The sequence below is a fragment of the Acinonyx jubatus genome, chromosome D3 (genome assembly GCF_027475565.1).
Source record: "Acinonyx jubatus isolate Ajub_Pintada_27869175 chromosome D3, VMU_Ajub_asm_v1.0, whole genome shotgun sequence".
Taxonomy (NCBI): domain Eukaryota; kingdom Metazoa; phylum Chordata; class Mammalia; order Carnivora; family Felidae; genus Acinonyx; species Acinonyx jubatus.
Genome location: NC_069392.1, coordinates 89461834 through 89747329, shown reverse-complemented (window position 1 = coordinate 89747329; position 285496 = coordinate 89461834). Strand labels below are relative to the sequence as shown.

The 285496-nt window shown below is 50.4% G+C and overlaps 1 protein-coding gene, 2 long non-coding RNA genes and 1 other non-coding gene across 10 annotated transcripts in view; 2 read left to right on the top strand and 2 right to left on the bottom strand.

The window, feature by feature from the left end:
• The window catches only part of LOC106977678 (uncharacterized), a 7023-nt gene extending 1752 nt beyond the window's left edge, over positions 1–5271 (top strand). The window contains exon 3 of the long non-coding RNA XR_001430689.3: positions 4578–5271. This is a non-coding gene — a long non-coding RNA (uncharacterized LOC106977678). The remainder of the gene's footprint in view (positions 1–4577) is intronic.
• A 69153-nt stretch (positions 5272–74424) lies between these two features.
• On the bottom strand, positions 74425–87687 carry LOC113602311 (uncharacterized). Of its 2 annotated transcripts, XR_008291683.1 has the most exons (5): positions 87427–87687; positions 80329–84715; positions 79660–79780; positions 78830–79158; positions 74425–78716 (listed from the first exon to the last, which is right to left on the bottom strand). It is a non-coding gene; the product is annotated as an uncharacterized LOC113602311 (long non-coding RNA). The 2 variants fall into 2 exon arrangements; XR_003423736.2 differs by having other exon boundaries at positions 74425–79158.
• A 10634-nt stretch (positions 87688–98321) lies between these two features.
• On the bottom strand, positions 98322–98394 carry TRNAR-CCU (transfer RNA arginine (anticodon CCU)). Its single transcript has one exon. It is a non-coding gene; the product is annotated as a tRNA-Arg (tRNA).
• A 10123-nt stretch (positions 98395–108517) lies between these two features.
• ZNF516 (zinc finger protein 516) lies at positions 108518–232463 on the top strand. Of its 6 annotated transcripts, XM_053206047.1 has the most exons (6): positions 153227–156276; positions 160716–162654; positions 209797–211257; positions 218624–218728; positions 219560–219627; positions 228188–232463. In XM_053206047.1, exons 2-6 carry the CDS (start codon positions 160893–160895, stop codon positions 228245–228247), a joined length of 3456 nt encoding a protein of 1151 aa, XP_053062022.1. In that variant the 5' UTR covers positions 153227–156276; positions 160716–160892; the 3' UTR covers positions 228248–232463. The 6 variants fall into 6 exon arrangements, with proteins under 6 accessions (XP_053062019.1, XP_053062020.1, XP_053062021.1 ...); XM_053206044.1 differs by lacking the exons at positions 153227–156276; positions 218624–218728; positions 228188–232463 and adding an exon at positions 108518–108660 and having other exon boundaries at positions 219560–220048; XM_053206045.1 differs by lacking the exons at positions 153227–156276; positions 218624–218728; positions 228188–232463 and adding an exon at positions 108956–109071 and having other exon boundaries at positions 219560–220048.
• Positions 232464–285496: the final 53033 nt, after the last annotated feature.

The window sequence follows — 285496 nt, the reverse complement described above, 5'->3', positions numbered from 1 at the left end:
CTTTTATAGGCCAAGGGAGCCAAGGCCCTCCTCTGCGTTCCTGACTTTGGCCTTGGAAAGACATGGACTGCATCACTACTATACTCACAGCCTTGTCTGTTGCCCTGGCTTTAGCTGTATGTCCATCCAGATGAGATCTTTGGGGCAACAGGTAGTTTCTTCAGAGCAACATCTTCTTGGGCGACTTGATTAATCGGCTCAGGGCATGGGGTGCCCAGAAGTACATCATCTATGTGCCCGGGAGATGGCCAGGAATGAGCAGGCAGGAAGCCCGGAGGAGGAGCACACAGGTATGTTTCCTCCTGGACCCAGCAGCCCATCACCCACCTCGCATGGCTCGTCACAGCATCCTCACGGGTGGTGGCATCCAGATCTGACCTGGGCTCCTCCTGCAGCGTGAGCATTGATTGCACGAGCATGTAGCCGAGGAAAGAGCCTGTAATGCCACAATTATTGTTCATTTGTTGCTATGGTGTTTCTGTGGCCTGTTTGGATCCATGAATGTCTTGATTATTTTCAATTCCCATTTCTAGAACGTACTGTTCATCACAGAGTGCTTTGAAACCATCCCCGTGGGCTCTTCCTAACAGACCCACGTTAGTAAGGGCTCTGCCATTTCACAAATGAGCATGAGAAACACGGTGTGCTTTTAATAACGACAATCAGGGAAGGTGAAAGACAAGACACCATGAATGACATTATCATTCGAATAAAGAAACCCGGCTTTCAGTTACATTACATTTGACATCAACTGATGTTTTGAGGTCAAAGGATGTCATTTGGTGTCACTGAGGCTTTGACACCTAGTTGGCGTCACACGGGGAGGAGATGATATTTGAAGAACAAGGTTACTGTTTTTAAAGGGACAAGTGGTGAGGCTGGAGGAAGAGACCTGCAACGGTTCTGCTTCTCAACTCTTTGGTTCCCAAAGAAACGGTGTAGGAAACTGACCAAGTCACAGTCCAATCTTTTATGTATTGGAGCCTACATTCAGAGCAGGCTTACATCACTGTGTAATCAATGCGTAATCATTGCTGTGCATTCATAAATAACATTAAAACAGTGGGATAGCGTGAGCAACTTAAAAAGAGAAAAATGATCTCCTCCTCTGGGGGAAATAAACCACGGTGTCTTCATGCAGCGGAATTCTCTATCACAGTGAAAATGAAGGACTCAGAGCTACAAATGCCAGCATACGTGGGGACACCACAAGCAAACTTGAACTTAAAAGTAGGTTGCCCACAGCACTGTACCACTTATGGAGACTTCAGAAGTGTGCAAGAGGAAGTAATATATGGTTTAAGGATACACCGCTATGTGGGAAAATTATAAAGGACGTCAAGTGAATGATGAACACAAAATTAGGTTGCGGTGACCTCCAGGAGGAGGGGTGACCTCTGGGAAGAACGTATAAAGGCCTCAGCAGTACTGGTCCAATTCTCCTGCTTCAGGGGGCAGCTGGTCTGAGAGCATCTGTAGTATTATTCCTGTATCTCATGTGCTCTTTTAAATCTCTTCGTTTGTGTTTATGAGCCATAATTTTGGCCATCAGCTTGGTTTTTTCCATCTACCCGAGATCCTTGGTTTTTCCCATCATCCAGGAAGGCTGGTCCAGGCCTTGCTCCTGCCAAACAGGCGGGTTAGCTTCCATCTTCACAGAAAATAACTTGCTGTGGTCAGAGGGTATGCTCTCTACTGTTTTGTGTAATAGGATCATAAATTATTTCAAACCCTAATGATTAGGATCAATAACAATGAGTAGAAGCAAGACCAGTGGCTGAATCATCAAATATGTGAGTTTCCATCCGAACTAAAGCAACTGTGAACCAGGATGATGATAATAGTTTTTTAAAATTCACAGCAGAGGGGCACCTGGGTGGCTCAGTCGGTGGAGCATCCAACTTCGGCTCAGGTCATGATCTCACCATTCCTGGGTTCCAGCCCCGCGTCGGGCTCTGTGCTGACAACTCAGAGCCTGGAGCCTGTTTCGGATTCTGTGTCTCCCTCTCTCTCTGCCCCTCCCCCACTCGTGCTCATTCTCACTCTATCTCTCAAAAATAAATTTTAAAAATGTTAAAGATATAAAAATACAATTAAAATTCACAACAGAATGCGTTGGCACAAACCATACAAAATAAAGTATATGGTCTATTTCCACTTTCTTCCTTTGTATACTTTTCCCGGAACACAACAAGATCATATTGGAGACTAGCCTACTGCGCCCAACCCTCTTCAACTCGCAGAGAGAGCTATTTAAAGTCACAAATAGTGCCCTAGAGCCTCGCCTAAGCCCAACTCCCAAAGGTGCCAGCCCGCACCTCCCCACGTCTTCCTGGTCCCTCTGATGCGTTCTGGCTCCTGTCGAGAGGATACACAGGCTTGAGTCTGGAGATCTAACACAGATTTGGGAGGTAAGAGATGCTTTCATTCTAAAGCTAAAATCTACAATCTAAGCCACCTACTACGTCACAACCTCCGTTTGTGGGACAGTATGTTGTTATACGCTGGTGAGCAGGTAGGATTCCTAAGTAGATCCAGTAACAAATAGATTTGTGTGCAAAATGGGATCTGACCTGATTCTAGCACAATATGCGATGGCAGATGCTTGTTTGTGTGTTTCCTCCAAAGGTGCTCCGTTTACCACCACCCTCTTGTAATTCTTCCAGTATTGTTGGGGGAAGGGCAGTCTGTCACGTGAACATCCTTCTATTAACACCTTCTAGCCTTTGACTGTCCAGGACAGAAGGTTTGGAATAGGTAGCAGGGGCTCTTTGTACAGGACGAAAGCAAGATGGCAGGCGGCAAGGGCAACCCTAAATTGCCCTTAAATCTTCAGAAACAGGAAACGTCTTAACTGCCCTCTTGGCTTCCCAGTAAAATGAGCCACCACTTTCGGTCGGTCTTAGGAAGCAGAATGGCCAGATGGTTTCCAGGAAGTAGGCACACCTCCTCCAGGCAGCCTTCTCTCATGGTCAAACCACCTTGCTCTGGAGCATCAGGGCTTCCCGCCTTGGGACGCCCACAGCCGTCAGAGCAAAGCCACGGTGCCCATCAGTGTTCTGGCTGCAACCACAGCCACCACCCCTGGCTGACCTCGGCACAAGAAATTCACCGGCATGGTTCTGAGTGGGGGGAGGGTCACAGAAGGCTGCCAGGAACTCCGGAATTCTGGAAGTTCAAAGAGCAGGAAGCGGCACGGCCGTCTCTTTGCCTGCAGAGTCTGGCCGAGATTCTAGCACTGGACAACAATACGGTGACCGGAGCAGACTCACGGTGTCACTTCCTGTCAGTGAGCGGCAGATCCGCGGGGAGCCTCCAGTAGGTGCCTCGCAGGTCTGATGCCTAAGTTCAGACCACAAGGGGCAGAGCAGGAGCGGGTCACTGCATCTCACTGCACCTCACTGACTCCCACTCACACAGCCCACCTCGGGGATTCTGCCAAGACACTAGGGAACAACAAATGCCTGTTGAATGCACTGCTAGATTCTCACACACACACACACACACACACACACACACACTCTATCTCTCTCTTTCTCTTTGTCCCTGACACTCGCTTCCCAGAGTAACAACAGCTCTAACACAATGTCGCTCTCCTTATTTCAAACGAACGGTGCACTCACTCCTCCCCGACAGCTGGCAGCCCAAAGCCTGGGCACTGGGGTGCCGCTCCATCCACACTCAGCTTCCGCTCATGTGCGTCCCCACTGTGCCCACGCCTGCGAACCACACCGGGAGCAGCTCCTAGCAAAGTGCACGGCAGACGGACGGAGAGGAGAGCGGGATGAAAATGGGAATTAGCTCCCAAATATCCATATGACTTCAAGGAAGGAGATGCTCACAACTTCTGCTGCTGTCATGAGGCCAGAGCAGATGCTCGTCGCGTCTTCCTACCGTCCCGTTTGGCCTTCGGCCAGCGTCTCAAATGGCGTGAGGTCCTCATACATGAGGGCTTCCCAGATATTTGCTCTTGAGGGATCTGATGGCTGTCGGTCTGATCTGTAGAGGACTGTATTAGTCAGCACTCTCCACGGAAACAGACCTGATAAGACGTGTGTGTATATATAGAAAGAGATTTATTTTAAGGAATTGGCTCCTGTAATTGTGGAGGCTGGCAAGTCCACAATCTAGAATGGACCACCAGGGTGGAGTCCCAGGGGACAGCTGATGTTTTGGCTCAAGTCCAAAAGCTGTTCTGCTGCAAAATTCCTTCTTTGGAGGCAGTCAGGTGTCCATCAACTGATTGGATGAGGCCCACCTACCCACACTATGAAAGTAATCTCAAAGCCCATGGATTTAAGGATTACCCTCATCCCAAAACACCCTCTTGGAAACATCCAGAATAATGGCTGCTGACATGTCTGGGCTCCATGGCCCAGTCAAGTTGACACGCAAAATTAACCACTGCAAGGGGCATGTTAGCCTGTGAGCAAATTTCACCCGCAGACTGGTTGGCGTAATGGGACGCCTCTCAGGCTGCCTCCCCTAGATCCCCTCCACGTCTCTTCTGTCCTCACGACCTCCTGTCTCTTGTCAAGTGCCAATAACGATTTCTTTCATTCTCCTGTTTGTTTCAGTATCACAAGAAATGGGAAACAGCCAGCCGGAACGTCTGTCTCCAAATCAGAGGAACCACCGACTTGGCTCCATACTAAATCCCCGAACCGGGAGCATCCGCGAGCATCCATCAGAGTTTCAGGAGTGGGAAGCACAACTACAATAAAAGAAGAAAACACGAGGGGCTCTGGATGGCTTTTGGATGCACCACGGGCCAGGCTATAGTCCCCAGTTACTCAAGCCTGGACAGGTGCTCCTGGGGAGAGGCCCCAAGGAGGTGAAGGTAGCCCCTGCTGGCTGGGGTGAGGACAGTTATCTTCAATGACGCGGGTGAGCCTGAGGAAGGCGGAGGAGAGAGGAAATTCTGCCCGGGCCTTGGAGCCTTGTCCTTCGGTGACAGACGCTGTACTTACTGTTCTTTGGGGACAGATGGGTACCTGATTCCTTCAATGGGTAATATTCCAGTGTGTGAATATACCACATTTTAGTCATGTAGTCTACAGGCGGTGGACATTTGGGCGCTTCCGACTGGGGCTGCCGTGAAGAAGACCACCAGCCTTTGCCTGGACGTGCGTGCAGTTCCCCCAGGCATTTATCTAGGAGCCGGATGGAGTGTTTGACTTCTTGAGTTTCCTTAAGGGAAGGAACTGCGTCTCTTCCTTCGGTATTCCCAGCACCTGGAAAAGCCCCACGTAAAATAAACATGGTATTGAAGCAAAGACCCAACGGCCTATGAGGCAGGTGAAATTTTCATCACCCCCGTGGTTCAAATGGGCAAAGTGAGTCTCCGAGAGTGAATCATTTGCTAACGCTCACACAAAGAGTAAATGCCAGGGTTGGGGCTTAAATTCGGGTTACCGCCCCCCCCAACCCACCCTCCTGTACATCTACTGTACTAGGTAGTACATGGAATGGATATCGGCCCTTAGGGTTTGCGTCGGTTTCCCACGGCCGCTGAAACAAAGTACCAGAGATTCACTCTCTGGCGGCTCTGGGGCCAGAACTCCAGAAGCAGGGTGTTGACGGCACTCATTTCTTCCGAGCCCCTGAAGAAGAGTCTGTTCTCGGTCCGTCCAGCCTTCTGGGGGCTCTGGCAGCCCCTGCTGTTCCCTGGCAGCTGGAGGCACCTCCGCCTCCACTCCTCACCCGGGGTCTCTGGATGACTTCTTTTCGCGTAAGAACCCTGGTCATTGGGTGTAGGCCCCTCCCCCAATCCATTAAGACCTTATTTTGACTAATTACATCCTCAAAAGCCCTATTCAAGTAAGATCCCATTCTGAGGTTCTGGGTGAACGTGAATGGGGGGGGGGCGCTATTCCAACCAGAACACAGTCACACAGACCTGACCAGGGGCCTTGGCCCCTCACCAGCTGTGTGACCTCACCGTCCTCATGCCCCCGCCGCGGTGTGACAGCGCGCCCCACACGGTCCATGTCGCCCTGACGGAATGTCGACATCGTCCCCATGTACTCCCAAGAGCGTTTAATCTCGGCCAACAAACTGTGCCGTCTTGTGGGCTCCCCAACACACAGGAAGCCCCCACTAAACGGCAACTTCTGCCGTTAAGAGAAGCAGCAGTCAGTGGTGGGGCCACACGTGTTGGGCAAAGGCTTTCTATAACCTGGGAAGCGAAAGCAGAGCCCACAAAGAGTCCACAGCTGCGGCCGCTAAGTAGCACAGACCCGTCGTGTGCAGGGGGGGGGGGGGGGGACGGGGGTGGGAAGGAGGGTAAATGGGGCTCTGGTTAGGGTGGCCATCACCTTCCCCGACTAGGGCACCTCCAGCAACAGCCACGCTAACCACACAGCACCAGGAAGTGTCCGCACAGCAGGGGTTACAACACGGTGCTGAATCCCATTCCCCACCTTCTCCCCCCCCCCGCTCCCCCTGCCCCCAGCACGACCTGACAAATACTGGACCTCCAAAGTCTGTGGGATTCACGAAAGAGCCGTCGAGATTTCCCAGGTCAAGGTTTACCACCCTCAGGAGTGGTAATTCCAGCTCTGGGGGACGGACAGGTGGACTCTCAACGACTTCCATTTCTTTGTAAAGGACGAGGTCGGACCCCTCCACCTGCTCTCGGTGTTGCCCAAGCATCTGGCAGCAGATCCAAAGGTCTTGTTTCCCAAAAATGCAGTTTCCAGGGCCCCAAGCCAGTTCCACTGGTATGAGCCTCTGGGGTTGAACCCGGGAACCTGATTCTCAGAGACCATCCCTTAGGATTCTTGTGCGTTCTCAGAAGCCATAGAAGCTGCTGCCAGGAATTGGGGTCTGACGGGAGGAGCCAGCAGGGAGGTCTATGGCCCCACACAGTTTTTCATTTTTTTTTAACGTTTATTATATTTGAGAGAGAGAGACAGAGAGAGACAGAACGTGAGTGGGGGAGGGGCAGAGAGAGGGGGAGACACAGAATCCGAGGCAGGTCCAGGCTCCGAGCTGTCAGCACAGAGCCCGATGCGGGGCTTGAACCCACAAACTGCGAGATCACGGCCTGAGCCGAAGTCGTATGCTTAACCGACTGAGCCACGCAGGTGCCCCTCCACACAGTTTTTACCTACTTCTCACCAAATATAGATTAAAAAACATAATCCTAGGACTCTTGACAATCTTTTTTCCCATCTCCTTAAATATGTAACCTAGTGAGGCCTTTGCATGTTCGAATCTGTTACAGGGAAGGTATGACATTTCACTGCAGGTCTAGGACTTTCTATCTAATACGGTTGCCACCGGCCAGATGAGCCATTTAGATTTAAACGAATCAAAATTAAATGTAACACTCTGCTCCTCAGTGCACTCGCCACACTGGCCACATTGCAAGCGCTCAGGAGCCCCGGTGGGGAGGGGGCATGGAGTCGCCTTTCATCCCTGAAGAAAGTAGGGCTCTGGAGGAGTGTTTGTACACGTGGGCTGCACAGGAGAGTCACCTGGGGAGCCTTCCGAACCCCAGTGCCCAGGCTATACCTAGGCCAATTTCATCACCATCTCGAAGGATGGGACTCAGCCATTTCTACAGGGAGCTTGCACCAGGGTCACTGGTGGGATTGTGAAAGCAGAGCTTGCCTGGGGGAGAATCTCCAGTTCAGTCAGTCCAGTAAGTGAGAATTTGCATTTCTACCGAGTTTCCAGGGAGCACACGTGGCAATCCATGCCTCAGAAGAAAGGTAACCCCGAGAGCACCTACCTGTCCAGAGAGCACCACACTGTCCCCTCAGCAGGGCCCCACTCACCCTATGCAGCCGAGTAAGAGGCAGAGCCCTGTTCCTGAACCAAGGCGCTGTGGCCACTGGGAGAAAGCTTTGGAAGGCATTAGAACTATCCAAGACAGAGACCCAAACTGAGCTTGAAAGGAAAATTGTCTTTTTCTCCCAACTAACTTCCCTCATTTTTTTCTTCTCTTTCATCCCCATTCCCAAGCCTCTGAGGCTGCTGCTGTGGCAGCCACTCTCGCCCAGCGTGGCTCCCCAAGATGAATGGGAACGAGCCACGGGCCCCTTCCAAATGCTCCTGCCACTGCCGGGCAGGGAAATCCGGGTGAGATTCCCCAGGTCCTGCCATCCATCTGGTGTGATCCGTCTGCCTCCTGGTCCCCAACAAAATCAAAGGTCAAAATGGGTTCTACCTGCAAAAATGATGCCCCAGGCTTTGTGCAGCCTGCGATTTCAGGAAGCCAGAGCCCCATGAGTAATATTTCAGGCTCACACATTTAGACTTGTAAGGAGACGGGCCACCACGGTAGGGGACCCAAACAACCCACAACGGCCTGTGAAGCCAGCCCCGAGCGTCTGCCAATCACACCACCTTGGTTCTGGTGGAAGGATCGTCCTGCAGTGTTAACAGTCAGGACAGGTAAGAGAGTCCACTGCAAAAAAAGGAAGTTGCTCTCACCTCATGTCAGTCTCTGTGCCTTAAAGACACGAAGGATAATTGCTTCTCTGAGTTGCTTCATTTCACTAACTCCAAATCTTGAATGCTATTTTGAGGAAAAAAAAAAATCTCCATTCTTTCTTAGTCTCTCTTTTTTGATTGGTAATATTAGAATACAAAATGAGTAAACCGAATCCTACCACAAGCCAGAAGGAAATGTAACGTGCTTAAGTATAACGCTGTCCCTGTTGGGATTCTGACAACGCCGGGCAGCGAAGGATCAGCTCGTCTGTCTTGTTCGGATGACTTTCAGGACGGTAACTGTTAAAAACACAAAGAACAAAACTATAAAGCACAGCAATACTGTCTTTCAGACTTACCGACGGACATGCACGTCGGTGGAGTATTCTTGAATTCACTTTATAGAAGAATGTAACGTGTTTGTAGTCTCCGGCATCTCACAGGGATTTACGTTTCACATCAGATGGAATATTGTTGATTCTTTACACACTTGAGAGCGAGCAGGAAGACATTCCTTTTCCACTGGAAAGGAATCTAGGGATTCCGGGCATCTTGTAGTTTGTTCATCTTTCATTCCCAAGCACTACCGTGACATTTATAAACGTAATCCCCTAATTTGGTGAAGAAACCCGGCCCTCTGGTTCTAAGGCTCTGCCTTCAATGCAACAAAGCAGGCAGGTCCCACCAAAAACAGGGGGGTTTCTGACTCCCCAGACCTTTGACCACCCTTGTTCCGCTGGGCTTCAGCTTTTCACTCAGGAAATTAAAGAGAAGAAAAGGAAAATATTTAAAATTCAATCACAAGTGTGTCTATGGATCATTAAGGACAGACCTTTGTCCTGTTGCTTTCGAAACGTTGTGAATTCTTCTTGAGATTACTGTTGTACTTTGTTCTTCTGGAAAAAAGAAAAAGCTTTAAGCACCCTAAAATGAGGCTTTCACCTGATACTAATTTTCTTCTTAGTTATAAAGGCCATTGTCTGTTTGAACAAAGAGGAATACTAGCTCTTAGTAGCTGTTTACATTATAGGAATGAGGGCACTGAGGGAGGAGGGGAGAGAACCTTCTTCATTAATGAGCCAGGGATTACCGCAGACCCACAAATTCTGAATCGAAAGGGGACACCCAGATTTTTTATTCTTTCCCTGCAACTAAGATACTATTGTTTCACATCTGTTAAATGCCGAGAACACATTTTAGACCACTCTAGGTTAGTGTTAAAATTTAGATTAAACAAGCAGTTGAGAGTCTGATTTAAAAACAACAACAACAAAGCACCCCAGAGCTCTGGGCCCTCGCATGTCAAGTAACACCACCATCTTGTATGAACTGGAGGCATCCACACTGAACACATAGGGCCCAGGAGCAAGTTAGCCATGCGGGACTGATTCACCCAAGCAGCCTTGACCATTCGGGGGGTGGCAGCCTCTTGCACAAAATAGGCTTTCAATAAATATTTATAGAACAAATGAGTGAATGAATGTCACTTGAATTAAACATGACTCGTTTGTACCTGCATAACTCGCTTTCCTTTCAGTGATTTGAAATTTTGCTGACAGTGTCCTTCGGAAAACTTAGAGCAGAGAAGTTTCCAGTGCCTCAAAACTCCCTGGAAACCCCTCCAATCTGAGCAAGCGGCAGAATTCAGCCATACGTTTCTAGCCTTAGTCAGAATATTTTTATTTTTAAAAAATGAGCTGAGCCGTCTGTATGAATAAAGAACTGTGATACCACGTGATAGACATTCTCCCAAGCACTGATTTGACTTTAGACCCGATCATGGGTTTGTTTCAAATTCAGAGCACAGGAGACACAGGTCAAGAATGGTTGGTTTTTATTTAATCTTTGGAGAACAAACTCAGAAATGGGACAGGAAGAGTTACACACGCAGATTAAATAAGAGGCAGGGTCCCGACTTTTAATAGGATTGTTTCTAACTTAACAGATAATCAAAGCATTCAATGAAGGCGTAATTTGTCAGCCAGAGGTTAGTCTATTGTTCTCCCAACCAGCAAAGGGGGTGGTTGCACGGATTCATTTCACGAGGGAATCCGTGTTTACCATCTGGGAGTCCTAATGGAAAGGCACACAATTTTCAAAAACTGGGAAAAAATAATAATGCATCTTGCCACTGAAGCCTGGTGGTACCTTGCTCTATTTCTCTCTTGAATAGAACAGGCTACATTTCAAAGGGCCATTTTCTTCCATGTGGAAATATTTATTCGCTAGCTACCGCAGGGCAGCAGGGAGGTACTAAGGCATTTCATGTTTAGAGTTTCGGGGGCAAATTGCTTCTGCACACGTTGTCGTGAGTCGGTGGATTCTGCTGTGTTCTCTGCCTCTCCATCGTGACTTCATTAATCTTTTTTTTTTTTTTTTTTTTTTTTTTTAAATATAGAGACTTTCATTTATTGCTTCTAGAAAGCCAAGTGCGCCGCAGCGGCTCTCTGCGGCGTCGTTCCTGAGCACCTACGCTGTGCTGGGCGCTGGCTGGGGCAGAGGCCTCCAAAAGGGCCGCAGAGAGAGGACCGGTCGCCGGCCAGGGCGCCCAGGAGTCGTGAGTCCCAGGCCCACCTCTCCGGGCCACCTCGAGCTGGGAGTGAGTCGGTTTTTCCAGGACACGCACTGACTTAAATCCTTGGCCAACTGAAAATCCCTTCTGTGAGCTCAAGCTTCCACGCCGCTGCCCGCCAGAAAAGAAGTTCCCAGGATTTGGGGGTGCTGGGGCTCAGGGCAAACAGCGCTGCGTGTAGGGGAGGGGGGCTCTCGCGAGGGCCTGTTTTGCATCGATCTACGATTGTGCTTAGGTTGCATTTAGACGTGGCGTTTTAAATGCCAAATTTTGGCATTTTGCTTTTAATCCCGACTAAAGCCCTTTGGTATACTGACTTAAAAGGTTTTCAGAGTGCCACGACTTTGCAGCTGGGGTAACATCTTTGGAAAGATTAAGAGAGTCGATTTTCTAAAGCGTTTGTGGGCACAAGCACAAGATTGTCGGTCCTGCCGGAAAAGCCAGGGAGAGAGGGTCGCGCGAGGAGGCCCTCTCCCCGTCCGTCCCCGAGCGCGCAGGGCGGCCCTTCCGAGCGGACGGCCGGGGTACCCCCGAGCAAGCCGGAACCCCCCCCTCCAACCACGTCGCCCGGCCCGCGGAACCCCGAAGTAAGGCCAGAACCCCCCGGGCCGGGGGACCTCCGAGCAAGCCGGAACCCCCCCCCAACACACACACACCCCGGCCCGCGGGACCCCCGAGCACGGCCGGATCCGGCGCTCCCCGACACGGGTCCCCGGAGAGTACGGCCTCCTCCCCCCGACCCGGCCCGGGAGATCCCCGAGCACGGCCGCATCCATCCGCTCCCCGACCGCGGGACCCGGAGAGCAAGGCCGGACCACTACCCCACCCCCCCCCCCCCCACGCCCTGCGGGACCCCCGAGCGCTGCCGGACGCCCCACCCCAGCCCGCGGCGACCCCGAGAGCACAGCCGCACACCCGCCGGCAGGGGGCGCCCCGGCCCCCCGCAGAGACAAAGGCCCGCGGCGCGGCGGGGCGTGGAGGCCGTCCCCCGAGCGCCGGCGGAGCGGGCGGGGGCGGCGCGCGGGGACCGAGGCCCTGCCCCCCGCCCCCCTCCGTCGCCTCCCGGGCCCCGCGCAGCCGGGGGTGGGGACCCGGCCGCCGGCGCCGCCTCCTCGCCCGGGGAGGAGGAGGAGCTGAGCGCGGCTACCATTTTCTGCATTGTCCCGGGAGTGCGTCCCCGCGTCTGCCCGCCGCCTTCCTCGTGGCTCCCCGGGCCCCCGGACCCCCCGCTCGGCGAGCCCGCCCGGCGCCTGCCTTCCGGGGGAGGACGAACCAGGGAGTCCCGACCCCGGCGTCCCGGGAGGGACACCCGCCCCCGCCCCCGCCCCGGCGACTCCCGCCCCCGCGGCTCCCGCGCGGTGACCTCATTCCCGGCGCTCCGAGGTGAGGCGGGTGCAGCCGGAGCCGGAGGCCCGCGGAGGGCAGAGCTGCCCGCCGCTCCCCGGGGTCCGCAGGCACCCGCGCCACGCGCGGGGCGTCCGTCGGGTTTTAAGACACAGCGCGGGCCGCCCCGCGACGCTCGAGCTCGGAGTCCTAGAAACTTTTTAGTGCCCGTGACGCTCCACCGTCACGGCCTTCTTCCCAGTTAGCACACCTCTTCCGTGGCCGAGGGCCCTCCTCCCTGCCGTGGCCCAGAGAGCTGCAGCCTGTCGCCCGGGGCGGCGGGGCGGGGGGGGGGGGGGGTCCTAAGGCTGCCGCTGAGAAACGTTAGCGCAAGTCGGTCGCCGGGACGCGAATCGCCCCGCAGAGCGAGGGCGGAGAATCTGGTTCATGGGCACACAGCCCGCAGCTGGCTCCGGGGGCCCGTGATTCACCCTGTCCTCGCCGAGTTCACGCACTGGAAGCCCGCTTCTCCCCGGCAGGCCCGAGGCACCCGCAGCCCTTCTCCCGCCCGCGACACCTGTGCCTGCAGCGGACGCCCGGCCCTGCGTCCTGCTGCCTCCTTGAAACTCCAGCCAACGGGGACTCTGCCTGGCCACGCGGCCAGCTCTCTCCTCACGGTGAAAGGGTTAGGCCGGAAGCAGGGAAATAAAAGCCAGGGTTTGGAATTGGATTTCCTGTGCATCTTCAGTGCATTACAGCAGAAATCCAGAAGGGGGGAAACGATCAGGAGCCAAGGCCTAGTGCCCTGGTGAACCGGGGCTGCCTCCCCCGCCCCCCAGAGTTGGGAGCATAGGAGCACTGGGGGGATGACACACGCATTGGATACATTTTCTGGTTTTTTAAGAATAAAAGTTTTATTTCAGAGAGAAGCACAAAGCCACCACTGTCTCCAGCAACCCAGGGCTTTGCCAGGACTCAAGGACCTTCGAGAGGGAAACAAAATGGCATTAGCTCTGGATGAAGAGGCGTCTGCAGGGGCCCCAGCAGCTCCGCCCCTGCGGCACCCAGGCTTGGGCTCGCTGTCACCTTCCGCACAATCTCTTTCCCTCTCAGGCCCTGTTCCTCCTATTAAGTCAGCCCCAGGCCGGAGCCCGCCCCTCCCCCATCCCATCATCCCCAGCGGGGCTCGCTTTACCTCCTGGAGTCCCGCCTTCAGCCGCTGAAAAGTGTGAGGCTGCATCACTGACCCTCCTCTATCCTCACGTACCCTCCCGTTCACTCCACGCATCGTGACCGAGCGCCCACAGGGTGCCAGATGCAGCCCCGAGCACCGAGATCCTGTCCTGTCTTGGGGTGTCCACATCTGTCCTGTAGCTCAAGTCACAAAGCCGCGTGGACCGGGGCCCCGCTAAGGTGATGCTCTCCAACTCAGGGTGGACTCTCGCCGCGGCCGATAGAGCCCATCCCTCCCCTGTGGGCTCCTCGGCCCGACACCCATCCTTCCCAGTTCTCTCCAGGCTACGGGGATCTCCAGCTCCGGGCAAATGTGCAGGGAAATGACTGGGGTCCAGCTCGAAATGCCTTCTCCTTTTACACCTCCTCCTGCATCCGCTCCCCTCCAGAGCTCACGTTTTTAATTTCATCCCAAGCACTCATTCCTCCTCTTCCTGCAAAGTACACTCACTGCTGCGTGCAGCGAAGAGCCAAGGACCCCTTTCCTTCCCTTCACCACCACCAACTTGAAATAATAGTTCCCATCCTTCTTCACCTCTACTGGTGAGGGTCTACTCTCAGATTCGTAAGATCTGGACTCTACATCCTTCTATCGTTGTATGAAATCGCTTTCTCAAGGACCGCAGTGACTAAATAACCAATGTCCAGTTTCAAATTTTATTTATTTACTTATTTTAGAGAAAGCGAGAGTTGGAGGGAGGGGGAGACAAAGAGAGAATCTCAAGCGGGCTCAATGCTCAGCAGGGAACCCGACACAGGGCTGATCCCATGACCCTGGGATCATGACCTGAGCCAAAATGACGAGTCAGACGCTTAACTGACTGAGCCACCCAGGCGCCCCACCAATGTTCAGTTTTAACGTGGGTTCAGTGTCCTTCCTTGACAGCTCCTGTCCCCTTCCAGGACTCTGGGCCGCAGTACAGCCGTACCGTTGAAATGGTTGAGTGTCTCAAGCTAGTGAGACCTACCACAGGCCTCCAGTGGGGGCAGAATCAAAGGTGGGGTTTAAACAGAAATTAAGACTCTGGGACACCAAACCACAGACTTCCAGGTGTTATTAGTTATCTGTTGCTGCGTAACAAAGTGTCCCCAAACGTAGAGGCTTTGAACAACAGGAACCGTTATTGCACGGTTTCTGTGGGTCAGGAGTTCAGGAGTGGCTTAGCTGGTGGTTTGCCTCAGGGTCTCTCATGACACTGCAGTCACCGTGGGTCAGGCCTGCAGTCGCCTGAAGGCGACGGCCAAGACGGTTGACTCGCATGGCTGGCAAGCTGGTTCTTCATCACGGAGGTCTCCACAGGGCTGCTTGTCTGTCCCCAAGACATGGTGGCCGTCTCCCTCCAGAATGAGCCATCAGACAGCAAAAGGCAGAAAAGGTGCAATGTCTTCAAACACCACAGCTTGGACAGCAGGCAATGTCATCCCCGCATCACCCCTTTGGTCACAGCGGTCAGCTCTATCTAGTGTGGGATGGGACCCCACACAGGCATGGACACCTGGGGGCAAGTTTGCTCGGGGGCCCTTCGGAGACTCCGGGGGGAACGTGGCTTATATGACTACCTAATTAGTGGCTTTCACATGGTTTCTTTCTCTTTTTTTTTAACCAGAACTGTTTTCTCAAAAACCCTTCTATTAAAATTACACTTCGTGTCCAAATAAAAATGGAGATGCTTATGTAAGTGCACAGAGGTGTGGGCATTAACACTTTCAGTAACAGGTCTCCCAGCGAAATTTGGGGAACATTTAAATGCCCCCAAATGATGAAAGGCTGCTTACATCAACGACGGAATGCCATGCGATGGGACACTTAGCACCTCTTGGAAAATTGAGTATATTTATTTGTATCGACACGGAAAGGTTTACTGTTACATTTTTTAAAAAGCCAACTGCAAAATACTACTTATAGTGTGATTCTATTTTTATTAAAAAAATATGCACATACATACTTTTATAGTCATGGATCATTTCTGGAAGGTTGCTAATATGGTTTTCCTTATGGGAATGAGGAATGTGTAGGTCAGGGAAGGGATCAAGAGATTTCAATTTTTAACTTTACACCATTTAATATTTTTAAAAGCGATTTCAACCAATTTATGAATCATTTTTTTCACTGAGACACAATTCATATACCATAACCGTTACCACTTTGAAGTGTGCAACTCAGAGGTTTTAGTGTAGTGACAGCGTTATGCAACCATCACCACTATCTAATTCCAAAATAGGATAGATTGCTTTGAGAATAGATATTTCATTTTATTTTTAAAGTTTATTTATTTATTTTGAGGGAGAGAGAAAACATGGGCAGGGGAGGGGCGGAGAGAGAGAGAGAGACAGAAAGAGGGAGAGAGAGAATCCAAAAGGCATGGACCCCAACTCGGGGCTTGATCCCATGAACCATGATATCATAACTTGAGCCAAAATCAAGAGTTGGACACTTGGGATGCACGCCTGGGTGGCTCAGTCGTTTAAGCGTCCGACTTTGGCTCAGGTCGTGATCTTGCAGTCCATGAGTTTGAGCCCCGCGTCAGGCTCTGTGCTGACAGCTCAGAGCCTGGAGCCTGCTTCAGATTCGGTGTCTCCCTCTCTCTCTGCCCCTCCCTGCTGATGCTCTGTCTCTGTCTGTCTCTCTCTCTCTCTCAAAAATAAAGATTAAAAAAAATTAAACAAAATAGAGAGTTGGACACTCAACCAGCTAAGCCACCCAGGAACCCCAGATAAGAGATACTTTAGAAGTGAAATAGGAAAGCTGACTTAGAGTGCTATTTTTCAGTGTCCAAGCTTGTTTTGATGGACAGGTCACTGAAAGGGACTGTCCACGGGAGGGCGGTGGTCATTGCCCTACTAGGACCAGCCCCTCCCACATCCCAGACTTTTGAAACTTCTTCTGGATCCTCTGTGACTATGCGCCACTGGACCCCTCCTTTTGGAAGTGCTCACATTGTGGGTTTCTTTTGCCAGGCGCCTTGCTGATTCTGGATTTCTCTCCGCCTGCCTTCACCTCCTCCATTCCTGATGGTCACAGTCAGTGATTTTCTTTTTTAATTTTATTTATTTTTGAAGGAGAGAAAGAGCATGAGCGGGGGAAGAGCAGAGAGAGAGGGAGACACAGAATCCGAAGCAGGCTCCAGGCTCCCAGCTGCCAGCACAGAGCCCGACCTGGGGCTTGAACTGACGGACCGCGAGATCTTGACCCGAGCCGAAGTCAGACGCCCAACCGACTGAGCCCCCAGGCGCCCCCACACTGAGTGATTCTGACCAACCTCCACCACTGACCATCCTCAGACGTGTGTTGCTGGATATTTCTGATCCCGCCAGGCATGGCCCTGTGGCCTTTTAAGCCCTGAGCGCTGTGAAGCAGGGAAGGCTCTACTCGTCCACAATGAGAGGGAGGAGGAGGGACTCCCAGACCGGAGCTGGGCACCTGCCCTTTCGCGTTATGGCTGCACGAAGAGGCACACAACCCTTTCCGTCCGTTCGCTCCTCTCCTCATGGCCCTTTGAGCTCCAGGTCTGTAGAACCTTCCTTTGCAAGTTCAGTCCTGCTACCGCCAGCGGCCGTCCTGTCTTCGGGCCGGAGGACGATCAGACACCCGCATTCCTTGCTCAGAACCAGGCATCAACTGTGCCGCTTCTCTGCCTCTGTGGTGCGAGTGGCCTTTTCTGTCAGGACTCAGTCTGCATCTGGTGTCTGGGGTCTCCCGGGTGACGGGGCTCCCGACGGCAAGCTGCAAACCCTCCTGCCATCAGCTACTCTGTTCCTTCCTCCGGATGACACCTTGGCTTTCCCCGGGAGCCCGGACGACCGTGGGTCCCTTTGCTGGGCTCAGCTTCAAGGAGGGCCGGGCCCAGTGTCAACCTGCGACTGGTGGTGTTTCTTCCCCAGGTGCTTTCTCACCATACACTGAGCCCCTCGTCCGGGAACTCTCTAGAAGATAAAGCCCTTCCCGGGGGTAACCAAATCCCAATCTTTGCACATTCCTACAGCAAGTGTGTACGTGCCTTGACTCTTCATCCTGCGGCGTCCCAAGGGCGGCCCGATGTTCAGGACGCAGACCCAGGGACACCGCGACCACTGCCTAGTAGGTATCTGACGCACAGGCAGATCGAACGCTATTTATAAACCCCCTCAAACATGTAATTAAATCGCCAGACCTGTGAGGCTCAATACATTTAAGTGGGTTCTGACTCATTCTGATGTCTGTTTGCAGAATCTTAGCAGAAAATGTACTTGAGGGAACAGAAAAAAAAAGGACTTAGAACAAAATAAAATGTCAGTGAAACGAAATGTCAGAGGCTCCTTGCTTATTCATCTTCCAACCGGAAAGACCCAACTGGGCCAACTGATTCCTCATGGTTTTGAAGAGGGTTGTTCAACTTTAAGGGTTGCGATCACGCTGGACAGATTCGTTTCTGGGAGGCAGAGAATTCTCCCATTTGTCTTAATGCGATCGGAAGAGAAACCAGCACATATAACTGATGCTTGAATAATGTCAAATTAATCTTGAGTTGTTTGGATCAGTTTACGTCCTCATCTTCACGCGTGCGGGAAGTCTGAAAATGTGGGTCCCCAGCGCCAAATCAGAGCGGTTATGGGCCCTCCTTTTGGAGATCCCTCCTGCCCGTCACTGCAAATTCAGAGGAACCTCTTCTCTAACCTAAGAGGGTACAGGCTGTCTCTGCAACCGCACGTACAGGATGTGACCTGGCTCAGCCACAACGACCTTCTAAAATCACTTAATATATTTTCCTAGTTAAAGAAACAAATGGAGAAAACAGGACTCCGGACAAGTGTAAGAACAGAAGCCCTCAAAGTTGTGGTTTTTCTCCCGGGGCGGGGGTGGGGGCGGCACGGGGCTCTCCTGTGTGACTACAAGGAGGGCTCTCCCAAGCCACACACAAAGCCCACCCCTCTTTTCTGCTCCTCCCCTTCTCGGCCCCCCTCCCTTTTCCTCGCAAGGGAGTGGTGGCCTTGAACCACCTTCAAGTGGCTGAAACTCGAGTTCAGTATTCCACCTGTTGTGGTCCGGCACCACGATCCAGGTACAAACTCCTGACTGTTTCTCACGCTGCTTCCCTGCTCTGTCTCGTTCGGCAACCCTGGCTCCTCCCGAATCCTTACACACTCCTTGCCTGTCCCGGACCCTCTGCATGCTTCCTTGTCCTTGAACGCGAGCCCCAGCCACAGCCCGCGCCTGCAGGGGCTCCTGATGGCCACCTGCAGCGGGCTGCTGAACACCTACCACGACGTCCCCTCACAGACCAGAAACCGAGTCTCGGTGAGGCCCCTGGGGCCCCCCCGGGGCTCGAAAACCAATGTTGCCTTCAGGTTCGTACCCTACACTTTCCCCTCTGCCACCTCTGTTTGGCTCTGCGTTTCCTATAATAACAGCAGCTACTATTTAAAGAGCAATCACTACGTACCGGGCTCTGCCCTTGTGACTTTTCAGCGGGGACTGTCAGCATCAGGTCCATTTACGGACAGGAAGGCAGTTTGGGTGCCGTGACCACAGGCGACCCCGCAGCGAGGCGAGGAGGCAGGTTGGTGCCGGGCAGCCCAGGGCTCCGCTCCTCTCTGCCTCGAGTGAATTCTCCTTGCACAACTTGACGAACTGGGTGCTAGGCCATGGTGGAAAGAGATAGGTTTTGGCCTGGACTCGGTCACAAAATTACCTCCTTAGGTACTGGTCTCCTCAGCAGCAGAAGAGGATGACTGAGTCCCCCAGGGTCTCTGCACAGCGGCACCAGCATGAGGGTTCTCTGTGCTTAGAAGACACAGCATGGACGTCGACTCTGGTCTGACTCTCACACCCAGCCTCTTCCTGTCTGCTCACCTCCATGTTCCTTTCTCAGCACGACTTGACATGTTTTGCAAGTTTCCGGTTGGGGCTAGGGCGGGGGTGGGGGGGGGGGTGGGAATAGTGGGTTGAGGGAGAGCACTGGTTGTGTCCAGAAAGAGAACACCCCTCCCTGCGTCTTGGCCAGCTGCGTGCTACCGTCATGTTCCTCGGAGAGAAAGAGCAGGGGAGGGGCAGAGACAGAGGGAGAGAGAGACAGACAGACAGACAGAGATCACATGGGGGAGGCGCAGAGGGAGAGGGAGAGCCCCCAGCAGGCTCCATGCTGTCAGTGCAGAGCCGGACACGAGGCTCAAACTCACAAACCACGAGATCACGACCCGAGCTGAAATCGAGAGTCGGATGCTCGACGCACTGAGCCCCCCAGGCGCCCTCACTGTTCTCTTTCTACACTGAGTGACCCGCCATGCCTTCCACCCTTCCCCAGGCCTTTGGGATGAGTGCCTTCTTCACCCCTATCACAGCCTGGGCCACCCTCCCGCCAGCACCCCCCCCCTCCCGAAATCACCATGTGCTCTGTAGGGCCCTCAGGAAACAGGTAGCATATGTATGGCCAGCGGCTGTGCTTACTCAGCCATGACTATCTGGACAGAACTAGCGGCCTGCTTCCCCTCCACACGACCTAGGGGGCACACTTCAACCTGGGGACAAAATCCCCATTTCTTGCTTTTAAAAAAAAATAATAATAAATTAATTATTTTTTTTTATTTTGGAGAGGGAGAGAGCACGCTAGAGAGGGGCAGAGGGAGAGACGGAGAGAGTCTTAAGCAGTCTCCAAGCTCAGCAAGGATCCCAATGCAGGGCTAGAACCCACAAACCATGAGATCATGACCAGAGTTGAAATCAAGAGTCGGATGCCTAACTGACTAAGACACCCAGGCGCCCCCCAGGTCCCCATTTCTTTGTTGGATATGGATTTAAGTGGGAAAGAATGTGTGCCTGGACCCTGCCCCAAAAGGGTTTGGTCTCCCTTGGTCCTTAGCTCAGGTGCTGTGTGGGCAGCACAGGGTAGGGAGGGAGGCTGGGGTGGGGTGTGGACACCCCCGGGGGGGGGGCCTTACCTGCATTGCCAGAGGGGCACCACCTGGTCGTCTCGTCTTCCTGCTCCTCCCCACTCTTCTCCCTTCTTACCACCCCCACGCTGTGCCTGTGTTTTCCACTCTGTGCCCAATAGACCAGTGTCAAAACTGCCTCCTCCTAGACCGAGGGAAAGATTCTTGTTCAGATCCTTGCCCTTGTCCATGAAGATCAGGCTGGGTGGAGACGGGCTGGGATGCAAGAATTCCTGGGGACACCTTCCAGCACCTCGGAGGGTCCCACCAGAGCCCGCCCTGCTCTACTTCCTGGCTTTCCGGTCCCGTCGGCTGGCATTCACTGCCATGGCCTCGTGCGGTAATAAAGTCCAGGAGAACCCCACACGCTCGTGCACACAACGCTTTTCTTGCGTGTTTATTCCCTCTTCTGACTCACTGCATTTTCCCCTCGCACGTAACTGAAAGCAAACATCCCCCATTACGCACCCCGGAGCACATAACTCCTAGAGAGGGTTGCCCATAAAAATATGTATTCATTAAAAATAACGTTTAAAGCCAGAAATAACTTACGCGCTGACAGTTTACCAGGGGAGATTTGAACACCTTTTTTTTTCCCCAGTTATTCACAAAAAAACGTCTTGCTGTTGCCATAGATACAGAAACACCGACAACAACGGCAGAGCCCTTCTCGAAGCAATCCACTCTGCCAGCCCTGGATTCTGTTGGTAATGGAAGGGCTTGGGGGAGGGGGATCCAGGAGCCACAGTCAAGCGATCCCTCCGGGCTCTGCAGTGGGTGACAGTGGGGCACCAGAGGACTTGAAGTAGAGACTGGAACGAGGTTGGCGAATGAGATTCAGCCTCCGAGGAGCTGGCTCAGACTTGGAACCCAGACCCGTTCGCCCCCTGCCCCTGCAGAGGGAGCCAGGGCCGCCACCTTGGTCCTGGGGCAAGGAACGGTCCCTCCTCACCCGGCAAAAGGTGCTCCTGGGGCCAAAGGAAAAGGCGATTATGGTTTTCAAGACTTGAAATAATGCGCCACCTTGACTGTAACGTTGAATCTCGTTCTCTGGCTGGTGTCACGTATTCTCTGGGGAAAAAGTAATTTCAGAGCAAAGCCAGACAAAAAACACTGGGCACAGTAAGACCCGCTAGATTTAAATACAAGGGGAATGACGCAAACCTCCAACTGATAGGACGAAATGAAGAGAAAAGCATTGAGAATAGAAGGGGAAACTCAGGAGCCAGTGGGTCTGAGTGAAAGATGTGACCTTGGGCTCTACTTCTGGGTTTTGCTTGGAGTTTGGTTCAAAAACCCAAGAGTTTCATGTCCAGAGTAAGTGTATCACCTGGATCACTTATTACAGCTTACTGCTTCTTCTTTTATCGGCTTCATTAAGTCCAGGAATATTTATGGGGCTTAAATTTGCCCTTTGAAGTGATGAAGAGGTTTTGGAAATGGAAAGTGGTGATGGGTGCACACCATTGTGAATGTCATTAATGTCACTGACTTGTACACATAAAAATGGTCAGATCGCACATTTTCTGTTTGTATGTTTTACTGCAATAGAATAAAATGATTTAAGTAACCAGTCAGAAATCTAAGAAAATACATATTTTTTTTAGTTTCATTAAAAGTAGAAACAAGAATGGGACACCTGGGTGGCTCAGTCATTTAAGTGTCCAACTTTGACTCAGGTCATGATCTCACGATTCTTTGTTTGAGCCCTGCATCGGGCTCTGTGCTGACAGCTCAGAACCTGGAGCCTGCTTCAGATTCTGTGTCTCCCTCTCTCTCTTTCCTTCCCCACTCACACTCTATCTCTCTCTGTCTCTCAAAAATAAATAAACATTAAAAAATTTAAAAAATAGAAACAAGAAACAAACTAAAATTTTATTGTGAGTTTTGTATTTTTGTTAAATGCATATAGCAGAGGTCACTTTTTTGTGTAGAACAATTCAAGAATAAAATGAATTGCTTCACTAAAAAAAAAAAAAACAACAACAAAAACAACAAAACAAACCAAAAACACCAAGTTGCCCGTAGAAGGTCGTGGCTGGGACCAAACAACTAAAGGCATTATTTGCCTGGTGCAACATCACCTCCCTTTCTGTTGTGGTTTAAGGTCTGTGAGGCTGTGTCACCAAGTGTACCTGGGGTGGTGATGCATAAGGTTTAGGTGTTTGGTCCTAGACCTTACCTGATGGCACCATTTGCCCCGTCACCTGGGCAGCTAACGAAGCTATCTCTGAAGGATGGCATTCACGTTACCCACAGTTGCCCTTGTAAAGACCAATTTTATGTGAGCCTGGTCAGTACGATTTAGAAGGATCCTAAAAGGGCAGCAGTTGGGGGGTGGGGCAGGGACAGGCAGTGGGGGAGCTTTTGACACCAACGGAGGGTCTAGGGAAATCTGATATATGATTGTTTACCCTAGACCTGTGTCCATCTGATCTGGGCGGAATATCAGAGATCTGTTTTCACTGTTTCCACCATCTCTCTTCCAAAAGAAAAAGAAAAAAGGAGGTTGCTAAATGTGGTTAGAAGTTTAAACTTACACAATTTAAATATTCTACTAGATATCACAATATTCTACAGAGATACTGGCAAAGTCTCCACGACCGGTGGGGAAAGTGCAGATGACCATCTGAATAGAGGAGAGATTGTACTGACTATATAATACTTCCGTTCACACTCCTGGGGTTGTTTACAGAGGCTCTTTCTATGTGTGTATATTAGCGATGCCCCTTATGAATGTGATTGCTATTTGGGTATGTGGATAGTACTGAAAAGACCAAAATGTGACAATCCTTCTTTCCATTGAGTGCATGCATGAGGATTTAAAAATCCTCAGAAATTTTTTGGAGAACAAAACCACCCATGTAACGCCTCCCTGTGCTCTCACCGCCCACTTTGTGCATTGGCCGTCCCTGGTGCGTACAAAAGAAATCAACCTTTGGATTTCAAGTGACAGGTCGACACCAACACTAACCAGGATCAGTAAAGGGTGTTTCATGGTTAATAACCATTCGTCTTGGTATTTTGAATTATCAAAAGTGGTTAAAATATGGACGGATAGAAGGATAGATGGATAAAGGGAAGGATGGATGGATGGATGGATGGATGGAAGGATGGATGGATGGATGGACAGACAGGATGGCTTGGTGGATGTTGAACTTTTTAAGGCACGTAATTAATTTCATTTGTAATTTTCGAAACAGGCCATCTTTTCCTTCTTTTTATTGTTTTAAAAATTCACAAGAATTCAATCAGTGCCAGATAGCTGGGTAACAATGGGAAAAAACATGAACCCAAGCACATACCAGTGCAGAGCCACTGGGGAGGCATTGCAATAGTACATCCCTGATGCATTTGTGCCTTGGGAGACCTTATTAAGAGCAAAGTTTTAAGAAAGTGGAAATCTTTCCCAAAATCACAATTAAAATCTACTTAAAAACAATTTTTTAATGTTTATTTTTTCTATTTTTGAGAGAGAGACAGAACGTGAGCAGGGGAGGGGCAGAGAGAGAGGGAGACACAGAATCTGAAGCAGGATCCAGGCTCCGAGCTGTCAGCACAGAGCCCAACGTGGGGCTCGAGTTCATGAACGGTGAGATCATGACCTGAGCCAAAGTCAGACGCTTAACTGACTGACCCACCGAGGCATCCCTAAAATCGACTTTTGCTGTCAACCTCATTGAAATTCCTGATTTAAGGGGGGAAAAGTATAGATTTTAGACCTCCTTAGAAATTACATATACAACTGAATATATCTTAACTCTTCAGAGGTGCTTATGGCAATTTAATATATGAAAAAATTACTTTGAAGAAAAAAGAAGTTATGCAAACAACATATGTAAAATTCTACTAGACACAAATGAATTCCCAGGCAGGACCATTTTTTTTTCAAAGTATTAATAGATTCAGGCGTATTATTTTTGTAAGAAGAATACTTTTTTAAGCTTTGTCTTCCATAATTAAAAGGTACGTTTTTGTATTATCCACTTGGAAAAAAAGTGCATATGTTTGACTTTAACATTAAAATTTGCACTCTATATAATCCATTTCACACAAATTTTTGGCCAAACTAAACTTATCCACCCAAGATGATAAAACAAAGAAGGTGACAGGGAATGAGATGTAGTGATGTATTTTAAGTACCAGGCTGCCTGGAGGCATTCACAGGACACATGACCCTCCCAGTCAGTAAAAGGAAGGATCAGGTCCTTAAGATCTCTCAAAATGCTAACTGCCGGTTCTAGATGAAATCCGAGAGTGGGTGATTCTCACCAGAGTCAGTGTGTCTGCACCCATACCACTGTGTGTGAGAGAGGACCGTCTGGCAACTTCTATAGATCTTAGATTCATTCCAGTTCCCTGTTAATTCCTCAATTTTAATCATTAATAACATCATGGGTGGAGGTAATAGTAAATAATTCAAATAAACCTGAAAACAGCTTTGTTTTACTCTTTTTGTTGTTATTTGTTTAAATCAGAGCATCGTTTATAGTTTCAGCAACAGACAAAAAGGAGAAAGGATTCTGCTTGTGTCTTTGAGCCCTTTCAAGACAATACTGTGTCTTTCTTTTATTCCCAAATCCCCAGACACACAATAACCCTTCAAAACGGTTAAATGTGGATGGATGGATGATGGATGGATGGATGGGTGGGTGGATGGATGCATGGAAGGAAGGAAGGATAGATAGATGGTCAGATGAATCTATGGATAGAAAAGGAAGGTAGGATGGATGGATGGAACAGAAGGTAAAAGAAGAGTGAAACCTATAGAGCCTGACTGATTCAATAGCATCTTAAAAACAAAAGGAAATTTACATTGAATATACCCATGTTTGTAGCATCGATGTACTTAACAATATTTCTCAAAGCATGACCTACACCCTACGTATATCAAAAAAAGCCTGAGACTCTTGCCAAAAATACAGACTACTGGGCTCCTCTTTAGACCTTTGAAGTTAGAGTTGTTAAGGCTGGACCCAGGAATGTGCATTTTCGCCAGTTCTCAACGCAGAGCAAAGTTGAAAGTCACTCTTTCAGAAAGTGCAAGGAAATAAGGCACGTTCTTTTTCTTAATTAGTATGTTTTTTAACTTCTATGCTTATGGGATAACCAAGAGAAGAAGAAAAAGGGAAACAGACATCTGTCCCTAGGGATGACACCACAGAAGTATAAAGGACGAGCAAACAAAACTCACCCTGGTTCCCCGAGAAGGGACTGAACAAGACACTTTGTGCGACAGCATGGGAAATACGTGTCTCAGCCTAAAGACACTCTCTGCAATAATCTGAGGGTTGTATTAGCAACGTCTGACATCACCATATGGAGTAATAAGGAACAATTTTACAAAATGGTACTTTCCTTGACAGAAAATGCATCGTGGACATCTTAATGCAAGGTGAATGGAAGTTACACAGAAATATCACAGCCTCTTCCCACCAGTCATATCGAGGGCAGTTAATTCTTACGTAGCAGGGTGTTCACGTCATGAGATCGGAAGTGCATCTCGGCACAAACGCCTAGGAGCTCAGCACATTTTGTACATTTAAATAAAAAAAAAAAAGACATAGGTGTGTGTTCAATATGGGTCACTAGAATTACAGTGCAGCTTCCGGATGCTGTGCATTTCAGAAACAGATTCCCCGAAGCTAACGACTTTAATTTAACACCGTTGTGTATGATTCAAGCTGCGGTTTAAACATTTATCCTTCAAACATTCATAGGCGCACAACACATTTTCAGCACTTACTCTGGGTCACGCTCCCTGAGACGAGCGTGGTGTAGGAACGCACTCGTGAGCCCCCTCGGTCCACACCGCCTACATCTCCTCTCCGGCTCCACCTCAGGCAGCCGGGTCCCATCCTGCCGGCGCATCACGTCAGTCAGTGGTGACAACACGGACGGACAGATATTATTTCCTTATGTAACGTTGCAGATCGTAAGGCACGTACACGTTTTGCAAACGGGACGCTGCTTCTCAAAGCCTGTTAGGAGACAGATCCACACTGAGGTTTCCAAAGGTTGAAAGACAGGCGCTTTGGGAGTAGGAAATGCTCTATGCCCTCCCAGATCGCCAACGCACCGACAGTGGAAGAAATGCCATCGCTCCCAAACACTGATTAATGTTCACTTGGTCCGTATCCATCATCCATATCGGTTCATTGAGATCCGTATGGGCTGTTAAATACCTGGAATATCACCTGTGCCTGTTCCATACAATCGCCCAAACCTAAGGAAACCGTTATAACCGCTATTTACTGAAGGAAACATGTTGAATACATTGGAGGGCTCGTCAACTAAGTCCCTAAATGATAAAGTCACGTCCAGTTCCCTCAGCTTTAGAGATGACCCCTCATGGACCCAGGTGTCCTCACCTCCGGGAGGTGTGGATGCTTCTGGCACCCGTCATCACGCTCTTTACTGTTGTGTCCTGGTGTCCCCAGCTTTGGAGTCTCAACAACTTCCTGGAGCATCCCTAAGTAATTTTCCTCTTTGAATTTTCCTCTTCTCCACGTCTAGCTTCTGCCCGACGTCAGGGGGTGGGAGCAAGAAGCCTCGACAAGCCAGCCCCGTGTCCCTGCCATCGTGAAAAATTTATCTTCACATTTAAAATAACCGGAGCATCGTGAAGTCAAGAGCACGCAAGCCGCAGACGATCTCCAAGAAGCGAGTGTGGTCTGCGGCCACGGTCACGGAAGCGTCCATGGACGGCCATGGCGCTCTCACCGCCGGGTCGGGCATGCTCATGGGCAAGCCGGACTCTGTCCAAAAGTGAGACGTGGGGAAGGAGGAAGATCTGGAAACGCTGACACGCGGTGTGCGAACTGACGGGTGGAGCAGTCTGCACGTGACCAGGCTGGACAGGAAGAGGTGCAAGGAGGACCACACGGGCAGTCCAAGCCCGCCACGCGGGAAGCAAACCCGACTTGCTCTGCAAGCTCTGGGGGGGAGGGCGGCAGAAGCAGGATTCGAATATAAATAGAAGCCGCAGTGAGGGACATTTTGCATCAGTGTAAGTTCAAATTAAAAAAAAAAAGAAAGACTTTTAATTTATGGGTTTTTTTTAATTTTATTTTTGAGAGAGAGAGAGTGTGTGAGCAGGGGAGGGGCAGAGAGAGGGGGAGACACAGAATCCGAAGCAGGCTCCAGGCTCTGAGCCGTCAGCCCAGAGCCTGATGTGGGGCTTGAACCTACAAACCGTGAGATCATGACCTGAGCCGAAGTCGGACGCTCAACCGACTGAGCCACCAGGCGCCCCTAAATGTGTATTTATTTTTGAGAGAGAGAGAGTGTGTGAGCAGGGGAGGGGCAGAGAGAGGGGGAAACAGAATCTGAAGCAAGTTCCAGGCTCTGAGCTGTCTGCACAGAGCCCAATGTGGGGCTTGAACTCACAAACTGTGAGATCATGACCTGAGCTGAAGTCGGACGCTTAACCCCCTGAGCCACCCAGGCGCCCCCAGAAAGAAAGACTTTTAAGTTGAAGCTTGTATTTTGTGGCCTGGAGAGTGCTGTCATTGGACTTGATTAAGTCCAGGCCAAGGAAGCACTTAGCAGGTGTTGCAAATCACAGTGGAGGCTTTGATCTGTGTTTGGGTTACAGAGACTCCCTATCTTCAGATCCCAGGAATCTAAACTGTGAGCAAAGAAAGATACTAATCTTTTCAACCCCGATATCTTATGCTCAACCTGCCATCCGTTAAAAATTTTACATTAGTTCATTGAGTCATGGGCGGCCATTTGGAAAGATGGCCGGGCATCTCTCCGTGGGAGCAAAGTAGCTGCTTGTTCACCCAAGACACCGTTCTGAGCACCTACTATGCGCCGTGCGTTGCTCTGGTCACTTGGATTGTCAGCGAACAAAACACGCCAATGCCCCTGCTCCTGAGTGGCTTGCCTGCTAACAGGAGGACACAGCCAACGAGCAACAGACGTAGAGCCGGGGCGTCATTTGGTTAGAAGAGTTAGAGTGGAGAATCTCCCTGACTCCGGGGGTGACGGGTGGCAGGCCGGTGGGCACACTGAGGGTGGGAAATCTGCGGGTCTCCTGGCAGGAGAGTCTATGGATAACCGAAGCCCATTCTACTCCCATAGCCCCCGCTGAATGCCGGCCACACGCAGCAACACTGACCTTGTGATGAGCGGCTCAGATGAGGACAAAACGGCCGGACTGGGATTTCGCTCGTGTTGCTGTTGGGTTTTCCTCCCCTGCGTTTGCTCTAGGCCAGATGTGGAGACAGTTGCGGCAGGCAGTGGGCGAAGGAGAAAGAATTGGAGACAAATCGCAGCCTGAGAGGCTCACTCTGCCCACCGAGGAGCTGCCCCACGATTTCCCTAGAAGTCCAGCTGTGGAGATCAGTTTTCACTAGAGGATGAACACATACGGTCAGCGTGGAACTTTGGCTCAGCAAACTGGCCCGACACGTTTGGAAGCAATTTGGCACTATGCATCCAGCTCCACAGACACGGCTCAGATCCTTTGGCCTTTTAATCTTGACTTTTCGATAGTTGCCCTGCTTTTATAACATTGGAAGAGGAAATCTACTTGTAAATAATTCAAACGGTGCAAAGTAAAAAGAGCAGGAAATGAAAGTGAAAACTTCCCAGATTCCCATAGACTCGCAGTTGCAAATTCTTTGTATGCCCCACCAACCCTGGCTTTTTACCATCCACTTGGAAGTGGATATGTGGGTTTAATGTGTATATATATTTGTGTTTCTAATGCAGACAGTGTGCACAGCTGTGTATGGAGGTATGTATGATACTCTGACATACACTATCTTCTTTATTTCTGTTTATTGTTTAGAGGGAGAAAGAGAGAGAGAGCAAGTGGGGGAGGGGCGCAGAGAGGGAGCGAGAGAACCTTTAGAAGGCCCCATGCTTAGTAGAGAGCGTAACACAGGGCCCCATCACACGACCCTGGGATCATGACCTGAGCCGAAACCAAGAGTCGGACACTCAGCCGGCTGAGCCACCCAGGCGCCCCTACACTATCTTATTTAAACCGAGCAGGGTCCAGACGTGCTCTCTGTTCTGTGACTTGAAAAAATTACGCACGGACATGTCAGCGCAGTACGGATTCACCTCATTTTTTATTAGCAGTGGCATAAAATTCCAGTGTAAGCCAATTGTAGAATTTATTTACCTACCCTCCTTCTGACGAATACTTGCATATTTCAAAATTTTCATGCTAAAAAATTCTGCAAGAGATATTGTTAGACACACATGTCATGAAAATCAGACTCTGGGCACATGCCGAGCACTCTTAACAAAGAATTCCCGTAAGTGGAAACGCCCAGTGAAAAGGTGAGTTTCTTTAGCATTTTGATAGATATTGCTAGTTCCCGCCCCCAAAAACGCGATGTCACATCGCAGGATGTGCCGATTATTCACGGGTTCATCAAAAAGGTAGTATTAATATTTTAGTCTTTGCCAGTCTGATAGGTGAAAATTAATAATCAGCTCTCTTAATTTAGGTTTCTTTGATGGTTAAACCTCAGCACTTTTCATGCACCCAGAGTGTTTCTGTCTCTAAGGACGAGTTGTTGGCATGTTTTGCCAATTTCTCTCTTCAGTTGCCTTTTCCTTCTTGTCGACCTTTATGTATTAGAAAGATGAATATTTCATCTATGGATAATTACGCATCTTTCCTATTTGTCATTTGTTTTGTATGACTTCTCTGGCAACATCAATTATTTTTTCCTTTATGGTCTTGGTCTTATGCTAAAACAACAAGAAAACCTCCATCCCCAAATAAGACATCCTCCCCTAGTTTATATTTTTATTTTCTAATATGTGTATGTATGTTAATCTATCGACACCTCATGTTATGAGTGGGTGAGGCAGGCAGCCGGCTTTCCCCTGAAGATAGCTGGTGTCTCTTACTATCTACTGTATAATCAAGTTTGTATTATATAATTCTTTGGTTTCAGATGTAATCTTTATCACACGACAGAAGATCCCTAAATGGGTGTGGACCCACTTCTGTGCTCTGTCTCTCAAAATTAAATAAACATTAAAAAAAAATGATATGATAGCTGACCATCTGGAGCGGGTCTATCCAAGGTATTCACTCTTCTTTTGCACCCCAGGACATTTTCACTTCCGGATTAATGGTGTATTTTCCAATACAAAAGTGAGATTTGTATTTAACTTAGAGGTTAATTTGGGCAGAATGGACTTCTCTAGAATATTGAATTTCCTCTGTAAGCACACGCTATAATCTCCATTTTTCTCAGGCTCTCTCCTCCATTCTCCAATATAACCATTTACTTTAACTCATATGCATTTCTTATTACATTCAATGTTGGGTGCGATACAGTCCTTATCACCGCTGTGCCTCACTACACACAGAAAACACGATGCAGTCACGTGTCCACATGCACGTAAAAAGACGATGCTTGTTACATACTGTAGCCACTTTTCTACACACTTAATATTATATTTTGGTGAAAGTTTGGGCCTTTTCTAAGTCAACTACCATGCAATCTACTCACAGAGATGATATTATCTTTTAATTTCAGTATTTTCACATTTTTTTTCTTATAGTAACTGAACCTCCAAAATAGTTGAAGAAGATAATACTCCTAGGCCATGTTGTCTGTTTCTCTCTTTTTTGATTTTTTTAATGTTTATTTATTTTTGAGAGAGAGAAAGACAGAGTGCAAGTGGGGGAGGGGCAGAGAGAGAGACACACACAGAATCCAAAGTAGGCTCCAGGCTCTGAGCTGTCAGCACAGAGCCCAACGCAGAGCTCGAACTCATGGACCGCGAGATTATGACCTGAGTCGAAGTTGGATGCTCAACTGACTGAGCCACCCAGGCCCCAGGAGGAAATGTTTCTCTCTTGAGTCTTCAATCATTTCCTAGGAATTTATTTGTAACCTGGATTAATAAAGATATTTATCAAGAATGACGGAGGAATTTTAAATTGTTACTTCAATGTCTATCTAAAAGAACATAACATTTATACCCTTTATCTATGTAGTGACTTACTCTTGCTTTCCAAGAATAAAACCTACTTGGTTGTGGTATATTGCCTTTTTTTTTTTTTTAATGTATCACAGATTTATTTGGCTCATGTTTTCAATTTATTTTTTTTATTTTTTTTTTAACATTTATTCATTTTTGAAAGACAGAGAGAGACAGAGCGCAAATGGGGGAGGGGCAGAGAGAGAGGAAGACACAGAATCTAAAGCAGGCAGGCTCCAGGCTCTGAGCTGTCAGCACAGAGCCCGACGCGGGGCTCGAACTCACGGACCATGAGATCATGACCTGAGCCGAAGTCAGCCACTTAACCAACTGAGCCACCCAGGCGCCCCTCATGTTTTCAATTTAACATTTTACATGAATTATCATAAGTGATATTGGCCTGAAATGTTCTCTCTTTTTGCTTACTCATTTTAATCTTTTTTTGAAATATCTTTCTATAGTATGTGCTTGTAAAAAGAGTTGCCATGTTCTGAGATTATTTAAATAACCTAGAAATGACCTGTTCTTTGGGTTTGTAAGATTTTCCTTTAAACTAGTAGCTAAATCTTGGGACGCCAGGGTGGCTCAGTGGGTTAAGCATCTGGTTTTGGCTCAGGTCATGATCTCAGGGTCCGTGAGTTCGAGCCCCATGTCAGCTGTCGAGCTGACAGCTCCGGGCCTGGAGCCTGCTTCGGATTCTGCGTCTCCTGCTCTCTCTGCCCCTCCCCTGCTCGTGCTCTCTCTCAAAAATGAACATCAAAAGCTTTTAATAAAAAAATAAAGATAAACTGGTACGTAGATCTCGATACCTTTTTAAATGTCGCTATATTGCTCTCAGTAGTTTGTTCTACTTACCCTAAAGAAATGATGGGAAGAGACACAAGGCAAAGATGCTCACTGAAGCATTACTTCTCTCAGTGAAAACTCAGATGCAATCTCAGTATCCAACAATAGGGGAATGGCTGGCGAGCGGCCTTCCATGTGCCACGTGACCGTGACCGTGCAGCCACGAAAGCTAACAGGCAGGAAAACTAGATACCAAAGCCAAGAGTTCAGGATGTAAGAGTTAACGTGGATTATCATTCTAATCTGGTACAACAATGTGTATGTGGACCAAGAAACATCTCTATGAGGTGATCTTATGGGATTACAGACAGTTTTCTTATTTACCAGGCTTTCTAGAACATGCTGCAGGGACCTGAAAGTTCTCTGCCTGTTTCTTATTCCTACTCCACTGCCTACAGCCTTTATGACGAGAGGCACACCCCATACCCTCTCCGTGCCTCAGTGTTCTGGTTACCAGCGGTGAGGATCAAACATCCTATTACACCTACGTAAACACGCAAAAGCTTCCGGCTCGTAGCAAACGTTGTGTTAAACATTTGCAAGTTTTATTAAAAATATTAAAAGACAAAACAGCGTCAGTTATTTCCCATAAAGACACCTGCTCCATTAACTGTATCTTGCTGTCCCCAGACTAACAACAGAAGACTATTTCTGCAGGATAAGATCGAGCCGGGAAATAGGAACAAACAAGATTTCATCTAAGAAGCAGGACAACGTCCTCCTCAAAGAAATTACCTTTGCTTGAAAATTACCTTTGCTAGAAAATGCTTGCATCACAGCATTGATGACCCCCGAAGAGTGTGGAAGGGAGAAAGTGATTTTTGGCGACGGAGAGGGAGTGCAGGGAAGATCGGCTCCATTTCCTTTCAAAGCAAAAGCACGGCGACCTGGAAGGAAAAATGCCTGGGTGGGGCCCTTTGATGGGTCAGTCCCCTGAGTGCCCCCAGCTGCCGCTGTACTGTTCCTACATTCTGTTCCCAAACACGCTGGATCTTTTTGTTGATTTCACCGTCTTGCTGGGGAAAAAAATACTCCGTTCCTGGAGCAGAGGGCAAATATTTTGACAATGAGTGCAACCGGTTTTATTGCATCGTCGACCATTAAATCAGACCAGAGCTCCCAAGCATTTTAATTTGGCAACTGTCTGGAATGTTCTGGAGGCTACCAACTCAGATGAAAGGTAGGCACAGTCTCTCGCCCATGTTGGTTATTTCTGTTCGGACACCCTGATTCCCGAGCACGGTGTTGCCGGTCCGTGCGAATCAGGTTGCCACGACTTTGCATCAACAAAGAGACGTTCTGTTGGGATTGCCTTCTATTCCTTCCACAAGGCAGAAAGCTCTCTCTCTTTGATGTGAAGTCCTTGCCCTGGAATCTGAAGATCCCAGCTGCCCCCTGGTGATGGTGGTGGTTTGTTCTCATCCTCAGCTGGGATTTAACACCGACCAGGGCCCAGACAGCCACCCTCTGAGCCCCCAGGGCTGCCTCTGTGATGCTCCTGATTGCCCTGTCTGGAAATGCATTTCCTGTCTACCTAAGGGGTTTTGCAGGGGGCGGGGAGGGAAAGGCAAACCTCCCTGGGAAAATCCTAATCATACCTGACTTCCCCAGTGCCTGTCCGGCTCCTTGTAGCCTTCGTGAAGTTAATCCTCAAAATGCCTAGGGGAACAAGCAGGCCATTTCCATTGCATAGACAAAGAAATGAGTACACAAAAGGGAGCTAAGTGAAACCTCCCATCATCAGTAGACGCATTTATTGAAGCACCTGTAAGGGACGTCTGTAGCAAGATTTAAAGCAGGATCTTTAACATCTACAAGCTTCCAATCTAAGTCACTTGTCAGCACACAGTGGGTGAATCAAAGTACACTTCGGAGTAAATTCAAGACCTCCCTCGGAACTTGGGTGACCAAGGATCCACCATGGTGGGACACGGGAGCCTCAGGACGGTGAGATCTGCAAGTGACAGGAAGGTTTGTTTGCTTGCAGAGAACGGGGGCAGGTTTCTGCGCCTGGGATCAGACGCTCTGGAGGCTCACGTCTCTGCACCAGGTTCAAGGTTATTTCTGAGACAGGGCTGACAGAGGACACATCACGGTTGGGAGGGTGTCTCTGCGGTGATTACAGCTTGAACCCCAGAATGTCCCCGTGACGGGGTCCTCGAGTCGATGGAAACACACTCAGAGTGAGGGGGTTCAGGGAACTAACTGGTCCAGCAGGGGAAGAGGCGAGGCCACATGTGCCCACTGCAGAGGCTGGGGGAGCACATCCCCACCCCCTCCCAGGGCTCCCCCCACCCCAAGACAGCAGCAGCACTGGGTCCGAGCCCTGCCAAAATTTCTCTGGGACACGATTTCCACCTTCGTGAAATGAGGAGTCTGAGCCCGTGTGTCTATCAAAGTCCTCACTGTCCTGAATTCTGAGTCACTGGTGAAAAGCAAACCCTGAGAACGCCCTGGTGCCAGGCTCTCAGGGAGTGGGTCTGGCGTGGCGGCGACCGGGATCCACGGACAGGGGGTTGGCAGGGCAACAAAAACACGGCCCGAGGCTCAGCTAGCCCCAGGGCAGTGCAGGGTCCCTGGGGAGAAGCCCAGGCAGCCAGGGGTCACGCCCCCAGGAAGCCAGTAGGGCTGAGTGGAAAGAGCCAAGACCTGGGTGGAAGGTGGCCTGGGGCCGATGCAAAAAATGGGAAGTGCCTCGGAAGGAGGCAAGAATCCGGCCACCTGCAGGTCTCAGTCCGAGGCAGGGCACGAGGGTGGCCACAACGAGAATTTAGTGGAGAAGTGGTTTAAAAACAGGCATTCCAGTACCTCCCCCCCCCCCCCCCCCCCGTGGTTCTGCTCTTGATGTCTTGTGGGAGAAGGCGGGGAAAATTGCGCTGATGATGATGTGGGAGGCCCGGGTTTCCCTGAGCTAACGGTTCCTGCGCTCAACGGGTAACAGACCGCGTGCTCGGTGTTTTTTAAACCGAGCTAACATTCACACAGCCTAAAATTAGCCGTTTTAAAGTGCACAGTTTGGTGACGTCTGGTGCATTCATAACTCCAAGCAACCACCGCCTACTCCCAGAGCTCTTTCGTCACCCCTTTAGAAGCATGCTGTACCCACGAAGCAGTCACTCTGCTGTCACCCCCACGTCCCAGTGGCCCCGAATCTCCTCTCCGTGTCCGTGGGTTTGTCGGTTCTGGACACCAGAGGGGAACCAGATGGTCTGCTGTCTTTTGTGAGAGTTTCTCTTCACCTGGAGTGTTCCCCAGCTCCGTCCGTGCTGTAACCTGGGTCAGAATCCCCTGCTCTTTATGGCCGGGTGACGGCAGGTGGAGCGGCCCAGGCACGTTCTGTTCATCCCACTCTGCTGATGGACATTTGGCCGCTGTGACTAGCGCCCTGTGGGCATCTGTGACCGCACATCCTTAGGTGTTCTCCAGGCGGCCCCATCTCCCTGGTGAGGAGGGCTGGTGCACTGCCCACGGGGACACGGCTGGGCCGCTGGAATGACAAGCTGACTCTGGAGCCCGTGCCCTGAGCCGCCACCAGCCATCTGCTGGACTTGTCCCAGCCACCAGCTGCCAAATAGGGAAGTCACCCCAAGCCCCCGGGAGCAGGAGCTTTAATGTGCGCTGCTCTTTGGGGGCTGGGACCTTGCCTGTACTCTGGCCACCGTAATACTAACGCCCCCAGCCCCTCATATCCCGACCCTAGGAGGAGACCCCGCCATCCAGAGAACAGTCACAGAGCCACTGGACCTTGTGAGGGACCTTGTGGGGCAAGTGGAGACAGCTGAGCGTCCCTGCCGATTGGACCAGGAGGCCACGGCCGCCACCTGTTTGAAACGAAATTTAAAGACAAATTTTGAAAGAACAAGGGTGAAAAACTCAAAGATGTGCCTCTGCAACAATGAGAGTTCAGAGGTCAGCCCAGATAACCGTGCACTGCTGGAGGAAAGGGGCCCTTCTGGAAGGCTGCCCCCAGGTGCCCACCGGGGACCCCGACCGGGAAGCGAGACCCGGGGCCGCAGGGCTCCACGAGGGCTCTGCTCCTGACTGCAGCACGTCTCGCTGGTGCACATTCCGGATTGTTACTCTTCAGGCAGCCAGCGAAGGTTCCGGAAGGCCTGCTTACGGGATGCAGGCTTCTCCGAGCAGTGGCCGTGAGTATAATGAAGCTTGAGGGGAGTGCCGCTGTTTTGAAGACTGGTTGTTGTGAGTCTTCATAAGAAGCTCGACCGATTTCTTTTCATAGCTCTAGAAAGGAATTAATATGCTCGTGGAGCAAAGGAAAGAAATTCCGAAGGGGGAGCGCGTCCCGGGACGAATCCTGTAAGCGCGAATCCGTCCACCTGTCCGGGCTGCCACGCGCCCATGTACAAGTCACTCGAAGGAAGGCTCTCGTTTTACCGGAACGTGGGCTCTGCCAGACTCCAGTTAGTAGGGACTGTCCACCTGGCCGCGTGTTTTCTTTTCCTCTCTGAGCCCCTTTCCGGGCTGGCCCCTTAAACGAACATTTCTTGCTCACTTACTATCCGCCTTTTTAAAAATGGCTCCGTGAAGCCAAGTCGAAACCACCTCTGTGGCTGTAGGCCGCGGGGAGCTCTTTTTGTCTCGGAACTTCTTAAAGCAGCAATACCCTGTGCCACTGTTAGTAGGTCATTAGTGCCCTCTTTGTTCCCAGCCGTTTCGTGTGTGTGTGCATGTGTGTGCGCCTGCATGCATATGTGTGTACATGTCCGTGCATACGTGTATGTGTGTGTACACATGCATGTTTGTGCATATGTGCGTGCACGTGTGTGCATGCATGGGTGTGCGTGCACATATGTGTATGTGCGTGCCTGCCTGCATGTGTGTACGTATGTGTGCATCTGCATGCATGTGTACATTATGTATGCGTGTGTGCATGCCTGTATACATGTGTGTGTACAGGCATGCACAGATGTGTGCCTGTGTGTGTGCATGTGTGTGCATATGTCCTGCGTGGGTGTGCGTGCACGTGCATATGTGTATGTGCATGGGTATGTGTGTGCATGTGCGTGCCTACATGCATGTGTGCGTATGTACATGTATGTGCATATGTGTATGTGCGTGCGCATGCATATGTGCATGCACGTGTGTGCTGCGTGGGTGCGTGCGTGTGCACATATGTGTATGTGTGTGCCTGCCTGCATGTGTGTGTGTGTGTGCATCTGCATGCATGTGTACATTATGTGTGTGCATGCATGTACACACATGTACGGGTGTGTGCACACGTGTGCATATGTCCTGCATGGGTGTGCGTGCATGGGTGCATGCATGTTCACGTGTGTGTGCACGCATGCATATGTGCGTGTGTACATGTATGTGCATACGTGTGTGCGCATGTATGTCTGCGTATGTGCGTGCACATGGGTGTGTGAATGTGTACATGTGTGTGCGTGCATGTACACGCATGTGTGTACAGGCATGCACGGATGTGTGCCTGTGTGCATGTGCCTGTGTGTGCATGTGTCCTGTGTGGGTGTGCGTGCATGGGTGCGTGTGTGTGCATATGTGGGTGTGCATGTGTGTGTGTGTGCATGCGTGTGTGTGTGCATGTGGTCTCCCTCCCCACCCCAACCTAAACCATAACATTATACACTCCTTGAGACATTAGCATCGTAGTTTCTCATTTCCCCACACTCTCCTGTTCTCCACACACAACACCCTAACATGGTGCCGGCCATAGGTGAAGAAATAAATTTTGATTATTAAGCAGTTGGAAACAAATTTAACTTCAAGGTTTGGGGGGAAACAAGGGTGATGGAATTCAGGGACAAACCACGGAAGATTCTTTGTTTCCTGTCCTCAGCGAGGGACTGGAAAGATGCAAAAATAGAGAAAAATCAGTTTAGTTCGACAGAATCAGCAATTCTGGAAAGACACCCACCTCCCAGCTATGGTTTCGAGAGTTGTCATGACTTTCTTAGAGTTCATACGGGCCATTTATCACACGCATTTGGGTCATTTTAAAAGATCTAACTGCAGGGTCGCCAGGGTGGCTCAGTCGGTTAAGCGTCCGGCTTCAGCTCAGGTCGTGATCTCTGGGTTCGTGACTCCAAGCCCCGCGTCGGGCTCTGTGCTGACAGTGTAGCCTGCTTGGGATTCTCTCTCAATCCCTCTCTCTGCCTCTCTCCCACTGTGTTCATTCTTCCTCTCTCAAAATAAATACATACACTTAAAAAAAAATAAAAACCATTATTTAAAGAAAGGTCTATGGAGTGCCTGGGTGGCTTATTCGGTTGAGCGTCCGACTTCAGCTCAGGTCATGATCTCACAGTTCATGGGTTCTAGCCCCGCATCGGGCTCTGTGCTGACAGCTCGGAGCCTGGACCTGCTTCGGATTCTGTGTCTCCTTCTCTCTCTGCCTCTCTCTCTCTCTCTCTCTCCCTCTCAAAATAAATAAACATTAAAAAAAATTAAAGAAAGAAAAGATTTAACTGCATGCACACCGGGAGACAGGACCATTTTTTAAGATGGATAGGGACGTCGTTTCAAATTCTGTTGCTGGCCCTGTTCACTTGCCCTCAGTGATTCGTCGTTGAGTCTGGAGGAGTCAGTGGCAGCTCAGGAACAGGGCGGTGGGGACCCTGAGTCTCCCGGGCATCCCTGAGCTGGGATCCAGGCAGGAAGCTGCACCGATACCCACGTGCCGCATTCACGTTGTCCTATGTTGTCCCCCAGGCCAACCCGCTTCCATACAGACCCTTCCTCTGCTGCTTCCATACAGACCCTTTCAAGCCCAAGAACCCCTCTTGGAGTTGAGCCCTCTCTGTTCCTGTGAAGTTTCCACCAGCAAGTTTCTAGGGGCAGCTCCTGATCTTAAAAAAAACAAACAAACACATTTTAGTATTTGTTTATTTTTGAGAGAGACAGAGAGAGACAGAGCGTGAGCAGGGGAGAGGCAGAGAGAGAGGGAGACACAGAATCCGAAACAGGCTCCAGGCTCTGAGCCGTCAGCACAGAGCCCGACGCGGGGCTCAAACTCGCAGACCGCAAGATTATGACCCGAGCCGAAGTCAGACGCTTAATGGGGGCGCTCCCCACCCCCCCGGGGCAGCTCCTTATCTTGATGGGGAAAGATTTGCGTGTGAAAAAGCATCTGAGGAAAAAGTGGGGGCTCTTTGAGAAAACCCAAAGTGTTCCCAGCTCAGGGTCTATTCTGATGCTTATCTGTGTAACCCTATCTTGCCGGGCGGGGTTCATGGGCACATGTCCGTCAGTACTCAGCAGACCATCCAGGCGTCCACCCCCTCACCAGACCAGAATACACTCCCCACACTTCAGAGTCTCCCAGAGCTGGTGTCAAAGTTCAGCTGGTTTTTAGAATCGGCTAGTTTACTACTTTGGCACAATTTTATCGGTAGAACGTTTTGGTTAGATGTGGAAGCTTTATGGCTTTGGATTTTGAGGCCTGGTTTTTCTGTTGTTTTGATGATTCCCTAAAAGCAGCCTGACCTTTCTGGGGACAGCAAACTAGTTCTAGTTTCTTTTGAGAGCCTGTTCTTGGCCCGGAAAATGCATTAGTGACGGGAATACCCATTATTCATTAAGTTTCTACCGGCACAAGACGCTTGCGCTGCACGTAATTAAAGTAAAAAACAAAACAAAAGAAAACAATAAAAGCTTTTATTTCAGAGCAAAAAATGTAACCTAGTGTATGACTTCATTGTGTCCCCCCAAATGAGATTACAGCGAGCCTGCTTAAATTGTTATTGGCACGTATAATCACATTGTGATTCTTTCTTTCTCTTTTGGGAGAAACAAACAAGGTAGCTGCCTTGTAATGAGGACACCCTGTCCACCTCTCCTTGTTGAGATTTTAGTTCTGTGACTAGGTATTTTATTTTATTTTATTTTACTTATGTTTATTTAGTTTTGAGAGAGAGACCGAGCTAAGCAGGGGAGGCACAGAGAGAGAGAAGGGGACACAGAAGCCGAACAGGCCCCAGGCTCTGAGCTGGCAGCACAGAGCCTGATGTGGGGCTCAAACTCACGGACCGCGAGATCATGACCTGAGCCACAGTCGGACGCTCAACCGACTGAGCCACCCAGGCGGCCCAGTGACCAGGTTTTTAAAAAGCTGCTTTAGAATTTGTGATGATTGATTTTATGTGTCGACTTGGCTAGGTTATGGTGCCCAGTTATTTGGTCGAATACCGGTCTAGATGTTACTGTAAAAGTTTATTTAAGATGTGACTAACATCTAAATCTGTAGACTTTGAGCCAAGAAGATCGCCCTCTACGGTGTGTGGGTGGGCCTAATCTAATTGGTTGAAGGCAAAAATAGCAGTTTCCCAAAGAAGGAATTCTCAAGACGGCAACACAGAAACCCTGCCTGCGTTTCCCGCCTGGCGCCCTGTAGAATTCAGACTCCGGCCAGCAGAATCCACAGGTCTCCTGTCAGGCTGCAGATTTTAGAAAGTTCAGCCCCCACCATGTCCTGAGCCAATTTCTGAAATCCCTCAATCTTTGTTTCTCTGTCTTCCGTTTCTCGGCAGAACCCTGAGCAACACAAATATCATATAGTCAGAGGCTCTTAAATAAGGCACTGAGGTTAAGACAGGCAAGGAATCCTTCTCCTTCCCAAGAAAGTTGAATTTAGTTAGAATAAAATATATCTTTAAAAATGTTTTTCAATGTTTATTCATTTTTGAGAGAGAGAGAGCGAGAGAGCACAAGCCATGAGCAGAGGAAGGGCAGAGAGGGAGGCACAGAATCCGAAGGAGGTTCCAGGCTCTGAGCTGTCAGCACAGAGCCCAACATGGTGCTTGAACCCATGAACTGCGAGATTATGACCTGAGCCGAAGTCGGACAAGTAACCAACTGAGCCACCCAAGCGTCCCAGTAGGAATTTCTATATATGCTGATATGAAAAGAAATGAGATGATACTTTATATTTATAGAGTTTATACAATTTGTACAGTTCACAAAATACCCAGCCCACTCCACCCCCAACTTTGATTTTCACCCTTACAATAACCTCCAGAGGTTGGAAAATCAGGCAGGTGTTTCTATCGCCTTTGACAATCAGGAAGGTCGGATTCAGAGAATTTACCAGACGCGGGCTAGGGGACAGCCCTTCTTGGAGGAGCCACAGGGCTGCCCGGGTTTCCTGATCTCCAACCCAAAGCTGTTTCTCACTGCATTCGAAGGTACATCCCCCACGAGGTGACTCAACAGCTTTCATCGCCCGGGTCAAAGTCAGGCTGCCCCCACGAGGAGGCATGAGAATGTTCACCCCGTTCTCGCAGGAGGAGGGGCACCGACTGCATGGCGAAAAGACTCTTCTACTTTGAACGAGAGTGTAAAACATCTCCGTGCAACGACAAAGGTCGTGTCTGGGGAGCCCTGATGGCACCACACGCAGGCCCCCACCTCTGTGGTCACAGCCCTGTCGCCTTCGCCTCCCCTGCAGGTGTCCCTCTGCCCTGAGTGGTGGCCGAGCACCGGGCTGGCGGCTCCCCGTCCCTGCCAGGACAGCGGGTCAGGTGCCTTCCACCAGGCCGCTGAGAAGCCTCATGGAAGGAAGGCGGCCCTGGGGGGAGGTGACCAAGTAAACAGCATGTGGTACCAGTAAGACCCATGACACAAGGTCCTGCTTCAACTCCCAAATACAGATAAGATGGGAGAAGCACAATATAGGCCCGAAGAATGGAAGAGAAAGGGGGAGTGATGAGAGTTTCTAAGGACGCACGGTGCAGCCCCGGAAGGGGAGGCGAGGGCTTGCCGTCCAGTCGTCCCAGGGGAGCTCCTTGGACCTTCAGCAAAGACCATCTGGATCCTGTGTCTGCTTTTCTAAAAAGACAGACTCATTGTTAGCAGGCAAACAGACTCTGTGAAGACATTTGAGAGACTTAGAAGGTGCAGAGTCTATGCAGACGTGCAAATCCCGAGGCTAGCATCCGGCAAACAGAACAGGAAGGAGAGAGGGAGAGAGGGAGGAGGGAGGAGGGAGGAAGGGAGGAAGGGAGGAGACACAAAGGAACACACTTCTCCACAAAACTGTGCTTGTCTTTTCCTGTGAAATCAAGCCCACCTCTACCCTGGGAGCTCCACTTTCTAGTTTTCCAGAGACCCACATGTCCAACCTGCACAGATACGAAACTACATGTCAAGTGCCCCTGCAACGAGATTTTCCAGTTTTGGTGTCACAGGGTACCTCCATCCTCTCTCTGAATTTTGCCCATTGGCTTCAGAACCAGCGTGTGCGTTTTTTGCCATCTTCGCTTTTGCTCAGTCATAGTTGGGCCAGACTGGAGATCAATGCTGAGACAGGTAAGCCTGAGGCCACTTCACGGGACACAGGCAGAGGACCTTCCAGGGGCATGGAGACATCTTGGCACAGGGGGTTGGACCCGAGCCACCACTTTGGAAACTCAGCAAATCAGAGACGCTCTGGACAGCCTCCTCCACTCTGGGGATAACTCGACGTCACCCGCAATGGCCAGAAAGCATCCAAGGACCACCGGTGAGACTTCAGATGTCCTACAATGGCTTGATTGCCCACTGGGTAAAGTCTAGAACTGCCAGGGGCCCCCCATGAGCATACTGGCTTCCTGGAGATGATCTTCACCATTGCCAGTATCCCCAGGTCTCAACAACCATCCCATGAGAATTCACCAAGAGCTGGAATCTGTAATCCATCAATAGACACTTAGAGTCTTGATATGGATACATCAATCCAACTTTGACATTGATCAGATACCCACTATGTACTATATACGAGGGTTATCCTCTGCTGTTTTATTTCCCATCCCTGATAGTGTCCCCCGACATCTCATCAAGCAGATGTTCTTGTTTCCGTTGGGTAGAGGAGAAGCTGAGATTCGTGAGGAATTTAAGTCGTTAGTTCTCACTCCCAGTAAGAGACACAGAGAGGTGGGATTCAAACCTACACGCATTCACTGTTCCTCAAGGTGGGCCTCAGATTCACTGAGGACCTGCTATGATTTTGAATGTAGGTTTGTTTCATTACCCCCAAACATTCCTACCTGTACTCTCTTCTTTGAAAGATGAGAAAACTGAAGGCCACGAAGCAACTTTCCCGATCAACTGAGCCTGTTACTAGCAGAACAAGTAATGGGATACAGGTAACTCGCTCCAGTTCATTTCTTACTGTTTTCTTAATGAACCTATCCATATTTTCTTGTTCATTGTGAATATATATATATATATGTATACACACACATACATATATGTATGCATGTGTGTGTACATATATGTGTATATATATACATACATATATATAGTGAAAAAATTAGATGTGAGTCTCATGAGTTGTTTTCAACCTTGATTTGACACCGTTAACAAATTCCTTCTATCGTAATAAAGAATCTAAGAACCCCTCCAAATACTATTAACCAATAAAGACGTTCACCCACACAGAATATTAACATTAACATTCCAGTTATCAGAGTAACACTAGGCACACTGTGCCACCTCCCTAAGTGTGTGTGAATAAAGTTTATTTATGCTCATAGGAATATATATCACACCAGCAGTATGGGGGGATAGCATATAACTGCATGAATAATTTCTGCCCTCAGGGGGCTCGGTTGAGTTGGCAAGAATGATACCACATGAAAATGGACACACGTGAAATGCCTCGAAATGGATTTTCAGGTAGACTCAGTAATTTCTCAAGGGGTCCTCGGATGAAAAGCAAAGTCTTGAGTGTTCAAGCGCTCGGGTCCTTAGATGGAGAATTCCACATTCCAGAAAGGTGTGTGAAATCTCACGAACTCCTGTTTCCATTGACAACCATCTACGTGCCAAATGCAGAAATGGAGTCCCATAGAAGGAAGAAGACAGATAACTGAACACTGGCCATCGGGAGGCACGACTAATCTCAGAAGACTCCTTGCAGGAGGGGGCTTAAGCTCCGCCTTCAACGCCATCTCTGAACCAGCCACGTGTGCTTTTTAGGAAACAAGAAGAGATCACAGTAGCATGGGGCACTGCCTCTGGTGATGCATCTCTGTTCTGCTGGCTGTATTCTGTCTTGCAGGGGCACTAAGACAGGAGGGCACTCCAAGGAAGCGACAGCCGCCACCGGAAGGATCCCACTGAGGAGGAAGAAGGCGGAAGGCTGAGCAGGACCAGAGACCTGGTCCGAGGGGCGGGTGTGGCCTGGGAGGGCTCTGACCTCCTGAGCTCCTGCCGAGGTCGAGGGTGACTTCCAGGCTATTGTTACCCAACGGGCAGCGGCTGAACTAGTTTCCTGAGGAACGTGGAGGGCGCCTCGCACATGATGAGCATCTGAGGAATTGTGGGTTTCGCTGAGCTGTGCGCACCCCCGTTTCTCGGGGCGCCCCATCTCCCATAACCTTAGGCTTTCCAGGAGTGGAAATCCCCACGTTCCGCAGCTCGTTACAAACACAAATGCCCAGGGAGTTTGGCAAACGCAGTGAAGCATCCGTAGTAATGTTTCATCATGTCTGTGCAAGAGACACTTGATGCTGACGAAAACCCAAAAGGAGTAAACTCGGCATTGACCTGGTGCCGGGTCTGAGCCACCGGAGGGCCTGAGACTGAAGCGTCCCCCCCCCCGTCCCTCTGCGTGCGGGAGCACGTTTCTCACTAACACGACAGAGGGCCTGGGGACTAGTTTAGCAGGAGACTTTGGAGCTAAGGTTGGGGCACCTCATTCGGCTGCTGGGGTCTTGGACGTGACCCTGGGAAGGCAGCTTGAGCCCCCGGAGCTCGCGTGCACAGGGGTCCACCTCCACAGCCCGAGGCCCTGAAACTCCAGATGACGGTGGAGGACGCTCACTGCTGCACGTGCTGTGCTGCGTCCCCTCCCGGGTCCGGCCCCACGTGAGGCCACCCAGCTGCCCGTCACACACATGGTTGCTACCCAGAGGCCGGTGGGAGCCTTCTGATTCACGAGAGCATGCACACCGCATGCCGGTCAGTACCCACACCTGGGCCAGCTCCGGGCCGGGCCCCCGCAGGGCTGGTGGCACGGAAGCTACCTGTCCCTTCCGAGCACCACGCCCAGCCACAGGTGCAGCAGCTCAGACTCCTGATTCCCAAGCCCACCCTCCAGTCCCACGGAGTCCCAGCGGCCGTGTGTGCTCTGTAAGAGTCCCAGGTCCCTTTGAAGACGTCCTGACACCTCTAAGGCTCCGCAGGAGACCCGTGTCCCTTCACTGGGGCCGACCTGCATCTGAAGGACAGATGTACGTCTGGCATCCACACTTCTGCGGTCACAGGGCCAGTCCCAGGGGGGTCCCTGCCGTGGGAGGTTGGCTGTTAGCACCCCAGCCCCCACTGGCTGCATCAAAGGCTCGCTTGCACATACTCTGTGGGCTAGCATCCTATCCGCCCCAGGAAGACCCATCTCTAGGAATCAGTCCCCTTTGAAAATTGCTCAGCAGGGGCGCCCGGGTGGCTCAGTGGTTCGTGAGGTCAAGCCCCGCGTCCGGCTCTGGGCTGAGAGCTGGGAGCCTGCTTCGGATTCTGTCTCCCTCTCTCTCTGCCCCTCCCTCGTTTGCACTCTGCCTCTCTCTCTCTTAAAACTAAATAAACGTTAAAATTTTTTTTTAAAAGAAAGAAAATTCCTCAGCAACATCCAGGGAAAAAGTAATATAGCCTGCGCCACGAAGATGACTGAAGACTCCATAGTAGTCACTCACACCTTAGTTAAATTAAGTCCAAGAATTGCCTTTCCTAGTAACTAGGAACTAAGCTGTTTCAGCCTTTTAATTCTGACGCCGGAAACGCTTCGGTGCTGAGCAGGTGGGAAAGGTGTTTGGAGACCGTGTGCACTTACTGCGGTCCTGATGTCCCTGTGTGTCTGCCAGCCCACAGGCTCTCCCCTTCCTCAGCATCTCCGCCCCCCGCGGGGCAGGAGGTGATCCCTCTCTGAGCCCCCACGGCCCGCCACACTCCTTCCCTCCCTCCCTGGGCGGGACCCGCCGGTCTACGTTACTGCTGCTCCTGCTGTCTTGCATTTAGATTTGCTTGTGTTCGTATTTGCTAGAAGGTCCTCTCTTCCAAGCAGACCGCACGCTCTGAAACAGACGGTCCGCTGCAGCGCTGCCTTCCCGCGTTGCCTGGCACGCGGAGGCTCGCGCGTGGGAGAAGCAATACAAATATTCGGAGTGAAAGCATGAGGTGTGAGCGCCAAGAAAAGAGAGACATTGGGGTGGAGAAGCAGGTCGCGACATCTCCAGAGCGTCTGCTGTTCCTCTCACAGGCGGGTGCTGGTGGAGGGCTGGCGAGCGCTGGGCGGGCGTTCAAGGCCAGGCGGCCCAGCTCTGACCCGCACCTTCTCCGAGGCGCTTTAGGCGGTACGGCACCAGGGAGCCAACGCTCATCTGCACGAACCCTTCAGGACCACCCGGGACCGTCCAGAGCGTTTCTTGGGCAGATAGTCTCCTGGGAAGAGAATCAACAGTTGTCTACTTAGCACTGATCTATCGACAGCAGCCCCCCGGGCAGGGGCTCAGCTCGGACACTGGGGCCCGAGCGCCGTTGACCTCTGTGAGCTAGAAGGAGTCACGTGGGCCAGGCACCCCTCCCTCTCCAGAAGCAAGTCAGAGACTGGCCAGGCGGGACCGTGGATGGGGTGCATGGGCCCCACAGGGGTCTGTGTGGCTGGCTTTCAGCTCAAGGCCCAGGATGCCTCCTTGGATTCACACAGAAAAAATACATGTCAAGAGTACAAACACAAGCCATTTACTTGTTTATTATTTATTTGTTTGTTTATCGAGAGAGAGAGAGAGAGCAGAGAGAGGGCAGAGAGAGGAAGACATAGAATCCGAATCAGGCTCCAGGCTCCGAGCTGTCAGCACAGAGCCCGATGCGAGGCTCGAACCCACATACCGTGAGATCATGACCTGAGCCGAAGCCGGACGCTCAACCGACCGAGCCACCCAGGCGCCCCAGACACAAGCCATTTAAAGGGGAAACTCTGAGGACACCCTAACAATTCGACTCCTGAACCATTTCAGTCATGTGTGCAGCTTCTGGAGAGAAAATCTTGGCCCTCAATCTGAACTGACAGCCTTTAAGCCGGATGTCCTGCCCCACCTCTTTAAATTTTTTTTTCAACGTTTTTTTTTAATTTATTTTTGGGACAGAGAGAGACAGAGCATGAATGGGGGAGGGGCAGAGAGAGAGGGAGACACAGAATCGGAAACAGGCTCCAGGCTCTGAGCCATCCGCCCAGAGCCCGACGCAGGGCTCGAACTCATGGACCGCGAGATCGTGACCTGGCTGAAGTCGGACGCTTAACCGACTGCGCCACCCAGGCGCCCCCCCCCACCTCTTTAAAAAACCCTTCTCAGGGCACCTGGGTGGCGCAGTCGGTTAAGCGTCCGACTTCGGCTCAGGTCATGATCTCACAGTTCGTGAGTTCGAGCCCCCGCGCCGGGCTCTGTGCTGAAAGCTCGGAGCCTGGAAACTGCTTCGGATGCTGTGTCTCCCTCTCTCTGCCCCTCCCCCACTCACACTCTGTCTCTCTCCTTCAAAAATAAACATTAAAGAAAAAAAAACCCTTCTGGTGCAACCTCACACACACACACACACACACACACGACAAAAGCTCTATGTTAAAAATAAAGGTCCACGATCAAGTGTAAAAATAAAGGTCCAGAAAGAGAAAGGGCAGCATTTCTGAGGTCCTTCTCTCAAACACCGTCTTTCTGATTTCAGGACAAGGAGATGACGCGGCATTCCTGGTTTCCAGCCACCCAGGAACAGAGGACAAGCACTCCTCTGCTCTGAGCAGTTCAGATGCCCAAGGCGTTCACCCATGGCTCCCCGTGGATTCCCTTTTAGTTTTTTTTTTTAAGTTTATTTATTTATTTAGAGAGAGAGTGCATGAGCAAGTAGGGGAGGGGCAGAGAGGGAGAGAGAGAATCCCAAGCCAGCTTGGGTGCTGAACCGGACGCGGGGCTCAGACTCACAAAACGTGAGATCATGACCTGAGCGGAAATTAAGAGCTGGACGCTGAACCGACCGAGCCACCCAGGTGCTCCAATAATGACAGACCCGCACCCGTCACATTTCCTGGGTCCCCACACCTGGTGCTGGAGTCTTCTCTGCTACCCAACTCTTGTCTGCTATCAAGGGGCAGAGACAGGCCACCTCCGTCTCCTTACCCCCTTTCCCGCTTCTCGTTACTTAGGAGAAACACGCGATGTGTTTGCCGTAGCCCCAAACACCGAGAGGTGGCTCTAAGTTACAGGGCTGTTTGTTTCTCGGGCGGGGGGGGGGGGGGTTGCAAGCGATCGTTTACTTATTCTTATATATTCCTAATTACTGGTAAATTACAGAAGTTATAAATTCATTCTCTTTAAAAAAAAAAAAAAAAAAAACCCAGAATACTGCAGACAAAGTTCCTCTGGCCGCTCTCCTGTCTCCTGCTCTGCAAAGGCATCCATCCCGCTAGCTACCCTGAGGTATTTTTATATTTCCACATACATTTTGATGTGTCCTGTTGCTTTGTGTATGTGTGTGTGTGTGTGTATGTGTGTGTGTGTACATGGTGCGCCCTCACACTATAAATGTGATTTGGCCACATGATTCTTTTTAACTTGGCCACCGTTTTAAATTAACGAGCTGAGGGGCACCTGGGTGGCTCAGTTGGTTAAGCGTCCGACTTCGGCTCAGGTCACGATCTCGCAGTCCGTGAGTTCGAGCCCCGCGTCGGACTCTGGGCTGATGGCTCGGAGCCTGGAGCCTGCTTCCGATTCTGTGTCTCCCTCTCCCTCTGCCCCTCCCCCGTTCATGTTCTGTCTCTCTCTGTCTCAAAAATGAATAAACGTTAAAAAAAAATTTTTTTAAATTAACGAGCTGTATTTTTAGAGCAGCTTTAAGTTCATAGCAAAATTGAATGTAAGGTGCACAAATTTTCCATTGGGCCCCCTCCTCCCCACGTGCATGACGTCTCCCCCCCACATGCATGACCTCCTCATTATCAACATCCCCCCGAAACCACCACATTCGTTACAATAGGTGAACCCGTGCTGACACGTCCTAGTCGCCCAGAGTCCACAGTTCACATGGGGGTCACTCTTGCTGTTGTGCGTTCTCTGAGTCTGGACAAATGTGCGACGTCATGTGTCCACCATCAGGGCATCACGTAGAGCAGGTTCACTGCCCTAGAAATCCTCTATGCGCCCCCCACTTATCTCCCCCCGCCCAACCCGATGCCTGGCAATAACTGATCTTTTAATCATCTCCATAGTTTTGCCTTTTCAAGAATGTCATGTAGTTGGAATCACACACTGTGGCGCCTTTTCAGATTGGTTTCTTCTACCGAGTAACATGCATTTCAGGTTTCTCCATGGCTTTTCATGGCTTGATAGCTCATTTCTTTTTCTTTTACTTTTAATGAATAAATTTCTTTTTACTCATTTCTTTTTACTTCCAGGCAATCCGTTGCCTGGAAGGACCACAGTGTATTTACCCATCACCTACTGAAGGGCATCTTGGTTGCTTCTAAGTCTGGGCCATTAGGGACAAACCTGCTGTAAACATCCTCGTGCAGGTTTCTGTGTGGAGACAAGTCTTCAACTCCTTTGGGTACATACCAAGGATCACGATTGCTGGGTTATATGGTAAGAGTACGTTTAGTTTTGTAAGAAACCACCAACTGTCTTCTAGAATGGCTGCGCCATTTTGCATCCCCACCAGCAAAGAATGAGAGTTTCTGTTGCTTTGCACCCTCACCAGCATTGTCAGTGTTCTGGATTTTGGCCATTCTAATAAGTGTGCTGTGATATCTCGTTGTGGCTTTAATTTGCATTTCCCTGATGACAGGTGATGTTGAACATCTTTTCATATGCTTACTTGTCAGCTGTATATCTTCCTTGGTGAGATGTCTGTTCAGATCTTTTGCTCATATTCTAATTGGGCTGTTCATTTTATTATTGGTGAGTTTTAAAGTTCTGTATACTTTTGGATAACAGTCTTTTAACAGATGTGTCTTTTGAAAATATTTTCTCCCAGGCTTGCCTTCTAATTCTCTTGACGTTGCCTTTCACAGAGCAGAAGTTTTTAATTTTAATGAGGTCCAGCTTATCAGTTTATTTTTATGGATTGCATCTTTCATGTTGAATCTAAAACCGCATCTCTGAACCCTAGGTCATCTAGATATTGTCTTATTTTCTAGGAGTTTTATGCATTTTACAGTTAGGAGTATAGTCCATTTGAGTTATTTGTGTGTGTGTGTGTGTGTGAGGGGTGTAAGGTCTGTGTCTAGATTAATTTTTTTGCATGTGGATATCTAACCTCATTTGTTGAAAAGATTATCTTTGTTACATTGTATTGCCTTTGCTTTTTTCTCAAAGATTAGATGACTGTGCTTATGAAGATCTATTTCTGGACTCTCTGTTCTGTTCCATTGATCTATTTGTCTATTTTATTGCTGATACCACACTGTCTTGGTTACAGTAGCTTTATAGTAATCTTGAAATTGGGTAGTGCCAGTTCTTTGATTTGGTTCTTCTCTTTCAACACTGTGTTGGCAATTCGGGGTCTTTTGCCTCTCCATATGAACTTTAGAATCAGTTTGTCAACAATCACAACATAACCTACTTGGATTTTAACTAGCGTTGTATTGAATCCATAGATCAAGCTTGGAAGAAATGACATTGACAATATTGAGCCTTCCTATCCATGAACGTGGGATATCTCTCCATTTATTTAGTTCTTTGGTATCGTTCATCAATGTTTTGTAGTTTTCTTCATGTAGACCTTGTACCTATTTTGTTAGATTTATACCTAAGTATTTCATTTTGGAGGGATGCTAATGTGAATGGAAATATTTTTAAATTACAAATTCCATTTGTTTTCAAATTTTTCCTTGAGTTTAGCAGGAAAGATTTAAGTTTCTCACAATTAAGTGATATTAGCTGTAGGTTTTTTGTAGATTCCCCTGATCAATTTGAGGAGTTTGTTGAGAGTTTGTATCATGAATAAGGTTTAGATTCTGTCAAATGCTTTCTCTGCATCTGTTGATATGATCATGTGATTTTTCTTCTTTAGCCCACTGATGTGGTGGACTGCATTAATTGATTTTCAAATGTTGACACTACATACCTGGGACGAACCCCACTCGGTTGTGGTGTATAATGGTATGCATTGTTGGATTTGATTTACTAATATTCTTTTTTAGGATTTTTGCACCTATGCTTATGTTCGTTTCTCTTGAAATGTCCTTGCCTGATTCTGATGTTCATCTCTTCATTTTTAAATGACGTGGCTGCCCAAAAACACAGTCCAACTAAAAAGTGTATCATTTCTATTTTTTGTTTTTTTTTAAAGAGCACCCAAAATATGCAAGCTATTTTAAACAACAAACAACATTTAAAAATCCCTCATTGGGGCGCCTGGGTGGCTCAGTCAGCTGAGCATCCGACTTAGGCTCAGGTCATGATCTCACGGTTCATGGGCTCCAACAGCTCAGAGCCTGGAGCCTGCTTCAGATTCTGTGTCTCCCTCTCTCTCTGACCCTCCCCCATTCATGCTCTGTCTCTCTCTGTCTCAAAAATAAATAAACGTTAAACAATTTTTTAATCTTTAAAAAAAAATCCGTTCTAATTTACCTCCCAGGACTAGTTACTTTAAATATTTATTCACCTTCAGAGTAAAATCAGTTGAAGCCAAGTGTGAAGGATAATGCTTATCAACCACATTGTTTTCCGCCTGAAAAGTATTTCATAGTTTTGCACATCTATCGTCTCATTTTATTTTCACAGGTGGGCTGGTATTACTATGATATCCCCTTGCAGATCAGGAAGGAAACAGTGACTCGACGATGAATGCCTCGCTCGTGGCGAAATGAAGTTGAGTGTTCTAGCTCCTAATTCAGGTCTTTCCACCAGAAATACAAACTTTTCTCTGTGGTCCTTTTTCTTGCCTCCCTCAATCCTAGTTTTCCCAACGTATTCACTGCAGGCCTCCAACTAGAAGCTCGGGCCTCATCCAGACGACAAAGCAAGAGGCGTGGCTTTAACCTCCTCCTTTTGATCCCTCCCTCCCACCTGCCTAGCCACCCCCAATCCTCTAGTCGCACAGCTATTATTCCTGGACACCAGCTGGGGGGCCCTGGCCAGGGCCAGTAGGTATGCATGTTGCTCCCCCATTCTGTCCATCTCATTCCAGCACAGTGGCCTCGGGCTTCTGTGTGACCAGAGATGACAACAGCCCCTGCCCTCACCCATGCTGTAAGACCTACAATTAGGTCTTACACTCGGGCATCTGGCAAAACTGGGAGGGCCTCAAATGGCCTAACTGCGTGTTCGTTCCCCTTCCCACTCCACTCCCAGGGATGCGGTTCCCTTCCAAAACACCCGCCTCATCACGGGGACCAAACACAGCGCCCGTTCATCTCCCAGCAGTGGGACTCACTTCCCTGAGAGCTCACAGAATTATTCCAACAAGCCAGTCCTATGCCCCATGGGAATCGCCTGCTGACACCACAGAGCCTCCCCCCACAGCCCCTGCTGGCACCCCTGCTTCTGCCTGCCGTCCTACTGCTGCTTTAACCCCTGACACCCTCCTTCCCACTCTGTCCCGTTCATACAAATGTACAAGCTGTTATTCAGAGAAACATGGGTACGAAACGTGAACCACCCCTCGAGCGCCGTCTGGTCCCTCTGGTGTCCTCCACCTTGGGGCATTGCCCCTCACAGACTATCTCAATGCCTCCCATTTTTATTGTAGAATCTTCACGTCTTCAGAAACCGGTTGGCAGTTCTTTGAAATGTATGCATTTACTCGTAACAAGAGATAGTTTCATGCTGGTATTGACCCCATTTCTTTAGTGGAATAACTGAGAAAGTATCAACACCTACACTGGGATTAAAACTCCAAAACTTTAGGTGCCCTGTTCTTTGTACCTTCCTGTGCCTAGACTTCCTTCCAGAAAGAGCTGGTTCGAAGGCAGCCACCTGGGATCTTTACCGGAAGGGATCTACCAATTTCTTGTCCTTGGTGCTGTGAAATGTTAGCTGATTTAGATACCAGCTGTTATGACAGGATCACAAAATTAAAACTTCCGTGGTGTGTCGTGTGTCCTTATCCGGATATCACATCACTGGCTGTCCTTGGAGGGGATTGAGTTTAACCCAGGAGATGGCAGGAGACACAGCGTCGATGTCATGTGAGGCCACTTGTTCCCAGGTAAAGCCTACCTTAAAAGAGGATGAGAATTTCATGGTAAATCATGAAAAAAAATATATAGTTCTGCTGATGTTTTATCTTGAAAACAAATGCAACCAAATCATATACATACATTTATTTTAATTAAAAAAACTTTTTTAGTGTTTGTTTATTTTTGAGAGAGAGAAAGAGACAGAGTGTGAGTAAGGGAGGGGCAGAGAGAGAGAGGGAGACACAGAATCGGAAGCAGGCTCCAGGCTCTGAGCTGTCAGCACAGAGCCCGACGTGGGGCTTGAACTCATGAACTGTGAGATCATGACCTGAGCCGAAGTCGGACGCTCAACCGACTGAGCCACTCGGGCACCCCAAATTTGTTTCAATTTATTTCACATAAAATATAATTTATAATCACAATTACGCAATAATCCCTAGACTCCACAACAAATGCCTCCGGTGCTCCTGGTTTTCCGGCACGATTTTCCCAGTGTGATACATCAGGATCAGGCATCTTTCCACTTTGCACACTATCCTGCGAAAAGTCATTTTTGCAAGACTGGCGGAGGGCTGCCTCGTGCCTCGTTAATCACTGGGGGTGCAAACGTGTGTCTCATGCTACTATGTCCTGTCCCTTGGCAAGGACGTTTCTGGGATCGCTCGCTGTGGGAAGAGAGGTGCCAGCGGCCGTGGGGGCGTCTGGGACGGTTCTCTGACATCGAGATCCCAAACTGTCGGTGAGGTTCGCAGTCTTATCTGACACTGAGCTCCGCAGACCTGTGGCCTCACGTGTGCAGATGAGGCCACCTCGTGTCCCCCCGACGGCCGCGCGTGGGGTGCAGACCGGGCCTCTCGCCTTCCACAGCTGTTGCAGGCGAGCTGGGCTTGGAGCAATGACCCTGACGGTTATTCTCGATTGAACTGTGTCCCCTCAGAAGCCGCAGAAGCCCCTGCCCCGGCAGCTGTGCATGGACCCAGAAATGCAGTGTCTGCAGACGGTCGAGTTGGGGTCAGGTCTTCAGGGAGGACCCCACCCAATGGGACTGCATCCTTACAACAAGCAGTGTGCCCCAAGCAGCGTGCCAGGCCGAGGAGCACCACAGACGGGAAACCACTCGAAGGTGGAGAGCGGCCTCAGAAGGAGCCGATCCTGCAGACACCTTGACCTCAGACCTCCAGCTCCGGAGCTGTGCGACAGTCCCCCTTGTGGCTCGAGCCGCGCACTCTGTGGTGCTGGGTCACAGCCGCCCCAGGAAGCGCCTGCAGAAGAAGAGGCCAGCGTCTGGGCCCTCCCAGTCACTGCGGGTAGCTGGGCCTCTGCGGTGGGGGGCACGCTGTCTTGCCCCCACTGGTCAGCGGTCCCCGGGATCATGTTCAACAACGGGCCGCAGAAGAGACGGCAAAGGCAAGGAGGGTCCCTCTGGAACCCAAGGCCAACCGGAAAGCCAGAGGAAGGCAGAGAAGACGCCTAAGTGGGGCTCCCCAGGAACACAGGGAAGAGGACACAAGCACCCGTCAGCCGGGATACATCTCGTTACAGACGGGCGCCGGCCCGTAGGCACCACTTTGGGCTGCTGTGAATTTGCCTTGGTTCAGGTTCTCCCTCGCGAGAGAGTGGGCGGCGGGCTTTCCTGCCACACCAGTTTGAACCCAGCTGACTAATTATAGGGGGGCCTACACTTGAACGTCCTCAGACCAGTGGCTGTGTCAGCTACTCCTGACTCCCCCAAGGAGAATGTTCTCCTGCCTTCTTCGCTGGTATTTAGAAACCCTCAACGTCACATACCTCCCCGCCCTCCCCAAGAGGCAGGGAGCCTAGGGATGTGAGGACACACAGGTGTGGTGCTTGTTCACAGATCAGAAGTGCTTGTGTGCACCTGGAGGGGAACCACAGATTTTCCTTCCTGGCATTTCCGCATAGACGTACATTCTTCAAGGCACACAGAGCAACGAGCCCAGCCAGTCCTTCTGGGCGGCCTCCACCTGCCTGCTTACGCGGGTCTGGCACAGAGTGGGATATTTGAGTGTTTTCTTTTTTACCCCCGAAAGCTTCATTTATACAAATATCAACATGACATTTGAAAAGTTTATGTCTCACTCTTATTCCCAGTCAGAATCTGTGAAATATTTCCTGTGAATTCTGCAGTGCTCGAATCTGAGGGCACGTTTATATAGCGCTCCTGTAGTGGTACACAAGGCCCTTGCTGGGCCCGGACATTTTTTCAGGGCTCTGGAATCAATCCTTATATAGGATCCATTTTAAACCCTAAGGCCGGTTGCACAGTGCGAGCCAACATCTGGAACAGCGGAAGATGGCCGGACAACATTGCGAAATATAAAACATGAAACTTATTAGCTTTTTCCTGTGTTAAAAATATTTTTAAATAATGGAAGCAATCTGATAGCACGCTGAAAAAACCTTCCTACTCAGAAAAGCTAGAAAGAAAAAGAATTCAGTCATTTTCGGGCTTATTCCGTTTCTTTTTGCTTGAGTTGCACTTTTTCCAATTTTAGAACATCATTACCTTTGCAAAAATGGATTTTGCTTTAAAAGCATTCTCACGCATTTGCCTTTTTGTAGGTACTAATGTCACACTGAGCCGCAGAAAAACAACAAGCCATAAATCAATGTATTAATGAGCAGAATAACTCCACGGTGAGAGGGCTTTTTGTCATCCGGGTCCTCCTCGGGTGCAATTGTAAGGTGGGCGGTGGGCGCGGTTTTACAGTCTTCTGACAGCTCTAACCCATGTGAGCGTGCACATGCAAAGTAGCTAGCAAGGAAAATCGCTCCAGCAGCCAAGGAGCAGAAGGAAATCTTAACCAGAGCTGTGACATCCCCCAAAGGTTGTATATCACCGTCGGTGGCACTGCTGAAAAGTGGGCGGTAAGATGCAAATGACCTGAGCAGATCCGCCTTGGGATTGGCCGCCCGTCTCTCCTCCCACCAGCTGAAACCTGAGTCCCAGCCATAAATATCCCCAAGTCAACCTCAAAGTAGGAAGCATCTCAGCAATGTTGCCTGCTCGCGATTTTACCCCAAGAAAGGGAATCTCCTAGAAAGTGTGGGAAGACAAAGGGACGACTTGGAACAGACACAAATTGACTACAGACATGCTTTAATTAAATGATAGGAGATTAAATAAATCTGTGGCACAAAAACACTGAGAGTCTGTCTGTTCAGCAAACACACTGAGTCAGCGAATTGTTTTTCCTTTTCTAGCCGTCAGGGTTAGTGAAATTGACCCACGATTCCAGCTAAGGTATCTTTGGCTTCCTAATGTTGCAAAAGGTTTAGAACGTTTAGAAGGCAATGTTCCAGCCCTGGGAGGGCCACGCCTCCCTGGCACCTACCGTCTAGAAGGGCAAGATGAGGAGCCCATGCAAATATGTGGCTCTGAGTAGCAGAAGATATCAAGATCCCAGGCCCAGGACTGGCTGGGCACCAGTCACCCTGCAGATCCTGTTAGGAAGTTGCTGGTAACGAGTCTCACCCACTCTCCACAGGAACGTTGCCAGATAGGTACGCTGGTGTCCATTTCATGGATGCAGAAATGGAGGCTTAGAGAAGCTAAGACGTTTCCCCAAAATAACAGAGAAAGCAAGAGGCACAGCTAACATTCTAACCCAAGTCTCTAACCTCAGTCTTCTCTAAAATTTCAAGTAATGACTACACTGCCATGATCATTTACACCTTTAGGAAAGAATTAAGGACAATAGGCACATTTTACCCTCCCCCATACCGAATGGCCAGAGAGCCGGATGGAATCACCCGCAGGCAGGTCCCGACTGTCGCGTTACTGCGTTTATCCACACGGTGCACTTCACAGAGCGTCCTGCCTTACATTTCATGGTTGTTGTAAGAGTCCTTTCAAGGTTTAGACGGCAGGTAGGAGTCCTTTTTTCATTTTGCAAATGAAGAAACCTGGGTTCAGACAAGTTAAATGACTCACCTGAGATCAGGCATTAGGAATCTGAACCTAGATCACCAAACTCGAAATTCCACGGTCTTGAAAGAAAATTAACCTCCAGGAAGCATCTATTCAGTTAGGTCCATTCTCATAAATTCCCATTTTCCAAAGATGTTTGGAAAGTATTCTGGGGAAGGTAATCAGGTGGTACTCTAGCCCCACAAAATAATTATTTTTGCATAGTTATTTATCATTTAAAAGGGCAGGATTCATCTTGACAATAGACTTAGCCGTGAACACCTGACCGTGAAGCCACGGTAACAGAAAGAAGGCTTCTTAGGGCAGGTGGTACAGCCTGGGGACTCTGTCACCTGAGCGGGCTTCTCACCTACACACAAGGATACTAACCTTTCCTGCAAAATAAAGGGGGTTCAGCTGCATTACTGACACCAGCTGATTCACTTTAAGAAGTGTGTCTGCCCGTGCTCAAGCATCTCTGCCCATGTACAAGCGTGTCCACCCGTGCACAAGTGTGTCCACCCATGCGCAAGCGTGTCTTCCCATGCACGAGCGTCTCTGCCCGTGCACAAGTGTGTCCTCCCATACACAAGAATGTCCTACCGTGCACAAGAGTGTCCGCCCATGCGCAAGCGTCTCTGCCGGTGCACAAGCGTGTCTTCCCATGCACGAGTGTCTCTGCCCATGCATAAGCGTGTCTCCCTTGCACAAGCGTCTCTGCCCGTGCACAAGTGTGTCCTCCCATGCACAAGAATGTCCTACCGTGCACAAGAGTGTCCGCCTGTGCACAAGCGTGTCTTCCCATGCACGAGTGTCTCTGCCCATGCATAAGCGTGTCTCCCATGCACGAGCGTCTCTGCCCGTGCACAAGTGTGTCCGCCCATGCACAAGTGTAAAGCAAGATATCATTGCTTCTGGTTACACCCACCAAGTCCAGGTGCCCTCCTGACTCTGGAGCACACCTGTCCTGTTTCAGGTGGGGACTGCCCACCTCTCCCCATGGGACAGGATCCGAACCAGATGCTTCACAGAGCTTGGCTCAGGGGACGGGAGGTGGCTTTTCCAGCCGGCAGGTGGGAGCTGGTGTCCGGTGGGAAAACGGCCCGCACACGGAGCGGGCCGTGGGTGGGGGGAATGATGTCTCGGTCTGCTCTGACGGCGATAACGCCGCGCGAGGGGGTGACCTTGAACAACAGACACTTACTTCTCACGGTTCTGGAGGCTGGAAGTCCGAGATCAAGGTGCCGGCAGATTTGGTTTCTGGTGAAGCGTCTCCCCTCTACTCGAAGACAACTTCATCTGGCCGTGCCCTCGGGTGGCCTGTCTTTGCTGCAGGCAGGGAGGGAGGGAAAGACCCTGCCCTGGTGTCTGCCCCTCTTACAGGGACATCAGTCTGGCTGGATCACAGCCCGACCCCACGGCCTCATTATCGCCTTAATCGCCTCCCACCTCCAAACACCCACACGGCAGGTCAGGACCTTAGCACAGCACGTTTGGGGGACACAGACACTCGGTCCACAGCAAGGCCGTCAAGAGCTCCCACGGGCCGTTACCCAGTTAGTGGGAAGCAAGCCCCACATGTCAGACAGGCTCTGGCCCAGGAGGAGCACCGGCAGGGGCCAGGCAGGCGCTAAAACCAGGCCCATTCCAGAAAGACCCACCCCAGGGGGGAAACGGCCCCACGTTGGGCCGACGCAGGCTGTCCCCATGGGTGCGGGAGCCACGTTCCAGGCTTTCCTCTCCCAGAACCCAGTGTCTGGATTCAGCAAGCCCACCTAAACCAGCCAGACGGAGAGCTGCCCGGCAAGCAGCCAGGACCGCCCGCGCTCAACACGTACTTCCAGCCGGACCCCGTGGGCCCAGAACCGCTCCTGGAACACGGAAGCGAGCCGCACTGACAATCTCCCCGTTGCCTATCCTGTCCCCGACGAGACCGTGCTGGTGTGCCAGGGACGCCCCTTCTCCATGACGCCCACACGTGCCAGCCGTGGACGTCCTTCCCAGAAGGTGCCAGGGAAGGTGGGTGGGAGCTGGCCTTACGGAATCTAGAAGGGATTTCCAGGAGCATCAGAACGGAACCCAGCCCGCCCCCGGCCGGCCGCCGCGACCTCTCTCTAAGTCCCAGTCCCAGGGCCCCGTGATGCTGTTGCAACTTGCTGTCGCCAGGCCAGGGGGAGCAGGACAGTAACACACGTCGAAGGGCAGGGCAGAGTTACGAAGACATCGTCCGCTGGACACACACACGATGTGACTCTGTGTGATGCAGCTTTTCCGTCCAACCCAGCCATCGGCTCTGAGCGTGGGACCCCACAGCCTGCACCCCAAGGCCAGCACCACCTGCCTCCATCCTGCCCCGAGGCTGCTGTGGCCGCTGGGACAGCAGTGGGGACAGCTGGGGGACACACACACACGGGGGACACACACACACACACACCCGGGAGACAAAATACACACATGGGGGACACACACGCACCCGGGAGACAAAACGCACACCCGGGGGACACACACACACACACCCGGGAGATAAAACGCACATACGGGGGACACACACACACCCGGGAGACAAAACACACACACGGGGGACATACACACACCCGGGAGACAAAACACACACATGGGGGACACACACACACACACACCCGGGAGACAAAACGCATACACGGGGGACACACACACACCCGGAAAAACACACACAGAGGACACACACACACATGGGAAACAATAATACACAGGGGACACAGACACACACAGGAGACTTTTAAATTACCAAATTTTCGCTTAACTGGGAAACTACCTTCAGAGCTTATTTTTCTACCTTTTATAATATTGTAATTGAGAGCTGTGGTTAAGAATTCAAAAACCACAAACAATAAAAGCATGAGGATGTAATAAATATGATAAATAACTAGGTATAAAGAGCTGAAGAATGAATTAATGAGTTAAACTATAATATTGAGGCATTTTTCCAGAAGGCTACAGGAGAGGATGGAGAGACAGAAAATATCAAAGAGAAGCCTAGGGAAATGATAATAGCAACACCTGATATATGGGCAGTAGGAATCCCAGGAGGCGTGATCAATAAATCCAGAGCAGAGCAAATATTTGAAAAAATAATGCAGATATATTTCCCAGAAAGAAAGAAAAAACTCACAGAATTTTTTAAAAAGTGGGGGAGGATAAGAAAAGCCCCCCATGAAGACGTATGGTAGTGAAATCTAAGACCACCGAATACAAAGAGAATATTCTAGAAGTTTCCGTAAGCAACAAGCAGTTCATGTACAAAGAACAAGACCCAGATTGTCATTAGACTTCTCAACAGCAGCACTCACTGCGAGAGAACAATGAGCAATATTTTTAAATAATTAAAGGAAAATAGATTTGAACCTAGAATGTTATTTCTAGAGAAGCTGCCATTCAAATCTGAAGGAATAATAGAAGAAATTCCCCAAATAGGGCTCAGGTGGTTTGTTACACGAAGACCCACTTTTTGTGAGAAAACACTCGGGGAAAAGTACTAAAAATAAGAGAACTGAATCCCTAAGAGATGGCTCTAAAAGACAAGGAATTCAAAGGAGCTAAACATTTTGGTGACATTTCTTCTTTTTTTAAAAAATTTTTTAATGTTCCTTTATTTTTAAGAGAGGCAGAGCGTGAGCAGGGCAAGGGCAGAGAGAGAGGGAGACACAGAATCCCAAGCAGGCTCCGGGCTCCGAGCTGTCAGCACACAGCCTGACGTGGGGCTCGAACCCACAAACCACAAGATCATGACCTGAGCCGAAGTCAGACACTTAACTGACCGAGCCACCCAGGCATCCCTGGTGACCTTTATTCTTTGAGAGAATCCAGAGTCTAACCTGTGGGCAGTATCGACATCAAAGGTGGGAGAGGGACACTAAGGGATATGGAAGTGTGGTTACTTCCTTCTTCACCAGGAGAAAAGCACACATGTGGATAAGGTTACCACGTTGGCAAGGATCGATGCACACGAGAACTGGTCTTAAGGCGAGGACAGCTGTAAAAGCAAAAACGCCCCACATGTCAACCAGCAGAAGACAACTGGGCCCGTACAAGAGAAAGCAGAAGCAAAACTGAGAGGAGGAAATGAGAGGTTCAGCAAATTAAAAATACAATATCAGAAGTGAGTTTTGTCTTTTCTTTTTTCCATTTACTTATTTTGAGGCAGAGAGAGCGCACATGAGCACGTGAGTAAGCAGGGGGAGGGGCAGAGAGAAAGGGAGACCGAATCCCAAGCAGGCTCCGTGCGTGCTACCAGTGCAGAACCCAACACGGGGCTCGAACCCACGAGCCACGAGATCGTGACCTGAGCTGAAATCAAGAGTTGGAGGGTTAACCTTGACTGGGCCACCCAGGTGCCCCAGAAGTGAGTTTTTTTCTATAAGTAATCACGATAAACACAAATAGGTTAAATCTACCAACCGAAAGACAGATCTGGGGTTAAAAACAAGAACGTAAAAGACAAAGAAATGATAATAGAAGGGTTAGAATCTTATGCACGAAGCAAATATGAACCTAAAGAAAGTCGTGTAGTCATCTGAAGTTCTGACAAAATAGAATATAAAGCCAGAATACCATAAGAGCGAAAGGGTGCCATCACACGCTGGTTGGAGACCGGAGAGAACCAGGAGCTAAATCCATAGTAAATGTAAAAAGGGTCACAAGGGACAGGACCTCAGGGGGCAGTGGCTAAGTCAACAATCGTCAGTGAGACTTTAGCATTTCTTTTTCAAAGATGGACAGAGCAAAAAGATAAAATCTAAGCCTAGCTGTCAAAGATCCAAACAATGTCCTTAATCGGCTTGAGCTATTAGATTAAAAAAAAGAACAGTATTCCAAAGGAGGGGCACAGTATACACAGGCACATTTAGGAAACTAGGCCATGCGTTAGGCCACAAATGGCTCGGTGTCATCCAGATTATGTTCCACAACACTGGGATAAAAAATACACGTTACTTAACATAGTGGTGGTTTTCTAAAAGTCCGTATGTTTGGAAACTAAAAAACATACTACTAAATAAATGTTGAATTAAAAAGAAAATTAAGTAATGTTGAAAACAGTGTGATAATAAGATCATTTCATAACAAAAAACGTGGGACGTAATAAAAACAGTACTTAGTGGTGCCCCTGGGTGGCTCGGTTGGTTAAGCGTCCGACTTCGGCTCAGGTCATGATCTCACAGTTCGTGGGTTCGAGCCCCACGTCAGGCTCTGTGCTGACAGCTCAGAGCCTGGAGCCTGTTTCAGATTCTGGGTCTCCCTCCCTCGGCCCCTCCCCTGCTCGCACTCTGTCTCTGTCTCAAGAATAAATAAACATTAAAAAAAATTTAAAAAAAAAGAAAAGTAATGCAAAATGGATGACTATTTATATGGATGAAAAAATCCGCAGCTATGTATGTGGTGGATGTTAACTAGAGACCTGGAACTAATAAAATGTTACACGTCAATCATATCTCAACAAAAGTATAAAAAATTTTTAACTGGAAAAAAAATTTTAAGTGGGTGAGTGGTAAAGAAAAATGCCAAATTTCAAAATTTCACAGAGAGAGGTGGAAAATGAATAGACCAAGATTATTATTGAAACGATGTCCCTTCCAAAACAGCCCAGGCACAGGTGGTTTATAGGGAGTGCTGATAAAGTTTTCCTTTCCTGCAGCTTTTATATCATTTGCATATCATAAAGCTCACCCATTTAAAGTGCACCATTCAATTGCTTTCGTTCATTTACAGAGTTATGCAACAGTCACCGTAATCTAATTGTAGAACATCCTTAGCACCCCGGAAGAAACCATTAGGACGTTAAGGCAAATTCTAGAAGTTTCACTTCTCATTTCCCTGTCCAACCTCACTTCCCCGTCCTCAGCCCTACACAAACAATAATCTACTTTATGCCTGTCTTGATTTGCCTTTTCTGGGCATTTCGCGTAAGTGGTATTACACAATACGTAGTCCTTGACGATTGGCTTCCCCAGCTTGGCGTAACGTGTTCAAGATACGTGTACGTTGGAGCGCATATCAGCAAATCATTGTCTTATTGCTGTCAAATAATGTTCTGTCATACAGATATGCCACATTGTGTTTATCCCTTCATTAGTTGCCGGAAACTGGGTTGTTTTCACTTTGGGGCCATCATGAGTAATGCTGTTACGAATATTTGTGTACAAATTTTTGTGTGGACATACGTTTCATTTCTCTTGGATGTAGACCTAGGAGTACAATGGATAACCCTGAATTTAACGTTATGACAAACTAACAAACTGTTTTTCAAAGTGGCTACCATTTTATATTCCCCACCAGCAATTGGTGTGTGTTTCAGTTTCTCCACATCCTTGCCAACACCTGCCATCGTCTATCTTTTTGATCATAGCCATTTTGGTGGCTGTCACGTGCTATTTCACTATGGTTTTTATTTTCATCTCTCTGGTGACTAATAATGTTCGGCTTCTTTTCATGTGCTTATTGGTCATTTGTATGTCTTCTTTGCAGAAATGCCTATTCAAATCCTTTGTTCTTTTTTCGTGTTTTGTTTGTTTGTTTGTTGTTTTTTGCTTTGAGAGAGAGTACACAGGGGAGGGGCAGAGAGAGAGAGAGAGAGAGAGAGAGAGGATCCCAAGCAGGCTCCACACAGGCAGCACAGACCCCGATGTGGGCTCGAACCCACGAAACCATGAGATCATGACCTGAGCTGAAACCATGAGTCGGACACTTAACCCCACTGAGCCACCCAGGTGCCCCTTTGGGAGCTCAAGGTTTTATATGAAAGAATAAATTTCCGCAAAACAGTAAATCAGCCTGAAAGAAGTACGAAGAGGGAAATCTTCTCTGCCTGACATCAAGCGACATCCCAAGTCCATCCTGGATTGTTACTGTCATTGATGCAAAAACACCATGTCAAATGGAATGCAACTGAAGCCAGTCTGACCTGCTGACCCGTGAAGCCACCTTCGATGTTCACTGAGTGAACCTGTGCGAACCTGGGTGTGTTGGGCCGTGTGAACGGTGAAACCGCCCTGCGGAGGCACCCCGCCCGCCCATGAGAAGCACGTGCGTAGTACCCCCGACCCCAAATTCGCTTCCAAAAAAATGCTCTCACGTTTCCACAAGGGCCCCATCCACAAGGGTGTGCACCAGGATGTTGGTCCGCATGATTTTGTGGTAGCAGGAGGTTGGAAGCAATCTGGGTGTCCAGCCTGGAAGAGGATAATTCTGGAAGGGATTCATCGCCAACAGCTAGAAGCTGCGGGTGATTTGTATACATTATCAGAATGGGTGAGCGCCAAAGATAACAAAACGAGAAACAGAATAAAATGGGCAATACGGTTCCGCTTACATCTACTAAAAACGCTCCAGCACAAAATGAAACACTTTTCAAGAAAACTTACGAACAAAGAGGCACACGTGAAAACACATGAACACGGTTGCCGACTGTGGGGCAGCGGTCAGAGATGGGACGAGATAAGTAGGAATGAGCAAGTGCGGACATTCATTAATTAATGATATAAACCAGGAGGAGCCCCTGCACTGCCCCTTGGTGACAGCGTGCCACAAAGGAGGAGGAAATATAACTAAGTTAGTCCTCTGTACCTGATGTTAGATACTCCACACACACACACACACACACACACACACACACACACACACATGTCATAGAATAAATACTATAAACCCTTGCGTCCCTCTCATTCCCTGTAATGGCGAGCTGGGACCTGCGAGCAGGGTGGAGGCATCTTTCTGAGGAGCTTTAACACGTTATGCACGGGGTGTGGCTCTCACACGCTCTTCTCCCAAATGCAAGGACTAATTGTCCGTGAGAGTTTGAGAAAAGGTGCTGTGGGATGTCTGAGAAGCTCCTGCCTCCCTGGGAAGGCCCGGGGTCCCCTCCGCGTGTCCCCACATCGCCCCCCCCCCCGCCCCTGCGGCAGCTGGCGGCAGCCCCGACCTTCACAGCTGGTGCCCACGGACACAAACTCGTGTTTTTACCCTTCGCTCACACCTGCTGGGCAATTCCTCCCACATATGCGGCTTTACAATGTATAAATGCACACATTTACAGTTTACACGACTCTCTCACACAGCGTATTCGTGAAATTCTTGTTCACCAGCTCTTGAAATCCCAAGTGTACAATTCATAGGGTCGCAAAGGTTTAGATGGATTTCTATGGGGATCTGTCAGAGGATGCTGTGGGTTACACGCGCACCGCGGGGTCCCGGGCAGACAGGGACCCTTGCTCCCTGAGGGGTGGGCACATGGACACAGCAGCTGACCAGACTTCCGGGGAGCTGCACGGGGGCAGGGGAGCGAACTCCTGCGGGAGAGGGTGGGATGCATTCCTGGGGGAGTCTGACGCCAGCGTGAGAGCAAGCCAGCCGAGGGAGTCCCCTGTGCAGCGGACTGTGGTCTCCCGGCAGCGGTTCGGGGGTCGGGGCGAGATCCCCCACCGCCTCATTTGGGGTGTATGACCCCACCCCCAAGGGACAGCATGCTGTGACCGGGGCAGCAGGCGGGTGGGAGGCACCGGGACCCCGGGAACATGGACGGGTGTGGTTGGGACCTCACGACGGAGCCCGGGGCCCCCGTGAGGGTCCCCGAGCTGCAGACCGAAACGCGAGGGGCCGCGGGAGGACTTCCTTCTCTGAGGCGGGACCAGAGGCCAAAGCCAAGCACGCTCGGATCGCCCCCACCCCCCAGGCTGTGGGAAGCGCTGTTTGGTTCCAGGTGGTCCCAGTTCTGTGTCATGTGCTGCAACAGGGGCCCTTTGGGGGACACACGAGGCTGGAGAAACCAGCCGACGCCAGCTTGCAGAGTGGAGACGGACTGTGTGAGTAGAGGGGCTCCTGTCCCCGCTCTGCAGACGATGGCCCCGTGCGTCCTGCCTGCGTGGCGCATCCCTGCCACGGGCACACCCAGGGCACACCCCAGCTTCTTCTGGGGCTCGGCATCCTAACTGACTGGGAAAGACGCACTATGTCGCACGGATGTCATCCAGTCGGGCTCGAGGGGCACGTGGCAAGACATCGGACAGTGAAGTGTCCCCTGTGGGGTTTCCAGCGGCTCGGGTGTCCATGCAGGGAGGGAGCACACGGGCGCCAGGTCCTGCCCTGGGGCGGGCTCTCCGGCATGTGACAGTGGCTCCCCCTGAGTCTGATGCTTCTGCTCCTTCCCTGGAGAAAAAACCAGGCACACGGTCCCTTGGTGCCCAGATGCAGGACGCCCTTTAACTCAGGGGTTGTCATAACAGTTTTCCGTCCTTAAAATGGCTTTCCTGAGTCACGTGTGTTCAAACACGCCGGCCCGACACGGGTGGTTCCCCGAACGTTTAAACAGCCGGTCCACATGGCCTCGGCCTGTCCAGGCCCACGGACGCACCTGCACCGCTTGGGCTGGAAGGCGGCCAAGGTCGTTTGAACTGTTCTGGGGAGCAGGCAGGGCCCACGGAGTGGATGTGACTGCGGCCTCCTGACCTGCGAGGAAACCCGGAGAGGACGCTGGTGGCCCGAGTGGCTAGCCAGGGGGCCGGGCTGGTCACATCGAGCTGCTTTTCAACGTTTACTGCGCATTCCGTGCACAAGGGACACAAGGCGCTGCCAGGCGGTTTCGGGGGTTCCTTCGAGGAGAAGGGGTGGTGAACCCCTGTCGCCCGCGGGCCTCGGAGCCCCTCCTGAGGAAGCCGGGAGATGTTTCTCGGAGGCCCCTCCCGGAAAGCTCCTCAGCCCTCTTTTTCTGGGGCCCTTTCCTTCAGTTATTTCAGCCGCAAAATCCTCCCTGCCTCCCCCTCCCCCCCCTTCTTCCTCCTCCTCCTCCTCCTCCTCTCCCTCTTCTTCCTCCTTCACCTCCCCTCCCCTTCCTCCCCCTCCTCCTCTTCCTCCCCTTTCTCCTCCTCCTCCCTCTCCCCCTCTTCTTCCTTTTTCACCTTCTCCCTCCTCCCCCTCCTCCTCCTCTTCCCCTACCTCCTCCTCTTCCCCCTCCTCCTTCACCTCCCCTTCCTCCTCCCCCTCCTCCTCCCCCTGCCCCTCCTCCCCCTCCCCTTCCTCCTCCTTGTCCTCAGGCCCAGGGGCCTGAGTCACAGAGGGGGTTAAGCTGATAAAGCAGTTCACACTCAGCTGCTAATGGGTGGTAATGACTTTGGAAGTTTGCCCCACTCGACCCTGCAGGGTGCCAGTCTCAAAGGCACATGGCAGGGTTGAATAACCCTTTCACCCACTAACTCAGTGTTTACTAATGTAACTTTATAACTCGGTGGCAGGTGATTCCACTCCATCCATAATACATGGGTCCCCTGCCTGTTCATAAAATGTAGTCCTGCTTAGAACCCCCACACGTATTCATTCATTCATTCATTCATTCAACAAGCACTGAATGAATATTCAACTATAGGGGGTGCAAAGATAAAAGCTACATCTCACCTGCCCGGAAGACGCTCCTAGTCACAAGGGTGACAGGGAGATGTATACCAATAAAAATATGTCAGGTGCCCTACCGAACGATGACACAGACTGGTGCATGCCTCCGGGACCTAGCACAGAACTAAGGCGTCTTTCCTGCTGTGTCTCTGATGCTGACACAGACCTGCCTCCCCTGGAATTCTGTGCACACGAAGCCAAGCCCCCTGAGCCTGATATTGTCATCACTTCTGCCAGTTCAGCCTCGGGATTGGGACCGATTGCCCCATCCTTTGAGTTGCCTTGGAGGGTTTCTCCAACACAGGGTTTCAGTGCGTTCACCAAGGCAACAGGCCACATCACTGCACAAAGAACCAGACAATTCCACTGGAGCCCGGCTTAATGAGAGCCCAGTGACGTCCGTGTGCCTCTTGCTGGAAAGAGGTCAGTCCCTCAACAGCCAGGGGACTAGCCAGCAAGTTGGTCCTTGCCTGGGGAGCGGGGTGCTCACAATATGGGGTATCTCCCTCCAAATGCAAGAGTGGGATGTCATGTCCGGATTTCCATTAGACAAATATAACATTTCCTGAATGGGAAGTGTCACACACTCCCCCACAGCCCCACTTACACCTGTGACACCTGCAATTCGCGTGACAGCATGCTCATTCTAGAAACAGAGGACAGAGTGCCCTGACCCGTCTTCTCCCCATTTATTTGGTGAGGGGTTGGGTGGGGCCAGGTTGCTTCAGGGCCATGGGAGGCAGACCGGGGAAGGGCCAGGAGCCACCCCTTAGAGGTCAGACAGGCAAGAGTCATCTAAACCACATGTGAAATAGATATGTCTTCACGTCTAAAAAGGGGGGCGACATACCAGTGCATGTTTAATAATTTAATAGCTAATATTTTAGTTTAGGTCTTATTTGTGCTGCAGCAGAACTGTGATTCCTTATCTTTTTATATGCAAATCTGACGGAACACTGGGCCCCTGTTCTCTGGAGCCTCTCAATATGCCTGTTGTATGAGGGAGGGAGGGAGGCATGTGGGCGGGGACAAAGTACCGAATTGGAAATCAGGAGGTAGGAGTTCAGTCCAGGGTGTGCGATTAACCTCTTGGAGACTCAATTTCCATATCTTAAAAATGATGTTAGATTAATGATCTCTTAGGTACATTTCAGCTCTAAAATGCAATGACATTGAGCATAATTTGACTATTCAGAATTAGTGTAGGAATCAATAATTATAGCAGCTTTGCATTTATGACATTATATTAATCATGGACACATCATTTATTCGACCTCATGTTTTTAATAGGAATATAACCTCCAACAGAAACATTGCTCATCGGGGAAAAATATTCAGCTGCACCACGTGAAATCGCTGATATTTGACCATTTTGGACACACACAAATAGCAATTCATGTGGTTCAGCTAATATTCTCTCTTAAAAGGATCTACTTTAAGACATGGTTTCTAGACATAAGGTGACTGATTTTAATTTCATGGGGCAACAGCCTTTTCCACAGAATCAGAACAAATAAGAATAAGATTTTATGGAACAGCAAAAGACCTCAAATAGCTGAAGCCATCCTGAGAAAGAAGAACACAGCTGGAGGTAACACAAGATTTCAAGATATACTACAGATTTCAAGATACACTACAAAGCCATAGTTATCAAAGCAGTATGGTACCGGCACAAAAATAGACATGTAGGTCAATGGAACAAAATACAGAGCTCAAGAGCAAACCCGTGCTATGTGGTCAATTAATCCATGACCAAGGAGGCCATAATATATAGTGGTGAAAAGCCAGTGTCTCCAACAAATGGTGTTGGGAAAACTGGACAGCGACATGCAAAATAATGGGACTGGACCACTCTCTAACACCATACGCAAAAATAAACGCAAAATGGGTTAAAGATCTAAATGTGAGACCTGACCCGTAAAAATCCTAGAAGAGAGCACAGGCAGAAAAATCTCTGACGTCGGCTGTGGCAACACATTTCTGGATCGGTCTCCTGAGACAAGGGAAGCCGAAACAAAAATAAACTATCGGGACTACGTCAAGATAAAAAGCTTCCACACAGCAAAGGAAGCAGCTGGCAAGACTAAAAGACAACCTACTGAACGGGAGAAGATATTTGCAAATGACATATCTGACAAAGGGTTAGTATCCTAAATATATAAAGAACTGATACAACTCAACACCAAAAAATCCAAACAATCCGATTAAAAAAATGAGCAGAGGACCTGAATAGACACTTTTCCAAAGAAGATGTCCAGATGGCCAACCGACCCATGAAAAGATGCTCCGTGTCACTCATCACCAGGGAAATACAAATCAAAACCACCTTGAGATACCGCCTTCCACCTGTCAGAGACACTAATATTAAAAAGACAAGGAGTAACAAAGTTTGGTGAGGATGCGGAGAAAAGGAAACTCTCTGTGCACTGTTGGTGGGAATTAAAATCGGTGCAGTCTCTGAGAAAAACAACTCAAAAAGTTAAAAATAGAAATATCATGTGATCCAAGGATGCCACTCCTGGTTATGTACCCAAAGAAAACAAAAGCACTAACTCAAAAAGATATATTCACCCCTATGTTCATCGCAGCATTATTTACGATAGCCAAGATACAGAAGCAGCCCATGTGTCCACCCCTAGATGAATGGATAAAGAAGACGTGACACAATGGAATAGTACTCAGCCATTAAAAAGGGCGAGATGTGGCAACAACATGGATGGAGCTAAAGGGTGTGATGCGAAATGAAATAAGCCAACCTAAGAATGACAAATGCCATATGGTTTTCACTCATATGTGGAATCTAAGGAACAAAACAAGCAAATGAAGAAAAAAAAGACTCTTTAAAAAAATGCTTATTTGTTTACTTGAGGGGCAGGGGGGAGCATGCAGGGGAGGGGCAGAGAGAGGGAGAGAGAATCCAAAGCAGGCTCCACACTCAGCACAGAGGCTGACGTGGGCCTCGATCCCACGAGATCATCACGACCTGCCCTGATACCAAGAGTCAGACGCTCAACTGACTGAGCCACCCAGGGGCCCCACAAAAGACTCTTGACTACGGAGAACAAACTGGTGGTTGCCACAGGGGACCAAGTGGGGGGGATGGGCGGGGTGGGGGAAGGGAAGGGGGAGGTCCTGGCTTCCGGTTATGGAAAGAGTAAGTCACAGGAATAACAGGCACTGACTGGGAATACGCTCGATGGTATCGTAGTAGCCTTGCATGGTGCCAGATGGTGGCCATGCTTGGGAACACGGCGACCCGGATAACACACAGAGAAGCTGGATCCCCACGTTGTACCCTGGAGACTCACGTAACATGGTGGGTCAACTGTGCTCAAATAAAATGTTGTTAAAAATTTTTCACGGAGGGGTGCCTGGGTGGCTCAGTCGGTTAAGTGTCTGACTCTTGATCTCAACTCAGGTCATGATCTCGCGGTTCCAGAGTTTGAGCCCCACGTTGGGCTCTGCACTGATGGTACAGAGCTGGTTACAATCAACACTGGCGAACCGAGGGAAAGTAACACCATAAAAATAAATCGTTTGGGTTACAAGAAAAAAAAACCCCACCTAATTAGTTACTTTGCTTATCCTTATCGCCTCGTTATCAGGAACACCAGTAACAATTATGCGTATCGTTTAAAACATGTGCCAGATTGACTTGTTATTTTTTTTTAATTCTAAATTCTTTTTGTAATTTTTATGTGGTTATCAAAGGCCAGCCCCAAGTTCACATGTGATCATCATTTATAATTTCTAAAATATGCAGCCAGCTCTTCCGGTCGGACCTACAAAATGGAAAGCCACATGGCTCAGAGCCCAGACAGCATCGCTAGTCTTCGGGAAGGTAAGAATATCATTCGGGTTTATTTTTTTAATTGTAAGTAAAAATACCGTTTGCTGAGCAACAGGTTCTCATTGAAAGAAACTCAAACACAAAGGACAGCTAGTAAGTCATAGGTGTGTTAAGTCTTGTAAACACATTCAGATGCAGAAGAATTAGGCACAGTTAGAGCCTCCCCTCCCGCTCCCACAGTGCCCACTGCTCGGCCCAGAGGCAGCCGGTACTCACTGCGTCCTGCGTGGCCCTCGAGTCTCCAAATGTGATCTGCAGACCAGGGGCACTGGCCTCGCCCGGGAACTTGCTAGAAAAGCAGAATCTTCGGCAGCCCCAGATCTGCTGAATCAGATATCCTCAGGGGTGGGCCCGGTGACCCATGTTTTCATATGCTCTGTTGTGATTTTAGGTGAGTTATGTCCACAAACATCCATGCTTAAAAATGACGGCACTGTCCCCAGACGAGCGTCCTGCAGCCTCCTGTTGTCCTAACTCTATCTTGGCTGTAAAGAAAAGAGATGGTCCAGGTCTGTCCAGTGAAGAACTCCGTAGGATGCGGGACAAACAGGACAGTAAAGGAAGCTGGGAGTTGGGGGAAACTTCTACGTTCCACACTGGTCCTGGGCCGCTCCTCACGTGCAGGAGAAGGTGTGTGCAACAGGTATACGGATGTGAAGAATTCAAAAGGCTCCTGTGTCTGTCCCCCAACTTAGGATCCAGCCACCTCTGCCCTGTCTGTAGCTGCCCCTTCACTCCCCAGCCCATAAAGCGAGATCTCTCCGGGGTTCAGGAGAGAAGCCAGGCTTCCTTCCCTCCCCTTCCACATAATCCACTGAGACCCTTCCGGATGGACGACACAGAGGGACAGGAAGTGCCCTTTGCAGGCTCTGGAGGCAGGCTTGCTCCCTCCTTGCTCGGAGTGGGGGCTGACGGTCCAAGACAGAGACTCCTTCGGGCAGGAGGGCCCAGCAGGCTTGAGGCAGGACTCTGTGATGTGCGGGCAGCGTCTGAGGGCGTCCCATCGGATGGGATTCTGACTCGGTGGTTTTCTATCAAGTCGAATAAAAATAGCACCTCGGCAGCTTAACTGCTGATGCACCTGAGCTCCGTCTTATGTTCTTTGCTGCTAAGTGTTCCTTTCTGTCTGGCTCTCTCCGGACTGTTTAAAACTGGCTCCAAACTCAGAGAAAACAAAGATACTTGTGCACGTGGAGATATTCAAACCACAGAGGGGCTAGGAGCCACGTTCTGGGAGAAATTTCACTTGCTCACGTCTTAGCACTTATTGTGACCCGCTAACGCCCATCGGCTGGGAGTCTCACAGAAACCACTAGGTCTGCGGAAGTGGAGGACGTCATCTTTCTACAGGATCGTCAAGTGAAACGCTCATCTCTTCCAACGCAGAATTGGACCGCTCTTCTAGTGCTCGGAGCACAAAGATAACGAAACGGTAAAAAGTCAAACCGCCTATTCTTGTAAATACACTGAAAATGTCAGATCTATTTTTGGACCTATTTTCCTCACTCACTATTATTTTTTTTTTTTGACTCTTAAATTAAATGCTATGTAATTTTCTAGTTCCTAGGAAATGAGTAAGATGAAAAGGGGGGACGTGGGGACTGCATTTTGCTCCACACATAAAATTAGCCAATTTAATTAGTGTCCCCTAAATCTGCACTCAGACGTGGAAACGCGTCATACCTGTAGATGAGACTGCTCACTGTCCTACCCATCTTGACGTTTCAAACATTTTTGCCCATATTAAAAAAAATTTTTTTACATTTATTTATTTTTGAGAAACAGAGTGAGACAAAGCATGAGCAGGAGAGGGGCAGAGAGAGAAGGAGACACAGCATCCGAAGCAGGCTCCGGGCTCCGAGCTGTCGGCACAGAGCCCGACGCGGGGCTCGAACCCACAAACTGTGAGATCATGACCTGAGCCGACGTCGGATGCTCAGCTGACTGAGCCCCCCAGGTGCCCCCATTTTTGCCCATATTAAGGCTGATTGTGAAGTCACAGGGACCTTCACACAGAAGCAGGACCAGAGGGAACGTGATCGTATCTCCTTAGGGGCAAGTGGAGTAAACAGATACCATTTTGATTCGGGGCTAGTTTGCTGAAATTCCGAAATAACCCCAGCTAGCCCTAGCCCACCTGAGGTTACGTGGATTATATACAGCCGGCTATTAACTCCGGCTGTGTGCTGGCCAGAGGATGGCCTTGGGCTAGAACGAGGGAGAAGGACACGGAAACCCAACTGTTGGGGGCCGTCCCTCCCTGTCCCAGACAGAGCCCTGCCCTCCATCAGTCTCTGCCCTCCACCCACACCCCGTCACCTCCTCCTCCCCAGCCAGGGAGACGAGTCCCTTCTGCCCCTCCCCCACAGCACCACCGGGACACATACCCATCTGCACCAATGCTGTGGCCACTAGGCTGGGACCTGCCTGCCCACTCGATGGCCGTCCTCCTGAGAAGCCTTCCCAGCTCTACCACACAGCATGACCCCTTCGTGTCCTCACTTACCACATTGCCCGTGACCCAATGTGTGCGTCCAGATGTCGGCCTGCCCTCCGGAGTGGCCAGCTCTGTGACAGAGGGCCGCTATTCCCAGTCAGTGGCCCCAGGTCCCGGAGTGTTGGCAGTGCTTGCTGGAAACCGCGGGAGCCTTGGTTGTCGACTTTGTCCTGGCGGTGGGTGTTTCTGCTGAGTATTACAGAGTAACCGTGCTAGACTGTCCCGTCTCTAATGCCCATCAGACCTGCCGCCCCGACTGCCTCACGGTCCGGACCCTCAGTAAGGTGAACCAGCAATCAAAACCGATAGCCACAGCCCATGCGATGACACTGGTCTTGCTCCCTGTCCCAGCACCTCATTTTGGGGTGCTCTGTGTGAAATTCTAATGTTGCCTTCGTGCGGACTTACAAAGCTCCTAAATGCTGTATTTTCCTGGGAGATATTCGAAATTATTTTTTAGTGTTTTATTTATTCTGAGAGAGGGAGAGGCAGACAGAGAGGGAGAGAACGAGAATCCCAAGCAGGGTCTACGCTGTTAGAACAGAGCCCGACACGGGGCTCGATCTCATGAACCTCGAGATCATGACTTGAGCCGAGGTCAAGAATCGGACGCTTAACTGATGGAGCCCCCCAGGCGCCCCAGGAATCGTTAATATTATAAGCAAATTCCGTCAAGTAGCGTTCCACGAATTAGCTGGGACTGGACGGCTTTCTTCCCTCGGATGTGAATTCTCAGTGGCTTCAGCGGAGATGATTCACCGGTAAACAGAGGCACCTCTGGGACAGTCACTTGGGATCCGTGCGTTAGCCAGTGTCATACATGCGTGCCCTGCTCTCTCTACAACGTGGTCACCGTGGCTAAGAGGAGGCGGCCGTGCCCCGGGGAAGGGCTGATCCTGGTACCACTGGGCCCCCATGCGCAGGCGAACGCCTTCCCAGGAGGGGTGTGAAGTGACCTGAGGTTGTCTTGTTCTGGACACAGACCTCCTCTTGCACCTGTCAGGTTGCCTGTCGGCTCCGCGGAAGACAGTCGCTGATGGAAACCAGCAAACGAGGGCCAGTTGTGTTTGACCCACGAGCCTCAGAAAACACACTGTTTCCTGAGGTCCTCCTTCCCGTAGTCTGCTGACCTCCTTGGCCGACTTTTTCCAGGGCGAGTGGCCGGTGGGCACCCACGATCGGAGCGCCACAACCCCCGGAGGGACGCCCACGAACACACACGCGTGCTTCATGCCTGGTTTACAACGGAATACGCTGAGGGCGCAGGAGGAGATGATCTTCTCCCCACGGCAGGTCAAGTCGCTGCCCCCTTTCCTGACACCTGTCAACGCGCTTTGGTGTGTAGTTTTGAACGGGCTTATTGCACGGAACTTGTCTGTAGCACTTACGTTGTGCTGGGCATTGTCCCGAGTGCCTTAAAAACATTATCTGGCTTAAGCCTCACACCAGGCTCGTGGACCTGGGTGCCTCGGCACCCTCGTCGTCCCTGTGTTCAGACGGAGAGACTGAGGCCCAGCAGGGCTTCTAACAGGTGCCGAGCGGGCGAGCCAGCATTGTTTGTAGCCACTACGCCATGCTTTTCCTATCAGCTAAATGGGAACATCCAAGTTCACATAAAACTAATCCCACGCTTTGTTCTTGTGTCTTGTGAGAAAAAAGGTTCCCTCTTGACAGATCCAAACACGTCAGGCCACGACAAGCAGTGTCCCCCAGACCAGAACGAGGTAAGACTCGGGTGGCAGCTGGGGACCTCTGCCAGCTGGCCTGCTACAGGGCTGACGTCGTGGCCCTCGCCCCACGACAGCCAGGTCTAGCAGCACACGAGAGGCCCTTCCTCCTCGGACAGCCTCTGCTGTACCCCTGCTTAGACCTCGGTCTCCAGGCTGCTGTGGTTTCAGCCGGTTGCCCCACGGGCCAGCACCCCCAAGCACAAGTGGTCGGAAGAGCCAGGACCCCCCACGAGACTCAGAGTGATTCCTGCCCCCCCTCCCAAATCTTGAAGAACAACCATGTCCTGTGACCTTCTAGAAACACCAACCGCATCCCCGATTCATGGGGGCAGATTCTCTCAAGGCCCAGGGGCACAGTGAGGCACGTAGCTCAGCCACAGAAGCAGGTCCTCTGTCTTCTGCCCATAACTTTTGAAGGCAGAGGTTTTAAGAAACGGGGTGCAGGTGCCTAATCATAGCCTCAAGGTACTCGATGCGCTAATAAGCATACGGCATTCTGGTGCGGGTGCAGCGGACTCTGAACTGGAAAATTTCATCAGAAGGACGAGAATAAGTGAGAGTTTTCCTCAACTGACCCTTTTGTAAAGAAACACATTTCCTGTAGTAGAGAAAGAAAGGATATTTGACAATAAGACCGAGCTGACGATGGCTTTATCCCATGAGTATCAAAAAGAGTTCGGATGCTATAAAACTCCTCAGGATGTGTGGGAGCTGAACTTTATGACAAATCATGTGGATGTATATATTTCCTTAAAAATAAGACAAATGATGGGCGAAATGGGTGATGGGGACTAAGCATACCCCTATCGTGACCGGCACTGAGAAACACTGTGGAACCACTATATTGCATGCTTGAAACTTAATAAACGATTAAAATAAAAGAAATACGTACACTAAAATATTGAAAACGGTTACTGCTACCTGTTTTTCAATATTTTCCCTAAAATATTGGGATCCCAAGAGAGATCCCAAGAGCCAAGGAGAGATGGTCTCAAGAACCAAGGTGAGAGATCCCAAGAGCCAAGGATCTGACAGCCAAGGGCACAGTGTGGGGCCAGGGAGCAGGTGTGAACATACAATTCTCTTCAGCAACAAGGGTGGTGATTATTTTATGCAGCGTATCATCTGGGCTTTGTCCTTTTGATGGCCGAGGTACAGATTAAGAATTCTATTTTATTTTTTTAATGTTTATTTATTTTTGAGAGAGAGAGAGAGAGAGACAGAGTGTGAGCGGGGGAGGGACAGAGAGAGAGGGAGGCGCAGAATCCGAAGCAGGCTCCAGGCTCTGAGCTGTCGGCACAGAGCCCGACACGGGGCTCGAACCCACGGACCGCGAGATCCTAGCCTGAGCCAAAACCAAGAGTCGGACGCTCAACTGAGGGAGCCACCCAGGTGCTCCTGGATGATGAATTTTATATGATAACCATCACTCTTGCTACTGAAGGTAGCTGTGCATCTGTAGCTGCCCCCAGGTCCCGAACCGCTTCCCAGGATGCACCTGCTTAATCTACTCAGGCGTCCCTAGCACAGTATCCCAGGCACAGCAGCTTGAACAAACAGACACGTATCTGTCACAGTTCTGGGGGCTGGAAGTCTGATAGGGACGTGCCGGCAGAGCCCGGATCTGGTGAAGACCGTCTTCCTGGCCTGTAGATGGTGCCTCCTCGCGGTGTGCTCCCCAAGTGGACAGAAATCCCATGGCTCCCCATGGTTTATGAGGGCACCGATCCCCCTCATGACCCAATCACCTCCCAGTGCCCCACCTCCTCATACCATCACACCGGGGGTTAAGGGTTCAACACGTAAATTTGGGGGGAGACCCAAAAATGCAGTGCTAACAAACCTTGACAAACTCTGCCCAGTGAAAGAGGCCAGGCACAGAAGGACACGTACTGTGGTTCTTCTTGTAGGCGATGTCCAGGAGAGAAGACAGATTGGAGATCACCAGGGCCCGACGGGGGGAAGGGAGAAGGTGATCACCCAGCGGGCAAAAGGTATTTTTGTGGGGTCGTTAGGGCCCATCCTGATCAGGGTAATCGAGGAACGCTCCCTGGGGGAAGTGAGATTTGAATGTGCCCTCGAGAGTCTGTGGGTGTTTGTCGTGGGCACACAGCGGGCCATCCAGATCCCCCTCGGAACTGAAGCTCCTCACCCCTCACCCCTCCAGGGTGGTGACAGCCTACAGCTGAGGACGACTCCCAGAGTCGCCTCGCCCGGAAGGACCTGCCCTGCAAGCTTACCAAGGCCCCCTAGACGCCGCCCACTTCCAGTGACGGTCCGTGTGAGGGCTCTCCCCGCTCAGGGCTCTTCAGCCCACCTTCTGCTGCCACCCATCCCGCCTCCTTCAATTCTTCCGGGTGTACGTCCCGCCAGCCCTGGCCATGGGGACCCGCTCCCGCTTCACAGCCACAGGTGTGAGAGCACTGGGGGGCCGGTCGGCTCCGGAGGCCTCTCGGGCACTCAAAGCATCAGCTCCCTTGTCTATAAGACAGGGGTCATAAGGGGACAATCCTCAGAGCAGCTGGAAAAGTTAAGTGAGCCAGGGCACTACAGCTCTTAGCTCAGTGCTCGCTAAAAGTCGCCGCGTGTTCATGTGTTGCTCGCGGAAAGTACGGGAAATGGACGAGGGCAGAAGGAAGGCAGTAGAAGCTGCTCCTGGGTCAGCGGCCTGGGTGTCATCTTCGGGGTGCACGCGCGTGTGTTCTGAGGGGCGTCCCGCGCACCCACGCACACTTCCTGCGTGAACCTCCTCCTTAGCACCTGCCGTCCGTCCGCCACACGGTTCATGCGGTAGTGCGGTCTCCACAGCCGGATCGCGGGGTAAGGAGGCGCTGGGCGCTCAGGGGCTTTGGGACACCCTCCCCGGTCCTTGTGGCCGGTTTTCCAGCTGGAAGAATGTGGACACGCGTGTTGACCAAGAGAAGAATAAAAACTGAGTGGGTGGGAAATGACCTGACCATAGATGACGATGATGGTGAAAAGGACCCAGGACAGACTGACCTCAGCAGTAGAGAGGTGCACCGCCCCTCAAGGCCGGGAGAGAAAGGCAGGTGATTCGGAGGAGGAGAGAGGAGAGTAAAAGTTGGTGTCAACTCTGTTCCTGTTAACAACGTGCCAGCGTGTCACCTGCAGACGCGTCATTGGGCAGGATGGTGGAACTGGGGAAGGCACGGAGACTTCTCTGGAGACTGACGGAGATTCAGCGAGGTGGGTGAAGAAGCAGAAACAAAGGATGACCACGGCCGTTTGGGGCTGCCCAGAAGCGGAGCTTGGGTCTGCAGTCTGTCCAGGGGACAGACTTGTCCACGGCTCCCAGAACCTGGTTTGGGCTTCAGAAAGGGGCCGGTTGGCTCAGGGTCCGCGTGGGCCAACGGCAAGGCAGGTAACTGAGGAGGGCAGGAGCCAGGCCCTCCAGGATCGGCCTGCTAACTATTTGTCCCAAGTGTCCCGCTGCACTGTCCCTCCCAGTCCTGACAGAGGGCGAACCAGGGACGACCGGCGCGTAAGACCGGAAGGGGGTCTGGAACCCTGGAGGCTCCGGGAGGCAGTGAGTTGGAACTCAGCCCCGTGCACTTGAGAAACACAGGTGTCCCTGCAGCAGCAGAGGGACAGGTCTTGCCCACTGTGTCACTAAGAAAATGGAGGGGACACCAGGGGCTCCCCCACCAGCCTGGCCACTGTCATGAGGAAGCTGGGGCCCCTGGCATCTACAGCACTTGACTCACTGCACGAGAAAGTCAGGTGCACATCTGGGGGCACCCCTTGGCTGCCCCCCGACTCCTCCTGCGGCCTGGCTGGGACTGAGCAGACCGAGCAGGGGCCGTCCTTACCTTGACCGGGTCCTTCAGCGCCCGCAAGCATGGCGGCCGCCATTTGTACCTTTTACAAACTGTAGGACGCCAAGAAAAGTGACGAAACGTGGAAAAGGAGAAATGGAAAACTATCAATGTCCTGTGACAACAACAGAAAGGAAATATGAAAAACTCAGTGTTAATGTGCCGGTGTGATTGGATTTGGGACCAATTTTCTTTTTTGAATTTATAATGAAGTTTATGGAATAAGTAAAGCAAACAGGGATAAATACAACCGTCATCACAAAATTACGTTTGTGCGCATGGGCACACACATGTGCACATATATGTCGCTCTCTCTAGACACACTTGTATATATAAATCACATACAGACAGCTGTCAAATTGCACAGCCAGAAATGATGTAGCTCATCCTGTTCTACCATAAAGAACATTGGCCAACAGAAGTCGTTGAAAAATGCCAAGCACACACCACGGAAGCCAGGGAAGACCTTGCATTTGGCCTTCTGGAATGTGCTGTGGCCGCCGGCCAGCCTCCCCCGTCCTGGCAAGGATGCAGGGTGCAGAGGGAGGCAGAGGGTGGGCCCAGCATGGAGGCGTAGGGCTCTAAGGCAGGAGGACTCTGCGTGAGGTGTGGGTTTGATGGGCACGGGGACACCCAGGTCACGCGCTGAGGGAACAGAATTACCTGCTGAGTGAAGTTTGGTGTCCAATTTGGAAGCTGCTATGGAAACCTCTCCTGGCGCCTGTGTTTTCAGAAAAGCGGAGAACAGGCCAACGACACTTGCCAGATTTCTCGCTGGGTCAGTCCAGTTCTGCTCTCCGTCTTGGGAACCAGCGACACCCGAATCTGAAGGAGGTACCTGCCCCCAGCGGGCCTCCTCCGGCCTCCCTCGTGCCCCTCTCTGACGGGTTCCATGTCTCCCTGTGTTCTCCACCATGGTTGACGCTGTCTTGAATTATCCCTCACTGTCGATGCTTCTAGCGGAATGTCCCTGCCGACGGCAGCCCTGTGGGAGGGACGCTGCCCGCCCCAGATGCCAGCGCCTGGGAGTGCCGCGGCCCGGCGCACAGGAGGAGCCTCCCCATGCTCCGCCACAAGGGCCCCCCTGCTTCCCAAGCTTCTGTCCACCCTTCCCCCTCCACTTCCCATTTCCTCCGAGGGCAGGGCATGTCAGGGTGCAACCTTAGGGGTGACGGTTGCACGTGGCCGCGAGATGGAGACAACCCAAGCGTCCATCAGCTGACAGGTGGGTCAAGAACGCGTGGTCCGTCCAGACCACGGAGAGTCATTTGGCAATAAAAGGGAAGGACGTCCTCACACATGCGATCACACGGATGAACCTTAAATAGAGTATGGCAGTGAAAGAAGCCAGACACGAAAGGCCACATGTTGCATGATTCCGTTGACATGGAATGTCCAGAACAGGGGAACCCATAGCTCCAGTGAGTCGATCTGCGGTCGCCAGGGGTTGGGAGGAGGGGACAACAGGCAGTGGCTGCTGAGGGTCCCAAAGGGGTTTCTCTTGGGGGTGATGAAAATGTTGAGACAGTTGATAGAGGCGGGTGGTCGCACAGCCTCGTGAATGTTCTAGATGTCACTGACGTGCACACTCAACTCACAATGGTTGTTAACCTTATGTGAATTTACCGCAACTAAAAAAAAACCCTTAGATTTAGGGCTCAGAGAGATTTAGGGGCTGGAGGATAAGGCTTTAGGATTCAGAGGGGATTCATTAAAGGAGTTAGGATGCTAAATATATTTCCAGTGTCACTAGGTCACCAGTTGGCCCCTCGGGGCTGCCTCAGAGCCCCTGAGGAATATGGTGCTCTGCGAAAAAGCATTCTGAGCTTCAGGTAGTGGAGTCATCAACTTTGGGACGTAGCCTTTTCCTTTTCAATTGTTGGGGACTGTCTGTAATTTAGTCTCTTGAATGCAGTCAACCCTTGGCTCTTGTTGTGGATTAATCAATAGAAAGACATCATAGTGGTAATCTTTGGGGAGGCAAAATTCAATTTAATCCATTTTTTCTATTTGTTAGCTCCTCTGGTAATTGGTTTGATGGGGAAGAAGTTTGAAGTTATTGGTTAAATAGAGGTTTTTGGATTATCTGTGAATTTCAATTATCCATGCTTCACCTGGCCCCAATTAGCACTAATAATTGAGTTAACTGAATAGAAGTCATTTCCCATCATATCAGTTTTACCATAGCCTTATTTATTGTTTCACTAATGGAGACCCCGAAACACAAAGCTCCTTTCTCCAGCTGGCACTCACACCCCCATCCCACAATTTGTCAAATTAATGCTGTTTAACGGGCTCCAACTTGACTGCACAGTTAATGGTATGAAACAAACACTCTTAATAATACAACGAGCGCAGCTAAGGAGGGCGACCAGAAATTTCTAAAGTGCGCTGGGCTGTGTTTGCATTTGTGGCCAGAAGGTTTCCCAAAGCGTTTCTAAAGTGCAGCTAGACGTCTTCCTCAGGGTTTTCAACTAATGTGTATGTTCAATGTCGGTGAAGATTGTTGCTGTCTTAATTTGTCCCAGTTTAAATCGCGACAGCTTCTGCAGTGCCAGTCAATTTCACCAGCCGCCTGCTTTCAAGATGTGTTCTTTTCTGTTTACCAAACGCCATCCACAGGCCTGTTAAGGTTTCAGTTTCTCTTCTTGGACACGTTTGTATTTATATTAAACACAATAAATATCTGCCATTCCAACGGCCCCCTTTGACCTTCTTTGATCTCTGAATCCCAACATCCCCAAACGCCGCATGGAAATTAGCCCGGCCCCTCCCGCGGGGCGGCCAGGAGGGCAGGGTTTCCGCAGCTGCGGGGCCCTGCCGACTCTCACCGTGTTTGTCCATTGCTATGGTGATGCAGCGGGCAGCCGGGCCCCGGGGAAAGTCCGGCTAGGTGAGGCTAGGACTCCAGCCGAACACACGATCCTGGTGCCAGGGTGCCGGGCGGGGCAGGGCTCCCCGTCGCTGCCCGCAGTGAGGCTGCAGGTGCACGCACGCGCTCCGGGGGCAGGCGCGCTGTCCCTCCGCAGACACGTCACCCTGCGGGGCCACTCGGCTTTCGGCTCCGAGCCAGCCCACGCGGAGCTCTGGGCGGTGGAAATGTGGAAGGTTTCGTGCTCCTACTGGGACTACGTCACTGCCTCGACCCCACATCGCGCTCTTCTTGGTGAATAAAGCAGCCGAGAGAGGCACCGAGAGCCCACCAGTGAGGACCCCAGGAGAAATCCCCCGGCTCTGTGCGGACAGCCTGCTCCTCGCCGTCGTGTGCGGGGGAATGATGACCTGGCTTTCCCTGACGCCGTGAGACAGCCACTGGCTGGGGCCATTTCTCTCCAGAATGAATAAGTTAACTAATACACAGTTCTTTCGTATGGTTTCTAAAATAATAAAACTGCCTAGGCAACCGACCGAGAATCAGACAGACAGCTTCTAAGTCTTGCTTTTCTCGGTCTCATTTGCGTCTTTTGTTTTTATTTCTTTTCTCATGATGTATTTGATGCTGGTTAAAGGACCGCTGATCAGTCTCTAAAGGCCATGAAAAGCTTGGAAGACTATAAATATTTGAGAAGGCGGTACCTGGACATTTCCATTTAAAGATGTCCGTAACGTTTTTTCGGATCGGCAAGCTACGCAGATTTCTAAATGCAAAAAGTACATGGTGACATCTAAGTGTTAATTAATCATTTATTTTGTTACTTTGGAAACTAGAAGCTGATCGTAGTTGACATCTGAGGCTAGTGGGGACATGATCCCTGTCTTTCCTGCCCAGTGGTCAGGGCACGCCTCTCAGTCTCTGTTCTCGCGAAGCGTAAGTGAACTCTGTGCAGATTGTCACTTTCCTGTCACTGGTGTGCATCCTGCTGGGCGCTAATCAGCTTGTAGTCCTAGTTGACTTAAGGTTTGGGGACCCCAAGGCCGTGTGGACAACCCCACATCAGCAACACATTGGGTAGGAGAGGGTCAGATGCCTGGCAATAGGCGTTTCAGTGATTTTTCGAAACAGGATTGATTTACCAGTTAATCTTGACAATTGCTGGGTGTTTCTTGGCATTTACTCAATAGAATTATGGACGTTAGAGACTTTCTGAGACAACAGTTGTTCCATGGCTGAAGATAGTTTCTACCCCAATTTTCCACTTAGGTTTTGAAGAACTACAGTGTTTTCAACTTCCCTTAAAAGGTGTTACCAGGTAATAGAAAACAGGTTGAAAAAATGCTAAAGCCCACTTAATTTTCCTTTTCGAAGCTTAACGCAGTTAATTCGCTTTTTCTGGCAAGCGGCTCCCCCTCGGTGGAAAGACCGAGAGGGCTCGTCCTGACAGAGATCCTCAACCCAGGTGTGAAACCGGGTTTTCTTCTGAGGAAAAGCCTTTCTTGGAATATTGACTTCCCCCGAATCGTTTCAGGGCTTTGGCTGGTGCAGAGTTGACAGAGGCCTGGACATCTATATGCAACAGAAAGGAACCCTCGCCAGAAACTTCTCTGCATGATGTTGCTGGCAGATCAGCGGGCCATTATCAGCGGGCACCTCTGCGGAGCGGAAGATGCCCAAAGGGTGGTTGAAATGACTGATATTTGACAAACACTTATCTTCACAACGTAAACACCTGTTTCCTGGCAACCACGAAAGCCCATCCCCCGATTCGGTTTTCTCACGTATTACAGAAAATAAAAATCCAGATGAAGAAAACAGACCCTCTTTGCCGGGTCCTGCCATTACGGCCCTTGTGCGATCATTATTCGCATCACTGTCGATACCATAAATTTGAAGTGATCTCAGTGACATTAATAAGGATTTCTGGCCGGCGTGTGTTTGTGATGTGGCCTCCCGGGCTCAGTCTGTCACATCAGCGTTCACCGCGTCGTGCTCTCCGAAGGGCAACTTTGCTTTCAAAACCCATGGAGAAAGAACCCCCTAAGACTCCCCACTCCCCGGACCAGGCACTCTTACCTGCTGCTGGGCCTGAATTCAATTTCCACTTAGGTTAGAAGCACTTCTGTGAGTGGAAGCCGTCTTGATTCAACACGAAAGGCCGTCGGTCTCACAACACTGAAAAGAAAGGCGGCCTTTTATACGCCACGGGATTCACCAGCCCCTTTGTTGAACCCACTTGCCCCCAAACTCCCTGCCCCATTAACCAGCACACATGGGACTCTGGCTGAATGTTCATTACAAACAGAGTTTAGTCTCTGTTCAGGAACGGGCTCGGGTTTTCACTGGTTAAGATCAAGGGTCTTGTTCAAGGTGCACATGTGTATTAGTGTTAATAATCCAGTGTCACTCAGTGAATGCCGTACTAATTTAAAACCATGCTTCTATAAACCTCTGCCTCTCGCGGCCGCACATCCAAATGCCCCGGAAAGAGAATCGGTTAAGATTAGCTTATCTGTGGCTTACGTGTCTCAAAGGCCATCAACAATATATTGCTTGGAATTCTTAGAAATCAGTTGTGTCCATTTAAATTGGTGTTGTTACTGAAGTAACGAAGAGGGAGCCTGGGAGCCATTTAGAGGCACTTTGTTATGACCGAAGCTCCCGGTCCTGGAACTGTACTTCTCCAGTTCGCCCAGAGACCTTAATTTAAAGAGTGACCCCAAGACTCTGCTGGCGGCAAATGTGGGGTGAGCTACTGCGTGCGGCCGGGAAAGGCTCCTGGGCGCCACTGTCCTTGGTGTGGAACGTGGGAGTACCCCGTGAATCCACGTTACCAGGCCACACACGTCATTTCAAACAACGCAGCGATGACAGAGAAAGCCTTGCCAATCGCTGGTGCACATGATAACAAATAAATCAGCTAAGGGACGCCTGGGGGCTCAGTCGGTTAAGCCTCCGACTTCAGCTCAGGTCACGATCTCACAGTTCGCGAGTTCGAGCCCTCATCGGGCTCTGTGCTGACAGCTCGGAGCCTGGAGCCTGCTTCGGATTCTGTGTCTCCTTCTCTCTCTGACCCTCCCCCACCCCCCACCCTGCTCCGGTGCTCTCTCTCTCCCTCTCTCTCCCTCTCTCTGCCCCTCCCCCACTCACGCTCTGTCTCTCTCTCTCTGTCTCAAAAATAAATAAACTTTCTAAAAGATCAGCTAAAGAAACGAAGAGCCCACCGAAAGGCAGAAGGAGATGGTTTGAAAACGGCAAATAATCTTTTTTTCAAGAAAGAAAGGGACTTCGTTTAGCGGAAGTATCAGCAGTGAAACGTCACTGCCATGCAAGTACCCTTCGCAAAATAAATGTCGCCTCTTGTGGCGGAGACAACAGATACACAGCTCCTTTTAGCGTTCTAGTTTAAAATGTTTTCTCCCACTTACAAAAATAGGTGATAGTTTTTAACCATATAATTTAGTGCATATAACTCGTCTTTTAATAGGTAACCACGAGTGAACACTCTATGGAATTTTAGGATCGGCTGACGAAGAATGTTATTAAGGCTTAAGGAAAGCCAGCGACAATGCCGAGGTTTTCAGGGGAGAGAAAGCCTCTTTTCCAGTTTGACCCAGAACAAGGGGAGAGAACCGTTTCTTACAGAACACGGAAGCCGTGGACTTGCCCTCCGCTCCCACGTCAGGTGGCTGGGGCCCCACGGCGAGGAAGGACGTGCAGTGCTTAGCTGAGTGTCAGCTTTTGTACTTCGGGGACTGAGATTTGGGCCTTGCGGTTTTTACAGTTAATCATTAACTTCTCTGAGGTCTTGACGGCATTTCAGTGGAGCTAGAAATATGCCGCTTTTCCAAGGAGTCTGTCTTGTAATTTCCCATTTTACCCCCAAAATCTAGTTAGCAGCTCATTGACCCGAGCTGGGTTAGGTGGAGACTAAACCCGTGCTTCTGAATTCAGCAGAGCATCTGGGTTAAATAAAACCGGGAGAAGGAAAGGCGAGGACTCTTGTACTGAATACTTAATTTGCACATTAAAAGCTGATCATTAATCCTATATTTTAACACCGCAAATGTCAGAAGCTATTATTTCCTGGGGAGTCTGACAGTTCCAGGGACAGACTGTCCTGTTGCAAAGTCCGTGGAATGAGCGTGAATAGATTCTGTATCAAACCCGAAGGCCATTAAATAATACTTAAAGGATCAATTTGTTGTCACACGTAAGCAAAGGGTAGGACTCCTAGAGCAAACCGTAACCACCACAGAGTCACGGCGGGAAGATCACGTTATTAAAATCTAATAAAACATGTAAATACGGTATCGTACACAGGTAAGTATACACTTATTACAGTGCTGCGATGTGCGTCAGCAGTTCAACGTTCTTGAAATAAAATAAAGACAAGGCTTCGAGTGGCCAAACGACCATCGGTTTGTTTTTTTCAATGTTTGAGAAACCCCAGACCCTCAGGTGCCTAAAAGGGCCAGCCGAAGGCTGTTTTCAAGCGATTCCGGTACAAACCAACGTGACCGTAACCATTTACCAGTTTCTGAGAAATCACAAATCAAACACATTAAAAAAGCTGTCTTTGGACCAAATTGGAGTTTCTAACAAGACTGCCTACCGAGCGTTATATGTGCCTGATTATTAAGCTTTTAAAGCTGGGCTTCCCTAATGCCACTTGAAAGGGGCAGGCGGTGCTCCCTCTCCCTAAGCTTATTAGGTTCAAGTTTTGTGCAAACAGCTATTTAAAATGATTTGTTCATAAATGTGCACATGGCTTTCAACATAACAACTTTCACTCACTGTAACAACAACAACAACAACAAAGTACAAGGAAAATAAAGCTGAAGCAGCCACGAGAAACTTGCACTGATGGTGTTTTGAAATAGTACCTTTGGATCTCTTCCCCAAATCTTCAAATGACTTTTAAAATGTAGCGGGTCTTGCGTAATTAATGCGCTAAATGCCCATCGCCTGAAAACACCAGAGCAAAATGTAGCCGATTTCCTCCCCAAACGTTCGATTTTATATTCTTTGAACTTCCTCAGAAGGTGGTGACCCTTCTAAGAGAAACTTTAAAGACGCGTTAGTCATTTTGTTGAGGCTTAAGGACATTCACTGTGTCCAAGCAGGAGACTGGCACTCGCTCACTGGCCGCTGGCCTCGGGGGTAAAGCTGAGCAGGGAGGCCAGGCCGAGGCTTATTTGAGGAGCAGAAAGGGGAAGCGGTCTTCTGGGCCCACTGGAGGCAGGGGGCGGAGGCGAGCCAGGAACTCATTCCCCATCCCGGAGTCCAGAGCTCAGAAACTACTGGAAAAGCCCAAACTCCCACACTCCCTATTCTCAGTTCAAGGTTTCATTCGGGACAATCAGGAGGGCCGCTTCCCAATCCTACGACCTGGGAGGCTCACTTAAAATACGGTGTGTCGATAAAATGAATAACAGCCATACCCCCCGCCCCAAAACATGCCATTTTATTTCATTTCATCCAGTTTTTCTTAGGAACACACAAACTCCGTAGGTGTTTCCTAACTTGGAGTCTGAACCAAAATCCTTGCGTATTCCTCAGTGCGGGAAAATGTTTAGACTTCCAAACTCTGAAATCCAAAATACAACCAGTGCACGGAAATGGGAACAGAGTAGTGAATAAGGCTCACATGGGGGTTCCTGGGCTTCTGGGCCTGAAAGAGGAAGGAGCGGGCACTGAGCAGCAGAGGAAACCCTCCCACCGCAGCCCCCTTTCTGCAGAAAGCCAGCCCCGTGGGTGACAGAGCAAGGAGGTCCCTCTCCCCGCACACACGCCCAGGGGGTCTGATCCCCAGGAAAACCAGCAGCCCCGGGGCCAAAAACAATGCACAGCCTACTCTGTGCTGCTCACTGGCTCCACCTCTCTCTCACCTCTGAAGACACACGGCAGTGTTTTGAGAGAGACACAAATAAAGCGCAAAGCTAAACAATTAAAGTCTGGGACAGGCCCAAGAGGCAGTTATTAACGAGACTATTTACACAGTAATGTCAGGGCTTTTTTGAAATACCAAAGATGTTTTGCCCAGAGAATATGTAGTACTTTTCAGCATTTTCAAAAAACAAACAAAAAAACCTAAATATGTATCAAATCCCGAAGCACTAGGCACACCTACTTATCTGAAACCCAAGACTGCTGTTGTTGTAAGGGTTTGTAGAACTCACTTCCTGTCTTTGCACTTACACAACAGGATATTTGAATAACAAAGACCACGGAGGAGCCAGGCAAAACCGTGAGGCCCCACCTCACAGTGGGCATTTCTTCATTTCCTAATCCCATCTCTCTCGTGTTCTGAGTTGCCCAAGTAATTTGCAAACACAAAGGCATCGGTAGGGTAGTGACTGCCTGTCGCTGTGCACCTTACCAAGCAAGGGCAGCGTTCACCCGGGACCCCTGCATGTAGCGAGGAGCTGCTTGTGTCCCGAGGAAAAACCGCTTGTGGTCCCATGGCTCAGGGTGTGCTGAGGTCCACTATGACCTCTGTCTCAGTTTCCCAGGCTCAATGAGCAAACACAGGGAGGCACACGGGGGCAGGTGTGTGATGTCCCCCCACGTTCACTGCGACGCTTGCCGTATTTGATGATATCTGTACCTTCCACTGTGTTGCCTTTTACTTCTTAAAACGCACAACTTGTGTTTCAAGCTCAAAGAGATAGATCATTTCGACTGTCCACACTACAAATAGTTCCGTTAAAGAAAACCCTTTCATTGAATTAACGTGCTCTCTGCCTAATGTAGATCACAGTTTCCTGGTTTGGAAATCTGAACTAAACGGTCTTCACTGTTTTATTACTTCCTTCATAAGCACATGACTGCGTGTATCTTATAAATTATTTTACCACAGCTTTAGTCTTGTCCTTCGTGCGGACCTATCGTAAGTGACCGAGTTTCATATACGAAACTATCAGACTAAGTATTTTTCTGACTACGCCCTTTTATTGGGAAAGATGCATTAGAGGCCCCGTCTCTCCCTGCTGTCTGTAAATGAAGTTAGCACATGCACATACATCATGAGAACCACAGGTATGTGCCAGGGACTCTATTCAATTTGAAAACCAAGAACACATTTAAACAAAGAGAACTTAATTCTGTAGAAGAGAATTCCGTCTTAAAAAACACCAAGGGGTTTCAAATATCTCCACTCGTCACTGGAAAATTACAAATGTCTTTCTTGCATCTGTATTTATGGATTTAACAGACTTGTATTTCAATCAAGTTATCACATTTTAACCAGTGCAATCCAAAGCTTTTTCAAAAAATATTTTCTTCCAGGATATTAAATATGCTCATGTAAAGAATTGAGAAACATACACGAGGAAAACACCAATCACCCACCCTACAAGTCAGCCGGGATTCACGTTGTTGCATATTTAAAAACTAAGTAAATACAGAGTCACCTGGGTGGCTCAGTCGGTTGAGCATCCTGCTTCGGCTCAGGTCATGATCTCACGGTTTGTGAGCTCAAGCCCCGTGTCGGGCTCTGTGCTCACAGCTCAGAGCCTGGAGCCTGTTTCAGATTCTGCGTCTCCCTCTCTCTGTGCTCCTCCCCCGATTGTGCTCTGTCTCTCTCTCTCTCTCTCTCTCTCTCTCTCTCTCTCTCTCTCTCCAAGATAAATAAACATTAAAAAAAATTAAGAAAAAATAAAACCTAAGTAAATACAATACATTTTGCTTTCATGATGATGCTTATATTTACATATGCCATTTTAAATCTGAATCATAAAACTCTAACACAGGAGGATTTATTTTGTTCTGGCCTCTCATTTTTCAAATGAGCTGTCTAAAGCCCAGAGAAGTTAAGTGACTTGCCAAAGGTCACACAGCTAGACATAGCAAAATCAGGGCACGAAGCCATTCTTTCCATGTCTCTCCTCCAGATGCCAGGGCATCCCTCATCACAGCTGTGAATGACATTGACCCTTCTCTAAATGACCGGAAGACCAGGGAAGTTGGGAACACTTGAGAAAAAATAATTTGTAGTATAATACGATACCTAGGAAGATGTGTTATCTTCTAGGTCATTAAATCTCCTTTTTGGGCATAACAGAGAAGACCATTGGTAATGACCCTGTCATTTTTTTAAAAAAATAATAGACTTACTGAAATATAATTCACATACCATACAACTCATATATTGAAACTGTACTATGGCTTTTAGCACATACACGGTATTGTGTGACCATCACCCCCATCGATGTAGGACGAGAGCATCTTCGTTACCCCGTATGCACCATCAGTCCTCCCCAGTCCCTCCCACAGCCCCCACCCCTGGCAGCCCCTCGTCTACTTTCTGTCTGTGGATTCCCCTATTCTGGACACGTCACGTCAACGGAGTCATACGGTCTGCGTATTTTGTGACTGGCCCCCTTCACTGCTCTCTGACGCTCATCCATGTTGTGCCTGTAAGAGTCCTTCACCCTTGTTTATGGCTGAACAGTGCTCCATTGCGTGCGTGAACCATGTTTTGGGTATCCCTCAGCAGGCTTTTCCACTTGGTTCTTTCCACTCCCTGTTGGGCTGTTACGAATAACACTGCTATGAAACATTCACGTGTAAGTTTTCGCATGGATGTATTTTTTCATTTCTCTTGGAATGGGAGGGCTGGGTCACGTGATCACTCAGTTCTACCTTCTGAGGAACTCCCCATTTCCCGAAGTGCTGCGTGGTTTTACCCCCCTCCCCCCACAACAGTGCATGGGGACCTCACCACCTCCTTGCCAACACTTGTTAATATCTGTCTTTTGATTCTAGCCTTCCTGGTGCGTGGGACACCGTATCTAACTCACTATGGTTTTGATTTGCATTTCCCTAATGTCTCATGATCTTGATTATCTTTTCATGTGCTTATCGGTCATTTGAGCATCTTCTTGGAGAAATACCTGGTCAGATCCCGGGACCGTTTATTTTATTTTATTTTTAAATTTTTTTTTAATCTTTATTATTTATTTTTGAGAGAGAGAGAGAGAGAGAGAGAGAGAGAGAGAGAATGAGCAGGGGAGGGGCAGAGAGAGAGGGAGACACAGAATCTGAAGCAGGCTCCAGGCTCCGAGCTGGGAGCACAGAGCCCGATGCGGGGCTCGAACCCACAAACTGTGAGATCATGACCTGAGCTGAAGTCGGACGCTTAACCAACTGAGCCATCCAGGCGCCCCTGGGGCCCATTTATTTTTAATGTAATTTATTGTCAAGCTGGCTAACATACAGAGTATACAGTGTGCTCTAGGTTACAGGAGTAGACTCCCGTGGTTCATCGCCTATATACAGCACCCAACGCTCCTCCCAACAAGTGCCCTCCTCAATTGGGCCAGTTATTAAATTGGGTTATTTATCTTTAAATTATTGAGTTGTTAGAATCCTTTGTATCTACCAGATTCCAGGTCCCTTATCAGATGTGACGCGTGATTTGCAAATATCTTCTCCCACATTCTGGAGCTCTTTTCACTTTCTTGAGAATGTCCTTTGAAGCCATGAAAGCTTTTTGTTTTGAATGGGCCCAATTTATCTGTGTTCTTTGCTGCTTTCAGTGTCATATCTAAGAAGGCTCTGCCTACCCAAATTCATGATGATTTACCACTTATTTCCTTCTCAGAGTGTTTATAGCGTTAGCATGTACGTTTGGGTCTATGATCCGTCTTGAGTTAATTTGGGGCATGTTGAGAGGAAGGGGTCCAGCTTCATTCTTTTTTAAAAAAAAAATTTTTTTTAATGTTTATTTTATTTTTGAGACAGAGACAGAGCGCGAGCAGGGGAGGGGCAGAGAGAGGGAGGCACAGAATCTGAAACAGGCTTCAGGCTCTGAGCTGTCAGCACAGAGCCCGATGCGGGGCTCGAACCCACGAACTGTGAGATCATGACCTAAGCCGAAGTCGGACGCTTAACCGACCGAGCCACCCAGGTGCCCCTAACTTCATTCTTTTGAATGTGCACATCCTGTTGTCCCACCGCACTTGTTGGAAAGACCCTGTCATTTTAAATATGAGGCAAGGAAGCAGACTTCTAGATGATTCTCATAAAATGTCAAAGGAAGAGAATGTGGGTCTGAAGCAGGAGCGTACCGCAGTCGTCAGTCTTTTCACCCCTCGTGGTAAATCTGGGGCGTTGGAAAAACAGTGTAAGAAACTTGACACCAATTAACCTGTCTCTTTGCTGGTCTAAACCTTTGCTTTTCTAGAACCTGTGAGTGTGCTACTTACGGCCCCCCACGGACGGACTGACAGATCCTTGCAGTTGAAGCAGAGAGAGCTTGGATTCATTCTGACTTTCCACGTTCGCTGTCTTTCTTCTCCACGGTGTCTCCTTCCCGGAAACTGCCTCCTTTTCTTCTTCAGTTTGCCTACAGCCTCATCAAGGGATCAAGCTGGTCACGAGCTGGATTCGCCGTTGTAAGTATTGTCACTTCAGTGACTTACGTGGGGGAAACTGGGACACCCAGGATTAGACAAACGCCGCCCACAGCTGATGGGAGAGCCTGGCCAGTTCCCCTCCACAGGAAGTGCGGGTCTGTCTTGACGACTGTCCCTGACAGTTGGCAGTCCTTACTATGGACAAAATTGTTTGTGTGTTTGTTTGTTTGTTTGTTTTAATATTCACATATTTTTTTAAAAGGTCGACCTGGAAAGTTTATACTTCAAAACTCAGCTTTCATTATTATTCCATCACGCTGGAACTGACAGTGTCCTCCGCGATGCTGTCACACCCACACGTACTGTGTTCTCTTGTTTCATTTGAAGACTTCTCCCCCAGAGAGAACCTTCCTGCACCGTTGGTGGGAATGCAAACTGGTGCAGCCGCTCTAGAAAACAGTGTGGAGGGTCCTCAAAACTAAAAATAGATCTACCCTATGACCCAGCAATAGCCCTGTTAGGAATTGACCCAAGGGATACAGGAGTGCTGAGCATAGGGGCACTTGTACCCCAATGTTTATAGCAGCACTCTCAACAATAGCCAAATCATGGGAAGAGCCCAAATGTCCATCAACTGACGAATGGATCAAGACGATGTGCTTTATATATACAATGGAATACTACTTGGCAATGAGAAAGGATGAGATTTGGCCATTTGCAGCAATGTGGATGGAACTGGAGAGTGTTATGCTAAGCGAAGTAAGTCAGGCAGAGAAAGACAGATACCATATGTTTTCACTCATATGTGGATCCTGGGAAACTTAACAGAAGACCATGGCGGAAGCGAAGGGGAAAACAGTTACAGAGAGGGAGGGAGGCAAACCATAAGAGACTCTTAAATACTGAGAACAAACTGAGGGTTGATGGGGGTGGCGGAGAGGGAAAAGTGGGTGATGGGCGCTAAAGAGGGCACTTATTGGGGTGAGCACTGGGTGTCGTATGGAAACCAATTTGACAATAATTTATTGTCATATATATATCTATATATATTTTTTTTTTTTAAAGAAAGACTTCTCCCCCAACGTCTCCGTGAAAGGTGTCTCTTCAGGTTGTTGAAATATTGTCTACAAATGTTTATTTCTTTGAAGCAAGGGAAAAGCTGACTCTAAACATTCTGCAACATATAATGGTACATCCGTATAATTGAATCCTGCGCATCTCTTCTATTTTTTATATGGAATGATGTCACGACACCAAGCGGAAGGGAAAAAGCAAGCTGTAGACCAGTATGTGTTTTAAGATCTCCTTTTTGTAAACTTCACACATACGCATACATATACCTGTTTGTAGTAAGGTCTGCGGCCAACGGGGTTACTGCCGGGGGTTGAAATTTGCGTAAAGGAGGCAGTGAGGAGATTTTCTTTTTATTGTATGTATTTACATATGTTCAACTATTTTATTTAAAATAAGCAAGTTTTACTTCTATAATTAAAAAGTAAGACATTTTTTAAAGGACACAACTCCATAAAACCATCTAATCTAGTGTCCTTTTAAATCAAAGATCTAGATCTCTTTTCAGACTTTTCTGTGATTATTTGTATATTTAAGGTAACGACTTATTCTTCAAGCCAATTTTGGCAATTTATACCCTTAAAAATATTTAGGAAAAATATTTCTTTTGGATTGCTAAATGTACTGATATAAACACATTATTCCTTTGTAATAAAAATATACTTTCATTTATTTCTAATTTATTTCTAATTGTTGATTTTGTATATTCCCTTTCTGTCTCTTGATTAGAACTGAAAAAGTTTATCTGATGATTGTTTTTTTTTTTTAGTTTTACTATTCAACTCAATTATTGATGATTATTTTTTATCTATTTCATGGATTGTGTTTGACGTTTACTGTTTCCTTTCTTCTACCTTCTTTGGATTGATTTCATTTCACTTTTATTTTTGGTAGCTTTCTGTGCTGAAACCTTGGTTCGTGCATCTTATAATAAATGTATTCCTGCTTAAGATTCCTTCTCTGTCAGCTGCATCATACTTCGACAAGATCCCACATATTTGATAGGTAGATACCTCATTTCTTTTTTATCTAAACAGTAACTTCCGGTTTGTTTTTCTCTTAAAGTCTGAAATTTGTTCTTACAAAAGATCTTTTAAAATTTAAGATAGTTTCCATTTTTACTCCATTTGTTGTTATTATTTTTTTCCAGTAGGTGGTTGACTATCTCTGTATTGTAAATTGCTAATTGTTTGCACCGTGGTTCAGAATAACGCCTTTATATTTCTGCACTTTGTAGCTTTTGTTCATTTGTGTTTTTGTTTTCTTTTCACAAGGACTGTTTCCAGAAAAGGCTCTGTGCTGTCTTCTACAGTCTTCCATATTTTGTTAGCTCAACTGTACTGACTGTGTTAGTCCCGACTACATTTACTTAAACCCATCATTTCTGTTAGAAGTATGTTAAATCCCTTACTAGACCTGATGATTTGTCTATTTTCCTCATATTTATTAGCGCTTGCTTTATGTGTTTGGAAGCTACGTTGTTAGGTACATATATGTCCATGACTAATCTTCTTGTAACTTTCATCAGTTCGGAATATCCTTTTATCTCTTCTCATTGTGACTTCTATTTCGTCTGTTGTTTCTATGGTTACGTTGTATTGATTTTTATTAGTATTTTTTTAAACACATTTTTCTCTTTCTGATTTGTTTTCTTAGCTTTTACTCGTCAATTTTGAGCACACATATCGAACCTTTCTTTCTGTCAATATCCAGTATTCTTTTTTCCACCCGGCACAAACAAAACCTCCCATGCTTCCTTCTAGCTCCTTCGGTCTTGGGATGTAGTTACCGCTACACGTCTTATGACCAACACTTATTAAAACGCAGTGATTTCTTCTGGCTTCTTTGCTCTCTCCCTGGTCTTCTTCTTCTTTTTTTAAATTTATATTTTACTTCCAGTTTTCTTTAGTCTGCGTTTCAAAAGAATTCCAGGCCCTGAGGTCGTCCAAACTTGATGCGAGGAAAACATAAAGTTCTAATTGCACATTTGGAGGGGATTTTGTAAGTGAGGCAGCAGATGTGAAGTGAGAGCTGACGTCTAGAAGGGGCATCAGAATGGGTCTTGGGCCCGGGGAATAAGATGGGTCCCAACAACAGAGCAAAGGCCAGTGATTTCCGCCATCCAGGGTGCTTAGCAGAGGCCTTCCAACAAAAGGTCGGGTAAAAACTCCTGCTCAGAGGCCGGGAGCCTGGCTTACGTGTGCACGGGCTGACCGGCACCCTGAGCATGAACCTCTTTGTAGGTTGTGGTCAGTCAGGTGGCTGCACCAGCCAGGAGTAGAAAGAGCCTGGGACTTGGAGGCCGCTGCGTGTGCCTCGTTCTCCAGACCTGTCTGCATTTCTTCAGATACCTTTGCATCCGTGTTACACACACTCACATCGCTCCCACCTTCAAACAAACGGCAATGATGCAAAGACCTCTGCCTCAACCCCAAGGCCCGTGCAGGTGGGACTGACGGCAGGCTAGGCTCACCCCCGACCTGTCCCGGCCGAGGCGGTCGGCCTGCTGCCCCCGGCGTTCCTCGGAAGCTCTGTCCTGAGGTCCCTGCGGCAGCCTGTGGCTGGATCCGGCGATGTGCTGCAGGATCTGACCCCTTGGCCACTTCGGCCTTCGGGTGAGCCTCTCCCCTCCACGACAACGCTCCTACCCCCCCCCTCTGTGCTCCCCTGCCTGCTTTGGACACCTCCTGCTTCTGCCCAGAGGGGAGATGCTCAGGGTTTTGCTCTTCAGGTGCAGCGGGATCTGACCTCTTAATTCTCTTCACCGAGGCCAGGCGATCTCTAAAGACGTATTTGATTCTGTCCGTCCCCGGTTTAAAACACTCTCGGTGGCCCCTGCAGGCGGCCCACCTTCTTTCCGCAGCGCTGCGTTCTCTGTTCCGGGCCGGTTCTCTGCCACTCACTGGGTCCCCGGACCAGTGAGGACCATGGCCAGAGCCAAGAACCCCTTCAGAAACAGACTGAGGTTGCTTTCGAGGGAAAGAAACCGAAATCCCTGACTTGAAGGCAAAAACCAAGAGGGAAATTTACTAGCATAAGGCACCTGCGCCAAGCGGCGGTGTCCTGCTCCTGCCGGGTGGGAGACGGCCCCCGGTGTTGCCGCCCCAAACGGCCACCGCTCCAAGTGACTGCCCTCCAGGACACGTAGGAGAGCCAGGTGTCCACCTCCCATTCCTTTTCTCCACAGGAAGACCCTTTGCGAGCAGGGCACAGATGTGCCAAAGCCTGGTAAGCACCTTGCAGCCCGAGGAGCGTCCTCGTGGTGCAGACTCAGGGCCCGGCTCAATACTCATGGCAAATATGAATCCAGCACACATTTGCTGAAGGAACGAACAACTCCATCTCTGCTCGGCTAACGTGTTTAATATATATTATAATTGCGATAGCGTCAAACGCCATAACGTAAGTCAAAAGTTACCATGCTGGGTTTTATGACTTGCCTGTGCTGTTACTGATACCACGTGCACTTAAAGCCAGATGTTCCTTTATCCTCTTCAATATTGCTTGACAGCATTCATATTTTGGAAGCCGGTTAAAGTTATAATCACACATGCAGTTGACATTGGCTGGTAAAGTTGAGCCTATCAAGGAACTATCCCAAATTTGCGGTTCCCTGTTGGCTGCTCCATTTTGCGAGACAATGTTGGTTCTACAGAAAGAATCACCATCCCAACTAAAATTTCTCAGTGGGTGCACACCACGGAATTCAGAAGTGATGCAGGATGAAGCGATGATAGACACCATTCTGCCTCAACATCTCAGAGTGGAGCGTGAGCCTCACACAACCACAGGGAAAGGTCTTCCTGTAGTGGGTGGGGTAAATGGATTTGAAGAGCTATCCTCTTAGGGGCGCCTGCCTCGCTCAGCTGAAGGAGCGAGCGATTCTTGATCTCAGGGGCGTGAATTCGAGCCCCACATGGGGCATACAGATTACTAAAACTAACTAAATAAATGAATAAACTTATAAAAAGGAACTATACTGTTAGACACATGGTTCTTAAAAACATATACATTCCAAATGGTTCTGCTTCTAACCGACTGTACCACATTGGGAACATGACAACTTTGCTATGAATTTTAAACTTCTTTTTATATTATCTTTAAGTGTTTATTTTATTTATTTTTAAGAGACAAAGAGAGAGACAGAGTAGGCATGTGTGGGGAGGGGCAGAGAGCAAGAGAAAGAGAGAGACATGAAGAATCCCAAGCAGACTCCTAGCTGTCAGTGCAGAGCCCAGCATGGGGTTAAAACTCAGAAACCAAGAATCGGACGCTCAACTGACTGAGCCACCCAGGCGCTCCATTTTTTAATTTCATCTTTAAAGTTTATGTGTGTTTTGTAATCTCTTCACCCAACGTGGGGCTCGAACCCACGACCCTGACATCAGGAGTCACACGCTCTTCTGACTGAGCCAGCCAGGTGCCCCCTGAATTTGAAACTTTTAAATGGAATTAATAATTCTGAGCGATTTCACTTTGCTATTGTGAGCAGAATTAAAGCAAATGAAGGAGAAAGTATTTCCAGACACAGGAGGGGTAAGTATTATAATTCCACGGGACCAACCTCTCCTTGTATTTCAGAAGGAACCTAATGGTTATCTGCTCTGATCGCAGCTGGTGTGGGAATACCCAGACCCACAGATAGCGGCGCCCTGGCCCCTGGAACGTTAGGTGTTACACAATGAACTCATTCATTTGACTGTTTCATTTTTTGACTTGTAAATAATCACCCAGAATCCGTTGTCCCCACCTTCATTATCCACGGCATCCTATACACATTGTCTTTGAGTTGAAACACTGGTGTGTCTACACACAGAGAGAAGTAGTTGTCTTTTACTGCTTTCACGCGCCGTCCCGACACGGACGGGACCCATCGGAAACGATCGTTCTGTGAGTTTTCACCAAACAAAATGTTTTTGACTCGGTTTCTGTCTTTCTTCCCATAGCGTTAGCTAAGCAAACTTTTCACAATCCCTTCTTACAGATGCTCAGCGTTTCCTCCCTGTTCAGTTAATCAGCACTACAGTGGCCCTAAAATGAACAGGATATTTGCACCATTAACCTCCCGGTAATTCTGCACAGCCAGGGAGGGTGCAGTAACATTGCACAATGGCCTACAAGGGGGGGAAGAGAAAGTCAGCTCTCGGTGGAGATAATGTTGCTAGAGGTTCTTCTGGGGCAGAGTTTAGTTTTTGTCGTCCTTTTTGTAGTGTAGGTGACCGAAAGAAGGTTTCCTCAAAACTTTCGATAAGGGGATACATGTAAGCACATCATCGTGTCTAAAAATTAGATGAAATTTCCCGCAAAGGTAAGAGTGGTTTAATACTGATCTCTGTTATACTTCACAAGTCCATCTTTTTATTTATTTTCTTTAAAAAAAAGTTTTATTGTTTATTTATCTTTGAGAGAGACAGAGAGAGAGAGAATGAGCAGGGGGAGGGGCAGAGAGAGAGGGAGACACAGAATCCGAAGCAGGCTCCAGGCTCCGAGCTGACAGCACAGAGCCCAACTCAGGGCTTGAACCCAGGACCGTGAGGTCACGACCTGAGCCCAAATCGGACACTCAACCGACTGAGCCACCCAGGCGAGCCAAAGTCTGTCTTTTTTAATTTTCGCCTTTGTATTGTTCCAAAGAAATGTTTTCTACTATTAGAAATATTAGTGAAATGTTTTAACATTTCTTAAAGGATCCAAGATCTACAACTGAAGCTGATTATCAGTTTGCCTAAAAGTTAACTTTTCTGCTCCATCTGGATGACGTCCCGATATAAACAATTGGATAAACTCAATTGCAGCTAACAAAAAAAAGAAAGAAAGAAAAAAAGGAAAGAAAGAAGAAAGAAGGATGGAAGAAAGAAAGACAGATGGAAGAGAGAAAGAGAGAAAGAAAGAAAGAAGAAAGAAAGAAAGAAAGAAAGAAAGAAAGAAAGAAAGAAAAATGGAAGAAAGAAAGAAGCAAGCAAGCAAGAAAGAAGCAAGAAAGAAAGAAAGAAGAAAGAAGCAAGAAAGAAAGAAGAAAGAAGGATGGAAGAAAGACAGATGGAAGAGAGTAAGAAAGAAAGAAGAAGAAAGAAAGAAAGATGGAAGAAAGAAAGAAGCAAGCAAGAAAGAAGCAAGAAAGAAAGGAAGAAGAAAGGAGCAAGAAAGAAAGAAAGAAAGAAAGAAAGAAAGAAAGAAAAAGAAATAAAAAAGAAAGAAAGCTGAGCGATGTGGGAGAGAGGTGGGAAACCGAAATGTCTGTCTGGTAAGTATGGGGTGATTTATTTTCTGGAAAAAAAGGGAAACAGTGAAAACGACTTCCATTTAAGGATTTATTTTTACCAATACCCTCAATTTACTGAGGTATTCTAACCCAGAAGCAAAGCGGATGAAGAAGAAGAAATCTGCCCGGCTCCTTCTGTGGGGCCGCTTCGCGCCGTGCTGCCCACAGGACAGGGACACAGGCTGAGTGGCGGCCCCTCCTCTCTGAATTTCCTGGCTTTTGTAAATTTGTCAGTCCAGCCATGAGCTTTGTTTGAACAGAGGTTGGCACTTCATGGAGGATTGTATCGTATTGTACCGCACAGCGCAACACATCTTTCCTGTATTTATTTTACATAAAGGCTTTCTAGGAGCCAAAGGGCTTAAGCCATAGGAAATAAAGAAGTTAAGTGTGCGTCCAGACCCTGCAAAGGCTTCACGTCCACACCCCAGGAGCTTCTGCGAACCCAGAAGTGCAGAGAGGCCTTGCTGGCGACAGGAGGCAAGGGTTGGTGAGCTCTGGGGCCTCCTGGGGAGAAGCCAAGTCCTGTGCCAGAAAGATTGGGGCCCCACGGGGAACCTGACCCTGGCCCAGCAAGGAGGGGAGTGGGCAGGGCGTGTGGCTGGGTGGGGGGGGAGAGCGTGGAACCCCAGCCCACGTTTCACATCGCGGCTGGAACGTCTACATCAGATCCTGAACGGAAACACTTCTCAAACATCTGTGATTTGGGGTGTGAATCCAAAACCCAGCTCGGCTTGTCGATGCCAACGACATCCCATGGAAACAAACCAAATTCTAAAAAAGAAGAAAAATCGAAGAGTTCTAGACACAGCCCACAGCTCAAGAGAACGAATGCAACTTGGGATAACAGTTTTGGTGTCTTTGGACATTTTGAACCACTCTTAGAGCAGAATGGGATTGTGTAGTGTTGACTTGTATTAGCAACTACATGGTGGGAGAGACTCTGAATATTAAGAACAGATACTTGTACACTCTATTATGCTGTGAAAACAGTTGTGAGTGATTTCACTCACATTACACCCATCTTGTCTGTAATAATTCTAAGTGCGATTCCTAGTTTGCAGATAAGGTAATTCGGGTAAATTCTTAATACATTGTGGGTTGATAGTTTTACCTCCAAACTACAGTGAGGAACACTGAGTATTTTGGTCGGTAAAAATAATGTTGGTATGAAAAAATAATGTCAGGAATTTACTCCATTCCATTCCATCATCACTGCTTTCAAGAGAGCGTTGGAGAAATTTCACTTGGGCACCAGAATTAGGACGGAATAGTTTTCTATGGAAATATGCACTTCCCATTTTATAGGTAGTGCAAATCTTGTAAAGATGATTGTGGGGTCGCCTGGGTGGCTCAGTCGGCTGAGCGTCCAACTTCGGCTCAGGCCATGATCTCACGGTCCGTGAGTTCGAGCCCCATGTCAGGCTCTGTGCTGACAGCTCGGAGCCTGGAGCCTGCTTTAGATTCTGTGTTTCTCTCTCTCTCTGTCCCTCCCCTGTTCATGCTCTCGCTCTCTCTCTTAAAAATAGATAAACATTAAAAAAAAATTATGAGTGCTTCCCTCTTTGTTTCGGATGCTAGGAAACTCACTGGAAAATTCTGCCCCCTCTAAAACCCCAGAGGATCAATGTGTGCTTATCTTAAGCCCCGGTGAGCTTATCTTGACCCTGATTTCATTTTTTTCTACCCTTATTTTTACTGACCTAATTCCTCAACTCTTATGCTATCTTTTTAAATTTCTTTATTTTTTTCTTTGAGTTTATTTATTTTGAGAGAGAGAGCCATAGTGTGAGCGGGGGAGGGGCAGAGAGCGAGGGAGACCCAGAATCCAAAGCAGGCTCCAGGCTCCTAGCCATCGGCACAGAGCCCGACACGGGGCTCGGACTCACGGACCGTGAAGTCATGCCCTGAGCCGAAGTGGGACGCTCAATTGACTGAGCCGCCCAGGTGCCCCTTGTTCACTTATTTTTAAAGATTTTCAAGTAACCCCCATGCCCAACATGGGGCTCGAACCCACAACCCTGAGATCAAGAGCCACACGCTCCAGCGACTGAGCCAGCCAGGCACCGCACATTGTCATGTGCCTCTGTACCTGAAATGTCTTTTAAAATTAAAAACATTTTATTTCTTTAAAAATTTAAAATATTAAAAAAAAATTTTTTTTTATCATATAAAATGCTCCAGCAGGGAGCGTGGGCGGCTCAGTCAGTTGAGTGACAGACCACTGATTTCAGCTTAGGTCATGATCCCAGAGTCTTGGGATCGAGCCCCGAGTCGGGCTCTGCGCTGTGAAGCCTGCTTAAGACTCTCTCTCCCTCTGACCCCTCCTCTGCTCACATGCTCTCTCTCTAAAAGAAAAGAAAAAATAAAAAATAAAAAAAAAGAATAAAATGAAAAATAAAATCTTAAAAAAACTGTTTTAAATGCTTCAGCAGCCTAACATCATTTCCCCCTAGCACCAGTGCCATAACCAGCATCACAAAACAAAAACACAAAAGTGTGTTTAGTGACTCAGTACAACTGAGCCGCTCAATGAGAGATCCAACTTTTTGTCTCTTTCCAAAATTCCATTTTGGCCCCCCAAGTCTAATTTGATGCCATTGGTTTAGTGTGTGTTTGGGGCACACGAAAACACCTCCATCCATTCTGGAACCAAATGCCTGTGCACAGCCTGGCGGGGAGGCCCCAGGGTCGCACCTGGTTCTGTGGTTCTGACCCGCATCTGTTAACCCACCTCAGATGCCTGATACATAAACTTCCCCGTTCCTTTTTGTTGGGCTTAATTTTTAATTTTTTAATGTCTTAATACACTTCCTCCAACTTGAGGGCAAGCAGTCTGGCTGTAAGTCATAAATAAGCCATGAAAATACTACCCCAAGGGGCGCCTGGGGGGCTCAGTCGGTTAAGCATCCGACTTCAGCTTGGGTCATGATCTCACAGTCTGTGAGTTCGAGCCCCGCGTCGGGCTCTGGGCTGACAGCTCGGAGCCTGGAGCCTGCTTCAGATTCTGTGTTTTCCTCTCTCTCTGCCCCTCCCCTGCTCGCGCTGTCTCTTTCTCTCTCAAAAATAATGAGAAACGTTAAAAAAAAGAAAAGAAAAGAAAATAGTACCCCAAGAGTATTTAACTCAAATTCAGCCTCGGGTGTGTTCCACGTGGTTTCAGCTGTACTGGTTTCCATTTGAGAAGATGACTGGGCTTTCCTTCGTATTTATCCCGAAGTTAACGAGGAGACAGAGACAAGCAAAGACAGCCAGAAAGGCGATCATTTTAGGGAAGAGAAGAAAAATTTTTGAGAACTGTTTTGGTGGAGATTATCGTCACTTTGTTAGTTTATTTGGTAAAGTTCTTGCCTCCACTTATATATAACCTCTGCATCTTTATTTTTTATTTTTTTAAAATGTTTCTTTATTCTGGGGGGAGCGCAAGTGGGGGAGGGCCAGAGAGAGAGGGGGGCAGAGCGGGCTTTAAGCTGACAGCGCGAGTCACGAGATCATGACCTGAGCTGAAGTCGGACACTGAACTGAGCTGAGTCAGTCAGGGTCAGGTGGCTGTAACCTCCGCATCTTTTTGAAAGAAGACAAAATACTACCTTGCAACGTGCTACCGCATGGATGGACCTCGAGGACATCACGCTGGGGGGAGTAAGCCTGACCCAAAAGGACAAACACCCGTGATCCCATTTCCATGAGGCCCCTGGAGGAGTCACATTCACTGGGACAGGAAGCAGGGTGGTGGTCCCTGGGGTTGGGGCGACGGGGTGTTGATGGGTCCGAGTTCCAGTTCTGCAAGATGGAAAGAGTTCTGGAGACGGTTGTACAAGACGTGCTGGCCACTCTGCTGAACTTCAAAAGGTCAAAATGGTAGTAATTTTATGTCATGTGTATTTTGCCACAAGTCAGCCCCCAAAACGTACCTAGCGTCCCTCATCAACGAAGCCTCCTGACCTCTGAACCGTGACAACCACTCATCCATATCCCGAGCACTTCTTTCCCTATCGTCCTGCTTCTAACTCCCCCACATCTCCTAAATGCCAAATTGTACTCTTTCCCGCTGTCTCAGGGGACAAGTCACTTGCCATCTCTGGCGAAGCCTCTGACCGTTTCTTCCTCCTCAGTTTCATTACGAGTGTGTCTGGCCTGCCCGCAGCGAGAGAGGCCTTGCTGGTTCCCTTATTTTATTTCAGTTCTCCCCGCAAACTTTGCAAGGAACACACACATGGAATCAGTCATGCCTGGTGAAACATAACGGGATTTCGGCGCGGGAAAAGTCAATGGTTTTGCTGTTGTAAGAAAGTGTGGTGTTAATAGGTCACAACGTCTCCGTTAAGTAATTAACATAGTGTAGGGATTACGAGAAAAGGTAATAGACACAGTCCCTCTTCTAACGCGGAGAATCTCCCACGAGAGGAGTCCCTCCTGACTTTGTCTTCCCTTAAATAAATCCTGCTCTGTGGACTCCTTCCTTTCATCCTTCAAACTATTAAGAACCACATCTGTGGAATTCGGTATCAGCTATTCAGCTTCCAGCTGTTGCCGAAAGTCTTTACTTCACTTGAAATTAAGAACAGATTTGAGGGCCCTCTACCTGCTGTGAGGTCCTGATGTAGTTACCGAAAACCGCAAACGGTAAGAAAACGCGGCTGCCAATCTCAACGGTTGGTGTGTTTTCTGCGCTACTTTGGCCACAATCGCAAACCTGCACGAACTCTATGTCCCCACACCATTAACGATGCCTTGGTCGTTAACCAAAATGGATGCATGAGGATCAGGAACAGAAAGTCTGTGTTGCAATAAGACTAGTATCACGGGTCATCGGGTCAGTCGGTTAAGTGTCCGACTTCAGCTCAGGTCATGATCTCTCAATTTGAGGGTTTGAGCCCCGCGTCAGGCTCTGTGCTGACAGCTCAGAGCCTGGAGCCTGCTTTGGATTCTGTGTCTCCCTCCATCTCTCTGCTCCTCCCCTGCTCTTGCTCTGTCTCTCAAAAATAAATAAACATTAAAAAAATTTAAAAAATATATAATCACAACTTCCACACAGGGGATCAGCATATGTTAAATTCCATACTGATGGGCCATTTTCCCCTGCCTCCATAATCTAAATACAGTGTATTCTCTCAGTTTCTGAGTTCTGTGAGAAAAAAAAAAAAAAAAAAGACTTCAGAAAAAAACATCAGGTTAGGATTGGGGTAATGTTTCTGAAACTCTCAGTGATTAAACAAACGACCAATTTTCATTTACACATGAAATTGTTACCTATAACACACGATAGAACAGCTGTACTGTTCCTAAAACAGTCTGTATACCTTAGAATACTTGTGGACGGTTTAACTAAAACATACCCCTAATCCACTCTTAAGTCTGTGAAATCTAAGTTAGTTCAAAGAGCTAAAAATTACCTTTAGATTTAGGTGCATCCTGTCCTCCTTTCTCAGCTATAATTTAGAATATAGGATATAAATTCACACAGAGATAGAATTAACATTAAATATTTACTAATAAGTGATGCACTTAAATTTTTGAGCATGCATATTTAATAAATATTTTTTAGTTTGTCTTGGATTTCATACCTTAGGGACTTTCACTTCCAGCTTTCAGACAGACAAGGCCTTTTCTGGGGTTCTTTTTGTTTCTTATCCTTAGCTAGTCTTTAACGGAACCCTCCAGAACCTCTCTGATCCAAATGGCCACCCATCACGCTGCTGCATAAGCTACATAGACCAGCCGCTGAACGCTGTTTCGTTAAAATACCATTTTCCTTACCTTGAAGGGACAGAGTCCCAAATAATTCATTAGACAATCACAGGAGAAAATGTGTTTTCTTTTCCATCTATTTCATCAACCAGAATTATTGTCTGTTATAAAATTGTAGATAGCCAAATATCTAGTCAAGCAACCATCAATCCATTAATATCGCTGACTCTTCTCCACCCAAATATTGTCCTGTGACATTTCAAATGAGGTGAACCTCTTCAGAAGGATTTCAGGGATTTGTATTTTGTGCAGGAAGCATGTCCTCGATCTTTAAGGGCAACTTTAAATATTTGAAGATATCATTAAACACTTGAAATTTTAGCCATGCTAAATACGTTGTAGAAGTAGTATGGGAACTTTTACAAAATATTTTCATACCCTCCCTCCCCCCGAATAAGGTAATAGCACACCCCCAAACGAACAACGATCAGTGACATGGTGTACAAATAATGTCAACACGTCTCGCCTGCCACAAAACAGCACCCTCACAAGCAGTAAACTCTGCTGGCCCTCAAGCTGCTGTTTTTCCAGAGTGTAACCTTGCCCGTCTCTCGAATTACATTCTCAGATTCTGCATGCATTGTGGAGACACGGAGAAAGGAAATCTTTAAAAGCACAGTATGATTGTAGAACCAGCATAGCCCTGAGTGAAATCACATGTGGGTGACAAGCAGGCTTCAGAAGGGAGGTGAGTCATGGAAATCACAATTTTACGTGGAGGGAGGACTTTGGAAGGTTTGCTCACCGTTCCTTGATCGAACTTGTCAATTTTGAACACATGGAAGTTATTAGTGCAACACTGTAGTCCTAAATAGACCCAAGAATGCAGATGAATGGAGTGGATTTTTACCGTGGACTCCAATCGATTCCCAGATACGACAAAAACTATTAAAATTCCAAGTATGCAAATTTGAATCTCTTTGTGGGTGCACACATATATATGCGGTAATGCATCTGTGTCTATATATGCCACTTATGACCAAGTAATTAGTTGAATTGGGAGATACTTTCATTTGTGCATTTTTTACTGGGTATTGTAATGAATTCTGGGCAGTTCAATACTTTTCTGTGAATCAGACTTAAATCTGATTAAGAATACATCCCACTTAAGCATTCATACCCAAACCTGCAACAATTGTCAACGACATTTACTATGCCTGCTGTCCAAATTAGTGCAGATCGTTAATCACAAAGAGCTTGCCTTTTAGGATTCCAGGATCCTTTTTGGAAAGGTTCTCACCGCTCTCGCTGCGGCTCCTTTCCTCCCCCGACCCCCCCCCACCCCCGACACACACGTGCAGAATGGCCCCTGTGTCTGATACTCCAGCTTGGCAGGCACAAGCTCCCCCCTTTGGAGCTCGTGTGTAGTAGTTTCTGTTGTAAATGCCATAAGTTGGAGAGGCCCCGAGCTGCATCAGCAGTGAGTGTTAGCGAGCGCCTGGCACCAAGAGAAATTGCAAGGGCGGAAGGTAACGCCGGACTGCGGCGCTGACTGCGGTGTCTGGGAAGAAATCCGTCCTCACTGCGGAGCGATCACGAGGAGAGCAGGGCAACATGGCCAGGAGCCTGGTGGGAGAAGACAGTGCTCCCCTCCGCAGGCCAACTCCCTCGCTCTGCGTCATCGCGGACTCAGGGGCGCGCCTCTTCTCTTTCTCTTCTCCACGCCCCCCCCATCTGCACCCCCCGCCCCGTGTACCATTATTGCTTCTTGGAGTCACACTGGGATTTCCGTTCCCAGACTTAACTTATTGCCACTAACTACGGGCCGCGGAGAGCAGTTGGGGGGTGAAGAAATGGTTTGAAAAACAGAAAAATTAAAGTTGAACTTTCCAAGGATAGAAATGAAAATAAAAGCCCACAGTCATTTTTAAATTCCCAGATAGCAGAATCCTCGTCTGAAGTCTTTCCAGACTTTGATCTCGATTCAGGACTTAATCTATCGAGTATCCCCAGCACATTTACCAGGAAGTTCAGTGAAACGCACACCCTAAGCCGTTTGGAATGCACACGCATCTGGGACCACCGGAAGGATACCCACAGAGAGATCTGGACTCGAGGCTTAGTGCTCAGGTGCCCAAGTCGGCTGAAAATGCATCCCAACACGTCTGCACGTATGGATGCGTGCGTGTGTGTCCGTGTGCGCGCGTAAACAGCTTCCCGTAACTGGATCTGCGGCGGCGTTAGTCCTTGAGAAGAAGGGGCGACAACTAGCCGCTGGGATCGTGATTCAGGGCTATTAGGGGAAGAATTATCTGGGTCTGAGTCATCGCGAGCCTCCAGACTTTGCCCGCAGTGTGGTAGAACTTTGTGCTGATGAGACAATAGTGGAGCGTGTGCGTTTCCTACAGGGCAGACCATTCCGTGGCTGGGGGAAGCCTCGGGCCTGCGCCCGGCCGCCGGGGCCCGGCCCCCTCCCCCCGCCGCGCAGGCCCCCAAGCCCGGCCGGCGCCGGGGTCCCCGCGGGGCGGGCGCGTCCGGGGCGCGCGAGGGCGGCGCGGGGAGGGGGCAGGGCGCGTGGCGGGCCCCGCGCGCCCTCGCGCGTCCCCCGCGCCCGGGCGCAGCTGGCGCGGTCGGTCTAGTGCAGCGCTCGGCTCCGCGCCTCGGGCGCTAGGCTTCACCTTCAGAGGCGCGGGGCGTGCGCGTCCTCCTCCCCGGGCCCGCCGCCTCCCGCCAAGGTAGGGGTCAGGGTGGGGGTGGGGGCGCCGCGGGGCCCGCGAGGGGCGGGGGCGCGGGGCCCCGGGCCCGGCCGCGCCGGGGACCCCGGTGAGCGCCGCGGGGGTGGGGGGCGGGGAAGGGGCTCCCGGGCGCGGGGAGGGCGGCTCGGCTGCCCTGTGGGTAGTTGCTCCGCTCCGCAATTCCAGGAGTGGGAAGATGCAACTTCGGGCGGCGAGGCGAGCGCTGGGAGGTGGTTTTTACCGCAGTGGAGGGGCGGGGTGGGGGCCGGGTGGGAGCGCGGAAGAGGCTCTGGCTTTGTACACTTCGTCAAAGGCGACGCGGGAGGAGGGGAGCTCGGATGCGCTCTCCATCCATTAGGAGACAAAGAGCAAATTGCCTTACTTTAAAGTAAAACGCTCTGGCTAATGAAGGTGGGTGATGGGGCTGCGGGGCCCGAGGAGCCGCTTCAATTATTAAGGGTTTGGCTGATGGGATCGATGCCTGTAGGCACCGAGGGCTGCTGCCTCGGGTACGTGTTTGCGTGTGTGTGTGTGTGTGTGTGTGTGTGTGTGTGTGTGTGTTCGGGGGGGGGTTGCCTCCCCCTCCCCTGGCTGCATGCCCATTAGCTGGGAGCGTGTAAGTGACCCTAACATTAAAGAAGTAAGGGCGCCTGGAAGGGAAGTTAGGGTGGGGGTGGGGGGCGATGGTTCTCTCAATGACCATGAGGGGTAGGGAGTGGGGTCGGGGTGGCAGGGACTCCTCGGAGTCGCACCCGGCCTGGCGGGGGTCGGAGTGGGGGTGGGGGAACTATTGATCGCGATATATACCCGGGTATATACGAGAAAAGAAGAATGCTGTGGGGCGTGTGTGTTGGGGGGGGTGCGGTGGTTGGAAAAGCGCCTCGTCTGCCATTTCCAGGGAGAACTAACACAGTGAATAGTTAGGATCAGTATTTAGAATAAACCGCCTCGTCAAGTTTTAAAGAAACTTTGTATGAATAAGTTTGTTAAAAGCCAGCCGAGTTGGGTATTTAAAACAGCGGTTTATGGAGGAGGCTGGTGTGCGGCGACAATCAGCGGTGGTAGGCAGGGAAGCCGGTGGAGCCCTGCAATTAGGGACCGGAGAGACCCAGCCTTTTAGCCGAGAATGTGGGTCTGTAAGTCAGCTCCATTTATTATCCGCGTTAATAAGCTCTCCGCAGCAGACCGGGATCAGACCGGGAGCTTCTGGGGTGTGTGTCTGCATTTTACTCATGCTGCTGGCTTACTGATAAAGAATTACTTGGTCTCCGGGTGTGCAAAGATCAACTTGCTCAGCCCTCTTTTTAAATATATTCATTCTGTGCCTTATTTAATCCAGATGCACAAAAAGCCATTTGCTGCTTCATTGTTGGTTTACATTTTTTGAAAAGGCGACCGGTGTAACCTGTGGAATTTGAAATGCAAATAGAAGCCTGTGGGAGTTGAGGCAGAACAAATCAGCATTTATAAAGTGAAAAAGATTTAATGTCTTTGAAATCATTGCAGAGGAAAAAAACTGGAGGGGGGGGTGATTTTTCAGGGAGTGAATTGTGACGTCAGGTCTTTTTGGAAAAGATGTTATTTTTAAGGTCTGAAACCCGGGTATGTAAAGTGCTTACAGGAAAAACAGATTACAAGATTAACATCTGTTAACATGATCGTTTATCTCCAGCCAAAAATAGGTCAGTTCTTTCTTAAGGAAACACGATTGCTGGCGCATGCTTAAATAATAAAATTAAAATAATGAGTGCATCAATGAGGGCCGGCATTTGTTATAATCTGATCTGTGAAAAACATTTTTTAATTTCGAGATCAGTAGAGGTCAAAATCTCTTTTGGGCGTTGAGAACAACTCTTCACTCTGCGTCCACCCCCCGGATGACCCCCTCCTCCTTACTCCTCGCTCCCTCTCCGCCCCCATCCCGGACTGCTAATTTCCCTTTTCATCCATTGTGGAAGTACAAAATATATTTAAATGGATATTGTCTGACGCCCCCGTCGTTAAAGAAAGCAAACTCTCCGCGCAGATGGCTAACTTTCAGGGCTCTGCTGTTGTTTTACCATTAAATGAAACGGTAGGGAGGGAAGGAAAAAAAAAAAAAAAAAAAAAAGGAAACAGCCTTGCAAAGTCTCCCTGCCCCCTGGGTATGAGTGACGGCCCTGCCGGCCAATCCGGAGCGGCTTTCTCCATCCCGGAGGTAATTTGGGGTGTGAGTGTGTGTGTGTGCGCGCGCGCGCGCGCGTGCATGCGCCCATGTGTATGCACACTGTTAAGTGCGACCAGCCCCGCGCATCCGCAGGCTCCTGATGTGCACAGCTCTGTGCTGTAGACGTGGACACGCTTGCATCTGAGTCTGGACAGCTAGATGGGCGCGCAGCAGTCCAAAAGGAGACCCTGCCCCCTCTGCCCTCCTGCAAAGAATGGGCGGTAAGAGGCGCTTTCGGATTCAAGTCGAAACCTGCAAATGGGGAAGAAAAGAGGAGTGATATGATTATGTTTCTCAGCAACCGGGGACTCGAAATGTACGGTTCCTTCCGTCTCGTTCCCACGCGACGGGCGCGCCCTCGCGCGCCCGGGGTCCGGAGCCCACTCGCCTGGCGCAGAACGTACAGAAAAGTGGGATTATGGAAATTGGTGTGAATTGCGTAGAAAAGTGAAGGACAGCGTGTACCTTACAACTTAGTATTTTATTGTCTCCCTGGAAGTTCATACTTAGTCCATGGCAAATTCTAGAATGTGGCCCACTCACGGTCAGTGAAAAGTTCTGCTGCCCACCCGACTTGTGAGCGCGGAGCGCCTGCCGGGTCTCCACCGCACAATGGGCACATTCACGGGCGCAGTGCGTCACGGGCCGCCCCACGTTTCGAATCAGCTTAATCCGGCACCAACTTCCCCCGGAATACTGGTAGTGATGTGTGGAAGTGTACGGACCAGACCTGGTCCTGTAGCATCTCTCCATCCGTGTCGCAGATGCTGTGCCGCTTCATTCCGGGGTGGATGATGCAGCTGCATCGGACGGGTTAAGGACCCACGTGTGACCCCTCCTTCCCCGGAGACCCCTTCAGGGAGGCCCCTGGGAGGGACTCCGCGCCCCGCCCTCGTCCGAGTACGGGGTGCCCGGCGGCTGGGCCGCACCGGGGTTACTCCAGGGGTCCATGGGCGACCCCAGGCCGCCTTCGTCGTACCCCTGCAAGAACCCAACTCAGTTACAAGGTAGCGCCCGGCCCCGCGCTTCCTGCTCCGGCCATTTTCGGCCCCCAAAACCTGAGTTCGATCCGATTCAGCGCCCCCCCCCCCCACCTCCTCCTCTGAACTCGCGGATTGAGAAATGGGCAGCAGGGGGGACGTGTCCCCGGATTAAATCGTTCCTATTTCTGTATCCTGGCGTGCGGCCTTGGGCCCGGGGCGCCGCTGGGGGAGGCGGGGCGGGGGCGGGGCGGGGGCGGGGGGATTTACCTGCCCGCCCCGGGGGCGGGGGCGGTGGCCGCTTGTTGCTGGGCTGCCAGGGGGCGGGCTGTGGGCGGAGCGGGCAGGGCAGCGAGGTGGGGGAGGGCCCGGCCCGCGCCCCCGCCCCCCGGCGCCCGCCCCCGCCCCCGTCATGTGGAGCGGACGTCACTCGCCTGCACTGTAACCCAAGAAGTGAAAGAGACGGGGACCCACGGCCCAACTTCGCACCGTAACAAAGGCGGGGGTCCGTGCGGGCCGGAGAGGGACGAGCTGGGGAGGGAGCGGGCTGGGGGTGAGGGGGCCAAGGAGGTGGGGCAGCCGGGCGGGGAGTGGGGGGAACCGGGACGGGGTGGGGGGGGGTTCTGCGCAGGGCGGGGGGCGGGGGTCTCTGCTGGGCCAGACGGTCGGGGTCTCCGCGGGTGGGGCGGGTAGTGAGGTCTGGCTGGGGTCGGGGCGGGGGTCTCCGCGGGGCTGGGGTGGGGGGGGGGCCTTGCAGGGGCCGAGGTCTGCGTGGGGCCGGGGCCGGGAGTGGGCGGGGGGGGGGGTCTGGCCGGGTCCGGGGTGTCTCCGCGCGGGCGGGGGGCGGGGGTCTGCGCGGCGGCGCGGGCCGCGCTCCGGGGGCCGAGGCGAGGCTGAGGCCGAGGCCAGGTAATTGGTTTCTATTTTAAACTTCACTTTGTTCTGGCGGAGGTGGGGCGGTGGGAAAGGCGTGGCCCCCGAGGACGATTACATAAGTATTCACACCTGATTCGGTCCGGGCCGGGGCTCCGCGCGCGGCTGCGGGTGGGCGGCGCGGGGGCACCGGCCGCCGTCCCCGCGAAGGGCTGCCGCGCGTGGGTGTGGCGCCCTGCCTGCGTGGCCTCTTCCCGTCCGGGCGGCGAGCAGCCCGCGTAGACGCGGGGGCCTGTTCCTGGAAGCCCAGATGTGCCCGAGGGCGTGGGGCCGGCCTGCCGGCGGGGTCCTCTGCGTAACAAAGGGCAGGGGCTTCGGGACCCTACTGCAAGTCACAAAAGGAACTTTGGATGGTGGTCTTAATTAAACATGCGGGTGGGGGGAGGCATTTCCCTCGTGAACCTGCCATTAAGTCTGCAATCCTGGTTAAAGATGATTTAAAAACTGGTGGCCCTCCATCCTGTGGCTGTGTAATAAAATGCCGTTAAAGTACTGACCCCAGTGGAAGCGAGGCTGGATCTTCCCCCAGCAGGATCCTCTCCAGATTATTTTTTAAGCCGCCCTATTAATATGATTGGAGTATTTTGGTTTAGGAATGTAAGAGCTACTTTAAGGAACCAGGCATGCATGCTATTTGATAGGAAACTTTCTGCTGCCGCGTAAAAAAGCTCACTTTATCATTTGTTTGTGCCTCCTTCATTTTCTCTTACATTCTTTGATTGTGGCGTCAAAATAGCTGTGCTATTTATGTTTACACAGACCCGCTAGAATTAAATATACCACATGCCTCTGCTCTGCATGATTCCGAGCTTCCTTCTCCTGGTAAAATTGGGGAGCGAGTTTGAGCGAGCTGGCCTGGAGCCTGGGGCTGGCAGTGGGTTACCGGAGGAGGACATCTTTAGTTTCACTAGGCCTTGCAAGAAGGGGCCCTGAGCAAGCCTGGAGGAGTTAGAATTAATTCTGATGGCATTAGAATTTTCATGTGCCAAGATACAAGCATATCAGTCTAGTATTTTTCTTAGTTCTTTAGTAGGACTTTGTTTTCTTAAATTAGCGAATTTGAATATGCTGAAACAGAGCGCATTAACATTCTTAAAAAAAAAAAAACAAAATCCCAAGGGATGTGTAATAAAACTAACCCAGAGCAGTGGCACTGCCCCTCTCGAAACAAAGCAGCCCGTTGGTAGGTACAGGGTTCAGCAGTGGAGAGCGAGAGGGGTGTTGCTTATTTTTATTTCTGAAAGCTTTTAAGAATCATCTTCCGAACTGGCTTGGTGTGCTGCAAAACGCACCAGATCAAGAACGTGTAACTATGGGTTGTGTAACTGATATTAGTCGCTGAGGAGTATACTTTACATCATTGGTGTTAATCCCACCGTGATTTGTAAACAACCTTTAAAGTTGACTGGCTAATGTAGAGATTGAAGTTTTCCTGGGACTGTGACGTCCTGCGTGTCTAACTCTGTAAGATGATGTCTGTCCCAGAGGCCATCGTGGAGGGAAGAGAATGAGAGAGGTTTTTGAAAGCTGGTCCATGCTAAACAGCGTGTTGTTTCCATTACCATAAATTGAACTTTACCTTCCTTTACCTTCCTTGCTCCTGTGTGGGTAATGTCTGAGTGTTCATAGGTGGAGCGTTTGATGTGAAAGTTGTTGAGCCACAGTTACGTGAGAAAGCAAAGAGACTTCGTTAGAGACTGCTTCAGAACGCGGTATACTGTAACAGATGGTTTTCAGTCTTACCAAATAGGGAAAAGGGCTAATGTGACCTAGGAAGTTAAGTAGAATTTAGTCCTGGATTGTTCTTGAAACAGCAGCGCTCCGTTTAATGGGTTGTGGATTTTTATGCATTCATTTTCCAGGATACGTATGGGTCTTACTTGTAATCTGCCAGAAGGAATCTTTTAAACAGGCTCTTTGTGGGAGTGGCTGTAAGTCTGACTGAAGGTTGTGTGTAGAGTTTCAAGTGCATTATACCTTAATGTGGTAGGGATAGGAAACTAGAGTACGAGCTGGTTACTTTCACCGGGAAGGAGCTTGTCCAAAGGCGTGCACTTTCCTCTGACACCGTGCTTGTTTTAAGTGCTTGAGACATTACACTATTTTGGGTTTTGTTCCATTTTCAACCTTGGAGAACAGGGCAAGTGTTAACTATATGATTAAAAGTGGTATTTTGTCGGTAACTAGATCGCTACCTGAATAAAGCATCAGGATTAAAGGTATAGGAAACAAGGCTTTTTCGTCGGTGTCTGAAGACCATATTTAGCTGGAGACATCCGAACTTTCTCAAGGGCACAGATTAAAGCAGAAGTAAGAGAAATAATGGAGGGAAGCAAAAGAAAGTTACATTTATTTGATTACATATCTGCATTATAAATATTTGCACGTAGAAGTAACATTCCTTCTTCAAAAGCAGACATCTTACTTGCTGTAAATGTTTATACATTTTAGTGCTTGGATAGAGCCGTTCTGTTCTGTCATAATCAAGCAGTTTTTTCAGAAATGCATCTCTCGGCTGCCCTTCCCCCCCCCCCCAAAAGTTCCAGGGGCTGTGGGAAAAGTTGAATTAGCTCGCATCTTACCGACTGTAGCCCAGAGAAAGCTGGGGGCCTGGCAGCACACGTGCAGAGCTGAGGGTGTGCTGTCCGACACTCATACTCCTGCCTTGTACTTGAACCCACTGCTGAACTAGCACCCAGCACTTAGACCTTCTGTGGATTGCTTACCACTTGGCACCTTTGACCCTTGTTTCCAGAATTAGTAATGTCTACACGTGACGAGTAACTGGGTTACTGTCTTGGGCTCCCAGACTGTTGCTCTGTTGATAGGAAACTACATGTCTTTGGGTTTGCATTTTTCAGGTGACTTGGAGAGTCAGGAGGTGGGCGGCTCTGAGGTCTGATGAGGTGCTGGTTGGACTACGTCTCCAAGTATGTTATGGAGATGGGTAGCAGGATGGAGCTTCTGGAAGGCAGGTGTAAATGTAGACTGCAGATAGGTATCCATGGGCTGCCACTCAGTTTGCCCAGGAATTAGGGTAGCAGCAATTATCCGACTCGTGATGTGTGTTTGGCTTGGTGCTAACTGGAGGCATGAGCTAACTAACTGGTGTGACCGTGACCCTCTTCTCCCTCCTGTCCTGTCCTTCCTCCGGGGCTGTCCGGCCGTTGGCCAACGGCCAACAGTGTGTTGGCAGCAGCCTGTTAAGGGTCTGAATGTGTCTCCGGGAGAGTGACAGCAGTTTTCAGATTCAAGCCTTCGCCTTGGTTCTCACCAGTACCAGAAACATGTGAGTTTGGGGTGGGAGAGGTAGGACATTTCTCGTTGATGGAGGGGCGACCTCTGCCCCCGAGTGGGTTGAGAACTCCCCAACCTTTCTTACCAGAGTAGAGAGCCTGAGTCATGGGGGGAGGGGCATCCTCTCTATCCTTGGACTCTGGCCGTGACTGTCTTACAGTTTTCAGGAATATTGGTGAATTTCAGGAAATTGGTGAAACCCTTTTTAAGGAAGGAAGCACATCAAATGTTTATTTGTGAAGAATTTATTAATAAAATTAACCTTACGGGAAGAATAAAGAAAAACTTCCACTATGAATTTAAAATGTCTCCTCCAGGTCTTTAAAATGCATGTTTATTTTAAAATTAATTCTCTTCGAAAGAGGACTGTTTTAGGGGTTATGACTTTAATAGCCATGGGCGTTGCTTGTGTTTGAAGTTTATACTGCCCACTAAGGTATATTAAGGATATCTTAGATGGACTGGTAAAAATTAGCAGTTGCAACTAATGCCCTTGCATCTTGCTCCCCAGGACTGGAACAGCTGAAGCTTTTCTTTCCAAAGCTAGAGCTGGCTGTCATATTTATGTCCAGAGTGAGATGTTTTCCAGCAGCGTCCATTCGAATTGTAAAGAAGTGTAATTTTGTGGCTCTCAGCCTTCCTTAAAAGTAGTTCTCCAAAAAGATCTGGCATTTATTCTTCATTTCCAGCGGTAGTGAAAATTACACAGCAGGAGTAATTAGAAATGCGACCATTTTGAGAATGTCACCATGTAAATATATATAAAGTAATGAACAAACCACCACACAAGAGACTAGAAAAAAATAAATCATTTAGAAACGGACATTGGGTTTAGATACATGTTGCTGTTTATTTCAAATAGGAGTTCATTCTGGTAGGTTTTCTTTCTCTCTCTCTCTCTCTCTCTGTGTGTGTGTGTGTGTGTGTGTGTGTGTGTGTGTGTGTATTTGGTCAGGAATTTAATCAAGTTGTTTTGTTCTTGAAATTTCAGGGATAGGGATTCTGTGTGGTTGTGAAGTTCGGACAGTTTCTGAGTGGAGTGCTGAACGCAGGTTGAGGTATTAATGTATTTTGTTTTCAAGACAAAATTCATCTGGTGTGTTATTCCTTGAAAAGCAGGTAGTCTGGTCTCTTGCAGATCTGGCGCCCCGGGGAATTGCTGATGTCAGCTCGGCCTTTGGATACAGCTGTCCTGTTATTTTCTTGCTCATTTAAGGGATGGTGAGTGGAGGCTAACATGTGGTGTTAGCTTTCAGGACATAGTTAAAGAGAGACTCTTAAAAATTGGGGTTCTGTGTTAAAACTCTGTAGTTTTTTTTTCCCCCAAATGGCTAAGAATTAAAATAGAATTTTCAACATTATTTAGTAACACTTGGAAAACCCTGTCTTCAGCTTTCCCCGTAGTAAAGTAAAGGATATTTGTTTAGGAATTTTTCCCTTTGTTTTCCAGAAAAGGGCAACATGTGTCGGTCTTTGCCATATGGCACTATTTAACCTGTATTGCCTGAGCTGACTTGGCACTGTGTTAGGCATTGATTTATTTCGGCATTCGAGAATGTTCTTTGAAATTTAGTACAGGGAAGGATGCATCGAAAACGGTGTGGACCGGCAGCTCGTGGCTTTATTAGCTTCTTGTTCGACTGATGTTTAAGGGGAGGAAAGCAAGTGTCACTTGCTTCTTTCCTGCAATAATTTTTGTAGGAAATAGTTTGATATTAAATGTTGGCTGTGTTAATTTAGGGAAATACACAGCCCCTTGGGAGTAGTTAAAACTTGTATCGGTTGCAGATAGGCTGAGGGCTGATGTGGGGAGAGGGACACTCACTCTTTCCTTCCTGATTATTCCAGTGATTTAAGCGAGACCTAAAGAAATATGTGTTTCTTTTTTTCCCCTTAGAGACTTGGTTATTTTTTTTTTTCCTAAGGGATGGTGGCATCAGCGAAAAGATGGACGATCCTGTTTTCATAGTTTAAACTTTTGTGGCGCTGCTCTGGAATTTTCTGGAGGCAGCCTGGTGATGCTTTCACTTCGTGATTTGTTTTGTTTACACACACTGCTCTTGGCTTTTTGGGTAGTCTTCGGTTTTTCACGCACCAGAGCGGGTTGTGATGCGACATCTCCGGAGTCGGGCACGCCCCCGAAGATCGTGCCTCCGTGTTGAACATCTTGTTCAGCTCTGGTGTGGCCACCAGACCTACTGTGTCTCCAGGTGCCTCTCTCGTTGAATCTGTCTCATTAGCCTTAATCATACCGTTCTTCCTGTTTTCAGGGAAGAAGTAAACACATTTACCCTCCTTCATGTGTGTGCCGTCAGAGCAGGGCGTTTGCGGACAGAAAGGTGGGCCTGGGTGTCGCCTCCTGGCATTTCTGTGACGTGAACGAGCGCCACAGTCAGTGCTGCATAATTTATATTGACGTTATCAGTGACACGGAGAGAACATTTTTATGCAAGTTTGAGAAAATATCATCATTCACACTGATAATCATGTTCCCACCAGATTTAGATTCATCACGCCAGAGCTTTTCATGTCTTTAGCGTGACCATTAGCATAATGACGATAATTTGTCCCTTTGAGTAACGCCGGGCGTAATTTACATTAGTGTTACTGTGACGAGTGCAGCACGGCCCAGGTGTTCAAGTGGCCTCCCGATTTCAAAAATGGCTTTTTACTTTTTAAAAGTGAGAGGCGGGTGGGGGTGGGGGTGGGGGGGATGGTCTTGTTCCTAAAGCCAACTTAAAAAACATGACCGGTACTAAATAAGTGAATTCCTGGCGTAAAAGTACTTGCCATAGCAACGTAAACTTGGGGACAATTCTGTAGAGTCATGGGATTAGTGGTTTAGTGGTAGGATTAAAATTGGCTTCAGTAAATTACCCTGGTGACAGAAAAGCAGAATCTGTTAATGGTTTTACAGGAAGATTGGCCCCTCAGTTGTGCTGCAGATTGATGAGAGATTACGGGCTGCTTAGATTCTGAACTTTGGAAAGGAAGGTTAATTTTTCTAATAGCTATGCATTTGTAAGCATCGGCAGGAATCGGTTAAAGAAGGGAGTCGGTGCCGTTAGAATCTGGGATCTTACGCGCCCGTGGGAGCGGCTTTACAGGCCGCGTTTGTTGTTTGGCTACAAACCGGCGGCCGTTGACGGAGGTTTTCCAACTGTCCGTGGAGATGCTAGACCAGACTGGAAAGTGCGTTAGGTCTGCTGGGCCCCAGAGGCACCTTTTAGACGCTCTCAGGATGGCAGTTTACTAACCTGCCCCTTCGTGGCTGGGGCACAGCGAAATGTGGCTCCTTACTGCAGAGTGTGGTTCTCTTGTTGGTTTGGAGTGGCCATCGATTCTGTAGAATGACCATGCAGGAAAACGGGCACTTTCCTAACTCTTTACCTTTCTTCGTAAGTTCACGTTACTTCTGTGTGCACTTGTTGTAGAAGGCTCGTAGCGAGAGTTGCAGATGTGTTAACAGCCCCCGAGAAACCTAGACGTGGCTTTGGGTGAACCTCGACATTTTCCAGGAACCGAAAGGCAGAAGGACTTAGTGATGCGGCCAAGGCCACAGCGATAGAGCAGAGCTCCAGGGGGTTCCTGGGTTCCCGGTTCCCAATACCTGCTAGATGCGCACGGCAAGGGGAGGCGAGAGTCCCCTTCCCAGATGAGCTTGGCGAGAGCCCATCTGGCAGTGCTGTGTGTTGAGGACTGCACTTGCTGTGGTATGCTGCCCCGTTTCCCTGTCACCTTCTGATGCCCAGCTCTAGCTCCAGAGAGAAGAAAAAAACGCTGACCCCATGTTTGCATCTCTCCATGGGAATATCGTGTTCGTGTGGGAACCGGACGGGTCGTCCCATGCCAAGGTCCCTGTAGCATCGCAGGGCTCAGGCAAGGAGGGAAGCCCAGATTGCCAAAGACCCAGCAGCTGTTTGCACAGATTTCCAGCTCAGCACGGCGCCGGGATGTCGATTTTCTTGGGAAACCCGACGATGGCACCAATACTAACATCCCGTTTTACAAGACAGTAACCACAGAGAGCAAACGACCAGCATGGGTAGAAAGATCTGAAAGAAAAAGAAAAAAAAAAAAAAGCCACCAAACTGTCAGGGGAAGGGATCAGAGAAGACAGGTGATGGTTGTGATAGACCGCCAGGTTCTCGTGGGCTGTCCCGTCCTAATCTGCCGCAGACGGTGGGGTGCAAGGGTGTCGGCGGCCAGTGGGCATCTGCGTGGTGGGTGCTCTGAGGGATGGGGCAGAGGGCCGCAGATGTCCAGAAGGGGAGCCGTGGGCACCTTTCTTTCAGCGTATCCTTGCTGCGTGTGGACAACACGGTGACCACGGGCGAGGAAGTTGGGCGCAGGGGCAGGCCCAATCCAGCGAGTCTCTGATGGCAGTTCAGACGTGAGGCCACACACAGCAGCCCACTGCGCTGGCTGGTTGGTGGCTGGCCCGCTCCCGGGGCGCGCATGGACTCTGGCAGACCTCCACCCTCTCCGCCTGCCTTGGTAAAATTGGGAGCTGGGCCGGGACCCAGGGGATTTTGCTTCTTGGTGCGCGAGCTGTGTAGAAAGCCTGCCTACCTCCTTTGCATGCTCCAGGTGAGCAAACGAGGCTGACCTTGTTTTTGCTTAAGAATCGGTAAGTTAAGACCCAAATTTAGAATTGGTTTTCCTTTTCTGAAGAAGAGAGGACTGAATATTTGTTCGTTATTTACCAAAAAGTATATCCTAGGTAGTTTTCTGCTTTTCTAGAAATTAAAAAAAAATTTTTTTTGTATTACCACCAGCGTAAACTTAGAATTGCATAGATTTTTTTCATCGGTGTTACAGTTTATGGACATGATCCTGTACGCCTTTGGGTGAGAATTTTTGCAGGCTTCTTTGAGTATCTGGTAATTGAAATCTTGTTATTTGTATGTGGGTAGTGAGAGTTTCCTGGTTTATACCCATCGCCTTCTATAACAAGATGAGATGCACCTGACATCACACATTAACTATATAGTGACACACTGGGGCGCCTGGGTGGCTCAGTTGATTGAGCGTCTGACTCTTGATTTCAGCTCAAATCACTGTCCTGAGATCGAGCCCTGCATCGGGCTCTACGCCCAGTGTGGAGCCTGCTTGAGATTCTCTCTGTCTCTGCCCCTCTCCCCTTCTCTCTCTCTCAAGAACAAAATGAATATATATGTATATATATATACACACACATATATACGTATACACACATATGTATATACACATATACATACACACACGTATATATGTACACACACACATATATATACACGTGTATACACACACACACACACACACACACAGGGAAACATTAATAAAAATCAAGAACAAGGAAATGATAGACATCTACGAGGAGAAAATAAGATTACATATCCAGATCACAATGGTCCTTCTTCCAGTGCGTATACTTGAACCAAAATATGGAATCGGAGCTTTCTGGTGACTCAAACGAGGAGTGAAGCCTGCCGCTTCTATGTTGAATTGAAGGCCAGGACAAGACTCACCAGTTCTTGGGTGAAAGGAAAGGCTTTTTTAGTGCAACACTAGAGGAAACTTTTTTTTTTTAATTTTTTCAGTATATGAAATGTATTGTCAAATTGGTTTCCATACAACACCCAGTGCTCATCCCGACAGGTGCCCTCCTCAATACCCATCACCCACCCTCCCCTCCCTCCCACCCCCCATCAACCCTCAGTTTGTTCTCAGTTTTTAAGAGCTTTGGCTCTCTCCCCCTCTAACGTCTTTTTTTTTTTCCCCTTCCCCTCCCCCATGGGTTTCTGTTAAGTTTCTCAGGATCTACATAAGAGTGAAAACATACGGTATCTGTCTTTCTCTGTATGGCTTGTTTCACTTAGCATCATACTCTCCAGTTCCATCCACGTTGCTACAAAGGGCCATATTTCGTTCTTTCTAGCCATGTAGTACTCCATTGTGTATATAAACCACAATTTCTTTATCAATTCATCAGTTGATGGACACTTAGGCTCTTTCCATAATTTGGCTATTGTTGAGAGTGCTGCTATAAACATTGGGGTACAAGGGCCCCTATGCATCAGTACTCCTGTATCCCTTGGGTAAATTCCTAGCAGTGCTATTGCTGGGTCATAGGGTAGGTCTATTTTTAATTTTCTGAGGAACCTCCACACTGTTTTCCAGAGTGGCTGCATCACTAGAGGAAACTTTTGACGTCGAGTCTGCTGTCTGCGTTTTTTTCATATAGAGCATGTGTTCAGTGACACTCTTATGGCCAATGCGTAGTGACCTTGGAAAGGTTGTTGTTGAAGCGACTGTGGTACGGAGGACCAGCCGCGTAGTAACAAAGTGTGAAACACCGAGAACGCGTTTTTGGATCATCGTGAAAATAGGACCCAAGTTCCTGAGCATTACGGTTTCCCATTATATAAGAAGTTTAATTTTTATTACTAATGTTTTATTATAGACTTGAATCAAATTTGGTGAATGCCTGAATAAGCAGCCCCCCAAATAAATAGCTCCTAGGTGCTCCGTGAAGGCTCATTCGATCATACACCCACGGGGAGCAAGGCACTGACCCACATTCTTTATGGATACTATATTCATAACACTTAGGAGCTAGGGGGTCCCTTTAGCCCCCCGTTCTCCCAGGAGCGTGTTGAGACCCACACGGTTAGGTAACTTTGTCAAAGCCCTGTGGCTGGACTGTCTCAGGAGACCATGTTTTGGGCAGTCACCTTGAATATGACCTTCCTCATGCTTGTGAAGCTTGTGGAATTTATCTGAATCTTGGTCTGAGCCTTCTGGAATTGTACCACTTTAGAGATCGCATCATGAGGGCCAGTCCCCCCGCCTTTGGTTCCCTCACCTCCTAGACGGCTGGGGTTACCCGAAGACCACTGCAGAGGAGCTGGGAGCCAATGCCTAGGGTGCCATGAATGGGGACCAGCTGCCCGAACCTTTGGGGACTCAGAACAGGGCAGAATCAGTACGTGGTCGTGTCTGCTCTGCTTTGAGTAATCCGTCAAGAAGGAGAAATTTGGAGGGCGGTCTGAGGGGTTGGAGCAGGGAAGCTCCTGCTCCTGCATCTGGTGGTTCCAGCCCCGCCCTTCCGAGCTTCAGAGGCTGGGGGGTCTGTAGTCACAAGAGTCCCGGGGCGGGGGCCGGCAGACTTTTTCTGTAAAGGGCCAGATATTAAATATTTTGGGCTTTGCGGGCCAGCCCTCCTCTGTCACAGCTGCTGTGCCTTGTAGAGCAGAAACAGCCGTAGACAGTAAGTCAGCAAATACAGAAGCTTTATTTATGGACACTGAAACTTGAAATTCATATGATTTTATGTGTCACAAAATGTTCTTCTGTTTTTTTCCCCCAACCACTGAAGAGTGTAAAACACATGCTAAGCTCAGAAGCCATACAAAACCAGGTGGGGGGGGCCCCGGACTTGGCCCACGGGCTGCGGTTTTGGCTGACCCGGCTAGGGTAGTGCTGCCTGATAGATATAATGCCTCTGTGATTTTAGGTTTGCTAGTAACCCCACGAAAAGTGTTACAGAAATGGTTAAAATAATGCTCATTATGTCTTATTTAACTCAGTCTGTACGAAGTGTTACTTGAATGTGTAAACGACACACAGATTACTACTGAGATATCTTTTGTTCTTTGTTTTTACACTGAGTCTTTGAAACCTGGCATGTATTGACCACTCCCAGCTCCCCCCCCCCCCCCCCCCCCAGTCTGGCTACCATACAGGATGGTGTAGTGGTCGGGGGTTGAGATGAAACGCCCCACCCTAAACCAAGGCTGGCCTCGGAGGTGAGTCAGAAATCTTCACGCCGAAAGTTCAGCTGGTTTTCGACAAGGACACGAAGGGAGGACGCTTTGGAAATCTCTCGCTTGAACCCTAGCAGTTTAATTAAAGGCAGAAAGGTTCTTTGTCTGAGGGGGGGCGGGGGGGGAGCTGGGTGCTGAGGGGTTCATCCCTGGGGAGGCAGCACGGTTGGCCAGGAGGCTGGGACCTGACCCCGCAGAGGGTCCCTCTGTCAGTCCCTGGTACTTGACCACGCACGCTCTTGGAACAGAGGCCTCCTGGGGGTGTTCCCTGCCTCAGACCCCCACTCGGATCTGTTAGTTCTGGCATCACAGTGGCCAAGAAAGGAGCTTCGGTGTGGTGCGACGTAGCTGCGACTCCAGCATCCAGGACGTGTGGCCGGTTTCAGAGCCTGTGTATGCCTTTACTCCTTCATCTGTATAATGGGATGAGGGCCAGCTCGGGGCTGCACAGCGCACGGCAGCTTTGACACAAAGGGAGCTGGAACCCTTTGCAGCTAAGCAGCTGCAAAGCAGACCAGCAGATAAAGAGGCTACTCACCCCGAGACTTTCAGAAGACATGGAACATCGTGATGGTTTGAGTTCATTTTCTGTCTCGTCTCGTGGTGGTTTTACATCCAGCCTATAAGCTGTACGAACTATTTGGTTATTCCTACTTTTTGTGTGTTAAAAAAAAAAAATTCATTTTTTTTTTAATTTTAGAGAAGAGATGAGAATTGTCTTAATTAAGTAGATGTTATTCGTAGCGCGCAGTAAGATTTAAACCCGTTTTATCACAGTTTGCCACGTTTTACTTCTGTTAACCTCACAATCTAAAAATCGAATTTACAAAATGTGGAATCTGTTCACGGCTTGGGCTGAAGACGTGTCTGGCGTGAAAACCCCAGGCGGGCCTAATTCATTATTTTGTAACTCATTGCTTGTGAGGGTAGAACATCACCAAAATGTGGTTTCTGTGGAGGGACAGAATATTTTACTCACATGATGGTTCTGCAGACCCTCCTCTGCGTCCTTCCGGGAGGAGCCCGGGCCGGCCTCCCTTCTCCCCGGGCCGCGACCCAGTCGGAGCTGAGCGCCGTCAGCTTGCGAAAGTGCTTATTACGTCGTGGTTTTCACCTTGGAGAGCCTCGCGGAAAGGCAACTCTCTTTTTCTTTGGAATGGATCTGGAACAAATGTATTTGATTTAAGTGAATAGGTCATTTAAATATACTAATATTAAGAAATTTTTTTTTTTAACGTTTATTCATTTTTGAGACAGAGCGCAGGGGAGGGGCAGAGAGAGAGGGAGACACAGGACCTGAGGCAGGCTCCTTGGACGCGGGGCCCGAACCCACGAACCGTGAGATCATGACCGGAGCCGTAGTCGGCTGGTGAACCAGCTGAACCACCCCATATTGGTGCCCCAGTATGCTAACATTAATAATAAAAATGAGTATTTTCCCCTAAAAGGGTAACAAGAATGGTCCGGAAAAGCTGTTTTTCGGATGGAGGAACAGAGTCCTTGACTCAGAGCGAACCAGTCTCCTTTAAGAGGATGCTTCTGTTTAAGGAGATGCGGGCAAGAAGCTGTATGATGGGTTTTCGGTCCATCATTCCAACAGAACGTTTTACGATTCGTGTATCATTCCCGCGCTGGTAGGAACTCTGGTGAGTGCACGGAGGAATATAAAAGGGCCCAGCCCTCAGGGACTTTACAACAGGCCATTCCGTGAGGGTTCGCCGAGTGTTCCTGGGGGTGGCGGGGTGGGGGGGGGGGAGGCAGGGGGCTTGCAAGTATGAAGCCACAGGAGGATCGCGTTGTGTTGGTATATTTATTATGTGTCGCATGTCGGCACACAATCGTGCCTTGTTTGGAGGAGACCGAGCTGAGCTGGCGTTTATCCCCAGGTGTCCTAACATGGCTGTGCGGTCTGCTTATTCAGTTTCGTCACATTGTCAAGGTGAGGCCTGGTGGAATTGCTCCGTCATCCTGGGGCTGGTCCTGCTCTTTGTGGCTTACCTCTTATTCCCGCCTGTAAATCCAGACCCTCGGGACAGCACGTTTATTATTTTGACTGAGGGTCAAGTTCCATTTCTCGTTCCATCCATCACAGCGATGCTTTTGCGAGTTCAGTGTTGTGGAAACACACCCGGATTTCGTTTACTGCCTTGCGTGTGCATAGCGGTATCAGTGTTAAGAAAACTTAATACTTAAAAAGAAAAAAAATAAGATTGACTCAGCATTCAGGTGGGAATAGCCAAGTCCCAAGTCTGCGTTGTTCAGCTGGGATAACAAGTGCCATTTGTCTTTTTCTCTGTTGCAGTGGCTCAGCAGAAGAGGGCCCTGGGCGTGTGCAAATTTAGGCAAAAGGGTATGTCTGCCTAAAGGAGCGATGTGAGCCTTCGGTGTTAGGATCGCCATTTGCTGGTGTGCGGACCTAAAATTCTTTTAAAAGGTTTTCAGATCCACCTGCGACTCAGTCAGTTGGGTTTTATAAGCGGGGCCTTATCTTAAAAACGATTAAAGCCTCCATAGCTGGTCACCCCCTCTTGGCCATGCGTCTGGGGGCTCAAGGGCCTGGGCAGTTTCTACCCAGACATGTGAAATTTCTGGGTGTTCACTTGCCTTAGGATCGGCTGGTCAGATGGGACTTGAGTCTCGCAGTAGTGTTCTGATTAAAACACCCCTTTCTCAGATGAACCGTGACTGGTTTGTGTGTGGGGGGGGGGGGGTTAGTGGACATGAGGCAGAGAACTGTAGACTTCCATGGGATCACTGAGGGCACGGCTTCTTTTCTATTCATTTGGAAGTGGCTTTGTTTAATTGAGTTGAAGAAGCCTGAGATTGGAGCTAAGGATACGGGGTCCATCCGCGCAGTGGTCGGGAGCTGTAGGGGCTGAGAGCAGGTGCGGTGCCTTTCCAGTAACCCTGCGGTGTTGATTCCGGTTCTGTTGGAGAAATCCCTTTGCTGGCGGTTCCCTGATCTAAATGTCATCATTCCATGGAATTAATATGAAGCTACACATTTTAATTATTGAACCAGAATTCCATAGTGGCTGGAACTCCATGTCTTACGCTATTTCTCTTGCCTTAGGGGATAAAGAGAAGCGCTTTGTTTTTTAAGATATATACGGACACTTTCAAAATAAGTTACATGGAAGTCCACCAAGAGGGGGGCGGGGGTAGGCGGTGTAGAACTCCCAGTGGCTTCTCAAGAACGTAGTTGAGCAGTTTAGTTGGAGCCAAACACTGGGGGTAGTTTTCTCCTTGCCCAAATTAAACGATTTCTTTGAAGATAATTACACAAAATGCAGAGTTTGGAGACGACGGAGTTTTCATCATTTTTTTTTTTTCCTTCAGGATATTTACAACTTAAAGAGGAAATTGCGTTTTGAGAAAAAAAAGAGTATCTTAGACATTTCACCGCACGGATGTCATTTAATTGTACGCCAGCTACTATTTATCGAGCGGCTTCTACGTGCCCATCACTGCCTTCGGCGTTGAAGTACATTAGCTTAATAAATGTATTAGGAGTTTTAATGCATAAACTTTAATTTAAAACATGAAAGTAGGACCATGTTATGAGTTTCTCTGCAAGTGATTTTTTTAGTAGAACCTCACAACTTCTTTTCAAGGCCCGTGTAGAGTGCAGATCTTTGCACACGTGGTACTGATTTCCAAGTGCCCAGTGCCCGGTGTGGCCCAGTTCCGACCATCAGACTGGGCTGTGAGCAGCCAGTAGGGACAGCCGGCACCCACCAGTTGGAAGTCCGCCTGGGCGAGCTGCCGCTCCTTATCCTGGACCATATCTCCCTGGTTGATGGACATTTGCGATGCTGCCGTCTTCCCTGGGGCGCAGCAAACCTCTCTGATACACAGTTTCTTGTACTTGTGGGAACATCTCTCTCAGGTGAGTTCCCTGGGGTGGAGTTTTGGCCAAGAAGGGGCATTTCGTTTTTCATTTTGTTTTTTTTAAAGTAAGCTCTCTACCCAACATGGGGCTTGAACTCACCGCCCTGAGATCAAGGGTCGCAGGCTCTACCAACGGAGCCAGCCAGGCGCCCCAAGAAGGAGCATTTCAATTGATAGGTATTGCCAGATTTCTCAACAAAGATCTGAAAATGCCATCTTACGCCCGTTGGCAGCAGTCAGTGGGAGTGATGGCTTTCTCTTGGTCAGGTCTGATGTTATCAGGCTTTGAAGTCTTGGCCAACCTGATAGGGTAAATATCTCATTGTGTTAAAAAAAAAATTAAGTTTGTCGAGCATTTCTTTAATGTTTACTGATCATTTTACTTCTCTTGCGAATCACCTGCTCATTTCCTGGGTCAGTTTTCCTGCCCAGTTATTCACACTTTGTTGCTTTATTAGGACAGTAGCCTTGTGCTTTGTGCGAAGTATCTTTTTGTTTATCTCTTTTATGTCTTACGCTCTATGTGAACTCCTTTTGCTCCAGAAGCATTGAAATAGCTTGTGTCTGAGTTTCTCCAAAGACGTGTGAATTTGACTGATGTTTTTGTGTTTGAGTCGGTGGAGGATTATAATGGATCTTTTGATTTCTTACGTGATTTTGGTCTGGTTACTTTTTCTGTCGATTCCTGAGTAAATGTTGAACGTTTATATTTTACTAGAAAATCAGTCATTTCTTTCATCCATATGATCAAGCGTATTCACTCAGACTTTTGAAAAACGTTGCATGACTTTAGTTTTCGTTCTTTTGTTGGTCATTACACTGAATTTGCCCCAAATCCTGCCTTTTTTTTTTTAAAGTAGGCCGGCTAGTCATTTAACTCCTTCACTGACGTTAACAAAGGGAGTTATTGATTTTATTTTTCAGTTTTACTGTTTGTTTCTCATTTATTGGTACTTTTAAAAATTCAAGCTTAAAAGGTTTCTCTGTTACTTAAAATTTTTTTTAATGTTTATTTATTTTTGAGAGAGAGAGAGAGCAAGGGAGGGGCAGAGAGAGAGGGAGACATAGAATCTGAAGCAGGTTCCAGGCTCTGAGCTGTCAGCACAGAGGCTGACGCTGGGCTCGAACTCACGAACCGCGAGATCATGACCTGAGCCGAAGTTGGACGCTTAAACGACTGAGCCACCCAGGTGCCCCCTCTGTTACTTTTTGAATTGAGCGTTTCATGTATATATTTTCTTTATTTTTAATGACCGTGGCTAAACTTTGACCTTTCTTTGTGTCCCATGGATTTTGACACAGCATTTTCCCGAAAGGTTCCCGGTTTAAGGTCCGATTCTGCCTGCCGTGGGAGTTGTTCCGGAGACTTTAAAATTTTGCAAGTGGCTGAACTTTTGTTAGTTTTGTTTTTGCTTTTACTTGTTACCGTTTGGTGTCATCGCACCGTCTCACTATGGAGCTCGTGTGCTCTGTGCTCCTGGTTGATGAGCCGTTAGGGCCCTTCTTCCTGCTTCCTACGGACCCAGTTTGGCAAAGTGGCAAGTGTGCAGGTTGATCCTATGGCTCCGATGTGCGTTTTTTTTCCATTTCAAACTGTTATTTTTGCCTTTTTAATCCAGGTTTGAGAGTTTCGTCATTTCTCCCACATCTGTTTTTCTCTCTGTTGGTCTTTTCATGCATTCACTGGGATGTTTGTTTGTATATTTTATTCTGTGTTATTTGACTTAAAGGTTTTAGGACAATTACCTTCCTTGTGATTTTTTTTTTTTTATCCTTAATAAATACGACTTTTGTGCAGTTTAATGCCTTTTAAAACTGAACGAGGGGCGCCTGGGTGGCTCAGTCGTTTGAGCGGCCGACTTTGGCTCAGGTCACGATCTCGCGGTTTGTGAGTTCAAGTCCCGCATCGGGCTCTGTGCCGACAGCTCGGAGCCTGGAGCCCGCTTCGCAATCTGTGTCTCCCTCTCTCTCTGCCCCTCCCCTGCTCGCACTCTGTCTCTCTCAAATAGAAATAAACATAAAAAAATTTTAAACGGAATTAAACGTGTAATACTATTTTTATTTTCCGTGTTGCTTTTGTTTGCATTTTTTTCTGGCGTATCTTGTCTACATGTCGAACTTCTGTATATTTCTTAATGTTCGGTGTCTTTTGTGGAGAGCAGAGAATTGGATTTCGTTTTTCATCCAATCATGGAGTCTTCCTTAATAAATTTGTTCCATCTATACTTTTGCTCTAACAGATGTCTTCTCTCGTCATTTTTACAGAAGCTTTTAGCTTCTTCGTGCTTTGCTCCCTTTTTGCATTATTTTCTGTTTATTGACATATGGATTATGTTTCGTCCTCTTTGGTTCTCGAGGTCAGGAGGAAGCCTGTAGAAAGTCCAGTGTTCTTAGTTATGCTGGTGGTTATACTTATGACTTTTGCCTAAACCTGTGTTTCTCAATTTATCAAGTTCTGTAACCGTGTAATTTGACTTCCTCTTTGGGAAAGATGAAGAAATTGGTTACTTCTATTGCCTTCCTCCCCTCTCTCCACCCCTTTCCCTCTCCCCATGTCGCTGTTGCAATTGCTTTTTTGGATGTTGTTTTAGTCTACTGTTGTTCCTTTACGATCTTTACGTGATATTTTATTTCAAGAAATGTAAGCATTACATGTTTATTTTCTGTGTAGATCACAGTTATTTAGACTTGATTTTTTTTTCCCATTTAGTTTATTTACTTTGAGAGAGAGCGTGCGGGGAAGGGGCAGACAGAGAGAGAGAAAAGAGAATCCCCAGCAAGCTCTGTGCTGTCAGCATAGAGCCTGTCCTGGGCCTCGATCCCGTAAACCGTGTGTGATCATGACCTGAGCGAAGTCGGATGCTCAACCGATTGAGCCACCTAGGCACCCCCAGACTCGATTCTGTTTATACTTCTGTGCTTACTGAGTGTAGTGATAATTGCCCGACTGTTTTCATTTTTACTTTTTCTGCTTCTGAGTTTTTTTGAATCCTCTTTTATTTGGCCCGTTTGCCTTTCCAAGTAGATTGTGACGGATGTGCTTGTGAGGACACTAGATCCCTGAGCAGGCAAGGGTGCTGGACGAGGATCAAGTCCAGGAGAAGTCTGGTATTCCTGGAGCCTTGTGTAGTGCACGTGCGTGCACGCGCGTCTCTGCGCGTGTGTAAGCACGTGTGTACGTGTGTGCGCATGTGTGTAAGCACATGTGAGGGACGGCAGCTGGCGGGTGAAGTTTGAGAGGTCGTCGTGGGCAAACAGTCACGACTCTGGATCATCTGGAAGATTCCGCCTTTGGCCAAGAGGCAGTGGGACGTTCTGCCGGCTGTCAGTGGGGCGGGGTGTGCTCTGCGTGACCCTCGGGCCTGCCGCAGGGGGCTCCCCAGCGGGGAGACCGAAGAAGGAGGAGGGTGTTCAGGGCAGATGACGCAGGGAGGGTGGTGCTTGGGGGCCCGTGGGGTGGCCGTGACGCGGGGGGGAGGGGTCCCGCTGGAAGCCGAAGTCCTGGCCAGTTGTCAGTGCGGTCCCGGCCAGATGTGTGGGGGTGGGGGACGCCGGGTGGACCCCGGGTCTCCGCCTGGGGCTGCAGGGGCAGCGGTGCCCTCGCCAGGTAGGTGTCCTGTGGGAGGAGGCCCCGGGCCAAGCTGCGGGCTGTGTAGGTGGCGAGCGTGGGGCCGGGAGCCGCTGGGCCTGGCCGAGGCTGTGCCTGGAAAGGGTCGCGGTCCCGCTTCCAAAGCCCGGCTTTGCTGATGGCTGCCCGACCGGGATCTCAGGGGAGCCCCGGTAGCCTTGGGGGTCTCCTGTCACGCTCCCGTGTGACGTGGTGAGGCCACCGAGCGGTTCTGTGCAGAGCTCAGAGGCCAGCGACGCCTGGCCTGCGCCCCCACCGCGCTGGCGGTCCAGCCAGGAAGCCTTCCAGTCTGCCCTTCACCAGGCGCTCTGCGGGAAGGTGAGGGCCACGGGTCACATGACCAGCCCGAGGCCACGCCTCCAGGGGCGGGCACAGGAGCGAGGCCCAGGGATAGCCTGCACTGTGGGGTTGCTGCCTGTCTTGCTAGGTGCCAGAGGCGATCCTTGTGAGGTCCCCAGCTAGTGACAGAGGACTCCTACCTTCTGAGTTCAGGCGGTTGAGGGTTTGGTGAATGTAATAGTATCTGAACTGGACGTCACGTTGTGCAGACTGCTAGGTTTTTCTTTAGTAAGAGTTGTTTTTAAAAATTTTTTTTTTAATGTTTATTTTTGAGAGAGAGAGAGAGAGAGAGAGAGAGAGCGAGCGCGCCCCGGGGGGAGGGGCAGAGAGAGAGGGAGACACAGAATCCGAAGCAGGCTCCGGGCTCTGAGCTGTCAGCACAGAGCCCGACGTGGGGCTCGATCTCACACACCACGAGATCATGACCTGAGCCGAAGTTGGATAAATAACCGACTGGGTCCCCAAGGCGCCCCAATAAGAGTTTTGAATAATATTTTTTTTCTATTTCTTATTTCTTTTAGCCAGTAGATTGGTGAGGAATAATGTAAATCATTATCTTTGATGTGGGTAGGATACAGCATGGGAAAGGTGTCTTTTAATTTATGCACTTACAGAGATACTTTTAAAAAAGAAAACCGGGAAAAGTACGGAAAATAGAACAGATTTCCAAAATCTGGTTTATGGAGCTGTATGGAAACATTTTCAAGGGCAGGATTGGCCTTGCAGTGCGTAGGATTTATAGAAAATCAGAGGCAAGAAGTTCTTAATGTGAACTAAGTCAGAACTTGAGTGCTTTTGGCCAAGGGTGGTTGTAAAATATTTGTAGCACAAAATGAAATGGATTTAAGATTCTCAGAATAAACCAGAGAGCACAGAATGGGATTCGTATGGAATTTCCAGTCAGGAAGAGGTGGGACATTCCAAAGCTGATTTATATAAAAGGGCTCCTTGGATCCAAACGCCACAGTGTCCGTTAAACGCGGCATCTAAAGTAACTCGAACTTGGAATTTCTCAAGCAGTGAGTGCGAAAAGAGCCTCTGTGGTCAAAGCACATTTACGTGCGCTCGAGATGCGTCCTTGGTGGCACTCTTCTTTATGCGTGTGGATTAGAATTGCATCCTGGAAGTTTTGTTGTGTGCCCAGCTCAGTTAAAAGAGGAGGGACAGAGAAAGCAAAGGCTCTTCTCGAAGTGGTTGGCACGGAGAACGTGGGGTGTAACAGGGCGGTGTGCAAACAGACCGTTCCAAATCTGGCGCATGAAAACTGGCTTCCTTGTCGAGGGAAAAAAAATTGTTTAAACAGTCTCTGGATTCTAGTGATGACCTCGGACACCTAGACGTCTCACCCTTATTTGCGATAATATCGTTTCAAGATGAACGTAGCTCGTGTAATTTTAACAACAGATTAGATACCTATAAATGTGTGTTATGATTTTTTTCTAAGACTATAATATTAAAACTTTGTAAGTGACCTTAACCATTTAAAATCTCTTTATTTTGCATTTATTGTTGTGGTTAAATTATATATAATGCAAAAGTGGGCATTTTAATGATTATTATTATTATTTTTAACATTTATTCCTTTTTTAAGAGACAGAGAGAGACAGTGTGAGCAGGGAAAGGACAGAGAGAGAGGGAGACACTGAATCCGAGGCAGGCTCCAGGCTCCGAGCTGCGTGGGGCTCGAACTCACGAACCATGAGATCATGAACGCTTAACCGACTGAGCCACCCAGGCGCCCTGGTGATTATTAAGTGTACGATCCACTTTTTTATAGTTAATGAGTATTCGTTGAGAGCAACTTAAGGCGACTGTGTCTGGTTTTCTGAGGACAGTGTGACTTAACCTGTCAGATTCCCAGAGCTTTAGAACGGAAGGAGATAAAAATAGAAAGTGAAGTCTCTGTGCCCTCCCAACATGAAATTATATTTTTAAAAATATTAAGGTTTCTGGTCAGAGGACTAACATTACCACGATCCCTTTTATCTAAAGAGTGAATGTCCTTTCTTGGCCCAACCCGGTAATTTTATTTAATTTCTTCTTGCATTGAAAGAAAGCACTTTTACCCCAAATGCAGTAGTGGAAACTATTACTAGATTTTTGGTTATTTCAATGTAGAAGGGAAAATGCGTAACCTAAAATCATGAGTACTTTCTTGTGACTGTCCCCTGTGTACAATACATACATTCATAGGTCTTTACTAACACTTATTTTTAAGGAGCCCTCTAAATATAAAGATGTGATGAGTGTAGCTTTCTTAGTAATATAAAAAAACAGGGCAGCAGATCCTTAATAACAATAAGTTTGGGTGTAATTTGGGGCTGGTGACTTCACTGCTCCGCACGGTTTCCTAATTTTACGTGTTGCCGGGAGAGGGCAGAGAGACTTTCTTCCCGTTGAGGACACCCAAATCTGACTACACCAGTTATTTATATGCGGGCGTCCGGGGCCGTACATGCGGAAGCACGGTAGCCTCATTAAAAAAATACACACACAGCTATTCGGGAATGAACTTTAAATGCCTTTAAACGCGTTGTGGGAAGTAGGAGGCTCGAGGACCCTCCGGCCCGGATGTTCTCTCTGAACGCTTCTGCTCAGTCTTTCCCTTGGCGGGGGGTGCAGGGTCTCTCATGGCTGGAGAGATGCAGAAGTACGCAGTCCGTGTGCCCAAGATGGTTCTTTGAATTTTTTTTTTTTTTTTTTAGTTTATTTATTTTGAGAGAGAGAGAGAGAGTGTGTGTGTGAGCAGGGGAGGGGCAGAGAGAGAGGGAGAGAGAGAATCCCAGGCATCTGACAGCGCAGAGCCTGATGCAGGGCTTGAGATCATGACCTGAGCGGAAGCAAGTCTGATGCTTCACCGACGGAGCCCCGCAGGTGTCCCCCAGGACGGTTCTTTGAGAACCAAGCCGTAGAAGCAGCAGGGGAGGGCGGACCCACGTTTCCATTTCTTCGCCTCGAGTGAAGGTTTCTGTGACATCAGCAGCTAGCGTGACGGCTTTTCTTACTAAGTGACCGTGGGCCTGCCCCACGTCACCCACAGCAAAGGCCTTTGCCAACCTTAATTTCAGTGTCTTTGATTTCAGATGCATGAAACACATGTCTGTGAAAGTGGGGAGACAGCTTCCCGGTTTCTCGGCCTTTGTGCTCCCTGACCCATCAGGGTGTGCTCCAGCCTCCTGGCCCTCACGTCCCAGAGGCCCCCAGACGCCTCCGCCTCCTCGTGGGTGGACGGGTGTGTGTGGGACAGGCCACCCACCTTCTGTGTGGGCCCCAAAGGGTCTGTCTGCGATAGGCCGGTCACCACTGTCCCCAAGCAGAAGCCGGGGATGTGCTGTGTGTCCTTCCTCTTGGGAAGGCCGCGCTTAGGGGCTTGGAGATGCTCAGATAGTGGTTGGAGGCACAACTCCCTGCCTTTCACTTACCAACGTTTTATATTGACTTCTCAAGAGCTGCCCTGGGAAGCTGAGAAGTGTGTACTTACTTTGCACACGGAAATGAATTTATCTGGTAACAGAATAATCAGGAGTCGAATGGACTTACAGTTTGAATGTGTCTGCAAATGGCAGGAAATTACCAAACTTCTGCCTCGAAACGGAGGCTGCCCCTGCGGATTGCAAAAGGTCTTTGGGGCTCAGACTCTATAAACTGATTCGATGAGTTGTGTCCTCCTCAAGGTCACGGTTACAGGTAGTACAACCTGGGACCGGCGCCCAGGGCTGTATGCTCTTTTGTCCTGAGCCATACTGTCACCTGCGGCCGTTGGGGAAACCCGGGCATTTCTGCCCCTGAGGTGCTTAGACTCAGCTTGGGGCCACGGAGATGGGTGGCGAGACATTTGCATGGTCACCGGACTGGGAGATGGCCTCACATCGCTGGTTCCCTGAGGTGTGAGAAATGTTCATCCCGGCCCCAGCTTCTCAGAGACGGTCATCCACAGACCCAGAGTTGTCTCTGGCCGACGGCACATTCTGGGGCCCCGGCTCTTGGGCCGCCGTGTTGACCCTCCCTCGGGCCCTGAACCCTGCCTCTGTCCTTACCTTCCTCTCGGGAGGGCCCGCGGTCCACGGCCCCTGGCTCCTTGTCCTCGTTTCTGCTGTGGGGCCCTTGGGACAGGCTTTGGTGGCTGATGTCAGTGAGGGCCTTCCTCAGGCACACCTTGCTTGACTGCGTATCCCCCATCCTGTCTCTCCGACTGCCCATGAGCCCTGTCCTCCTTGTCTGCTTGGGGGGCATGGGTCCCTGCGAGGACATCTACCCAAACACCGTCTCTCCGATTTGGAGTCCCCTCTGCTGTCCGTGTGGCCTGCCTCTAGCCCAGCCCTCTCCCCATCCCTGGGTCTCCTGGAACACCGCGTCCAAGTGGGTTGTCTCCTCTGCCTTTCCCTGGGACTCTCATGGCTCCCGCATCTGTCCCCCGTGCGTGCTGGACACGTGGGTGCCGCTCAGCCCCCCAAACAACCGTGTTCTTGTCTGGTGCCCTCCCGCCCACTCTGGGCTGATCCTCCTGGACTCCTGGCGGGGCTTTGTCGGACAAATCCTGCACTGAAGAGCGGGGCCTGCGGTGTAGACCGCACGGTTGCACGGGGCAGGCTGGGCCGGACACCCCGCGCACTGGAGGAGCTCACCGCAACCCCAGGGGTGCTGGTCTCTGGCTGAAGTGTCCCCCACCCCTGCTGTCTGCGCCTCCTGAGTCAGCCTGCAGGTGGCAGGGCAGTGGTGGGTGACAGCACACACACTCGCAGTGTGTCTGGTGAGCCCGCGGGGCCCGCGTTGCCGCGGGACCCTGATCGTGACCCTGATCGTGACACAAGTGCTACTCGCGATTTGCGTCCTAAATGAGATACATCAGGCGCTCGGGTTAAATTAATACTTGTTCCCAGGGTCCTTGGGTTTTCCCAGCAGGGCTCGGGTCCCAGGGGATGTGATGAAAAGTCACAAGAGGAGTCTGTCATCGGCACACACGGGCTCAGGAGAGCAAGGGCTGGGTTTTAATTTGAAGTTGGTGCCTCTGCTCTTCTAAGGTCAGAACTGGGCGGTGTGGTGATCAGAGGGGGGTGTGGGCAGAAATGGGGGGGGGTTGCATTCTTCCCTCTTCAGGACTCTCTCTAGAAGTCTCTTCCTGCTGGTCCTCCGGTGGCCTGTGCCTACCACCCATGTTTTCCCAGCTCCGTTCCATCCCCTCTGTTCTCCAAGGTGGTGTCTGAGACCTGTGAGTGCGGAGCTGGGCTCTGCTTCTCCCCCAGAGGAAGCCTGAACAGACCCACCCACACGCCCCATAACCGTTGGAGGAGCCAAGCACTGAGACTGCCTGCTAGCCACCTCTGCGCCGTGTGACGTTAGGCCGTGTGCTTACCCTCTCTGTGCCTTCGTTTCCTTGCCTGTTAAGGGGACAGAGTGACTGTAGTTACTGCACAGGGCCTGGCACACGTCAAGTGGGTGGCTACCCAAAGATGTGTTTGGAGCAGCTCCTGGCACGTGCGAGGCACTGGAAGTGTTAGCCTTTGTTTCTCGTGTGTTTGAGCGGCAGGCTCCTGGGGGCGGGGGGGGGGGGGTTGTTCGGGTGAGTGCAGGGACATTTCCGAGGCATCCACGGGGACCCTTGCATTGCTGGATTGGGGCAGCCCAGTCTCTCTGGCTGGACTGTGTACCTTCCTTCATTTGGGGACTGGTGTCTGCCCCTCACATGTTGGTCCTGTGTTTTTCTGTCTTTTTGTTTCATTTACTTATTCTTATTTTTTTAAATGTTTATTTTGAGAAAGAGTGCGAGCTGGGGAGGGGCAGAGAGAGAGAGAGAGGATCCCAAGCAGGCTCTGAGCTATCAGCACAGAGCCTGTTATGGGACTCGATCCCATGAACTGTGAGATCATGACCTGAGCCGAAGTCAGATGCTTCATTGCCTGAGCCCCCGTGTTCTCGTAATCAGAGGGGTATCTGTCAAGAGGAATTGGCGTTCGTCACCTCTAAAACTCTGATAGAATTCTTTTTTTTTAATGTTTATTTATTTATTTTGAGAGAGAGCTTACATGAGCTGGAGAGGGGCAGAGAGAAAGGGAGAGAGACAATCCCAAGCCGGGTCTGTGCTGTCAGCACAGAGCCCAACAGGGGTCTTGAACCCACGAACCGGGAGATCACGACCTGAGCTGAAATCAAGAGTCAGGCAGCCCTCGTTTACATATTCGGAATAGGTGAACAGTATTTTACTTAAATACAGCAGCAGCCCTTGTAAAAGCGCATTACTAGTGTTTTGTTATCTTGAAAGACAGAGGGAGTGTGTGCACAGCACGCGTGCGGGTGACGTCACTGTCATTTTGCGAGAATTCTGGATGGACAGAGTTCCCCTAGCCGCTGCGCCCAGTGTCCCCTGCGCTAACATCTTAAATAACCCAGGGCGTTGGTCAAGTCTGGAAGGTCCACGTGGGTGCAGCCCCTGTCTGTGCTCCAGCCGTGTCCGTCTTCCCGGTTCCCGCTGAGTCCCCTCCTGCCCTCCCAGGACCCCAGTCCCTCCCCCCCTCCACCCTGGGGGCCATGTGACCCCGCAGGAAGCTGCTCTGATGTTCTGTGGCCTGTGGGAGGAAGGGGAGGAAGACAGTGGAGGTGAGGGGTTCTCCTCGTCGGGTCCCACTGACGGCTCTCCTCCTTCAGATGCACCTACGCTCCTTGGTCCTTCCAGCTCGGCTTCCTTGGTCTTTTGTTGCTGTAGTGAGTCTGAACAAGGAGGCAGAGGGGGGCGCCCGCCAAGCCATGTTGTCCTCCGCCATCTCCCGCCTGGCTCTGGAACTTTCTTCCCGTGTGCTGTCTGCAAAGGGGCAGCATCAGAGCCTTTCCCAGACACGCACGGGCTCCCTTGGCCCAACGGAGGCGTTCAACAGAGTGTTTTAAAAAGGCTTCTTTCTCCTCTGAGTTTCCTGGACTAAAGAATTGTTGCTGAAGCATAAAATCTGTCCTGTTTCTTCTTCCTTGTTCCTCCTGTGGTGTCCAGAGGCAGGAAATGGTCTCCGAACACTCAGAGCTCTGAAACGTTTGTTTCCGTCCGGGAAAAAGGAAGTCAGAGGAAAGTTAGCGCTTCGTGTAGAAGACGCTACCGTCCAGGACCAGCTGTCCGACGGGTGGTTTGTACGGGAGCGCTCATTCTGTGCGCTGGAGATTGCCTGAGGGTGGGAGGGGGCCGTCGTGCTCCCATAAGGCCCAGCCGCAGTTTCTGCTCTCGTTGGTGTGCAGTGTCCCTGCACCCCTGTGATGCTGTCCACCCTTCCACACCCGGGCCTGCCCCAGCGTCCTGACGGCCGGATGGTGCACGTCGGGTCTTAAAGGATACGTCACCAAATAATTTCTTAAACATGCAAGAGATGAAAGGAAACCTCTGAACCTCTTTGCAAGCGAAGTGACCAAGCATGGGGTGCGTGGGAGGCCTTGCAAGACCGGTGTCTGGCCCCCCGGTACCCCACAGAGCTGCTGGGCCTCCGGGCTCCTGGTCTCGGTGACCTTCCACCTTCCACCCGCCCTTCCCAGGTCCCAGCTACCAGCGTGAGATGCGGTCAGGGGCCCCCAGGACGCCGGGGACACCGTGTCATGAGTTCCCAGCTCCTGATCCTGGACGAAGACACATCGCGTGACCACGTCAAGAAAGAGTATCACCGTGAGATCTGACTGTGGGGGAATCTTTTCCATTGTTAAAAAAGTATGTGTAACTTAGGGTTGAGAGGAAAGACTTCCATGCCCTGCTTGGGGCTCATAGAGCAGGAATACTTAAGACTTGAGGAGATGTCTGCAAGTGTCCTTTTGAAGCTCGCTGTCCAGTTTGTGCGGAATGTCTTTCCAGCTTGGTGGGAACGGTAGCCCTTGGGGTAACACTTGAAAACCAAGGACGCTGAGACTGAAATGAATGCTTCTTTCAGTTTGCACCGCACCCTACTGGACAGGTCCACGTGGTGGTCGAGGTCAGCCCCGATCCGAGGGGCTTTGTAAATTCAGGCGGTGCAGGGTGAGAGGTCTAGGCGCAGCTCTTCAGATCCACCGTCCAGAAGACAAAGCCCCCCCCTCGGGCACGGCCTTCCTGGTGGCCAGAGGCGTGACCTGTGGACAGAGTAGGGCACCAGGGCGAGGAAAGCCCCGTAGCCGGTCTTGACTGGTGACGTGTTGATGGCCTGCATCGATGGCCAGTCCGGATGGTCACAACCGATGCAGGTAGCCCCCTCGCACGCTGTCCCTACCACCTGGTGCTCACACAGTGGGTGAGAAGGCCTCCGTGCGCGCTTGTGACCCGGGCTGTGTTTTACTGGCCGCTGCCCGAGCGAGGCTGCTTTTCTGTCCTCTGGACACATGCGTGTTTGCGTGCGTTTGCGCTTAATTGTTTTCTTAAAAGCGATAGCGGACTGTTCTTGCAGGTGTAATCACTTGATAAAAAACTGGGGAAAAAAAATTAAAAATGCATAAAATCTCAGAAAGTGTAATTGCTTGGGTAAGGAACGTTTGGTTAGTTCAGCTTTGGGGAGAGGCCCCGGGGCGTGGTTTCAGCTCCTTTCCTGAGCGCAGCGACACTGAGTGGGGTGTGTTAGGAAGGGTCTTGTTACCTCATTGACTTGGTCACAGGAAAGTCAAATTTGGGTCCAAATTAGGCTTCCTTCCCGTTTGATGTGTTAGACTTGTTTGCAGACCTGGGATTGAGGGCATTTAAGCAAACACAATAGATTTTACATTGACCTCGGCGTGGGGTCACTTTTCTTGGCATAGGAGGAAAAATGTGACAAGGAGTCTGATGGTCAATAGGAAAATAACCGGGAATGCGGGAGCCTCCCGTTTATCAGGACGTGGGGATCAGAGTGGAGTAGAGCAAAGCTCTTCAGGAATTTTTGCGGAGAGCCGGCTGTGTGAGCAGGTCTCCACGGAGCCTGTGGGCAGGGACCCTTTCGTTTTGTTATCTGGGGACGCGTCGTTTGCACAGGAGACGGGATAACTTCTCGGCCCGCGTGTGCACAGCGTCTGCTCCGTGGCGTTTGGGCCAAGCGCTGCGGGGCCGGCGGACACGGGCCCTCGGGGGAGGTGGTGCCCCGGTGCCGATCAGGTAACCCCGGCTCCTGGGTGTCGCTGCCTTCCGTCCCGTGTGCTGGCAGCATCCGCCCGTGTCCGCGGAGGGAGAGGTTTCATCTCCCTTGGGCGTGTCTCCAGTCTTTGCACGCCGCGTGCTGGGACATGCGTGGACTCCGGCCTTTATGGTATCTGTTTCTACCTGGAGGGACCTTCTAGAAGCCTAGGTGTGGGGCCTACATTCCTTATAAGGAGGTCAGGGTGGCACAGACTCCTCATTCCTTTTCTCCAGCAATTGGTGGATTGTCATTTGGTTCAAGTAGTCAGAGGGTTTGGTTTGAATTTGCTGGAAGGAGTTTGAAGAACCGAAGCCCCGTGTGAGGTTCCCTCCTGTGGGGAGCCCGGGCAGTCCACGGAAGCCTCGAGAGCTCTGAGAGAAAAACCCTTGGAAAATAAGTTTAGAAGGCCAAAGGAAAACACTGAACTTGACTTTACTCTGGAAGCTATTTTGGCACAAAACACGGTGGAAAGGGAGAGCGCGCGCGTTTTCTCTCTGGATTTGGGGAAGTTGGCTGGGCCGTCGTGTCAGAGGAGGAGGGGAGCAGGGGGGCTCCCTCAGCATCTGTACCTGCAGGGGTGTGGCCAGCACTCTGCCTTTGCAGGTGCGCACGGCCAGGTGAGCCAGAGGCTTGCCCAGGTGTGAGCAGCGCCCGGGGGCCGCCCGGCCCGGGGTGTCCCTCAGCAGGTATCTGTTGACTTTCATGAGTCATCAGACCTAGGACGAGGGCCTCGGGACCCAGAAGCTGCCCCTGTGTGGGGGTGTGAATCTGTGTTGGCTTCCATGGTTGCCACGCACTTCCTCCTGGTTATTTACCCCTGGATCCTGAAGTTGAGACTGAAGGGAAAGGGGTGCCCACAGCAGACCAGGCGCTGCCGTAGGCAAGGACTTCATGTGCTTTTTCTTATGTGACGTTTGGAATACAAGACTTTGAAACCTGGTTCTTGGAATACGTTTCTGACGACTGTAGAAACTGTAGGTGGCGAATGACTCCCCCCAAATCTCCTTCGAAGGCCGTAAGATGTGGGGCGACCCAGGGCCTCTCGGAAGGTTCCCTGGCTCCCTTCGCCCCTCAGCGTGCCCGGCAAGCGGTCCTGTTTTCTGGTTTGCTGTGGCACGGAGAGCTGGGGAGAGCTGGGGACGCACAGGCGGATGCCCAGAGGGCACAGTCAAGGTCATCCTGTCGCACGGAAGGCCGGGGCCTGCTGCTGCTGGCGGAGACAGGTGTCCTGTTAGAAGAGGTGCCTCTCTCTGCTTCTGTGGCAGCTGTAAACCACCCCTGACGACTGAGTTCAGTGGGTTGGAAGAATCAATTCCTGCCCCTTCCAGAAACACCGAGGAACAGAACCAGTCTCCTGTGCGGTGTCTGGGCTTCCGGGCCCGAGTGGCCGTCGTCTCTGTGCTTTCGGCCGTGGCCGCACTGCCTTCCGGCAGGTCCTCCGGGCTGGGGTTTTGATGTGCAGCCCCTGCTGGGGGAGGCCGCTCGGGGTGCCGGCCCACGTGGGGGAGGACGGGACGTGCCGCCTAGAGAACCATGAGCCAGTTTCTCCTTCCGGGAGGGCTTTCCTGGGAGAGCTTGGCCGCGGCGGGGCTGGGGCGGCGGGTCAGGCTTGGCCAAATGAATTATTGTTACGTGCATCCCGAGAGCATCGTCGCGTGCGGGTGGAGACCTGTAGGGTCCGCCCTGCGCTGGGCCGAGCATCCAGTCAGAGCGGTACTGTTTCAAACGGTGGCTCTAAATTATGTGGAGACCTGAGGTGGATGAGAAGCCAATCTCCCCAGAAGTAGGGGGATCTTTGCCATGTGTTTCCTGGTGAAGCTGTGTTTCCAGAGTGTGACATCCAGGGGAATTCTCCTCTTAGACTGCAAGACCAGATCGATGTGGTTTCCTGAAAGGAACTGCTTTGTGTTAAAAAAAAAAAAAAAAATTGGGGCGCCCGGGTGGCCCAGTGGGTTGAGCGTCTGACTTCAGCTCAGGTCATGATCTCACGGTTCGTGGGTTCGAGCCCTGCGTCGGGCCCTGTGCTGACAGCTCAGAGCCTGGAGCCCGCTTCGGATTCTGTGTCTCCCTCTCTGCCCCTCCTCTGCTCATAGTCTGTCTCTCTCTCGCAAAAATAAACAAAATGTTAAAAAAAAAACTTAAAAATAAATAGGTATCGCGGAGCCCTCTGTACTCTGGGCCCCGAGTCGTAGCACGCGTGTCTCTCCTGAAAGCATAGAGTGACTCTTGGTCCTAATTTGGAAAGGGTTCCTGTCGCTCAGTCAGTGCCTTTGTTGGGTGTAGTTTCCCTTAAGAGAGATTAGAACAGGGCGGAGAAAATGCATCGTTAACTAGGAAAGCAAATACCGTATGCTTATCTCAAACGCAGGTAGGTTTGGGGTAAGGAGAAAAAGCTTAAAATTGTCCGCGCATCCTGTACCTCCTGAAGGAGAACTTTCTAAGAAGGCGGCTCTAACGCGCAAGGAACTTGGGCGGATCTTTGTGCTTTGCCACACGCACGTGGTGGGATATGCGCTTACCTATGAATGCTGGAAAATCAGTGTCTTTTTGTTTGCCGCGTGTGGTGTCTTGCTGGCAGGACTTCTGAGTCCTTCCCGTGAGCCCCGTCAGCTTAATTTAGCGGCATGACAGATCCGAAGCGCTCCGGTGGTGTTCCCCTTTCTATGGCTTGCACTGTCGCACAATGAACAGCCAGTACCCTGTGCATGACTTCCCAAGCCTCCCGGCCTCTGTAACCGGGCGTAGTTAGTGCAACTGACCGATTTTGGAGGAAAAAAAGAAGGGCGACGACTCAGTGTAAATATAAAGCAAGAAATCTTAAGTGATTTGCGGTGTATGTGTGCCTGAGTGTCGCGGCACGATTGTTGAGTGTCGAGCTGAGAAATCAGGGTTTGTAGTTGGGATGGGGGTCACCAGCCCCCCACAGTGAATCAGTGGACGGTGCCTCTTGACGGCATCGAAGGTGTAAACACGCAGTTTAAACCGGATCCCGAGTTCCGAGGGCCAGGGGTTGATGGTGTGTCCGGCGAAAATACGCGGCTTGCGCCTTCCCGGGGGAGCCGCGGCCACGCAGCAACGTAAGGTTGCGGAATGCGCTGCGTGCCTGGTGAGGGTCTAGAAGCCTGGGGTTGGTTCCTGGTCGTTCGGCCGCGGTGGAGGCGCACGGAAGCTCCACAGGCCCGTCTCTGCCCCGAGAACGTGCCCATTTGGGGGATTCGGCGCCGCGTGTCTGGTTTGATTTTGGCGACGAGCGGGTCGTTGGTAGTTATTTATGGGTAAAAAGAGGCGCGGCGGCGTGTTCTTCCGCCTTCGCCACCGTCTCTCCGTCGGTGATGCCCGTTTCCCCGAAGGGGTGCGGGTGCCTGTGCGCCTGGGGCTCGGAATTGGAGAGGTTCTGCTTGGACACTTGGGGCCACCCCGGGAGTGCAGCGGGGAGCGGAGCCAGAGTAAGCATCTGTTGTTTCCCGCGAGAGGAGAGGGGAGTCACGCTGTCCTTATCTGCAGTGACACAGCGTGTTCTTGAAGGAGTGAGCGATTTCACGGCATCTCAGATTGATGGGCCCTGCCCTTCTCCTCTCGCAAGAGACAGGAAAGAGCAGCGAGGGGGAGGCCAGGCACTGGCGGGGAAGCGCGAGGGTAAAGGTTGGCTCCGGTGAGACATCGCGATTACTAAGTCGTGTAATAGCTCGTTCGGATAATTGAGTTGGAAACCCACTTTGGGGTCATCGTATTTAATTTTTCCAGTACTTTGTTACTCTGCTAGGTGGGTGAGCCATACACGCCCCGCTGGCTCTCTCCCACGGAGGTCTGTGCTCCCGAGAGACGCGGGTGCCGCCACGCTGCGTCTTTGTGCCACAGACCCGTGTTGGCGTGTGCGTCGTGTGTGTGTTGAACGGGAAGTTTACGAGTAACCATCCTGTTCACTGAAGAGGCGTTTCCAGAATTCGTCTCAGTGAAGTCTAACTCCGGAGTAATTTCCTTGAACCAGATCGTCCCCAGCTTGGATGTCACAGTCCCCGTGAACGCAGGAGTGGGCCTCCCAGGCCTCTGGCCCACTTGGCCTCCGCCGCCTGCCCCGAGCCGTGCCCTTGGCTCCCCCACCTGTGCTCGTGTGGCCCTGGGAACCTCGGTCGGCCACCGAGCACATCTGCCCGTGGCGTTTGCGCTGAACAAATCCAGAAGGAACCTAGAGCTTTCTGTGTGGCAGTGTTTCTGCCTGTAGGGGTGGGGGGTGAACAGAGAGAGGGGGAGGACGGTGGTGCTAGAATTAGCACATCATCGGATGGCACACGGCCACCGCCATTTTCACTTGAGGTTTCAATATGGAAGGTTCGCACGTGGTCCCTGAATCAGTGTCACGGTCTTTGGGTTCTTGGAAAACGTTTGCAGCAACTGGTCTGAGTGCTGTTGTCTCGAGTGCCACAGGACAGCGCTGTGCTCATTAAATAGAGCACAGCCCTCCATTCCCCTATACTCCAGGCCGATGGCAGACAGAGGCCCGATGCTGTCTCCTGTCCCTCCTCCCCCGCGACTGGGGGGCGCGTGTGGGGGCTGTGCGCTTTGAAATTCAGAAACGTGCCTTGTTGTATTTTATATTCTCTTTTCCCAAAAGCTGTTGCTGGGTAAGATGCTTTGGCTTAGAAAACATCCCGTCCTCATTTCCGCGAGATCATTTACGATCACTTCGCATAGAGCATTTTCTTAACTTTTGTAACCGCATAACACAGTAACGTTGTTATGGGGAGTCAGAGTGGACTTTTTCTTGTTTGTCCTTTGTTGTTCCTTGCAAGAGGAGGAGGGTTTGGTCTTTTATCTTCAAAAGTTAGAACTTGTAGTGACGTGTCATTAAGTGAGCTCGAAAATATATTTTTAGACAGGCAACGCAGGATAAATCCTAGGGCGATGTGACACCATGTTCTTGTCAAGAATTGCTCTTTGTAAACATTCTCTGATAGATCACTCTCCTTAAGAGGCTGAAATACCCAGCTGCTTTCAAAGGTGCTGTGTGTGTGAGTGATAAACTAGGTCATGTTACAGTAGTTATTGGCAGTAATGGATCTGGAACATTTAGACTGGTTATATGGTATGTGCTTTAGATACTAAGGCATTTTGGGGAGGCTCGTCCTTTTATAATTTTGATTGTCTTAAAGTATTGATTGGTATTTGTGCAAGGGCAGACAAAATCTTAAATTAATTTCTCGCATGATACGCCTTTCAGCTGTCCTACCAAAATGAACTCCGTTCATGGTATCTTTATGGAAAATGTTTGTACGCAGTTACTTAGAATTCAGTAAAATTGATTATTGAAGTGTTTATTTTTCCCGTGTGCTCTTACTGAAGGGATTTTGGGGGCTAACTTCTGTGCTAAACAGTACTGCCTGAGAAGGTAATGTTTAACAGAATGTTTTATGGCTGACTGTACCTAATTATCTCTCTTTGTATTCTTGGGTACAATTCTTTATTTGATGGTGGAGACTACCAGGCTGTTCACAAAAAGCACAGAGGAAGGCGATAATGTCAGATAGGTATTCATTGTAGTCCGTGTTCTTACTAAGGCAAAAGTCTGGAAAATAGGCCAATGTAAATGGGGGGGGGGGGTGGCAAATGCTGTCCTTTGTTATTGGTTTACGTGCAGTAAAATATAGCTTCTTTGTAGAAACAAACTTCTGTTAAAATATGGTTTACAGTCAATGAGTACAAATTTTAAGAAGTTATGTGCAGTAGACCAGGGAGTGTTTGTTACACAGTAAAAAAAAAAAAAAAAAAAAAAAAAAAAAGAAAAATATTTTCTACACAGGATTAATTTTCACTGTTGATAATTTCTTAAAAAAAAAATTTCTATCAGACACTGATTTTGTGAGAGTTTCTACACTTGTGGGTTTAGGCTCCGTAAAAACTTACAAGCCGCTTGTAAATGGGACTTTTCCCGGCAATTTCTCTGAGGCCTTCTGATATTCCGTGTTTGCTTTAAAAATGGAAGTTTATGGGTCTTCGTTTTCTCTGGTATTCCCCACGTTTTCAGTATTTCTGAATTATTTGAAACTTGGGCTTTCATCGCCTTGATGCAGCATGTGAAAAAAAGTCAAAGTCAAAAGCTCGACTGCTTTTGTGGTTCACATACCGAAGCGAGTGATTTGCTCTCTGTTTTTGTAAAATGCTGAGCAGTCTGTCCGTGGCTGCAGACTTCATCCGAGCTGAGCTGCCCGGTTTGGGGCACACGCAGTCTGAGCTTCTGGAAATGGGGCTCTTAATGGAAATGTTGACAAGATCATTAACTACACTGGCGGTGCCTGCCGCTCCTGGATGCTGGATTTACCTCCAGGTCCCAGCTCTTTGTGGCCGACCAGGGCCTCCCACAGGACAGACAGGACATTTATCTGCAGAACATTATAGAGCAAGCTCTGGGTCTTTTCTTTCTTTTCTTTCTTTTCTTTCTTCCTTTCTTTCTTTCTTTCTTTCTTTCTTTCTTTCTCTTTCCTTTTTTTCTTTTTCAGTTTTGAGAAGTTCACTTTTTTAGGGACAAATAGATTGATAAAGTCACTACGTGGGGTCCTTGGAAATAACCTATTTCCTCGGAGATAGTGAAGAGCCAGCCGCAGCTGTGCATTCGTTTGGAGAAGCAAAGGAGAAAACAAGTGAAAAGATGCTTCTTCCCTTTTGATATTAAACAAATCCAGCCCCTGCCTGTTTTCACGTGGATGCCTCTTTATTAAAGTCTCCATGACTGCTTTGGATTTTTCTGGATCTGTTATTAATGGCTGGGGAAGGAGAACTCCCACATCCTCGCTGGTGATTTGTGGACTCTCCTGAGTGTAATCAATAATTACGTTGTGTATTCATATGCGTGTTTCGTGCCCGCGTTAAGGTCACACTTGACTACCCATCTTTCTATTTTAGGAAAAGGACCATACGGGCAGCGTTTATACCGATGTTGATTTATTATTTTCTTTTGGAAATATGTTGGTATATACGGTCGTTACTGTTAGTGAATGTTCTCCCGTCTCGACCTTCCGTCTGGAGGTGAAGATGGTGTCTGTCTTTTCTGGAATTTATTTGGGCGTTTGACAGGCCGCAGTAAACAACTTCATAAAAGGTAGCCTACCTGCAGAATCGCATTTAGGTCATGCGGGCGTTTTTGCTGTAAACGGAATGATGACGCCACGGCCGTGGTCTGAGCCACGGAATTGAAGGACGTCTGGCGGAAAATCGTGGCGTTTGCGTAGTAGAACCTTAGTACGGACGGTTCGTTACATCTGGGGACTCCTGTGCTTGGCTCTTGCTCTGTCTGGGGGTGCAGGACAATTCAAAGGGAACCTTTGTTCAGAAAAATGGGATTTCCTCACTGTCGTGTTGATGGTTTATTCCCCCACCTCCCCCCCAGTCTCGTGTTCTGAACAAAGCATATCCGAGACTTACCTTTAAAATGAGTGCTTTTGGCAGAAATGTCTGAGCACATTGTTCTTGGCTGTTTGGAAGGAAGGCCTGCCCGTGGGCAGTTGTGTGTTCCTTACACCCTGCGGCGATAGTGGGTCTGTGCCCTTTTTCCCTAGTGGGGGAGGTGGGGTGGGGTTTCTTGTGAATGCCGCTGATTCTGGTGGCCTTTTATTCATTTCTTCTTATTAGAGTGGAAATGTGGTTTGCTCATAATGGATTATTGATTGGCCTGTGCGAGGCGGCCTCCAGGCCCTGTGAGGCCTGGGTCCTTACTGTCCAGCCGTGAATGCATCATTTCATGGGGCGGCTCGGGCCCGGGGCCGGGGACTATAAGCCTGGGATTGTTAATCTCGGGCAGATTGGTGTGTGCGGAGAGGGACTCCTCATTGTTGTCAGGGAATTTCTCCCCATTTGTTCAAAGAATAGGCTTTTTGTCTCAGCAGTAGATAAGCTTGTGCAGGATGTTAATGATGTATTTTAATTCATGGCTCATAATTCTACAGTGTAACTAGTAAAGCCCATTTCATTGTCTGCAGGCGAACAAACAGGCTGTATGTTGAGCAGACCGGGCCCAGCACCCACCAGGGGCCTGTGTTTCTGGGCTGTCCCTGCAGCCGCGGGCAGGACCCACGCTCGGGGGGACCTCGCCTTCAGAAGGGCGCCGCCAGGCCGGGCCGGAGACTCATTCTTTTGATTTTATGACTTGCCTCTTGGAGCCATACCACTCCCGTAAATGTCCCGGGCGTCCTGTGTGCTGTGAGCTGTTTTCTTTGTAAGGGCATCTTCCCGGCCTGGCCGCTTCTTGGGATTTCACAGATTCAGCTGCAGCCGCTCGCCGGTCCCGCCTCCCGGAAGCCCCGGCTGCCCCAGAGGGTGACCCGGAGGGGACAGGACGAGTGACCCCACGGCGCTGGGGAGAGCAAACCTCCCCTTTGCTGGCGTGATACGGCTCATTAACGAACCAGAACTGAGAACGTGCCCAGCTAGAGAGTTACTTGAGAACCGGGACGAGCTGCAGGGCGGCTTCCTCCCACTGAAGAGTCCCAGCTCGGAGGAGGAAGCGCCCCTTCCAGTTTCCCAGCAGCCCCTCGAGCAGGGCGCTCCCACCGGTTCACAGACACTTGCACACTTGGTCTGTTATGCCAAGTGCTCAAAAATTCGAGAGGTTGTCTGCAAATCAGCCTTTGGATTCCTTTTGCGGGATGAGATTTTGATGGGATCCTCTCTGATCCTTTTGGGGAAATCGGTCCCAAACCGACCGGCTTCTGCTTTGTGTTGATTTACTCCACAGAGCAGAAAACGGCGAGCTTTCCCGTGGATTCGGGCATATGCTTGCTGTGTAAAAACCCGGACTGTTTTACCTTACCCTCCCCCCCGCCCCCCCACACTGGCCATGTCGTATTTAACTGGTTAGGAAGGGACTGTATAAAACAGGGGAGGGAGACCTCAAGTGCATTGCTGTGTTTTTGCCTCGGGAAGCCGTGGGAAGGATCGCTGGGAGCCCGAGGCCAGAAAGCCGGCCTGTGCCTTGGGCAGGAAGGCTGGGACCCAGCTTTGGGCGGATTCCCGAGTTTCTGTGGGCAAGCCCTCTCTTAAAAGACTGCTTTTCATGTGAACAGTTTGTTATTCAGGTGACTTTTCTGTTTTTTGGAATCTTGAATACCAGAATTAACAAAGGGTAATTTTCTCAAACCGCATTCCTTAGGAAGCCCTCTGAGCCGCCCCCAGGCCCCGAGAGGGGGATGGGCGGGGGCGGGAGTGGGGGAGGGGAGGGAGGGGCAGGGAGGGGCGGGGCCCGCCACGCTTCCCCTGAGCAGCTCTTTCAGTCCTGTTACTTACTGGGGCCGAGAGTGGGAGTTATTCTTGAGAGAATAATATCTGCACACTCCCCGTGTAGACTCAGCAACGAACAGGAACAGAGTTGAGGTGCTTCATTTACAGTTATTTGCTAGGGTTGAGGTGCTTCCAGTATTCCAACACTCTCTTTTTTAGGAGGTACAGTTGGTATGTGACATTATATAAGGTGTACAGCATTCCGATTTGACGCCTGTATGTACGACATAGTGATCGCTACCGAAAACCCGGTCACCATCGGTCAGGGCACAGTGACCCCCATTTTGCCCACCCCCTCCCCCTTGAGTAACCACCAACCTGTTCTCTGTATCTCTGAGTTTGTTTTCACATTGTTTTCTTTGTGTATTTTTTAGATTCCACATTATGAATGGGATCATACGGTATTTGTCTTTCTCGGACTTATTTCGCTTAGCATGATGCCCTCAAGGTCCATCGGTGTTACCGCATATGGCAAGATTTCATCTTCTTTATGGCAGAGTAGTATTCCTTTGTGTGTGTGTGTGTGTGTGTGTGTGTGTGTGTGTGTATGCTACGTCTTCTTTCTCCATTTGTACATCGATGGACACCTAGGTTGCTTCCATATCGTGTATCTTTTCTTAATTTCTTGAGGAATCTCCATACTGTTTTTCATTCCCACCAACAGAATACAAGGGTCGCCTTTCCTCCAGCATTTGTTATTTCTTGTCTTTTTGATACTTGCCATTCTGACAGGCGTGAGGTAGTTTCTCGTTGTGGTTTTGATTTATAATCTCCTAGTAATTAGCAACATTGAGCACCTTTTCGTGTACCATCTCTGTGTCTTTGGAAAAACGCCTCTTGAGATCCTCTTCCCATTTTTTAATCGGTTTGTTTGTTGTTTTCATTGTTGAGTTGTAGGAGTTCTTAATATATTTTGGAAATCAACCCCTTACTGGATTTATGCTTTGCAAAAATCTTCTGTCAGTAGGTCGCCTTTTTTTAAAAGTGTATTTATTTTGAGAGAGAGCGAGAGCGTGCGCGTGTGTGTGCAAGTAGGGGAGGGACAGATCGAGCAGCCCCAGCAGGCTGCTAGCTGTCAGCGCAGAGCCCAGTGAGGGGCTTGATCTCATGAACCGTGAGATCGTGACCCGAGCTGAAATCGAGAGGTGGATGCTCGACCGACCGAGCCCCCCAGGGGCCCTGCCTTTCTGTGTTGATGATGGTTTTCCTCACTGTGCAGAAGCTTCTTAGTTTGATGTCGTCTCATTTGTTTTTCTTTTGTTTCCCCTGCCCTTGGAGTCAGAGTCACAAACACATCGCTAAGACCAGTGTCAGGGAGCTTTCTACCTGTGTCTTCTTCCAGGATGTTGCATGGTTTCAGGTCTTATGTTGGAGTCTTTAATCCATTCTGAGTTAATTTGGTGTATGTAAGGGAGTGGTCCAGTTGTATTCTTTTGTATGCGGCTGTCCAGTTTTCCCAACACCTTTATTGAAACACTGCTCTCACCATTGTATGTTTTTGGCTCCTTAGTTGTAAATTAAAAAAACAATTTTTTTTAATGTTTATTCATTTATTTTGAGAGAGAATGAGCTCGAGCAGGGGAGAGGCAGAGGGAGAGAGGGAGGGAGAGAATCGCAAGCAGCCTCTGCTCTGTCAGCTGATGCAGGGCTCGAACTCGTGAATCGCGAAATGAGCCAAAATCAAGAGTTGGACGCTTAACTGACCCAGCCACCCAGGTGCCACCTTAGTTGTAAATTAAGTGTCTGTCTACATGTAGGTTTCTTTCTGGGTTCTCAATTCTGTTCCGCTCATCTGTGTGTTTGTTTTTGTGCCCATGGCATACTGTTTTGATTAGCGTGGCTTTGTAATATAGTTTGAAATCAGGGAGCGTGATGCCTTCAGCTTTGTGCTTTCTCAGGAGTGCTTTGGCTATTTGGGGTCTTTTGGGTTCCATGCAAATTTTAGAATTATTTGTTCTAGTTCTGTGAAAAATGCCACTGGAATTTAGTAGGGATTACATTGAATCTAGATTGCTTTGAGTAGTGTGGACATTTTAGCAATATTCTTTTTTTGTTTTTTTTTTTGATGTGTCTTTATTTTTTGGGAAAGGGAGAGAGAGCGCAAGCAGGGGAGGGGCACAGAGAGAGGGAGACACAGAATTCAAAGCAGGCTCCAGGCTCTGAGCTGTCAGCTCAAACCGGAACTTGAACTCACAAACCGTGAGATCATGAGCCAAAGTCGGACGTTGAACTGACTGAGCCACCCAGGCGCCCCAGCAATATTCTTATAATTCGTGAGCACAGAATATCTTTTAATTTATTTGTGTCTAAATCTTTGTAATTTTCAGTGTATAGGTCTTTCATTTTCTTGGTTAAATTTATTCCTAGATATTTTATTCTTTTTGATGCATTTGTAAATGAGATTGTTTTCTTAATTTCTCTTTCTGATAGTTTGTTAGGAGTGCATAGAGATGCCACAGATCTCTGTATATTGATTTTGTATCCTTCAACTTTACTGAATTCATTTATTCTAATAGTTTTTTTGGTGAGTCTTTAGGGTTTTCTATATATAATATCATCTCCTCTGCAAATAGTGAGAGTTTTATTTCTTCCTTTCTGATTTGGATGTCTTCTTTTTCCTTTTTCTTGCGTTATTGCTCTGATTAGGACTTGCCTATATTGAATAAGGGCGGCGACAGTATCTTTGTCTTGTTCTTGATCTTGGGAGAAAAGCTTTCAATTTTTCACCATCAACTCTGATTGTTGGTTGTGGGTTTTTTTATATGTGGCCTTTATTATGGTGAGGTATGTTCTCTCTGTACCTGCTCTGTTGAGTTTTTATTATAAATGGATGTTGAATTTTGTCAAATGCTTTTTCTGCATCTATTGCAACGATCATGTGATTTAAAAAATGTTTATTTTTGGGGCGCCTGGGTGGTGCAGTCGGTTAAGCGTCCGACTTCAGCCAGGTCACGATCTCGCGGTCCGTGGGTTCGAGCCCCGCGTCAGGCTCTGGGCTGACGGCTCAGAGCCTAGAGCCTGTTTCCGATTCTGTGTCTCCCTCTCTCTCTGCCCCTCCCCCATTCATGCTGTCTCTCTCTGTCCCAAAATAAATAAATAAACATTGAAAAAAAAATGTTTATTTTTGAGAGAGAGCGCGCACGTGAGAGAGAGCGTGAGGCAGGGGAGGGGCAGAGAGAGAGGGAGAGACACAGAATCTGAAACAGGCTCCAGGCTCTGAGCTGTCAGCACAGAGCCCGACATGGGACTTGAACTCAGAAACCACGAGATCATGACCTGAGCCAAAGTCGGACGCCCCACCGACTGAGCCGCCAGGTGGCCCGATCCTGGGATTTTATCCTTCGTTTCCTCAGCGTAGCGTATCACACAGACGTACTTGCGGATGTTGAGCCATCCTTGCATCCCTGGAATAAATCCCACTTGATTGTGGTATATGCACCTTTTAACGTATTGTTGAATTCACTTTGCTCACGTTTGATGAGAATTTTTGGATCTCTGTGCATCAAGAATATTGGTTTGTAATTTTCTTTTTTGGTGGGGTCTTCGTCTGATTTTGAAATCAGATCGCTAAAAATACATACACCACTGTGTAGGTCCAGTAGTTGTTAACATTTTGATATGTTTTGTCTTTCTCTTTTTCATAATCCATCTCTGAGATATTTCATCAACATTTCTCAAACCTGAGAATGTTCTCTTGTCAAACCAACCTAACAAAAGCAATAACAGTTCTCAAATATTCTCTAATATTTAGTCTGTATTAAAGTTTAGTTTTTCCGAAGAGTTTGGGAGCTAGGATGTGTCTGAACACGTCTGCTGTGGATGATTCTAGCTGGTGAAAGACTTTACAGTTGTATTAACCTTTTGTAATGGACCTATAAGAGTGCACTGTGAGTACGTGGGGGTCACTAGTGATTTCTAATTCAGTTTCCTAAGCTTCTGTTATTTTGTCCTTTTGAATTTATTAAGCCAAGTACTGTTACTGCCAGGGAGTAGGTATCTTTTGGGTCTTGCACTGACATTTCATTTACTGATCCAACGATTATTGATAATAACGTGTAACATGTTAACCGCTTACCACATGTTAAACGTTGCGCCTAGAATGCATTAATTTAAACCTCACAAAGTTACTATAATATAGTTATCATTATTATCCTTTATATTTAAAAAGTGAAATGAACTGGGGAACAGAGACTTTTAGACACTTCCTCAAGGTCACACAGCAGGTCCAAGTGAGTGGCAGATGTGGGTTTTGATCTTGGGTCGTCTGGCCTTGAAGCTCACGGGCTAGAATTCCTCCCACAGCTCTGTGGTGCCCAAAATGTGTTTGGCTCTGTGCTGGCTTGGGGGACTGAGCCGGGAGAAGGCACACGCTCGCAGAATATGCCCTCCAGCACACAAGTGACCAATTAAAGAAGCGGTAATTGTAACGTGTCAGAATGTGTGCTGGGGTCGGCCAGGGCGTGCAGAGAGCTAGGGGAGGGTCAGGTGAGGTGAGAAGGTGGGTTGGGAACTACATGCGTGAGGCCCAGAAGTAAGTGTGTGCGCATCTGCCCGGGAACAGAGCACGGGGTCACAGAGGGCGTCCTGGGGACATGCGTCTGGTGACACGGACGCTCAGGCCCCTGTGGTCCCTGTCTGAGAATTTGGGCCTCTGTGAGAGCATGAGTGCTGTGCAGGGCGCGGGTCTGCATCTGGGATGTGGACTTGGGCTCGAGTTGGAGGGGTGTGTGGATTCAGGAGGGAATCGAACGCGCAGCCGGCAGGACGCCGGGGATGTCACTGGGTGTTGGTGAGGAGGGGGCTGGAGCCCGGGGCAACCCCATCGGGTTTCATGGTTGGATCCCCGCCAACGGGGGGTCGTGCTCGGCTCTAGAGTTCTGCTGCACCCCTGCGTCCCGGAAGGAGCCTCGACTTCCCTGGAATACCGCGCCTGCTCTTGTCCACGCGGGTCATTGCATCCCTCCCCGCCCTTCCGGAAGCAACTACCTCCCCTGCGGGTGCCCTGCCAGTACATGGTTTTCTGTGCGTTTCCGACTTCTGGGTTTCTCGAGCCTGCACCTGTTTCTTGTCTTTGAGACGTGAGGCTCCCGCGAGCGGCCTGGCACCTCTCAGACCCCGTTGACCGGGAGGGACTCTGGCGGAGACTGCAGGGTGCATGGGGGTGCTTCTAGATTCTTCTGGATTCTTCTAGATTCTCCTCCCCTTCCGGCTGCAGGTGTGCAGGGCTCGCTCTTTCGGGAGTCACTGCACGGCAGGGGGACTTAACCCCAGGTTCTCGGCCTGGGGCTCCAGCTTGCTCCCCGAAGCCCCTTTCCTGCATTGTCTCAGGTGTGACATGTGCTTCCCGGGACCCTCACTTGGGGACTGATTTATTCGTTGAAACGTTTGCCCACAGAGTAAATTTATCCCAGACGCAGCGAGTGTGAGCGTGTTGAGAAAGTCACTTCATCTCAGCCGTGCCGTGCAGGCCCACAGAGTGTGAGGTGCGGCGGCCCTCCGTCCGGCTGTGTGTTTAGGCCTCGTGGTTCACTTACGTGATTGCTGCCCATTTTATTTTCGCAACTTCTGTGCATTGTCCTCTTAAATCCTTCCCCGTCTCCGTTACCGTGCGTTTTTGTGTTATGAATACCCAATTTTATTTTCTTACATAAACATTTTACCCTTACCTGTCTGTTTTTTTTTTAATAAATGCGATTCCACTTCTACAAAATGACATTTCAAAAAACACATGAGGCATTTTTAAAGAGTGGCTTCACACTGTTCTGCAGAGAAACGCACACGCAGTGAGCGATCCGTTGGAAATCTATTTTAAAACCCTAATCAGCAAGCCGTTTTTGTGCATAAACAATTAAATTACACTCTCGTCTGGCAAGTTCCCAGTGACAGCCTTGGAAAAAGTTTGTAATACGATGACAGAACTGATTCGTTATGGGCGAAGGATGTGTTCCAACAGGGCCGCGGTTTATGCACGCGTGTGGGCCGACATGTTGTCCTGTGTCCGCCAAAGCACATACGTGTGTCTGCTTTCACCTCCGCCCCTTCCCTCTTCGTGTCCGCGTTGCTGGAAGACTTTAGTCGCTCTGGTCTGCGTAAAGAGCTCGCGTTTATCTACACGTGTTGTAACACGAGGTGTCTTGGGGTTAACGCGGTGTCGTGGAGCAGTGAGAACGTCAGATCCCATTCGGTGTGGGCTCCTGTGTCTGCGAGAGTGAGACGGGCAGCTCACTACCAGGAGGTGTTTGGCCGGAAGGGGCCAACGGGGGGCCGCTGCCAGGGGTGCATTTTTAAGATGAGAGCTCTGGTGACGGCATTCTTGCTCTTTTTTGGAAAAGAAGGGACGACCCTGGCTTAAATAGCAGTTTTTGCCCGTGGCCGAAAAGAGTATCCCAAAGATCTGTTGATTTGGCGGCCGATGGGGAAGAGAGTGGCTTTGTGACTGTTCCTTTAAAGGTTTGCAAGAAACTCGGCTTCTTCGTCAGGAAGAGGGCCACCGAGTGGAGCTTTTTCAAGTGGAGCCAGTTTTGTTGATGTTACGATTTCCTCAAGATAGTGGTGTGTGGGGCTTAAATAGTTACTACTGTCAGAGCGTTTTTCCCCACTTTCCACATGGATGTATTTTCCGCCCGGGCATATCCTGAAGTTCTTTAAAAGTGCGCCCTGTGCAGCTCCCTCGGGATTTACGGCGGGGCTGGCTTGTGAAGGGTGGGGGTGGGCACAGAAGAGGCGGAAAACAAAAGAGAAAGAAGGGCTTGTTTTGCTGGTGGCCGGGGCGCCGTGAGTGTCCTTCCTTGCAGGGCCCTGTTGGCTTTGGGGGAAGCTTTTAAGCTGGTTTTGGAGGAAGCGCGCGTGAGGACGCCGTGTTCTCTGGCGTTGGGGGCTCTCGAGGGGCGGCGTCCAGGCTCCGGCTGGCGTCGGGGGTGCTGGGGACTCAGACTCTGTGCATCAAGGCAGTGAAGAGGGACCCTGGCTTTCTCCGCCAGCAAAGATGGCAGCCTGGCTCGATGTGCAGAGGACTGAGGCCCCCGATGGACGGAGAGGGAAGTGCGGCCGCGCCCATGGGACCAGCAGCCTGGCTGCCCCGCCGCCGGAGGCTCCCACAGCCCGGACCCCCGGGGCCGGTGCCTCCCACCCACCCTGCGGCGGACGGGGCTGCGCGCACACCTGCGGGCCTCCTGTGCCCTGTAGGGCAGGCCGTCGGCCCGGCCGCCCTGGGCAGGTGCTTCTTCATGGACTGTGGCAGGGATGTGAGGAAGGCGCTCGCCAGGGGCTCCGGTGACTCTCAGCTCCTGAGATGTGACGGGTGGATCCTGCGCTGTGAGGGTCGCCCCCGTGAGCCACCTGGCTGGCTAGTGGGCGGCCGGGGCTCCCAGGGTCCACTCTGCGACACTCGTGGCTGGGGCTGGGGTAGAGGCCCCCGGAGCTGCCCCCCTGGCTTTGGAAGCATTGACTCTCAACGGCTCCTGGGGGTGCTGAGCACACGGTGGCAGAGAAGGAAGGAACAAACCGTCCACGGAGCGTGCATCTCTGATGACCCGAAGCGGTCTTCTCACTTGGAAAAAAGTGCACTTTTATTTCCAGGTGCATTTGTTAGTTGCCTCCTGTGATCCTTGAGTGTGGTTGAGCACCAGCACGCCCCGAACCTTGTCGCTGTGGCTGGTTTTCGGCTGTTTGATCCCCTTGGGCTGGAGAACTGTCTGACATTGAATACTCTTCGTTAACCAGCCGAGAGGTCCAGTGGAGTCTGTAAAATTATTTCAGAACCCCTCAATTCCAGTGTGTTTTTTTTTCTCTGTAAAGTTATTTCTTTTATGATTCTTTAAACTCATAAGATCCTTATACCGAGATTAGGTCACTGAGGTAGTTATGAATAGTGTGTTTGACTCCTACTTTTGTATATTTTATCATACTCAACATTTTGGGGGGGCAGATAAAAGAAACCTTGGGATAGGAGGAGATGCGCACACCTCGTTTGCCTTATAAACTCGTAAATACCCTACGGCCATATAAAACTTGTGCCAGGACCCAAACGGCTTGAGAAAATGAGTTAAATTAGCTTAAGTGGTCATTAAGAGTTCTTGTTAGCCTTGCTTGCCCAATTTTAGGGGGAGCTTTTATTTCTTTACGTTACTGGACTCATTGATGTTTTGGGGCTCTTTCTCAACAAGAGGAGCTCTGTGCACCTGTTAGTATAAAGAGGAAAGGGTACCTGTGCCCGGCTCTGCTTCCTGCCTCTTTTCAGACTTTGCTGCTCTCACTGCATGGGTTTCTGCTGAGGTGCCTGGGAAACTCAGTGGCATGGGGCTTGGAAAAGATGTTTTGGAATACATATTCCAAATAAGATTTCTCCTCAGGATCTCTGGGAGGAGCTGTTCGGAGAAGGCAGGAGCTGTGTTGTCTGTTCAGAAGGCGGCCAGCGTGGGCAGCATCCACACACCCTTGTGGTGAGATGGACAGGACGTGTAAGGTGCTCAGAAGCCATAGTGGTGGCACCTTCCGGAGACACTCCCCTGGTCTGTTGGTCTGGTGAAAACGTGGCAGGCTGGACCACCCAGAGCAGACGAGGGGTCACTGCCCCAGGGTCTGTTGGGAGACAGCCTTGCATTTGTGAGCAAAACATGTCTATCAGTATGTTCGCTGAGAACCAGAAACCTACAACTTCTTCGTATTTCGTAAATGTTGTAACACGGGTTCGTCGTGCGTATGAGGTTGTCGGTTTGTAAAAACATGGCTTCCTTTATACGTGCCCTGGCTGGTTTTAAAGCAAATCTGCCCATCCGGGTGCCTCTCGGTGCAAGTCTGGAGTCCCCCGGCCCCTCCCCGCCCCACAGGGAGACCCTCAGAATCCTGATCTCCATTACTTGTGACTAGAGGTAAGAGGGATGGAAAGACCACATCCCACGGGAGCTGTGGCCCTGCCTCCCTTTCGAAGCCATCAGAGTAGGATCCTGGAAGACGCCCTCCCTCACACCCTTTATAACTGGCTCACTGTTTATTCTCCCTATCACAAGTCAGATGGAAATTCCTGTTTTTGCCGCAGACGATTGCTCTCTGGTGTGCGCTCTCCGCTTTGCTGTGGCATTCGGGTTGGCTTTCCTGCAGTGCAGGTGGTGGGCATGGCACCGGGCACCTCCCTTGTCTGGTTGGCCTTGGCTTGTGCACAGAGTGCTGGAAACACCCAGGCACCTAGAGGAGCGGCTCACCCTCTGGAGGGTGCGCTGGCCGTGGACAGGACAGTGAGGCCCGGCGTGACACCCGCTGTCAGTCGCCAGAGAGAGGCAGACCCAGCCTCCGCGGGAAGGCACTGTGGCAGGCTGACCTCTGATGAAGTGGGCGGGGGCGGGCGGGGGGGTTGCTGCATGACTCCCGGGGTCTGGAGGGTACTCTGTACCGGGACTGGGACTTAGTCCTGCAGCCAGAGCCCAGGGTGCCTTTTCGGATCAGGGTGGGGTAATGGTGCAGGAGGACAAGGACAGGACAGGAAGGGGAAGGGGCCATAGGGTTTGGGCTTTATCTGGGAGGCTGTGGTCTCACGCCCAGGCGCACCAGGAAGTGTCTGGTCCTGAGCACAGACCTTGTGTGAGCTCAGGGTTCTGCTTCTGCCCCTGGTCGCCTCTCTCTCGCTAAATCACCTGTGCTCTTAGCTGAAGACTCGTTTCCCTAACATCTGAACACAACAGTACGTGTAGGTGTGAACTGCCTTTGTGGCTCACTTGTCCTGGGCACCAGCTGTGCCTCTGGGTCCTTTCTAACCCTCCTCCCTGGTCCTCTCCCCTGGGCCCCCATTCCTGCCCACCCTGCTTGGATCTGTGGTCTGTGTTTCTCACACTGCCTACAGCTTCATGCACCTGAGTCTCTCTTTAAAGGTCTGGTATCTTCTGGAGAAAATTATTTTAGCATGAAGTCATTTACAAGTATTTATTAAATTTTATTATTATTTTTTTTTTGGTTTATTTACCTATTTTGAGAGAGACTAAGACAGTGAGAGTGGGGGAGAGGCAGAGAGAGAGAGAGAGAGTGAATCCCAAACAAGCTCTAAACAAGCTCCACACCGTCAGCACAGACCCCGACGTGGGACTTGAACTCACGAAACTGTGAGATCATGACCTGAGCTAAAACCCAGAGTCGGACGCTTAACCGACTGAGCCACCCAGGCACCCCAGCAATTATTTTGATGATTTAGCACACAATCATTGTCAGTAGTTGTTTAACTACTGGTTTTTGAGGGGCGCCTGGGTGGCTCAGTCGGTTAAGTGTCCGACTTTGGCTCAGGTCATGATCTCATGGTTCATGGGTTTGAGGCCCCTGTCGGGCTCTGTGCCGACGGCTCGGAGCCTGGAGCCTGCTTCGGATTCTGTGTCTCTCTCTCTGCCCCTCCCCTGCTCATACTCGGTCTCTCTCAAAAATAAATCTCAAAAAAAAAAAAAATTTTTTTTTTTAAACTTTTGGTCTTTGAGAGCAAAGCAGCTGCTTGTACATGGATTTGAATTTCTGTTGGCGTCTCCTTTAACCTGGACTGGATTGATATCTTTAAGGAGTCTGCCCGTCGCTCCCCGAGGATGTTACTGGGTCCCTGCTCACGTGGGAAACCGTGTTCCTAAGATCTCCGTGTCTCTTGTGTTGCAGGTGCTCTCTGCCGCCCGCCATGCTTTCCAGGTAGGAGACGCACATCGTCCTGGGAGGTGCGTCTCCGCAGCCGGGAAGCCAAGGCCCCGTCGGAAAATGGAGAGATAAGACGGCGTCTGGCAGGCCTGTGCGACAGAAAGCCGTGCCCGCCCCTTCCGGGGAGCCCCTGTCGCGGAGATGGATCGCAGCCGAGAGGCCGAGGTGGAGCTGAGGAGGGGCTCGAGCCCCGGCAGGGCCAGCAGGAGCCCCGAAGTGGACGGGGACAAGGCCATGAGCCACAGCTGCTGCATCTGTGGCAAAAGCTTCCCCTTCCAGAGCTCCCTCTCACAGCACATGCGCAAGCACACGGGGGAGAAGCCCTACAAGTGTCCCTACTGTGACCACAGGGCCTCGCAGAAGGGCAACCTGAAGATCCACATTCGCAGCCACCGCACAGGCACGCTGGTCCAGGGCCACGAGCCGGAGGCTGGCGAGCTGCGGGTGTCTGAGGGCCTGGATGGGTGCACCAGTCCCACGAAGAGCACCTCCGCCTGCAACAGGATCCTGAACGGGGCCACCCAGGTGGACAACAGCAAGATCCTGCTGAGGAGCAGCAAGAAGGAGGCGGAGGGCGCCGCGGGCGCCCCGGGGGAGGGCCAGGCCGCAGCCCAGTGCTCCTTCTGCAAGTGCAAGTTTGAGCACAGGAAGGACCTGGAGAACCACGTGCACCAGGCTCACAAGCCCTTCCGGTGCCGGCTGTGCAGCTACGTGACCCTCCGGGAGGAGTCCCTGCTGAGCCACATCGAGAAGGACCACATCACCGCGCAGGTGCCCAGCGGTGCCGAGGCGGACGCGGAGCACGGCAAGCCCGAGCTGACCCCCGGGGAGTTCCCCTGCGAGGTGTGCGGCCAGGCCTTCAGCCAGACCTGGTTCCTGAAGGCTCACATGAAGAAGCACAGAGGCTCCTTCGACCACGGCTGCCACATCTGTGGCCGGAGATTCAAAGAGCCGTGGTTCCTCAAGAACCACATGAAGGCGCACGGCCCCAAGACGGGGAGCAAGAACAAGCCCAGGAGCGAGCTGGACCCCGTCGCCACCATCAACAACGTGGTGCAGGAGGAGATGATCGTGGCTGGCCTGTCCCTCTACGAAGTCTGCACCAAGTGCGGGAACCTGTTTACAAACCTGGACAGCTTGAACGCGCACAACGCCATCCACCGCCGGGTGGAGGCCGGTCGGACGCGGGCTCCGGCCGGGGAGGGCGCCGTGGTGCAGGGCGGCTCCCCGGACTCCCAGCAGCTCTTCCTTCAGTGCCTGAACCTGCGGCCCACGGTGGCCGGCGCGCCCGCCCGCGGGCAGGCCGGGCGGCGCGTGGCCGAGCTGGACCCGGTCAACAGCTACCAGGCCTGGCAGCTGGCCACCCGGGGCAAGGTGGCCGAGCCGGCCGAGTACCTCAAGTACGGCGCGTGGGACGAGGCGCTGGCCGGGGACGTGGCCTTCGACAAGGAGCGGCGCGAGTACATCCTGGTTAGCCAGGAGAAGCGCAAGCGCGAGCCCGAGGCGGGCGCGCAGGGGCCCCCGCGCAAGCGGGCGGGCGCGCCCGGGGACCCCGCGCCCGGGCCCCTGGACGCCCGGCCGGCCGCGCGCCCCAGCCGCCGCGCCGCCGTCCCCGCCGGCCACGGCAAGTCCTCCGAGTGCTTCGAGTGCGGCAAGATCTTCCGCACCTACCACCAGATGGTGCTGCACTCCCGGGTGCACCGCCGCGCGCGCAGGGACCGCGACGGCCCCGGGGAGCGCGCGCCCCGTGCGCGCTGCGGCTCGCTCAGCGAGGGCGACTCGGCCTCGCAGCCCAGCAGCCCGGGCTCGGCCTGTGGTGCCGCCGCCGACTCCCCGGGCTCGGGCCTGGCCGACGAGGCTGCGGACGAGAGCGGAGAGGACGGTGCGGTCGACCCTGCTCCAGGTGAGCGCGCGCGCCCAGGCGGCTGGGCCCCCGCAGTGCGGGCCGGATACCCCTGTACCTGCGAGACTCCTGCCCAAGTAGTCCGGGCTCAGGCAGCCCCGCCCCCGGGTGGCCCCATGTCCGGATATCCCAGGCCCAAGGTGCCCTGTGCCTAGGCAGACCTTCCCAAAGTGTCCCTGAACCCGGGGAGGCCCGGTGTCCAGGTAACACGTGCCTGGAGAGTGCAGGCTCAGGTGGGCCTCCGACGCCAGCCCTCAGTGCAGGAGGTCCAGGCCCAGGTGGTCCTGGCCGCCGGGTGACCCCGGGCCCAGGTAGTCACTGCTCAGCCTTGCCCCTTGGGGTCCTGGTTTCCCAGACCCAGGTGGTCCCCCACCTAGGTGACCCTGTGCCCAGGTAACCCTGTTCTTGGATAGCCCTTGCCCAGGTAGCCTTGCACCCAGGTGGCCCCACACCCAGGTACCATGTGGCCAGTATATACTTGGAGCTCGGCAGGTGGGTGCAGACACAGGTGCCCGTCAGCTCCACATCTGCCTCCTTTCTTGCCAGCTGCCTGTATGCCCTTGCTTTAACGAACGGCTTTGGCCTGTTGAATTAATGTCCCTCGGGGGCATCAGCCCTTTCTGAGCAAAGAGCAGTGATGGGACACCTCCAAGGTGGGCCCTTCTCTTTCCCCTTTACTCCCGGGGCCGGTCCCTTCCCCGTGGGGCATGAGCGTGTGCACACGCCCACACACGCTTGCCTCCGCTTTTCTCCTTTGCACCACCAGACAGTGAGTAAAAGAGGAACTTCAAATTGGTGTGCAGTTATAATTAATCTCCTTGGATTCAAGTAACCCTGTGGGTTTAGAGACGGCTCATTGGAACAGATTACTTTCCAAATAGCAGCTATGTAAATATTTAAAGATGCTTGGCCCACTCTGTTTTCATCGTTTCCCTACTTTTTATAAATCTTAAGCATTCAGATATCTTATTCATTTTTTTTGTTTTGTTTTGTTTTGGGCACTTCTTAGCGGAAGGTGATGTTTCAGTTATAGAACGTGTGACGCTTTCTGCGTAACCAGGACTGTTTTTCCCTTCTCCCTGGAAACGGGTTCGCAGATGTTGCTTTTACCTGAAAGGCCAGGGACATAGAAAACCCCAGTGCCTCAGCAGGGCTGTTTACAGTCTGTGGTGAGGAGAACGACCCTTGTGCATTTTTCCAAAACAAAACACACATCTGTCATCTTTTCCTTATTAGGGATTTAGCCAATTCTTTGGAACAGGGTTTATTGTAGGTTTATACAGCGTATTATACGAGAGTAGACTACAGCCAAATTATATTGAGTCAGAAAAAGCGTAGAAAGAAGTTCTACGTGAAGAGCCTGTGTCGACTCTGCACACACATGGGGAGTGGACGCGCAGATAAACGGACAATAACACATTGTGCACCGAGCCTCGTTTCCTGTCTCATTTCTTACTCATTAACCTGTGGGAAGGAGCAGAAGTCTCCGAAAACGCAGAGCTCATTCTGTGAGCTTAGGATTCTTCTTACCGTTTGTCTTGTGAAACCTGGTGACCCCCGTTGCGACCTTCGGTTGGCAGTTTTGAAGCTTAATTCTGGGTTTTCCTCTTTAAAAAGTTGCGGTAACTATGGACTTCACTGATTGTATTCTGATAACACTAGGACTGTTTTTTGGAACACCCTGGATAAAATATTAGGTTAGGACTACATCCTTTTTCTTTTCACTTTGAAGACAATTATTTTTAATTTTCAAAAAAGCTCTTGAACCTTTACCTCACCTATTGTAGTGGTAGTCGAATGACTAATGATAAGCTAATTCAGTAGTTCTTTGGAAATCACAGTGTTGGAAAGATCAAATGATTTTCACTTTAAGTTTTTTTTGATGGTTTTTATGTTTTTAACGTTTAATTTGTTTTTGAGACAGAGAGACAGTACGAGAGGGGGAGGGACAGAGAGAGAAGGAGACATAGAATCCCAAGCAGGCTCCAGGCTCTGAGCTGTCAGCACAGAGCCCGACTCAGGGCTCCAACTCACGAACCATGAGATCATGACCTGAGCTGGAGTCGGACACTTAACGGGCTGAGCCACCCAGGTGCCCCGTTGGCTGAACTTTAAATTGGACCTTACTTTTTTTCATCTCAGATTTTTTAAACTTTTAAGATTATAATTTACATCTTAATGAGATTATGGGTATTTTCTATATGTGACTCATTTTTTTTAAGTTTATTTTAAGAGAGAGCATGCATGCATGCAGGTGGGGGAGGGGCAGAGAGAGCGAGGGAGAGAGAGGATCCCAAGCAGGCTTCGTGCTGTCAGCGCAGAGCCTGACATGGGGCTCGATCTCAGGAACCAGGAGGTCACGACCTGAGCCGAGAGCAAGAGTTGGACGTTTAAGGGACTGAGCCACCCAGGGTCCCCATGTGATCTGTTTTTTGAGAGAGTAGATTCATTAAAGGATTCTGCAACAAGTCTGCGTATCCTAGTTGAGTTCAGGTCGACTGTTTATTGAGAAACTGGCGAAGGAGTTCACGTCGTGACCGTGGCATGAAGTGTTCGAGAACGTTGTGGGTCTGCAGGTGGTACCTGTTGTGACTCAAAAGGACATGATCTTTCCTTCTGAAACCACAGACCGTCCAGTCTCAGCAGGCCTCTACTGGTCTGGCCTGGGTATTACACCGCTGCTTCCTAGATGCTCTTTGAGGAGCCACCTGCCTTTACTGCTCACAAACTCTCATCTGCAGGGTTTGGCTAAGGACTTTGAAAGGCAGATGGGTGTTTTGAATCCTCTGTTTCGATCTGCAGCCTGCCTTTCTTTTGTGAGAGGATGTGTCCAACTGTGGAAAATGCTCGTCATCACTGTGACAAAAGGATTACTTCGATCTTTAAACACGTAGGCAACATTAGATTCTCCCAGAACTTAGACGGGATGCCTGGCTACAAGCCCGAGAGGAAACGTGTGGGAAGCGATCACAAAAAAAGACCACAGTAGTTCCTGTGAGAGTGAACCTGGCTCCTGGTGGCAGCAGAGTTCACAGTTCGGGTTCCTATTTTTGGGATGATTCTTGGAAAGTCCCCCTTGTGCCATGATTTTACCCAAAGATTTGCTGACATTCAGGAATGGATTCGAATGCTGCTCCTGGATCTAGAGAGACTTTCCACTATCAGATTAATTAAAGGAAACCTTTTTTATTTTTTTATTTTTTTTAAACATTTATTTTTGAGAGAGGGAGACAGAACATAAGTGGGGGAGGGGCAGTGAGAGAGAGAGAGAGAGAGAGAGAGAGAGAGAGAGAGAGACAGAATCTGAAACAGCCTCCAGGCTCTGAGCTCTCAGCATAAAGCCCGATGTGGAGCTCGAACTCACGAACCGCAAGATCATGACCTGAGCCAAAGTTGGATACTTAACTGACTGAGCCACCCAGGTGCCCCAAGGAAACCTTTTTCTCATGACATGTTCTTTGTTCAGTGTTGCCATTGAACTTGTGTGGAAAGCTCTGATTGTCACATTACCTTAATTTCCCCAGAAAACTGCGTTCCAGCAGCCCTCAGTGCTGACCAAAATGGAAGGGCAAAGTAGTGAATAAAATTCAGTCAAATATAAAATACGTTACCGAGCTAGATTTAATTGTCCGTGGGGAAAGTGACAAGACGCTGATAGAAAGTACACGTTTGGAGCTCACAAAAAAAAAAATGAAACCTTTAAATTAGGGAAGAAGAGCATTGAAAGGACCTGTAATGCATGTTTATAAAAACGCACATTTCCAAACCCAGAGCAGAGTGAGGGTGCTTCGAGGCCATCATGAGGACCGGGGGAGGCGGGGGTGTTCTTTCACAAGTAAATAAGCCAAAGCAGAATTCTGCCCAGGAAGCAGGGGGGGTCATTTAGGAATGATGGACCCTGGGCGAGCGTGTCTTGAAGGGTTTGGTTCCCGGCTGTGCTATTGTGAGAAGCACCCTTGGGTGGCCCTGCCTAGTCTTGGGCCATCACGTGTGTCTGGACCTGCCTTCAGGCAAAACACTGAGGAGCCCGGGTCCTTCCTACCTTTTATTTGTATATTGTTTCTGTTAGAACTTACGTGGCTACCCAGGTTTTGACCAGTTCTTGTTCTAAAGTCTCCTGTCACATCAGATCCGTGATCTCGTGAGCCTGTCCCCTCTATAGAGCTTTTTAATTGATCGCAAAGCCCCATGTTTTAGATGAAGTCCTGTGAAATCACAGATATTTGTTTGCGATCGACACAGATGTCAAACCCTGCTCAACCGCGCGGCAGAATAGGTTCCTAGAACAGGTGCTGCGGTGTTATACGCAGCTTGAAGAATTAAGGAGAGAGTTTCCAGAATTAAGCAATATGGCCAAGGAAAGGAAAGATAATTAAAGGACAGGACACATTGACTTCAGAAAGCCCCCATTTGCCTCGCTTCTTCTGCTTATTTTCTCCCTCCAGGTCAATGGTCTCGGATGTGAGGGCTCATCTTACTTCCATCATAATTGAAGGATGATCCCTGGTCTTCTAACTATGATGTGTTAGTTGCACACGTGCGGGGGACTGGCTGGTGGTCCCTGACTGTGCCCTGGTGGGGGGCGGGGATGCCTGGGTCATGCAGCTGGCAGAGAGGTTAGACAGCCACGCTTCTCCATTTATTAGAGCACAGACGGTCATCGGAACAGCCTAGGAAGAAACGTTTGTATACGTCCACCCCGTGTCCACCCGTTGTAACGGGATTTAAGGTGAATGTAGCTGGCAGAAGTCGCTGTGGCTGCGGGGGTCTGCTGGGGAGGGCTCTTTGCCCCCGGCGGCTGCACCTGCTGAGACGGGCAGCTTGTAATACTACTGACTGAGACTTTGCCTCAGGGTAGAGCAGAAGGAACTCTCACGGAACGCTCTCTTCCCACCGTGCTCCTGGCCACATCCGCTTGAGATGTGTGTCCCCAGCGGCGAAGCCGGGACCCACGTGGCAGCCCTGCATGGTCTGGTCTCCGACACAGATTCAGTGATGGGAGGGACTTCCGTCTTCATGCAGGACGCCAGCCTTGGCCGAAGCAAGAGGCTGAACAGGATGGAGCAGATCAAGGGGTTGTGGATCAGGGAGGGGAGGCCAGGGGAAACCCCAAGTGTAGACGGGACCTGACAAGATGCGGTTTGCTGCGGCGGAGGGGAAGGAAAGCAAGCTCATCTGGGGACAGTGTCATCCAAGAGCCAGATCTTTGACGGGTGGATGCAGGGAGCGGTAATCCTGAGGGGGTCTCGGGGGTCTGGGGTGCTCTATTCCAGACGAGCTGGTGGGGTCGCTGAAAGTAAAAATCAATGCAGTCACCAGGCAGTCCGTTCATTCTTGCTTTGCTCAGTTTCTCCATCACTCTGGCAACCCGGAGGTCATTTTCAGGAATCTCTAATAAATGTCCACAAACTGGCTGCTGACCGCGCAGGAAGTGCGGTAGCGACATGCTGTGACATTGGTGTCATGTGCCAAGCTGTAAAGTGCGAGCTGCTCTCCGCCGTACGGCCGGTGCCAGGCCCAGTGTGGCTTCTCCCGAGGCTTTGTTTCCACCAGTGGTAACACCAGGGTGGGGTCTGGTGAGAGGGAGACTCCCGTCTGCACAGAGCCGCAGACCGGTCCCTTCCAGATTACAGAAGAGAGCCCGAAAATGCCTAGCAGATTAAACGTGTGAGTGGTAATGGTTCTCTTCGTGGTCTTACGTGATGCCGAACACGGAGGAATTTGTTACAAGTTGGAAACCCTCCTATGAAATCGGGGTGCTTTCTCAGTCGTTGGAGGACAACTGGATTACAGTGACAATAGCGTTTGCTAGGTATGTTTTATTGTATTTTTATTCTTCGATCATTGATATCTGTGTTTGGCCTGCATACTAACATTTGCTTGAGTGTAATGCTGCATTCCCGGACCTTCCGGAATGAATTTCTCAGTCTGACCGCGAAAGGCGTCAGACTCGAGATTACACTCTGGGATTTTCTTCTTGTCACGGAGAGACACGCAAATGGGATGCACGTTCCCCGTTACAGTAAAATCAACACCGCGCAAGAATTTGGGTTTGTTAGCATAATTCAAACGCTTGATTTTATCTCCCGGTCTTGTTTTTTGACGCAACGTAGGATCCCAGGAGTTTAGAGCTGGGGGGAACTGAGAGGTGTTTAGTCTGTCCCCCTGTTATCAGGAAGGAAACTGAGGTACAAGGAAGTGCCCTAGTTTGCCTGGAGCCGCGTGGTGTGTCATGGGAAGGCGGCCGGGCTGGCACGGAGGGCACGTGAGCCCGGATGCCAGGCTGTAACTTAACCTCTTGCACGGAGGAGCAGTGAGTTGTCTGCTTTCGGCCCCCTGAGTGTGTGGTCTCCCCGTCCGGGGCTGTGGAGCCCCAGGGGACACTGAGGCCGGCCCCGTGGGCGGGTCGAGGTGGAGGCAGCCCGCTGTGTTCTTCGTGGCGGGTGCTGGCTGCAGTCTGTCACTTGGGAGCCTGCTTGAAGAGGCCGAGTGGGCGACCCCTAAAGCCGGAATTGGTGACGTTCCCACGTTCCCATAAAAACGCACGCGCTGTGCCCGTAGAGGCTTGCTGATACAGAACAGCTTTTCCGCCTTTTCTGCCTCTGCGTCACGTCCTGATGCTTCGGTCCTGCCCTGCTAGGTTGAGTTCTCCCCCGTCTGCGGGGTGGGTGATGCCGGCTGGGGTGTCGGTGTTGCCTTTGCCGTCTTGTCATGCAGAGGAGCCCTGGGCGTCCTCCAGTTCAGACTTGAGCATGTGACTCCTGACTTGGAACGTCAGGGCCCCTCGCTGTAGGCGAGATCCACCCCCTGGGGGACGGAGAGAAGTCAGTTGGGTGCTCCCGCTCCGGCCCGGCTGGGGTGGCACACGCGAAGGCGTGGACGGAGCCCAGTTCCGAGGCATCCGTAGAGCGGGCTGTGCGGATTTTGTTTCCGGGTCAGTGTTTGCAAACCGGGGGTGGTTCCCGGGCAGCCCCGTTCATCTGGTGAGTGGGGGGACCGCGGCGCTTCCTGGCGTGGCGTCGCCGGGAAAATGCCGCCTATCTCTGAGTGCCCTGGACAGGCGCCACGCGTTCCTGCTGTATTTGCACACCCGCCGCGGGTGTGATTGCGGCACCCCCGCTGCAGCCGTGATGTGGCCCCTGTGACTGCATCCGCTTGTTCGCACCGTTACCGGGCGCTTGCTGCAGGCACAGGTGCCGTCTGGGAGCAGGTGGGAGAGTTCAGCCCCGACCACAGCCGTGGCCTTGACCCGCCGCCCCTGTCCCCTGCCGCACCTTGTCCGGAACCCCCGCCTGCCCTCCGTGAGTGTGCCCTAGGTCCTCAAAGCCCCTCCCTGCCATCTTGGGCAGGCCCGTCCTCCCTGCTGGGCCACCCTGGAGCCCGCGCACGTCCCTTCCAGCAGAGGGACCACCCTGGGCCTGGAATGTGTGCGTCTGTTGTGGTCTCCTGGGGTTTGTCTTGTGCCACACCGTGTCCTCACGTCGGTGTCTGTCACCGAGTCGTGATCTCGTTGAGGGCAGGTGTTGTGTCTTGTTGGTCCTGCCCGCCCCGTGGCATCTGTGACTTGAGTGGTGGCAGGTGGCCACGCTGGGACGCATGAGGCCCACCTTGGGCTTGCAGGGAGCCACGCTGAGACCCGCGTCCCATAGGGGGGATGTCGCACGGTGCACTGTGCTTACCGGCTGCCGCATGTCCTGCTACCCGTGACGGCGGCCTGGACCGACCGCGGTGAAGGCTCGGCTGAGAGCGAGTGTTCCACAAACGTGTGCCTCGGGGCTTTTTAAGTTGAGAGAACCGTGTGGACGTGACCCAGCCCTGAGGCCTCCTGGGAGAGCAGGAGTTTGCTACTTCTGTGGTCTTTCTGGCCAGTGTGACTCTTGGGATCACGACTTGGAAGTTGCCTTTCTCGGGACCCCGGCCCTCCCCTCCCAGGCTGCTGTCCAGCCTGCTTCCAGAGCGTCACTGATGTGCGCAGGGAGCAGAAGTGGGCTGGGCCTGCCAGGTACCCAGCGCCCAAGGACACACACACACACAGCCCGTGCTGCCCCAGACCCGGCACAGCTCTTGTCCGGCGGCTTGGGAAGCAGTGACTGAGGTCACCGTGTGCTTCCCGCCTCCCTGCGTCTGGTCCCTGGCAACTGCCCCTCAGCACAGGTGGTGGGCATGGCACCCTGGGCCTGGCCCCTCCAAGGGCAATCCCATGAGCGTTGGCGGTCACTGGTCAAGACGCTGCTCACCCGTGTGGCCTAAGACAGGCAGGGCCCTCCTGTCCCGTCATGGAACCCAGGTCATCAACATGCTCGGGGAGGACCTCATCGCCCCGTGGCCGCTGCCTGGTTTGCATTCTGCTTGGTGGGCCTGTGCGTGGTGGGCACACTGAATTATTCAGTGAGTTTAGACTCTCTTTCTTCAAGCGTTTAGCTTTTATTTGGTAAGCGTTTTAGTTGTGTGCTCATCTTTGGCACAGATTCTTAACGTTTCATTTATAAGTTGAGTTGTTTTTTTTCTTTTTGACGTTTCTTAATTTCCTGTATGCCGGACCTAATCTGAGGCCGGTTCTTGGTGAAACCTTGGTACGCTGCTGATAGGATCAGTATTTGCACATACGGTTTCCATACGTAATTTGCATAGTGTGTGCATATTCAGACAGATTGCGGCTTTAGATCTGCCTTTTACTAGAAGTAAAACGTGAGGCGTCCACTTCTCCAGATAAAGGCTTAGAAGGTCATAGTGTCGCGACTGGAGTTTTACCTGATTCGGTAAGCGGTCGGCCTGGTCCTGTCTGTTTGAAGGATGCCTCGCCTCCTGTTTTATTTACAAAGGCAGACGTTGACTCGAGAGAAGTATTTTCACAGATTAGTAAGACATTTGGGCCGACTGCAGGCTGCCAAATGTGGTCTTGGAGAAGCGAGCCGGATCTGAGCATTACTCCTGTTGTCTCTTCCGACTACAGAAGAATTACTTTCGGCACGGTGAATAAACTGTTCCACATTGACTGTGATTATCGTTTTTATTTAACATCCTCTTTGGTTATGGAAATACCTCCTCTAAAGTGATAATCGAGCGGCACCCTTTGCTGAGCCGGCCATCCTGTAGAACATTCTGCCTGTGTCTGAATGTAACACTTGGGAGCCGCCCTTCCTTGGAAGTCGGGAAACCAGGTTGTTCCTGCCGGTGAACTCGGGCGGGTGAGTCCAGAGAGAGCGCTGTTGGGATAGCTCGGTAGCTGGTCCGGACACCTGGAGAACATGGTTTGTGAGAGTGAAACGATCATTTCCGTTTTTTCCACTTCTGGCTGCCACCATGACTTGTCTGTCACATTACTGGTTTTTAAGAAATTGATCACTACACAATTCATGGGATATGATGTATACTGCTTCTTTTGGTATTCCATTAGAAATTGACAGTAGTGGAGTGGATTGAAAATTTCCATCTTAAAGAAACATCAGGCACTGTATTTCCTGAAATGGTGACGTACAGTAGGGGAGGGCCGTGAGGTTGAGACGAGGCATAGACCCTTAAAAGCTGTTTTTATTGTAAACATCCTTAACTGCTGGAGAAGAATCCACGAGAGCCTCAGAGAGCAGTCCCGTGTGTCACCGAAAGATGACCTCCCAAGTTCCTGAATTTTCGGTATTAAAGGAACGGCAGAGTTCCGATGGGAGATTTTGGGGACTCTGAACGCGAAGAAGGTTCTGGACAGGTTGTGTGCAGAGTGTCTGCAGTTTCCATGGCAATAAGCCTACACACCACTTAGAAACAAATTCCTGATATTGTTTTGAAACCCCAGTTACAAAAGGGCATCATGCTTGCGCGTTAGTTGTGAATAGATAAATCGCTTCTGCAGGACTGCCTCACAAGCTGGACGGCACTTGGCAGACGTTGGAGCCTCCGACCTTCTAAATAGCCCCTGTTCTGAACACTTCTTTTCCATTCTAGGTCAGAATTTCTCTCTCTCTCTCTCTCTCTTCCCCCACCCTTCTTGAGTTAAAGATCTTTTCCTTTGAATTTTAAGATCCGATGGGGGCGGGGGCTGCTGTGGCTGTTTGTAAGACTTTTCGGAGCTGGCCCGTACCTGTGAGCTGGCACAGCGCGTGTGGGTGGAGGTGACGCACTGGCCGTGACTTCCCGTCACCCACTCATCCGGCGCCACCCGCCCACGCAGCCGGCCACTGGTCATTGTGTCCCCTTAAATGTTCAGCCCCTGTGCTGTCCCCTCCCTCTTCCTCCAGTCAGACGGGTGAAGGGCAGTGTAGGATCCAGGGCATCATGGAACCCCAAATACCTAGCAGGGGTAAGTCATGACGTTGGGGGGCAGTGGACCCACGTGGTTGTAGGTCTGGTCTCAGAGGACACCTGTCCTTGCCTTCTTTTTTCTGTCCCAAGGCCAGAGACGGAATCCCAGACCGTGGCCGTTGGCCACAGGAGCTCCAGGAACGGAGTGTCCCGTGAGCCTCCTGCAGGGAGAGCCCTGGGGGCCGTGTGAACTTGTCACGTCTCAGCTCCTTCCGGTGCCCTTGGTGGTGGAGGAGGGCCTTCCAGGGCAACTTAGGGCTCCTGGACCCAGTTCTCTTGCCTTGGGACTGCTCACCCCACCCTCCCCAGGCTGTCCCTTCTCCCGAGGCTGCCTCCTGGCCCTACGTCCCTCGTGGGGACGGCGGTGGGAGGTGGAGCAGGGACGTTGCAGGGGCCAGACCGCGCTGTGCTCAGGTTGCTGATTTGAGAATTCCGTTCTTCTCCAGAAATCCTGCAGGGGTGTTTCTTTCATGAACACACGCCGACTGCCAGCAGTCCAGGCCCTCCGCGCACAAACAGACCGTCCTCCTTGACTGCCTCTCCCTCACCTGCCTCCGCTACCACAGCGACTTCTGTTTTGTCCTCTCCAGGCCTTTTGTGTGTACTTACACCCGTTAGTGGGTAGGCATGCGTAGATTTTTCTTGTTGAGATACCTCATAAGCCCATCCTACTTGTTTTGTTCTGATGCTTGTTTTCCATATAATGACACGTCTTGGAACTCATCTGCGTCGACAGAGTATCTCTGCCTTGCCGTTGAACTGCCTCAGAGTGGAGCACGATCGAACTGATTTGCCCGTTGATGGATGTTCAGGCTGTTTCATGACAGATAGTGCTGCAGGAAAGTTGCTGGTAACATAAATCATTGAGACCACTTAGGAGATCTTCGAGACCAACTTCTTGAGTGAAATTGCCGGTCTGGGGGGTTTGCACGTTTTCTGTTTCGGTGGATGCAGCCAGGTAGGTTGTGATAACCCTCATACCCACCAGCAGCCCGTGAACACGTGCAGTCATGCTGGGAATTACAAACTTTCGACGGCTGCTCATCTGAAAGAAGAAAAATGTTCATTTTTTTTTTTTTACATTTATTTATTTTTGAGAAACAGAGTGAGACAAAGCATGAGCGGGGGAGGGGCAGAGAGAGAGGGAGACACAGACTCTGAAGCAGGCTCCGGGCTCTGAGCTGTCAGCACAGATCCCGGCGCGGGGCTCGAACCCTCGAACGGTGGGATCATGACCTGAGCTGAAGTCGGACGCCCAACCGACTGAGCCACCCAGGCGCCCCAGAACTGTTCATTTTTTCCTTTATGGCTTTTACACGTGGCTTAGAAAGACATTCCCTACCCCACTGTTCAAATGTTTTCATTCATTAAGTCTAGTTTGCTTTATTCCAGTGGCTTAGTCCCCGTGGAACTGTTGACAGATCCTGTGAGGTATTTTTAACTTTTTCCCACATCGCTCTCGCGTTTTTCCAACACGCCCAGTCATCAGTCTTGATTCTACAGACTTGAAGTAGCAGCCTTACTGTGCGTGGACATCCCCTGGCCCCCATCCTCACCCAGGCGTTGTGAGGCTTGGTAAATCTTGGTCGTAACCCAGTAGGTGTAGGTGTTAGTCTCTGAGGATTAGAGGTTCAAGGAGGCTTTCTCAAGATTGTACCGGTAATGGTGTGGAAGCCGAGACGTGAGTCCCCGGTCAGTGCTCGTGCTGTTGTTCAGGTGGGGAGGGGAGGCAGGGAAGAGGCTTCCAGGAGGAGGGAACAAGGTCGTGCTCTGTACGTCCTCAAGCTGTGCCCCTTCCCTCTCTGGCTCCTGGGGGGCCCCGATCCTCCCCTTTGCAGCCGAGCTGTGCCCCAAAGCCCCCCCACCCGCAGCGGGGCCTCGAGCCGGGGCGCAGGGGTGACGGGTCTGCAGCCTGCCCAGGGAGGATGCTGGACCACCGTCAATGGGTGCTGCAGGCGGGCCCCCGCTTGCACGCGTGGGACCTGGGAGTCCGGGGGATCCCAGAGGCCCCCGCCCGCTGCAGACTGTCGTTGAGTGCCCGTGGGTCGCGTCTTTTGAAGGTAACGGCTTCTCCTCTCTTACCTCTGAATGCATTCTACTCTTCCCAGAGAGTTAATGATCCTGCACGTAAATGACAAATCATTTTTCTCTTCACAGGTAGTATTTGTTTGTTTACATCCGCATTTACACGCGCTTTGGGCCGTGTGTCTGACTCACACTGTGCTTCATTTGAAGTAATTCATTCGAATAATGTGCTTCAGATAAGAACAAGTCAGAGCGGCCAGATTTAGTAAGTGAAAAGGGAAGACACCTGTTAAGTTTGGGTTTGAGATAAGCGATGAATGCAAACTGTTTGTTAGCACGTGTGTGTCCCATGCAGTATTTGAGACCTGCCTGTGTTAAAAATTATTTGTCTTTTGTCTGAAACTTGGGTTACCTGGATAGTCCCGTATTTCGCCTGCAGAGCGTCTCTGGTGAATCTCCCCGGGCGCGTTTGCTACTCCCATGCAGGCAGAAGTCTAGACTTGGGGCCAGGCCTGCTGGTTGGCCGGTTCAAGGCTGCTGAGCGGCTCTTGGGCGCGTACTACCAGCCAGGGGTTGCTGGCTACCTCCCGCCAGCGAGCGTTCCGAGAATAGTTAGCCGAGGAAGAGGAGGGGACCTTGTGGTGGCGTTTGCTCTCGTTCTACAGTTCACACTTGCTGATAATTGAAGCACGTGTATTGGCGCTCCTGAGGGTCAGAACAGCGCTTGTAGACAAAGCGATTCAAGAGCCAGTGAAAAGTAGCCTCGGTCTGTGTGCTTGATAAGAAAAGCAACGTAGCAGTTTTCTAACACAGTTGTGCACCGCTTTGTGAATCAGGGTGCCCTGTTCTGTTTGGGTGCGTTGTGCGGGGTGAAGGAACCTCGATGGTTGACGTTTCCTTCCAGTATCCGACGCCCTGAGGGATAATGCTGCAGATAGCGCCTCTTTGGCTCCGGTGTTAGTCATCAGACTGGAAAGTTCTGTCTTGTTTGCAATTTTGTGGGTGCCGTCTCAGTGCCATGGCTGTGCCGGTGTCCCTGGGGATTTCAGGATCCTTGGGGGTGACCTGGGGGGCCGCAGCCTTTCCCTGACCCCAGGGGGACGTGGGCAAACCCGGTATGATTGGAGCCCTGACCTCTGAAACCTAGGTCACATGCGTGGGCCTCTCCCATTAATTCAAGGTAAAAAGGGACCCGAGAATCTTTTATTCAGATCGTACTTGCGATCTGGAGAGACGCTTTGTGATCACAGCGGTCCATGATCTCTAGGCTGTGATTTTCGCAAATAATAGGATGTGGTCCACGATCCACTCTGGCTCCCCCAAAGTAGTGTTAGGAAGTCGGGTGTGGTGTGGTTCACGTGGTGGACGGATTTCTTCTGGCTCTGCGTGGAGTTTGTCTGTGTGATCTGTCCTTCCGTAGTTTTGGTTGAAACAAATACTAAGTAAACGCGTGTGAGAAAACACCCACGGGAAATCGCCCTTCCCCGGGAGCTAGCTGTCTGGCGTCGAGCTAGGAAGAAATACCGGCCCGTTCGCAGTAGATTCCACGGCACGGATGAAAGCCCTGTGGAAACCGTAGGCTCCTCCTGTTCCAGCCGCACAGACTAGGCAAAGAGATCGTAAGTGTATTTTAAAAGGTGGGTCTGTAATTGAAATGGAAGGTTCTGGAGCCTGATGTTCCTTGGAGATAAGGCCTTCGTGCGTGGGCGGAAAGTCCTCACTTCCCCTGAATGCCTTTCGGAGGTGAGCGGTATCCCCTGCCAACACACGACTTGTCCTGTCTTGTCGCTTACAGGGCGTGTGAGGCCGTGTCCCGCGGGGTCACACTCAGCGGGCGCCTGCCTGGTCTGCCTGCTGGGGCTTCCGGTTCTCCCCCCACCCCGCGGCTCCTGCAGGCTTCGAACTGCCTCCGAACTGGTTACTTTGATTCGAGATCGTGCTCGTTTTAACCGTTGCACTGAATCTCTGATTCCTGGGTTTCCGAGAACAGTGGCTCCCTGTCATGTCACGTATTCTCAGGTTCCGCCCTGCTCCTGTGCGGTCCCCACAGGCCGACCGCGTTAATGGACGGTCAGGGCCCAGCTGGGCGGGGAGCTCGGGGTTTCACCCCTTTCCTCCCAGTGGAGACGCTGGGACACAGCCCTGCGGGAGGACGGCACCTCTCAGCACGGTGGGGACGGGGCACCTCCTGCTCTCTGTCATGACCTCTCTTGGGCCACTGACCTCCGTGTGGCCTAGGCCCTATTTAGATTGTTCACATAGCCATAGTTTTACCTAAAATAACAATAATAATCGTGGATAGTCTGGTGTATTACTTAATCTTCAAGATTAAAAAAAAAAAAATCTCTGCCTTGAAATGGTCAAAGTTCGACAATTTGATCATGCACGACCTAGGAGAGCCCGTGGTGACTTGGGGGCCAGACCCAGCGTGGAACTAAGATCTCTGGAAACTTCTCCCTATGGAAAACTCTTCTTCGCCTGAAAAATGTCTGTTCTCTATCACTGCACGTGCTTTTTTATTGCCAGTAAAGAAAAGTAAAGTGAAAGAAACCACAACGAGAAAGTACGCTCGGGACCCCGTTAGATCGGAGGTGTCGTTTGCCTGTCCCTCCTGTGCCATCTGCCTCAGCTGCTCTGAAGACGCCAGCAGTGCAGAGCGTGGACCTCGTGTGCCCAGGGTGTCCTTTGGGCCAGCTCCTGTGTTGTCCGGAAGGTTCTCCTGAGGGCGGAGGGAGGGACGTGGGTGGCAGGTCCAGGAAGTGAGAACTCCCAGGGGCTCACACTGGCTTCCGTGGAGTCCTGAGGCACAGTGGAGCCTGACAGCCCAGAGTAACGCCCAGGGACGTGTGACCTGCCTCTTCCACCCCGATGCCCTGACTGGGACAGGCCAGTTTTGTCTCGGTCACCCGCAGGTGACCCTGACTTCCTGCCTGGACGTGGGGCCAGGCCGTCTGCGCGGGGTGGCCGGGAGGGGGCGGCTGGATCAGAGCTGTGCTGCTGGGACGCCTGTGGTCCCTCCTGTGTCTTTCAGGGTTGAGGACGACCTGAACGTCACCTCAGGCTGAGTCTCCAGCTCCCTTTTCTGAACTCCTTCTAAACTGCCTTCCTTTCTTGAACATTTCTGAGTCTGTTGTCGTCCCTGAACACGGATGGTGCACGTGAGAGTCCGTGGCTGATGCCTGTTGGTCTGTGAAAAGGGAGCCCGAACTGTTCGATTAGCCGGGAATTATCAGAAGCGGTCCGTGTACAGGTGCCCAGGTCAGCTATGGGGCGTTCACAGGAAGGTTCTTGGTTCTCTTCTGCTGGTCTCCTTTTAGGCGATCACCCCCGCATTCAAGACTTGTGAAACAAGCCTGGTATTCGTGTTTCCAAAAGATTGCGGTCTGTGAAAGCTCAGTTACCTTTGGCACTTTCGTGGTGCACGATGGCATTTGTGGACTAGCCTGGGAGCCTAACCGCTGAGTGTGAAATTTTCTGATAAAACACGCATTTTTATTTTTGAATAACTAGCTTATAAGTATCTTTTAAAGAAAAGAACATAAGGCACATTCTGGAGGTATAACCCCACCCCCCGCCCACACTGTCAGGTGCCGGAAGCACAGACTTTATAGGCACAGGAATTGATTTTGTGGCTAATTGATTGTGAAGTCAATCAAAAGATTGACTTCTTTTGATCGTGTCTCAGATTTAGAATATTTGTGCAGGCATCTGGGGTTTTCCGTGCAGTAACATAACCCCCTTGCCCCCGTCACGTAGGCCCCACAGGAGCGTGTCCACTCACACAAGTGAGAAAGGCACTTGCCCCTGACTTCAGGGGGCCGGTCTCCCTGCTGTGCCTGGTGCTTTCCGGATGTTCCTGGCTCAGCAGGCCGCCTTTCTGGATCTCAGGTGTGAGATGCCACGCAGAAGCAGAAGCGTGGTGGGCTGGTACACAGGGCGGGTCGAGGCGGGTGCGCTGAGGCCTCGAACACGCATACCCGGCAGGCTTCCCTTTCAGCCCGGTGGGTGTGGGGGCGGGGGAGTAGGAACACGCGACCTACGAAAGGGCCTGTGCAAACGCAGGGACCGTCCTGGGCCCCGGGTGCCTGGCTGGGTTGACCTCCGACTCACTTGTCCACCGTGTCCAGCACACGGCGGTGAGTCCCCGGCCCTCGGGCAAGGAACGGACGTGGAAAGGTCCGTGTTTGGGAGATGACTGGTAGTTTCGCTGTGCGTGTTCTTGTGGGCACTTAGGTACCGTTGTAGTACATGGAGTTTAGTCATCGTGCAGGATGTGGATAAGGAAGGAGGAGGTGCTGTCGCTGCCCAGAGGTGATTGGGGTTGGTATTTTGGTTCTGCTGTACCTTTCTAGGCGTCTCCTTTGTCTGCAGTCTTCACGTGCATTTAGCACATTCGTACCCTGCGTGTGCTGTGTGGACATACAACCTGCGCACATCTGGAGGATAATGGTTTTACGGACCTTCTTCAAACTGACTGCCTCATGACCTCGTGTGTATAGCCTAAGGTGCACTTCGGGACAGTCGACTCCCCCAGGGTCTCAGAAAGCCGCGATGCCGCGCCTGCCTGGCGTTCCGGGGGCGGGGCTGGCAGGACAGGGGGAGGGGCTCGCAGGACATAAAGGCTGTGACTTAGCCACGGCTTCTCCCAGAGGACGCGCTTTATTGGCGAGGCTGTGGGACATCCACGTGGCACCGTGTCCTAGCGGCCGCTGGCTCCAGCTGGACTCCATCGCCGGCTGGAGGAAGCGGGGTCTCCCGGGTCCCCACCCTTCTCCGCAGCGCTCACACGTCCGGCTGTCCCCGAGTGTGTGCGTGGCTATGTTCATGTCCAGCAGAGGGCGCTACTGTCCTCACCTGCTAGCAACGTCCTTCTGCCCTTACCAGTTTTACAGCTGAATCCTTTATGTTCTAAAGCGATTGTGCTTTTTTCTCTTGTTTTTAGCATTGTATTAAAGGTTTCCAAGGGGAAAGTAGAGGTTAATTGCATTTAAAATGAAGCTATTGCTGAAAGATTTTTGTTTCCATCTTAATTTTTTTTTTCACATGTAGGGTGAATCCGAGAAACCCAATCTTTTTTTTTTTTTTTTTCTTCCTGTGTTTGATTTTATGTCTTAGCTCAGCCTATTTTAGTCAGTGATCTGGGTGAGTTACCCTTAGTGAAAGATGTCTTGCCCACTAGTGAAATTTTGGGGATTCCCCCACAAAAGCATTGAGAAAGGGCAATTTAAAACTACCGTGCTTTACTGCCATGTTTATTTTACCAACGAGCTGCTTATAATTTGATTTTAAGAATTCACGGTTGTATTTGCTAGGCTGTTCTGCATCTTGATAACTGGCAAAGCTGTAGGGTTTCATGTTCAATAGGGGCTCCTGGGTGGCTCAGTCGGTCAAGCGTCTGACTTTGGCTCAGGTCATGATCTCACGGTTCGTGAGTTTGAGCCCCGCGTCAGGCGCTGTGCTCCAGCTCGCAGCCTGGAGCCTGCAGCCTGCTTCGGATTCTGTGTCTCCCTCTTTCTGTGCCTCTCCCCTGCTCACACTCTGTCTCTTTCACTCTCAAAACTAAATGTTAAAAAAAAAAATCTAAAAAAATAGGTGACCACTCTTTTGTCTTCTATATATTTAAATATCACTCCTCTTCCCAGGTTGAGGTGATGTAAATACTGACTTAGGAATTTCTGACACTTACGCAGAAAATCAGTGACATCGGTAATTCTGCAAAAGGAACTGTGAATTTTTTTAGGAATAAGAAGAAAATTTTTAACGCAGTAGTTTTTCTAATTGAAGGCTACCGAGTTAATATAATTAATTACATCAAAGAAGGGAGAAAAAAAGTCCTGTCAAGTTTTATTACTTCTTGGCTGTAAGTAGACAAGAAATCCCAAATAAATTGTGAGCCAGCAGGTTTCCATGAAGGCTCACTTAAGGTGATTGCCTGAGATAATGAAATTGTCACTGGCTTATGCACCTCTTTAAATATTTCAACAAAGCATGTGCGGGAGAGATCGCTGCACGGATTGTAGATACGCTCGGGAGAGACAAGAGTTGTGAATGTTTTCAAATTGGGTCAAGACAGAAGAGTTTTCAGATTTTAAAAGTTTCATAAGGTTCCTGGTGTCCCCCTCATGGCTTTGGTTTCTACATTTTCATGGGTTAATAAAACTCTGAAAGGACTGGGAGTGTAGAGGAAACGGTTGCAGGCTACAGTCGTGCCCTGAGATCGGTGCCCGTGTGGGGATGAGGGAGAGAGAGCCTGCTCTTTGAAGCTGGAAACGGGGACCAGAAGAACCACGTAGTACTTGTCCCAGAGGAGAAGCACTCAGAGTTCAAAGGCGTCTCCCGGAGAGCGTTTGCCAAGTTCCATCAAATGGTTGCAAGCTGAGGAGTGTTGGGAAAATCTGTTTATTTCTCTGTATCACAGATCATCCTGACCCTGGGTTCTTGGAGTTACTTATTCGGGTCTTTTGGGCTCTGTTTGCCAAGCGTAAGAATGGTGCGAGACTCCTGCCTTCGTTTTTCTTTCCTTTTTGTTTGCATATTCACGGCACCTGTAATTGAGGGTGAAGCGCCCCCATTTAATTTGGAGGAGGGAAAGTGTAAAAGTGAAGGGGAGTGTGTGTGTGTGTGTATGTGTGTGTGTGTGTGTGTGTGTGTTTATATTTTTAAATCTAGAATCCACACAGGAAGGAGGCAGTATTTAAGAAGAGGAGGGAAATGTGTGTTTTCAAAGATAATGATTTTTTTTTTTTGCCAACAAGGAAGTTATAAAGTTATAGTTCATATGAGACTTTAGACCTTAGTCTCCATGACAACAGAGGTCCAGGCGTGCGGTTATTAAAGAGGGTCTTATGTTTACCACTCAGATATTCAGATGTCTCAGATGAAGTCTGAATGGGAAGTGTCCGTGAGCTGCTGGTTTCTGTTTTGGGAAGCTTACGGAAGAATCTGAACTGCAGTGTTCTAAGCTGGCATTTGGGCTTGGAGTAAGTTTTGTGATTTGAAACAGGATTAAATATTTGACTAAAAATCCCCGAGCCCCCAAACTGTACATTTGGACAGTTTACAGATCGTGTCCTTGGTTATTAACAGGGAAACTGATGGCTTTTAACGTCGTCTAAAACGGGCGCATCGTCCCAGATTGGCTGTGCCCGAGGACAGACACACGGAGGCAGGGCAGGGGCTGGGGGGCTGTGTCAGGGGCTCTGCCTACACAGGGCAGGCCCGGTTCTCCCTGCTGTGTGATGCCCAAGAACACACTCTTCCTGCAGAACTGGCCGCCTCCAGCAGGACTGAAGTGTGGTGTCCAGCTAGGACAATCTTAAGTCCCTTCCTGAGATGTCTTCCTGCGGAGTGAGTTTCATTCCCGAGTTAGCACTGGTCTGTTCCGGGACTCTTTTCTTCCCTGTCGGTGAGATGCGGCCATTCAATGTGTCGTGCTGGAAGATGACCTTTCACTCAGAATCGTCCCCCGCTCAGCGTGGAAGGCTGTCCTGTTGGAGTCCGTTTACTCTGTTAGTATCAATCAGTGAATTTAGTTTCCAGTTGTTGATGAAGGTTCCTACCAGATTATTGACTCATTTGCAAACTGACCTCGTTGGTCGTGGAAACTGAAATGAGTATTGAAACCCGCCCCCCCCTTTGCATGTGTATATGAGTCACCAGATGCACAAAGGCTATCTGCATACACGCACTGTTTGCCTTTACCTCTAGTGGTGTATATGGTGAGAGGCCGTTTGCCCAGTGATCAGCTAACTTTTAAAACCTTACGTAAGCTTTCAAAAAAAAAAATTCCCTGAATGGGGAAAATCACAGCTAGTACTCCAACTTTAAATAAAATTATTTTTTTAATGAAGTCTTAAGTATGTTCTGGTATGCTACTCCAGAAAAAAAAGGCCAATGACTAGTTTCAGAGTAAATAGGACTTTTCATTGCAGGATTGTAAGCAATCAGTAATGCTGAAAGCCAAACGATAATGAATGATCTAGCTTATTTAATTATATGGGAATATGTGTATATATGTATATGCAAGTCTTTAAACTCTGTTAGAAATAACTTTAAAGCGAATTTGTTCAGAGTAAGAGCAAGGGATAATTTTTAAAAAATGTTTATTATTTTTGAGACAGCGAGAGAGAGAGAGAGACAGAGTGCGAGTGGGGGAAGGGCAGAGAGGGCAGGAGACACAGACTCTGAAGCGGGCTCCCGGCTCCGAGCTGTCAGCACAGAGCCCAACGTGGGGCTCGAACCCACAGACCGCGAGATCATGACCTGGGCCGAAGTTGGACGCTCAACCGACTGAGCCAGCCAGGTGCCCCGGGATAATAGGTTTTGATGCGCTATCAGAGTTTGTCAAAAAAAACCTTTTTTGTTTCAACGTTTAATTTTTTAAACATAAAAGTTACATAAACTCCCTGAAGCGATTTGGTATTTCTATAAACTTGAATAGTGTCATTTAACGAAACCATTTCACAAAACCTTTTCCATAGGCTGATGCTCACTGGCTTCACATACATAAAAACTGTGTTGGAACATTTTTGTTCGCAGCGTTTCATGAAGATTTTTACTGTTCACTAATATTGTTTGCATCATTCTTTAAAGACCCATTGAAGTTTTTGTTTTATCCAGTCGTACTTAATTCATGCCAGAAGCGGATTAGATTAGGAAAACATTTTCTAGCTTAGCGTAAAATCGGTCCTGAGGGCTGCGGAGTGGGGGGAAAGGGGTGGGCTGGAATACTTAACGAGAATAGAATCAGGCCCTAGTTGCACGAAAGGATAAGTAACCCGGGAACGCCTCAACAAGTGTTAGGAAAGGACAGGAAGAATCCAGGCAATTGGAAATCCCGGTCATCCTACAACTTATTTTTTAAAAACACTTGCCCTTTATCTTGTGCACACAGGACTGAAAAGCGAGTTTAGTTGACTAGCGCACTTGTGGTTGTGTAGAAAACGCGGGTTATTTTTGTACTTCCGCCCTAGGATCTGCCTCTCGCTTGATTGATCCAACACCCCCTCAGTGGCGGTGGTGCTGCAGGAGCCAGAGGCGAGGAAGGCCCCGTGCGTGCTGCTAAGGAGCTTTTGACCAGAACTGGGAGGGGGGGTGTCTCTCTTCATCCACAGATGATGCACGCCTCACACACACACGCAGACATAAACACACAGTTGTGTTATCTGTACGTTTGGTGTGCATGGATGTATACGGTACTTTAAGTCACGTAATAGCAAGATTTGGATACAAATTCTGCTTCAAGGATGTAAGAAACAAGTCTTCAGGGGCACCTGGGTGGTTCGGGCGGTTAAGTGTCTGACTCTTGGCTTCGGCTCAGGTCATGATCTCGCGGTTCATGGGGTCAGGCCCCGAGTCAGGCTCTGTGCTGACGGCGTGGAGCCTGCTTGGGATGCTCTCTTTCCCTCTCTCTCCCCTGCTCTCCGCTCCTACCCCTGCTTGTGCTCTCTGTCTCTCTCAAAATAAATAAGCTTGAAAAAAAAACAAGAAATTTTTAATTTTGGAGGGCAAGGTCGGGGGTCGTGACGGGGGAGGGCAGAAGGGAGCCCTCCACGAGAGAGAATCTCGTGCATCTGGTCGTCGGGGCATCTGTATTTCCACAGCATCACGCCTGCCCAGTCCTTCTCGTAGGACCTGGGTTTCGATGCTTCCGTCTTCCCAGATGCGGTCTCTGGTGTCAGGAGGGAGCCGTCCTAAGTGGCCTCTGCAGAGTGGGTCCCCTGCCTGACCGCTGTGTCAGCGGCAGGAGCTGAGACGTGGGGCTGCGTGGAGACAGGGGAGGTTGGACTCCGTCGGGGCTTTCACGACATCACGGGGAAGAAGACGGGAAAGCAGCCAGGAACCCCCAGAAGCACGAGCCTACCAAGGGCAGCCCGGGCCTCCGCGGTCACCCAGAATTGTGTTCAGAAGGTGATGAGGCAGAAGGGTTGAGTTCCCCAAGGCGCCCTGGTCACCTGTGTCACTGTGCCCGCATGTGCACACGGGCCCAGCCTCCTGAGTTTCCGTCCACAGCCACGCCCTCCTGTCCCCGTCTGCCCTCCTCTTCTGTCCCCCGTTAGTCCAGCATTCCACAGCCCTTGGGAGCAGGGCGGGTTTAAGACGTGTAGCCGCCCTGTCGCCAGGCTGACCCACGGTCCCCGGTCAGTGTGTCAAGTGTGGATACTTGTTCTTCTTCCCCTGCAGACCGAGGGGGCGTGGAGGGCAGTCCGGGAACTTGAGTGAAGGCTGCTCGGGGTCGGGTGGGGCTTCCCGTCCTGTGGGGGGACGTCCCTGTAGGCTCTCTGTCCCCCCACCGCTCAGCAGCGGGGTCCCCCCAGGGGGTGCCGAGCCGGTCACTGAGCCGGTCTCTTCTTCCAGACATCGTTGACGACCTGTGACTGCTGCCGTGCCTTGGCCAGCCCTCTGCGTGGGGGCCTGCGGGCTGCTGGCCCAGCCTGTCCTTTCAGAAACCCCTAGGTTTGATGCCCTCCGGTTCAGGTGTTGTCCGTTTAAGGTTATTTTGAGCTCACGTTGGTCTGCGTGCCTTGCCCGCTTCCTTATCCAAGTATCAGATGATCAGAAATGGTGTCTGAAGTACTGGTTCTAACGCTTCATGTCGGGTGGACAGTGCTGGTGTCCAGGAGCTGGCCGCACTGGGCCTGAGCTCATGGGCACCTGGGTGTCACAGGAGGTAGCTACACCCACTCCCCTCCCACGGCGGGCAGTGGTTCTGAGTTCAGAGGGGGTCCCCTCGTTTGACGGATGGAAAACGAAGGTCAAGGCCGCGTCTCCCGAGTCCAGGGTAAGATCTAGTCTTAGACCTCGTTGCAGCTGGTGCTCCCGGTGTTTGTATCGGCAAATTCTTTGGAGTTCCCAACACTTTTGTTCTCCTATTCTGTGCTTTCTGTGGACCGATAGCTTGTGATACGGGTTTTATAATTTTGGTTTATCTCCTTCCTTTTTCTGCCGTTTTCCCGTGTCTGGGCACACCGTCTCGTACGTGGGCTCTGATACCCGTGATCCCAAGTGATGAGCTCGAGCTTAGAACTACCCGTTGGGTTCACGTGTGTTTAGTTAAAGTGGGGCCCCACTGGCCTAATGGTGTGGAAGTTTTCTTGTCCGAAGCAGGGGATGCTCGGGGTCTCGTGTTTTGGAAGCTAGTCCTCTAGAATCCGGAGGGAAGGTACCGTCCGTAGCTGGTGCGCCGGCAGGAGTTTATCCCAGGGCCGCTAGGGAGGCATCGCAGAGCGTGGGAGTTTGTGCAGAATGATACACGTGGCCCCCGAGGCTGCTCTGTCCCCTGTGCTGGTCCTCAGCACGCGAGGCTGGGGTCTGGACGGGGAGGATGAACTGGAGAAGGTTCCGTGGACGGCACCGACCCAAGGCGTTCCGGTGCTCCTCAGCTGTCTCCAGAACACGATTCTAACGCCGACCGCGTGTCCTACGGAAGAGACTGTCTTAGGATCCCAGCTGCTTCTCTTTGACGCCCACAAGTTAGTCCTCCGTGGACCACTGAGTTCCCCTTGGTTGACCACTCGAGACAGGAGCGTGCGGCCGGGTCGTCTCCAGGGAGCGAGCGGACAGGTGTCTGCGCTTTGCCGGATGTAGCTGGCTGTACCTGGAATCGTAAAAAAGACTTCCTCTGGGAGACTTTTTGCTGCTTGGGTGTGAGTGGTGCCCCGTTCTGGCCTGATGAACTCTGGGGGCGGAGCCTGTCCCCTGTCTGTCCTGACTCACACATCGCCAGCAGTGAAGTGCGGAGAGACTTTCCACCCTGTCCGATAATCGGAAGTCTTCAGAGGCGTGGGGCTTTCTCCTCCCCGGCAGAGCAGGGCGCTTTTGGCCGTCAGGGTTCCGTGCAGGGGCAGGGACTGCTGTCTGCATCCCAGGCAGAAACACGTACAGCACAGGGCACTTCAAGGTCGCCGGGTGGGCCGGGAGGACCTGGTACGTGCTGGGCCTCCTGGGTGGCTCCCAGAACATTCCAGAATTGTCTCTGTGCCGAAAGAAAGGAGCCACTGTCCACTTCGAAGGCGTTGCTCCTAAAACTGCTGTCCGCGGGAGAATGGATCCGTGGCATCTGTGGACCGTGGATCTGTGACCCGAGACAGGGCAGCTCTGTCCAGCTGCCTCCGTGGCCCCTTCTGGGGCAGCCGAGGGGGGATGGCTGTTGGGGACCCCACATTCTGCGTCCTCGCCTCTGGGATCCCTGATCTTACAAAAATAGGGTTTCCGTAAATTTATAGTACGCCACTCCCGCAGGGGTAACGGACACATTCGGGACAGTTTTAACTTCATCTTCTTGGGGCCTTTTCTCTCGGCCCCCCTCTTCTGGCTCTGTGTCTGTGTATGCTTGCGGTGGGACTGTGTATGCGCATGGTTACATCTAGTCACTGGCTGTGCACGTCTCTGAAATTAGAGCTCGCTCTCGTGCTCTGCAGACGAGGGAGATCGGGCCTCCGTTCAGCAGAGCTTTCCTTCAGCGTCTTGGGCCCAGGGTTTTGTTGTGGTGGTGGTTTCTAACCAGGTTCCATGCCCGACATGGGGCTTGAACTCACGACCCCGAGATCGAGAGTCGCGCTCTCCTGACCGAGCCAGCCAGGCGCCCCTTGAGGCACAGAGTTTATGTTGACTTTGCCTCAGTGTGTTGGGGAGAGAAAGTCTACACGTTGGTATCAGACCTCCGCGGGAGCCCTTCTGGGCACGGAGGCGGTGCCTCCTGGACATCCGGGCGCGGCTTGGGGATGGGGGGAGTTGTTTTCTGTGGACGGGCGAGAACAGGGAACGGTCCCCGTGAACACACGCACGCTTTCCGGTTTGGAAAGGCCCCCCCCCCGTCTGTCGTGTGTCCCCGCCCCACTGACTTGCTCTCCTGGCTCCCGGTGGTGACGTTGGGCTCTTTCTGGAGAGCCACACGCAGCCTGTTTCCTCCTCGTGATCGTGGGCGCGTATGCTTCCCACCGTTAGACGGGTTTCAGCTTGGAGGTCCTTTCCCGCCGCCGACGGTGTCTTGCGTGCCGAGTCACCCCCAGACTCAGAGTTCTCGGCTGTCCCTGGTGGCACGTAGAACGGACGGGTCCCTGGAAGTGTGTTGGTGCGGGACGAGACGGGGACTCGGCCTTGCTCCTGACCTGACAGCTCGCGCCAGGACGCCGGTGGTCCGCTGGCTGTCTGCTTCTCCCCCCGAGTGTGGTTCCAGGAGTGTTCCCCGTAGAGTGATTTAGGAAGCTGTGCCTTGCTTTTATTTTGTGAATCGGCTTTATTTTACCATAAAAAGGCCGAGGGAACCGAGGGGGGGACAGCGGCTCTGTCTGGGACAGCTCTTCTGCTCGAAGGTGGCTCTGTGCCGACGTGGTGTTTGTGTGCATGTTGCATTTTACCCTTGGCCTCGCAGAGCGGGCATTTCCCGGTCCTACAGAGGGGCTCACTCGGAGTTAACTAAGCCGTCCTCCTTGTAAATGAGAGCGCCGGGGTCCTGACGGGTGGGTCTGGCTGCGGTGGGGAGACGCCCCTTGGGCCCGTGTGCCCGAGACTGCTTCTGGCAGGTGTGCTCCCGGCAGGGGACCGGAGGGGGTGCCGGCTGCTCTGTGCCTCTGGGCCCCCAAGACAGGGGGCACCCCCTCTATTCCTGGATCATTGGTGGAGCTGGCTGGGACGCGCTGTGAGAAGAAATGTTACTGATGGCGGGGAATTTGCACGTCTCGCGGGTGTAAAAAAAAGTTTGGTCGTAGCCTGGGAAGTCTGATGGATGCACACAGGTTAGCGTGACTCGGGGCTGCCCTGGGAGGGGAGAGCTGGAGGGGGTGGGTGGTGGGGGGGACGTGGAAGGTATTTTCACAGGCTTCCAGGCATGGGTTGGGGGCCCAGAGCGCGGGGCTGCTAGGATTTAGTAGGTGGGGATGTCTCTGTGAGCGTGAGGGGACACCTGTCTTGGTTGCTGCGATTGGAGAAGCTCTGTTGCGTGCGGGCGACGCCTGTGCTGACAGGCCAGCTCACAAGGGACAGAGCGGGGTCCCGCAGGGGTTCGGCTAGGCCTGGCTGTGACCTTCTACTGGGTGGTCCTCCCAGGAGGCGGCTGGTGAGCAGATTGCAGTGCGCCTCCCGCGCACCTACTCCCCGTGGGTGCCAGAAGTGACATCCGCCGAGTCAGAGGCGGCGCCGTCCGGTTGGGGGGCGGGGAGCCCCTCACCCAGGTGGACCCCCCGCCGGCCAGCCCGGGCCCCCCACTGGTGTCATGATGGGCGGGAGCCCAAACCGTGGGCAGCTGTCCTGGGACCCCAGCTGAGTGTGGGGAAGGGGCCTTCGTCCGCTGCAGGTGTGATGGCGTGGCCCTGCGCACGTCACGTGCTTCTTCACGGAGTCACAAACCAAGATGGCGGGTTGCGTAAAGAGAGGGGATTTGGGACTGTGTTGTCTGTGTAACTCACGAATCCTCCATTGTGGTGTTTAAACGGTCTGTGAGCAGACCCGCTGTGGGGTCACGGCGCACGTCAGTGTCCGGGAGATAAAAGGGGGCTGAGAAGAGCCCGGGGACGGCCCCGGTTGCCCCGGCCTCGTCTGCGGACCCCTCTGCTCTCGTCCGGATGCCGCTGCCTCGGTCTGCACACCTCCCCTCCTGGTCCGTGCACTGCCACGGGCCCCTGCCCTCTCCGTCTGCTGTTGTCTGCCCCTCCGGCTGTTTTCTCAGGGTCCCGCTGTCGCCCCCCCCCCCCCCCCCACCAGACCAGTTGGCCTTGTGGTGCTTGAGGCTCTGCTGGGCTTTCTGTCCTGCAGACGGGCCCGTGGCCACCCCAGGCGGAGTCCAGGAACTCTGGGCCGTGGCCTGGGGCTTCTCAGCTGTTGACTTTCCGGCTGGTGGCTTTGTGGGGGAGGGGGCTGTCGTGGGCTCTGCAGGGTGTTTCACAGCGTCCTTGGCCTCCGCTCGCGGATGCCAGCGACCCCTAACCCCAGAGAGAACCTAGAGTGTCCCCAACCTTTGCAGGCGTCCCCTGGGGGCCAGAGGGCCGTCGGGACCCCCCCCCCCACCGTGATGAACGTGTGCATGTGTAACCGTTGGGGACGGACAGGGTAAGTGGGGTGCTGCAGAGGGAGAGCTCACGTACACCGGGGTGGTCTGGCCGACTCTGGCCCTTCAAAGGTTTGCCCCTGGAACGGCAACAGTGTGAGTGGCTGACATGTGCCAGGTGTCCCTCCACTGGCCACCCCCCCTTAGACCCTGACATAGCCCACGGAAGCACGTCGCTTTCCCGTTTTCCGTGGGACAGGGGAGGCCGAGTGGCAGTCCACATGGGCCTGACCCCAGGTCTTTGCTCTTGTCTTCTGTTCTGGCTCCGGGAGAGCCCGGGTCACTTTCAAGTCCTGCCTGGGGGCGGTGGAGGGGCAGCCCTCACAGGGAGACCCGCCCTGTCCCAGCAGCCGGCATTCAGATGCACACTCATCCCCATTTCTGCCTTCTGACCTTCTGACCTTCATCAGTCCCCACATTACGCTGCTCTTCGGCGACTTGGGATGTGTGTTATTTTGTCATTTTGTAGACTCCTTGAGCTTTAATTTCTATTCCAGTCCTTAGGTTTTCGCACGGATTGGGTGAAGTGCACACTCCTCGACGGTAAAGTTTGGTCCTTTGGTCTCCGCTCGTCGCATTTAAACCTGCAGCCCCGTTGGGACGCGTCGAGAGCGTGTGTGCCGTGGGGTGTCTTTGACCCTGTTCCTTGGGGACTGTGTCCCCTGTTACCCAGTGGGTTGTGTCATTGCCATTGGCCCAGGGAAGCATGCCCTCAGGTGCTTTCGGGGACAGTTACTCCCTGTTGGCCCTGCCTCCCGCACGGCACGCCTGAGCCACGGGTTTGGAATCTTTGCGAGAGGCGGGAGGCCAGGCGTGTGCCACGGGCACCGGGGCACGGTGTTTGCTGCTGGGGGACCGCGAGGGCGGACGCGGTGTCTCCCATGGCTTGGGGGATGACGGTCTGCTGGACGCCCCCATGCACGTGCCCACACGCGCACGCACACGCACCCGCACCGCGTGGGGTGGGTGGGGGTTGCAGTGCAGTGAGTAGGGACGGTGGACCTGGGGCCCCGCACAAACTGCCCTCGTTGCCCTCCTGGCTCTGTGGTGATTCCGTAGGTCCCTACGCGTGCCTCCCTGGGCCCGTGCTTTGCTTCCTGCACACCCTGTGAGCTGCTGTTCGGTCACCTTCGTTACCAGAAACTGGTACCCGCCCAGCCAGTGCCCTGCCGAAGCCCCTGGGCAGGAGTGGAGGGCTGAGGTCCTCGCGCCTGCGACCTGGTGGCCAGCAGAGCAGAGACGTCACGGTTTCTGTCCCAGGGCTGGCGAACCCTATGCGCTTTCAGAGGCTCCTGCGTGGAAACTGGCATGCCGGTGACGAGTCGGCACACGCCGAGCAGAGGCCAGCGAGCCAGGAGTGAGGGTGCGGAGAACCACTCGCGACCTGTCCGGGTTCTGGGCAGTTGGAAGTGCGGTTCTGAAGGCCTCAGGATGGTTGCACGTGACGGCTGTGATTTGTACCCAGGCCCTACAAACCGTGAGCAGTTTGTGTTTTGCATTGACGTGTCCCAGTTTTGGCGTGCATGTGTTCCGTGCACCATGACGTTGGCCGGAGTCCGCAAACGGGCAGGAGGGTGGCACTTTGCGCTCTGACACTCAGCTCCCGGTGGCACCTGGGATCAGTCCTTCTGCCTTCTTACGGGTGCAGATTCGTGTCTTAAAAATCGCCTCACCACACACTTTCTCCTTAAAAAAAATTTTTTTTGACATTTATTTTTGAGAGACAGAGGCAGAACAGGAGTGGGGAGGGGCAGAGAGAGAGAGAGGGAGACACAGAATCCAAAGCAGGCTCCAGGCTCTGAGCTGTCGGCACAGAGCCCGACGCGGGGCTCAAATTTGCACACCCCGAGATCGTGACCTGAGCCGACTTCGAACGTTCAGCCGACTGAGCCACCCAAGCGCCACCCATTTTCTCCTTTTAACGACTGGTGTGCTGGTTTTGGGTCTTGGACTTTGTAATTGTCCGGCTGTGGGAAAGCGAGCGCGTTCTCAGGACTTGGGGGCATGTGTGTGATTATCTGGTCAGACCGGGGCTGACCTGTGCAGTGTTCCCAAGCCAGACATCCTGTGGTTCTGTTGCGGGAAGTTCGTGTGTGTGTGTGTGTGTGTGTGTGTGTGTGTGTGTGATGTCACAGGTGTGACGGGCGCACGGCAGCACGCGTGTGCGGTGTGAGCAGCTGGGTGCCTGTGCGCGCACACGTCTGGGTGGACGCACGGACGCAGACCCCAGCCCTGAGGCCGTGCCCTCGGTGCTGTCACACAGGGCGCAGCTCTGGCCGGCCGAGTCCCAGGGGAGCAGCAGGGTGACTCAGCAGCCCTGTGGATAATTAACCGACACGAACACAGGCTATTTTTAAATGTGGTTTATGGCCGCTGACCCTCTGGCTCCAACTCTGCCGTCACCATCCCTAGGTCTCTTTCAGCCCCGCGTAGAACTGTAAGCTGGCAGCATTTTGAAACAAGAGGAGGTTATAAACTGAGGGCGACAGAAATGGAGTAGCCAGAGAAAGGTGTGTTTTAGGTCAGGGGGAGGAAGTGGGGTGAGATGTAGACCTTGCCAAGTGGCTGCCGTTCTCAGGTGACTTCAGGGCACAGGAGTCAGACGCGCACGTCGGTTCCCATTTTGCAGTTAGCAGCCTCGCTCACCGTCCGGGTGCAGCTCACTGTCCTCCCGGGGAGGGTCTGGTTCTGCGTGTTGGCAGCCCCTGCGGGGGCTTCTGGGGACGTGGGGGCCCTCCCCTCACGTGGGTGCAGAGGAGAAACATCGGAGAGCAGGCTGTAGACTTTGCAGAACAGGTAAAGCCCGGGTAGGTGGCCGAACCTTCCGGGCTCCTGGTGCGAGGCTCAGAGAGGTCACGGCCGACTCAGCACAGCGTGCTTTCTGGCCACCGGCTCACTTTGGTTCCTGGTGATGTGATCAGCACCCACCGCTGCGTAGAGGTGAGCTGTGCTTGGACAGCGGCGTGCAGTTTGCTCACTTCTGAATCGGGAAGGGGAACCGAGCAGCTCGTGAGGTTTCTGTTTAAAGAGAAAACAAATTAATTAGTATCGACTTCGATGACGTCTCTAGCAAGTCAGGCACAAGGCGGAGGCTGGACCTGTGCCCTCACAGTAAGTCCCCGGAGAAGCTGTCCCCGTCCCGTCACCTCCCACGCAAGCCCACGTGCACACACACGCACGCGCGCACACACACACACGTGCATACCTGTGCACACATGCATGCCATCATCGAAGTCTGGAAATTGCCTGCACAGAGTCAGTGCTTAGCAATACTGCTTTTCTGGGGGACTCGTGGGCGGCTCAGTCAGTTTAGTGTCCCGACTCTTGGTGTCGGCTCAGGTCACCATCTCACGGTTCAAGAGTTCAAGCCCCGCGTCAGGCTCTGCGCTGACAGTGTGGAGCCTGTTTGGGATTCTCTCTCCCTCTCCCCCTCTCTCTGCCCCTCCCCTGCTTGCACTCTCTGTCACTCTCAAAAAAATAAATAAATAAACTTAAAAATGGTGCTGGTTTTCTGGATGTCTCTGCAGAGCTGACCATGTTCCTAAATAGGGGAGAGACGCAGTAAGGGGTGTGGCTGGCCAGATGAAAAGCCCTGTTTCTTGGCCCACTTACCCCACACCTTTGCCCCGGAAAGCTGGTGACCGCGGTGGCCAAGTTACTGGCTGGCCCCGTTGGGATCCTGCCGTGCAGGACCCACTCAGCTAAAGGGACGCCAGGCGGGGCCGGGGGCAATAGGGCCACGGGGTCCTTCCCTTGGAGCTCAGCCAACAGAATTTGATGGAGACGCTTTCCTTCGCTTTAAGAAAGTTTTAATTCATAGATTCGGGGCTCCCACTTACTTAGTCATCAGCTCCTAGGAAACAGTCTCAGAAACCCTGTTGTGCAACTGCTTCTCAAAACAGCCATGGGGCTGGAATGACTGAGAACATAGGAAGTAATCGGGGCTTTTCCGAGTTCTTCTGAGAGGCATCGTCCACTGGAGTTTATGATTCTTTCCGTCTGGACTCTGTACAGACGGGGTGGGGGGGGGTTTTGAAGCGAGCCGTCCCTCAAAATGGGGAACGTGGTTCCCTGTTTGTCAAAAGAGGGGGACAGGTGAAAAGTAAGGGATGAAGAAGTTAGTGACGGAGGAATGACGTGGGCTTCTTTCCCGTTGTGTTTTAACCAAGAGCATTCTGAGTGCGGCCCCACGGTTTCCGCTCCTGCTACGGTGTAGGCAGCCTGCCTGAGATTCCAGAAAAAATTCAGTGATGTGATTTGGGAAGAGTTGCTTCAGTTATCAAGTCAAATGTAAAACGGTTCTTTCCACTGGGGACGTCCACTGGAGCAGAATGGTTGAGATCTAATACTTACGTGATGTCTGCAACACTTCACGCGACGCAGGGAGTCTGTGTGTTTTATACTCGCTTACACACTTGTAACCGTAAAAGGCTGTCCGACCCCCAGCTCGGCGTCCTGCGTGGAGGAGACGGCCGTCCACACCAGCCTGCTCTCGCCGGCCTGCTGGCCTTCTCCGCGGCCTCCTCCTGTGCCCCGGCTCTCTGGTGCGCACTTCGTGCTAGGCCAGGGCCACCCGTGTCATGAATCAGCTAGAAAGAACCACGACAGAAGAAATGCTTGCTGTTTATTTTAGATGTTTAGCTTCCTGAAAGAATAACGTTTTCGCTTCGTGGGCACGTCGATGGCGGAGCCTGGCAAGTGCTCGGAAAGAGCTGTCCCCGGAGCTCCGCGGTCCATCTCATCGGAAGCGACGCGTGACGTGACCCAAAGCTGACCTATGCAGTGTCCTGTCTGTGGAAGGACCTAGAAGATCGCGCCTCGCCCCGTGTGCAGTGGACCGTGCTCCCCTTTGAAGTGTTCCCGCCTTTGTGCAGATGCCTGTTGGGGTGCCCGCCCCCGCCATGGCCAGTCCCCTGGGCCCTGCCTTCCACGTGGCCACCCACGTGGCCTTGGCTGGGCCCTCCTGCTGTTGTCAAGTGAGCGTGGGTGGGGAAGGGTCAGAAATGTGGCGGCCTTGCCCCAGTTGCACACGTGGCCGGTGGGGGGGGGGTGCAGTCTTGATGATTCTCCTGGGGTGTCCTGTGGTCAGCTGGGCAAGTGCGGGCTGGCCCCATCCGGGAGCCCCAACTACAGGGAGGCACCGACTGTAGAAATGGTTTTCAGTTTATCACCTCCTTCCCACGCACAGTCTGAAATTACTATCTGTGGTATCTCCCCTGCGAGGCTGAGGGCTGCTGCTAACTTGTACCCGGGGCAGAGCACAGAGTGGGACTCATAACAGATGTGCAGGTGTCACTTGTGGGGTGCAGGCCGGCTCCTGCGCTGGGTTCCACCGCGCAAGGGGGTTTTCCGTCTTGGATGTCGGCGGCCATGCGACTAGAACTCGGACCTCTGGACGTAAGTCTAGAGACAAGGACCGTAGCCCCACCTTCTTAGACTGGACCTGATGCTCACAGCCTACATCACTCCTGTATTTTCACTCTGAAAGGAACTGGTTTGAAGCCACAGTAAACATACCTGCCGATACAAACGTCCAAGTCCATTACTAAATTACCAAAGTATCCTGAATCAGTTGCTAGAACATTAAATCAAGTTGGCGCAAGTTGGACAGTTGAAGGGATGTGGTGCCGGCTGTAAAAACGGCCCCCCAGAGTCTAATGCATCCACATATATTATTTCTTCTAACTTCATTTTTGCCAAATAATTCAAGTGGGTCATTAGTTTAAAAAAATTTTTTTTACATTTATTTATTTTTGACAGAGACAGAGCACAGGTGGGGGAGGGGCAGAGAGAGAAGGAGACACAGAATCGGAAGCAGGGTCCAGGCTCCGAGCCGTCAGCACAGAGCCCGACACGGGGCTCGAACGCCCAGACCGCGAGATCATGACCCGAGCCGAAGTCGGACGCTTCACCGACTGAGCCACCCAGGCGCGCCCCAGCGGGTCATTAGTTTCAAGCGCTTCGCAGTTTAACCCTCTGGAAGTATTGATGAACAAACACACAAACAGAAATACATCTAAATGCTGAAGAAGCCGTTTCAGAAGTGTGTGCGATTCTATTGATTATTTAAAGCGCATTCTTGGTGTGCCTCCGTTGCTGATAAATCGTGTTGTTTGTCAGGAGCCGCCTCGGTCAGTCCGGGTTCTGAGCTCCAGGGACCACACAGGTAGCGGGGCGGCCTCGATAGGGTTATAGGTTGTGAGCAGGTGCCATCTAGTGGTGGCTTGCACACATGACGCCCCGCGCCCGCCGCCCGCGCGGAAAGCCCTCTTCCCAGCAGCGCGAGCACAGACCCTGTTAGGAAATGGCTTTGGTTCTGCAGGTCAGACACGTGCCTCATTTTAAACCCGGAGACTAATAAATAATCCGATTTTCTTTGTTTTTAAAAAAGGATCATTATAATTTCTTTGCAGATACACGGAATTTGGGTTTTGTTTTTCCGGGTAATTGAGCAGCAGAAAAGGTTGGAAACCCCATCACTGCCGGCCCGTGCGTCCCGTTCGCTTGGGCTGGAGGTTTACAGTGTCACTTCTCAAATCTTACTCATTCTCGATCTCTTAAGAACGCTTGTTGTGAGAGAAGAAGCAGGTGGTTTAAGTCATGTGCTTTCTTCGTAATGTTCGACAGCCGTTCTAGACTCCTGCCCGGTGATGAAGGCGGCCGGCTGGAGGGTGATGGCAAAGGAGCATCCAGTGCTGACCTGTCCTGCTCTGGTCCTTCGTCTGTGTTTCTGTGGTCACATTTCAAAATCCAAAAGTGGTTAGAATTACCTTCTTTCCAACGATTACTTGGGCTGTTCTTCGTTCTTTGAGGATGTGATTTCCTTTCCTTTTAAGTTGGAAATGTTTGCTGCTTTTCAGAGCACGGTTTGTAAAGTTTGTTTAATTTCTTTCTGTTTTTTTTTTTTGCATTTGCATTTTTTTTTCAAATGGGCGAGTTGTAGTTTGCTGTTAGATTTGGGGGGGAGGGGGGCATATACAGTAGATAGCAGCTATGAAAATAGTCTTGAATTCTGTTCACTTCAGCAAGGAGAGGATGTTTTTAAGCACAGCAACTGTCGAGTGACGTGTTTTATACTTGAGTCAGGACGCAGTTGGCAAGTTCGAGATTTCTAGAATGTGGTTGTGTTTATGGTAGAGCATACCTGCCGTTCAACAGCTGAGGGCTCTGTGGAGACTCGAGATACCTGATGAACCTTTAAAACCTGGTTTTGCTTAGTGCTTAATAGGAAAGTGTTTGAAAAAGTTCCCAGACTTTGAGCTTTGGATTTTCTTGTGGAAACTGGCTAACTTAGTCAGAAATCCCGTGTTTAACTTGTAACGGTTTTTCTTCAGAAATGAAAATAACGGCTTCCAAAATGCTAACGTACCTACCTATTTTTCTATTAACGTAAACAAGTTAAACTTTTCCAATTTACTGCAAGTTTACGTTAATAGATCAGTTGTTTAACATGAAAACTTGTACACTGTTCTCAGTCACACAGGAAAAGTAACCAGAGCAACTTAGGGAATAAAATATATGTTCGTTTATAAAAATTTAAAACTATGATTACTTAGCTGTGGCCCATTAATTTAGGACCAGCACGTTGCTTATCATTTAGACTTGCTTCTTTTTGTAGTTCACGCTGCATGTGTACTGACGTAAATGAGAGAGATTTAAAACACTTCCTCAAAAGAAGTTTTTCTGACCATAGGACTGGACTGTCCTCCATAGATACTGGACCGTTAGAAGCCATTTTTATTATTCTCTATGGACAAAGACGTCCAAAGACGGTCATCTTAGGAAGAGTGAAGTGACACCCGCCCCAGGGCTTTCTCTTCCATGCTGGTGGTGTTCCTGCTCTTGGAGGGGATCACTGTGTCCTTGCTTGCTGCAGCCCCTTCTTGATCACGCAGCTCCTGAAGCAGGTCCGCTCTTGACCTGTTCTCCTGCGTCCTTCTGTCTTTGGCTCCTGGCTATTTTCCTTCCTTTTTCCAGAAGGAGAACTTCCAGGTTAAGCCAGCCTGTGGCAGTGTGTTTCTGTATTTCCTTTGCTTCACTTGCACAGAAAGCCCGTGCCGTATCTTTTAGCTGAGAAGCCCCACCCCGTGGAGATGACAGCTGGCACTTATTCTTAAGCATTTTCTACGTCATATCCAAAACATGATGATAGTGCTCCTGCCTCTCACTTCTGGCCGAGTACTAGGACCTCATCACATTTCATTGAGAATCAGTGGCCCCCGTTCCTGGGTTTTTCTCTAGCCGAAATATCTTCCAGGGACTCTGTGTTTTGACAGACACGTGTATAGTTTTCTCTTTGTTAGTTGTGCGTCTGTTGTCTGGGTAACTCCCAGGCTTCAGCCAAATCTCGATGCCTGTTGCTCCCCAAACAGCTTACCTTTATTCTGGTCTCCCTGTTTCTGGTTACCTGTGGTCTCTTTTTAAGACTGCTAAGAAGGGGGGCGCCTGGGGGGCTCAGTCGTTTGAGTGTCTGACTTTGGCTCAGGTCATGATCTCATGGTTTGTGGGTTCGAGCCCTGCATCAGGCTCTGTGCTGATGGCTCAGGGCCTGGAGCCTGATTCGGATTCCGTGTCTCCCTCTCTTTCTGCCTTCCTTCGCTCATGTGTTCTTTCTCTCTCTCTAAAATAAGTAGACATTAAAATTTTTTTAAAAAAGGACAGGTAAGAAGGTTATGAAAGAATTGCCGAGAAACGTTATTTAAAAACTGTAATGTTTTTCCTGTCACGTCGAGGGTTTTGTAACACTTACTATAAAAGTTACTAGAAACTCACAAATAATAAAATTAACTGCTGAATGTTAGACTTCTTTTCACCCAGTGATTCTCAGTTTCTAGATTTCTTCAGGCTTGCATTGCTTGGGGTATTTTATCTCTGGAGGGGGGTTATCGTCTGTGCCCTCTAAGGCTCACGTCTCTAGTACAGGTGAGGGTCGAGGCCATTTTCTGTCCCAAGTACCTACACATCGCACATACACCTCTGTGGAATTAGTTCATAGATGTTTTTTTTTTTTCAGCAAAGAGCAGCAAGTGGGAAGAGGCGCAAAGGCCGTCTGTAACCACAGCTGCTGCGATGGGAGAGCCGGCCATCTGAATACGCGGTTTGCTCTCGGCCAGAGCACAGCTGCCTTCGGGGTCATCCCTGCAAATATGATGCCTGGATCTTAGATTAAGAGCGTGGGGCCGCTGATGGCTTTCCGTCCTCCGGTTGCACACGGCTCCCCGCAGGTGGGAGGAGGCCCCCGGAGAAGCGGCCGCTTCCTGCTTCCTGCGCGGCCTGGCACACCCCCTGGGAGGCGCCGTCGCGGGGCGGTGGCAGGAAGGCAGCATGCCAGCGACTCTGCGGCACCGGGACCCTGGCAGGTGCGCTGGGCCGTCCTCGCCGTTGGCGGCAGCCGGCCGGGCCGCCTCAGTCACTGCTGATGTGCTTTATCGCGCTGTCCGTTTGAGGGTGCCCGCACACCCTGTTTTGGAGAGAAGGTGACGCTTCTAGAATTGCGCGATTTGAGATCATTTGGGTTCGGTGTGAACGGTTCTGGAAATCTGCCGCTCACGTGAGGCCCAGTACTTCACCCTGAGCGCACCCAACCTAGATACAGTTCCGTCTAGGAGAAGCCACGCCGAGCCCCCGCCCCGTGGCAGCTGAGTCTCCCCCAGCAGGTGCTCAGGGCCACGCTGGGAGGAGGCAGCCCGTCCACACCCTCCTGAGATAGATCTTTTCTCCTCAGATCACCGTGTGGGGTCTGTGTGTCTGCACAGTGCCCCTGTCTTCCCTGGGAAATAAATAATTTCATTTCTCTGTTTCATATTCAGCTCACATTGGTTTCAAAAATACTGGTTTTTTTTTTTAATTTGTTTTCAGTTTATTTACTTTGAGAGAGAGCGAGGAAGCACGAGCAGGGAGGAGAGTGGCAGAGAGGCGGGGGGAGAGGGAACCCCAAGCAGGCTCTGCACTCAGCACAGAACCGGACGCCGGGCTCGAACTCCCAAACCGTGAGATCGTGACCTGAGCTGAGGTCGAGAGCCGGACGCTTAACTGAGTGAGTCCCCCAGGCGCCCCATATCTAGTTTATTTTTCAGAAGGTGCGGTCCGTGCCGATCACAGAGGTGGAGTACTTGTTCGATGGTTTGCCCTAGCAGCTGGAGAACGGACAGCTGGGTGATCGGCAACGCCTGTTTGTGGCCTGACTGATGACGCTGGCACAGGGGACGGTGAACGGGCAGCCTCAGTTAGGTTGTGGCCGTGATAAAAATCCAAGTTCCATTCTTAGGTCTGTGGGAACTTGGCAGTGGGAAGGCAGCCTTAATAATAGGAAGTCTTTACTTTTTAGCGCGAGCTAGACAAAGGATATGGTCCCAGCTGGACCTTTTCTTCCTAAAGTCTGAGCAGGTGTCTGATTTCATGCGTGGACCGAGAAAGTGCAGAGGGTGGGTCGTCTTAAGAGCGCCCCAGGTCTGAGCGGTGCGGGGTCCTGGTGCCATAAACCGTGAAGACCCGCAAGCCTGCCCCGTACGCGGGCTTTACTACAGCTGCTGTATTCCTGGGACCCCCACCCGACACACGCCAGGTTGGTAACTAGGTTGGTAGGTTGTTTTGTTTTTTTAATGTTTATTTTTGAGAGCAAGAGAAAGAGGGGGGTGGGAGGGGCAGAGACAGGGAGGGAGACACGGAATCCGAAGCAGGCTCCAGGCTCCGAGCGGTGAGCACAGAGCCCGACGCGGGGCTCGAACTCACGGACCCGCGAGATCGTGACCCGAGCTGAAGTCGGACGCTCAGCCGACTGAGCCGCCCAGGCGCCCCCCTGGGTTAGTAGTTTTGCTGTATGTTGCTGGGACTTTGAGGTCCTGTGACTGCCCACACGTGCGTTACTTCTCATCTCTGTGGGCCCTTGAGAAGTACGTGCTGAATTAACTGATTCATACTCCACTGCCTGCTTTGCAGGTCCTTTCCTATGTGCCGTCTTTGTACGTATGAGTCTTGGACATGAAGGGACTCGTTTCATTTTTTTACGTAGGCCCCACACCCAGCCTGGAGCCCCACGCGGGCTTTGAACTCACGACCCTGAGATCAAGACCTGGGCTGAGATCTAGGGTTGGATGCTCAACTGGCTGAGCCACTGAGGCGCGCGCTCCTAAATGACCTGTTTCACTCGTTCGTTCATTCGTTCGTTCATTCGTTCGTTCTGCATTCGTGGGACATCTGCCTCATGCCAGGTGTGGTAGATGCCGGCAATAACAGCGTTGGAATAAAACGCGGTTTCTCTTTTGGCAGCTCAGGTCCTTTCCGGGAGAGGCAAAGAGGAAACACACACACGCACACACACCCACGTACGACAGCAGGGAGGAGAAATGCCGGGGCGGCACAGCAGGGCAGTGGGAATGGGGTGTGGGGGCGCTGATGTTTTATGCAGGGTGGTCTGGGAGGTGCTCCTGGCGAGGGAGCGGAGCCTGGTGACTCCCTGGGCGCCGTGTTTCGGAGCAGACGGCAAGCACAGAGCCCTGAGGGGTGGTGTGGTTGGCGCACGGAGGCCCGCCCCGCTGGTCAGTGCTCGTGCTGGGTTAGGCTGAGCCCCTTCCTCGTGGTCGCACGTGTGTCCCTAACATGGTATTTTGCAGACCATCTCCGTGACCTTGTTCCATAACTTGTAAAGCATTCCTGCCATTACGTGAGCGGGTTTGCACGTGTAGTTAGAGCAGAGGAATTGAAAGGGAAGGCAGGGCGGGAGCTTGGGACATACGGTCCTGGAATACGGGGTCCCTCCCCCTAGGTCGTGGTTCTGCCTGGGGCAAAGCGTGGCGGCTGGACCGAGGCCGGGTGTGGCCCGGCACTCCCCCTGCTCGCCTGGCCCCACCCGCCCTCCGCTCAGGGACCCGCGGGGTCTCCCTGTGCCGGTTCCTGGTTGGAGACCCCCGTGTGCCTGGAGCCGTGTTGCCCCAGAGCCTGCACACCAGAGCCTGGTGCTCCTCGCCCTCTGCTCCTCTGCGCGACCCCTCGGTCTCGTGGGGTCAAGGAGCAAAGGGCCAACCCGAGCCTGGCTGCAGGCCTTCTGTGCAGCACATGGGTCCTGTCCGAGGCCTCTGCCGACTCCGCGTTGGGATGGGACTGGTTTTGGTGGCGGCTCAGCCGCTCGTTCACCGCTGAAGGCGGAGAGCTGGGCGGTGACTGGGGGAAGGGCCACCGCCCTGCGTCTTCAGCGTCCCTGGCCTTCCTCTGCTTCTGGCCACGCTGCGCCCTGGGGCCCCGTCTGTGTGCTTGTCCCCTGTGACGTCCTGCGCCCCGGGCCCTCGGGCTCCGTGCCCCAGGGCCCAGGCCAGAGCGAACGTGCTGTCGCCTTCCTGTCTGCCTTTATCTGGCCGCCCAGCCACCTGCGGGAGTCCCCTCCATCTTCCTTCCTCTCTACTTGGGGCCCGCGGGTCTGGAAGCCGCCCGGGAGCCTGCGGTGGGAAAGGGTCGCCGGGGGACGCTGGCGTGGCTGACGTGTGGCCGCCGCTGCCCTTACCTGGGCCCCCGGAATCCTGGCCCCTGAGGAATGTTCCAGAGCGCCCGGTATGCTCGCTAGCCGACAGGCCCTCGGCCCGGAACCCCGCGGTCGGGGGTGGAGGAGGGCTGCCTGCCGCGACCCTCAGAGAACAGCCCTCCGCACTTGGCACTGTCCGCGCCCCGGGGGCCACACTTGCCAGGTCCTCATGTGCGAAGCCCAGCCCCTGCTTCCTCTCTGCCACGAGGCCCCTGGCCACATGGTTGCATTGTGTGGGCCGAAGGCCGGGCCCACCTGCCAGCTTTGCCGTCCGTGCCCGCAGCCCCGGAGTCAGGCCTCTGAGCTGTGGGCACAGAGGGACCGTCAGGGCGCCACAGCACGGGCTGGGGTCCGGGCCGGCCCCCAGCCGCTCCCTGCCTCGGCTTCCCCGTCTGCAGCAGCACTGGCCTCCCGAGACACGCCGGCCAGGCAGGTCACCAGCGCAGAGCGCTCAGCACGGGCCCTCCGGCCACAGCACTGCACCCACGCATCCGGGTGGGTGGCCCGGCCCGTGGGCTGGGGCCGGGCAGGTGACGACGGACACGTGAGTCATCCCTCTGGCAGGCCAGGCTCTCAGAAGCTCGGGGCCACGCCCCGAGGGCCGCCGCCCTGAGACCAGGCTGGGTGGTGCTGGCCCGGGATCATGCACGGTCTCCCTGTCGTGCCAGCTGCTCCGCGGACCCCCATGCCGTTCGCGAGGGTAGCCTGGCTGACGGGCAGTGGGGCACGGGCCCCGGCCACCGGCGACGTGGCCCTGTGGGGAAGGCTGCAGACGTGGGGCAGCGACAGCGCGTGTGGACGGACCAGCCGCCCTCCCGCTCCTGCGCCCCCGTCGCAGACGTTTCCAGATGCTGCGGTCCTGTAAGACGTGCTCACCTCGGTGCCCGAATGAGTCCTCTGTTCACACAGCCTGGCTCACTGGGGGGACTGGTCACAAGTCCGTTGATAACGGGGGCGAGTCAGTCCGTAAGAGGCGGTCCGATGGCGCTCAGCGCACGGCAGGCTGCTGCCTCACTCTGAACGGTGTGCTGAGGGGGTCCAGGGGGCGCCCGCCGTCAGGAACTGTGTTCCTCGTCTTGTGCTGCGTGAGGAGCTTCTGTTGTGTTGTTTGTTTGAACCCAAAGAGTGGGAAGATAGGAAAGTAATGGACGTAGGATGGGGTCGGGGGCGCCGGGTGGCTCGGTCAGCTAAGCGTCCAGCTCTTGACTTCAGTTCATGATCTCATGGTTCATGAGTTTGAGCCCCGTGTCAGGCTCTGTGCTGAGAGTGCAGAGCCTGCTTGGGATTCTCTCTTCCTCGCCTCCTGCCCCTCGTCCACTCCAGTGCACGTGTGTGCATGCACTCTCTCTCTCTTTCTCTCTCTTTCAAAAAAAATAAATAAACTTAACAAAAAGCAGCGTAAACAGGCAGAGTCACGTGGGGAACACAGCGACCCGAGGTGGCCTGCATCACGAGTGAGCTCTGGATGAGGACTGGGGACCAGAGACCCGGCTCCCGTAAGAACGCAGAGCCCCCAACCAAGAAACCCCGTCCCCCCTGAGCACCCTGCCGCTACTGAGTGATGCACGGTAGCCCCTGGGTGATAGAGTAATGTGCTAGAGAGAGAGAGAGAGGGAGAGAGAGAGAGAGAGAGAGAGACAGAGAGAATGAGCGGGGGAGGGGCAGAGGGAGAGAGAAGCCCAAGCAGGCTCCGTGCTGTCAGCACAGAGCCCGACAGAGGGCTTGAACCCACAACTGTGAGATCACGACCTGAGCTCAAGTCAGGGGTCGGGCGCCCAACCAACCGAGCCCACCCAGGTGCCCCGGTAATGTGCGATTTTTAGTTATAAATCACACAGTGACAAAGCATTACATCATAGGCGTACTTGTGCAGAAAGGGGAATTGCATGGAAATGAGGACACTGAAGAAGCACAGGACTCAGTGGCTCATTTCCGTCACCTGTCACTGGGTCCCTTTTTTGAGCCTCAGAGGTGGAGGCCCGGTGGGCTGGGCGGCCACGCAGTTCCCGGGAGCTGACTTGGGGCTCTGCTCGCATCACCCCGGGAGCCGTGGCTGCTCCTCCCACGCAGCTTTCTCCCCGCCGGCCTCCCCTGTGGCCAGGTCCTCGGTGACCCCCGGGTGTTTGTCCTCAGTCGGGGCCACGTTTGAATCACCTAGAGGCCTTTGTAGAAAAAGCTGATGGTGTGGCCTGCGGCCCTGAAAAGCCGGCTCTAGGTCTGAGCACTGGCCTTGGGAATTTCTTACCAGTGATGGTTCATGTTGTTCCAGATGATTCTAGCGTGCAGACAGAATGCTGCCCTTGATGAACAAATCATTGCCTCGCTCATTCCGTACTGAATGAATGTCAGAGTTTGTGGCGGTACAGCCTCAGCCCTCGATTGTAGGTAGAACAGTCCAAGAGCCTGCAGTCCTTCCTCACATTGCTTGGTTTCCAGAACCTCCCCCTATAGGCCTGTTTCGGACACGCTCCCTTCATCTGGTTCCTCTTAGCATTGGCTCCGAGCTGGGGCTGGGCTCTTCTAGGTGTGTGCTCCCCTGTGTCCTTGCTTCCCAGGCTGGGCCTGAGGATGCTGTCCTTGATCTGACACACTGAGCTTGTGGTCCCCTAGGACCCTGGCGTCTTTTTCACAGCACAGCTCTTAAGCCAGACCTTTCACTTCTGTGCTTTCTGTTCTTCCTCGTGGGATTGTATGTTGTTAGTTTTCAGCTTTTCCATCTTGTTGAGAACTTTTGCATCTTTGTTCTTTTGTTGAAGATTTTGGCTCTTTCCTAGCTGAGTGGCAGACTTAGATATCATAAACACGTTCGTCCCATTTCTTTGTTGAGGCCGCTGATAAAAGTAATGGTGGCTGCGCAGCCACCATCAGGCCCTTTGTCCTTGTTGGTCCTGGGCCGGGGCGTCCGGTCAGCTCACGGTCCTGCTCAGGGTTCTCAGCCCGGCCTTGTGTTGTCTTGTCCCTACACTGTCAGGAGAGGCCAGGCCCAGGCGTCGCCCTGTCCCCTGAAAAATCGGCATAGTAAGCCTTTCCACAGACGGAATCATGCCATATACTCCACGGGCTTTTATGGTGCTTGGGTGTTTTTTTTGTTTTGTTTTGTTTTTTTACCGAACTTGGGGTAAATTTTATATACGAAAACACCAAGGCACGCAGACTTTCATCTTTCTTGGCGGGTCAGTTGCAAGATGTGTTTTGATCATGCCAGCATTTCCGCAAACCGCCTCCGCTGCTATTCTGTGCGACTGGAGCCCCGCGGACGCGCAGGGGTGGGGCGTTCAGGGATCCGGAAGCAGGTGTGCTGGGCGTGCGGCACCAACACGCTGCTGCATTCTGTCGTGGGGGCGGAGGGCCTCGAGAGAAACGTGCTCGTCTACAGATGTGGTTGAGCCGAGCGTGTCGCACAGAGACGCTGTTCCCTGCCCTGTGGACGCTTGTCCCTGGAGCTGAGCCGCCCAGCGGGCACCACCTCCCTGCGGGGAGCAGGGCTGCACGGTGGGCCCGGTTCTCGCGGCCCGCAGGTCCCGGCAGGCAGCCTGGCAGGGGAGCCGGGTGGGAATCCAGGGGTGCCTTTTCCTCCTTCGTGCTGGGGCAGGAAGGGTGTGGGTACGGCCCCGGTAGCATGTGCTGCTGAGCTGGAAGGTGCCGGAAGGCATGCTGAGTGCTAAAGGTGTTCGGCCGAGTAAATCAAACGTCCCGTGGGGGCGACAGCGTCCGTTGCAGAGGCTAACGGCAGAAAAGAGGAATCAGTCAAGCTTTTCGAATGTATCTGTTAGAAAGGAGATTGTGGTGATAAAGAGCTGGAGACCACAGTGCAGTTGTCGAAGGACCTCTTGGTGGTGATCCCAGCACAGCCATTTCTGTGGGCTTGGGGCGAAGGGCACTGGTATTTCCAAGGCTCCTTCGAATTAGGGTTGCATCACCGACTTTTTTCTTTTTAAAGATTCTCAGTGATGGATCTCAGACTTCTGTATAATTTTAATAGCTTGGAAGTTTTACCTTTGAAGACAGCCCCCCCCCCGCCTTTCCTTCTCAGCCTGGAGCAGGCACACACCTGTTCACTCTGTGCGCCCACGTGCTCACGCGTTCATGCACCTGTTTTCACACGCACACACCTGTTCACTCTGTGCGCCCACGTGCTCACGCGTTCATGCACCTGTTTTCACACGCACACACCTGTTCACTCTGTGCGCCCACGTGCTCACGCGTTCATGCACCTGTTTTCGCACGCAGACAGCTGTTCACTCTGTGCGCCCACGTGCTCACGCGTTCATGCACCTGTTTTCGCACATACACACCTGTTCACTTGTGCACCCATGCATGGGCATGTTTTTGCACGCACCCACCTGTTCACGTGTGCACATGTGTGACTGTGGCAGGAATTACTGCGTCATGTGGCACTGGATGTGTGGACGCAGGGTGGGGACTGAGGCGCGCTTCCTGGGGGCTGTGCAGGTCTGGCCACTCTGCACCAGGACCGTGCTTTGGGACAGGGTGCCCTGGCGGGAGGTCACAGCTGCAGCCCCTGCAGGCAGGAGACCAGTGGTAACCCTTGGAGCCTGTTTCTCAGCTGCAGACACTATTAGCCTGGTGGTCAAGGTTACAGGCAGCTATTTATGGAGGCACATCAGGCCCGGAACTCAGAACCCATCGCCCTCCGTTTAAGCCTAATCAAGTGCTCAGGGCAGGCTGCCCACCGAGGAGGTGTGGCTCGTGGAGCAGGTGGCTGGGGACGTGCAGGCACCCTTCATGCCCGGTGGGTGTGGCCTGTGGGAGGTCCACTTCTAGGTGAAACGCCTATGAGTAAAGTTGGAAATGGGACTGAAGGACCCGGGAGCAGAGACCTGAGCCCCGCTTCCCTGGGGCCCCGGGGCAGCCCCTCTGTGCCTGCTTTTGGTCTGGATGCCCTGAAGCTTGGCAGCCTTGAGTGACCCCACTGGCTTGGTGGGGGCAGCTGTAGATACAGAGGTCGCAGCGGGCTGGGCCTTCTCCACGGTGACCCGGGGGTCCCCAGCCCTGTACCTGAGGAACCTCCCTAAGAAAAGTGCTCCAGGGGTCATGACCACGGTCTCCTGGTTCGAAGCATCACCTGGCTCCTGGGCTGCTCTCCTGCCCCCTCCTTTGACCTCAGATGGTCAGTGTCCCCACTCTGAACTGCCCTCCCCCTCCTGCGGTTGGAAGGCTTTCGGGAAGGAGTTCCTTTGCTCCGTGACTGGCTTCCTGTGACAACAGCTCTGCCCCCGCCCCCACGATGGCTTTGATGACCTTTGATGACCTGTGTCATGTCACGTGCGCCTCGTGTTTTAGTGTCTTGCTCAGAGGTTCTGGAGGTTCGGTTGTGGTGTTTTGTCAGCCCTTCTGGGAGCGTCAAGTTCGGGGACTTCGACAGGTGTGCTTTGCAACCCCCGCAGAGGTGCAACATCAGTTTGCACCGGCCTCCTGTTCCAACTTAGGAATTTGACTAATGGTCTTCGGCGTGTGTTTTCATAAATCCGTGTCCCTTTCACACAGGACAGACGAGGCCCCAGCCCCTGGCATTTCTCTCTGAAAATTTGAAAGTGATTGTGGCATTCTGAATATCAGTCCGAATCGAACCAAGGCACCAGGTTTCCGTACGTTTACTCTCCCGTTAAGTGCCCTTTTGTCCAGAGATTCTCAGGGCTGCTCAGCGCCCTTCCGAGCAGGACGCAACATACCCGACTTGGCTTCAGGGTTAGCATTTTGGAGCCGACAGGAATCTGAATGCTTATCCCCGCTTGGTCTTACCCCCTCACCCGTTCTGCACATCACGACATGCCAGTCACGTTTTTTATGTGGACGTCATCCTTGAAAATGGCTTAAGAGTGGCTCACCACCTCCTAACTGAAAATGAACATTTGGTACTGTTCCCCTTCAGAGCTGTGTGAAAATGCGTCCTGTGAGGGGCGCCTTCCTGCTTCCGTGAAGATCCCTTTGAAATACTTTTTTTTTTTTTAATGCCCATTCGATGGGATTCCTGAGTCTTAGAAAATGTTTAAAGAACGTATTTTTGCAAATAGATCCCTAGATTCCACTGGAATGTGTAAGTCTAAAAATTCTTTCTCCAAGACCAGCAGTATCTAACCCTTGTTAGAACACCTGACATCATAACCCACCTCCACTGTGACGGGGCTCCAGGGAGATAAAATCCCTCTGGTGGTGTGTCCGTGATGCATTTGTCCTCTGTACTTCGGGAAGTTTTAAGACATCCAGACACATCGGTGGACCTTCCAAATGTTGACTTGCGTCTTTCAGTATGTCCGAAGTCATCCTTGCAAACGTAAAACGGAATTTTTCTCAAGTCGGATTGAGTCGCCTTGGGTTGTGGTCTAGTCTGACTCGGCAGAAGCGTTAGCACCTGGGGTCCAAAGGTCACGGAGCCCAGCTCCCAGCTGGTGGTGATTCCCAGTGCAGCCTGGCCGGGGACGAGGCAGGCCTGCCGGTGACAGGGCGTCCACACACACCCTGCTTGTCTCTCTTGCAGGAGCATGGCAGGTGGGAACTCTAGCTGCAGAGCTCGGGGTCCCCGTCCCGGGTGCCCTCCTTCTCTTGGACACCCGTCCTGGGAAAGGCAGGGACAGATAGCTTCACTTACCCTCCCTTCTCATGCCTCTGAAGGGAAGCTTCTGGTGTCAAGGTTGTGGACTTGAACATTGGACCTTATGAGAGAGAGTCATAGGGACCCTTTCTGGATCAGTCTGAAGTCAGCCCGTAGCGTAGACATTTCTGAGGCAGCCACGGGATCCCTTGGGCAAAGTGAGTGGTGTCCCGGCCCAGCCTCTGTGTTGACCACAGGCTGCATATCAGTCTGTCCGGGTCTTTTTGCCTAAGCCCACAGGATCCCTAAACGTGCCTTCAGTTAGTTCTTTGACAGTCATGGGAAGCCTTGTGCTATTAGTGAGTGGTTATTTCTTGCTTTTTGATGTAACTAGTTGTCCTCTGTTAACTAGTAACCGTGTAGTTACAGCTAACTAGACTTTATTTCTGCTTACAGTCTACTGAGTCACGTAATCAGTTGAAAAAAGAAACCCCACCCCGCACACTGTCCTTTGGCCCTTACATTTGGTCCACTCTTGATGGCGCTGTGGGGGGGTGGTGCGCAGCCAGGCTCCAGAATCACGCAGTCTTGCTGAGGACCAGCGCACCCGGTGCGTGAGGGCCACAGGGCCTTTGAGCGTGCTGCTCTGGGTGTTCTCGTTCTGTTCTGATGAGAGATGGTAACTTCACGTTTTACATTTTGGTCCTCCAGGGGGAAAGCCTCACCGCTGCTGCTTTTCCGAAGAGGTAGCTTCGACTGTGCTCTCCAACGGAGACCGGACTCACACACCTGGAAGTAAGGCATCAGAGACACATAGCGGTGAGCCCGGAGCGGGGAGCGCAGCTTCTGTGTCCGCACTTGGAAACAGGAGCAGAGATGCCTGCAAGAGAGCAGAGCAGCCGAGGTTTTCTGTGGATTTAAAGATGCCCGCGTTTCACCCAAAGCGGGAGGTCCCCACCCCCAGGGACACTGCAGACTTCCCTTCGCTTTCGGACCAGACTTTTCCAGAAGGAGATCCGCAGCTCTCGTCCGAGAGCCCGGCTCACCACCCGAAAGACAAGCTGTCTGACTTGCACACTAAGGAACACGCTGGGGGCGGACGGAGGGGGCCGGCCGCAGACCTGACCCCGCTGGACCTCAGTGACAGGTCGACCCGGGATGACCCCGGCCGTAAGGAGCTGGCCTCCTCCCTGCAGGCCGCGCTGGCCGTCCACCCGTGCCCTTACTGCAGCCACAAGACGTACTACCCCGAGGTCCTGTGGATGCACAAACGTATCTGGCACAAGGTCAGCTGCAGCTCCGTGACCCCCCAGTGGATTCCTCCCAACGGTTACAAGAGCATCAGGAACAACTTGGTTTTCCTTGCCCGGAGCGGACGCACGGGGCCCCCGCCTGCCCTCGGGGGCAAAGAGTGCCAGCCCCTGCCCATCGCTCGGTTCACACGCACTCAGGTACCGGGAGGGGCGCCGGGGCCCAGAGGCGGTTCCTCGCCCCTGGGCGTGACCACGAAAGCCGCTCACCTGCCTAAGAGCAAGGACGGCCACTCCGGGGGCCCCTGTGCGCTTTGGGTGGCCGGACCCGAAGGGCACCGACAGGCCAGGCCTGGCCACCACGGCCCCGAGCAGCACGGCGCCCCCACGCAGCTGCCCCTGCCCAAGCCCAGGCAGGAGGCCGGCCCCCGGCCGGGGCCCGTGGCGGGCGGCGGTGGCTTCAGCCGAAGCGCCACCCCGACGCCCTCAGTCATCGCCCGGGCAGGCGCCCAGCCCCCCACCGGCAGCAGGCCGGGGGACAAGTGCGGCATCCCCCCCGCGGGGGCCGGCCTTGGTCCCCCAAATAAGCACAGTGCCCCGGACCCCCCGAAAGCCAAATTCGGCCCTCAGCCTCAGGGCCAGCTGCACGTGAAAGGTGACGGGACCCCCGCTCTACCTCCCCGCGAGCCCCCCTCCAAGGCGGGCCAGGAGCTGCGGCCACCGGCCAGCTGTGGAGCGGGCCCCGGGGGGACCGCGGCCTCGCCGGGCCAGCCCCCGCTGCACACCAGCAAGCAGGAGCCCGCGTCCGACGGCCACGAGAAGCGCCTGGACATCCTCAATATCTTTAAGACGTACATTCCAAAGGACTTTGCTTCCCTCTACCAGAGCTGGGGTGCCAACGGCCCTGCACTAGAGCACAGAGGTAAGACACGTGGGCCCCTTCCCAATCCCCGTGTGAACATTGTCACCAGGTCCTGGGCCGGCCTCTGGAGGAGCCTCCCCTTAGGAGGTGGGGACGCCGCCTGCCCAGCTGTGATCTCAGAACAGAGAGGGCGGGGCACGTGTGTGCTTCCCTCCGCCCCCCGCCCTCCCCCCCCCCCCCCCCCAGCCCTGCCCGCTAGGGTGCACGTGCCTGGTGCTGTGGGCATTATTTACCTGCCGCCCCCTTCAGGGCTTCCCTCCTGGTGATGTAAGTTGGAAATGCTGAAGTTGGACAGGGGCGGGCAGCCTTGATGCCCCTCACGCCCTTTGTCTTTTTATTTTATTTTTATTTTTTAAGGAAGCCCTGTGCCCAGCATGAGGCTTGAACTCACGCCCCCCCAAGATCAAGAGTCACACGCTCTACTGACTGAGGCTGCCAGGCACCCCTTCCTTTGTCATTTCAAACAAAAAATCAGTAGCTGTTCATTGTCCCTTTTCTTTCAAAAGATAAGAGATAAGATTGTTCATTTAAAGTGACTAGTTAAAAAAAAAAATTTTTTTAACGCTTGTTATTGAGAGACAGAGAGAGACAGGGCACAAGCAAGAGAGGGCCAGAGAGGGGGAGACACAGAATCTGAGGCAGGCTCCAGGCTCTGAGCTGTCAGCACAGAGCCCGACGTGGGGCTCGAACTCCCAAGCTGCGAGATCTTGATCTGAGCCGACGTCAGACGTTTAACCAACTAAGCCACCCAGGCGCCCGTGAAAGTGACTGTTTTAAGTTTTATTTCTGCACGTAATTAAAAAATTCGTATCAGGTCACTGGCATTAGTGAGCAAAGCCCTGCAGAGTATGAAGGTACCGTGTGACGTTTGGGGGACGGGCTTGTGCTGAGATTCCAGAAGAGACAAGCCTTCAGTGGCCGTCTTCGTTTCCTGCCAGTGTCTGGGTACAGACACCTCCTCGTAAGGGTAATCAGGAACAACTGCCGAGCACACTGGTAGGGTGCCCTCGTTCCTGACCGTGAACTGCAGGTAGCTGTCACTTAACACTGGGGAATCTGAGTACTTGCTTTCAAGCACCCGTAGCTGGGCTTTCAGAGAGCCGTGCAGAGCTCTGTCGGTCTGTTCATTGCCCGTCTTTGAATGGCTCATCGTGCACCTGTGACTAAAGTAGGCCAGCGTCAGAAAAGACCTTTTAGATCTGGCCCCTCAAATCCCAGAAGCTGGAAGCACTTATGGGGGGGGGCGTGGTTCAGGTTTCGTGGCACCTGGGTCAGCAGTGATGCCCCCGAGTCTGCTGTGTGACATGTCTGTGTGGTCGTGGGTGCCTGGCCGGCAAATGTGGGTCTCTCCCCAAGTTCCTGGTTTTCCCTGGGACTTGGGAGCCCTTCCAGATCCGCAGGCATCATGGGGCCATCTTGGAATGACGAACCGTGCCCTCGGCTCAGGAGGAAAACTAACGTGTTCCACGGCTCACTGATGTGGCCGGTGGAGTCCGTGGTGGAGGCTGACATCTGTTTCTGCGGGCTCAGAGCCAGTGCTTCTGGTGAGCTTCCTAGAGTGAAGCTAGCAGCCTGGGTGCCCAGAGATCGTTGAGACAGACACACTGCGTGCCCAGGTGCTTACCCTGTGTCTGTGCACGATTCTCCTCCCTGCAGGCACAGGTGCCCTGAGCTCCGGGCGTAGCTGAGCTCTTGCCCTCTGGTACCAGGTGGTAGAACAGAACGCGGATACTGTGTGGCTTAGCGTTTAATTTTTGTGTAATGTTTATTTTTGAGAGAGAGAGAGAGAGCGCGAGCACCAGTGAGTGGGGGAGGGGCAGAGAGAGAGGGAAACACAGAATCCGAAGCAGGCTCCGGGCTCTGAGCTCTCAGCACAGAGCCCGACGCGGGGCCCGAACCCACGAACCGTGAGATCATGACCTGAGCCGAAGTCGGACGCTTAACCTACTGAGCCACCCAGGCGCCCCACATTTTTACATGTTAGATCTCAGTTACGCGAGCTTCTCACAATCTCAGCGGTGTTTTCCAGCATTGTAGGTGATTTGCTATGAAATGGAAGAATAATATATTGGTTGACCTTCAGACCTGGTGGCAACCCCATTTCTTATTTTATTTTATTTTATTTTATTTTATTTATTTATTTATTTATTTATTTATTTATTTATTTATTTATTAACGTTTATTTATTTTTGAGACAGAGAGAGAGAGCATGAACAGGGGAGGGTCAGAGAAAGAGGGAGACACAGAATCTGAAACAGGCTCCAGGCTCTGAGCTGTCAGCACAGAGCCCGATGCGGGGCTCAAACTCATGGACCGCGAGATCATGACCTGAGCCGAAGTCGGCCGCTTAACCGACTGAGCCACCCAGGCGCCCCGGCAGCCCCATTTCTTTAAGGTTTGGGTTTTCTTGGATCCCAAAGCCGAGAAGTTTTAGGCACCAGGTGGTGGGCGAGTCCCAGTGGGGACCTGTGTTCTTGGGCGTCCAGTCCTTACCTGTGACGGCAGCCTCCAGTGCCATGAGCCAGAGGCTCGCACCGCTGTTCCGAGACCTCCCCTCGTGCCCAGACCTGTAACGCATCACGTCCTGCACCTGCCAGTCACGCCTAGCGAGTTGTATTCCTGCCTCCGTAAAGACCCTTAGTGTTGCCTGTGGGTCCGTGTTGTTATTGTGTCCCCACCCCCACAAAAAGAGTGGAAGGAGAGGTGAGTTTTAAGGTAAGGTTTTGAGAATTTCAGATGACAAAATTTGAAGTATGTGGTAGCCTGAAATGCCTTCCTTTTCCTTAAAAAGTAAAAAAAAAGTTTTTAAAATGTTTAATGTTTATTTATTTTGAGAGAGAGAAAGCAAGCAGAGGAAAGGCAGAGAGAGAGGGAGACACAGAATCCAAAATGGGCTCCAGGCTCCGAGCTGTCAGCACAGAGCCTGACTCGGGGCTCAAACCCACGAACCGTGAGATCATGACCTGAGCCAAAGTTGGATGCTTAACCAACTGAGCCACCCAGGTGCCCCTTAAAACTTTTAAAATAAATGGTTTTAAGGTTTTTGGGCAGAGAGAGAGAGAGAGAGAGAGAGAGAGAGAATCCCAAACAGGCTCCACACTGGAGCCTGACGTGGGGCTTGATCTCATGATCCCAGGATCATGACCTGAGTCTAAATTAAGAGTCGGATACTCAACTGAACCACCCGGGTACCCTCAAATATTTATCTTTTAAATACGAAAAATGCTAAGTTGTCCATAAACCACATGCCTTCCTGGATTCCTTGCTCTTGGCAGTGTGTGTCCTGAGACGTAGTCAGGTGTCAGTCAGCAGCTTTCGGGTGTTTAAGTTGACCCCGATTTGGGTTTCCTAAGGGGAGTGTTTTAAACTAGCTGTAGTTCGTCGGGAAGTGCATTCTTAGAACCATGGATTCCCAGCTTAGGGAAGTACTGAGATCGGTTCCTCTGGGTCCCTTGACTGGTGTCTGTGTGGTGGCCTCACACTTTGACAGGATGCCCAGGGTAGGGGCCCATGCTCCCCTGCATGGCCCTGCCCTCTGGGACCCCCCCCCCTTGGGCTCCTCCCCTGCAAGGCCCTGCCCTCTGGGACCCCCCCCCCCACCCCCTCGGGCTCCTCCCCTGCATGGCCCTGCCCTCTGGGACCCCCAACCCCCTCGGGCTCCTCCCCTGCACGGCCCTGCCCTCTGGGACCACCCCCCCTTGGGCTCCTCCCCTGCAAGGCCCTGCCCTCTGGGACCCCCCCCTCCCACCCAGGGTTTCTCCCCTGCAAGGCCCTGCCCTCTGGGACCCCCGCCCCCTCGGGCTCCTCCCCTGCATGGCCCTGCCCTCTGGGACCCCCCCTCCCACCCAGGGTTCCTCCCCTGCAAGGCCCTGCCCTCTGGGACCCCCGCCCCCTCGGGCTCCTCCCCTGCATGGCCCTGCCCTCTGGGACCCCCCCTCGGGCTCCTCCCCTGCATGGCCCTGCCCTCTGGGACCCCCGCCCCCACCCCGGGCTCCTCCCCTGCACGGCCCTGTCCGCTGGGTGCCCCCTCGGGCTCCTGTCACAACTGCAGGGCCAGCCCGAGCTCTCCCTCACGAAGGCCTGTTGAATCTTCCACGCACCTCTCTGGGCCTGCTCCGCACCCTTCCCGGGATCCCTTCCTTGGCGGCCCCTCCGGCGCCCTCGCTGGCTCCTTTCCCTTCCTTGAGTGTTCACGTATGGCTCTCGGAGTGACGCAGCGGAAGGAGATGAGCAGGCCCGGCGCGGTCCGAGGGCGAACAGAGTATTGGTGTTTCCTGTTAGGGAGGCTGTACTCCGGCGGCGGCGGCGGCCCGGGGAGGAGCGCCGCGCCCCCAGATTACGTTCCTGACACGTGGCCGAAGGTGCCAGTGACGAAGGCTTCGGGTGTCTGTCCTGCACCCGTCCCTGGACACTCGTTGCTCTCGTGGGCTGTGTGGTCGGGTTTTGCGTCACGAGTCTAGGATCTTTCATCCATCTTTGTGCAGAACGGTCTCTCCGGCTTGTCTTACCCTCCGAGTCTGTCTGCACGTTTTGGGTGGCATTTTGTGGTCCGATGCCTCTGCCGCGCACCTTCCGCACAAGGGCCCTCCGTGAACGTACCGCCGGGCACCACCTGCGGTGGCGATGCGGCAGGTCTCCCGAAGGAAGAGCGACCCATCTGTGTCGGCCTGCAACGTTTGTGGCCGCCAGTGGGACGCGGGTTTTTCAGCGCATGCGATCTGTGCACACAGAAAACGCCGCTATCAGGAGATGCCCCTAAGGAACGGGTCTCTTCCTAAAAAGTAAAAACTTCTCGGAAGTTAGGGAAGAGGATCCTCAGAGACCTTTCCCCTCTGCGCGTTTTGACGGAATGGAATGGTGTGTGTGTGTGTGTGTGTGTGTGTGAAAATGAACAGTCCGGAGGCCCCGCCAGGAGAGGAAGGATGTCATGTGACGATAGTCATTGTCACTTCCCGGAGGGACTCACACTAGCCCTTCAGGTGGGAAACACGCTGCGTGTTCCGGAATCGTTCCACAGCGTGGCCGTGGGGGCTGAACGCCTCTGTCCATGTCGTAGGAGTGCTTTTGATGGCGGAGTAGGAATAAAATAATAAATTGCCTGTGTTTTCACACTTGTGGCCAGTCTGTATTATCTGATAATACAGATTTTGGAAAAAAACACGAAGACAAGAGAAAGGTTATTCTAGGTAGAAAAATATGGAGGTTGAGTCAGGTCTCTCTTATTGGGGCTTAAAACCATTACGTACACCAAGGACACGCAGACGTGGTGACGGAAGTCTTGTGCTTCCTGTGTTTGACTCTTGGTAGAGTCTCTAGAATCTTTCCCGTCTCCTTTCCTCCTTACAGGTGGGCGGGTATGCTGGGGTCTCTGGAGCAGAGTCTGCGCGGGCCTCCGGAAGGTTCCTCTCTCCCTTTGGCTCGGGTCTACTTTCTCACACACTGTCAGTTTCTAGGTCAGACTGTCAGGGCTCTTTGCTCACCAGGCAGTCTTTAATTCCAAGGAAGTTTATAACCTTTGGATCAGCTCAGAATTTTGGAGTAGCTTGGGCATTATTATTGACCATAAAGGGAACGGGTCTCTTCCTAAAAAGTAAAAAGAAAACGATGTGGCCAAACGCACGGGAGAACAGCGTGTGTGTGTCCGTGAGTGCGTGTGTGTACTTAATTCAAGGAAATCAGGGCGGCTGAACACAAGTGCTGTGTGGTTTTTTTTTTTTTTCCTGCTACTTTAGATAGGAAATCGGCAGCTAAAAGCTTTACCTACAAAAAGGTACTGTAATGAGTTAGTGCTTGAAGACGCAGGTGCCGTGTTCATCGTTATCATTCGCTATCCTGTGTAGGCATCGTTAGAATCGCCTCGAACTTGCCATCCCGTTACACATGGGAGACTCCACATGACCAAAGTGATTGTCAGAGAAGGTTCTCGCGGGGCTCGACTGGGTGGTCAAGAAGGAGAAGGAGTGGGTGACAGAATTGCTTTAGACGTTGAGTTTTTTCTGGGCCAAACTCAGAGGGAGGAAAGCAGTTCTAACAAGGCATGTGTAGTTGGCCGTTGGCAGAAGTCGATGGTGGGGATGCTTCCACGCTGGCTGTGTGTTCTCAGAACTGCGTGTGTGGGGCATCTGTCCTGCTCTTGGGTCCAGGACGTGCACAGCCATCAGGGACGGCGTCTGGGGACACACAGTGGCAGTAAGGCGATGGCCAGCACCCGAGGTCACTCTGGCTGTACTATGCTTCCCACATTGACAGCGGCGTCCTGTCGACCTCGGTCAGTGCTCTTTCCTTGGTGACCGTGGGATGGATGTGAGCCAGGATGTGTCATCTTATTGTCGCGTTCCTGAATGAGGAAGTGGGGAATTGAGAACTCTGCGGGCAAGTTCTTAAATTGCTCGAAGACCCGTGTTGATGTCTTGCCGAGTGAGAGCTGTGACTTGATGTGCCTGCCAGCGCGTGCCTGTCTCTGACGATCATCCCCTCGCACGTCATCCGCGGCATCGAAGTGATCGTGTGTCCTGTTTCTCTGTTGAGGCACTCTGAATTCGGGCAGCAGCGAGAGTTTGCTTTCCGCTAATTTGATTGAGACCATCTGTCATCCTTTTCACTTGGCTTTTGCGCTCACATATCAGACTTCAGGTTCGGAAACGCCCGGCTGCGTGGGCATCCTTTGACATCACGTGCTGCTCCAGGAGGGACTTTCTCGTTGCTGTTTCTGTTTTCTGTGTTGCCGCCGGGTTGAGCCCCGTGAGGAGAGTCGGGGAGAACCGGGGAGAGTAGGGGAGAACCAGGTAGAGTCGGGGAGAACCCGAGAAGGTCCCTGGGAGCCACTTCCCCTCCGTGAGCTCTTAGCCTTTCTTCGGAGGGACGTCCCGTGGCAGGAAAGGCACAGACAAGTGAGGGTCGTTTGCACCCCGTTTCCCACGGAAGGGAATGTGGGCCTGGGGCCGTAAGTCCTGCGATTCCCAGGTGTGCCGTCCGTCTCGGCCCTGGAGGGCGTGTGTGGGCACAGGTGAGGGGCCTGTGGGCCGTGTCAGTGGAGCAGCAGGAATAGGCGGCCAGGCCTGTGGCCTCCCTGTCCCCGAGGCGCCAACCCCACCAGCCTGCCCAGGCTGCCGAGCGGCCGTGGATGACGGGAGGGCATCTGGTCGCTCGGAGGCCCCGCTGGGGAGCAGGTGTCCGGGGCCGTGATTCTCGCTTCCTGCCGGTCCCCCGTGTGGCCGGCTGGTGGCAGAGCCTGGGGGACGGTGGTGGTCGTCAGCCGGGCCTGTGGCGCCCCCTGTCACACCGTTAGACAGACTGGTGATGCTTTCCTCTCGCCCCTGCCCTGCCACCGCCCCACCCGACACCACCCACGGCCACCGCCGCCCAGGGACGCTCCGGACGCAGGCCCGCCAGGGAGACTTCGCGTGCGCGGAGCGTGGGATGTGCTTCCAGCAGCCCGGTCACCTCAGGGCCCCCACGCGGACCCACACGGGTACCCCACCTGCCACCGGGCCTGGGCCGCCCATGGACCCCAGGGAGGCGCTGGGGAGCCAAGCCGCCTCGACTGTGGCTGCAGACACCGACACGAGAGGCGAGAGGTGACGCCTGGTCCCATTGGTCATGTGCCAGACTCTGCCGTCGGGCGCCCGGGGCGGTGCCCCCTTGGCATCCAAGTGTCTCATCGGAGACAAGCCTGTTTGCAGGTGCCCTGTTTCCATTAGAGAGCAGGGTCCTCGGAAACAAACATGCTAATGAATTCTGCCGCCACCAGCACACGATGTCACGGTGCCCCTGTCAGCGTGCCACACGGCTGGGAGTTTGTCCTCCTTGGTGCTGACCGGTCGCCACGGTGGGGACCCAGGGCCCCTCCCCCGGTCAGCGGTGTGCGGCCCTGGGACCGTGTGTCCCCAGCTCGCCTGAGACCGCGTGTGCCTGGAGCAGTGTGTGGGGACACTGCCCGGCACAGGGGGGGTGGGGTCTTTATCAGAAGTGTGAAGGACGCATGCACCAGCCATTGTGATGCCGAGTGACAGAGGCCAAATGGTGAGTGATGCGGGTGAGGGTCCGTTTGCACAGACCCTAGGAATTAGTCCTGGCAGTGGTGGCTTCCTTCGCCAGCGAGGTCGGGATTGCAGAGGGCAGCGGCCCTGGCAGCACTAGCCCGGTCTCTTCGAGTGAGTGTTGAAGGAAAATTGGTGTTTTCTGGCCACAGGCGAGGCACTCGTGTCTCTCGTGTGAAAGCGCTTTATCATAACGGCCTCGTTGAACGCGGCGTCACGAAGAAGCGGGCACACGCCTGCGCTAACGCCCCCTTGTCCCACAGTGGTGTTTGCGCCTAACGGTCCCCGAAGTGCTGAAGCCCACGCCCCCTCCGCAGACACCCCCAAACAAGTAGGTCTTCCGATTAACTGGATGTTGGGCTTCACTGCGGTGCTGGGAAGAGGCGTGCTGGGTGCTCCTCGCCAGGGCATCCGGCGCTTTCTTACGTCAAGTGTAAATAACGTTGCGTTGCTTTGATTCAGAGCACAGCCCTTCCGGGACAGTCTGTGGGCGATTGACAGACGCTGACGGTCGTCGTGGCCGTGAATTATGTGGACACAGCAGCAGGTCCGTGGCTCCTCTTGGTCTTGTTGGGGGTGAGGGAACTGGGGGAGACAGGTGGCGACTGGGCACACGAGAAACACATGCTTTTCTCCTCAGATGTGTTTGCATAAATTTGTTGGAGGACACATTTTGCCCTGTCCTTTTTCCACAGCAGTACTTTTATACTCTCCATGAGCAGTGCTCTGCTGGGGGTGGTGCTCCTCAGCCGCGTCCTCTCCCTGAGGCGGTGCTCTACTGGGGGTGGTGCTCCTCGGCCGCGTCCTCTCCCTGGTGCGGTGCTCCTTCGGATCCCCCGTGAGCGGTGCTCTGCTGGGGGTGGTGCTCCTCAGCCACGTCCTCTCCCTGATGCGGTGCTCTGCTGGGGGTGGTGCTCCTCGGCTGCGTCCTCTCCCTGGGGCGGTGCTCTGCTGGGGGTGGTGCTCCTCGGCTGCGTCCTCTCCCTGGGGCGGTGCTCCTTCAGATCCCCTGTGAGCGGTGCTCTGCTGGGGGTGGTGCTCCTCAGCCGCGTCCTCTCCCTGGGGCGGTGCTCTACTGGGGGTGGTGCTCCTCGGCCGCGTCCTCTCCCTGGTGCGGTGCTCCTTCGGATCGCCCGTGAGCGGTGCTCTGCTGGGGGTGGTGCTCCTCAGCCACGTCCTCTCCCTGATGCGGTGCTCTGCTGGGGGTGGTGCTCCTCAGCCGCGTCCTCTCCCTGGGGCGGTGCTCTGCTGGGGGTGGTGCTCCTCAGCCACGTCCTCTCCCTGATGCGGTGCTCTGCTGGGGGTGGTGCTCCTCAGCCGCGTCCTCTCCCTGGGGCGGTGCTCCTTCGGATCCCCCGTGAGCGGTGCTCTGCTGGGGGTGGTGCTCCTCAGCCGCGTCCTCTCCCTGGGGTGGTGCTCCTTCGGATCCCCCGTGAGCGGTGCTCTGCTGGGGGTGGTGCTCCTCAGCCACGTCCTCTCCCTGGGCGGTGCTCCTTCGGATCCCCCGTGAGCGGTGCTCTGCTGGGGGTCGTGCTCCTCGGCCGCGTCCTCTCCCTGAGGCGGTGCTCTGCTGGGGGTGGTGCTCCTCAGCCGCGTCCTCTCCCTGGGGCGGTGCTCCTTCGGATCCCCCGTGAGCAGTGCTCTGCTGGGGGTGGTGCTCCTCGGCCGCGTCCTCTCCCTGAGGCGGTGCTCCTTCGGATCGCCTGTGAGCCGTGCTCTGCTGGGGGTGGTGCTCCTCAGCCGCGTCCTCTCCCTGGGGCGGTGCTCCTTCGGATCCCCCGTGAGCAGTGCTCTGCTGGGGGTGGTGCTCCTCGGCCGCGTCCTCTCCCTGAGGCGGTGCTCCTTCGGATCGCCTGTGAGCGGTGCTCTGCTGGGGGTGGTGCTCCTCAGCCGCGTCCTCTCCCCGGGGCGGTGCTCCTTCGGATCCCCCGTGAGCGGTGCTCTGCTGGGGGTGGTGCTCCTCAGCCGCGTCCTCTCCCTGATGCGGTGCTCTGCTGGGGGTGGTGCTCCTCGGCTGCGTCCTCTCCCTGGGGCGGTGCTCTGCTGGGGGTGGTGCTCCTCAGCCGCGTCCTCTCTCTGGGACGGTGCTCTGCTGGGGGTGGTGCTCCTCGGCCGCGTCCTCTCCCCGGGGCGGTGCTCCTTCGGATCCCCCGTGAGCGGTGCTCTGCTGGGGGTGGTGCTCCTCGGCCGCGTCCTCTCCCCGGGGCGGTGCTCCTTCGGATCCCCCGTGAGCGGTGCTCTGCTGGGAGACACCACGGGCTGTCTTAGAAGGTCCCACGTCCTCACACCCTCCCCGTGGATGATTTGCGACCAGAGCAGGCATCCACACCCTGTCGGGGACGGATCAAGCTCGTGGCTCCGGTCCCGTCTGCGGGACGTATGGCTGTTGAGATCGGTGACGGGGACTGAGGTGCCAAGGGCATCTCAAGAGCCTTTCTGGTCTGTTTCTCTGGAGGGGAAGGTTAGCAACGGAACAGCTTTACAGGGTCGCTGCTATAAGGACAGAGCTGACCTTAGAATGGACGCTACCTCATCAGAGGTTTGTTTTTGTGTTTTCTGGCAATTTGAGAATTCCTAGCTGTTGCTCGGAGCCTTTTCTTGATGTCTTTGACAAAATGCCTTGTCACGTGTTACAGGTTTTTGGTAAGTGATTTCTGTCTCGATAAAACCTACAGTTCTAGCATGTACGGAACTTATGTCATGATGCTCTGACAGTTTATGAACTAGGTAACATCTCTCTGAATCCGGAATTAAAAGGTGTCTGTACACATGTGACCTCAGTCCGAATTAGGTAGCACTCTCCGTTTTAACAAATAAACCTCCTTGTGACAAGAGCCACCGCGATGTGTTTGTGGGATGAATAACAACAAAGTCGCACCATAAGTGGAGAATTACATATCGAGATTGCACCTGGAGTCAGTCCAAAGTGTTCCTGTGCACATAGGTGACCCGTTAAATGTACCGAAGACGCGGCTTTTTGACGAGAGTGTCTGGCAAGGGGTGGGAAGCGCCAGGCAGGTGTATGAATAACTCAGCGAGATTCTTCAGGAATGAATACACCTGAGTTTGTTTGCTGCGTGTTGATTCCACTCAAGCCTCTTAAAAATGCTTCTGTCACGGGGAGAAATAGATCAACAAAGCGAATCCCTAAGACTGTACTTGAAGTTACTTCTGTGCCACTTGGAGTTGCGCTGAGAACTCCTAGCAATTGTTCCTTCCTCATCCTTGATTGTGAGCGAGAAAAGATTTATTTCTGTTGTTTCTTTGTCTTTGTAAACTCAGGTTCTGCTGTCTTACACTTATTACTAACCGGCCTGTTGACTTCGGGTCCACGGAGGTGCAGGGCTGGGGTCTTAGGACCTGAGCAAGGCCCTCGGTGGATCAGCCGTCCTTCCCTCCGGCCTGGGGACGGCGCTCGCCCAGGCCGGTGACGCTGACACCACAGTGGTCTGCCTCTCCCTCTGTGGCAGCTAGTTTGCGGTCATGGCCCCTGCTCGTCGGTTTTGTCCTCTGTTAGATTTAAAGGAGCTTTTGTTGACTAATCACTGAATGTTCTGGTTCTCTAAGGAAATTCTACTTCCTTAGCAAACTTTGGAATTTAAGAATTCCCAAGGAGATGTGTCTGCCAAGATAGTTGAAAACTACGTCGGTCCCAGAGGTTTTAGCCTTCGTATTTTTCTTATCCTGTAGCTTCCGTACTTTAAAAAAAAAAACCACAATTGCTGCGCTAGATTTAGGGTATGCTACAGGTCCCGAGGCTGTCTGGAACGGGAGTCCTTCAACTTACCCAGTCGTGTTCTTTTTCACGTTGGGTGTGCTTTGCTAACGTGAACTGATATATGAGTCCCATTCTTCTCCTGGACACTTCAGAAACTGTGGATTATGGGTTTTGTTTTTGTTTGTTTGTGTTTTTAAATCCTGCACTGTCCTGTATTCCTGCAGGAGTTCTATGATGTGACACAGTTAATGGACTTTTATAGATGCTCATCATGGATGCGAGTTCTGTTTTCAAATAGCCATTTACTCTTGGTTGACCGTGTTTCCTGAGCACCTACCACGTGCCAGGCTCTGTGACACAGAGACGACCCGAATACTGGGCAGACAAGGTGCTCCTCTGTTTCTTAAGGTGCAGGTGGTGGTTTAGACAAGAAAGCAAGGCAAGGGGGCCAGTCGGTGGGGGTCCTGGAACCCAGACTGGGGCATCTGGAAGGCCGTGCAGGGGCAGGGGCTGCCCGCAGGAGCCCCCTGGAGGGTCAGGAACATGTTCCGTGAGAGGGGCCTGGGAAGTCCAGCAGGACTGGAGGACGGAGGGCGTCCTCTGGGCCCTGGGGAGCCCCGAGCAAAGATGGCATTGTTGGTGCTGTGTCTTGTGTTGTGACGTTCTGGACAGGCGGCTGAGCACTGCTGTGGGGGTGCGGGGGCTGATCGGTGAGAGACACGGGGCCCTGAGGTCGGGTGCGGCTGGGAGAGAGCAGAAGGGTGTTCTCGGGCACCGCGGTGGGACGTGCGCAAAGGGAAGGGACCCAGGCGACCCTGGTTTTGGCCGCAGCCACCGGCTCTCAGGAGCAGGCCTGCCCGAGCCCGCAGCTTGGCAGCGAGAAGCCCGACGCACCTGGTTCCAGGTCACGTCTGAGCCAAGGTTGGGGTGCCTCCTGGGGTTCCCGCCAGGGATGTCCAGCAGGAGAGCCGAGTATGTGGGTCTGACTGGGGAGGAGGAGATGTGTCTTTAACAGCTTCCAGCATGGACGTTCGGCGCAGATCAGCCAACTCACTTTTGGGGAACTAGACGCCGTAGACGGTGGAGATACCGGGTTACGCAGAGCGGGTCTCTCCGCCTGACTCCACGCAGGTCCCGGTAAGGTCAGGACAGCAGCACGTACTGTGCTTGGGTGGGAGTGACCACGCCGGGGTAGAGAGTCACTTGTTACTGTCCGTTACTCCAGAAACGACCCCGTCCCAGGTGGCCGGAGGAGCCTCGGGGACGGGTGGGCGTGCGCTGCTCACGCACGTGGACCTGGGGGATGCGCGCATTCACACCCGTCGCCGATGAGCCTGCTCGCAGACCGTGCGAGGGAACCAACCTCGATGGCCGTTTTCTTCCCTTGGTGTCTCCCAGCTCTGTCGGAACCTTGGAAGGGCTCTTGTTCCGTCTCGCTTTGTTTCGCAGACTGGTCGTTCCTTAGACGGAGGATGTGTCGTTTGAGAAAAGCCTTGCCACGCAGACGTAGGGGCCTGGTTTGTGGCTCTGGGCTGGGAGGACCTCGTTTTACATCTGCCACCATACGCCGGCCGCCCTTGCTTTGCCTGTTAACGTCTGGGTTTTCTGTGTTAGAAGATTGTGACAAGTCCTAGCGTACTGTGCATCCGAGTGAACCGCTTAACAGGCAAGAGGTCCATATGCCAAAATGGGTCTGGTGCAGTTAGGTCAGAGTGAACAGAGACTCTGGGGAGAAGGGAAGGGAAATCGTTTTCTTTTGCTGTGTGTTTGACAGCAGTCTGTTTCCCGCACGCACGCTGGTTAACGGGCCTTCATTGCTCCCGTAGGCCAAGTGGCAAGGATTCCCGGATCCTTAGAGGCTAAAGATGTGGGTTAAACGGAAGAGTTTCCAGGAGGAAGCTCGTGGTCACGGGATCTGTTCTGCAGGATCTTCCTTTGGCATCTGCTGTCGCAGGAGCCTGGGTTCTGGAGGTGCAGGGATCTTCATGACCGGAACATGGCCGGGGCGGTGGGGTAGTTCTCCCCCTCCCTCAGGAATAAAGGCCCCCGTGTCCCTTCTGCTTGTCATGTGATTTAAACTGCAGGCGTCAGGGAGCTAGTATTCCAAGCAGAATTGTACACGAGAGGAGAGCTGTGTGCCTATTGTCACCTTCAGGATCTTTGTCAGAGCTTTCCGTGACTCAGTAAATGTTTAATTTCTAGTAATCACCGATATTCATCAGTAGGAAGAGCATGCTTTGAAAATAATAGGCTGAAATATGGGTATCGTTGTCCCATGGATGGTAGGGGGACAAAAAAAAAAAGAACCTAGGAGGCTTTTTGTGTGTGTTGGGAAGAAATTTTTTTTCCATTATGTTGTTAAACATCAGAAATGAAAATAATATTTAGAACCAAGAAAAATTAACCCTCTCTCCCTGCACTCACCTGGCTTTTGGATTTAAAGGACCAGACTGACTTTTGCTGAAATACGAAATCTGGTGTTTCAGTTTGTTTAGGTTTCTTGCCAGAGTTTAAAGACTATGATTAATAGTTTATTTCTTATTATTCTAAATGTTATTTTAAAAGAGTTAAGCTGGAGAAATAATTCCATTAATCAAAATACCAGGAAATGAGAAAATAAATGGCAACCTAATTTATCTCATTTTTGGCCACGGATGTTACGACGCAGACGATGGAGAAATCACGTCGCGGGCGTGTTTGAGTCCGTGTGGAATCTCTTGTCGTCCGACTTTGAGATTCTCAGCACCACGGATCGAATTTCAGAATTCAGCGCATCTGTCTAAGCGATTTTGTTATTCACAACACCCAAGCAGACATCTTAAAACACGTTACCATTTTTCTGTAAGTGGAGCCTACTGTGAAAAGTTGTGACTATAGTGAGTGATTTGTCTAAAATTACGCACCGTAGCGTGAGCTCCTGCCTGCGGGGGTTCGTTGGGTGGAGGTCCTGGTCAGTGAGGTGCTGTGTGTGATGTTGTCATGCATTGGGCGCTATACCGCGTGTCTGATGCAAGTCTTGTCCCCATCTGTCTGAAGGGTGAGAGATTCATGTGTGTGGGGGGTTGGGGACAGGCTTTTTTTGTGTTTATGCCATTAACCCCCACACACGAGGGCATGTGCGTTCCCTTAGCTTATAAAGACAAAAGGGAAAACCGTATGGCTTATCAAGTTCCAGAAGTCAGTCTCCACCCCTAGAACATCAAAATGCCCTAAAGAAGGATACTTCAGCGTTACTGAAAAGCCCACAATTTACACGGTGGCCAAAAAAAAAAAAAAAAAAAAAAAAAGCGCCAAATTTTCTATAAACCTGCTTCTCCTTTTCTGAGTACTCTGTCTTGTAGGAGGGAGAAAACAACCTGTGTGTGCTCGAAAAATACTGTGTGTGCGCTGAATTTAAGTGTTTCTGGGACTCCTTGCTTCTGTAGCTACGTTTCCCCTTAGCCCGATTTCTCGGATGAATTTCATTCATTTCCTAAAAAGCCTGAAGGACAGCTGTATGACATAGTAAAATGTTAGTCCCAAAGAATCAACAAGTAAAAATGACTCCCTAAAAAAATGAGATGCTATTGGAACATATCCCTTCAATTACAAAGCAACAGTAGGCATCTGTGTGTCTAGACTTATGGACTAAATTTCACAACCTAGTTATTAGGGTTATCCAGATTTTGCAGTCTTTTTAAAATACACACTTTTAAAACTTTCTGAGCTCTGGAATTGAAACCTTCAGCCCTTGATGTAGGGAGGCCCATCTTCCTGCTAACTCTCTAGTGGTATTTTGTATCTGCCCAGGGCAAGTGTGTGTTTTCTGGCCCCAAGGAGAAGTCCAGGTGGCCCCTCGGGGGTGTGGCCTCTGTTGTGTGTACAAGGTCCAGATGGCTTGGAATCGCCAGCAAGTTTGTTTGCTACATACAGTTACTCCGCAGAGACTTCCAAGGCCAACCCCCTAATGGCTAACAACCGCTCGCTCCCGTTTTGCTCTGGGCAAACCCAAAGGCCGTTTTCCTTCCTTGAATGCATCTAGAATCAGTTCTGAAAGAACCCTGTTGATGACTCTATCCGTGGGGTGATGTCGCTGGGCAAAAATGTGAAACCTCTTTCTCAGTTTACTGCAGGAAATTCACCATCTACTGGAGGGAGTTCAGTTACGGTTTCCTGCATTTCAGATCAGCTTCTGTCCGTACCCCTGTGCCCACCCCAACCGCCCACCCCCACGTTTTCGTCACATGTCTTTCTGACGGCCTTCAGACTCGACTGGAAGATGTCACGAAATGTAGGGCTGGTTTTAAATGGGAGTTTTCTGCCGATATTCGAGGAAGAGAAGCACTTAATTTGCTGTGTCCGCCAGCCCCTCCCCCCCAACTTGTTTCTAGGGCTCCTGTAGGCGTCGCTGGAAACCGGTTAGAATCTCGCTCCAGTTGGTGCGTGCATGTTAACTTCCAGCGGCAGGTTTCACTTCATCACGACTTTAGCTGAAGGTTAATGCTGTTAAGTAAGATTAATCTTCCTGTTGTTTTTGTCCTCAGATCCTAAACGCCATTGTTCAAATAGCGACGCCTCGCGTGTCATTTGCGAGCCTTCTCTAAAAGCTACGGGCTCACGTTCATTCCCATTTTTAGCCTGCAGTTCACTTGACTTGAGAATGCCCCTTCTGTTTTTCCAACGTGGTAATTATTTATGGAAATTCGGTTCTGACAGACCTCCGTGAGAGCTGTGCTGTTCTCTTTGTGTTTGTGTGGCCCGATTCAGCCTCGTTGTGGAACTGTCATTCCCCCGCTCCGTACTGCGAAATTCTGCTTTTTTTGGAACCCTTGCCCAATTCCATCTGGCCACCTTGAACCTTTCCTTCAGAGCTGGTTCAGACGCTGTTATTGGCCTTCCTTACATGCGAAACAGAGAAGCCTAATGATCCTCTCTGAGCCGCTGGAAACGATGGTCCAAAGCGGCCTCTGCAGGCGGGAGGGCACAGTTAGATCCCACTCGAGTAAAGTGAGTTACCGTCGACGTGGGGTGGGGGTGCGGGGTCGTCGGGGGGTCTCCGGCGGCCGGACGGGGTTGCCGCGTGCAGGTCATCGTTTGCGTTCTTGGGTGTTGGTGAGAAAACTAACAGGAAGAGTGCACTTGGACCCCAAGAGGCAGAAATGAGCTTTTCTGTTGTCTGCTTTTTCTCCTCCAGGGGAGAGACCGTTCTAACCCAGATACCGTCCAGACAGTGCCTCTCGGAAAGGGAACCTAAGGACGCGTTTCCAGTGGACCCCGGTGCCCCGTGACCGCCGTGAGCAGTCCCCTGGTGGATGACCGACAGTGACCCCGACCGCCCCGCCGAGGACAGCCACCGGACTCCCGACCGGACGCCGCACAGCCCGCAGCGGCCGCGCGGCCCTGGAGGCCGACGGGAGGCGCCTGTCCTTGAGCGACCTTGAAGGATAGACGAGGACGGGCCTCCCTGCAGTGACGCGTGCCTGCTCTCTGCGCACACGTGTGCTGTCCGCCCCAGGCCCGTATTTTCCTAGACCAGACGGTGGTGGCGGCGGGCACGCTGGGGCACGGGCGTCCGCGTCAGAGACACTGGAGGGGGACTCGTGTGCGCGTGGCAGAGACCGAAGAGGCCGAGCGCCGCGTCGAGGCGGCCGGTGCTCGCGGGGCGGGGGGGACTGGCGGGTGACGCGCGGACGCGCGGTGGCCGAGCGGAGGCCGGCGAAGCCGTGGCGCCGCAGCCTGGCCTTGTCGCGGCGGGTGTTTAAAGTAGTCCGCGGAGGACAGGAAGGAGGTGGCGCCGGGGACGGCGGGGCCCGTGACGAGGGCCTGACTGTCCGGCGGCCTTGGGGGGCCCGTGCGCGTTACCCCGTTGGCTCTTTCCGTCCCTCCCATCCCTTGTGCTCGGCCAGCCCGCGGAGGAAACACATCTGTGGGAGGATGTACGTTCTGCTTCGGCAAAGAGCTAGTTAAACACTAAGAAAAGCAGGCTTCTTTGTTTATTCTCAGGACCTTTTTGTAACAGGGCTACACTCTGTAAACTGCTCACGAAGGAACTGCCTGTCTTCACGAATTCTCCAGCCACTGAACCCCCCCCCCCCCCCCCCCCCCCCCCGATCTACACCCGTTTTAGTGATGGCAGGAGAATCCCTGAGCAGCTTTGGGGGCCCTGGTGCTCTGGAACCTTCTTTTCCCCCTCCCTCCCCTTCCCGTCTGTCCCTACACCAGCCCAGCAAGTCGGTGTCTTTTCTTCTTGGGCCCGGGGCCCTCCTCAGGATGAGTTCCTTCATTCCCAGAACGTGGAGGTCCCCAGGCCCGTGGGTGGGGGCGGCTTTATATACCTCTTCCTCAGTCCCGCAAATGCAAGTTTTTGTGGTGGGGGTTAAGGCCCGTAACAAAGGATCTTAAACCGTGCAGTGTATGCAGTTAAAATTGTATTCCACAGATATAAATATTTTCTTTTCCTGTTACCGTGACACTGTGTGTGATGGTAATATTTCTGAGAGTTTCAGATTTTTGCACATATGATTTTATGCATTATCAAAAGTTACTGCTGCCTTGAATGAAAATGTTCTGTGAAATTTTTTGCAAAAGCTTTACTAGGTTTTTTTTAATTGTGAAATTTTGTAAAGGCAGGAAATGGATTAAAAACAAGCATGCTAAATATATTTTTCAAAAAAGCAATAATTTTACATGTACAGAAATTATCCTAACCTTTAATACTGGTGAGAGCGACAGTTTACTTAATACAGTAATGGATTCGTGCAGTTTTTTGTAGGAAACGGGCTTCTGATACAAAGATTTGTTGAAACGCGTGCGCGCGCACATACACAAACCCTGACGTGTGGTTTTCCTGTTCTGATGATTTGTTGAATTATTATATTATTATTATTGTTGATGTTGTTATTAGTTAATGTTTGGTTCTGGATTCTACTTGTTATTGAGTTTAAATTACTTGACGGTTCAGGTTACCTTGTGACACTTGCAGATCATGGAACGTAACTGGCTAGCTCACATACACACGTGTGTGCACACACACGCGTGTATACACGTGTATGTGTATACAGGTGCACGTGTGTGTGTGTATATGTAACTTTCTTACTTATTTTTTCCTGATGATTCTTGCACCAGAATGATCTGTTGTGTTGGTGTAATTGGGATGTCCATGCAGATACCGTTACGCAGCTGGAATAGACCGTTCTGTAAAGTCGTTTTGAGCAAAGTTGCAGCGACACATTCCTCTGTTCACCTTGGAAGGCAAAATGCCTTTTTGTTGACTTATGTTTGATCACTTTGATAGCCTGGGTCCCCAAAGCGATCAATTCTGCATTTCGTTTTCTTGGCTGAACGTGAGCAGTGACGGTTCAGGAATGCACAGGGGCTAGTGACTCACTCCTGTCTGTCTCTCTGTGTCCTAGTTATTAAAAGCAACTCTGTTCCCAAAGTGACACGGGAGGAAGTGTCGTGTCCATTCTTACTGTCCCAGAAGCGGCACGCCGGGGCCCAGCTGGCATTCGGAGCTGGAGGGACCCTCCCGGGAGCCGGCTTCCCGGGGGCGCCCGGTGGAGAGAGGGGCGCGTGCCTGGGGCCCCGTTGAAGAACGCGCAGCCAAGTCAGCTGACAGAACTGTGCGTGCGTAGAGTGCAGACGTAGGTTTCACGTGACTACACAGACGTCTAGGACCCTCCGAGGAAGCCGCCCTCCAAGGCAGGCGCACCGTTCTCGGGCCTGACTGTGGTTTCTTTCTTCCACTGGTCATCAGTATTGTGTTGGTTTGTTAATGCGTTTATGTCAGTTTGGCCATAGTATTTAATATGATTTGTGTTTTCTTATTTATTTAGCCAATATGTTTTGATTCGCTGTTTTTCGAATGATAATTTCCGCATGATCTCTCCTGTAGGTCACCTTCTGACTGTTACAGACTTCTACTACCTCTACCGATCTGCTGTTTCCTTGTTTCTCAACAGGATTTTTACAGTGTTGGCGTCTAATGTAACTTAGACAATAAAGGGTTTGGTTGTCTACACTGCAGCTTCTCGGTGTATCTCCCCACCCCCGCCTGCGCTCTCGCTGCTCCCGGCGCGGCTCTGTCCGTCTGGCTCTCCTCCTTGCCCTCTCCTGCTCCCCGCTCACGTCTCTTACCCGTTGCTGAACTCAAATAACACATAAATAATAATGAGCTTATAGGCATCTTTCAGGTTATTCACTCATATTCCTTAATTTGAAGAATGAACATGTAAATTCTCTGAAAAGTCGGCGGGCAAGCCTCTTCTCTGGAAGACGGTCCCCTCTTGTGCCATTTCCCTGCCCGGTTTTCGAAGGTCTCTTGGCATCTCAGACGGATATGTTGCACCTTGGTCTAAACACAGTACAAATGTTCAAGGCAAGTAGATTTTGCCTTTTCAGTTTTGAAAAGTATTAAGTGCTTTGAGAGGTCCCTCCGATATTGACTCATTTAGTTTTTAAACCAAGAAAGACACTGGTTTCCTGCAAAGAAGGTACTCTAGGAAGTCACTCTGGCTGATAATTAAACGTGGCCGCTGGGTCAGGTCAAGCGATGTCAATTTTGACCAGTGTGTCAAGAGCCATCTTCAGACTTGGCCACTCTGTCACGGGTTATGTAACGTTCTAGAAACATCTATGTAAGGGGACACACACACACACACACACACACACAGATATAGTGACTTAGCACTCGGTTAGGATGGCTGTAGTGTGGAATGTGGAAGTAACAGGTGTCTCTCTGGTGTTTCCCAGGGAGCTGGCTCAGGGAACTGTTTGTTCTTCCCACTGAGAGAGAGAGAGAGAGAGAGAGAGAGGGAGTAGCTCACAGGGTAAATACTGCACTTTCTGTGGAAAGTGACAGCGCTTGTCCATCTGTGCCCGAGGATACTACACCCCCTGGATTCTCATGGCCACGTTCTCCTCACCAGTAGTCCTGCTTCAACGCAAAACAAGCCATCGCCCGCCAAGCCCTGAGAGGCTTCCGTCATGTACAGAAAGGAGGGACTGTATTTGCCCAACTTTACCTTCCCACTTTGCAGACGAAGGAGCGTATGCTGTTTTACTGCTTTTAACTTTGGCGAGTTCTAATTGCAGAACGTTTTGTTCACTGAGAGAAAAAAAAAAAATCACAGGCCAGGACGTGGAGAGGTGGTTTAAGTGCCCTCCAGAGCCCCCCGTGGGCCTGCGTGACGGGACTGAGGGAGGCTGTTCATTCTTCATCAACTTCGCTAATTAGGCTTTGAGGCAGTAAAATGCAAGAGACCGCAGAATTTGTATTTCTTTTTTTAAATACAATTTATAACATTATATTTTGTACTCTTTATATTAGAATTTGTAACTAGATTGATGTATTTAACTCTATTTCTGAAAAAAAATAATTCAGTGTGTCAGTTATGTGATAAAAATATTTAGATAAAACATATTCATTCTATTGGAATTTGAAATCAATAAAAAGATCTTGGAGTTCTTGAGAGATTTGTAAGACCTTGTTCCCATATTTCAGGAGGTGGCTTAAATCCTTTGACTGTCTTGATCTGTGGTTTTCTGGTTTTTTTGGAAGAACACACACCAAAGCGTCAGTGCTCTTTATTTCTATAAGCAGGGGAGGTTTAGCACGATTCACAAGATAATTCATCTAAAAATGTGTCAAGACGGCCAGAGTATTTTTTTCTAATCTTTTGTAGGCTGTAGGACATACACACAGCTGGTTTGTTTCTGAAGCAGACGATGCGTTTCTCTTTCTCTCCCCTGGCTCACCTCTTCTTTCCCGCGCCAAATACACTCACCACGCCTACTCTTAGAGCCGCGCGGGGCAGGACGTCCAGGATGGACACATAAGGAACCCCTGAGCCTGATGAGATCGTTGTATCCAGAACTCGGGGCTTCAGAGGCACTAACAACTTTAAAAAGATAAAATGCTTGCTTTAAAGGTAGAAGGTATAGCTGTGTGTCAACTCGCGGAAAAGGGAAGGGGCGTGGTGGGAAGACGGAGAGCCGGACGGTGCGCGAGCCCCAGGCCTGCACCTGCGTCTGTCGGGTGGGGTGGCTGATGGCACGCTCCGTGCCTGGCCCTCCGTGCCCTGGGGTGGGAGCACCCGGTTGAGGGGTTCCCCGAAAGGCCTTTACATTCTGTAGACCGCACAGCCAGCCCTCGTCGTCGGGGCGTTGCAGCTCAAGCTCCCGAGAACCGCTGTCCTCCTGGGGGCTGCTTTTATGAGAAGGGTCTTTAGGAGGCAGCTGACACTTAACCGAAAACTGATAGCACTGCGCTGTGGCAAAGCAGATACCCCCCGCCCTGGGCTCTATCACCCCCGTGGGGGATTCCTTCCAGAAGACACGGCCACGTGAGTTCATGGGTTCAAGTCCCAGGCCTGGGGTTTCTGCAGGGAGCCACGCCCCTCCCTCGGGCTCCCGCTGTCTGCCTCCTGGTCACCAAGTAGCACGTGGCGTCCTGCCACGTGCCCGGAGGGGGGGCTCCTTGGCCAGTGGGAGGTGGGCGGAGGATGGCCACCGAGTACTTGCTGTGCTGCAGTTTGCCACGTACTGTGCTGGACGCGGGGACTGGACTTGGCCATCACACACACACACACACACACACACACACACACACGCCCCGCCATTTACGTCAGCACCTCCCTAACCCCTGCCATCTTGCATTTCTAATCTGTGCTGTTCATGTTCTCGATCTTCCCTTTCTAAAAGGTGAGTTAATTCAAGAGATTAGCGACATTATTGACAGAAAACATGAAATGCCCTGGTCTTGGCCTGTGTGACAGGTTCTTGTAGTCTCATTTCCCCTGTGCTTGGGGGGGATACAGGGCCATAGCAGGGCTGCGAGGCTGGGGCAGGGCTGCAGGAGCCCGGCCGCCTACGACAGTGGTGCCACACGCCCCTCCGTGTGCCTTGATGGCAAGAGGAAAGAGCCAACAAAGATCGTAATGAGAATGCTTTTTTCCCTTTTTCCAACTAAAGAAGATCCCATGGAGAAGCTCCCATTCCCAGCCCCCTCCTAATGGGATATCGGGTCTCTAGGGCATCAGCCCCAAACGTGGTGGCCAACAGTTCCAGCTTGCAAAGGGCAAGAGGCATCTCGCCTTTTTCTGATCCCAGATTTGTCGGGGGAGGAGCAGTGTTCAGGGCGCAGGAAACCTCATCCCCACCCGACCCGGCACTTCCCCAGGTCTCCTCCGTCCTCTTCCGGTTCTGGGAATTCCTACAGGGAGCCACACCCCTCCCTCCAGCAAGGGGGTTCCCGCTGTCTGCCTCCTGGTCACCAAGTAGCACGTGGCGTCCTGCCAGGGGGCTCCTTGGCCATTGGGAGGTAGGCGGAAGATGGCCATCGAATATTTGCTGTGCTGCGCGGTGGCAGAGACAAACCAGAAAGCGTCCAGGACGGGGTAACAGGCATTGAAAGGGGAGGTGTCTTTTAAAAAAGAAAAACTTCATACAGCACAGGTGAGTGGTTCGAGATACTGGAGGCCTACCAGGAGAAATAGCCAGTCGAGACTTGGGCATATTTTGCATTGCAGAGCGATGCCGAGGCAGTGGGAGGGACAGAATCACCTGAGGGTCAGGCGGTTCAACAGTAAGGCCGTCTGCCCTTGAAACTGACAAGCTTCCTGACCCTGGAGAGGTCAAACAGAAGCTTGATGTTCATTTCCGAGGAAATCAATATCAGGGTTCTTGTACGGAGATGTAAATTGCAACCACATGAACATGTAAGTCTCCTCAAAAGATTCGGCTTCTTTAAAATTGTGGAACTCGCACCGGAAGTTTTTGACATGATGAATTCATCCAACAAATTCTGGGCGTCTGCCATGGCTGAGTGCAGCCCTAGGTGTTGGGAGAGGAAGATGGGCAGGATGGACCCCGCCGTGGGGGGAAGGCAGAGACCCGCGGAGGCCACATCACAGGGGTACAGGCTCTAGGGATCAGGTGGGGGAGGCATGAGCCCACGCGGGGAGAGAGGACGACGATGTAGCCACATGCTTCCGTGTCGCCAGGACCCAGTGGCACCAGCCTGAAACTTTGGACACGGTTTTAAAAAATGAGGGAGGTGGTTAGCATGGACATTTGCATCTGACCTCAAACCTTAGTGGACTTGGGTAATCTACAAGATTTCCACGGGGGAGAGGAAAGTGATGCGTGAATTTCAGTGAAGAGAAAGTGCATCCTGGGAAATACCCATAGTACACTTAGAGCATTTGAACGGTCGGATTTGAAAGAGGAAAGGGATCGAGGTCATCGTCGAGGATCCCTTGAGGACGTTGCCTCAAAAGCGGGGCGTCAGGCAAAGAGGTCAGCAGTGTGTTTCCGCGGGCAAGATACCGGGACAAAACCCAGCACCCGCCAAGCCGATGCGCTTCAGAGGCTGTGTACGTCTGCTCCCGAGTCCCTGCGTGTATCTGTGCCTTCTTTCGAGTTCAGAGACCCAGAGAAGCTGGAGGTGGACAAGGCAGCGGTTGACTGAGGGGAAGCTTCTGCACGAGACACAGCAGGGTCGAGAAAGACGGGGTCAGTTTTGTGCAGTGAATCCTGTCCGTCTAGATCTGGGTGAGGCACTGTTCAGTCCTGACAGGGAAATTCAGAGCCGAATCCCAAAGAGCTGACGTCTACAAGGACGGCCGCTGTGCTGGGAGCCGTCATGCCTCACGTCAAGCCTCACAGCACGCCTCAAAGCCGGCAGTATTAACTCCAGTTTGCAGGTGAGGACGTAGAAATTCCGAGAAGGGCACCTTACTCAAGGTGGCACAGCCAGTGACTTGGGGACACACCACTGGGGGCCAGGACTACTGGGCGTGCACACCCTCTACTGTGTTCTTCTGCCCCGGTGTAGTGCGTGCAGGTGAGTAACCACGATAGTCTCTGTGTGATGTGTTACCACTTCCCGAAGCACCGAGACCTCCGTTACCCCGCGGACCACGGCAGGCGTCCCGCAAGGTAAGGGGTCAACGTTGACAATATCCCCGTGTTGCAAGAGCTGGGCCCACGACCATCCCTGGTTCAGAGCCAGACGTTTTGGATTTCTGAGCCCTTGTTTCAGAAGGACCCAAGTATCCCCTGGTTGACCTCAGGTAAGTTAGGACTCGACACAGGGGTGTGAACACAGATTGGGATTTCTGGGAACCTGGCTGGGAGTTCCAGGTGTGTCCTAACTGAACATGGACGTCCATTAGCCAATTTCTCCCAGATTCGGCCTTTCCTTCATGCTCGACACATCCTGTCCCCAGAAAACACCACCTGTGATCCTGTGTCCCCTCTCCATCCAGTGTGTGCCGTCTTGTCTTGGAAGGTCAGTCTTCCAAAAACAGTGGTTCACGGTCACTTCACTCCCAAATCTAGCTTTGAAGCCCATCCCCTACGTACTGCATTAAATTGTCTCACGTTACAGTTACGAAGGACCTTTTAGTTGAATATCCTGGTTTCTTTCCCTTTTGCTCTACGTGTTATTCAAACTGTCCTTTAGAAAATGCATGCACCCCCATTCATTCTTCGTTCAACATTTACAACTTTCTACCTTTCACTTCGTTGTTACGGTTGGATTTTTGTTTTTGTTTTTGTTTGGAATATTGGAAGTAATTCCCGGAAGTCGTGACACTGCAACTGTAAATACTTCATCTCTGAGTGATAACAGTTCTTAAAAACCCAGTAGTGGGAATGATGCGTTCTTCACACTCCAGGATGCTTTCCATGGAATTTCTTCTCCAGCCTCCCTCCCCGCTTGGTTTCCCGCATCTGCTCCCTTGGTCTCCCCGTCCAGTTTTATGTTTCCCTGGTGTCTCTTAGCCTGGACCTACCGAGCGTCCCCCCGCGGTGACTGTGGGCGCCACGCCCCGAGGAGCCTCAACCACACTGGGTCCAGCCCTGAGCTCTCGACGGGACTGTCGGGATTGTGTGCTGGCTCTCGGGTGCTGCCTGTCTCTTCGGCTTTTCCTCCCGCAAAGCCGATTCCATGAGTGGCGTGGCCAACGGCTCGCGGGTCCCCTGTGCTAAAAAGAAGTGGGTTGTCCTGATTTCTGTTTCTGTCACACAGCTGTCCATTCTGCAGACCGGAATCTAGCCTCTCCCCTGCACTCACTGCTCCAGCCCTGGTCTCTCTCTTCTCTGAGCCCCGGGAACAACCACCTCGGTCTTTCTGCCAATTCAGTCTCCCTCTGTGGCCATACAGGAATGTTTTGGAATGCGTGTTACATCTTTCTATTCTCCTGAGTGAATTCATCAGTCATTTTCTGTTACTGCTAGAAAAATGCTGATTTCCTTCCTGTGCCTTGCACATCATCACCCAACAACCAACAGTTTGCATTTCTTTCCTTTTTTTTTTTTTTTAAGATTATTTGTTCAGGTGGGGGACAGGGGCAGAGAGAGAGAGAGAGAGAGAGAGAGAGAGAGAATCCCAAGCAGACTCTACACTGTCAGCATAGAGCCTGATGCGGGGCCAGAACTCACAAACTGTGAGCTCACGACCGGAGCTGAAATCAAGAGTTGGAGGCTTAACCCACTGAGCCACGCGGGCGCCCCCTGGCTTGTGTTTCTCGAAGGTGCCTTGCTCTGCTTACACCCTTTGCCTTCTTTCCTCCAAGACTCAGGTCGATGAGACCCCTGCCCCCCAAGGAAGCCTCTGCTGGGCCCACCCTCTCTTCCCGTACCTCCTGTCCCACCCCGGGGTGGGCACATGCCTCTCCTCTGGGCTCCCGCCACACACTGGGGTCCCCTCACTACATTTATCACAACGTCTGAAAACAAGTAGACCATCTGCCTCTCCCACTGAGCCCTGAGTTGTTCAAAGGCAGAGAGGTTGGGCTGCTTTAAACCGTGTGCCTCAGTTTCCACAGCCATACAAGGATGGCCCCCTCAATCCTATCTCTGTCCCTGTGTTATTGTGGCAGATGGCTTTATGGGCTGTATTCTGTAACTTCTAACACGATACATAAATACGAGTTAGAATTACTTTCAAGAAATTTATTTGGGTTAACAATTTTTTTTTTCCCAGTTCCATAAAATCGACCTCAAATAACACAGTCTCTGTGTGCCCGCTTTCCAAAACCCTGGCATTGCATTTATGAATCAGGAAATTTCCGTTCCTTCTTTGACACACTAAAAGTGTATCATTTCCCCTTTTCCAAGAAGTTTTTTGACCAGCCCAAGACAGTTGGATTCCTTACGTCCACAAACGTGCCGACTTCGGGTGGATTGACAAAAACAGGCCGATCACACACGCTTAACGAAATGTAATGTGTTTTCTTAGGAGTGCTGTTTAACAACAATTAAAGAAGAACGGATTGTGCGGTCTGCAGACAGGAATCACTTAACGGAAACCCAATGAGGCTCAGATGCTTAGGTCTGCATTTTAGGGCCACCAGCCCGCCTTTAGATTTCCCTGCTGGGATGCCTTCCGTCAGCAGCTCTTAACCGGGCTGTTCCAGGGGGCTCTCTGCTCAGCGCTGTGGAGCGTCAGGGTGGGTGTTCTCTGGATTCGCTTCTGTAGGGCGGCGGGCAGTGGCGAGAGCAGCGGATGCGGGGCAAGGCGGGCAGTGAGAGCGGCGCAGGCTGTGAGGGCGCCCAGGCGACCTTCGGGGGCTCCGTTCGTGGCCTCTGGTGTTTCGGTGCCGGCCTGGAACTGGGATCCTGCTGGAGATGGCCCTGCTCTGTGGTTCCTCACACCAAGACATATGTGAGCAATTACCCAGCTCTGAGAGTGTGGGCGTGGGAGTGTGGGAGGGGAGGGCGGGCGGCTTCAGAAACCCCACCGCTTCCTGCTAATTTCCCAAAGAATAAAACTGGCTCCTGTCCCACGGTTGTCTCTGTAGCCTGAAGTCAAGGAGATGCCTGGGATTTATTAAAACACAGGCTGGTAGATCATCATGGAGAGCGCTTCTCAGTGCCTGTTCGTGATAGGTCGTTGGCCTTGCAGTGTGGCGGCCACCGACGTGGCCTGATCCGCCTTGTCCCCGAAGGCTCGCCGCCCACCATGTGCCACGTCTGTTCTTGAACACCCAGGCCCCCAGATCCCCATGGCTTTCCAGCTTTGCTGAAGCCTCTGTTAGGTTTCCACCTAAGCGCGGTGCAGGCAAACGTGTTAATGCATTGTGTAAAATTGGATCCCCATCACCACCCTTCGGTTCGCGATGAGCCCCCATAGAAAGAAGGCAAGTAGTTCTTCAAGGAAGCGTTTGAAGGCCACATTCCTGTCATGAAGATGCATTAAGGTTTGGGCTAGGGATTTGTCGTAAGTTAACTTAAAATCAGACAGAGAACGTGAAGGTTGGAAAACCTCTTAGAGACCACGTTGTCCAAAATTCTTGTCTATACAGATGGAAACGGGTCTGGGGGTGGGTTCCGAACTGCCGCTCGGCACGGGCTCGTAGTGATGGTCTGCGGTTTCATCGTATTTTGTAATCTTAGGTACTAAGTGTTGTTTTGGTCTTTCTGGCTCCCGCCGAGGGTCTTTGTCGTTTCTACCGCGTTTTACCCCCTCCTTCCCCCTCAGGCTTACATTCTTCTGGGTTTGTTTTGTTTTCCTTCCCCCCAAATCATCTCAAGGTCTGCCCAGGAGACTGGACGCCCAGCCCAATGTTCCCGTGTGCTCCAGGTAAGCTCCTGTGTGGATCCGATCTCTGACAACGTCAGGAACAGAGCGCAAGCCCCAGGAAGGTAACTCTGGGGCGTCAACCGTAACCTCAAACGCACAGCCTCCCCAGCATCCCCTCGGAGACTCGCGCCCGCATGTCACGCAGGGGCTTCTTTCCCTTCGTATCCGTAACGGGCAGGATTTGGCTACGTGGCAGGTGTCGCAAACACTTGCACTAATGCAGGGACGGTGGTGGTGCGGAGGGAGGGCCGGCCGTCCCTGCCTCTGTCCTCCTCCGGAAGGAGTCACCCTGAAATTGCCCTCTCCCACCACTAGATGGTAGATGGTGGTCACACATGAATGGAAAGCAACCCTGATTTCAAATTCGTCACTTCTTCATTATTGTTTATAGCAAGGGTGTCCTGTGTCTACCGCGTCCCGGGGAGCGGGCTTGCTGACATTAATGGGTCAGATGTAGGTGATTAAACTTATAAGGTCTTCCTAGATTTTCAAACTTAAGTATTTTTCTACATAAAAGCTAGACAGCGAGTCCAGCCATAAACATAATTAATTCCACTAATGCTAGAAATATTTCCGGTTTGGGGAAAGACGCATATCTGATGTTTGTGGTCGTCATTTCACAATATTGCTGAAACCCCACATGGGCCCTGTATTTTGCCATATTCTAGTCAACAAACTCAAGCAGCAGCATCTCTGACGTCCTGGGAGGTATGCTGTTGGTGGTGGATGAAACATTTTCCTTGACAAAACGTTTGTGCTTCTAGAAACTTCTTTCCTTAGAGCTTTCTCAGCCTGTGTCCTCGCGTCGGTCAGCTCCTGGCTCAATGCCCTTTTCAGAGGCGCCCCCACAGGGTGGGGTCCTGATGATATCACCCTCCTCATCACTGTCCCCATCACCAAGCACACCATCACCACTCTCACCATCACCACGATCACTGCTATCACCATCATCCTCATCATTAACATCGTCCTCCTATGCAAACGAGCGTCTTAAAAGAAAATAAAGTAGCTAGTAAGTTAGAACTCCGATTTAGGGAGGAGGTAAGATGGAAGATGAAGATTTGTGTGTGACTAACCATTCCTGGCTAAACCCAGGAAAACGGGTGAGCTCGCTAAGAAAAAAAAAACAAGAACAACAAAGAGGTCAAAGTATCAGTAGGTGATCAGGCTCCTGCAGGAACGAAGGAGCGTAGCCAGTTACAAGTTCAGACAGAGCTGGCAGGGAGGGGGCATTAAATGCTGAAGTGAGATCAAGGCAAACATTAACCCCGAAAAGGCCCTTACTGCTTTTAGGGAGCCCCGTCCTTATTGATGTGAGGGTGGGGTTTCTGTGGAGCGGTGGGGATGGGAGTTCATTAGGCACGGTGTGCCTGCTACGGCGCCTGATGTGATCGGAGGTCCGTCACCCAACTGCCCTCACACCTCCATGCAGCCCGTGGAGGTCAGGGCCTTGGCTGGACGTGTGCGGGTTTGAAATCAACCCAAGGAAGGAGCCCCTTCTGAAATGTTTGCTGGGAGAAGTGGGATTTAAACCTGCACCGTAATACACAGCGTTTACAAGCCACTTAAATCAGTTACGTCATTTCTAAATGGTCTCTTGGCAGAGGGTGGTCATCGGGGACTTCCAGACTATTTCTTTTCTGGTGGCACTACTTTAGGAAGAGGCAAAGGAGCGTCTGCTACAGTGTAAGGTTGCAGAGAGAAGATCGAGAACTCACCGCAGGACCGATAGGCAGACCTCGGAGATACCGCGGGTTCGGTTGCAGACTGCTGCAATAAAGTGAATATCGCAATAAACGCGTCAAACCAACTTTTTGGTTTCCCAGCGCATATGAAAGACTACTAGTGTAGTCTAATAAGTGTGCAACAGCATTATGTCAAGAAAATCGTGTGTATGCCTTAATTAAAAATGCCTTCACTGCTAAAAAATGCTAACTGTCATCATCACGTTCAGGGTATCATCATCACTGATCACAGATCACCGTAACAAATATAATAGTAACGCCAAGTTTGAAATCCGGCAAGAATTAGCAAAATGTGACTCAGAGACACGAAGTGAGCAAGGAAGAAAGCAGCACCGAGAGACGTGCTCCGTGCAGGGTCGCCACAAGCCTTCAATTTGTGGAAAATGCACTATCTGCCGAGCTCAGTGAAGCAAAGTACAATGTATTGTGATGTATTGCAATGAGCTTATGTTGTCACGGAAATATTTTATTAAAATAATTACAAGGCAAATAGATAAGTGACTGTAATATAACATGTCTGGCTTTGATAAGCTTCTTTATTATTTTCTGGTAAGTTCTAGCTCATGTAACCTTGAGCCGGTATGTTGGGGACAGCTTCTAATGGCAGGGCCATGTGTATATATCTGACACCTCTCAGCGGACAGGCCCTCGGGCGAAGGATGGGGGGGACAGGGAGGGCGGGAGGGAAGGAGAGGAAGGAGGAAGAAGGAAATCGTGCAATGTCTCCAAGGTGTTTGAAATTTGCTTACGTGTCCTATACTGGACCAATTCCATCTAGAGACACGGGAACGGGTTGCAGATGAGAGGACTGTCGTGACCTTAGTAGGGTTGGGAAAACTGAGGAAGGTGCCAAGAAATAGACTACTGTCGCTCCAGTTTTCAAAAATAGTAAGGTAGCAGATTCTCCCAGTGCACACCTGTTTGCTTGAGTCCTCTTCTGGAAAACATAATTAAAGAGATGGTCTGAGAGCACCTGAAACAGAGAGCAGTTCACTAGGAACAATGTCATGGGCCCCTCGGTCCAGAGCTGAGGTATAATTGGCCTTCTGGAAAAGTCGGTTAAATACATAAAAACCGTTGAAACAAGTGATTGTGAGTCCAACTGAATTTCCCGCCTTTGAAAACTTAAAAATAATTATTCGGTGAAAAAGTTGAGAGGAATTCCCTATCTGGGCTGCAGCAAGATATTTGACCAGGTGTTCCTGGAGAAAAACAGAAACCATGAGCTGGACATTAGTACAAATGAGACCGCTTCCCGAGTTACATATTTGTTCATTCAAAAGATATTTTGGTCTGTTTGTTTTTAAAGATTTTATTTTAATTTTTAAAGTAATCTCTATGCCCAGTATGGGGCTTGAACCCACAACCCCAAGACCAAGAGTCTTATGCTCTACCAACTGAGCAGACATGCACCCCCAGAAGAGATAGATACAGATGTTTTTATATTTATTTTTGAGAGAGAGAGGGAGAGAGAGAGAGGGAGACCCAGAATCCGAAGCAGGCTCCAGGCTCCGAGCTCTCAGCACAGAGCCCGACTTGGGGCTCGAACCCACGAACTGTGAGATCATGACCTGAGCTGAACTTAGATGCTTAACCGACTGAGCCACCCAGGCACACCTCCCCCCCAAGACATGTAATGAATACCCATGCAAATACATTTATAATAACAGAGTGACATTTTGAAAAAATGAGGGTCCCGATTTAGATTTGGAGGAACTCTTTTCTGAAGTAATGTTGAAGCTGAGCCTAGAAGGATGGATAGGTATTTGCTGGGGGAGGGTCAGGGAAGAACATTCCAGAAGGAGGAATCTGGCTCAGCAGGGGAATGAAAGGTGGTGCGTGTAGGCAGAGAACGGGGAGGTAGAGTCAGATGCGTAGCTGCCAGAAACGCAGGCCGTGTGGGCGATGGGAGGGCCAGGACTTGGGGTCTCAGTGCTGCGGGAAAACGTGAGACGCTGATGTTTTCTAAAGCAGATTGTGTCGTGATCGGAATTCTATTGCTTCAAAGCCCATCATGCTGCTGGCCGAAGAGTGGCTGGAGAGGGGCGGACCCCTAAAGTAGTGGGGAGAGGGGGTGACAGCTTGTCTCAGGAGCGGTGGGGAAGTGACCAATACTGCCACGTATCTGGGAGGCAGATTTCCAATGGCTGGGACGGGATGGGGACCTGCCGGTGGGAAGCGTGACGCTGGCCCCCAGAGGGCCGTTTCTGAGTAGGGGAGTCCCGGGAGAGGCGGCGGGTCCCCGCAGGAGGCTGATGGGCCGCTGTAGCTGACGTGGAGAGGCGGGCGGACGGAGACACTGTGGGTGCTCCTGCCACGGGCTCTGGGTGCTTCACGCCCATCTGAACCGCACACGTTGCAGACACGGACGTCAGACTTTCAGCTGCGAGAGATGCAAAGGATCCTTGTTGGTCCTTGGGGACAAACACCTTGCTCCTGGCCCTTTGCTGGCTCACCCAACCAGAACCTTCCCTGACCACCATCTCCCCCGCCCCACGAACATCAGCGCAGGGCTCTAAGGTGCAGAATCCTCACTCCAAAGTCCCACTCGAGTAGGGAGGACCGACGGCATTGGCTCCACAACCCAGGTGTCTGTCAATGTCCCCTCCTCACGCGGGCTGGGGTGGGGGTCGGCCTCCAGAGGATGCGGATTAACTGAGGCACGCTGTTTCCATGTTGCGGGTCCCTGGAGCTTCCCAGCCTCTGTCATGACACTTGTGTGCTAACAGGGACCCAGCAGAACAGCCAGTAACATCGGGCGCTGATGGCACCCGGCGCTCTTCATCGTGCTGTCGCCAGGGTCCCTGCGGGGCTCTGGGAGGCGCGGCAGGGGATACGTTAATCTCTGCTTCATAGTTTGGAAAACGGAGGCGCCAAGAGGGTGTGCTTGGCCGACGGCCCCTTGTGATGAGCGGGCCCTGGGGCTGGCAGGTCCCCGGGTTCTGTCTCTAGGCTCCTGCTCTTTCTTTCTCCTTTACCACACGCACCTGCTTTAATTGTTTGCCAGGATGCCACTGTCCCTGGGCTTCCGGGCTGGGCTGGGTGCTCCGCCTGCGGCCGGGGGCTGCCGGGCCGGTGAGCCCCCCCGGGAAACGGACGCGTGTGCACCTGCTGTTGAGCGTTCACGGCCACCGCTGCCCACAGAAGCGCTGTCTGCTGTGCCCCCGGAGAGAAGGAAACGGTACATACGCCGTGGAAAGCGATGTTGCCAAGAAGCCATCGGGGGACGTTTGTGGTTCCTCAGAGACAGCGTGTCCTTGTGAGGCATTCACCTAAACACGATCTTGAAGATGAAGGCCACCGTTCTAGCCCTCCCGTTCTTTGTATGAAAATGTCGTGCGCCCTTGACATATTGTCACAAGTCGCTCGGTTTGGGTTGTGCCACGTGGAGAGGGTGTAGGGCCACGTTCGTAGCAGGAAAGCCGTCTGGCATTGGGGTCAGGGCGGAGCCAGGCTCATTCTTCCGGGGATGTTGTGGGACACTCTCCGCTCGCACAGAGTGATACGGGGACGGGCGTCACCCCCATGCCCGGGGTGTGAGGCAAGTTCCGACATCGGCCACGTGTGGTAAGGACTTTCCCCGGGAAGGAACCCAAGTCCCCGTTCCGCTCATTCGAATCTGTTCTCTTTTGAGAAATGATCCTTTTATAGTTCTGTCTTGGCAGCCATACCCAAACCATGCAAGTGATTTAAAAAAAAAAAAACCAAAAAGCGGACATTTCCAGTAAGCCGGGACCGAGAAGGCGGTATCACACCAGCCCGCTTTCAATTGACTTGACTTCACTGTAGAGATGAGGTCAATGAAAGAAATCCTTTTCCCGCGGGGAAATGTCATGGAAATGGCCTCGATATTGATGAGCTGTAGCAGTGACGGGAGGAAGTTCGGCCGGCCGCCGCGTTGTCCCGAGCGGGGCCGCTGTCACCGGGCCAGCGGGGTCTCAGGCTCCGCCTGTCCCCTCGTCCTGGGAGGTGGGCGGCCTGTGTACTTGGAGAGGGCCATCGTCTCCAGGTGCCTCGCCGTCATGGCGTCCTGCCAGAGTCACCCGGTGTCCCCCAGGGTCTCAGATGTCTGCACCAGCTACCCGAACGTCCCCACGGGCCCACCAGCCGCGGTCTGTCTATAGGGTGTGTGCGGCCCTCTTCATGCTCACGCCCACGTTTATGTGGAGATGTGTCACCGGGGTGAGGGCCAGCCTGGCTAGTGAGCGACTCCTGTCCAGGCGGTGTTGCCTCCCATTTTAGATTGAGTAGCGGCATTGTCTTTTTAAAAAAATGTTTAAATATATTTATTTACCTTTTTGTTTGTCTGTTTGTTTTTTTAGAGAGAGACAGAGAGACAGAGAGAGAGGGAGACACAGAATCCAAAGCGGGCTCCACACGCTGAGCTGTCAGCACAGAGCCCAACACGGGGCTTGAACTCCCAAGCTATGGATCATGACCTGAGCCAAAGTCGAACGCTTAGCTGAATGAGCCACCCAGACACCCCAAATAGCAGTATTATCTTAAGTGGATTGATAGAAAATAAAATCGATGGGTGGAATATTATGTGTGCTCTGTCTCTAGCTAATGATGAACTCTTAAACCCTCGGAACATACCTTCCGAGGTCAAGCTAACTGCACCATCATGGCCGCTGACACACAGGATCTTCTTTTCTTTTCTTTTCTTTTCTTTTCTTTTCTTTTCTTTTCTTTTCTTTTCTTTTCTTTTCTTTCCTTTCCTTTCCTTTCCTTTCCTTTTTTCTTTTCTCCTTTCCTTTCTTTCTCTCCTCTCCTCCCCTCCCCTCCCCTCCCCTCCTCTCCTCTTCTTTCTTTCTTTATTTTCAGAGAGAGGGAGGGGGGAGGGGTAGAGAGGAAGAGAGAGAACCCCAAGCAGGCCCCACACTGTCAGCCCAGAGCCCGATGTAGGGCTTGATCCCACGAACTGTGAGATCATGACCTGAGCCGAAACCAAGACTCGGACACTTACCTGACTGAGCCACCCGGGCGCCCGCAGTGGATTTTTTTTCTATTCCATTCAGAAATGGAGGGCGCTGTGACCAGTGCTTGGTGTCATGCTTTGGGAGGGAATGACTGGGCTGGTCACGGCTGACGGAAGAAAGCCCGCCTGTAGCGACCACAGCTTCACCTCTGCTTCTCGCTTCCTCTGCAGTTTCTTTGGTCTCTTCTTTTTTTCAGCTTTCCCTGGTATCCGCTATTTTTTCCTTTTCCGTTTGGGTTTGATTCCAGATGGCTTCCCTTTAATATTAGGCTAAACATGTTAATTTTTTTTTTTTTTTAATTACAAAAGGCAGGTAAGCAAGAGAACAAGTAGCAATCTGACATCCCACACTGAAGAAGTAACTGCTGTTGGTGTTTCGGTGAATATGACTCCAAGTAGTTTTTACATATGATATGATGACTAATGTAATAGCATGTGATGTACTATATTCTCCAAAATGAGATATTTTACATAGTGCTTTATAACCTGTGTATTTAATCCATTACGTGAACGTCTTCCATGCTTATAGATTTTTATCTACCGTATCATTTTTAGTGGTTGCAAAGCAATTAATTCTGTGGATACATGATTTACGTACCCGGTTCTGTTTGGATGGGCCCAGAGATTATTTTCCGTTTGACAAAATGAGTAGCAACAAAGCTCTGATAAGCGTCTACGCTCCCACATCTCTGCGCACCACTCCTCTCTTCGACAGGTTCCCTGCAGACGAAACCTCTACCCTTTTGTCAAAGTGCCGCCGATGCGTCTTATCAGGTGACCCTTCTTCAGAAAGCCTCTCCGCGCTCTCTCTGCTCTGGTCGGGTGTGCTGACCGTCTCCCCAGTTCAGTTCCCCGGAAAACCGTCCCTTCTTCCCCATTTGCTTGTTCCTGTGCCGGGGACCGGCTCACAGCCACCCTGGCCTTGGGCCAACTCTCTCACGTCGAGAAGGCACCACCCGGTGTGCCACACCCACCTCTGAATCCTAGTGACCCCATGTGGCCCCAGCCCAGTAGTCCCGGAACTTGCTCCTTCCCCTTCTCTTTGCCACACCGTGGCCTTGACGTCTCCTCTGAGACTCTGCAGACTCCTTTGCGATCTGTGTGGTAAACTGTGAGGAGATGGCCTGGGCCGCCCTGGGTGTCCCAGGTGGGGAAGAGCATGTGGTCCTCGCTGTGGACCTGAAAGACCTTACGTCCCTGATGGAGCCTTTCCTTTGTGTTCCATTAACTTAAAAAAATTTTTTTTTAAATTTACATCCAAGTTAGTGAGCATATAGCACAGCAGTGATTTCAGGAGTAGATTCCTTGAGCCCCCTCCCCCATTCAGCCCCTCCCCCCTCCCACACCCCCTCCAGTAACCCTCTGTCTGTTCTCCGTATTTAAGAGTCTCTTCTCTTTTGTCCCCCTCCCTGTTTTTAGATTATTTTTGTTTCCCTTCCCTTATGTTCATCTGTTTTGCCTCTTAAAGTCCTCATATGAGTGAAGTCCTATGATTTTTGTCTTTCTCTGACTAATTTCACTTAGCATAGTGCCCTCTAGTTCCATCCACGTAATTGCAAATGGCAAGATTTCATTCTTTTTGATTACTGAGTAAGACTCCATTGTATATAGAGACCACATCTTCTTTATCCATTCATCCATCAATGGGCATTTGGGCTCTTTCCATACTTTGGCTGTTGTTGATAGTGCTGGCATAAACATTGGGGTGAATGCGCCCCTTTGAAACAGCACACCTGTATCCCTTGGGTAAATATCTAGTAGTGCAGTTGTTGGGTCGTAGGTAGTTCTATTTTTAATTTTTTGAGGAACCTCCATACTGGTTTTCAGAGTGGCTGCACCAGCTTGCATTGCCACCAACAATGCAAAAGAGATCCTCTTTCTCTGCATCCTCGCCAACATCTGTTGTTGCCTGAGTTGTTAAGTTAGCCACTCTGACAGGTGTGAGGTGGTATCTCCTTGTGGTTTTGATTTGTATTTCCCTGATGATGAGTGCTGTTGAGCGTTTTCTCATGTGTCGGTTGGCCATCTGGATGTCTTCTCTGGAGAAGTGTCTATTCATGTCTTTGGCCCATTTCTTCACTGGATTATTTGTTTTTTGGGTGTTGAGTTTGAGTTTGAGAAGTTCTTTATAGATTTTGGATACTAAGCCTTTATCTGATATGTCATTTGCAAATATCTTCTCCCATTCCATCGGTTGCTTTTAGTTCTGCTGATTGTTTCCTTTGCTGTGCAGAAGCTTTTTATTTTGATGAATTCCCAATAGTTTGTTTTTGCTTTTGTTTCCCTTGCGTCTGGAGACGTGGTGAGTAAGAAATTGCTGCGGGCAAGATCAAAGAGGTTTTTGCCTACTTTCTCCTCAAGGATTTTGATGGCTTCCTGTCTTACATTGAGGTCTTTCATCCACTTTGAGTTTATTTTTGTGTATAGTGTAAGAAAGTGGTCCAGGTTCATTCTTCTGCATGTTGCTGTCCAGTTTTCCCAGCACCACTTGCTGAAGAGACTGTCTTTATTCCACGGATACTCTTTCCTGCTTTGTCAAAGATTAGTTGGCCATGTATTTATGGGTATGTTCAATTAATTTTTTAGTCAAATTCCTGAAAGTTTCTCCTATTCTTCTCTAGGTATTAAATGCCGACGGTGTGGTGGACTTTCTCCTGTAGCCCGTATTTTTTGTTCAGGTTTTTGTGCCATAGGTTTCACTTAAAAAAGAAAACAAAAGTCTATTTGTTTTGACAGGTCTGTGTGCCACCATCGTGTTGTGCCGTGAACATGTCGTGTTGTGCCGTGAACATGTCGTAATATAAAATAGTCCCTGCAGTTTGCTCAGTGGTTCGATGACACAGAAAATGGCTGCCTTATAATTTTTGAGAATTCGAAACTCAACCTAAGGGCTCCCCATAAACGCCCTCATTTATGAGATGGGTTTTCTCTGGTTTCAGTAGGGACAGGAGCCAAGATAAACCACCGGCCTCTCTCTGTCACCCACAGTGCTATAGGGACGGCCCCTTGGAGGAACAACAGCAGGTTCTACAGGGAAGTTTTCCCCATCAGTGAGCATCTCCCATCAGTGAGCGTCCCCTGTCAGTGAATGTCCCCTGTCAGTGAGCGTCCCCCATCAGTGAGCGTCCCCTGTCAGTGAGTGTCCCCTGTCAGTGAGCGTCCCCCATCAGTGAGTGTCCCATCAATGAGTGTCCCCTTGTCAATGAGTGTCCCCTGTCAGTGAGGACTCCCCTGTCAAGGAGTGCCCCCCATCAATGAGCATCCCCCATCAGTGAGCATCCCCTGTCAGTGAGTGTCCCCTTGTCAGTGAGCGTCCCCTCATCAGTAAGCATCCCCCGTCAGTGAGTGTCCCTGTCAGTGAGTGTCCCCCGTCAGTGAGCAGCCTCTCGTCAGTGAGTGTACCCCATCAGTGAGGACCCCCCTGTCAAGGAGTGCCCCCCATCAGTGCGCATCCCCCATCGGCGAGTGTCCCCTGTGAGTGCCCACACTGTCACCTGCCTACAGTGACCCCGGGTGATGCTCTCTCCCTCCCACCACTGCATCAAGAGAACAAGGCTCTGGGGTTCCTCATCCTCCGTACCTTGGTGGAGACTTGGATTTTTATCTATGGTATCCACTTACTAGTATTTCTAGTAATTTCTTCCAGAATACTAATACTTTTTCCTATTTCTTGACATGTCTGGTTCCATTCTAGCTTTGGGTGGGTTTATTTTTTTTAAGTTATGGGATAGAGATACAGGCAACCGTAAGCCTCCTTATCCTCTCCCCCCCACCCCAACATCTCTCCGGGTCCTATGGAGGGGTGTGTGGTGACCGACTGACTCTGCAGCCACAAATCACGTGTGATACTGACAGCAGTGAGAGGAAGCCTTCATTTGCTCTAAGCACCATCGAAACATCTGATAGTCTCAGACCATCAGATTATCTTATGTCTTTGCGGTTGTTAAGTAAAAATAGAGACCATATTATTGTCTGTGTTTGGCAAAATGCCTTACTTAACGTGCTTTATAAATAAAAACATTAATAATAGTGCAGAGGGATCACTAAATGTCTTCTGAATCCTCGTCTCTCCCCGAGTTGCAAGTTGGTTCTCATCCTCTCCTCTTCCCACCCACCTGTGATGTTAGTGGTGTTAAAATGAGTTATCTTAGTCTTGCACACGCAACGTGTATTACGTACTCCTCATATGCCCACCGTATTTCTATCTACCTCTTAAGGATGATTTTCTTATTTGCACGTTAGAGAGTCGGAGATACTGTTATCACCCCTCCACGAGTTTCCGAGAGGTTAGCAAACTTACCAAACTTTGCCTAATTAAGAAGCGCCAGAAACAGGATTTGAACTTGGGTCTGTCTGGCTCCATAGTCTGCTTTTCACTGAAGCACTTGGCTGCTCTGATGGTCGGGGGCATCAGGCTGGATGACTTAGATGACTCTAGTCTTCCCCGGACTGGCTGCTTACAGGGAGCAGTCTCCAACGAGGTGAATGTTGCCTTTTTGGACATCTCGGTCATCGCTGATAAATGCGACCCTCATGAGCCTTGTCGCTTCACCATTCATCTTGCTGGTGGGTTCTGTGAGCACCAGCCACGTGCCACATGCCTAGCATCACGTGGACACAGGGTGTCGGGCACACCCAAGTGGTTTCATCCATTCATTAAGACACCGACATAGACAGAATATATACATTTGACGATAGAAGAAAGCAAAAGGGAAAAATACCAAGATGGTTCAGATGCAATGGTGGTTTTAGCATTTGAAAGTGAAGGTAAATTTTCACGTTTCCCTTTTACTGGAGTCAGACAATGACAAACGTGAATTCTGGGGGTGATGGAGGTTTCTGCTTTTGCAAAGAGTGGATTCGTGGGGAGTCACAAGCAGGTGAGCTGGTGTGGAAAACCTCCGAGACTGTCTCTGTCCTCCCTTGATGCAGTCCGGCTCCTTCCTGGGGTGATGGCGAGCAGGACTTCTCAGTGCCTTTATCCAAGTAAAGCCAGGGGCCCCACACTGTGCTAAAACAGCTCGGTCTACTTCTCGAAGCCTGTCCCCGTCAAACCCCCAAGCTTGTGCCAGATGGTAAGCTCCTGTGAAACGAGGGGTAGCAGGACACTGGTTTATTTTCTGTTTTCATTCTTGCCTCCTCCCCTTCTTAGTTTTCTCATCCTCTCTGTAAGTAACTTCTTGCTGGAAAAGTGGGAGGAGACAAAAAGGACCGGGTGCCTCTTGCCTTGTCCCCGCCCGTCAGGTGGAAGCCTTTCCTGTGATGATGTTCCCGCCGCACGGGAGCAGCGGGTCAGGTGCACGTGTGTCAAGAAAGGAAGGGGAGAGAACAAGAGAGTGTCATCAACCGACAAAGGAATAATGACAGTGCCTCCTTGAAAAATATCGCGAGACGAGGAAGCACATACTTGAAATGCTTGCCTCGGTTCCTAGTTTGCGCGTCGAGAGACCCGGACACGGCCACACCTGGCGCTCACTACCAGTCTGAGCCTTGCACTTAACCTTGTGCTCACACGCACTCTCCCCGTGTGCTCCCTGTCTGGTGTCAGTGCTAGGATTCCCCCCAGAGCTGGCCTCTGCCTCTTTCTTACTTCTGTCTTTTACTGTCAACTCCGAGGGCTAAGCCGCATTGCTCCTGCGGGTCACCCATCCCCTGAGCTGGCCTGGGGTGGCCCGTCCCTGTCCCCAGACTCTGATTCCCGCTTGTCGTGAGAACGCCTTCCCAGATGGGAACGAGGCTCTGGGGGGAGCGCAGCCGGAGACAGAACCTGAGACACAGCCCCGGCGGCCTGCAGAAAACGGTTTTACATGATTTGTGGGGACAAAACACAGCTCTTGGCTTTCACCCGATGCCGCGGGAGGGGCCTGGTGCAGATCCCCAGGATTCGCCGGCTAATGCCGAGCACGAGTCGCGGCTGCGGCGTCTTCTCTCGCTCGGCTACACACAGACTTTCCTCTTATTTTTATGGTAGTATTTTTGTGCTTAATATACAAGAATTTGACAAAGCGCTATGGTATAATCATCTACTAATATCCGTTTTACCCCATAAAATTATTACGTCTAGTCTTACAATGTTAAATATGTCACTATTCTGAGAGAGGGACATAAAGCTCAGTTTTTAATAGTAAAACTTCTAACGTGACACGATGTTATCAATCACATTCCCCGTAATATTAAACTTTCCTCGTTTTTCTCTAATTCCGCATTTTTAGCGTAACGGATGGAGAGTAAAGCGTCGCCCTTGTTCGTAATCTCTTGGCAGCGAGCGGCGGAGGGACTTCTAGGCAGAGGCAGGACGACGTGAGTCACACGCGTCCTGCTGCGGATTCACGTTGCAGGTGGATTCCTGGGACTCGGTGCCGGGAGGAGGCAGCCCTGGGCCGGGGAGACTGGGGAGACCGGGGAGCTCTCGGGGCGGGGGGGATCCCGGCCCTCCAGGGCCCCTGCCGCAGACCGCTTTCCGGCAAACGCGGACGATCAGAAAAGGCTCGAGTTAAATTGCGCAGCTTGGGAGAAATCGAGATCTTCCTCTTGGAAGGTTTCGGTTTTCTCTCCGTGGGTTTTTATGAACTCCCTGCATATTTTACTTTAAAGGCAGGGTAGCCTGTCGCACTGGGAGTCATTTTTTAAACAAGCATGCTAATATAGCTTACCACTTCCCACGGTGGCTGCCTCTGTGGTTTCCCTGGAATGTGTAAACCCCAAAAGTGTTTCCCTGTGAGTGTTTAAAACCGTCTGGGTGTGCTTACTCCTTAGGTTTCTTAGGAAAGCGGATCTGTAAAAAGTTGCCTTAAAAAACAAACAACTGATAAGTGGGGGGATGTGTCTTAAAGATCTTCGTGATTGTTTCTGAGGTGAGGACCCTTAGATAATAGAGTTTTAAGACCCGCACCGTGTTTCTGTTTGCATCGTTGGAGGGGAGGATCTTCGCGTCTGGTTCTTCGCGCCAAACTTTTCCGCTCAGTTTGCAAACTCTGCCGTCTCAGGCTCTGGCAACACCAGCTCCTGAAGGAAGTGCTCCTTCTATGCAGGGCTCGGGTGGCTGTGGTCCAGGTGCCACGCTGTCTGACCTGACTTGCTCACCTGGGGCTCACCTGGCCAAGTGAATGTGCTCTCCCTTCCGAAGAACTCTGTGTATCGTCATTTTGTGTTGAGTGTTCCCTGCACGCATCCTGGCTGTCCCCATGTCACCCGAATGGCCCCTTCTTAAGTGCGTCTTTAAGGCTTTTATTACAAGTCTGCAGTTCTTGGAGGATTTTTTTTTTTTTTTTTTTACCAAGAAGTAGAGAAGTCGACCACAGTGCTGTAGGAGGGCCCAACGATTTCTCCTCACTCTTTACCAAGAGTCATTTTTTTGTTGTTGCCAAAGAAAAGCCTCACTCAGTCCAAAGAAAATTTATCATCGGGGGCGCCTGGGTGGCTCGGTCATTTGAGCGTCCGACTTCAGCTCAGGTCATGATCTCACAGTCAGTGAGTTCGAGCCCCGTGTCGGGCTCTGTGCTGACAGCTCGGAGCCTGGAGCCTGCTTCGGATTCTGTCTCCCTCTCTCTCTGCCCCTCCCCCGCTTGTGCTCTCTTTCTCTCTCTCTCAAAAATAAACATTAACTAACTTTTTAAAAAAGGAAATTTAGCACTGGTTGCGTATAGCGATGTAGCGATATTTCCCAAAACGCCTGTGGTAACTACTAATCTGAACGAACCACGGCCAAGACGAGGTCTCTCGTTGCCTCTCCAGAGAAGGTGACACTCTGGTTACCAGCCATGCGCCCCAAAGGACGCAAGGAGTCTTCACCCGTGTTTATTGCACACCTGGTAGGTAGAAGTCATACCACTGGAAATGCAGAGATGGGGGTGAAAAACAAGTTACCGCCGTCACGTAAATATGTGCTTCCTGTGTCCGCGGGGAAAGTGCCGGAGAAGGGGTTCGTTTTGCCTTTGGAGGTGGGAGAAGCGAGGGTGACTTCCCGGGGGGTGACACAGGAGTTTGCAAAACTGTGACAGAGGGGGCGTAGGAGAGGGCAGGAAGAGTGACCTTGGCAAAGCCTTAGGACATCGGGGGAGTGTGGTGCCAGTCGCACCTGTGACTTCCCTACTGAGTGGTAACATTTTATGAGACGCCCTCACAACAACCTCGTGATGTAGGGGCGGGGGGTGCCCATTATGTGGAAGAGACCATGGCTTTCTTCCTGAGTTACTAGAAGTACGTCACCAGGACTGCACCCCAGGTCGGCTTGACCCCAAAGGGAAATCTAAAATGGGATCCAACTAACTGAGATGATTTGTAGAGCTCAGTTGCAAAATATACTATGTGAGCCTCCTCTATGTGGTATTAGTACAATGGTTTAGTCAACTGAAAATTTAGTCGGGTAGAGGATCATTTCAATTGGATTTACCTCGTATGAAGGAATAAAATGTGTGGGAAGAAATGGCATTGATAGACAATAGGAACTACATGTATGTATATATATCTTTTAAAAATTTTTTTAATGTTTTATTTATTTTTGAGACAGAGAGAGACAGCGCATGAGCAGGGGAGGGGCAGAGAGAGAGGGGGAGACAGAATCTGAAGCAGGCTCCAGGCTCCGAGCTGTCAGCACAGAGCCCGACACGGGGCTTGAACCCACAAACCGTGAGACCATGACCTGAGCCGAAGTCGGACACTTAACCGACTGAGCCACCCAGGTGCCCCTATATTTTTTTTAATTAAAAAGTGTTTTTAAGTTTATTTGTTTTGAGAGAGAGAGCGCACACACACAGGTGGGGTAGGAGCAGAGAGAGAGGGGGACAGAGAATCCCAAGCAGGCTCAGCACTGTCAGCACAGAGCCAGGCGTGGAGCTCGAACTCACAAACTGTGAGATCGTGACCTGAGCTGAAATCGAGTCGGACATGTAACCGACTGAGCCACCCAGGCGCCCCTCTACACATGTTTTTAAGATAAAAATTCTCATACATACCTACTGGGTTTGTATCGCCTCTGTAGCAAACAGCCACAAACTCGGTGGCCGAAACAACTACAGGTGACCTCCTGTAGTTTTGGAGGTCAGGAGTCTGAAATGGATGTTACAGGCTAAACTCAAGGAACGGGCAGGGCTGCGTTCCTTCCAAAGGTTCTAGGAAGGAACCCGTTTTGCTGCCTGTCCAGCTCCGAGGCCCCTACACTCCTCGGCAGGTGGCCCTAGCTACATCCTCTAAGCTGGCAAGTAGCATCTTGTAACCTTGGACCTCTGCTCGTGTCGTCACACCTCCGACTCTCCTGCCATCTTCTCTCCCTGGTAAGGACCCTTGTCATGATTGTGGCCCCACCTGCACAATCCAGGACAGTCTTGCCCCCTTACGGTCCTTAATGTCATCATATCTGCGGAGTCCGTTTTGCCACGTAAGGTGACATATTCAAAGGTTCTGGGAATTGGGTTGTGGGCATCTCTGGAGGGTGCGGTTTTCTGTCTACTACCATATATACACAAATATAGATATGTATGTAAATACAGTACATGTAAATATGATTCATGCCTATCATATATGCTTTGAATGTATTTCACATATACACACATCGACACCTGTGGATTACCTGTTAGTTTTTGCCCTTACAATTTTTCGACTTAAAAACACTTTTTTTTTGTATAATGTCGTAGAGTCCTTCACGCTTTTCGTTAGGATCTAACTTAGGCACAACAATGTGGGGAGACAAATTAGGGCCTGGGAAGCCTGCTGTCCATCATCTTGGGCAAATTGCACTTCTCTAGGTCTTGTTGTTTCCTGATGGTAAGAGGAGGGCATTGGGTTTAGATCAGCTCATGGATTTCTTGCAACTCTGGTTTTCTAAATCTGTGCTGCGTGTCTGTTCACAATCTGATCACAAACCACTCAACCTTCAGGGACGGATTTCAATTATGACCCTGGTTTGGATTGTCGTCGGTACAGTGCCGATCGCCCAGTCCTGTTTTTGCTGGTCTTGGGTTCGTTCTCCTATTGCGACTTCTAATGGCGTGCACCCCACTCACCTCAAAGCCCCTGCACCTGTGCATCCCTGTGATCTAAACCCATGAACCCCTTTCCCTCCGCGTCCGCTGCGCACACGCGATATGACTGAGCAGGCTTCAGTGGTTGACCTTCTGGACGTCTGATGGGGCGTTTCCTCCCCATTCTCTTGCCCAAACACTTTGAGACTGGTACCGTCCATTTATTAGAAGCCTGCCTGGCATGAGGTGAGCTCTTTGTGGCCACAAAAGAAAGCAGAGTTAATTGGCCAGCATGGGAATCTACAACAATCCCCCTTAGAGTCTGCTCAGGAAAACTAGTCCAGTCGACGAGTCCAAGGCACAGCTATTGCCAAGGCTGGAAATACAATTTGGGTAGAAGACTTATATTCATGACTCTCATTGTGCATTTTATGGGCTAAAGGAGCATCCACTAGAGTTATTTCGTGGAACTCTCAAAGGTCTATTTTATATCTTCTATGCACAAAAAGCCAATGAAAGAGGGACAGAAAGGTTTCAGAGAACAGACAGTGTTTATATCATCGTTTTGAACTTCAGCACCATGGCGACTTTCTTGCTAGCTGTGAGTGGTTTTTAGAAGTGAGGGAAGAAGATAGTGTTTGGGGAAAAGGGTTCATTTGGGTACAATAGCGTAACTGTTATCACTGTGGTCACATCTGCTGAGCAGACATCTGAGGGCACTTGAACGAGGGGGAGACCGCCCTTCTGCTGCTCGTCCAGCTCGCTGCCACCGCATCCCCCAAATCATGTTGGTTTGCACTTAATTTTTAAAACCAGCTTGGCACATGTCTCCACGGCAGGGCAGTTCCTGCCTGGGCATTTTTGTCGTAGGATTGGAGCCTGGTCTTTGATGGGGAATATTTTGAATGGGAGACAAAGTATTGGGATAGAATTTCCGTCTGTATACACAAGATTTCTTCCAGTGAAGTCAGCCAAAAGCAACATGGAACCCCTGCTAAATCATCTTAATGAGTTCAGTGTTGTGTGTGGCTGTGTTTTGTTAAGCAGATGCATTTGTATCTGTTTCTGAAGCTGTCAGAGATCAGTCAAGCAAGTATTCCTGGGGAAGGGAAAAATGCACGTGCATAAAACGCAACTGGACCTCGTTCCCTCTGTGGTGAGGAGGGTTTGTCAAGACGACGCTATGCTGCCGGGTTGAGTTTGTTCCTGGGGCTTGTTCGTACCCGGAGCTCTAGCTGCGGGTGTGAAATAAATAACTGCTCCCTTCTTACATCGGCATGCGGGCACCTTTACCAAATCCACGTGCTGCCCAGCCCAGAATGAGCCACTTTTCCTCCAAAATCGAGAGAATTAAACCCGCCGGATGAGGGAGACGGTTGGACTGGATCCCAGCTTTCCACCCTGTCTCTGCTGTTAGCAGGAGGGAGGTGGCCTCATGGAGCAGAGGCGGCTGTCAAGGTGCCCAGCCGCTGGCGGGCCTGAGAGAGCAAGCTGGCCCCGTGTTCAGCTCCCAGCTCCGCTGCCGCGGGGGACACTCAGCGACCACGCTCCGGTCGTCGGGGGTCCCCTTCCCCTGTGACCCCACCCCCGGCGGCCTGGCTGGGGCTCTGCACGCACCTGCTTCTTCTCTCTCCTTCCCCTCTGCAACGTCTCCGTCCAGATAGACTCTACGGACCAAGCTGGAGGGGAAGCCCTTCTACAGAAGTGCTAACGAGTGATGGTTTTCTTCTAAACTTAACGTTAGAGTTTCACCTTGAGGAGTAAGGAGGCAAAGGAACAACCGTTTGCGTGTGTGCAGTGAACAGGTTGTTGGGAGTTGGAGGCAAGCGCTGAAAGTTTGGACGGCTTCCCTGCTCCTCTGTTGGTCTGCCCTGTTTCTCAACACAGCACACAGGAGGGAAATCCTATCCTATGTGTCTTTCTCCGAATGGCTTATTTCACTGAGCATAATACCCTCTCCTTCCATCCGTGCTAAAGGAAACATAAGATCAAAACCGAGAGGGAGGCGAACCATGAGAGACTCTTAAACACAGAGAACAGACTGAGGGTTGCTGGAGGGGTGGTGGGTGGGGGATGGGCTAGATGGGGGATGGGGACTAGGGAGGGCACCCGTTGGGATGAGCGTGGGTGTCGTCCGGAAGCGATGAATCGCGGGGTCCTACCCCGAAACCAATACTACGCTGTATGTTAACTAACCTGAGTTGAAATAAATCCACTTGGAATAAAAATAAATTAATTTGTGAAAAAAAAGGAAAAAAAACCCCAAAGTTTGACCTGTGCCTCTCCAAGTGGTGTTTAGACCTTAACAGAGCGGGCAGCTGCTCTCGGGTGACAGTCCACCAGTCCAGCCTTTCTGATGACCTCACACTATGCAGGATTTGTGGGTTCTGCGTGTGCTCTTTTCCTTCCAGACAACGTGTGCACAGCATGTTTATTTTTTGGAGGTTTGGGTTGTTCCGGAAAGGTTTATAGAGTGCTCAGCTGCCGCTAATGTGTGTTGTGAGATCTACAGGTGGCGGTGGGAACAATGTCCAGTTCGCTGGAGCTTTACTTGTTTGCTCAGATATTTATTGTTTCTCTTTGCACGGAAATTTTTGACTTTGGCGGATGCTGTGACTCCCCACAGGAATCAAAATGTGCCTTGGGGTAGAAAATCCCAAACAGGAGATAATCCTCCAGCCATCACATCTGCTTTGGGAATGCATGTTTTAATAGGCCCGTGAAGATGACCAAACAAATAACCAAGCTGGGGATGGCAGGTCTGTTTCTGAAAGTGATGTGAATAGAGCTTTTTCATTTTCTTTTCTCATCCAGACATTATTTGTTGCCCCCTTCATGCCTGGGGCAGCATTAAACTTTTTGGATCGGATCTTTCTCAGAAGACGTGGTCCACCAGGAGGCCATCATCTCCTTGGCCCTGGTCATCACAACTGAGTGCAGGGCATGACGACTGATGGAGAAGAGAGGAAGTACACATCTTTAATAAGCTCATGGTCAACAGAGTGGGGTCAGACCCACGTTCAAATCCCTTTCTTGCCACCACCAACCTACTCATGATTTTTGACAAGTTACTTTCCCCTTTCTGAACCTCAGGGTCCCTAGGTGAGAATAAAATTCCCAGCCCTAAAGAAGTAAAGAGTAAATAAGCATTAAGCAATATGGCGGCCATGACTTGGGCAACCCCAATATCGGCATTCGGCAAGGGCTTAGCAAATGAGAGCTGCTAAGTTCACTCTGCAAACCAACTTCCTGACTGTGACAAATACACAGAAGTTGGGGGGAAAAGTCTGAATGCTTCTTATTCCAAAGTGAAGATTCGTTTCCAAGAAAATTTGTATTATTTCAATCATACTTGTTTCTCTAACCAAGCTAAAAAATACCTTGTTTTTCTAGACGCTGGGGTGAAAGGACTACTTTTTAAAATATTCTTTTAACTAATAAAGTGCAGAGATGATATTCTTTCTGCTTTGAAGAGTTGAAGTGTAATGTGATATTGTTATTTGCTGTCACAGGAATTTTGAAAACGTAGATATATTAGGTGCCTATACTTTTTACAAGGTTTTGGGTGGACCGTCAGTCAGAAAGATGGAATGAGTTTTTGAGAAAAGAGAAGAACAGAATTGGAAAACGGGGCATAAAAAGGAATTTTAGGTGAAGGAGTGAAGGCAAGTTGTGGGTAACGACCTGAAGAATAGAGTGAGAGAAATACCGTTAGGCATGTCAACACCCCTGCGTTTTGAAGGGGTTGTAAGGCGGGTGGAGGCTTGTAAATGTTCACAGGGTATACCTACTTTTGGTCTCCAGCCTCTTGTTGCGCACCTGTGAGCCTGTCCTTTTATGCCTGGGAAGATTGACTAGGGTCACGGCAGGGAGCTTAAAACCCTAGAAGTGAAAAATACAGCTCTTTCTTCATCGAACACCAACTGATTTTAAATGATGCTCCCCAAGTTTCAGCTGGGGATTACGATAAGCGAGAGAAAGTCTTTTCTGAAATTTGAAGTTACGCTAGACGTGTGCACACGCAACTTCCCGAGGGTGCGGGTGCCGTTTTTGGAAGAAAGTAACAAGAGCGCACCTGTCTTTTCAGAACCACGGTGCAGCTCTGAGTATCAGATTCTGGGAGATTTGTAAACTCTGCTTCTGGAAAGGTACAGTGTATTCCTTGCCCTGCTGAGTGGAAGAATGTAAGGAGGCAGAGGTCTGGATCTTGACAGATCTCTGCCATAGCTCGGGACATCTTTTCTAGGGTTAAATCTGATTTTTAAGAAATCACCCTGGAGACTAACATTGAGTTGATAGATCTTTGCGGGCCACTTTAGGGGCCGTCTTGAACAATCCATCCATTGGCCAAAGCACCGGGCCAGGTGAAGGCTCGATGTGGCCACGTCAGCCAGGAGAACAATGGAATTTAGCAAATTAAAAAAAGAAGGGCTATATTGATCATGCAGAGGGAGTAGGGGTGCTCCCTTATTATGGGAGATCACAGAGTCATGATTGGTGATCCCTTTCTCTAAGGTGATGATGTGGTAATTCAGTGATGTTCTTAAAACTTCCAGTAAATTTCCACCATTTCAAATCCTATGGAGGCCATTAAATCAAGGCTGATTTGGACATGAATATTTCTCTTCTACAGAAACATATAAATGGGATCAGACGGTCAAGGTAGTTCGGGTAAGTGGCAACTATTAATTTTATTGAAAAGACCTCCCTGGATTGATGTTCTTGGTCTGAAAGGCTAGCCCCTCTCTAAAGGGTTAACTGGTGTCCCATTAATGGAAACACTATCACGAGACAAAGTAATGTAGTTTAATGCACCCTGCTTTGAATTCAGAGTTCATGCGGAGTCTAGACTAAAGGCCAAACAAATTTACAGCACCTCATGCATTTCTATGGAGGAGCATTTTTCCTGAAGGATATGTAAATATTGCACTAATCAGGGGTTCTGGAATTCCAAATGCCATAAAAGGTTATGACCTGAAGCCCTGTTAATATATGAGTGAGGGCGTAGACTGAATCCTTTTGAATGACAGCTAACATGGGGTGTTTTGCATGAAAAATAACCTATAATAAATGACCTCTGCTTTTTTCTCTTCAAATCTGTGACAGTAATGAACGGGAAGAGGCAGTTTCCTACACATCTAGCGTTATTTACACCTAAACAGATGAGAGTCTTGCCTGAATGTTGGCTTCCATTCAGGAAGAGGGAAGAGGAGAGGATTTATCGCAGAGAGCCGTCCTTTCTTTTCCATGTTTGGCCTTCCCAATGAGCTCCAAGTAAAAGAGAGAGAAGTACAAACACATGCAAAGTTGTTAAAAGGAGTGTTTCATTTCCTTAAGAATCCATTCCCTTAGAGGGTGTGTATGGAATCTCCTGGAATGCTGATAAAACCCTTCTCCCCCAGAGAGCCGTGACCTTTAGCCTGTCGGATCTGTGTCTCTCCAGGGGATCGGGATGTTTTAGCAGCTCTGAATCCATGCCAAGAGATTGTATTTTCTTTGGGGCTGCTTTCACAGGCACAGAAAGTTCTGTTATTTTCCCAGATTCCAGCTGGATCAAAAAAGCAGCATCTCCCCTGAAATATTAGAGGTCCCCCCCCTCCTTCTCCTCCTCCTCCTCCTCCTCCAGTGTGAGGGTGTCTTTCCATATTATGTTCTTTAAATCCCGAATCCCAGCCCGTGTTAGGAAAGGATCTATCCTATTACCTTTTGTTGCTCAAAACCTCTGGCCAGAGCCTTGTTTGCCCTGTTCCAAGGCTGTGACCCTGTTCCAACGTTTTGGGGGTGTCTCAAGGTGCCTGGCCGGATGTTTCTTTACAGAATTAAAATCAGACCCCTACTGATGATATCCCTTTGAATTTTTTTTTCCATGATTTCTCTCCAAATCTAATGTTTGTACTAATTGAGGATTTTCGGACGCTGGTCTGACTCTGCATATCCGTTGTCCTGTCACACACTGTCCGCGTTGCTGGCGGGTCTGTGACGGCTCCTCGGGTCTGCCCGCTTTCTGACGCTGAGGTCTGTCGCACGCTTTGCCCCCACACGCGGCTTGTTCCCTTTGAGCCACGCTTGTACTTATGACAACGTTCCCGCTTGAAATTAAACAGCCTTCTTTTATGTATTTAGGAAAACATGCTGTATGGTTTTCCTTGCCTGAAACGTCCCCTCCAGGCACAGAGCTGTGACTCTCTTTGAAGGAGACTGTATGGGAGTTGACAGTGATGGGGCGCTGGGGGCGTGGGCGGTGATGTGACTTTGGATTTGGATTTCAACCGTGACCTAAGATCTGGGGGAGGGGCAGGAAGGGCCGTAGGACGGTGGGCAGAGGCCCCACGGCTGGACTCCCCCGGGTGCCGCCTCTGAGGTCCTGGCACTTGCCTCGGCGGTGTCCCTTCCTGGCCCAGAGGCCCCTCCGCCCCTTCCTGGCCGACCGGCCCTCCCCTGACTGTGCCCGCCTAGAGTCATCTCATTACCCGACGGAGAACTGTGTCCAACTCCACCTGCTGCAGAGTGAGGTCCCACCCTCATAGCACAAACCGGCATCCGTCGTGCTCCTGGCCTGCCCTCCTGGACCAGGCTCCCTCTGCCCTGCCTGGTGAAATCCGGGGTCCAGCTGTGCCCGTCGGTGCCACAGCCCGAGATGCCGTCCTGATGGCCTGTACTGTCTGTTGTTCCTTCCACTAACAGGAAAAGTCTTCAAAAGCCGAGACAAATGCCACCATGTCTGCAGGAGCCAGGGTGGCACTGTGGCTTGACCCCATCTCCAGATCCCTAACCCAGCTCTGATGCCGACCCCGAGTTGTGGCCCCGACCGCCCACGGCACGTGGGTTACATGTTTCCGGCTCTCTTTGCCGGTTGTCAGTCTGGGGGGTCAGGGAATCCGTGTTATTCGTATTTATATCTTTGATGGCTGGCCCGGGCCAGGACCCCATCAGTGCCCGTCTGAAGAAGGAAGAAAAGTCTACCTCACGGGACAATGGACTGCCAAGGGTCGTCAATGTCCCCTCTTATGTGGAGGCTTGGGAGGAGTCAGGAACATGCTCTTTCGAGGCTTGAGTTCGCTTCAGGCCCAGTCTCAAGGATCGCGCACTGGTCAGTCTTGCAAATAGCTTTCCATCGTTTATAGAAAGGCACCTGCTCATGGAAAATCTGCAGGCCCATTCTAGGTGAACACAGGCGGTGCTGAGGCAGTGGTGACACCACAGAGCACCTGGGACCCCCAGAGTCCCCACGTCTCCAGTGCTGGTCATTTGCACGGCATCCCCAGCGGCCAGCCCCCGAGAGCACCTGGCCTGCAGTCATGCCAGGTGCCGGTGCCATCCTGGGGGGCTCAGCCGATGGCACGGACAGTGCTCGGGGCTCCAGGCAAGCAGGGGCCCCACCCCGGACACCTACTGGAGAGCTAGAAGGCCGGAGAAGCAGACGAGGCTTCCTTCTAGGACCGTCTCTGGAACAGTGGAGCCGAGCTGCCCAGCAAGGGAATCTGTACTCCAGCCAGATCCAGTCGATCTCCAGAACGACGCCAGTTTTGCCACAGTCTGCGGCCCAGAAAGTCACCACTGTGGCTCTTCCCCAGGGCCGCAGCGTCCTGTCACCCAGACACAGGAGAGGCGCTCTCAGCACTGTTGGCTGTGGAAGCGGCTGAACCTGCCAGCCGAGTGGGCTAGCGGCTTAGCAGCCCGTGCAGAGTACTGCAGGGATGCAGGGTCAGCCACAACGCTGGCCATCCTGCAGCATCCGCCATAACATACATCGTCCTGCCCTGCATCCCACTCTGGATCCCCACCCCCTCCCTGGGAGCCGTGCATTCCTCTGGAAAAGCGTGCCCTGGAGATGTCAAGAGCCTGAGCCACATATGAGCGGGTAACGAGCCAGGAGCACGTCTTTCCCGAGGGCTAAAAGGCTGGACTTGAGGCAGCATCTTGGAAGGAACTGGGACTCAATCCCACCTTGATCTTTGGTTGGAATGGCCTTGAGCTAGAGGGGGATGTGCTTTGTAGCATCGGCGTGCTAACGTCCCAGGCGAACGGTGGGGGGCAGTTCTTGTAGGATTTTGAGCGAGCATCCGTGGCTCTGGGTGTGGCCAGGAAGAAGCCGTATATGCCACTGGACTGGACATACTGTGCTGAGAATCACTTGCTCTCAGCCTTCCTTCCTGTTGAGATGCCTGTCGTTCGATGGTAGTCTGTGCTGACTTCTGTCTTCAGCCCTGCCCTTTGGGTGTTTCCTCAACCCCTAGTCCATTCCCAGGGACATATCTTACTCCAGAACCTGTCTCTTCCCATTTGTCTGTGACTCGAACTGGGCCATCCAACCATGTCCTGAAAAAAGATACTCAAAAAAAGTCTCAAAATTACCAGTTTTGGAGCAACACAGATTACCCTGAAAATAAAACAAATGTGAGACAACTAGACGATTGAAGAGCACATTTCATTTCCTTGGGCCTGACGGCCTGATTTTATTGCCCTTTAGTCTTATTTTTCCTTCGGCTTATCTGGCTTCCTTCTGCTCTTTGGGCATTAGGTTACCTTTTCATGGCCGGCGGAAGGTTTGTGGTACTCCCACCTTTCAAAGCAAACCTTGGTGGGTTTTCTTTCTGCCCGTTTTTCTCAGCAACCAGATCTCGAAAACGTAAACAGAAACAAACCATTCCCCCTTTCCATTTATTTGAATTTTAGGCTTTGATTCTGAGAACTCAGAAACATTTCCCAGCACAAACTGGTAGGGTGGGAAAGAAAGTAAATCTCAAAACAAACGCGCAGATCACAGGCTCTGTTATCATCTTGGTTTGCACAGAGCAAGATACCGCTGCTTAAATATTTAACTAAACTTTACTTCTTGTAAAGCCATAAGCCGGAATCGTGTTTATCCCTTTGGAGACCGATTGGTTTAAGTACAGGTAAGGAAGGAGAGGGAGGTATTTCCTTTGGTCAGGTTAGGAGTCAGGAACAGAAGTATCTTTATGTTGTCTCTTCCATATTTCAGTGACGGACTTCTCGGGTAGACATCTGGATGAAAATTTAATAGCCATGTTGGCTTTAGTCATTCCAAACGCATGTCCTCAAGGAGGAGCCAACATCCCATGTCCTGTGAAAGTTCCATGCTCCCTGTCTGGAACCGTGTTCAGATTCAGTGAATGTTTGTAGGGTGAGCCTAGCCTGGCTGGCATCAGACTGGGCACCTTGAAGTGGGTGAGGCGTGAACTTCTTGTCTCTATGAAGCTGAATCACTGATTCTTGATACTTTATGTGGTGAAAAATAGTTGTCATCAAACTCATGCTAAGAAAATGTTTGCATCCTGATTTACCCTCAGTCTTTCAGAGTGAACTAGTCTTTGTTTTTTATTCTATTGAAAAGAAATTTTTAATATTTGTTTATTTATTTCTTAGTTTATTTTTTAATGTTTATTTTTTTGAGAGAGAGAGAGAGAGAGAGAGAGAGAGAGGGAGAGCATGAGTGTGGGGGAGGGGCAAAGAGAGAGAGAGAGACTCAGAATCTGAAGCAGACTCCAGGCTCCGAGCTGTCAGCACAGAACCCAACGTGGGACTCGAACCCGTGAGCTGTGAGATCATGACCTGAGTTGAAGTCAGATGCTCAGCCAACTGAGCCATTCAGGTGCCCCTATTTGTTCTATTTTTAAGTTTATTTGGATTCATTGGTTGAGAATCATGATATGTAATATTCCAAACTTGCATATTTGGAGCTATTAAAAATTTTAAGTTGAGACTCTGTGTTTTGAGACAATAAATTACAATCAAATTCTATGACTGCACATGGATAATTTTTCTGTGGGCTTTACATAGTATAGTCTTTGTCCCAGCCTGAGTTCTTGTCATCTAGCATACTTGGAATGTATGTGCTGGAATAATGCAAGCCAACTTTGCCATTAGCTTGAATAAAACTTCATTTTGATGGTAAATCTGCTACAAAACCAGTATGACAATCTCAGGACAAATAATTTGGGATTATGCACATGGATCTTTTTAACTGTTTGAAGAATCCATGAACTGATCAAATATATTGGCTTGGTAAATTCTTTTTGCATAAGAAATTTAGAATATTCTGTCCAAACAATCCATTTATTCTCCAGTGCTCATATTTGTTTTATTATGTTGCCCTGTTCCTCCTTAATTCAAATATGCATATAGTTTATTTTCTTATAACTTAAGCAAGTAATGAGAGGAGGAGGAGATAATAGATGTTTCAGACTTGTATTTTCCCTTTAACCCTTTCTTTCCTATAATCATGTCTACTTATGTTGTGATGCTGGACGTCCTCAGTTATATGAACAAAATGCTAAATGGTCAGTTGGAAAGAAGCTTTATCTTGGTCACTCAGGTTTGCTGAAGTTATCCTCCAGGGCCAGAAGCAAACTATGATTTTATTCAGAGATGCAAAAGTCCCTCCCTATACACCTCTAGTCAAATCTGGATTGGGGTGACAGAATAACTTCTGATTGAGAGCCACTGACTTAGATCAAGGGAAAATGACGTGTCTGACATGACGTGTTCCAGGTGAGCCCATCTTCAGCTGGGACACCAGAATAAAGAAGAGAGTTTGAGCAGAGATCAGTGGAACCACAGTAGAGCCACTGTGGCATGTGACATAAGCAATAACTACATAACTACATAACTACATAACTACATAACTACATAACTACATAAATAAATAAATAAATAAATAAATAAATAAATAAATAAATAAATAATAAGCAAACAAACCATTGTCGTTGTAAGCCACCAAGAACTTTGGGGTTGTTTGTTATGAAGAAGGACCCACAAAAGCTGACTGATGCAAGTTGTCAGCACAGGCCCAAGGCACATGCTGTCTCCATGAGTCAGAGGACAGAGTCAACTCTATAGAATTAAGTGGTTTTGAATGGGGGAGGCAAAGAGCGGGACTTCTGGAATGACAGAGTGAGGAACTCCTTAAGTTTGTTTGTGGTGGACAGGACAATGTCTCCCAGAGATGTTTGTGTCCCAGTGCCTAGAGTCTGAATATGTTACTTTGCATGGTGAAAGGGACTTCGCAGGTGTGATTAAGTCATCTTCAAGTGAAGATCAAAGGGCCACCAGCCAAGCAGTCTGGGTAGCCTCAAGAAGCTGGAAGAGGCAAGAAAACAGATGATCCCCTAGAGCCTCCAGAATAAAGGCAGCCCTGCATTTATCTTGATTTTAGCCCTGTAAGACTGATTTCAGACTTTGGGTTTCCAGAACTATGATAATATATTTGCATGGTTTTAAGCCACCACATTTGTGGCAAATTGTTATAGCGTCAATGGGAAAGTAATATACCATTCCTCCAAAAAAGTAAGAAAAATATAGGCAAAATTGTTAAAACCAACTTTTCTAGAACTCCAGAAGTTAAACAAAAGCTGGCAAAAATCTAAGAAGGATAATTGAAGAAAAGCTACTGAGACTCCAGATGGTGTGGTTTGTGGTATTTTCCCATGGTCTACTCCCAGAAGACTCTCAGCCTCTGTAGTAGCCTTGAACACCAGCAGCCTTCCAACCATGACTGCTGTGGAAACCGTCAGCCGTCAGCCTTACAGCTACTGAATGCAGATGAACACATTCGGAATTCAAAAAGCTCCACCCCCAGAGCATTGTCACCACATGACCAGCTTCCTGGAAGAGCCACATTGACAGGTTGTAATTGGACTTGACTCAGAACTCACTCTACTAGAAAAGCTCTGTCCCCAGGGCGTTTGTTGAAAACAATCAGCTGTAACTGTTTAATGACATAGTTGCCTAAGGCTGTGATACCATTTAGTGCAAACAAGAGCCTGGCCAAAAATCTGAAAGGAAGATATGGAGAATGAAATGTCCAAAGAAGACTTTGAAGAACTCTGCTCTGTTCTAGGTTAGCTGCAAGGACACGTGCACGTGCAGGGCTGTGTGCACAGACAGGAAAGACCTGAGAAGGACCCCGTCTTTCACCGCCGAATGACCTAGAATTCAAAGGGAAGCAGGAAGTGAAGGCTAATGCAGGTTTAATGCACCCTAAGTATTGAAGTTATGCCCCAACATACACGGAGCTCTTTGTCAAAAGGTGAAAGATTTTTTGGATTAACGCATGTAAAGAAATCTCACCAATCATTAGCTGGCTACTAGAGATACCCGTAAATATAAAATAAATATATATAATACATAAACATACGAGTAGAACGTAAAAGATGGAATATACATTATATGTATTCATCAAAATAAGCTGCAATGGCCATATTAATATCAGAAAAAATAGACTTTGAAACAACTTCATTGGTCACATACTGCAAAGAATAAAGGTTTTGAAGAATTAAATCTATCCTGATGAACTGTCCAGGTGTAGTTGAAAGTATGTGTAGATTATAGTTGTTGAGTGGCTAATAGTTATCTAATTGTCCAATAAGTTACTCAGAGAATGGTGTCAGAAGCTCCAACTCTGATTGTATGAGAGTCTATATTTCCATTTAGTTCTGCCGGTTTTTGCTTCAGGTATTTTGAAGCTCTTTTACTGGTGTATGCATGTTTAGGGTTGTTTGTCTTCCAGAGAGTCAATTATTTTATCATTATGAAATAACTCCCTCTTGGTCTCTGATAATACTTGTTTCAAAGTCCAGTTTTCTCTGATATTAATAGGGCCATTGTAGCTTATTTTGATACATACATATATATTCCATTTTTTACTTTCAACTTGTATGTTTATTTTTAAAAAATTTTTTAATGTTTGTTTATTTTTGAGAGAGAGAGAGACAGACAGACAGAGTGTGAGCTGGGGAAGGGCAGAGAGGGAGACACAGAATCTGAAGCAGGCTCCAGGCTCCGAGCTGTCAGCACAGAACCTGACAATGGGGCTCGAACTCACAAACCATAAGATCATGACCTGAGCTGAAGTGGGACACAACCAACTGAGCCACCCAGGTGCCCCATCAACTTGTATGTTTATGTTTTATATTTCTTTCTATATTTACAGGTATCTCTAGTAGCCAGCATACAGTTGGGTCTTACATTTTTTTTTTATCAAGTCTCAGAATCTCTGCCTTTTACTGGGAGTGGTAATCCATTTACATTCAGTGTAATTACTAATACAATATAGTCTAGGTTAACTCTTCTGTTTCTGGTTTTCTGGTTTTGTTTCCCCTTTATTCCTCCATTCCTGTCTTATTTGGGGTTATTCAAATATTCTTTTAGGACTCTTGTGCAACTCTTCATTTGGCTTTTTGGCTATTATACTATATCATTTATCAGTGGTGGCTGTAGAAATTACAGTGCATCTTTAATACATTCTTAGTGTTGATATTGTATTATTTTATGTAATAGAAAAGAAATTTACAACAGTATACTACTCTTCCTCTCATCCTTGGCGCTATTGTTCTTAGATACATTACAACTGCAAATGTCATTATCTCTACAATCTTTGCTATAATATTTACTTTAAATAGTCATATGTCTTAAATTAATTAAGAGAAATATGTTCAAAATTATTTTCTGCAAATTCCAACATCTAAGTCATCTTGGAGTTAGTTTTCATTGACCATTTTTTCCCTTGACTATGGTCAATTTTTTATTTTTTATTTTTCATACTTGTCTACCAATTTTTTATTTTGTACTAAGACTGTGGATTGCAGACATCCTGTGTTTCATATATTTCTTTGAAGACTATTCCAGCAGTCAACTAACCTGACTAGATTCAAATTCCAAACCCTGTTTTCTCTCCGATGGGCATCAGCTAAAATCTCCCCTTTTTACTTTGTTTTCCATTGATTCTCCTGGAGTTTCCCCTTTGCATTTGTAAATCAGGAATCAGCTGAGAATTTGGGCAGACTTTATATTCAGATTTGGGGCTGTCCATCAGAACATCCTCCTTTCTGTGTTTCCTTCCTTCACTTTCCAGCAGTCTGGCAGTCCCAAATTTTGTACTCTGACTTCTCATGCCAGTAATTCTTGGCTTTCTGTTTGAGTCTCAGCTGCTTCATTTCCCTCAGTTGTGTGTGTGCTCTCAACAAAAAGTCACATAATCACACATATCACTCCATGTGGTTCCCTTCCTTCAAAGTCCAACTCCTATCTAGTTTATGCATTTTTTGATCACTCCTTAAGTAGTTAATTTATATATATATATTTTTAACTTTATTTTTTATTTTTTAAAATTTACATTCAAATTAGTATATAGTGAAGCAATAATTTCAGTAGATTCCTTAATGCCCCTTACCCATTTAGCCCATCCCCCCTCCCACAACCCCTCCAGTAACCCTCTGTTTGTTCTCCATATTTATGAGTCTCTTCTGTTTTGTCCCCCTCCCTGTTTTTAGATTATTTTTGTTTTCCTTCCCTTATGTTCATCTGTTTTGCCTCTTAAAGTCCTCATATGAGTGAAGTCATATGATTTTTGTCTTTCTCTGACTAATTTCACTGTGCATAATACCCTCCAGTTCCATCCATGTAGTTGCAAATGGCAAGATTTCATTCTTTTTGATTGCTGAGTAAGACTCCATTGTATATATATCACATCTTCTTTATCCATTCATCCATCAATGGGCATTTGGGCTCTTTCCATACTTTGGCTATTGTTGATAGTGCTGCTGTAAACATGGGGGTGCATGTGTCCCTTTGAAACAGCACACCTGGATCCCTTGGATAAATACCTAGTAGTGCAATTGCTGGGTCTTAGGGTAGTTCTATTTTTAGTTTTTTGAGAAACCTCCATACTGTTTTCCAGAGTGGCTGCACCAGCTTGCATTCCCACCAACAATGCAAAAGAGATCCTCTTTCTCTGCATCCTCGCCAATATCTGTTGTTGCCTGAGTTGTTAATGTGAGCCATTCTGACAGATGTAAGGTGGTATCTCCTTGTGGTTTTGATTTGTATTTCCCTGATGATGAGTGACGTTGAGCATTTTTTCATGTGTCGGTTGGCCATCTGGATGTCTTCTTTGGAGAAGTGTCTATTCATGTCTTTTGCCCATTTCTTCACTGGATTATTTGTTTTTGGGATGTTGAGTTTGATAAGTTCTTTGTAGATTTTGGATACTAAGCCTTTATCTGATATGTCACTTGCAAATATCTTCTCCCGTTCCATTGGTTGCCTTTTAGTTTTGCTGATTGTTTCCTTCGCTGTGCAGAAGCTTTTTATTTTGATGAGGTCCCAGTAGTTCATTTTTCTTTTGTTTCCCTTGCCTCCTGAGACGTGTTGAGTAAGAAATTGCTGCAGGCAAGATCAAAGAGGTTTTTGCCTACTTTCTCCTCGAGGATTTTGATGGCTTCCTGTCTTACATTGAGGTCTTTCATCCACTTTGAGTTTGTTTTTGTGTATAGTGTAAGAAAGTGGTCCAGGTTCATTCTTCTGCATGTCGCTGACCAGTTTTCCCAGCACCACTTGCTGAAGAGACTGTCTTTATTGCATTGGATATTCTTTCCTGCTTTGTCAAAGATTAGTTGCCCATATGTTTGTGGGTCCATTTTTGGGTTCTCTATTCTATTCCATTGATCTGAGTGTCTGTTATTGTGCCAGTACCATACTGTCTTGATGGTTACAGCTTTGTAGTATAGCTTGGAGTCTGGGATTGTGATGCCTCCAGCTTTGGTTTTCTTTTTCAAGATCGCTTTGGCTATTTGGGGTCTTTTCTGGTTCCATACAAATTTTAGGATTATTTGTTCTAGCTCTGTGAAGAATGCTGGTGTTACTTTGATAGGGATCACGTTGAATATGTAGATTGCTTTGGGCAGTATCAACATTTTAACAATATTTGTTCTTCCTATCCAGGAACGTGGAATCTTTTTCCATTTCTTTGTGTCTTTTTCAATTTCTTTCATAGGCTTTCTATAGTTTTCAGTGTATAGATTTTTCACCTCTTTGGTTAGATTTATTCCTAGGTATTTTATGGTTTTTGGTGCAACTGTAAATGGGATCGATTCCTTGATTTCTCCTTATGTTGCTTCATTTTTGGTGTATAGGAATGCAACCGATTTCTGTGCATTGATTGATTTTATATCCTGCAACTTTGCTGAATTCATGAATCAGTTCTAGCAGTTTTTTGGTGGAATATTTTGGGCTTTCCATATAGAGTATCATGTCATCTGCAAAGAGTGAAAGTTTGACCTCTTCCTGGCCGATTTGGATGCCTTTTATTTCTTTGTGTTGTCTGATTGCAGAGGCTAAGACTTCCAATACTATGTTGAATAACAGTGGCAGGAGTGGATATCCCTGTCTTGTTCCTGACCTTAGGGGGAAGCTCTCAGTTTTTCCCCATTGAGGATGATATTAGCGTTGCGTCACTCATATATGGCTTTTATCATCTCGAGGTGTGATCCTTCTATCCCTACTTTCTTGAGGGTTTTTATCAAGAAAGGATGCTGTATTTTGTCAGATGCTTTCTCTGCATCTATTGAGAGGATCATATGGTTCTTGTCCTTTCTTTTATTGATGTGATGAATCACATTAATTGTTTTGTGGATATTGAACCAGCCCTCCATCCCAGGTATAAATCCCACTTAGTAGTGGGGAATAATTTTTTAAATTATTTTTGGATCTGGTTGGCTAATACCTTGTTGAGGATTTTTGCATCCATGTTCATCAGGGAAACTGGTGTATAGTTTTCCTTTTTAGTGGGGTCTCTGTCTGGTTTTGGAATCAGGGTAAAGCTGGCTTCATAGAAAGAATTTGGAAGTTTTCCTTCCATTTCTAGTTTTTGGAATAGTGTCAAGAGAATAGGTGTTAACTCTTCCTTAAATGTTTGGTAGAATTCCCCTGGAAAGCCACCTGGCCCTGGACTCTTGTTTTTTGGCATATTTTTGATTACTAATTCGATTTCCTTACTGGTTATGGGTCTGTTCAAATTTTCTATTTCTTCCTTTTTCAGTTTTGGTAGTGTATATGTTTCTAGGAATTTGTCCATTTCTTCCAGATTGCCCATTTTGTTGGCATATAATTGCTCATAATATTCTCTTATTATTGTTTTTATTTCTGTTGTGTTGGTTGTGATCTCTCCTCTTTCATTCTTGGCTTTACTTATTTGGGTCCTTTCCTTTTCCTTCTTGATCAAACTGGCTAGTGGTTTATCAAATTTGTTAATTCTTTCAAAGAACCAGCTTCTGGTTTCATTGATCTGTTCTACTGTTTTTTCGGTTTCGATAGCAGTAACTTCTGCTCTAATCTTTTTTATTTCCTGTCTTCTGCTGGTTTCGGGTTTTACTTGCTGTTCTTTTTCCAGTTCCTTAAGGCATAAGGTTAGGTTGTGTATCTGAGATCTTTCTTCCTTCTTTAGGAAGGCCTGAATTGCTATATACTTTCCTCTTATGACCACCTTTGCTGTGTCCCAGAGGTTTTGGGTTGTGGTGCTATCATTTTCATTGACTTCCATATACTTTCCAATTTTTTCTTTAACTGCTTGGTTAGCCCATTCATTCCTTAGTAGGATGTTCTTCAGTCTCCAAGTATTTGTTAACTTTCCAAATTTTCTCTTATGGTTGATTTCGAGTTTCATAGCATTGTGGTCTGAAAATATGCACGATATGATCTCGATCTTTTTGTACTTACTTAGGGCTGATTTGTGTCCCAGTATATGGTCTATTCTGGAGAATGTTCCATGTGCACTGGAGAAGAATGTATATTCCGCTGCTTTAGGATGAAATGTTCTGAATATATCTGTTAAGTCCATCTGGTCCAATGTGTCATCCAAAGCAACTGTTTCCTTGTTGATTTTTTTATTACATGATATGTCCATTGCTGTGAGTGGGGTGTTGAAGTCTCCTACTATCATTGTATTGCTATCGATGAGTTTCTTTATTTTTGTGATTAATTGATTTATATATTTGGGTGCTTTCACATTTGGCGCATAAGTGCTTACAATTGTTAGGTCTTCTTGGTCTATAGACCCCCTGATTATGATATAATGCCCTTCTGCATCTCTTGATACAGTCTTTATTTTAATGTCTAGATAGTCTGTTATAAGTATGGCTACTCCGGCTTTCTTTTGTTGACCATTAGCATGATAGATGGTTCTCCATCCCCTTATTTTCAATCTGTAGGTGTCTTTAGGTCTAAAGTGGGTCTCTTGTAAACAGCATATAGATGGGTCTTGTTTTCTTGCCCATTCTGTTACCCTATGTCTTTTGATTGGAGCATTGAGTACTTTGATGTTTAGAGTGAGTACTGAAAGATAGGAATTTATTGCCATTATGATGTTTATAGAGTTGGAGTTTCTGGTGGTGTTCTCTGGTCCTTTCTCATCTTTTGTTGCTATATATATATATATATATATATTTTTTTTTTTTTTTTTTTTTTTTTTCCCCCATCTTTTCTCCCCTTAAAATTTCTTGCAGGGCTGGTGTAGTGGTCACAAACTCCTTTAATTTTTGTTTATCTGGGAAACTTTTTATCTCTCCTTCTATTTTGAATGACAGCCTTGCTGGATAAAGAACTCTTGGCTGCCTATTTTACTGATTCAGCACACTGACTATATCCTGCCACTCCTCTCTGGCCTGCCAAGTTTCTGTGGCTAGGTCTGCCTCAAAGCTGCTCTCTCTTCCCTTGTAGGTTAGGGACTTTTTTTTTTACCATGCTGCTTTCATGATTCTCTCCTTGCCTCAGTATTTTGTGAATTTGACTATGATATGCCTTGTTGATGGTCAGTTTTTGTTGAATCTAATGGGGGCCCTCTGTGCTTCCTGGATTTTGATGTCTGTGTCTTTCCCCAGGTTAGGAAAGTTTTCCGCTATGATTTGCTCACTTAACCCTTCTAACCCTATTTCTCTCTCTTCCTCCTCTGGGACCCTGATGATTCTGATGTTGTTCCTTTTTAATGAGTCACTGATTTCTCTAATTCTTAAATTGTGCTCTTTTGCCTTAATCTCCCTCGTTTTTTCTGCTTCGTTATTCTCTATAAATTTGTCTTCTATATCGCTGAGTTTCTGTTCTGCCCCGTCCATCCTTGCCACCGCTGCATCCATCCGTGATTGCAGCTCAGTTAGAGCATTCTTAACTTCATTCTGGCTAGTTTTTACTTCTTTTATCTCTGCAGAAAGGGATTCTAATCTATTTTCGACTCCAGCTTGTATTCTTATTATCATGATTCTACATTCTGGTTCAGACATCTTGCTCCTGTCTGTGTTGGTTAAATCCCTGGCTGTCGTTTCTTTGTGCTCTTTCTTTTGGGGTGAATTCCTTCATTTGGTCATTTTGAAGGGAGAAAAGGAATTAATTAGGTAGAAAAGTTGAAATTTAAAAAATTAAAATTAAAAATTAAACACACACACACACACACAAATCGAATAGATGATGCTAGATCCTAGGTGTATTTTGGTCTGGGTGTAGAAAGTGGTTTGACCGATTAGAGAAACAAACAAACAAAAAAGGTGGGGGGGGAGAGAAAAAAAAGGAAATCGTTGGAGAATTTGAAAAAATGAATACACTAAAGTAGACTAAAATACACAAAAGTAGAGGATATAGTAGAAAAAAATTATAGAAAAGTATTTTTAATAAAAATGAAAAAGAAATGAATTTTTTCGTTTTCTGTAGTTAAGAAAAAAGAACCGAAAAAGAGAAAAAAGATTAAAAAAAAAGAAAAAAAGAAAAGACAAAAAAAAGAAATCGCTTGAAAATTTGAAAAGGTGAATACACTGTAGTAGACTGAAATAAAATGATGGGAGTAAGATAGAATTGGAAAAAGTTTACATAAAAGCAAAAAATATAGTAATAAAAATCAAATAAAAAGATTTTAAAAAGAAATTGAAAGTAAAAATGAAGTTTTTCTCTTTCTGCATTCAAGAAAAAGAAAAGAAATGAAAAAGAGAAAAAAAAAGAAAGACAAAAAGGAAATTGAAAATTTGAACAGGTGAGTACACTGAAGTAGACTAAAATAAAATGATGGAAGTAAAGCAGAAGTTGAAAAAATTTACACAAAAGTAAAAAATATAGTAATTAAAGAAAATATTTTTAATAAAAATTGAAAATAAAAATGAATTTTTTCTTTTTCTGTATTCAAGAAGAAGTGTAAAAGAGAAAAAAAAAGGAAAGTAAGAAAATTGAAAAGATGAACCTACTAACAGATTGAAGTAGGACTGAAATTGCTTCGTTTTCCCCTAGAGGTCGGTCCATGTAGCTCTTTACAGTCCATAGATTAAGCCGGCGGTGAGGTTTGTGTTCTTGAAGAGCGAAGTTGGCCCAGTTGGGCGGGGCTCGGTGTAACGGCTCCGCTCTCCCCTAGATGGCGCTGCCAGCCTCCTGGGGTGGATTCTTGCCGTGCTCGTAGGTGCGCGTGCGCGTGCGCATGCGTGGGAGCAGTGAAAAATGGCGCCCGCCAGCCACCCAGTCCATTCTCCGGATCAGCCGTCGCGCACCAGTCCTCCGTCCTCAGCTCTCATCCACTCCCCGCTTTTCCACTCTCCGTGACCAGGCCCCAGGCAGTACCTCTCTCCTGAGGTTTGTCTCAGATGCAGCTGTTTCCCTCGGCCCTTTACTTCCAAAGGACTGTGGCTTTGACCCGTTCCGCCCCTCTGCAGGAGGGTCTCTCCGAGCAGTGGCCGAATGAGCAATGGCCGAATGTCGGCTGCACCCAGGAACGCCCGCTGGACCCTGCTGCTGCCGGTGCCCCGAGACTGTGGTCAGGTGCCAGTCCGCCCCAGAAAAAAGTTCATGAGACGGTGTAGCAGCAGCGTTTCAGGGATTATGGAAAATCACAACACATGCCTGGCACCAGGCTTCACCCTTAACGACCTTGTTCCAGCACCAGTGAATGTGGCCGCCTTCTGGGGTCCGCTGGGACCAGGGGGCTTCAATAGTCTCCACCAGATGTCCTTCCAGCAGTGGAACCGCTTCTCCCTGTGTGGCCTGAGAGCCTCCCGGACTTCTCTCTGCTCCTGGGGATTCACCCTTCCCACCAGAGCACCACCAGGTAGGGAGCTGCGGAGTTGCAGCCTTTGCGCTCCCCTTGTTTACAGTCTTAATGGAATCGAAACCCTCTCCTTTCTCCCTTTTTAGTTTAGTCCCTGCGGCCGTTTCCAATTTCCCACTTTCTCTCCAGCTGCTTTTGGGGAGGGGTGCTTTTCCTGTATGTTCCCCTCCGTCCCCGGTCTCCATCCTCTCTCCGCTCACCAAAGGGGTTCGCTACCATTCGGGGCTTCTTGCTCCTCAAGTTCAGCTCTTTGTGTCGCGTACCTGCTGAATTCTGTGGTTCAGGTTGTGCAGATTGTTGTGTTAATCTTCCAGTCGGTTTTCTAGGTGTGTAGGATGGTTTAGTGTTGGTCTGGCTGATTTCATGGACGTGCGACACACAAAAAGCGTCCATCCTGTTCCACCATCTTGGCTCCCCCCACTTTTTATATTTTTTAAGACTGGATGTTTCTTATATGTGGGAGGTTAGTCTAATATAAGCTATAGTGTTGTTACCAACAGTGGAATTTATAATCTCATTTTGTTTTACATTTTCCTTATTATTGATAATAGTGAGCATATTTTCCTGAATTTTGTGCCATTTGGACTTCTCTTATGTCAACTTATTTCTATCAGTGGCTTTTTGTGTGGCTTTTTCTCATTGATTTGAAAGAGCTCCTTGTATTTTATGGGTATTGATATTGTTTAGTCTGTTTTAACTTAGTAAATACTGTTTTTCACTTTATTTTACTTTTATTTATAGTGTTGTTCCTTATATATAATTTTATACAAATGGAGAACGTCTTGTGAGCTTTTCCTTCATAGCTTGTGTTAATGTTTGGTTAATGAAATATCCCCAGCTGGGATTATAAAAATATTATCATATCTCACATTAATATAAGAAAGTCATCCTGAATTTACTGTGAGAAGTGAGACTGAGCCATAAGTCAACTTTTCCCACAAAGATAGACAGTTGGTCTAGTGAGTTTGCGAATAGTTAATGTTTCCTCACTGATTTTGAACATTTATCATCTATTTCATTGCTCCAGATAAAACTTCTATTTCTGGGTTCTATTTCTTCTATTGTCAGTTCTTCCCACAACATAACATTTTTCAATTACTGTGCTACATTATGTTTTTATTACCTGCTGAGGCAAGTTATCTTTTATTGGTCACTTTCAATCCAATAGTTGTTTTGTGCATTTCCTCTCTTAGACGTACTTTGGAGTCAGCTAACCAGATGTAATTAAATTATCTTGGAATATCAATTGGGGTTTTTATGGGATTTATTAATTTATTTTAGGAAACACAACATACTGCAACATTGAGCCCTCTCATCAAAAATGATTTTCCGTTCATTTATATATATTTTTATGTCTATCAGTAAAGTTTATATATTTTTTTAAATGTTGGTATTGCGCATTTCCTATTATGACCATTCCTGGGAATTTATAGTTTCTGTTGCATTAAGAAATTAACCTTCTTGAGGAGGGCACCTGTTGGGATGAGCACAGGGTATTGTATGGAAACCGATATGACAACAAATTTCATAAAAAATGAGAAAGTAACCTTCTTCCTTTTATTTAAATATTTTTGTTTTATTTTGCTAGTATACGTTCACTTTTGTACTATAATCTAGCAGGACCAAATCATTGACAATTTTGATTTATCATTCGGATTTACTAAGAAGGCAACTGTCAGTTTGTCTTTCTTTCTCTGTATCTCTCTTTTTTTCTACTTCACTACATTAACTGAGAAGCAGTGTTGAATAATGACAGCAATGGTGTCTGTCATGTTCTGATTTTAATGGCCAATGGGGTGTGTGGGTTTAAATAGAACTTTTGCTTTTTTTCTCTGTATACTTATACATCGTTACATACTGAATTAAAACTTCTGGGGATGGTGCCCAGGAAGTGCATTTTTCAGGACCACCTTCAAGTGATTGTAACATCCAGCTAGTTTGCAAATCAAAACAAAGAGATGTAAAATTAGAACTGATAGCAGCTTGGCTCCGGTTTCCTTGATCTTTTCTGGTTTTCAACAAATATTCACTTTGAGCAATTGGAGAAAACAAGAGAAACACACACACACACACACACACACACACACACACACACACACACGCTTTCTCTAGGAAAGGTCGAGGTAAGTAAGTGGAGACGTCTCCTCTTAGAAATAATGGTACACATTTCTGATTCATACACAGTAATTCACACTATTATCAATGTGTGGTCCTCCCTCGGGGCATAGCTAATTTGGGCATTTGCCTGCCAAAGTGCGTAGGGCCACCTGTGTCCACGATTAGGCAAAAAAAAGGCTTACCAGTTGTGACCTGGCGCTCATCCTCAGTTTCTTTGTAAAATGGGATCAAAACAGACTCATTTGTAAGATCCTTGAGAATTAATGATGGAAGTAACTATAGAATAAGAATGTAGGAGGCTTTGGGAATGATGTTTTTGCTTATGTATAAACACTAGGAGGTGAATTAACTTTCCTTCTGTATCTTGACCCCAAATAGCACAGATGTTTTCCTGTAAATAACCTCTCACAGGTGCAATTATTTACATATCTGCTTCTGCTATTTGAAGGGTGTGTACACAAACAGTTATTCGTACAAAATGGAAATCGACTCTTCATTAATACAGTGCCGATTTCCTAAACTTCTTTTCTCGGAGTCGAGAAAATAGTGTTCAGTCTACCTACTTCAAAGGCTCACGGGCTATGGCATGAAAGCTCCGTATGAGTGACAACTGGGTGAAGAGTTTTGAGAATAACCCGAGGTGACCTCTTGAGCTTGTGAACTGGCTGGGATCGTCACAAGGTTTTCCCATAATCATAAAAGATCTTGAGAAATGGAACAAATAAGCAAATGAACAAAAAACTATTAGTAAAAAAAAAAAAAAAAGGAGACACAGGAAAATAATTGTGGAAATACTGCACTTTAGTAAGATGGGGAACGTGCCACCAAGGGAAGTTAGAGAACACTTCTCTCCAAGCCTCCTTTGAAAGTACAGTAATAACTTCATGTGTATCTGCGATCGTTGGCCGACTTGTAGCGTAGTCCTACAGGGACAGGAGGCCCAGATGCACAGCCTGACCGATTCTGCGAGCATTTAACTCATTCCAGTCCATGTGGCTTTGCGCTAAAAGCCCCCAGAGCGGCCGCACTTTTGAGGGCTACACTGTAGAGCTCCACGGCAGCCACGCTCCGCTGACTGTAGCCACTTTGTTTCCTCTGCCCCTCTTTTGATTCTCTGGCTATCATCCTTGGAGAAATCCCCAAAGCGGTGCTAACATTTGCTCTTGATAATAAGGCCAGCCGGCCTTTGGGTGCCTTCCAGTGATCCCCGGGCTGTGGGGAGGGGTGTGGAGAGTGGCACTCTGGCCAATGCTTTCACAAAGGCAGCGAGTTTGGTATGGAAACCGTGTCTCCCAGTTTTTACCAGCCCGGGAGTAAAACCAGTTATGGGCACAGCGGCAAACAATGGTGCTCTGTGCCCGCCTGTGTCTGAGACTCCTACGCTTCTGGAAGGTCCTGTCAGTTGGCGGGGTGGATGGGGCAGGCTGGCCTCTGCTTTGAGGTCTTCGCTCCTTGCCAGGCAGGCGCTCTGCTTCGTCCTTTCCCCTTTGGGCCCCGGTCTGTTTCCTTTTTCAGACTGCCGTTGCTTCTGCCGCACGTCAGGATGGTTGCTGCTCAACCTGGCCCGGTCGAGACGAGGCTAAGGTGCAGCCCGACGGAAAGTGGACTCTGTAGACGTACGGGAAATGCGCTCGCTGTCTCGTCTGGGTCACTTCGACCTCCTCCCGTTCCTAATGGACTGAGGTGTCTCTGGGTTTTGCTGACTTGAAACCTTGCTCTCCTTGCTTCTCGGTGTCAAGTTGTCCTGCACAGAAAGGTGACGAGGCAAGATCTGTGGAACATTCATTTTCTGTCAGAAATCTGTCCATTCCGAGAAGTTTTATGAGCGTCACGATAAACACCATATCCAACAGAGACGGGCAGTTTCGGTCTTTGAAGTGACACCATATTTTAGTGGGATGTCCCTGCCCTGCCTTTGTCTAATTGCCGGTTTGACCTGGAGTGAGTGGGCCTGTCTGTGCGCACACAAGGTCTGGCCTTCCGTAGGTATTTCAGACATGCGCACGGCGAGAGGGAGAGGACATCTTCCTCTGAGCACGTCCGTGTCCAGCGATGCGTTTTTTAAATAGAGGCCAACCTCATAAAACAAAATCAGTTATTTTATTTATTATTTTTTTAAATGTTTATTCATTTATTTTGGGAGAGAGAGAGAGAGAGATTGAGAGCAGGGGAGGAGTAGAGAGAGAATCACAAGCAGGGTCCATACTGTCAGCGCAGAGCCTGATGCAGGGGTCAGTGCAGAGCCTGACACAGGTCTCCACCTCAGGAACCATGAGATCAAGACCTGAGCCGAGATCAAGAGTCGGTCGCTTAACTGACTGAGCCGCCAGGTGCCCCTAAAATTAATTATTTTAAAGTGAACAATTCAGTGGCATTTAGTATGTTCATGATGTTGTACAACCACTACCCCTCTCATCCAAAAACAATTTTATCGCCTCAAAAGGATTCCCGGTGCCCATTAAGCAGTCTCTCTCTCTTCCTGCCTACCTGCAAACCAGGAACTAGTAATCTTTTTTTTTTTTTTTAATCTCCATGGATTTACTTATTCTGGATATTTTGTATAAAATGGAATCATACAGTCTGTGGCTTTTTGTCTCTGACATTTTTAATTTGGCATAACCTTTTCAAGGATCATTCATGTTTTAGCATAAATAAGTATTTCACCCTTCTTTAAGGGGTAATGCAGTCCCATTGCATGGATATACTACAGTTTGTCTATCCATTCAGCTGTAGATGAACATTTGTGCTGTTTGCACCTTTGGAGATTGTGAGTTGTGATGCTGTGTGTGTGCAGGGACTTGTTTGAGTACCTGCTTTCGGTTCTTTGAGATATACACCTAGGATCAAGTGACATGTTTCGAATAATTCCTTGGTTGAGAAGAGTTTGGCCTGATGCTTTCTATGTCTGTGATGAAAGGAAGCCCCTCCACCCACCGTCACAGGTTTCTGATGTGTCGTTGAACCTTGGCCAAGTGAGGGCGGGTGGGAGGCACCAGTGGCCATTTGGTAGCTTACGCTCACCTTGCCCACTTCAACAGTGGGACCCTGGGGTAGGTCTGCCGTGGAGGGGTTTTGCTGATGTGATTGAGGTCCCTCAGCAGTTAAATTTAAGTAAAGGAGATTATCCTGGTGGGCTTGGCTGAACCAGCGGAAGTGATTTACGGAAGGCTCCGGCATTCCTTGAGCCAGACTCCGAAAAGCAGGTTTACACCTGCCATTCCTTTTTTGGATGAGCCCTTCCTAACTACCTGCCCTACAGATTTTGGACCTGTGTGTCCAGCTCCGCAATCCACAATCATGTCAGGGAATTCTTGTCATAAATTTCTCACCTCTCTCTTTCTTCCCTGTGTCTCTCGCTCTCGTTCTATCATCTATCTATCATCCCTCTATCTATGTATCTATTTATCCGTCAATCAAGCTATCATCTATCTATTTATCTACCTACCTACTTACCTATCCATCCATTTATCTCTTCCACTGGTTCTGTTTTCCTAGGTGAATCCTGAGTGATACTGAACAACAACTCAGACTCTTCCTTAAAGTTTGGCCGAGCATCTTCCCATAGGCCAAGCAGGTGATGAGAATGGGTGAATGTTTCAGGTGGTGACTGAAGCCAACATAACCACTTGGACCAAATATGGGTCTTACCACCTGCTGCTCATAGGGAATGGAGCTTAGGATTTTTCAGGAACATATAGAAACAGACTTATGGATACTTTTTTAATGTTGAAAACTAATTGGAGCTCCTTAAAAACAGGGCTGAGACTACTTTTCTCTGTTGAGCACAACGCAAAACACGACATGGAAAGCACACACGAGAAGACACGGAAGGGAGACAGGAGAAGGCGCACTGGCTCGGGACTGTGGGCCCAAGGAAGGATACGATGGTGCATTCTCTGGTTTTCCTTTCGCCTCATGTATCCCAGACTCGGAGCTGAAGAAGCTTGTGACCTGGAGACAGCATGTCGCAGACAAAATAGGCCCCAGGAGAAGCACTGCCCACAGCCAAAGGGGCAGGAGAGAGGCAGCAGGTAAACCAGACAACTCTAGACGATGCCTGCTTCGCTCCAGCCACACGCCGTGGCCAACGGTCCTGCGCCCCTGTCCTTCCACCAGGAGAGGCCTAGGCGGGTGCCCAAGTGTCTGCATCGGCCAGGCTGTAAGCCCCCCAAATCCTGCCGAGTGGGATGACATATCAGGAGAGACCACATTAGAGCCCGGACTCCCAGCCCCACTACAGTCTGAATTGTGTCCCCCAAATGCATTTGTTGGAACCTTTGAAGGGCCTTTAGGGAGATGATTAAGATGAAACAAGTCGTAGGATGGAGTCTTGATCTGATAAGATTGGTGACTTTATAAGAAGAGGAGAAAAGGACATCTCTGTCTCTCCCCTGCAAGTATGAGCACCAAGGAAAGGCCGTGTGGGGACACAGTGAGAAGACCACCACCTGCAACACACGGAGAGACTTCTCACTGGGCAGTGCCCACCATCTTGACTTTTGGCATCCAGACCCGTGAGAAAGTCACATCTGGTATTTAAGCTGCTCAGGGTATGGTAACTTGGTGTGGCAACCCGAGCCAAGACAGCCCCTGTCACGTATCAGGTGGCAACAAGGTGCCCCGCATTCACCATGGTTTGGTGTCAGAGCTGCCTAATGGAGAGACAAGACATTTGTCGCTGCCCCAGGGTAACAGGGCCACTCCTCGAATGGCGTCAGCTGAGGCACAGCAGCTCCTCCCTGCCAGGGAGGTATGGGTCCAGGGGTCCCAGAACTAGCCCCCCACGACCTGGCAGTGATGACTCTCACCCTTGGGTGCCCACCCAGTGCAGTTGAGCGACCTGCACTGCTGCCCCCTTCTGGAAGTGATGAGGCGGTGAAGCAGTGTCAAAGGAACCCGCTAAAACCCAAGGTTGAGGTAAGATCGTGGCCCTTCTAACGTATGACCAAAATGTCCAGGCTTCAGTTGAAAATCACTCGTCACACCAAGAATCAGGGAGATCTCAAAGGGAATGAAAAAACCTAGTCAATAGATGCCAACACCAAATGACAGAGACGTTAGAATTAGCTAAAAAAGATTTCCAAGAAAGCCTCCACAAAATTATGTCAAGAAGCTACTATGAACACACTTGCGACAAAGGAAAAAAATAGGAAGTCTGAGGAAAAGAAATAGAGACTCTCCGCCATGAAATAGAAAGTCTTAGCAAAATACTAGATGATGTAAGGGAACAGATGGAGGTTTTCAAACTGAAGGATACCGTCAGCGAGATAAACAACTGGATGGATGGGCGTGACAGGAGGAAGGGACAGGGGTGGGATCTGCGAGCTGGAAGTAAACTCCACAGCAAGGAAACAGACAATCCGTTTAGAAAACGGGCAAAAGTCATGAACAGACATTTCACCCAAGAGGATATACAGATGGCAGAGAAATACCTGAAAAGATGTTTAGCGTCACGAGCCACCGGGGAAGTACAAGTTAAAACCCAACGAAATATTCACATTTATCATAATGATCAAAATTTAAAAAAATAGTGTCAACATCAAATTCTGGTGCAGATGTGAAGAAACTGGCTCTTTCATACATTGCTGACTGGCGTGTAAAAAGGGTGCAGCCAGTTTGGGAGAGAATTTGGCAGCTGTTTAAAAAGTAAAGCACACTTACCCTATGATCCAAAAATCACACTTCTCACACTTACCTCAGAGAAGTGAAACTTATTTTCACATGAACACCGGATGTGGATGTTCAAAGTAGCTTTATTATTTCATAGTAACCCCAAACTGGGGACATCCCGGATGTCCCTCGGCGGGGTGAGTGGTTAAGCAAGCTTTGGTCCATCCACACCAAGAAACACTCTTCTGCGACAAAATGAAATTTTGCTGATAGAACAGCCTGGAGGGATCTCCAGAGAATTATGTTGAGTCAAAACACCAATCCTAAAAGTGACATACAGTTTGCTTTCATTTACACAACACTTTTGGTCTGCTAAAATGATGTAAATGGAGAACAGATGAATGGTTATGGGAGATGGAGCTGGAACAGTGAGGGACTGGCTGTACCAGGGCCACTTGAAGGACCCGGGTGGGGCGGACATGTGAGATGCGTGACTGAATCAGTGCTACTGTCCTGATTGTGCTGTTGCAAGATCATTTGATGAGAGGTCACCACTGGGGACACAGGGTAAATGGTACCTGGGATCTGTGTTGTTTCTTGCAACTGCATGCAAATTTACAGTTAACCTCGAAATGA

Bases quoted from the DNA above. Each gene is read 5' to 3' on its own strand.
- ZNF516 (XM_053206047.1), top strand. From the start codon at position 160,893: ATGGATCGCAGCCGAGAGGCCGAGGTGGAGCTGAGGAGGGGCTCGAGC. The intron at 162,655-209,796 runs GTGAGCGCGCGC...TTGGTCCTCCAG, and splicing joins TGCGGTCGACCCTGCTCCAG to GGGGAAAGCCTCACCGCTGC. The intron at 211,258-218,623 runs GTAAGACACGTG...ACCGCCGCCCAG, and splicing joins CCCTGCACTAGAGCACAGAG to GGACGCTCCGGACGCAGGCC.